The 259905-nt window shown below is 51.0% G+C and overlaps 3 protein-coding genes across 5 annotated transcripts; 2 read left to right on the top strand and 1 right to left on the bottom strand.

The window, feature by feature from the left end:
• The first annotated feature begins 10874 nt into the window (after positions 1-10874).
• On the top strand, positions 10875-65506 carry chrne (cholinergic receptor, nicotinic, epsilon). Of its 2 annotated transcripts, none has more exons than XM_072493535.1 (12): positions 10875-11021; positions 18131-18264; positions 19151-19195; positions 19426-19535; positions 21797-21952; positions 29891-29988; positions 32901-33101; positions 34450-34564; positions 47701-47815; positions 50977-51184; positions 61753-61886; positions 65006-65506. In XM_072493535.1, exons 1-12 carry the CDS (start codon positions 10979-10981, stop codon positions 65171-65173), a joined length of 1527 nt encoding a protein of 508 aa, XP_072349636.1. In that variant the 5' UTR covers positions 10875-10978; the 3' UTR covers positions 65174-65506. The 2 variants fall into 2 exon arrangements, with proteins under 2 accessions (XP_072349636.1, XP_072349638.1); XM_072493537.1 differs by lacking the exon at positions 10875-11021 and adding an exon at positions 15183-15266.
• Positions 65507-74994: 9488 nt separating this feature from the next.
• Positions 74995-132327, bottom strand: LOC140404660 (eukaryotic translation initiation factor 4E type 2-like). The gene is made up of 7 exons (XM_072493288.1): positions 132116-132327; positions 118731-118845; positions 94759-94893; positions 92856-92960; positions 92614-92766; positions 76489-76625; positions 74995-75750 (listed from the first exon to the last, which is right to left on the bottom strand). Exons 1-7 carry the CDS (start codon positions 132133-132135, stop codon positions 75711-75713), a joined length of 705 nt encoding a protein of 234 aa, XP_072349389.1. The 5' UTR covers positions 132136-132327; the 3' UTR covers positions 74995-75710.
• A 7690-nt stretch (positions 132328-140017) lies between these two features.
• Positions 140018-222213, top strand: hsd20b2 (hydroxysteroid (20-beta) dehydrogenase 2). 2 transcript variants are annotated; one of them, XM_072493286.1, is made up of 11 exons: positions 140018-140273; positions 172580-172626; positions 173982-174057; positions 175644-175754; positions 176037-176104; positions 178698-178742; positions 182282-182316; positions 218262-218343; positions 219454-219519; positions 220706-220855; positions 221647-222213. In XM_072493286.1, the coding sequence occupies exons 1-11, from the start codon at positions 140033-140035 to the stop codon at positions 221776-221778; spliced, it is 1053 nt and encodes a 350-aa protein (XP_072349387.1). In that variant the 5' UTR covers positions 140018-140032; the 3' UTR covers positions 221779-222213. The 2 variants fall into 2 exon arrangements, with proteins under 2 accessions (XP_072349387.1, XP_072349388.1); XM_072493287.1 differs by lacking the exon at positions 140018-140273 and adding an exon at positions 144362-144702.
• The last annotated feature ends 37692 nt before the right edge of the window (positions 222214-259905 follow it).

Here is a 259905-nt window from a genome sequence, read left to right as displayed (position 1 = left end):
AATATAACTCCAAACAAAAAAACAATAAATCCCCCTCCCCAACTAAAAACTAACAGTGACCAGCTCTTTAAAGTCCAAAATAATCGTCCAGCATCTACAATAGACAACCGATCGACCCCTTACTGCAAACTTAATCTTCTCGAGGTACAGGAATTCCATTAAATCACTCAGCCACACTGTGGAAATAATAATAATCTTTATTGTCACAAGTAGGCTTACATCAACACTGGAATGAAGTTACTGTGAAAGTCCCCTTGTCGCCACATTCTGGCGCCTGTTCGGGTACAAAGAACAAAGAAAATTGCAGCACAGGAACAGGCCCTTCGGCCCTCCAAGCCTACACCGACCATGCTGCCCCTCTGAATTAAAACCCCCTACCCTTCCGGGAACCATATCACTCCATTCCCACCCTATTCATGTATTTGTCAAGATGCCCCGTAAACGTCACAATCGTATCTGCTTCCATTACCTCCCCCGAGCGAGTTCCAGGCTCCCACCACCCTCTGTGTAAAAAACTTGTCTTGTACACCTCCTTTAAACCTTACCCCTCGCACCTTAAACCTTTGCCCCCCTAGGGCATAGGGGCACCCACTTTCAATTTCATAGATCCTCACTTTCAATTTATTTTTTTTCCTCTTCCTGGATTATTCTCTAATTGAGGAAACATGAGCTGAGGGTATAATGTATTATCTATCTGGGATATTAGCTGTCAACACCTAAATAGTAATCACATGAGAAAAATCAGGTCAGTTCACAAATAGACCACAGATCCTGTGTGACTTTGCACCTTATACCTCACGTGGTTACAGGAGTAATATGTTTATATCCCATGTGCACAGTGCTGCTGTACAGCTTGAAATGAGTTTCCAGTCACATCACTAAGAATCGACATTCCTTACAATGCTGTCTGGCTAGGGTAGACTTCCGTGGTGGTCATGTTGCACGTTACCCCAGGCCCGGGTAAGGGTCCCATGTTCAGGGTTATGAGTTATGGCCAGTGGCTGAATAGGTGAGTTTTTGATGGTGATGACGGGAGAGGTAGAACGAGCTACTGAAGAAGAAAGCAGCGGACCACGAGACAAGGGAAATGAACAAGAGGACCAGGCCTTTGGCAGATCATTACAACAATGCTGTCTTAACATGGTTATGAGGTCCCATCCTTTGAGGTGTAAAAAAAAAAACCCTCTGGAAGATGACAGCTGATGTAAAGGCTGAAACTATCTGGTCCTTCCCCATCAGCGGGAATTTCCAGTCCCGCCGATGGCAGCTCCTCGCGACATGTTGCCCGACGGCGGAGGGTGGGGGGGGGCATGCAAACCCCGTGGACATCGGCAGAACCGGAAGATCTCATCACCGGCCAGTGGTGGATTTATGCCGTAAAATATGCCACAAGTTGGGGATGGGCAGTAAACCCCGTTCAAGGGGTTTATCTTTATATAGCCAGCGCAGACTCGATGGGCCAAATGGCCTCCTTCTGCACTGTATGATTCTATGATAGCATTTTTCACATCCTCAGGACATTCCAAAGAGACTCATAACTAAAGGATTATATTTTTAGTGGAGCAATTGTTGACTTGTTGGCATGGGCTGAAACGTTCTGGCCATTCTGGTCCCCCGGATGCCGCGCCCCCAACCCAGGTTTCATGGGGGTGAGAAGTGCATTCAACAAAAATCCCCGTTGACAGTGGCAGGCCGAGAAGATCCCGCCGCCGTCCAATGGCAAGTCACCGCAACGGTTTGCATGGTAAATTCCACCCATAATATCAGCCAATTTATGCACAGTTAAGGTACACTGAGGGAGAATTCAGAACGTCCAAATTACACGGGGAGAACGTGCAGGTACTGAGTGGCGTTTCCAGCCTCCAGCTCAACAATGCCCGTCACCGGGCCAGCAGTGATGCAAATGCCAACGTATCCACCCCCACCCCCCCCCCCCATTTCCCCCCACTCTGTCCTCAAATCCGGCCGGCCCAAATGTAGTTACTAACGGACCGGGTTTTAAGTCAACCTTCAAGATTGGCGATATGGTGCTGAAGAAAGACACCCAAGAACCCACTAGCTTGGGACAGGACCAGAACATGTCCATGTGATGAGCATGCCCTCCCGAGCACCGCCCACATTTACCCTCGACCCCCTCAAAAAATCGACTCGCCCTGGTCCATAACACCACTTTGAGCTGAATCAAACTCAACCTTGCGGAGGATGGTGTAGCATTCACCCGACAGAGGGACACACCCCATCCCTCTAAACAGTACAATGTTAAAGAGGGGGCAGGAACAGAGAGGCCTGGTGGGGTGTGTACATGAATCTTTGAAAGTGGCAGAATAAATGGTGAATTATGCAAAAAAAATAATAATATTGAGTATTAAAGACCATCATCCATGGTTAACTAAAGAAGTTAAGGAACGCATCAAACTTAAGGAAGAAACATATAATTGCGCAAAGGTGAAGTTGATTGATCAGAATATAAAGAACGGCAGAGAATGACTAAAAGCTTAACCAGGAGAAAGAAATTAGAGTGTGAGAGAAGCTAGCTAGGAATGTAAAAGGGGCGGGAGTCACGTTTGGCAATCAGCCGGAAAATCGCCGTTTACGCCGGAACCGGGGGCGGCGCAGTTTTGCTCACCTGAGGCCCTCCCCCCGATGCTCTGCCCCGATGGGCCCAGTCTCCGATGGCGTTGCACATATGTGTTCACACCGTTCAGGGACCTTGCGTGTCGGCTGCGGACTGAGTCCAGCGTAGGAGGGGGGGGGGGGAGCTGTTCTTCTGGTAGGAGGGGGGCGTGGGCAGAGGCTGGGGGCGTGTGGTCTGGGGGTGGCGAGGCTGGTCGCAGCGGGAAGGTTTTTGGCAGGCCGTGTCGACGCGCAGCCGGTGCCATGTTGCACCCCATGGCCGCCGCCGTGCGCCTGCGCGGACCCGGCCATTCTCCGGACGTATCCGAAGGTGAAACCGGGGGCTTACCCTGCGGGGCTGCTGGCCCCCCCACCAGACAGGAAATCTGGGTGGGGGCGGTGCCGACTTTCCCGGATCCTGTGGACATGGCCACAGAATCCAGCAAGGTCTTCGAAGTTTTGACGCTGCAGTATCCCACCATGGCCACAAGATGGTCCTCTTGCATGGAAAATGCCATCAAGTTAGTTACGCGCTTTGCAAACTATTTTCCACTGGGACCCTATTTTACCCTTTGAAGATTGGTCTGACCTCAAGACGAAACACCAATAAAGCAATACGCAAAAGTTCAGTATATAATTATTCAAGTTCACACATTATCAATCAACATATACTACAGGGGTTTTGGATGGGGGTGACAAAGGTGCTTTCGAAAGTAGTAGGAGTCCGGGTCGAACCAAGCTGGGGGTTGGCTATATTTGGGGTTGCACAAGAGCCGGGAGTGCAGGAGGCGAAAGAGGCCGATGTTTTGGCCTTTGCGTCCCTAGTAGCCCGGCGCAGAATATTGCTAATGTGGAAAGAAGCCAAGCCCCCGGGGGTGGAGACCTGGATAAATGATATGGCGGGGTTCATAAAGTTAGAGCGGATTAAGTTCGTCCTGAGGGGGTCGGCTCAAGGGTTTACTAGGCGGTGGCAACCGTTCGTCGAATATCTTGCGGAAAGATAGATGGGGGAGAACAAAGAAGGCAGCAGCAGCGGCCCAGGACCTGGGGGGGGGGGGGGACCTGTTGTGTAAAGGATGCACGGTGTACTGTGTTGGTTGACCAAAAATTTTCAATAAAATATTATTTATAAAAAAAAAAAATCAATCAACATATAAACAATACATCAAAAAGTACGAACAGCTGGATTTTAAAAATCTATTATTTTAAATACCATTCCATTACCACCCCAGCTGACGGACCTTGGCCAGCCAGCAGTGTTTTGTGCAAGTTGAGGATCTTTAGGTGACTGATACTGGGGGCCAGGCCATCCCACAGGGCCATATTGACAGAGTTGGGCTCAGACAGACAGCAGTTCAGCAGTGGAGGCACTGCCGATGTGTTCATGGTTGGAGTCGGACCTTGACACTCAGCATAGAGGCCACAGGCAGAAGCCAAGGCCCAAAGAGAGAGAGAGAGCCGAGCTGAGCTGAGCAAGAGCAGACTGGACACCACATCGTAGGATGTGCATATTGTAGGTGGAGGGGATTGTTATGGGCCAGGGTTTAGAGAACCCCAAAGTGTATCATGGAGTTCACCTGACCCACAACTTTTACTAGATTGTGGTATGGGGAGCACACGGCCCACTCTACAGGTGTGGGACAGCAGAAATGGAAAAGTATTTTTTAAAGCAAAACAATGTTTATTCTATGAACTCAAGTTAACCTTTTTAAAACATACAGTGAACATCTTAGCAACCATTAATTCAAATACAACCCCCATAGAATACAACACTAAGTAATCCTTTAAGCTTTCCTTTTTAACATCCATTCGACTGAAAAACAAAACCTTTATCAGAAGCACATCAGGTTAAAGTCACTACTGAAAACATTTATAATTCTGAATTCACCAAATGACCAAGAGATAGTCTTTTGATGGCAGAGAGAACAGCAGTACACCTGCTCTGTCTGGCTTCAGCTCCAACACTGAAAACAAAACTAAAACACACCCTGCAGCCTGCTCAAAAACGAAAGTAAAAAGCTGACAGACAGCCCAGCTCCACCCATTCTCTGACATCACTGCAATAGTAAACACCCATTTCTTAAAGGTACTCTCACTACAGATATTTATATACAAACTCATTTATAAACACCCATTTCTTAAAGGTACTCTCACATGACAGGATGCCTGTGATCCACTTCAGGGGCGAAATTCTCCCCCAACGGCGCGATGTCCGCCGACTGGCGCCAAACACGGCACCAATCAGACGGGCATCGCGCCGGCCCAAAGGTGCGGAATGCTCCACATCTTTGGCGGCCTAACCCCAACATTGAGGGGCTAGGCCGACGGCGGAGGGATTTCCGCCCCGCCAGCTGGCGGAAATGGCGTTTGTTGCCCCGCCAGCTGGCGCGGAAATGCGGCGCATGCGCGGGTGCGTCAGTTTCCCGGCGCATGCGCGGGAGCGTCAGCGGCCGCTGTCAGTTTCCCGCGCATGCGCAGTGGGGAGAGTCTCTTCCGCCTCCGCCATGGTGGCGGCCGTAGCGGAGGCGGAAGGGAAAGAGTGCCCCCACGGCACAGGCCCGCCCGCGGATCGGTGGGCCCCGATCGCGGGCCAGGCCAGCGTGGGGGCACCCCCCGGGGTCAGATCGCCCCGCGCCCTCCCCCCAGGACCCCGGAGCCCGCCCACGCCGCCGGTAAATACCAGGTTTGATTTACGCCGGCGGGACAGGCAATTTCTGGGCGGGACTTCGGCCCATCCGGGCCGGAGAATCCAGCGGGGGGTCCCGCCAACCGGCGCGGCCTGATTCCCGCCCCCGCCCAATCTCCGGAAGCGGAGACTTCGGCGGGGGCGGGATTCACGGCGGCCTACGGCCATTCTCCAACCCGGCGGGGGGTCGGAGAATGACGCCCCAGGTTTCTACGACCGGTATTGTGGTCATGACCCATAGACTGGGAACCACGGAGTGAGCTGATTCTTCCCTGGGGAAATGGCAGAATACTAATTCTCAAATCTTTGCATGGTGAGCCTCGACAATGAAAGTTGGCAGACTATTTGACAATCTGAGACAAATCCAATCTTTGTACTCATCGGTGCTTACACACAGTCTACTGACCAGCTTCACTGCGGTGAATAACCGTCCCAACTACAGAAGCCAACCACCAGTTATTGTCCCAGCTGGCACCGCACAGGTGGCCCCTTCGAATCTAAACGACTGAGTCCGATAACAGTAGCTCTGAGGGTAACTCTGTCTCCACTGGGTCAGTAGTTGTCTCTTCAAGTTCCACTCCACAAACGTGAGGGCAAGATCCAGCTGACACTCCTGTTGCCCTACCAAGGGGGTCTGACCAGAGGGTCAGTACTGAGGGAGTGCCGCTCTGTCAGAGGGTCAGTACTGAGGGAGTGTCGCACTGTCAGAGGGTCAGTACTGAGGGAGTGCTGCACTGTCAGAGGGTCAGTACTGAGGGAGTGCCGCACTGTCAGAGGGTCAGTACTGAGGGAGTGCCGCACTGTCAGAGGGTCAGTACTGAGGGAGTGCCGCACTGTCAGAGGGTCAGTACTGAGGGAGTGCCGCACTGTCAGAGGGTCAGTACTGAGGGAGTGCCGCACTGTCAGAGGGTCAGTACTGAGGGGGTGCTGCACTGTCAGAGGGTCAGTACTGAGGGAGTGCCGCACTGTCAGAGGGTCAGTACTGAGGGAGTGCTGCACTGTCAGAGGGTCAGTACTGAGGGAGTGCTGCACTGTCAGAGGGTCAGTACTGAGGGAGTGCTGCACTGTCAGAGGGTCAGTACTGAGGGAGTGCCGCACTGTCAGAGGGTCAGTACTGAGGGAGTGCCGCACTGTCAGAGGGTCAGTACTGAGGGAGTGCCGCACTGTCAGAGGGTCAGTACTGAGGGAGTGCCGCACTGTCAGAGGGTCAGTACTGAGGGAGTGCCGCACTGTCAGAGGGTCAGTACTGAGGGAGTGCTGCACTGTCAGAGGGTCAGTACTGAGGGAGTGCCGCACTGTCAGAGGGTCAGTACTGAGGGAGTGCTGCACTGTCAGAGAGTCAGTACTGAGGGAGTGCCGCACTGTCAGAGGGTCAGTACTGAGGGAGTGCCGCACTGTCAGAGGGTCAGTACTGAGGGAGTGCTGCACTGTCAGAGGGTCAGTACTGAGGGAGTGCCGTACTGTCAGAGGGTCAGTACTGAGGGAGTGCCGCACTGTCAGAGGGTCAGTACTGAGGGAGTGCCGCACTGTCAGAGGGTCAGTGCTGAGTGAGTGCCGCACTGTCAGAGGGTCAGTGCTGAGTGAGTGCCGCACTGTCAGAGGGTCAGTACTGAGGGAGTGCCGCACTGTCAGAGGGTCAGTACTGAGGGAGTGCCGCGCTGTCAGAGGGTCAGTACTGAGGGAGTGCCTCACTGTCAGAGGGTCAATACTGAGGGAGTGCCACACAGTCAGAGGGTCAGTACTGGGGGAGTGCTGCACTGTCAGAGGGTCAGTACTGAGGGAGTGCCGTACTGTCAGAGAGTCAGTACTGAGGGAGTGCCGCACTGTCAGTGGGTCAGTACTGAGGGAGTGCCGCACTGTCAGAGGGTCAGTACTGAGGAAGTGCCGCACTGTCAGAGGGTCCGTACTGAGGGAGTGCTGCACTGTCAGAGGGTCAGTACTGAGGGAGTGCCGCACTGTCAGAGGGTCAGTACTGGGGGAGTGCTGCACTGTCAGAGGGTCAGTACTGAGGGAGTGCCGTACTGTCAGAGAGTCAGTACTGAGGGAGTGCCGCACTGTCAGTGGGTCAGTACTGAGGGAGTGCCGCACTGTCAGAGGGTCAGTACTGAGGAAGTGCCGCACTGTCAGAGGGTCAGTACTGAGGGAGTTCCGCACTGTCAGAGGGTCAGTACTGAGGGAGTGCCGCACTGTCAGAGGGTCAGTACTGAGGGAGTGCCGCACTGTCAGAGGGTCAGTACTGAGGGAGTGCCGCACTGTCAGAGGGTCAGTACTGAGGGAGTGCCGCACTGTCAGAGGGTCAGTACTGAGGGAGTGCCGCACTGTCAGAGGGTCAGTACTGAGGGAGTGCCGCACTGTCATAGGGTCAGTACTGAGGGAGTGCCGCACTGTCAGAGGGTCAGTACTGAGGGAGTGCCGCACTGTCAGAGGGTTAGTACTGAGGGAGTGCCGCACTGTCAGAGGGTCAGTACTGAGGGAGTGCTGCACTGTCAGAGGGTCAGTACTGGGGGAGTGCCGCACTGTCAGAGGGTCAGTACTGAGGGAGTGCCGCACTGTCAGAGGGTCAGTGCTGAGGGACTGCCGCACTGTCAGAGGGTCAGTACTGAGGGAGTGCCGCACTGTTAGAGGGTCAGTACTGAGGGAGTGTCGCACTGTCAGAGGGTCAGTACTGAGGGAGTGCCGCACTGTTGCAGGGTCAGTACTGAGGGAGTGCCGTAATGTCAGAGGGTCAGTACTGAGGGAGTGCCACACTGTCAGAGCATCAGTACTGAAGGAGTGCCGCACTGTCAGAGGGTCAGTACTGAGGGAGTGCCGCACTGTCAGAGGGTCAGTACTGAGGGAGTGTCGCACTGTCAGAGGGTCAGTACTGAGGGAGTGCCGCACTGTCAGAGGGTCAGTACTGAGGGAGTGCCGCACTGTCAGAGGGTCAGTACTGAGGGAGTGCCGCACTGTCAGAGGGTCAGTACTGAGGGAGTGCCGCACTGTCAGAGGGTCAGTACTGTGGGAGTGCCGCACTGTCAGAGGGTCAGTACTGAGGGAGTGCCGCACTGTCAGAGGGTCAGTACTGAGGGAGTGCTGCACTGTCAGAGGGTCAGTACTGGGGGAGTGCCGCACTGTCAGAGGGTCAGTACTGAGGGAGTGCCGCACTGTCAGAGGGTCAGTACTGAGGGAGTGTCGCACTGTCAGAGGGTCAGTACTGAGGGAGTGCCGCACTGTTGCAGGGTCAGTACTGAGGGAGTGCCGTAATGTCAGAGGGTCAGTACTGAGGGAGTGCCACACTGTCAGAGCATCAGTACTGAAGGAGTGCCGCACTGTCAGAGGGTCAGTACTGAGGGAGTGCTGCACTGTCAGAGGGTCAGTACTGAGGGAGCGCCACACTATCAAAGGGTCAGTACTGAGGGAGAGCTGCATTGTCAGAGGGTCAGTACTGAGGGAGTGCCACACTGTCAGAGTGTCAGTACTGAGGGAGTGCCGCACTGCCAGAGGGTCAGTACTGAGGGAGTGCCGCACTGTCAGAGGGTCAGTACTGAGGGAGTGCTGCCCTGCCAGAGGGTCAGTACTGAGGGAGTGCCGCAGTGTCAGAGGGTCAGTACTGAGGGAGTGCTGCCCTGCCAGAGGGTCAGTACTGAGGTAGTGCTGCCCTGCCAGAGGGTCAGTACTGAGGGAGTGCTGCACTGTCAGAGGGTCAGTACTGAGGGAGTGCTGCACTGTCAGAGGGTCAGTACTGAGGGAGTGCCGCACTGTCAGAGGGTCATACTGAGGGAGTGCCGCACTGTCAGAGGGTCAGTACTGAGGGAGTGCTGCACTGTCAGAGGGTCAGTACTGAGGGAGAGCCGCACTGTCAGAGGTTCTGCCTATCAGATACGTAATTAAACTGAGGCTCTATCTGTCACTCAGCTGATTATTAAAGATCGTGTGGATATTGGTTGAAGAGCAGGGGCATTCTCCCCATTAATCATGGGAATGGAGGAATTTTCTTCTGAGGAGATGTTGAGTAGGTTGGGCCTGTCCTCATTGGGAGTTGAGAAGAATGAGAGGCGGCCTTATTGAGACAGATCGGATTCTCAATCGGGTTTGACAGGGTCGATGCTGAGAGGTTGTTTCCCCTTGTGGGAGAGTCTGGGACCAGAGGGCAGAATCTCAGAGTGAGTGGTCACCCATTTCAGACAGAGATGAGGATTTCTCCTCCTATGTCTTTAGGTCTTCCAGAATCTATCCCCAATTCAAAATCACGAAAAAACAGATTAATGGGCCATTATCTAAATGTTGCCTGTGAGATCCTGCTGTGTTGGACAGTACAGAGATGACCATTCGGCCCATCATTTCTACCTGCTTAAAGAGCAATCAAGTTAGTCCCACTCCCGCACACTTTCCCTCTCTCCATCGTCCCCGGTGTGGTAAATCTGTCCATGTTCCTGTTGTCCTGCAGACTTCTCCTCTCCACAAGTATTTATCAAATTTCTTTTTATTGAATCTCTTTTGGACAGCGAGTACACAACAACTCCCCATGTAAAATAAAACCCTTATTTCCCTCAGCTTTTCCTTGGCAATGATTTTGAATGATTGCCTTTGGTTTGCCTGTGGAAAGTTTATTCCTTATCTAAACTTCATATTGAACACAGTAACAATATGGATATTGTCTGGGAGCTGAAGAGTTAACAATTTCATGTAAATACATCCAACCACCAGATGGTGCTCAAGAGCAGTTGCGTAGGATCACGTGGCACCCTTGATTCTGGGAGAAGGTGTTTACACATGAGAGAGAGTAGTGGTGCATTTGAGAGTTCTGTGGATAAAGTTATAGCATAGCTTATTTTGCAACCTTTGTACTTGAGGAAGACGTTCAAATCTAATTAAAAGTAATGTTAATAAATTCGCTTTGTTAATAGACATAGCTTGCTGTTCTTTGTTGAGCACGACACATCAAAGTCATCCTTTCCAAGAGTACAGAGCACATCACGAACGCCGCTATTAACTCTCTCCTTAATCCTGTCCGCTGTTAGTTGGAAAAATCCCAGTTGGCTGCCCACCTCAATGGGGGGGCCTTCGAAGAGGCGCGTACCCCGCCAGCCCCGAGACATCCTCCGCAGATATGGGTGGGGCAGGGAACAGGGGTGGGTAATTGGCAAGCCAATATCTCCGGCTCACATCTGCCTTCACCCCCAAACTCAGTAGAGCTTGGAAATTCAGCCCGATAGCTGAGACTGGAGCAGTGTTTGATAAAGGTTTATTGTAAACTCCTGGCTTCTTGTGCAATCCGCCTTGATTTAAAAAACCCAGGACACGGAATATTTCTTGAACAGTCTTACTGTCGAGCTCTGCTGTGTGGTGTACCTCAGCCCCGGGTTCTCTCTCTTCCAGGAGCCCCTTTAATATTCATTGCGGTGAAATGGGCTTTGCCGATAACGGATCTACTCGTGTCGCTGTCACTGCAGGGAAGTAGGAAAAGGGTAAACTGTACTCTTCCCAGCTTTCCCGGGGAGACCAGCTGTTTCCCAGCTGGATAGAGTTACCACGGGTGGATAGGGTTAAACCGCCAGCTGGCAGAAACCTTTTGAGATTCGTCTAACAGCTGGGGCTTCAGCCAAAAGGGAGGCGGAAGGCAGCACTGTGCAGAGATCACAAATAGCCCTCTCCTCACAAGCCCAGCAACGCACTCTCCAAGGGCAGTGACGGACCACCATGGCCCTGCCGCTTCTCCTCACCTTCGGCTTGCTGCTGGGAGGTAAGGTTCATCACCCAACGGTTGGAATGAAAGGGAAGCCGCAGGATTTAAGTGAATTATCTTCAAATGTTCTTACTCGCAACACGGAGTTTGGGAATGAGAGTTGCTTCCGCGATGGGTTTTTTATCATTCTTGCATTTAAAGGTTTTAATAATAATAATAATCGCTTATTGTCACACAAGTCGTTACTGTGAAAAGCCCCTAGTCGCCACATTCCGGCGCCTGTTCGGGGAGGCTGGTACGGGAATTGAACCCACTCTGCTGGTCTTGTTCTGCATTACAAGCCTTAGCCCACTGTGCTTAACCAGCCCAGTTTTAACCCAAAGGGCGCAAAGAGCAGGGATTAAATTGTCGCGAGCGAGCCCAAGTTGGCCAACCGGTAGGGGTTGAATTTGTGCACAGCAAGATCCCGCATAGACAAATGTGATAATGACCACATAAATCTGTAGTTTTTCAGGTGATACCGATTAGACTTCCCTCTGCCTCAAGCAGACAAATCACCTGCTCCCCTCTGACGTTCTGGTTCCTCCAACAAGGGCTATAACTTTGGGGGGGCGGGGGGGGGGGGGGGGGCACTATCGCACCTCCTAATGTTGACTGAGGGATAAATATTCTTTAAAAAGCGGCTCACAAAGTGGGAAGATTTTGGAAGCAATCACAGTGGGATTGGGCCACGGGACGTGCCAGTTTATCGACGATATTGCTGCAGTGTTATAGTTGTCATGTCAACAGCAGATTTACACCAAGTAAATGTTAATGGCTGTGTTGGTCTGTGCCTCTGCCCAGGGCCAATGGGAAATTGCATTGCTGGATCCAGATCGGATCCCATGCCAAGCGTTGCACTCCACTCAATGGTCTGATCTCAGCCAATTGTCAATGAGAGTTGCGTCGCTGCAGCCCCTTTGACAGCCCCAGAAAGACCCAAACCGTTTTTCAGCCAACAAAGTCCCCTTTGCAGTCTCGTCACCGTGGAGATGTGGGAAAGATGGCAACCAGTTTGCGCACAGCCGGCTCGCTGAAACAGCAGTGCGATAATAACCAGATATTCTGCCTTTGTGATGTTGGTTGAGGGATGAATGTTGGTCAGGAGATCGGGGAGAAATCCCCCCCCCCCCCCCAAGCTTCCCCCCCAATACTCCCCACCCATCCTCGAAATAATGGCGGCAAAGTGTTTGACACCACCTAGGAAGACAGACAGAACCTCAGTTGAAAGACGCCCGTCTGACAATCCTCTCTCAGTGACGCACTGAAGTGATCACTGTTGCTCCAGGAACGTGCGCAGCAAGATCTCAAGCAACAGCCTCTGCCGAGAATTAGCGCAAAAGCTGTCCATTCTGTTTTCTTTTGATACAAACTCGAAATGTGGTGCCTGAGGCGGGTTAGAAACTTCCTTTCGGAATCTCCTTGGCTGTTTCACACCTTCTCGTGCCACGTTTGATGACATTTTCCCTTGATTTCCCGGGAGCTGTGCTGAAACTCCAGAGGAAGGTTGGAGGAACAACCGGAGAAGGAATACACATGGCCATTCAGATCTACTGAGGGAGGGATGGGAAGGACCCTTAATGGATCCTGGCATGAACAGCACAATGGGGTCGCAGAGTCTTCCTCTTTCTGTGAACTCAGTCTCTTTTGTTGTGGGGGACAAGCTATTTTGCATTGGCCTGTTTACGTTAATATTGGAGGGCTATTCTTACAGTAATACTTCAGCTCTATTTAAATCTTGCAAAGAACACTCAACAAATATAGACCTGTAAGCATTAACAAGTGAGTGTCACCTTACATCAGATCACAGATTTAAGGCAGTTTCTGAAGGCCAAATCTCAGCTCAAGTCTCTCAACAAACCGTCTCCTCATTGCACCCCAAACACCCAGAAATGTCTCCCAGGTTAATTATCATAGATCATAGAATTTATAGCGCAGAAGGAGGCCATTCGGCCCATCGAGTCTGCACCAGCTCTTGGAAAGAGCACCACACCCAAACCCACACCTCCACCCTATCCCCATAACCCAGTAACCCCACCCAACACCAAGGGCAATTTTGGACACTAAGGGCAATTTATCATGGCCAATCCATCTACCCCGCACATCTTTGGACTGTGGGAGGAAACCGGAGCACCCGGAGGAAACCCACGCACACACGGGGAGAAGGTGTAGACTCCGCACAGACAGTGACCCAAGCTGGAATCGAACCTGGGACCCTGGAGCTGTGAAGCAATTGTGCTAACCACTGTGCTACCGTGCTGCCGTTCCCAGGGTTTTTCAGAATACATTTAGAGTGCCCAATTCTTTTCTTTTACCAGTCAAGGGGCAATTTAGCGTGACCAATCCACCTACCCTGCACATCTTTGGGTTGTGGGGGTGAAACCCACGCAGACACGGGGAGAATGTGCAAACTCCACACGGACAGTGACCCAGAGCCAGGATCGAATCTGGGTCTTTAGCGCCGTGAGGCAGATGTGCTAACAACTGCTCCACCATGCCGCTCTACCGTTCCATGTGTTGATCATTGGAGGCAACAGTTGTTCCTGGCTCTGACCCTTAAGTCGTTGCTCCAGTCTGAAGTTCTTTATGTTATTCATTAACGAGATGTGAGCGTCGCTGATTAAGCCAGTATTTGTTGCTCATGAAATGAAATGAAAATGAAATGAAAATCGCTTATTGTCACAAGTAGGCTTCAAATTAAGTTACTGTGAAAAGCCCCTAGTCGCCACATTCCGGCGCCTGTTCGGGGAGGCTGGTACGGGAATTGAACCGGGCTGCTGGCCTGCCTTGGTCTGCTTTCAAAGCCAGCGATTTAGCCCTGTGCTAAACAGCCCCTCACAGACATAGAACATACAATGCAGAAGGAGGCCATTCGGCCCATCGAGTCTGCACCGACCCACTTAAGCCCTCACTCACCCTATCCCCATAACTCCTCCTAACCTTTTTTGGACACTCAGGACAATGCAGCGTGGCCAATCTACCTACCCTACACATCTTTGGGTTGTGGGGGCGAAGCCCACGCAGACACGGGGGGGAATGTGCAAACTCCACACGGACAGTGACCCAGAGCCGGGATCGAACCAGGGACCTTGGCGCCGTGAGGCAGCAGTGCTGTCCACTGCGCTACCATGCTGCCGATGGTGATGACCTTCTTGAACCGCTGTAGTCCCTGAGGTGGAGGTACACCCACTGTGTGTCAGGGAGGGAGTTCAAGGATGTAGCCCCAGCGACAGTGAAGGAATGGCCCATATATTTCCCAGTCAAGGATGGTGAGTGTCTTGGGGAGGGGGGGTTCCCCATTTGTCTGCTACCCTTGTCCTTCTAGATGGTAGAGGTTGTGGGTCTGGAAGCTACTGTCTAAGAGGCCTTGCTTGGCTGGTTCCTGCAGTGTATCTTGTAGGTCCAGACCTAGGAACATAGAACTTAGGAGCCGGAGGCCATTCGGCCCTTCAAACCCAATCCACCATTCAATAGGGTCATGGCTGATATGACTGAGCTCGCATAATCCCCCCTATGCCTATTGACATCCTTGTCAATCAAAAATCTGTTTAACTGAGCCTGGACGAAACACAATGACTCAGCCTCTACTTCTCTTTGGGGAAGAGGATTCCACAGACTAATGACCCCGTCTCAGAAAATAATTCTCAGCATCTCAGCCTTAAAAAAGAGGCCTCTTATTCTTAAATTATGTTTACTAGTTCCAGATCCCTCCCCACCCCCACAATAAAATACCCCTTCAGCATTTATCTGTTTCAATAAGATCACCTCGCATTCTTCTAAACGCCAATGGGTATCGGCCCAAACACCTCAGCCATTCTTCTTATGTCCTATTGTTAAAGTTTATCACGCAGGAATATTTTGCATTTAGTCTATCGAAACATTTACTCTATGAGCTTCCCCCTCTCAGCTCATCTAAGTTCAAGATTGACGACAGGATTTCCATTTCGAACGCACCTGTCTGGGCCACAGGGTGTCCCAGAGAACATAACAGCCAATGAATTCCTTTTCAGTCAGAGACACTGACGTCATGGAGGAGCTGGCAGCCAATTGGTCCACAGCAAGCTTGCGCAAGCAGCAATGTGATAATTGCCAGATAAGTGGTTTATTTTTGTGATGTTGTTTGAGAGATGCGTACGGCCCCAGGGCGTTGGCAGAGCTCCCATGAAGAGTCCAGCTTTCCCAGTGTTTCCCCTCAGGCTTCTCACACTTCTTCGCAACAGTGAAAATGTTGGACGCCTTGTTTGATAATCGGCCTGACTCAAGGTACAATTTTGATGTCACATCCTGCAAGGGAAACTCCACTGTTTCCCTTGGGCATCACGGTAGCACAGTGGTTAGCACCGTTGCTTCACAGCTCCAGGGTACCAGGTTCGATTCCCGGCTTGGGTCACTGTCTGTGCGGAGTCTGCACGTTCTCTCCGTGTCTGCGTGGGTTTCCTCCGGGTGCTCCGGTTTCCTCCCTCACGTCCTGTAAGACGTGCTTGTTAAGTGAGTTGGCCACGCTAAATTGCCCTTAATGTCCAAAAAGGTTAGATGGGGTTACTGGGTTATGGGGATAGGGTGGAGGTGTGGGCTTAAGTAGGGTGCTCTTTCCAAGGGCCGGTGCAGACTCGATGGGCCGAATGGCCTCCTTCTGCACTGTAAATTCTATGACTCTATACCAATCACAGGTTGCTGATCTGGAGGATTGAGTTTGCAAAGACGTCAACAGCACCTCCTTCAACTTCACCCCCACCACTGCTCATGTTGCTAAAACCTGCCACTTAATAACAAGAAATGCATTTTGCCACTCTAACTTTCTCCAGCATTACAATCCCTGCATCCTCCACCCCCATCCACTGAGCTTTGCGCTCCTCCGATTCCGGCCTCTTGAGCATCCCCCGATTCCCATCATTTCACCATTGGCGGCCGTGCCTTCAGCTGCCTGGGGCCCTAAACTTTGGAATTCTCTCCCTAAACATCTCCATCCCGCTCTCCTCTTTCAAGATGAAAGTTTACCCCTGTCCACAAGGTTTTATCTACCTGTCCTAATATTTTGTTATGTATTTCAGTTGCAGAGTTAATTTGCTAATGCCCCTGGCAAATGTCTTGGGTTAAAGGTGCTATATCTAAACTTTAAGTTGTTGTTGTTGTGAGTTTAGCTTCCCAACTGCTCTCAGTCAGAATCCTGGGACAGTCAAAAAAACCATGAAAACGGTTAAAGAACAGGGAAAATCTCTGTTTATTATTCTTCGCCTGCCATCCAGTAATCTCGGGATCATACTTGGCGGTGGTCACTCATTTCACTCATGGCACATTCATGAACAATATTTACTTTCATAGCAGATTCCTTTCGATTCTTATCAACCGTAACCCAGTACATCTCAGGCCTAGAAAGGAGCGAAGAACATATCATGTGTAAGGACAGCTTTAGTGTGATATCTGAAATGGCAGCCTATGGTGAGCTATGGTGAGGTTAAAATAGATATCAAAATAATTTTAGTGCTTCATCGGATTTTGAAACTGATTCCTTGTCTAGCAATTATGTCATCAGTGATTGAGCCGACCAAATATAGCAGCGTGTTAACTTGTTTAGCTTCTGTCTATTTATCCAGACTTGAAGCAATCACGTTATCTAAGCAATAATTTTCTCCAAAGTTCCCAACTGATTTGGGCCTTTGATAAATCCAAATTGCTCTGGAAAATTGGATTTCTGATTCATGATTAAAAAATGTTAAATTGTAGTCTCAGCTTGAAGAGGTTTCTGAAATCCAAGATGCCTCCGTCGTATGTTTCGGGACAAAGGGTTTTCCAGCGCTTGCTGGTTTTGCGGACTTCAACAGTAATGGTGCTCGTGTTCAGCATTTAAAAACTTTAAAACAATGATTATCTGCAGCAAGTGATGAAATACTTCTCTGCTTTAGTGCTTTGTTCTAGGGTCGTGCAAGTGTCAAACTTGACTTTTTCTTGGTGTTAAAAGCGGTTTACTCAGTCACAATTACATTTTGAATTAATTATTTTTCCTTTCTTTGTTTGGTGCAAGCTTGGGTGCCACGTGTTCAGGCACAGGCCCAGGAATCGGGTTTTTGAGACTGTGATTTTGAACGGCAACATCTGACCGTTGCAGTATTTAAAAGTTTCTCAGGACATGCTGTGTCCAGAAATTTTGAAGTTTTAGCTCACCCTTGTAAGGTCTGCTGACTCTGCACTCTCTGGGGCTGGAAAATGAGTTTCCACGGGATCTTATGGCTCCAGTGAGGAATTTTAAATTCTGCCTTCAGCTTCCAAGCCTTTCTTTGCAGCTTTCCTCTGGTGATTTTCTTCTGTGCCTTTGCTTTTCGAGCTTTTCTTCAGGTCCGAATGCTTCCTTAAATTTTTCTTCACTTTCCCATAATTTAAGGTATTAGATATCGTTCTGTGGGTCTTAATAAGATCTTTGTTGTCTTAGATGCTTCAACAGTAGGTATTTATTAACTACAAGATCTAGATACGAATATATAGTAAAGAGCTCAAGTTAAGTGCTTTCTCCGTGCTTGCCTCTACACACAGCTCTGTCTAGCACTACACTGAACTGTAGATATGGGTCATGTATTCCTTCAAAAACTTTATGCTATTGTACTCAGTCCCACCTTAATCCCCTATGTACCAGTCGCTTATACTCCTCTTATATGGGGAGACGGTGGTGTAGTGGCAATTTTGTTGGACTCAGGCCGAGAACCCAGGTTTGATCCCGGCCCCGGGTCATTGTCCGTGTGGAGTTTGCACATTATCCCCGTGTCTGCGTGGGTCTCACCCCCACAACCCAAAGATGTGCAGGGTAGGTGGATTGGCCAGGCTAAATTGCCCCTTAATTGGGAATTTAAAAGAAAAAAGCTGGTCTCAATAATGGTTGCTGTGGAACAATTGTAAAAGCCCATCTGCTTCCCTAATGCCCTTTAGGGAAGGAAATCTGCCATCCTCACCCGGTCTGGCCTACATGTGACTCCAGACCCACACAGCAATGTGAAATTCGACACAAGCCCCTCTGTTCAAGAGCAAATAGGGATGGGAAGCAAATGGTGGCCTTGCGACGATATCCACACCCCAGGAAAATATCAATAAAAACATGCTGGAAATCTGAAATAAGTTCATCTCCAATTCATCTGCAGTGAGGTCCAATGTAGAAGAAAAGCTTTTGAATACGTTGATGGCCAACTATGATAAGAGAATCCTTCCGGCCAAGTTCTACGGCGATATTATTGATGTGACGCTGAAACTTACACTAACCAATCTCATCTCATTGGTAAGGAAACACTTTACAACTGCATTAACGTGTCAACGTTACCAATTTTTTTTTTGTGTGTGTGTGTGAATGAATTTTGAGACTGCTTAGATTGCGTCATCACCAGGAGGCCACTTGAGACGTCTATATACAGTCAACTCACTCAACCCATCCATTGTGATTGGCTCAGTCACAACAACTATAAGATCCTGGGTGGACATGGAGAGGGTGTTTCCTTTTGTGCAAGAACCTAAAAGGGTCACTGTTTAGAATAATAATCTTTATTAGTGTCACAACTAGGCTTACATTAACACTGCAATGAAGTTCTTGTGAAAATCCCCTCGTCGCCACACTCCAGCGCCTGTTCGGGTACACGGAGGGAGAATTCAGAATGTCCAATTCACCCAACAAGCACGTCTTTCGGGACTTGTGGGAGGAAATCGGAGCACCCGGAGGAAACCCACGCAGACACGGGGAGAACATGCTGACTCCGCACAGACAGTGACCCAAGCTGGGCATCGAACCTGGTACCCTGGTGCTGTGAAGCAACAGTGCTAACCACTGTGCTACCTTGCCTTTATCGGAGGGAGGCAGGATGCAGATTTGAGTTTACTATCTGACCAGCCCATGATCTTATTGAATGGGGGAGCAGGCTGGAGGGGTGGAGCGTTCGTAACAATTCAATCCAGCCATTTTACCCCTTTCAATGAATACTAGAATACAAAGCAATATAATGTGTTGGAATCTAGTGTCAGTGTAAAGATGATACATGAGGACCACGACACTATTAAGAAAACATGACTCAATGTTCTCAGTTTCCAAATGTGCAAATCGCCTGACATTAAAGTATCTTGCCAAAACGTAAGCTAACATGCACAGTGACATCTATTTTTTAACTCTTAAACAGAATGAAAAGGAAGAGACACTTGCAACAAATGTATGGATTGAAATCGTAAGTATTGGCCAGCTCTGTGGTAGTAAGGCAGTAGAATCCGCTGACTGTTCCTGTTATGTTAACTTTGGAGTAACAAGACTAATGTTGGAGTAACTCAAAAGTGAAATGATTTTGATGATGCAATAACGGCAGACAATGAACTCTCGTTCCTCATTTACTTGGCAGCTTTGAAGTATTGGAGCAGGGAAGTAGGATAAATATTGCTCTGTATCTCCTATTTTTAACAGCAATGGTCCGATTATCGCTTATCGTGGAACACGTCTGATTATGCTGGCGTTGACTTGGTCAGAATCCCATCCTCTATGGTGTGGCTACCTGAGATTGTCCTCGAGAACAAGCGAGTATCTTAATTCTGTGCTTCCACTCTACAGTCATCTCCCTGCTCACTATTAGCCTGAAATGCATCCAGCTCACCATTACTCTTAGTGTAACATATAGCCAACTCACTATTACCCTGAGTGTTACACCCCCAGCTTACTATTATCCTGAGTATAACACAGTTCCAGCTCACTAATAAACTGAGTGCAACACGGTTTCAGCTCACTACAACCCTGAGGGTAACAAACACCCAGCTCACAATTACCCTGAGTATAACACACTCCCAACTCACTATTATCCAGAGTGTAACAAAGTCCAAGCTCACTATTACCCTGAGTGTAACACAGTCCCAGCTCACTATTACCCCGAGTGTAACATGCTCCAAGCTCACTATTACCCTGAGTGTAACACACACCAAACTCACTATTATCCTGGGCTTAACACACTCCCAGCTCACTGTTACCCTGAATATAACACAGTCCCAGTAACTATTACTCTGAGGGTAACACACTCCCAGCTAACTATTATCCCGAGTGTAACACAGTCCCAGCTCACAATTGCCCTGAGTATAACACATTCCCGCTCACTATTACCCTGAGTGTAACACAGTCCCAGCTCACTATTACCCTGAATGTAAAACACTCCCAGATCACAATTATCCTGAGTGTAACCCAGTCCCAGCTCACTGTGACCCTAAGTGTAACACTGTCTCAGCTCACTATTTCCCTGAGTGTAACACAGTCCCAGCTCACTATTACCCGAGAGTAACACAGTCCCAGCTCATTATTACCCGAGAGTGACACACCCCAGCTCAAGATTATCTCAAGTGTAACACAGTCCCAGCTAACTATTATCCTGAGTGTAACACACTCCCAGCTCACTATTATCCTGAGTGTAACACAGTCCCAGCTGACTATTACCCTGAGTGTAAGACACTCCGAGCTCACTAGTGCCCTGAATACAACACAGTCCCAGCTCTATTATCCAGAGTGTAACACACTCCCAGCTCACTATTATCCTGAAGGTAACACACTCCCAGTTCACTGTTACCCTGAGTGTAATACACTCCCAGCTCACTATTATCCGGAGCATAACACACTCCCAGCTCACTATTATCCTGAGTATAACACACTTCCAGCTCACTATTATCCCGAGTATAATACAATCCAAGCTCACCATTACCCTGAGTAACACACTCCCAGCTCACTATTATCCTGAGTCTAACACACTCCCAGCTCACTATTATCCTGAGTCTAACATAGTCCCAGTTCACTATTATCCTGAGTGTAACACACTCTCAGCTCACTGATCTCCAGAGTATAATGTAGTCCAAGCTCACTATTATCCTGAGTGTAACACAGTCCCAGCTCACTATTATCCTGAGTGTAACACGCTCCCAGCTCACTATTATCCTGAGTGTAACACACTCCCAGCTCACTATTATCCTGAGTGTAACACAGTCCCAGCTCACTATTATCCTGAGTGTAACATACTCCCAGCTCATAATTCCTAAAAAAATATTTTTCATTCTCCTTTTTTACATTTTCTCCCAAATTTACACCCAACAATAAACAATAATCAGTAACAAATGCAATGCCGATCCCCATATCAATAACAACCCGATCCCATCCTCCCACCAAACCCCAAACATTAGCCCGCATGGTAACATAAACAAATGACAAAAAGGAATCAGGAATCACCCACAGTCACCATTAACACACACAGCCCCCCCCACCTCCCCAATGTTCGATGCAATCCAATTCTCGAAAGTACATAATGAATAACGCCCATGAATTGTTGAACCCCTCCATCCTTCCCCTCAGTTCAAATTTGACCTTCTCAAGAGTCAAGAATTCCAGCAGGTCCCCCGCCACGCCAGGGCACAGGGTGGCGAGGTTGGTCTCCACCCTAACAGGATCTGCCTTCGGGTGCTCAACCAGCCAAATGTTACAACATCTGTCTCCGCGCCCGTTTCCAACCCCGGCTGGTCCGACACCCCGAATATGGCCTCCCGAGGGCCCGGGTCCAGTTTCACGTGCACCACGTTAGAGATTACCCTAAAACCCTCCTTCCAGTAATCCTCCAGCTTTGGACAGGACCAAAACATAAGAATGTCCCGCAAACCACATTCATATGCTCACTATTATCCTGAGTGTAACACAGTCCCAGCTCACCATTACCCTGTGTGTACCCTGCTCACTAATAACATGTGCTACTATATGTATGATGTAACATTTAGTAACATTGAGTGTTAAGTTTACTTTCTCTCTCTCTCTGTAGTGTTGACGGCCAGTTTGAAATCGCTTATTATGCTAACGTTCTTGTCTCCAACATGGGCAGTATCTTTTGGCTGCCGCCTGCAATATATCGTAGCGCCTGTCCAATTGCTGTGACATATTTCCCATTTGACTGGCAAAACTGTTCCCTCATCTTCAGGTAGGTGCCGAAGGCCAGGTTTCGATTCCTAATAAACAGGAAGCAAAGTTAACGGTCCCATGCACAGCAGATAGGTTTCCTTTCCCATATTCATTGCCGCTGGGAATACTGCCTACAGCTACTGGCCTCCAGTCTGACAGTTCAGAAAATCATCGGCTCTTCTGTCAACTGAGTGACCAGAAATACATCTGTTTTAGTGACTTCATTTTGTGAAGAAGACAGGCCTTGCGTTTCTGTAGCGCCCTTCACAATCTCAGGATGTTCAGAAGAGCTTCTAGAGTCAATGCAGAGACTTGTGTGTTGGCAGGATTGGGGTAGTACTGCAGGGTGAGTGGTGCCACCTCTTCCAGATGAAACATCAAACCAAGGCCCTATCTTTCCCTCCCAGGTGGCTGTGTCGAAGAGAAGGAGGGTAACTGTCCCCAGTGTCCTGCCAATATTTATAAATCAGCATCAACATCGCCAGATTGTTGGTCATGGCATATTGCTGCTCGTGGCACCTTGCTGTGTAAATTGGCCGTGACTGTGTATCACAACAGCGTCTTTATTCCAAAACGTGCTTCACTGGCCGCGAAGGCAACTGAGGAGTCATTACCTTTATAAAGGTCCAGTTATAATAATAATCATTGTCATAACTAGGCTTACATTAACACTGCAATGAAGTTACTGTGAAAAGTCCCTCGTCGCCACATTCCGGCGCCCGTTCGGGTACACAGAGGGAGAATTCAGAATGTCCATTTCACCCAACAGCACGTCTTTCGGGACTTGTGGGAGGAAACCGGAGCATCCGGAGGAAACCCACGCAGACACGGGGAGAACGTGCAGACTCCGCACAGACAGTGACCCAAGCTGGGAATCGAATCGGGACCCTGGCGCTGTGAAGCAACAGAGCTAACAGTAGTAAGAGTTAGGACTGAACGGGAATATTGGCCCAGATATTTGTTGGAAAAGATTTGAGTTTATCACGCCCAATCCACCTAACCTGCACATCTTTGGACTGTGGGAGGAAACCCACGCAGACACGGGGAGAATGTGCAGTCTCCGCACAGTCACCCAAGCCGGGAATTGAACCCAGGTTCTAACCCACTGTGCTGCCCACCATATACCAGAGATTGGTATTTTCTGCCTGAAAGGTGGGTGGAAGCAAAAGGGAATTGGATACATTCTTGAAAAGGAACATTTTCCAGGGCTATGGAGATGGAGCAGGAGGAAATGGGACTAATTCGGTAGCTCCTTCACAGAATCGAACGCAGCATGATGGGACAAATGGCCCTCTTAATGGCTGTTCGATTCTACGATTCACACTGCATGAATCGCAATTCTTTTTCCTTGCACGGGAAGAAAGTCCAGCCCAATAATATTGGCAGCTCAATAATATTGGCAATGAGTCACTACGGCGGTAAACAGGGTGAAGAGAGAATGTCTTCACATCCTTTAGAAATTCCAACGCGGCCAAGGGCTGTTATTAAACCCCCTCGCAACTGAAAGCTGACCTGAGCTGGCTGATTATTGAAACGGAAGCCAGGGAAATATGGAATTGAATTTCTTCCAGTCGAGAGCAGCCAAGTATGTGAGCTTACTATAAATGTCTTTGATGCTGGTTACCAGATATATCGCCTGGTCGCTGGATGAGAAACTTGGTTAGACCACACTTGGAGAACTGTGATATCTAGAATCTAGAGAGGGTGCAATAAAGATTGACAAAGATGATACTAGAATTACAGGGCTGTCAGGAAGAGATGAACAGACTGGGGCCCTAATCCCTTGTACAGAGAGTACTGAGGGGTGAACGTGCAAGAGGGAGTGTTTAAAATTATGAAAGGTTTATTTTTGAAGAGTAAACACTGAAAGACTGTTTCCACCTGTTGAAAAATACCATCGATTTCAATTGGGAATTTCAGAAAATGCCGTGGATTTAAATTTAAGAGGCAGCTTGATTTTCTGTTTATTCATTCAGGGGATGGGGGTGTCGCTGTCTGGCCCAGCATTTATTGACCATCCCTAAATGCCCTTGAACTGAGTGGTTTGCTAGGACGTTTCATAGGGCATTGCTGTGGATCACATGTAGGCCAGACCAGGTAAAGACTTCCTTCACTAAAGGACGTTAGTGAACCAGATAGGTTTTTATGAGAAGAGATAACAAGGTTATCATTGGACCTTTTCAATTGCAGGGGCAAAGTTCTCCGGTATCGGCGCGATGTCCGCCGACTGGCGCCCAAAACGGCGCAAATCAGTCGGGCATCCGACTGCTCCGCAACTTTGGGGGCCAAGCCCCAACCTTAAGGGGCTAGGCCGGCGCCGGACGAATTTCCGCCCCGCCAGCTGGCGGAAAAGGCCTTTGGTGCCCCGCCAGCTGGCGCGGAAATTACATCTCCGGGTGGTGCATGCGCGGGAATGCCGTCAGCGGCCGTTAACGCTCCCGCGCATGCACCGCCCGGAGATGTAATTTCCGCGCCAGCTGGCGGGAGCGTTAACGGCCGCTGACGGCATTCCCGCGCATGCGCAGTGAGTCTCTTCCGCCTTCGCCACGGTCTCCACCATGAGTGCCCCCACGGCACAGGCCCGCCCGCGGATCGGTGGGCCCCGATCGCAGGCCAGGCCACCATGGGGGCACCCCCTGGGGCCAGATCGCCCTGCGCCCCCCCCCCCAGGACCCCGGAGCCCGCCCGCGCCGCCTTGGTAGGTGGTTTAATCTACGCCGGCGGGACAGGCATTTTAGCGGCGGGACTTCGGCCCATCCGGGCCGGAGAATCGCGGGGGGGGGGCGCCAAACGGCAGGGCGCGATTCCCGCCCCCGCCGAATATCCGGTGGTGGAGAATTCGGCAACCGGCGGGGGCGGGATTCATGCCAGCCCCCGGCGATTCTCCGACACGCCGGGGGGTCGGAGAATCTCGCCCCAGATTTTTATTGATTTCATCACCTCCCCTGGTGGGATTTGAACCCAGGTCCCCAGTGCATTACCCTGGGTCCCTGAATTACAAATCCAGTGACAATCGCACTATGCCACTGGCTCCCCTGCAGGATAAGCACATTAAGGAGAAAGGAATACAGGGTTTTGCTGATTGAGTTCATTGAGGAAGGATTGGCGGAGCAGGAACACTGGAGTCAAGTTGCCAGTGAAGCAACCCCCCTCCCTTTTGAAATTTTCACCCCTGTTTTCAAACCCCACCATGGCCTCATTTTCCCCCTTCCTCCCAACCCCCCCCCCCCCCCCCCCCCAAAACCTCTTTCAGCCCCACAACCCACTGAGGTACCTAACTTTGGCCTCTTGAGCACCCCATCGATTTTTAACAGTTCCTCAATTGGCAGCTGTGCTGAAACCCTGAGCTCCGGGATTGTACCCTCAAAATCTCTCCACCTCTCTCTTTCCCCCTTTAAGACACTCCTTAACACCTACCTCTTTGTGCAAACCTCCGGTCGCCTGTCCCTAGAATCTCCTCGTGTGCCATGGGAGTCCAACTCTGCTTCCTAATGTTCCAGTGAAGCCACGTTTTATTACCAGGGAAGGTGCTATGTAAATGCAAGTTGTTGAGTGGGCTGTTTCTGTGCTGTATACTCTGCCTAATTCTGTGATAGTTCGGCGAGGTCACAGATAGGACACTGGTGACTGTAAACCTTCCAACATTTTGGATGTTCCGGCAGCTGCTGCTGGCACGGAAGGGCCAGCGGACATTTAACTCTTTCCTCGGTAATGTGCGACTCTTCACATCAAAGAACTTCTTGCGTCCAGGAAAAGCAAGGCAATTCAATATACCCCCCCCCCCCCCCTAATGTCACTGGGATCAGCTCGCTCGCCAGGGATTGGAACGGGATCATTCCTGGTCTTTGTCTAAGTGGCTGAACCATTGTGTGCGGATTTACTTCATACAATCTGACACGTAAATGTAGGAATATCAATAAATGAACAAGAGAAGTTAGGGTTGTTACCTGCTAATTCCATCCCCCTTGCACCCCCCCACATGTGGGTAGTACAGTGGTTAGCACTGTGGCTTCACAGCGATAGGGTGCCAGGTTCAATTCCTGGCTGGGTCACTGTCTGTGCGGAGTCTGCACGTTCTCCGCGTGGGGGTTTCCTCCGGGTGCTCCGGTTTCCTCCCACAAGTCCCGAAAGATGTGCTGTTAGGTGAATTGGACATTCTGAATTCTCCCTCTGTGTACCCGAACAGGCGCCGGAATGTGGCGACGAGGGGATTTTCACAGTAACTTCATTGCAGTGTTAATGTAAGCCTACTTGTGACAATAAAGATTATTATTACAATTTTAACCGGCCAATCATTGGCGGTCTCGCCCTCAGCTGCCTGGGGCCCTAAGCTCTGGTTTTCCCTCCCTAAGCCGCTCCATTTCTCTCTCGCTCTCTCTCTCGGGACCTGTGCGCTCTCTCTCTCTCTCTCTCTCTCTCTCTCTGGACCTGCGCTCTCTCTCTCTCTCTCTCCCTCTCTGGACCTGTGCTCTCTCTCTCTCTCTCTCTCTCTGGACCTGTGCTCTCTCGCTCTCTCTCTCGGGACCTGTGCTCTCTCTCTCTCTCTCGCTCTCTCTCTGGACCTGTGCTCTCTCTCTCTCTCTCTCTCTCCCTCTCTGGACCTGTGCTCTCTCTCTCACTCTCTATCGGGACCTGTGCTCTCTCTCTCTCTCTGGACCTGTGCTCTCTCTCTCTCTCTTTCTCTCTCTCGCTGGACCTGTGCTCTCTCTCTCTCTCTCTCTCTGGACCTGTGCTCTCTCTCTCTCTCTCTCTCTCTCTCTCTCAGGACCTGTGCTCTCTCTCTCTCTCTCTCTCTGGACCTGTGCTCTCTCTCTCTCTCTCTCTCTCTCTCTCTGGACCTGTGCTCTCTCTCTCTCTCTCTCTCTCTCTCTGGACCTGTGCTCTCTCTCTCTCTCTCCCTCTCGGGACCTGTGCTCTCTCTCTCTCTCTCTCTCTGGAACTGTGCTCTCTCTCTCTCTCTCTCTCTGGACATGTTCTCTCTCTCTCTCTGGACCTGTGCTCTCTCTCTCTCTCTCTCTCTCTCTCTGGACTTGTGCTCTCTCTCTCTCTCTCTCTCTCTGGACCTGTGCTCTCCCTCTCTCTCTCTTTAAGAGGCTCCTTAAAATCAACCTTTTTGACCGAGGATTTCATTACCTGTCTCCAGTATTTCTTTACGTGGTTCAATGTCATATTTTGTTTAATCATGACATAAGTGCTACATAAGTGGGGCTTTTGTTTTATTAAGGCTGTGGTTGTCCAGAGGGAATCAAGGTCCTCAATGTGGGGGAAGATAGAGCCATGGATCCAGGCAAATCGTCTTTCAGGAGGCTGTACGGTTAGAGTTGAATGAAGCAATGGGAGTAAGTGAAGACCTCTTTGAAACAGCGAGGGAGAGGAATGGAATTGATGGTGAGTGAATGGAGTGTATGGTGATGATCATTGGCTTCATTCTTTTCAATGTTTCACTGGGAATATAATATTGAAATAGGAGGCGGGATACTCTGCCTAGCTGCACCCGTTTTCTGGTGCGGCCCGCCCCCACTGGCAGCGGGATCCTCTATCCTGGCAGCCGGCCAATGGGGTTTTCGAATGTGGCCACCCCCATACTGTCGGGAAATCCGCAGGTGTGTGTGCGCTGCGGGTGAAACGCTGATGGAAAATCCCGCCCAGGTGTGCGTGCGCTGATGGAGAATCCCGCCCAGGTGTGCATGCGCTGATGGAGAATCCCGCCCAGGTGTGCGTGCGCTGATGGAGAATCCCGCCCAGGTGTGCGTGCGCTGATGGAGAATCCCGCCCAGGTGTGCGTGCGCTGCGGGTGAAACGCTGATGGAGAATCCCGCCCAGGTGTGCGTGCGCTGATGGAGAATCCCGCCCAGGTGTGCGTGCGCTGATGAAGAATCCCGCCCAGGTGTGCGTGCGCTGCGGGTGAAACGCTGATGGAGAATCCCGCCCAGGTGTGCGTGCGCTGCAGGTGAAACGCTGATGGAGAATCCCGCCCAGGTGTGCGTGCGCTGATGGAGAATCCCGCCCAGGTGTGCGTGCGCTGATGAAGAATCCCGCCCAGGTGTGCGTGCGCTGCGGGTGAAACGCTGATGGAGAATCCCGCCCAGGTGTGCGTGCGCTGCAGGTGAAACGCTGATGGAGAATCCCGCCCAGGTGTGCGTGCGCTGATGGAGAACCCCGCCCAGGTGTGCGGGCGCTGATGAAGAATCCCGCCCAGGTGTGCGTGCGCTGCGGGTGAAACGCTGATGGAGAATCCCGCCCAGGGCCTGTCAGTCGCTGTACGGAGTTAGGGGAATGCAGACTCGTTTCAACTTTCAATTTGGCCGTCAATCCAGATTATTGACAAGAACAATTTACATGTCTACAGCACCTTTTAATGTTTAAAATCAACACTGAATTGCACAATAAGGAAGGTGACTAATTGTGGGGAGTCTGTGAGGAAGAGAGAGAGGTGGAGATGTGAAGATGTTGTGAGGGGAAATTCTAGAGCTAATGACGGCTGAAGGCTCAGCCGCCAATGGTGGCAAGACAAAAATTGGAGGGCCGCAAAAATCTCGGAGTTGAAGGAAGTTCTGAAAATATGAACAAGGAGCAGCAGTAGGCCTTTTGGTCCCTTGAACCCGCCATCTAACAAAACCATGGCTGACCTGATCGTAACCTCAAATCTGTATCCCGCCTACCCCCCAATAATCTATCACCACCCCACCAACCCCTGTCCCCCCACCCCTGTCGTGGAAATATCCGAGGACTCTGCTCCAGAGATAGGGAGGGAATGAGGCCATGGAGGGTTTGCAAATGAGGATGAGGATTTTAAAATTGAGGCATTTCAATTGAGGGGTAGCCAAACTTTAGGCAATAATCAAATTAGATAGAGGACATGGAGCATGTGGAACAGCTGTCTGACTGAGAGGCACAGATGGTGGGGAGGCAGATGCCAACAATCTCTACTTCTTATGTTTATTACGAGTTTCATTGATGTTGCGCTGTTAGCTGAACGTTTGTAAGGAAGGTACACACAGTGAGAAAGGCTTGTATTTATTGTCTTAGATAAATACTGTATTAAAACCAGCAGTGGGGCGTGGGGGCGGAGAAGGGACGTTTACACCGAAATCCGGTCCGACACTGCTCCCGCGATTCTCCGGTCCCTGGAGAATTGCTTGGGAGTCTCTCACGCGTGACCTACGCGGCATGACGAGGGGGCCATTGACAGAATTCCCACCTCCCGCGATTCTCCGAGGAAAACTGGCTGAGTTCCCGATGACGTGGTTCTAACCACATATCGGCCGTCGGGAATGGCCGGTGACGGATGCGGACTCAGTCCGCGGCCGCCGTGCGCATGCGCGGACTCCCGACTGGAACTGCGGGGCCCTGGATCCGCAGCCAGAGCTGCGAGAAGCACTCCTGGGCCCTGCCAGCCCCCTGCAGATGGCAGAATCACTCAAGACTTTCTGAAGGAAAGTCCAGAGTGATTCGCCAGCGTTTTTACGCTGGTGTGGGGACACAGCTCCATTATTGGAGAATCCCGCCCAAAACATCTCTCTTTTAAGACGGAGGTGAGGAGATTCTTTATTCCTCTCAGGGGGTGGTTAGCCTGTGGAACTCTCTTTCCCATAGGGTGGGGGAGGCCGGGTGATTGAATGTTTCTAAGGCTGACGGGGGCGGCAAAGTGGTGAGCACTGCTGCCTCACAGCGCCACGGACCCGGGTTCAATTCCGGCCTGAGATGACTGTGTGGAGGACCTAATGGGCTGAATGGCCTCTTTCTACAATGTCGGGATGCTGTGATTCCATGGAGTCAATCAGATTCTCGAGCGACGAGCCAGTCAAAGGGCGGGATTCTTCTGCCTCATCTGCCCGGCAACACCTGAGGTCAGTGGGCCTTTACATGGTCTCCGTGGCGACCTAGGATTATGAAGCTTTCAGGAAAGGAGAAACGTGATGAATCAGAAAAGACTTTAACTCTCTTTGGCTTTCAGATCTCAAGCATACAATGCCCGAGAAATTAACTTGATCTTATCAGAAGAGGAAGGCCAGTTGATTGAATGGATCCATATAGATCCTGAAGATTTCACGGGTACAGTTCAATAATACTGGATACTTCTTGTTTTTATCTTCGGGAAGTGAATCCAGATTTGATCTTACAATGTTGCTTGTTTATCACCCAGAAAGATGACCTCCTTTTCCCCAGGTCGAACAGCACCTACCCCTTGCCTGTCCGGTGACCACTCTCATGTGATTCGAGACTGTCTTGTCCCTTATGTCTCCGATGCGGGATCGTCCCACGGGCTGCCACCGGTGGGCTAACATTCTGACCCTGACTCTCCTCTGGCCCTCCAGCACATTTTCAGCTTCAATTGGATGACCGTTTTGTAACCATTCTACAATCTCCAAACCCATCTTCAGAATACACTCCCAGGTTTCGATTGCAATTCACTCTTCAGTATAATTTACTCCCAGATATCCGTTATCCAGGATATAGCTCACTCACAGATATCCGTGATCCAGTATATAACTCACTCCCAGATATCCGTTATCCAGTATATAACTCACTCCCAGATATCCATTATCCAGTATATAACTCACTCCCAGATATCCGTTATCCAGTATATAACTCACTTCCAGATATCCGTTATCCAGTATATAGCTCACTCCCAGATGTCCGTTATCCAGTATATAACCCACTCCCAGATAGCCGCTATCCAGTATATAACTCACCCCCAGATAGCCGCTATCCAGTATATAACCCACTCCCAGATATCCGTTATCCAGTATATAACTCACTTCCAGATATCCGTTATCCAGTATATAGCTCACTCCCAGATGTCCGTTATCCAGTATATAACCCACTCCCAGATAGCCGCTATCCAGTATATAACTCACCCCCAGATATCCGTTATCCAGTGTATAACTCACTCCCAGATAGCCGCTATCCAGTATATAACTCACCCCCAGATATCCGTTATCCAGTGTATAACCCACTCCCAGATATCCGTTATCCAGGATATAGCTCACTCCCAGATATCCGTTATCCAGTGTATAGCTCACTCCCAGATATCCGTTATCCAGTATAAAACCCACTCCCAGATAGCCGCTATCCAGTATATAACTCACTCCCAGATATCCGTTATCCAGTGTATAACCCACTCCCAGATATCTGTTATCCAGGATATAGCTCACTCCCAGATATCCGTTATCCAGTGTATAACCCACTCCTAGATATCCGTTATCCAGGATATAGCTCACTCCCAGATATCCGTTATCCAGGATATAGCTCACTCCCAGATATCTGTTATCCAGTATATAACTCACTCCCACATATCCGTTATCCAGGATATAGCTCACTCCCAGATATCCGTTATCCAGTATATAACCCACTCCCAGATATCCGTTATCCAGTGTATAACCCACTCCCAGATATCCGTTATCCAGGATATAGCTCACTCCCAGATATCCGTTATCCAGTATATAACCCACTCCCAGATATCCGTTATCCAGTATATAACTCACTCCCAGATATCCGTTATCCAGTATATAACTCACTCCCAGATATCTGTTATCCAGTATATAACTCACTCCCAGATATCTGTTATCCAGTATATAACTCACTCCCAGATATCCGTTATCCAGTATATAACTCCCTCCCAGATATCCGTTATCCAGTATATAACTCACTCCCAGATATCCGTTATCCAGTATATAACTCACTCCTAGATAGCCGCTATCCAGTATATAACTCACTCCCAGATATCCTTTATCCAGTATATAATCCACTCCCAGATATCCGTTATCCAGTATATAACTCACTCCCAGATATCCGTTATCCAGTATATAACTCACTCCCAGATATCTGTTATCCAGTATATAACTCACTCCCAGATATCCGTTATCCAGTATATAACTCACTCCCAGATATCCGTTATCCAGTATATAACTCACTCCCAGATATCGGCTATCCAGTGTATAACTCACTCCCAGATATCTGTTATCCAGTATATAACTCACTCCCAGATATCCGTTATCCAGTATATAACCCACTCCCAGATATCCGTTATCCAGTATATAACTCACTTCCAGATATCCGTTATCCAGTATATAACTCACTTCCAGATATCCGTTATCCAGTATATAACTCACTTCCAGATATCCGTTATCCAGTATATAACTCACTTCCAGATATCCGTTATCCAGTATATAACTCACTTCCAGATATCCGCTATCCAGTGTATAACCCACTCCCAGATATCCGTTATCCAGTATATAACTCACTCCCAGATATCCGCTATCCAGTATATAACTCACTCCCAGATATCCGTTATCCAGTGTATAACTCACTCCCAGATATCTGTTCTCCAGTATATAACTCACTCCCAGATATCCGTTATCCTGTATATAACTCACTCCCAGATATCCGTTATCCAGTGTATAACTCACTCCCAGATATCTGTTATCCAGGATATAGCTCACTCCCAGATATCCGTTATCCAGTATATAACTCACTCCCAGATATCCGTTATCCTGTATATAACTCACTCCCAGATATCCGTTATCCAGTATATAACTCACTCCCAGATATCGGCTATCCAGTGTATAACTCACTCCCAGATATCTGTTATCCAGTATATAACTCACTCCCAGATATCCGTTATCCAGTATATAACCCACTCCCAGATATCCGTTATCCTGTATATAACCCACTCCCAGATATCCGCTATCCAGTATATAACTCACTCCCAGATATCCGTTATCCAGTATATAACCCACTCCCAGATATCCGTTATCCTGTATATAACCCACTCCCAGATATCCGTTATCCTGTATATAACCCACTCCCAGATATCCGTTATCCTGTATATAACCCACTCCCAGATATCCGCTATCCAGTATATAACTCACTCCCAGATATCCGTTATCCAGTATATAACCCACTCCCAGATATCCGCTATCCAGTATATAACTCACTCCCAGATATCCGCTATGTTTTAACAGAAAATGGTGAATGGACAATTAAACACAAACCAGCAAAGAAGAACATTAACAGCCAGTTCACGGTGGATGACATTGAGTATCAGGAGATCATCTTCTTCCTGATCATCCAGAGGAAACCATTGTTCTATGTCATTAACATCATTATTCCCTGTGTCCTCATCTCGTCACTGGTCGTCCTGGTCTATTTCCTACCAGCACAAGGTAAGGAGGCAAAGAGTTTACACGGCTGTCCAAGATTGTTGGTCAGGAAATGTGAGGCTGGGGCTCAAACCTGCCTCACATCCGCTCATCCCCCCTGGCTGTGTGTGGGCTTTGGAGAAGATCCCACCGTCCAGATCCAACTGTGATTCCATCCAAGGTGGAATAGCCAAATTCGCTCCCAGTCCACCCTCCCCCCCTTCCCGCACAGTAGTGGTTGGTTTTCTGAATGCTGCTTGTTCCATCGTTGGAACGATGCCTTTGGAATTGGAGAAAAAACTGGGAAGATCGAGTGAGGAGAAGAAATCTTTTTGCCTCAGAAACTATTCTTTAAAAGTCAACTCATGTTGTTGTATCATCAGGAACAATTGGGTGCCATTGAGAGCCTGAATTAATATCATTACAGACACAGCAATGATTCAGGCCCATCTGAAATCATCCACTCTCGTCCAATGATGTTGAACATTTAAGGAACAGGCCATTCAACCCCTCTAACCTATTCTGCCACTTAATGGTTGATCTTTATCTCAGATTTATCCAACTCAGCTTTTCTGCATTACAATCCTTACCCCTCAATACGTTGTCCATCCCAGTCATGCCATTTCCAATTGCCCACCAGCACCTGCAATCTTTTTGTGGTGTGTGTGTGTGGGTGTGTGTGTGTGTGGGGGGGGGGGGGTCCAAACTTCCACCCCTTTCTGCACATTCGTCTTTGTTCCTCGTCCAACGGCAGTTCTAGACCTGTCCAGGGAGAGATACATGAGCCCAATGTGGAATAAACCCAATTAATGCTCCTCCCTCCATCCAAGCTGGCAAAGGTTTCCCTCTAGTGGAAGGACGTGCAACCCACTGTCCATTCACTGGGCCCTCAGAGCTCTGGCGCGGGAGCCAATGGAGCTCCTGAAAGTAAAGTGGCCAGTCCTGATTTCAAGATGATGCCTCGATAATCTTGAGGAAGGAATGATAACGGGTGTGAGTGGGCCCGTTGTGGGATGAACCATTTAGGAAAGTTGTTATGCCCATGCACTTCGAAGATCCTTATCTTAAACAATGCATCCTCCCTTCCCTACTGAAAGCCCTGATTGAACAACGGGACACAGAAATACATTTGAATGTAAACGATTAGCGGTGGAGAGCAGGGGGAACAATTTAACACAGGTTTTTGCAAGGATGTAGAATTCACTGTGGGAGAAGCAGATGCTGTGTCAACAATTAAGAATATTAGTGAATTGGCTGAAGAAAAGGATGATGAAGGTCCACGGAGGCAGAAAATGGGCACATGCATGAAATTCTGGTTCAAAAATAATAATTAAAAAGTATTCAATTTTCTCTTAATCTTTTTCATTTGCAGCTGGATGTCAAAAATGTACGCTTTCCATATCCGTCCTGTTGGCCCAGACCATCTTTCTGTTTCTAATTGCGCAGAAGGTTCCAGAAACATCTTTGAATGTTCCGCTCATTGGAAAGTAAGTGGTAAGGTCTTACTCAGTCAGTGAGTTGTTCGGATCGGACTCCAGGGGCGAAATTCTCCCAAAACGGCGCGATGTCCGCCAACTGGCGCCCAAAACGGCACCAATCAGACGGGCATCGCGCAGCCCCAAAGGTGCGGAATGCTCCGCATCTTTGGGGCTGAGCCCCAACATTGAGGGCTTAGGCCGACGCCGGAGGAATTTCCGCCCCGCCAGCTGGCGGAAACGGCCTTTGTTGCCCCGCCAACTGACGTGGAAATTACATCTCCGGGCGGCGCATGCGCGGGAGCGTCAGCGATCGCTGACGGCATTCCCGCGCATGCGCAGTGGAGGGAGTCTCTTCCGCCTCTGCCATGGTGGAGACTGTGGCGGAGGCGGAAGGGAAAGAGTGCCCTCATGGCACAGGCCCGCCCGCGGATCGGTGGGCCCCGATCGCGGGCCAGGCCACCGTGGGGGCACCCCCCGGGGCCAGATCGCCCCGTGCCCCCCCCAGGACCCCGGAGCCCGCCCGCGCCGCCTTGTCCCGCCGTTCAAAAGGTGGTTTAATCCACACCGGCGGTACAGACAATTTATCGGCGGGACTTCGGGCCATTCGGGCCGGAGAATCCAGCGGGGGGGGGGCCCGCCAACCGGCGCGGCCCGATTCCCGCCCCCGCCGAATATCTGGTACCGGAGACTTCGGCAACCGGCGGGGGCGGGATACACGGCAGCCCCCGGCGATTCTCCAACCCGGCGGGGGGTCGGAGAATGACGCCCCTGATCAGCACTCCTGCCCACCACCACTTCCTCCTCCAAAGTTCTTTTGGCCATAGAGCAAAAGGCTGGGGTTTTCCAGCCCTTCCAGCTGGTGCGATCTTCCGGTCCTGCCGGTGGCGACGGTTGGCGAGCAGTGAAAATGGCCATTGACTTCGGCAGGAGGAAAACCAATTTTTGAAAGTCCCACTCATTCCCCCCAAAATCCATAGCCTTTTGGGTGACGGAATTCCAGTTTAGTAAAACTTGCATTTCTATAGCAACTCTAATGTGGTAAAACATCCCGAGGCACTTCAGATTTTGGCAGTTAAGGAGGAATTAGGGCACACGGCCCAAATCTAAGAATATGATGAAGGGGGAGAGAAAGTCAGAGACGTTTAGAGAGAGAATTCCAGAGCCCCAGGCAGCTGGAGTTACGGCCACCAGTAATGAACAATAAAAATCAAGAATGCACAAAGATGCCAAAGCAGAGAAGACTATGGGCCAAGTGCAGGAAAATGGGATTAGACTACTTAGGTGGTTGTTTTAGACCGGTGCAGAGGCGATGGGCTAACGGGCCTTTTCTGCGCTGTAGACCTCTACCACTCTCCAGAATTGATGGAGATTGCAGAGAGCTGAAGTGATGAAGGAGGTTGAGATTCATTTGAACCTATGAATTAGGAGCAGTAGTCCATTCGGCCCCTCGAACCTGTTCTTCCATTTGAGGCTGATCTGATTGTGGCCTCTACTTTCCTGTTTGTCCCCTATATCCCTAGATTCCTATATCCTTTGCCTCACTTGCCAGTCAAGAATTTAGCTAACTTCTAAATCTTCAACATCCTGGTATTGAGTATTTTCTGTTCTAGCTCGGGGAACCCGGGTTAATTGTAATAGTAGCACCGTCTCAGTGAATCAGGAGGTTGTGGGTTCTTGCGCCACACCAGGGACTTAAGCTCAAAACTCAGGAGGACACTTCTGTGTGCGGTACTGAGGGAGTTGGGCTGGAGGGTATGCTGTCCAGCGTCTCGTCTGCCCTCTCTGGTAGATGGAAGAGCTGCTGGGCATTGTGTCAAAGATGATCAGAGGAGAACTTCCCAGTGTCCTGGTCAATATTCAGCCTTTCACCAACATCAAGCTTCCTTACTCAGGGAGTTGGGACTCACTCCCACAGGGAGTGGGGAGAATGTGGGACTCGCTGCCATAGGGTGTGGGGAGACTGTGGGATTCGCTCCCACGGGGAGTGGGGAGAATGTGGGATTCGCTCCCACGGGGAGTGGGGAGAATGTGGGATTCGCTCCCACGGGGAGTGGGGAGACTGTGGGATTCGCTCCCACGGGGAGTGGGGAGAATGTGGGACTCGCTCCCACCAGGAGTAGGGAGAATGTGGGACTCGCTCCCACGGGGAGTGGGGAGAATGTGGGACTCGCTCCCACCAGGAGTAGGGAGAATGTGGGACTCGCTCCCACGGGGAGTGGGGAGAATGTGGGACTCGCTCCCACCAGGAGTAGGGAGAATGTGGGACTCGCTCCCACGGGGAATGGGGAGAATGTGGGACTCGCTCCCACAGGGAGTGGGGAGAATGTGGGACTCGCTCCCACGGGGAGTGGGGGGAATGTGGGACTCGCTCCCACGGGGAGTGGGGAGAATGTGGGACTCGCTCCCACGGGGAGTGGGGAGAATGTGTGATTCGCTCCCACGGGGAGTGGGGAGAATGTGGGACTCGCTCCCACGGGGAGTGGGGAGAATGTGGGATTCGCTCCCACGGGGAGTGGGGAGAATGTGGGAATCGCTCCCACGGGGAGTAGGGAGAATGTGGGACTCGCTCCCACAGGCAGTGGGGAGAATGTGGGACTCGCTCCCACCAGGAGTGGGGAGAATGTGGGATACGCTCCCACGGGGAGTGGGGAGAATGTGGGACTCGCTCCCACCAGGAGTGGGGAGAATGTGGGACTCGCTCCCACGGGGAGTGGGGAGAATGTGGGACTCGCTCCCACCAGGAGTGGGGAGAATGTGGGATTCGCTCCCACGGGGAGCGGGGAGAATGTGGGATTCGCTCCCACCAGGAGTGGGGAGAATGTGGGGCGGGATTCACCGACCCCCCGCCGGGTCGGAGAATCGCCGGGGGCTGGCGTGAATCCCGACCCGCCGGTTGCCGAATTCTCCGGCACCAGATATTCGGCGGGGGCGGGAATCGCGCTGCGCCGGTTGGCGGCCCCCCCCGGCGATTCTCCGGCCTGGATGGGCCGAAGTCCCGCTGCTGGAATGCCTGTCCCGCCGGCGTGGATCAAAACACCTCTCTTACTGGCGGGACAAGGCAGCGCGGGCGGGCTCCGGTGTCCCGGGCCGCGGATCGGGGCCCACCGATCCGCGGGCGGGCCTGTGCCTTGGGGGCACTCTTTTACTTCCGCCTTCGCCATGGTCTCCACTATGGTGGAGGCGGAAGAGACCCCCTCCACTGCGCATGCGCGGGGATGCCGTGAGCGGCCGCTGACGCTCCCGCGCATGCGCCACACGGCAAAGTCATTTCCACGCCAGCTGCCGGGGCACCAAAGACCTTTCCCGTCCAGCTGGCGGGGCGGAAATCAGTCCGGCGCGGGCCTAGCCGCTCAAAGTGAGGGCTCGGCCCCTCAAGATGCGGAGAATTCCGCACCTTTGGGGCGGCGCGATGCCCGACTGATTCGCGCCGTTTTTGGTGCCGGTCGGCGGACATCGCGCCGATTGCGGAGAATCCCGCCCGTGGAACTCACTCCCATAGGGAGTGGGGAGAATGTGGAACTCGCTCCCATGGGAGTGGGGAGAATGTGGGGCGGGATTCTCCGCAATCGGCGCGATGTCCGCCTACCGGAAAAGAGTGCCCCCGCGGCACAGGCCTGCTCGCGGATCGGTGGGCCCCGATCGCGGGCCAGGCCACCGTGGGGGCACCCCCCGGGGCCAGATCGCCCAGCGCCCCCCCTAGGACCCCGGAGCCCGCCCGCACCACCTTGTCCCGCCGGTAAGAGAGGTGGTTTGATTCTCGCAGGCGGGACAGGCATTCCAGCAGCGGGACTTCGGCCCATCGCGGGCGATTTCCACCCCCGCCGAATATCCGGTGCCGGAGAATTCGGCAACCGGCAGGGGCAGGATTCACGCCAGCCCCCGGCGATTCTCCGACCCGGCGGGGTTTGGAGAATCTCGCCCGTGGGACTCGTTTCCACAGGGAGTGGGGAAAATGTGGGACTCGCGCCCACGGGGAGTGGGAGAATTTGGGACTCGCTCCCACGGGGAGTGGGGAGAATGTGGGACTCGCTCCCACGGGGAGTGGGAGAATTTGGGACTCGCTCCCACGGGGAGTGGGGAGAATGTGGGACTCGCTCCCACGGGGAGTGGGGAGAATGTGGGACTCGCTACCACGGGGAGTGGGGAGAATTTGGGACTCGCTCCCACGGGGAGTGGGGAGAATTTGGGACTCGCTCCCACGGGGAGTGGGGAGAATTTGGGACTCGCTCCCACGGGGAGAAGGTGGGATTCGCTCCCACAGGGAGTGGGGAGAATGTGGAACTCGCTCTGTCAAAGTCAATGGGCGAAATTCTCCTACCCGCCCCGCCACATTTCTGCCCCGACCGGCCGGCGGGAGTCTCCGTAACACCGGCCGGTCAATGGGGGTTCCCATTGTGGGGCAGCCCCATGCCGTCGTGAAACCCCCGGGCGCCGGCAAAACGGAGACTCCCGCCGGCGGAGAATGACGCCCAATATTTTCGCTTCTGTGGTTGAAAAATTCCACACACTCGTTAAGACAGAATAACAAGCGTTATTGTCGAAAACAACTGCATGCAGTAATGGCTGAAACTTGAAGTAAGAGGGAAGTCAACAAAACTGCTCAGTCTTTCACAAGTTCTGCGCTTTCGCGGAGAATTAGCTCAATATTTATACATTATCTTTATCAAGATTATGTGACAACAGTATGGTCAGGAGTTTGATCGGAAATACAAACGGAAGCATAGACCAGACCATGTTTGGTCATATCACTCATACCATTATTTAGTCCTCGGAGGGAACACTGAAAGGTCAGAATAGACTTGTTTCTTCCTGAATTTATCTTTGTTTTAAATTCCTACGGCCCTGGGTTATGACGAGTTAGTTTTATCAGGAGTTGCCGAGGTCCGGGGTTTTGGAATGGCTCAACCTTCACTGATCTTTTTAGACTTCAAGTTATGCAGAGTTGGCCTACGGGCATACTAGTCTGAAAATGGTTAGTGCTGCATTCTTTACCTGGGCCTGGGGAGCTGGAACGAGTAGTTTCAGTCTTTCTGGTATTGTATCAAATCTTTTGACCAGTCTTCCCAATGACCAGTTTTCCCATCATGCCATTACTTAATTTGTACCGTATCACATCTCCCACAGGGAGTGGCCGTGGTGAATAGTATTGAGACATTGAAGGGGGAAGCTGGATAAACACATGGCAGAGAGAGAGAAATAGATGGATATGCTGATTGGGTGAGAGGAGAGGACTAAGAGGAAGCTCAGTAAGAAGTCTTACAACACCAGGTTAAAGTCCAACAGGTTTGTTTTAAACACTAGCTTTCGGAGCGCTGCTCCTTCCTCAGGTGAATGAAGAGGTACGTTCCAGAAACATATATGTAGACAAATTCAAAGATGCCAGACAATGCTTGGAATGCGAGCATTAGCAGGTGATTTTCTTTACAGATCCAGAGATGGGGTAATCCCAGGTTAAAGAGGTATGAATTGTGTCAAGCCAGGACTGTTGGTAGGATTTTGCAGGCCAGATGGTGGATGAATGTAATGCGACATGAATCCCAGGTCCCGGTTGAGGCCGCACTCATGTGTGCGGAACTTGGCTATAAGTTTCTGCTCGGCGATTCTGCGTTGTCGTGCGTTCTGAAGGCCGCCTTGGAGAACGCTTACCCGGAGGTCAGAGGCTGAATGCCCTTGACTGCTGAAGTGTTCCCCGACTGGAAGGGAACATTCCTGTCTGGTGATTGTCGCGTGATGTCCGTTCATTCGTTGTCGCAGTGTCTGCATGGTCTCGCCAATGTACTACGCTTAAGGACATCCTTTCCTGCAGCGTATGAGGTAGACAACGTTGGCCGAGTCGCACGAGTATGTACCGCGTGCCTGGTGGGTGGTGTTCTCATGTGTAATGGTGGTATCCATGTCGATGATCTGGCACGTCTTGCAGAGATTGCCATGGCAGGGTTGTGTGGTGTCGTGGTCACTGTTCTGAAGGCTGGGTAGTTTGCTGCAAACAATGGTTCGTTTGAGGTTGTGCGATTGTTTGAAGGCAAGTAGTGGGGATGTGGGGATGACCTTGGCAAGATGTTCATCTTCATCGATGACGTGTTGAAGGCTGTGAAGAAGATGTCGTAGTTTCTCCGCTCCGGGAAAGTACTGGATGACAAAGGGTATTCTGTCGGTTGTGTCCCATGTTTGTCTTCTGAGGAGGTCAGTGCAGTTTTTTGCTGTGGCGTGTTGGAACTGTCGATCGATGAGTCGAGCGCCATATCCCGTTCGTACGAGGGCATCTTTCAACGTCTGTAGATGTCTGTTATGCTCCTCCGCGTCTGAGCAGATCCTGTGTATACGGAGAGCTTGTCCATAGTGGATGGCAGAGGGCAGTAGAGCAGAGCTGCTGATTGGCTGTTGCGGGGGAAATTTGCATACATCCGTCGTGGTCACCCAAACTTGAAGGTGTACCTGTGCAATAGACCTTAGTTGTTCAAGTGAAGCCAAGCATCCAGCAGAGGGCAGTAGAGCAGAGCTGTTGATTGGCTGTTGCGGGGGAAATTTGCATATGTCCGTTATGGTCACCCTAACTTGAATGTGTACCTGTGCAAAAGACCCTAGCTGTTCAAGTGAAGACAAGCATCCAGCAGTGGGCAGTAGAGCGAAGGTGGTTTGTGGAGGAGCTGTTGTCAAGTGACACTTAAACCCGATGTGGAGATGCCGGCGTTGGACTGGGGTGAGCACAGTACGAAGTCTTACAACACCAGGTTAAAGTCCAACAGGTTTGTTTCGATGTCACTAGCTTTCGGAGCGCTGCTCCTTCCTCAGGTGAATGAAGAGGTCTGTTCCAGAAACACATATATAGACAAATTCAAAGATGCCAAACAATGCTAGGAATGTGAGCATTAGCAGGTGATTAAATCTTTACAGATCCAGAGATGGGGTAACCCCAGGTTAAAGTGGTGTGAATTGTATCAAGCCAGGACAGTTGGTAGGATTTCGCAGGCCAGATGGTGGGGGATGAATGTAATGTGACATGAATCCCAGGTCCCGGTTGAGGCCGCACTCATGTGTGCGGAACTTGGCTATAAGTTTCTGCTCGGCGATTCTGCGTTGTCGCGGGTCCCCCACCCGCCCCCCCCCCCCCCCATCCCCACACCCCCACTACTTGCCTTCAAACAACCGCGCAACCTCAAACGAACCATTGTGTGCAGCAAACTACCCAGTCTTCAGAACAGTGACCACGACACCACACAACCCTGCCATGGCAATCTCTGCAAGACGTGCCAGATCATCGACATGGATACCACTATTACACGTGAGAACACCACCCACCAGGTACGCGGTACATACTCGTGCGACTCGGCCAACGTTGTCTACCTCATACGCTGCAGGAAAGGATGTCCCGAAGCGTGGTACATTGGCGAGACCATGCAGACGCTGCGACAACGAATGAACGGACATCGCGCAACAATCACCAGGCAGGAATGTTCCCTTCCAGTCGGGGAACACTTCAGCAGTCAAGGGCATTCAGCCTCTGATCTCCGGGTAAGCGTTCTCCATAGCGGCCTTCAGGACCCGCGACAACGCAGAATCGCCGAGCAGAAACTTATAGCCAAGTTCCGCACACATGAGTGCGGCCTCAACCGGGACCTGGGATTCATGTCACATTACATTCATCCCCCACCATCTGGCCTGCGAAATCCTACCAACTGTCCTGGCTTGAGACAATTCACACCTCTTTAACCTGGGGTTACCCCATCTCTGGATCTGTAAAGATTTAATCACCTGCTAATGCTCGCATTCCTAGCATTGTTTGGCATCTTTGAATTTGTCTATATATGTGTTTCTGGAACAGACCTCTTCATTCACCTGAGGCAGGAGCAGCGCTCCGAAAGCTAGTGACATCGAAACAAACCTGTTGGACTTTAACCTGGTGTTGTAATACTTCGTACTTAAACCCGAAACACTTCTTCAGTGTTTCCCTCCCTAACCCCTCCTCTAATCAAAAAAAGCAACTGCTATAAAGATCAAGAGGAAGGCTCGAGGGCAAGTAGATGTAGAAAGAAGTTGAACCGCGTTGTCACAGCCTGCAGGTAAGGGATTGGCTGGTGACTGGTAAGTAGTTTTTCTTTAATTTTCCCTCAGGTGTTATCGTGCAGAGGTTGCTGAGTGAGTGCTTGCTGAGAAGGGGAGTGAATAACAGGTAAGCTCTTTCTTTCTTTTTCTTTTTTATCCAGAGGGGATGGCAGGGAAGGTAGTGCAATGTTCCTCCTGCAAAATGTTTGAGGTGAGGGACGCCATCAGTGTCCCTGCTGATTTCATCTGTGGTAAGTGCACCCATCTCCAGCTCCTCAGAAACCACGTTAGGGAACTGGAGCTGGAGCTGGATGAACTTTGGATCATTCGGGAGGCAGAGGTGGTCATAGATAGAAGCTTCAGGGATGTAGTTACTCTGAAGAATAAAGATAGATGGGTGATGGTGAGAGGGGCTGGGAGGAAGCAGTCAGTACAGGGATCCCCTGTGGTCGTTCCCCTTAGTAACATGTATACCGCTTTGGATACTGTTGGGGGGGGGGGGGGGGACGACTTACCAGGGGTAAGCCATGGGGTGCAGGTCTCTGGCACAGAGTCTGTCCCTGTTGCTCAGAAGGGAAGGGGGAGAGGAGTAGAGCATTAGTCATTGGAGACTCCATAGTTAGGGGGATAGATACGAGATTCTGTGGGAATGAGAGAGACTCACGGTGTATTGCCTCCCAGGTGATAGGGTGCCTGATGTCTCGGATCGTGTTTTCGAGATCCTTAAGGGGGAGGGGGAGCAGCCCCAAGTCGTGGTCCACATAAGTACCAACGACATAGGTAGGAAAAGGGATAGGGATGTAAGGTAGGAATTCAGGGAGCTAGGGTGGAAATTTAGATCGAGGACAAACAGAGTTATTATCTCTGGGTTGTTACCCATGCCACGTGATAGCGAGACGAGGAATAGGGAGGGAGAGGAGTTGAACACGTGGCTACAGGGATGGTGCAGGAGGGAGGGTTGCAGATTTCTGGATAATTGGGGCTCATTCTGGGGTCGGTGGGACCTCTACAAACGGGATGGTCTACACCTGGACCAGAGGGGTACCAATATCCTGGGGGGTAAATTTGCTAATGCTCTTCGGGAGGGTTTAAACTAGTTCAGCAGGGGCTTGGGAACCTGAATTGTAGCTCCAGTACACAGGAGGTTGAGAGTAGTGAGGTCATGAGTAAGTTTTCAAAGTTGCAGGAGTGTACCGGCAGGCAGGAAGGTTGTTTAAAGTGTGTCTTTTTCAATGCCAGGAGCATCCGGAATAAGGTGAGTGAACTTGCGGCATGGGTTGGTACCTGGGACTTCGATGTTGTGGCCATTTCGGAGACATGGATAGAGCAGGGACAGGAATGGTTGTTGCAGGTGCCGGGGTTTAGATATTTCAGTAAGCTCAGGGAAGGTGGTAAAAGAGGGGGAGGGGTGGAATTGTTAGTCAAGGACAGTATTACGGTGGCAGAAAGGACGTTTGATGAGGACTCGTCTGAGGGCTGAGGTTAGAAACAGGAAAGGAGAGGTCACCCTGTTAGGGGTTTTCTATAGGCCTCCGAAAAGTTCCAGAGATGTAGAGGAAAGGATTGCAAAGATGATTCTGGAGAGGAGCGAAAGCAACAGGGTAGTTGTTATGGGGGACTTTAACATTCCAAATATTGACTGGAAACGCTATAGTTCTAGTACTTTAGATGGGTCCGTTTTTGTCCAATGTGTGCAGGAGGGTTTCCTGACACAGTATGTAGATAGGCCAACGAGAGGCGAGGCCATATTGGATTTGGTACTGGGTAATGAACCAGGACAGGTGTTAGATTTGGAGGTAGGTGAGCACTTTGGTGATAGTGACCACAATCCGAGTACGTTTACTTTAGTGATGGAAAGGGATTGGTATATACCGCAGGGCAAGAGTTGTATCTGGGGGAAAGGCAATTATGATGTGATGAGGCAAGACTTAGGATGCATCGGATGGAGAGGAAAACTGCAGGGGATGGGCACAATGGAAATGTGGAGCTTGTTCAAGGAACAGCTACTGCGTGTCCTTGATAAGTATGTACCTGTCAGGCAGGGAGGAAATGGTTGAGCAAGGGAACCATGGTTTACTAAAGCAGTCGAAACACTTGTCAAACACTTGTCTGTGTGGAGTCTGCACATCCTCCCCGTGTGCGCATGGGTTTCCTCCGGGTACTCCGGTTTCCTCCCACAGTCCAAAGATGTGCAGGTTAGGTGGATTGACCATGATAAATTGCCCTTAGTGTCCAAAATTGCCCTTAGTGTTGGGTCGGGTTACTGGGTTATGGGGATAGGGTGGAGGTGTTGACCTTGGGTAGGGCGCTCTTCCAAGAGCCAGTGCAGACTCGATGGGCCGAATGGCCTCCTTCTGCACTGTAAATTCTATGATAAGAGGAAGAAGGAGGCTTATGTAAAGATGAGACATGAATGTTCAGGTAGGGCGCTCTAGAGTTACAAGTTAGCTAGGAAGGACCTAAAGAGAGAGCTAAGAAGAGCCAGGAGGGGACATGAGAGGTCTTTGGCAGGTAGGATCAAGGATAACCCTAAAGCTTTCTATCGATATGTCAGGAATAAAAGAATGACTAGGGTAAGAGTAGGGCCAGTCAAGGACAGTAGTGGGAAGTTGTGCGTGGAGTCCGAGGAGATAGGAGAGGTGCTAAATGAATATTTTTCATCAGTATTCACACAGGAAAAAGACAATGTTGTCGAGGAGAATACTGAGATTCAGGCTACTAGACTAGAAGGGCTTGAGGTTCATAAGGAGGAGGTGTTAGCAATTCTGGAAAGTGTGAAAATAGATAAGCCCCCTGGGCCGGATGGGATTTATCCTAGGATTCTCTGGGAAGCTAGGGAGGAGATTGCTGAGCCTTTGGCTTTGATCTTTAAGTCATCTTTGTCTACAGGAATAGTGCCAGAAGACTGGGGATAGCAAATGTTGTCCCCTTGTTCAAGAAGGGGAGTAGAGACAACCCCGGTGACTATAGACCAGTGAGCCTTACTTCTGTTGTGGGCAAAATCTTGGAAAGGTTTATAAGAGATAGGATGTATAATCATCTGGGAAGGAATAATTTGATTAGAGATAGTCAACACGGTTTTGTGAAGGGTAGGTCGTGGCTCACAAACCTTATTGAGTTCTTTGAGAAGGTGACCAAACAGGCGGATGAGGGTAAAGCAGTTGATGTGGTGTAATGGATTTCAGTAAAGCGTTTGATAAGGTTCCCCACAGTAGGCTACTGCATAAAATAGGGAGGCATGGGATTCAGGGTGATTTAGCAGTTTGGATCAGAAATTGGTTAGCTGGAAGAAGACAAAGGGTGGTGGTTGATGGGAAATGTTCAGACTGGAGTCCAGTTACGAGTGGTGTACCACAAGGATCTGTTTTGGGGCCACTGCTGTTTGTCATTTTTATAAATGACCTTGAGGAGGGCGCAGAAGGATGGGTGAGTAAATTTGCAGATGACACTAAAGTCGGTGGAGTTGTGGACAGTGCAGAAGGATGTTACAAGTTACAGAGGGACATAGATAAGCTGCAGCGCTGGGCTGAGAGGTGGCAAATGGAGTTTAATGCAGAAAAGTGTGAGGTGATTCATTTTGGAAGGAATAACAGGAAGACAGAGTACTGGGCTAATGGTAAGATTCTTGGCAGTGTGGATGAGCAGAGAGATCTCGGTGTCCATGTACATAGATCCCTGAAAGTTGCCACCCAGGTTGAGAGGGTTGTTAAGAAGGCGCACGGTGTGTTAGCTTTTATTGGTAGAGGGATTGAGTTTCGGAGCCATGAGGTCATGTTCCAGCTGTACAAAACTCTGGTGCGGCCGCATTTGGAGTATAGCGTGCAATTCTGGTCGCCGCATTATAGGAAGGATGTGGAAGCATTGGAAAGGGTGCACAGGAGATTTACCAGGATGTTGCCTGGTATGGAGGGAAGATCTTATGAGGAAAGGCTGAGGGACTTGAGGCTGTTTTCGTTAGCGAGAACAAGGTTAAGAGGTGACTTAATTGAGGCATACAAGATGATCAGAGGATTGGTTAGGGTGGACAGTGAGAGCCTTTTTCCTCAGATGGTGATGTCTAGCGCAAGGGGACATAGCTTTAAATTGAGGGGAGATAGATATAAGACAGATGTCAGAGGTAGGTTCTTTACTCGGAGAGTAGTAAGGGCGTGGAATGCCCTGCCTGCAACAGTAGTGGACTCGCCAACACTAAGGGCATTCAAATGGTCATTGGATAGACATTGGATAGACGATAAGGGAATAGTGTAGATGGGCTTTAGAGTGGTTTCACAGGTCCGCGCAACATCGAGGGCCGAAGGGCCTGTACTGCGCTGCAATGTTCTATGTTCTATGTTAATAGGAAGCTAGTATGGAGCATAAATACCAGCATAGAGAAGAAGGACTGAATGTCCTCTTTCTCCACTGAAATTTTAATGCAATAAAATTCCCAAATGCCACTCATATTATGTGGCTTTCTAGTCCAGTTGCTAACCACTATACAACACCCTAATATAATTATAAGTTCAGTGACTCTGTCTGATGCCTCAGCTGAAAGAGAACACCAGAGACAGTGCAACACTTCCTCAGTAATGGTGCGGGAGATTCTACAACCTTCTGGCTCAGTGGCGAGATCATTACCCACCGACTCACAACTGGCACCACGAATTGACAGAGCCTCTCTGTGTCTGGTTTCCGGGATCGTGGGAAATGCTGGAATTATTTTGGGAATTCACTCTATGGGTGGTTCGCGAGGTCACCCACAGCCAGCAACAGATGTATGTCCTCCTCTTATCTGCCGAGTACCTGCACTCCCCCCACTCTGCCCCCGACCTGCAGACAGGTTCTGTCTTCTGGGGGAGAGAGGAAGAGATAGCTGACAACTGTACTGCGCTGTAATGTTCTATGTTCTATGTTAAGTGTCTCAGAGATTGACCATCGGAATCGATTTCATTGAAATAGAAAGACTTACAATTATGTGGCGCTTTTCAATGTGGCCAGACATCTCATAGCAGTTCACAGCCGTTGCGGTTCTTTCTGAAGCGCACTCACTGTTGTAATGTGGGAAATGCGGAGCCAATTTGCGCACAGCAAGCTCCCACACCAGTTTGCCTTTTTTGTTGCAGGTATTTAATATTTGTGATGATTGTCTGTACGTCAATTGTAACAAACTGTGTCATCGTCCTGAACGTTTCCCTGAGGACGCCGAACACTCACAGCATGTCGGAGAAGATCAAACACGTAAGGAGCTTTTGTAACCATTTTCCCCACAGGATTATAAATGGGGGTTTTGAAATATCTTGCTATCTAAACCAGCAGTGGACAACCTGCGCCCCGGGGCCCACATGCGGTCCATCTGGGTTCTGAGTGCGGTCCACCAGACATTTTGTTAACCGTTGCCCACATACAGAGTTGCCACATTTTTCTGGTTTCCATCCATGTAGCTTTTTTCCTACCGGTTTGACTGAAGACATAGGCACCTAAATCACCAGCAAGGGAAGTCAGGTGCGCTGATTGCACACAAGGTGGCATGACGGCACAGTGGTTAGCACTGCTGCCTCACAGAGCCAGAGGGCCGGGTTCAGTTCCGGCCCCGGGTAGCTGTGTGGAGTTTGCACTTTCTCCCCGGGTCTGCGTGGGTTTCCTCCGGGTGCTCCGGTTTCCTCCCACAGTCCAAAGATGTGCAGGTTAGGTGGATTGGCCATGATAAATTGCCCTTAGTGTCCCAAGATGTGTATGTTAAGTTGGGTTACGGGATAGGGTGGTGGAGTGGGTTCGGCACGGTGCTCTTTCAGAGGGTCTGTGCAGACTTGATGGGCTGAACGGCCTCCTTCTACACTGTCGGGACTTTTAAGGTCATTCAGCCCATCTTTGCAAAGGGCTAGCCCACTCGTCCTGCAACCCCTGCAAATTTGCTTCTTACATCAATTTATTCCACTCTCTTTTGAAAGTTCCTGTTGAATCTGCTTCCACTTCCCTTTCGAGTAACGTCTTCCTCACAACGCCGCGCTGTGTAAAAATCAATCTGCTCAGCTCCCATCTGTTTATTTTGCCAATGATTTTAAATCTGTGCCCTCAGGTGACCGGCTGACTTGCCTTTTTTTAACCTCCCCTCATTGTGAACACCGCTCTTAAATTCCCTCCCTCCCTGCTCTAAGGAGGACAATTCCAGCTTTTCCAGTCTCTCCACATTACTGAAGTCTCTGCTCCCAGTCCAGTAAATCTGTTCTTCCCCCCTCTCTGAAGCATTGACCCCCCCAGACCACATGGTGCTCTAATTTTGACACAATATTGAAGCTGGAACCTGACCAATGCTTCGTAAAGGTTCAGTGCAGCTGGTTTGCTTTTGGACTGTACGGCCCATGTCAGGAGGCAAGAGCCGGGACAATTCATGACTCCGTCATCCTGGAAGTTTGGATTTTCGATCTGGGGGGAGGGGTGGGTGAAAATGGGAGTCGTGACGGGCGACCCTGGGAAGAGTTTGGAAGGTGGCAGGTCCGGAGGCCGGCTGGGTAATAAGCCCGCCTTGGTGCTCCGGCACTTTGTTGAAGATACGAAAAAATTAATAAAATTTAAAAAACAGCCCTCACCCCTCACCTGCCCTCATGGCCCATCCATGCCAACCTATGCCCCCATCCCCGTGACTCCTCATACCCTTCATGCCAATTTATGCCCCTTCACCCAACCCATGGCCCTTCATAGTCCCTCTGCCAACTTAATGCCAATTTCTGCTATCCTATGTCGCCATTGGCCTGTGCCTCTGTTTTAGAAAGTCCAGGGGCGAAATTCTCCCCCAACGGCGGGATGTCCGCCGACTGGCGCCAAAGCCGGCGCCAATCAGACGGGCATCGCGCCGGCCCAAAGGTGCGGAAGGCTCCGCATCTTTGGCGGCCTAGCCCCAACATTGAGGGGCTAGGCCGACGCCGGAGGGATTTCCGCCCCGCCAGCTGGCGGAAATGGCGTTTGTTTCCCCGCCAGCTGGCGCGGAAATGCGGCGCATGCGCGGGAGCGTCAGCGGCCGCTGTCAGTTTCCCAGCGCATGCGCGGGAGTGTCAGCGGCCGCTGTCAGTTTCCCGCGCATGCGCAGTGGGGAGAGTCTCTTCCTCCTCCGCCATGGTGGAGGCCGTAGCGGAGGCGGAAGGGAAAGAGTGCCCCCACGGTGGGCCCCGTTCGCGGGCCAGGCCACCGTGGGGGCACCCCCCGGGGTCAGATCGCCCCGCGCCCCCCCCAGGACCCCGGAGCCCGCCCACGCCGCCTGGTCCCGCTGGTAAATACCAGGTTTGATTTACGTCGGCGGGACAGGCAATTCCTGGGCGGGACTTCGGCCCATTCGGGCCGGAGAATCCAGCGGGGGGTCCCGCCAACCGGCGCGGCCCGATTCCCGCCCCCGCCCAATCTCCGGGAGCGGAGACTTAGGCGGGGGCGGGGGCAGGATTCACGGCGGCCAACGGCCATTCTCCGACCCGGCGGGGGGTCGGAGAATGACGCCCCAGAATCCCATCTGCTTTTTAACGGCATTCTCCCACTTCCAATCTCCTTCAAACTATCAACATCTTGGGGGTTATAATTGACAGGAAACTGAACTGGGCCAACATGTAAATACTGTGGCTACCAGAGCAGGTCAGAGGCTGGGAACTCTGTGGAAAGTAACTCAACTCCTGAATCGCCAAAGCCTGTCCACCATCTACAAGGATCAAGTCAGGGGTATGACCGAATACAGAATACAGTCCAATTGCCTGGCTGAGTCCAGATCAAACAACACTCAAGAAGATCAACACCTAAAACACAGCCCACTTGACTAACGCTCCGTCCAACTCCTCAAACTAACACTGTGGGTGCACCTACACCACATGTGGGATGCAGCAGTTCAAAATGGCGGCTCATCACTACAATTAGGGATGGACAATAAATGCTGGGCCTAGCCAGCAACGCCCACAGACCATGAAAGAACAAAATAAATGATTTGTGTACCATGCATCTCCAGTTGGCTATAAGGCCATGTGATGATTTTACTGGGGTTCTCCAGAGGACCCAGGTGTGGGCCAAAGACCCGGATGGTTCCATGTTTAGTCACATGTCCGTTAGATCGGAGAGCGGGGTGCAATGGGAGGTATAGCCAAGGTTCTCATTCCTGATCACTAACCTGCGGCCTTACATGTTTTGGAATCTGGTGAGGTCAGGATTGGATATGTCTGACAAAATATTCACTCACCTAGGTGCGTTCAAGGTGTTTGGTCACGAGTCCTGGAATATTGGGAGAGCACCTCAATGAGAGTCAAGCTGAGGGGGGAACAAATCGGTGGTAAGGGCTGGCTGGGAACCTTCAAAGGCTTTCGGCAGCGCTGTCTGAGCCAATGGCGGGCTGCGTATGGTCCTCAGTGATTTGCAGGCTCTATTTGCAGGTGTTCCTGGAGCTCCTGCCTCAGTATCTGGGCATGCACTTGGAGGCTTCTGAGGATTCCTGGGACACGCCCCAACCGAGGCGCAGGAGTTCCTTCGGGATCATGTTAAAAGCGGAAGAATACATCCTCAAAAAATCGCGGAGCGAACTGATGTTTGAAAGACAGCGGGGCAGGCACGGGCTAAAGAGACTGGACAAGGCGACTGCAGGTACGTTGCTGGACGGGGAGGCTTCAGATTTTAGATTCCCAGATCTGCATGTTACAGAGGCCCTTCCACCATACTGATGGGTGATGTTGGAAACATTCCTTCACGCGAGCCATACCGAAAATCTGGAACTCGCTCCCTTGAGTCGCTGTTGGTTCTTGGGCCCAACTGAATATCTCAAAACAATGATTGTGTTTTTTATTAGGTAAGGGTTTTAGGAGTTGTGTAAACACGTTGGGCTGGTGGAGCGAAGGCCTCGACAGGTCAGCCATGTTCTTACTGAATAGCAGAAAATAGGCTTGATGGGCTGAGCCCATCCTCCAGTCTCTCTGAAAATAGACAGTCATTGACAAAACTGTCTGCGAGTAAATGTAGTGACATTGATGTTCGATTATTGTTACTGACATCCTGTTCAAGGCCAGAGTCTTAGGCAGGGTCCAGTTCAGCGGTGGGTCACATGCGGACCATCTAGGTTCTATTGAACTATTGATTATTGGCAGTGCTATCCCAGAATCGCATAACAACCCTTTGCTTTCTTGAATAGAACAGTGAATCGAGTCCAAACCCAGTTCTGGGCCTCATGCCTGCAGTTGCAAAGAGCAGCAACCCTTCCCAGAGGTCTGGGTGAAGGAGAGGCTGCCATAAGTGGTCTCTTGGCCATATAATGGATACCTTTGTACTGCAACGTCCACTTTTCTCCATCCGTCGCATGAACGATGGACGAGAATGGCAAAGTAGGGGCAGCAGAACAGGCTTGAGGAGTTATAAATAAATGACCTACTCCGGTTCCTATGTTGGTGGATGGGTTTGTTTGAAGGTAACCTTGGCTGGGTAAAAGTTACCTAAACTTACAATTCGTGCCTTTAACACGAGTAAAATGTCCCAGGTGCTTCACAGGAATATAATCAGGCAACAAGTGAGACTGAGCCACAATAAAAAGATATTAGGAGAAGTGGCCAAAAGCCTGGTCAAAGAGTTAGGCTTTCGGGAGCAGAGAAGTTTAGGTAGGGAATTCCAGAACTTAGGGCCTTGGCTGCTGGAGGAATGGCTGCTAATGGTGGGGTGAAGGCTGTGAGGGAGCATTAGAAGCCAGAATTGGAGGAATGTGGAGGATTGTAGGGATGGAGGATGTGACAGAGATAGGGGGTAGCAAGGCCACTGAGGGATTGGAACAGTGAGGATGAGAATTTCAAAATCTCTCTGTTGGTGGGCTAGGTGAGATTATAGGTTAGCGAGCACAGAGAATAATGGTGAATGGGATCTAGTACAAGTTACGATAGTGAGGGCAGATCTGATGAGGTAAGTTGCGAAGTTGAGTTGAGATGAGGGGGGTGGTTTTAATGACGCAGTGTGGTGAGGCAGCAATTGGTGCGATTTCTGCTTAAAATTCCTGCCATGCACACTTCTGTGGCTTGTGTTGCTGTGCAGTTACACACCAGTAAGACAAGGGGCGCAATTCTCCCATCGGGAGACTAAGTCCCGACGCCGGAGTGAAAACCGGAGTGGATCTTGCGGGGCGGCGGAGGAAAGGAGGTCCTCCTTCAGAGAGGCTGGCCCGCCGATAGGTGGGCACCGATCGGCTGGCCAGACCCCTTTTGAGGCACCTCCCCGATGCAGGAACCCCCCCCCCCCCACACAGGCCGCCCCCCCAGCGTTCCCACACTGTTTCCGCCGGCAGTGACCAGGTGTGGATGGCGCCGGCGGGAACCCGTCATGTTGGGCAGGCCGCTCGGCCCATCCGGCCGGAGAATCGCCGCTCGCCCGTTACAAACGGCAACCGGCGATTCTCCCAGGGGCCAGCTGTGATTCTCGCCGCGCGGGTTGGGGGGGGGGTGGGAGAATCGCGTGCGGGTGTCGGGCGGCGTGGCGGGATACGCGCGGCGCCCCGGCGACTCTCCCACCTGGCGTGGGGGGGGGGGAAATTCCGCCCAAGGTTTGCATTGGTGGAGGCCAAGTGGCTCCCCCAGCAGGTGTATTCCAGAAGGGGACTAACAGACAGGAGTTATACCGCAAGATAATTATATATGGAATGAAACTGTGGACTTCCGGGACTCCCTGCAAACATTATCACACTCCTGGGTACTCCTGCAGAAACCAATACACTCCCAGGCACCCCATGCAAATACTGACATACTGCTGGGTCCTGCTGCAAATATTGACTGACTCCCAGAGAGCATAACCGTAACACTCAGAGACCTCCTGTAAACACCAACGCATTGGCAGGGAACTCTGAAAAACAGAAATTAACTCCCAGGGACGTTCCGAAAATATCAACGCACGCTTGGGGGCATACTGTAAAGATCAGTATTCTCCCAGAGTAAACCGTGTAAATCCTGATGGGCCCCTGGGAACTCCGTACCCACCCACCTCCTCCCTGTAAATACTGACAGACCCTTGGGTATTCTCTGTCTTCTTCAAAGCACAGTGTTAGCTAATTAAGGGACAGAGACAATATTTTTGCAGAGAACAGTTTCCAGTGGAATGGAGGGAGGAGGCGAGCATTGAAATAATCTGATGAGGGGTGGAGAGAAGTTTGTTGCCTTTGGGGGCTTGCTGGGATTCCGTACGTTCTGGGTAAACCAGCTTTGGAAACTTTGAAAATATGTCAAGTCAATTTAGCACATGTAGTCCGTGCTTTAAAACAAATCGTATATTACTGTTTGCAATCAAACATCTAGCAAGAGGTGAAGGACTCACATGGAAAACTTCCAAGATGAGAGAACGTTAGGAAATTTCTCCTTGTTCTCAAACATAATCAAGATATCAATCTGTTCGTACTTTTACGTCAACTGTTACACAGGCCTGTCAGTAAATATTGTTTGAATCACTGTTATTAGGAGCTGTCCCAATAGATTAGCAATGCAGTATTGAGTTACACAGACTACAAAGCTTCAATTGCTGGTCAGTGTTGAGTTAGTTACAGGTGTTAGTTTAGGTGTTATAAGATCATCAGAAATAGGAACAGGAGGATGCCAGGCAGCCCTTCGAGCCTGCTCCGCCATTTAATATGATAATGGCTGATGTAACAGTCCACTTTCCTGCTGCCTTCTCTCCGTTACCCTGAATTGCCCTATTGATTAAAAACCTATTGATCGCGGCCTTGAAAATGTCCAAGCACCTGGGGCGAAATTCTCCGTTATCGGCGGAAACTCCGCCGATCGGCGCAAAAAACGGCGCAAATCCCACTTGCGTCACGTCATAAAAATGGGCCGATAGTCTGCGGCCCGAAATGGGCTAGCAGCGACGTAACGGGATCCGCGCTTGCGCAGTGGTTCACGCCGTGCAGCGTCATACGCGCTGCACGGCGTGACGGCTCATAAGGCCGCGCAGCTCCCCCCCACCCGACCGGAACAGCCGACCGCAACACCCGACTTGATGGCTGGCCGTCGCTCAGCCCCGAGGTTCGAGTCACGCGATGTGGAGGCGCTCCTGGATGCGGTGGAGCAGAGGAGGGACGCCCTGTATCCCGGGCACGGCCGCAGAGTTGCCCCACGCCACAGCCGGCGTCTGTGGAGGGAGGTGGCAGAGGCCGTCACCGCTGTGGCCCTAACACCACGGACAGGCACCCAGTGCCACAAGAAGGTGAACGACCTCGTCAGAGCAGGCAGGGTGAGCGTCCCCCATATCCCCCATATCCCCTCTCCCCCAAATCCCCCCCTCCCCCATATCCCCCCTCCCCCATATCCCCCCTCCCCCATATCCCCCATATCCCCCCTCCCCCATATCCCCCCCTCCCCCATATCCCCCCCTCCCCCATATCCCCCCTCCCCCATATCCCCCATATCCCCCCTCCCCCATATCCCCCCCTCCCCCATATCCCCCATATCCCCCCTCCCCCATATTCCCCCCTCCCCCATATCCCCCCTCCCCCATATCCCCCATATTCCCCCCTCCCCCATATCCCCCCTCCCCCATATTCCCCATATCCCCCCCTCCCCATATCCCCCCTCCCACATATCCCCCCTCCCCCATATCCCCCATATCCCCCCCTCCCCCATATCCCCCATATCCCCCCTCCCCCATATCCCCCCTCCACCATATCCCCCATATTCCCCCCTCCCCCATATCCCCCATATCCCCCCTCCCCCATATCCCCCATATCCCCCCTCCCCCATATCCCCCCCTCCCCCATATCCCCCATATCCCCAAGTGAATCCAGCCCTAACCTTAACCTCTGCAATGCACGCGCAACCGATGGCGTGCATTCCTATACCTGCCTAACACTGTTGCCTTTTACCCCTGCCACCCCCCCCCCCCCCCAGGAGAAGCGCGCACACAACAATAGGGAGCATGTGAGGACTGGAGGAGGGCCCGCTGATGAGAGGCCACTGACCGTACACGAGGAAAGGGCCCTGGAACTGGCTGGCGGACCTGAGGACCGGGAGGTTGCTGATGCAGAGGTCGGGGCCCCACGAGCAAGTGAGCCACCAACAGCCCGTCCCCATATCCCCCCTCCCCTATATCCCCCTCTCCCGTATCACCTGATCACTGCCTGATGTCTAACCATGCATGCTTCATTGTGTATCGCAGGACCAAACGTCCAGGCACCCAGCCCCGCAGATGCAGACCGCCCGCAGGATGCCCCTCGGAGACCACGGGAGACGGAGAGACCCGCACGCTCCAGCATGCGACGCCCGCAGGATGCCCCTCGGAGACCACGGGAGACGGAGAGACCCGCACCCTCCAGCATGCGACGCCCGCAGGATGCCCCTCGGAGACCACGGGAGACGGAGAGACCCGAACCCTCCAGCATGCGACGCCCGCAGGATGCCCCTCGGAGACCACGGGAGACGGAGAGACCCGAACCCTCCAGCATGCGACGCCCGCAGGATGCCCCTCGGAGACCACGGGAGACGGAGAGACCTGGAGCAACAGGGAGACGACACCCCTGTCACGTGCGGGAGCGACCACCCAGCGATGAGGGGGGCAGCCACAGGCCCCCGTCACATCCGAGCCAGGACACCACTACCCAGGACACCACTATCCAGGACACCCCTACCCGGGACACCACTACCCAGGACACCCCTACCCGGGACACCACTACCCGGGACAGCACTACCCGGGACAGCACTACCCGGGACAGTACTACCCAGGACACCCCTACCCGGGAAGACGAAATACCGGACAGTGACTCAGAGTGGATGGGTGGAGACGAACCCCCACCCCAAAGTGCCATGGACTCAGAGTGGGACGAAGAGCACGACACAACGCCACTGCTGTCACCAACACCCTCCACCATCGCAGAAACACTCACCACGGTTGGGCACTTTAGTGATGAGGCGTCTGGTACACTCACTGGTGCGCACAACACAGCCGTCCCGGTACAGCAGGTGGAGGTAGGAGCAGCAGAGGGACCGGGCGGTCGGAGGGCAGCCCAGGCCAAGCGAACATCTGCCGCCCAGATGGATCCCGGGTTCCTGCAGTTACCACACCCACACATAGATCCGATGCAACCACCGACACGGAGACGAGCGAATAGGGTGACGGGTGGCTTGCGGCGGCTGCGGTCGCAGGTGGAGGAGTCCACCCGCGTCCAGGAGCTGGGAGTGGTCCCGGTCATGCGTGCCACCCAGGCTGACACCGCACGGGTGGCGTCCGCGGTGGAGGCAATGGGTGCGACGGTGTCAGACATGGGGAACGGTTTGCGAGGCCTGGGGCCTTCCGTGCAGGCGGCGTCTGTGGCCCAGGAAATGGCTGCCCTCTCACAGGAGGCCATGAGCCAGTGCCAGCGCCAGATGGCAGAGGCGCTCAACGCCATAGCCCAGTCTCAGCAGGCCATGGCCCAGTCTCAGCAGGCCATAGCCCAGTCTCTGCAGGCCATGGCCCAGTCTCTGCAGGCCATGGCCCAGTCTCAGCAGGCCATCGCTGAGGGCATCGGCGCCAGTGGCCATGTGCGAGCTGGCGTCGCACTGTCGCAGACAGGGTTCGACAACCCCCTGGGTTCCATGGCTGCAAACCTGCAGACCCCTGTCGATACCAGCACGGGCCTCCAGGACTGGCAGTGCCAGATGTCGGGGGCGCATCGGATGGCCAGTCCGTTCGCATCCCCCACCCATGTAGAGGCCTGGGGGCCATCGGGCACCCCAAGGGAGGAGGAGGTGGTGTGGTCCGTCCCGGCTCCCTCTGTAGGGGAGGTCCCGGTACACCGCGACACCTCGGACTCCCCCCCTTCCGTCCCAGGTGCATCGGGTGGGCAACGGGCAGGACAGGCTGGCAGCTCGCCATCCCAGTCGCCCGGGCCGCAGCCTGGCCCATCTAGGCCAGGACGCCCCAGGAAACGGCCGCCAAAGGGATCCAGTGTCAGAGGGCAGGAATCACAGGAGTCCACCTCCAGTTCTGCTGTACCGTCTGGGGAACCACGTAGATGTAGTCAAAGGGCCCGTAAGGCCAAACAATTAGACACTGAGTAAGTTGGCACGGGTGCAGGGCACAGATGAGTTTTAGGCGCTAGGGCACGTGCATGAACTCCTTTGGTTATTAAAGTCAATGTTACACCTACCGAAGCTGCCTTTGTGCTCTGTCCAAAGTGTGCGGGGGTGTCATGTACGTTGAGCGCAAGTGTGTGTGTGAGGGGTGGTCTTACCTCAGCCCCAGGTGAGTCTGCCCCCTTCCCCCTGGGCCGCCATCAACATCCCCCGGGCAGAGGACGGGACCGTGCGCTGCAGTGTCACAGCCGCATGCAGGGATGGTCCGGGTGGATGGTGGTACTGTGGCCATGGGTCAGACATAGTCCAACGATGTAGAGCCAGGAGCTCATCGGAGGCGGGTTGTCATCATTCTCCATGGCCTGCGATAGACACGCGTCCACCCGCAACTGGGTGAGCCCGGCCCGTTGTGCCGCCGGTGGATCGGCAATTGGGAGTGGGGGGGTGGTGTGCATGCGGGTGGGGTGTGTGGGGTTGGGGAGGGGGGTGAGGGTGCTGGGTGGGTGGATGGGTGGGGGGTGTGGGTGGTCGGCTGTTGTCATGGTGTGCGGTCTGTGGCCATACTACCCGATTCCCACGGCCATCTAGTCAGTGAAGCGGGCGTCTATCAGTCTGTCCCGTGCCCGCTGGGCCAGCCGGTAACGGTGGACAGCCACCCGTCTGTGTCTACCCCGTCTGCCCTGACCATTGCCCCCATCCCCCTCATCTGGGGAGGACTGGGCCTCTTCCTGCTGCTCCTCCACTCCGCCCTCCTCTGCCTGCGGCACATCGCCCCTCTGCTGGGCTATGTTGTGCAGGACGCAGCACACCACAATGATGCGGCCGACCCTATCTGACCGATACTGGAGGGCGCCCCCAGAGAGGTCCAGGCACCTGAAACGCATCTTCAGCACGCCAAAGCACCTCTCGATCACTCCCCTTGTCGCTACATGGGCATCATTGTAGCGGTTCTCCGCCTCATTGCGTGGCCTCCGTATAGGCGTCATCAGCCACGATCGCAATGGGTAGCCCCTGTCGCCCAGCAACCAGCCCCTCAGCCGGGGATGGCGTCCCTCGTACATGCCGGGGATGGATGACCGCGACAACACGAATGAGTCGTGTACACTGCCTGGGTGACGGGCGCAGACGTGCAGGATCATCATGCGGTGGTCGCAGACCACCTGTACGTTCATCGAATAGGTCCCCTTCCTATTAGTGAACACGGCCCTGTTATCTGCAGGTGGCCGCACGGCGACGTGCATCCCATCGATCGCGCCCTGGACCATGGGGAACCCGGCAATGGCAGAGAAGCCCACGGCCCGGGCATCTTGGCTGGCCCAGTCCACGGGGAAGCGGATGTAGCGGTGCGCCATGGCATAAAGGGCATCTGTCACTGCCCGGATGCACCGATGCACCGATGTCTGCGATATGCCGGACAGGTCCCCACTCGGTGCCTGGAATGACCCCGTTGCATAAAAGTTCAGGGCCACCGTAACCTTGACGGACACGGGGAGAGGGTGTCCCCCGCCAGTGCCACGCGGTGACAGGTGTGCCAGCAGGTGGCAGATGTGTGCCACGGTTTCCCGGCTCATCCGGAGTCTCCTCCTGCATTCCCGGTCCGTGAGGTCCTGGTATGACTGCCGGGGCCGGTACACACGGGGCGCCCTCGGGTGCCTCCGTTGCCGTGGGGCCGCGACGTCCTCCTCCCCCTCCTCGTCCTGTCGGTCAGGTGTCCCTCCAGCCTGGGCGGCTGCCGCCTGCCCCTCTGCGGCAGCCTGCGCCGCCTCTCTGGCACGCTCCTCCTCCTCCTCCTCCTCCTCATCCAGGGCAACATAGACATGAGCGGCTGCCACCACGGCGGCCAACATCGCTGGATGGTCTGAAAACATGACGGCCTGGTGGGGGGGAGGGGAACGATGACATGTCATCATTGCCCATATCCCCTCCTCCCCCCAGCCAGGTGGCATGGACCGCATGGGTCCAACTGTTGGAGGCTGGCACCTGGCCAGGTGGACCAACTCATTTGCCCTCCCATCACCCACCCCGGCACGGCCCCCTCCCCAACCTCCACCCCAGCACGGACCCCCCCCCCCAACCTCCACCCCGACACGGACCCCCTCCCCAACCTCCACCCCGGCACGGTCCCCTCCCCAACCCCCAACCTCCACCCCAGCACGGACCCCCCCAACCTCCACCCCAGCACGGACCCCCCCCAACCTCCACCCCGGCACGGACCCCCTCTGCGGCAGCCTGCGCCGCCTCTCTGGCACGCTCCTCCTCCTCCTCCTCCTCATCCAGGGCAACATAGACATGAGCGGCTGCCACCACGGCGGCCAACATCGCTGGATGGTCTGAAAACATGACGGCCTAGTGGGGGGGAGGGGAACGACGACATGTCATCATTGCCCATATCCCCTCCTCCCCCCAGCCAGGTAGCATGGACCGCATGGGTCCAACTGTTGGAGGCTGGCACCTGGCCAGGTGGACCAACTCATTTGCCCTCCCATCACCCACCCCGGCACGGACCCCCCCCCCCCCCCAACCTCCACCCCGGCACGGACCCCCTCCCCAACCCCCAACCTCCACCCCAGCACGGACCCCCCCCAACCTCCACCCCGGCACGGACCCCCTCCCCAACCCCCAACCTCCACCCCAGCACGGACCCCCCCCAACCTCCACCCCGGCACGGACCCCCTCCCCAACCCCCAACCTCCACCCCAGCACGGACCCCCCCCCAACCTCCACCCCGGCACGGACCCCCTCCCCAACCCCCAACCTCCACCCCAGCACGGACCCCCCCCCAACCTCCACCCCGGCACGGACCCCCTCCCCAACCTCCACCCCGGCACGGACCCCCTCCCCAACCTCCACCCCGGCACGGACCCCCTCCCCAACCTCCACCCCGGCACGGACCCCCTCCCCAACCTCCACCCCGGCACGGACCCCCTCCCCAACCCCCAACCTCCACCCCAGCACGGACCCCCCCCCAACCTCCACCCCGGCACGGACCCCTCCCCAACCCCCAACCTCCACCCCGGCACGGACCCCCTCCCCAACCCCCAACCTCCACCCCGGCACGGACCCCCTCCCCAACCCCCAACCTCCACCCCAGCACGGACCCCCCCCCAACCTCCACCCCGGCACGGACCCCCTCCCCAACCCCCAACCTCCACCCCAGCACGGACCCCCCCCAACCTCCACCCCGGCACGGACCCCCTCCCCAACCCCCAACCTCCACCCCGGCACGGACCCCCTCCCCAACCCCCAACCTCCACCCCAGCACGGACCCCCCCCAACCTCCACCCCGGCACGGACCCCCTCCCCAACCTCCACCCCGGCATGGACCCCCTCCCCAACCCCCAACCTCCACCCCAGCACGGACCCCCCCCCAACCTCCACCCCGGCACGGACCCCCTCCACAACCCCCAACCTCCACCCCGGCACGGACCCCCTCCCGGCACTCCCCCGGAGCCCAGCCTACTTTAACCCCCCCCCCGCCGCACACACACACAAGCCGAGACACACCTCTCCTCAGGCAATCAGTCTGCGGCCACGCCATTTCCTGCCCAGAGCCAACCCCCCAGGCCGTCACTCACCTCCTCGCTGGTCGGCGTGAGCCTGGAGCACCGGGTCACGCCGATGAAAAGGAGGTTTGATTCACGTCGACGTGAACGGTCATCACGTCGACGGGACTTCGGCCCATCCGGAAGGGAGAATATCGGCAGGCCGAAAATCGGCTGCCTTGCGCAGACCCGTGACATTCTCCGCGGCAGCGGCGCCATTAACGCCCCGCCGACTTTTCTCCCTTCGGAGACTTCGGCGGGGGCGGGATTCACGGCGGCCAACGGCCATTCTCCGACCCGGCGGGGGGTCGGAGAATGACGCCCCTGGTCTCCACTACATCCCGGGCGATTCACCACTCTTTGAGAGAAGATATTCTTCCTCAAATCCGTCTGATATGGGCATCCCCTATCCCATGGCGATGCCCTCTTGCGCCATCAGTTACTCTGAACGTGAGTTGGTATTTCCCAACATTTTGCTGGGCCACCACTGTCACTCTTGGGGCAATGTTTGGGGGCTGGGGAGGAATGAACAAGAGGGGAAGAATTTGAGTTTTCATCTGTAATTTTGAACAAATAACGATCCTCATATTTCCGTGTGACTCAGGCGCAGACATTGATATCGGGACCACGGTTGACCTGTACAGAAACCTGGCCCACTTTGCACCGGAGATAAAAACCTGCGTCGATGCCTGCAACTTTATTGCCAAAAGCACAAAGGAACAGAATGATTTTGGTTCTGTGAGTATCTGCGGGATTGGGGATGGGGTACAGGATTGTAATTGTGGGTTCAGGTTCTATTCCAGGAAGGAAATCTAGACTGGTGATTTCAGTACACTGACTGAGGGGTGCTGTAGTGTTGGGTGTACCATCTTTCAGGTCAGCTGATCAAGATTGCAACATCTGCAGTACCTCCCCCACTTGGACACCTGTCACTTGTTCTTCGCTTTTTGCCATATCTTTGTTGCAAACTCTCCCAGCTCTCAATTATCACTCTTCCGGCTCTTCCAACTCTTATTATATACAGTCACATTTTCCCCTCTCTTTAGTTCTGAAGAAGGGTCAGGTTGGCACGGCGGCGCAGTGGTTAGCACTGCTGCCTCATAGCACCAAGGACCCGGGTTCGATCCCGGCCCCGGGTCACTGTCCATGTGGAGTTTGCACCTTCTCCCCATGTCTGCGTGGGTTTCGCCCCCACAACCCAAAGATGTGCAGGGTAGGTGGATTGGCCACACTAAATTACCCCTTAATTGGAAATTTATTTTTAAAGAAAAAAATAAAATCATTATTTTTATTATTAAGAACAACCTTTTATTGTAGTGGGCAGCACGGTAGCACAGTGGTTAGCACAATTGCTTCACAGCCCCAGAGTCCCAGGTTCGATTCCCGGCTTGGGTCACTGTCTGTGCGGAGTCTGTACATCCTCCCCGTGTGTGCGTGGGTTTCCTCCGGGTGCTCCGGTTTCCTCCCACAGTCCAAAGATGTTCAGGTTAGGTGGATTGGCCGTGTTAAATTGCCCTTCGTGTCCAAAATTGCCCTTAGTGTTCGGTGGGGTTATGGGGATAGGGTGGAGGTGTGGTCTTGGGTGGGGGTGCTCTTTCCAAGAGCCGGTGCAGACTCGATGGGCCGAATGACCTCCTTCTGCACTGTAAATTCTATGAAATTCTATGAAATTGTCACAAGTATGAAGTTACTGTGAAAAGCCCCTAGTCGCCACATTCCGGCGCCTGTTCGGGTAAGCTGGTACGGGAATTGAACCGTGCTGCTGGCCTTGTTTTGCATCACAAACCAGCTGTCTAGCCCACTGAGCTGAACCAGCCCATATTAGTTCTGAAGAAGGGTCATACGGACTAGAAACGTTAATTCTGCTTTTCTCTCCCTACCGATACTGCCAGACCTGCTGAGCTTTTCCCGATTTCTCTGTTTTTGTTAAACTGCGTTTCTGCTTGCTCTCTGAAATTCCCTCCCTAAACCGCTCCGCTTGTCTCTTCTTTCCCCTCCTGAAAGACCCTCCCTAAAACATCTCTTTGACCAAACCTTGACCCATCCGATTGTTTCCTTATGTGGCCCAGTGTCAAATATTGTCAAGCTCTTATGATGTGCCCTGCAATGCCTGCCTCCACCAGAGGTGCTATATAAATGCGAGTTGTTGTTGTGGTTGTAATACAACCCTGATGTGAATTTCCACATCAGTCAGATGTCTCAAACGTGGTTTGACCTTGAAACCTGCACATGCTTGCAGACCCGACATTACTAACAGAGAGGATGTGCTGTCTTATAAGATCCAAAAGGCCTTGCATTTATATATCGCCTTCCACATACCAAGGATGTCCCAAGGTGCACCCATGATGTCTTTTTGAAATGTTGTGATTAAGAAGGACAGGAACATTGTACGGCGGTAGAATGGGGAGGTGGTGGCGTTGTGGCATTGTCGCTGCACCAGCAATCCAGAGACCCAGCTCTGGGAACCGGGGTTCGAATCCCACCAGGGCAGATCTGGAATTAAAAGCCTAATGATGACCATGAAACCTTTGCCGATTGTCCTAAAAACCCATCTGGTTCACTTATCTCCCAAAGCAAACGTGCCGTTCTTATGACCTACATATGACCCCAGATCCACAACACTTCACTCAGTTCAAGGGCAAACCCAGCCAGCAATGGCCACATCCCATAAATGGAAAATAAAATCATAGAATCCGTACAGTGCAGAAGGAAGCCATTCGGTCCATCGAGTCTGCACCGACTCTGTGAAGGAGCACCGTAACTAGGCCCCATCCCTGTAACCCCACTTAGTCTTTGGACACTAAAGGGCAATTGATCATGGCCAAATCCACCATATGCACATCTTTGGACTGTGGGAGGAAACCGGAGCACCCGGAGAAAACCCACATAGACATGAGGAGAACGTGCAAACTCCATACAGCCAGTCACCCGAGGTCGGAATCGAACCCGGTTCCCTGGCGCAGTAATGCAGCAGTGTTAACCACTGTGCCACCATGGTGCCCTTCTGCTGCTTTTGAGTCTGCTTAAGGCTATAAAATCAAATTGATGTTAAGGAAACACAGGGTGAGTTCACAAACAGGCCATTTAAAAACATTGTGGAATTAGCATTTTCAGTTCCTGGGGAGTTTATCAGCAAATTCAGAATGGCTATATTTGTTTGTAAATGTAAATGTCACCATAGTCCCAGAGGATCACAGGCTGCTCTCCCTTTAGAGAGCTGACTGGTGGTGATTTAACCTGAGGGTCACCACACCTCAGGCGAGGGGCAAGGTTGAGAAGGCAGGGCCTTCATGAATAACCTCAGCCAATACTGGAATTAAACCCGCGCTGCTGGCCTCGCCCCGCATCACGGACCAGCCGCCCGGCCAACTGAGCTAAACCGGCCTCCCGATTTGTTTGTACAATTCCATCTACCACTGCTGGAAGTATCAGCAATCTGTATCAGACATTACTTGATGTCTAGATGTGAGAGTCACTGTTATAATCTGCAAGTATCGTACTGGGTGGGAACAATTAACTTCTCCGTGAACCTTGCACAATCCGAGCTCCCCCGGGGACCTCTAAACCATGCAGTTGTACAGGATATAAAACTGGCCAGCTGGCAGCGGCAAGGTAACCCAGTTGGGATTTAGTGAGCGACATATATAATAGTTATTGTAAATAAACAAAGTTTCTTTGAACTACTAGTGTGGACTCCTTTGTGGCCTTATAAAAGTCACCGTTAGCCTTTCCAGATGTGTATATAAGTCTACATTCCACGTAAATAGATCACTTGCATTAAACATCTGGGTTCAGCTGAATTGAAGCCCACGCACTGCTGAATTTACAATCACACAATATTCCTTCTGTCCTTTCAGGAAAATGAAAACTGGATTCTGATTGGAAAAGTTATCGACAAGGCTTGTTTTTGGATCGCACTTCTCCTTTTTTTCATTGGCACCGTGACAATCTTTCTCACCGGACACTTCAACCTCGCACCAGAATTCCCTTTCGCAGGGGACCCGAGGAAATATGCGCCAGATTAGCCCGTTTCGAACTGGGAACCACAAACATTTTTTGATCTCTTTGAGTTTAATTTTTAATCCTTTAACATAAACAAATACACTGACATCTGCTGAGTAGCAGTAAGCCCCATTGTAGCTCCTGAGGTGGGACCCCCTCCTCTTCCTCCAGGGGTATTGTTCTCCTTCTAACGGCAGAAACAGCAACGTGTCTGAACTTGTGAACGTGGCGGAGGTGTCAGCTGGCGGATTAGCGCTGCCTTCCTTGATTCTTCACATTTTGAACGCCCTCCCACTTAGGGGGCAAGCTTACCTCCTCAGCCCACCTCTCGAAAATAAAACCAATGAGTTAATTCACATCTGTCCACTTGTGTTGAGCACTTTAATTCTGAGTTAGTCGTGGGTCGCCGTGCAGACAGCAGGTGCTCGCGTCGCGGTTCTGTTGCCAAATCAGGTTTTCTTTGTTCACCCGTTAACCTCAGGAGTTTTCCGGTTGTTCCACATGGAAAGGGCTTTCGGTGGACGCAGCGGGTGTAAAGTGATCATCCTCTCACTCTCGAGATAATTGCAACTTACTTTCCATCGCAACTACCATCTCCACTTTGCCCCATCAAAGAAGCAGCGGACGAGTAAATATATCAATATGTAAAGTATTTCCACTGGAGGGTTATAGAGTTACTACAGTGCAGAAAGAAGCCATTCGGTCCATTGAGTCTGCACCTACCCTCTGAAAGAGACCATTCCCCCACCCTTACCTAGGCCCATTCCCCCACCCTTTTCCCGCAACCCAATAACCCCACCTAACCTTTTTGGACACTAAGGGGCAATTTAGCATGGCCAATCCACCTAACCTGCACATCTTTGGATTGTGGGAGGAAACCGGAGCACCCGGAGGAAACCCACGCACACACGGGGAGGATGTGCAGACTCCACACAGACAATGACCCAAGGCTGGAATCCAACCCGGATCCCCGGCGTTGTGAGGCAGCAGTGCTGACCATTGTGCCACTGTGCCACCCTGGTTGGTAACCAGACGGAACAAATTTTAGGTAACTAGCAAAAGAACTAGAGGGCAGGAGACGAGAATCTGTTTTTTATGAAAAGGCGTCGAGCTGTTCCAATCTGGTTCACAGTGAGAAAGGCCGGTGGGGACAGGTTCAATTGCAACTTTCAGGGGTTGGGGCTGGATGTACATTTGAAGAGGAATTTTCAGTGCTGCTGGGGAAAGGATAGGGAACAATAGGAAGAGCTGCCACAGGCACGATGGAGCAAGTGGCCTCCTTCTGTGCTCCAACATTCAGCTGAAACAATTGCTTTGTTTGGATCAGGAGAATGGTTTTTTGCTGGCTGTTTTCTTGACAAGACAGGCTCATGGTGTCATGGAGGCTCCTGGTACGTGGTGATAGTTTCCCAGAATGTTCAGACCAAGTGCTCAGCAGTAATGGGCTGAAAGCTGAGGTTTGTGAGTCCCCAGCCGCATACCTGAGAAATCATAGATTATCATAGAATTTACAGTGCAGAAGGAGACCATTCGGCCCATCGAGTCTGTACCGGCTCTTGGAAAGAGCACCCGACCCAAGGTCAACACCTCCACCCTATCCCCATAACCCAGTAACCCCAACCAACACTAAGGGCAATTTTGGACACTAAGGGGCAATTTATCATGGCCAGTCCACCTAACCCGCACATCTTTGGACTGTGGGAGGAAACCGGAGCACCCGGAGGAAACCCACGCAGACACGGGGAGGACGTGCAGACTCCGCACAGACAGTGACCCAAGCTGGAATCGAACCTGGGACCCTGGAGCTGTGAAGCAATTGTGCTATCCACAATGCTACCGTGCTGCCAGTGAGTCAGTGAGATAGTCAGTGAGAAGGTCAGTGAGATAGTTTCTAACTTCAACAGGACTCAAACAGGCACGGAGGAGCCGGCAGCTCAAGTGGACTTAGTCTGAAGATTCTGTACACCCAGTATTACTAAAATCCCCAGCAAAGCACTGTGCTGTGTAGTTTTACTGGGAAGTCCAGGTGACTGAATTTTGTTTAAAGCCAAGTCACATTATTTGTAATAAAGCTTATTTACCTGATTATAATGTGATGGAAAACAGGAAGGGTTTCCATGGAGTCGATAGTGAGAAACTATTTCCACTCTTTGATGGGTTGGTGGCCAGAAGATACAGATTTAAGATAATTGACGAGAGAACTTCAGGGAGGTAAGCATAAGTTTTTTTTTACAGGGTAAGTTGCTGTGAAGCGAATTGCACCGTCTGACAGGCTGGTGGAAGCAGATTCAATAGTAACTTTCAGAAGGGAGTTGAATAAGGAAGGTTTGTCCTGTCGTGGGGAAGGAGCAGATGAGTGGGCTTGTCAAACAACAGGATAGGCAGTGATGGGCTGAATGGCCTCTGCTGTGCCATTTGAGCCCAATAAGGGGAAGTTTAAAAAAGAATCTTGGGTGCGTGTGGCACTGACAAGGCCGCATTGGCTGCCCATGGGCATTGCAATTCACCATGTGTGTTGGGACTGGAGTCTGGATGGCAGATGCCTTACCTTGAGGATATTAGTGAGTCAGTTTGGGTCCTCCCTTAGCCCTGTGGTTTTCCCAAATTCTTTGTGGTGCCATCTCACAGGTATGGTTGGATTTGAACTCACGACATTGCTGTCTTGCACATAAACTTCTGAATCCTGTGGTGAAACAGGTGGTTTGACACAATCTAAAATGCAGTCCAACATTTTTAGTTCCCCCCCCACCCTCTTCCCGCCTCCACCATCGGCAAATCTTCTCCAGGTTCTCGGACGTAAGTTGAAACTTATATAGACACCACCACACAACAAAATGTGACACAGTCACTTCTTGGGGCGGCATGGTGGCACAGTGGTTGGCACTACTGCCTCACAGCACCAGAGACCCGGGTTCGATTCCAGCCTCGGGTGACTGTGTGGAGTTTGCACATTCTCCCCGTGTGTGCGTGGGTTTCCTCCGGGTGCTCCGGTTTCCTCCCACAGCCTAAAGATGTGCCGGTTCGGTGGATTGGCCATGATAAAATGCCCCTTCGTGTCCAACGATTAGATGGGGTTACGGGGACAGGGTAAGGGATTGGACATGGGTAGGGTGCTCTTTCGGAGGGTAGGTGCAGACTTGATGGAGCGAATGGCCTCCAACTGCACTGTCGGATTATTCCAACGATCCGCTGATCAGGAGTTTTTGATTCCAAGATAAAGATTGTTCCTTCTTTAATCAGGAACACCTGCTTATCTCTATGTAAGGTCTTGTTTTCTATTTGGATATCAAAAGGCTCACAAGCATATTAACCCGATATAAAAATAGATTTGGCACAGCTCTTATTACACAGTTCAATAGAGATGAGAGCATTATTTCCTCTTTCCATCCATGACGTATCAGTGTTAGATCAGATTTACAAAAAGTTCCATTTTTCTATCAGTGATGTAGACTTACTGTTCCAATCTGTTTAATGTTCTAAAAGCAAAATACTGCGGATAATGGAAATTAAAACAGAAAGTGCTGGAAGAGTTACGTGTTTAACTCTGTGTTTCTCTGCACAACTGCTGCCAGGCCAGCGGAGCTTTTCCCAGCATGTCCTGGGTTCATTTCTGTTTACTGTTCTCTTCATAGTCCTGGGTGTTGACTGGTCATCTCAGTGTATGCCTCGAGTACTAGATGTTGTAGTTATATTGTAGAGAGTGCAGGTGAACTCTGGGTGGGACACTTGCCTTTACTAGCCGAGACAGCGAATATCAGAGCAGGGAGGTTATGATGGAGCTGTATCAAATGCTGGTTAGGCCGTAGCTAGAGTACGTTGTGTAGTTCTGGTCGCCACACTATCGGAAGTCTGTGATTGCACTGGAGAGAGTGCAGAGGAGATTCACCAGGATGCTGCCTGGGCTGGAGCATCTCAGCTGTGAAGAGAGGCTGGTTAGGCCGGGGTTGTTTTCCTTGGAGCAGAGAAGGCCGAGGGGGGGACCTGATCGAGGTGGACAGAATTAGGAGGGACATAGATAAGATAGTTAGGAAGGAACTTTTCCTCTTAGTGGAGGGGTCAATAAGCAGGGGCATAGATTTAAGGTCGGGGCAGGAGATTCAGAGGGGATTTGAGGAACAATTCTTTTACTCAGAGGACGGTGGGAATCTGGAACTGCCTGAAAGGGTGGGAGAGGCGGGAACCCTCACAACATTTAAGAAGCATTTAGATGAGCGATTGGAACTCCGCAGCAAACAAGGCCAAGGACCAAGTGCTGGGAAATGGCATTAGAATAGAGGGGCTTGATGGCCGGCACAGACATGATGGGCAGAAGGGCCTCTTTCTGTGCTGTAAAACTCGGTGACTCGATGTCTTTCGCCAGCTGTAAATCATAACCATTGAATGAATCAACAGCGCTGCCTGCCAGCCCCCTCCCCATCTGAGAGCCTCCGTGTTTTCTCTTTGTAGGGATTTTAGGTGGGTATCGCAAAGCCTTGCAAGCCTGTGTACAACTTCACTCCATGTTCCCATTTATTTATAATGATCTAAGTCTGCAGGACTCGGTGCCCTGACTTAGCATTTGAGTACCAATGAGGCAACAGTGCGAAAAGCATCCTATCCAGGGGGCAGCACGGTGGCGCAGTGGGTTAGCACTGCTGCCTCACGGCGCCGGTGACTCGGGTTCGATCCTGGCTCTGGGTCACTGTGTGGAGTTTGCACATTCTCTCCGTGTCTGCGTTGGGCTCACCCCCACAACCCAAAGATGTGCAGGGTAGGAGCATTTGCCACGCTAAATTGCCCCTTAATTAGGAAAAAAAAAGAATTGGATACTCTAAAAAAAATTTTAAAACAGCATCCTATCCAAGTCTTGGCAATAAATTTTTTCAAAATCTATTCTCCAGAGCAGATTTACTGAAATAACTTGCGTCGATATAGCTGCTTTTGTGATTTTCTAAAGGGCTTCAGAGCCAATGCAGTAATTTAAGAGCAACAGGGGATTTGTACACAGCCAAATCTCACGAACAGCATTTCACGGTCACGTTGCTGCATTGTCTCTCCTGTTCTTTTCTGAAATCGTGTCTGTGGAATGTTCCACGTTCGTCTGAGGGGGTAGGCTCGATTGAACTGTAACATCAATCCATCATCAAAATTTTAACACACAAGGTCAATAGTTGCCTGCTGGTAGAGCTTGAACTCTCAGCACCTCTCTCCTCACACGATATAAAGTTGTTGTTTTCCTTTGCATTGTTACACTTGCGAATTCCCCTGATGGGTGTAAGGCATGGTTTTTCAAACTCAGGGTCGCCACCCGCGGGTGGGTCGGGAGTGGATGTGAGGAAGGTCGTGGAGCGATCAGTCGCGGTATTCCCGATCCCAGGAGAAGCGTCCAACGGCCGCGATCGGCTTTTAAGAATGCTGGCTGCGACTGGCCTTTAAATACGAATGATGGCGTCTTCCCGCCAGATGAGGTGGCAGAGAGCAAGTCATGAGCGCGGCACGTACACTGACGACACGTGCCCTGCACGTCTGTGATTTGGGCACAAAATCATGAAGGAGATATTCCTCCATTTGTAGCTGCCAGCAAGTAAGCACCAGGACTGTGTGAAAAACTAAAGATGGTTAATTTTAAAATAAGGAAGAGAGGGCCAGAGACCAGGATCTCACAACTGAATCTGGTGGAGAGAGCTGCTCAGGAGAGTCTAAGGAAGGACAAAGCAGAGCTAGTGTCAGCTCTATGTCGAGCTCGAGGGCTTCTGGTGAACACCCAACAAAGAAAAAACTGAAGTCGGGTACACAGCAGCCTAAAAGTTATTTATTGAAGTGTGACTCTTAATTGTGCCAATGAAAATCAAGATGCAAAACCCATGTGTGTTATATGCAGGGAAGTTTAAAACCCTCAAAACTTCAAAGGCATGACAAGTTCAGGGGCTGGTTTAGCACAGTGGACTAAACAGCTGGCGTGTAAAGCAGAACGAGGCCAGCAGCGCGGGTTCAATTCCCGTACCAGCCTCCCCGAACAGGCGCCGGATTGTGGTGATGACGGGCTTTTCACAGTAACTTCATTTGAAGCCTACTTATGACAATAAGCGATTTTCATTTTCAGTTCGAGGGCAAACCTCTTGATTTCTTTTCAAAGGATGCAGCAAGAACTTAAATCATCAACTGAAGTCCTTAGCAGAAATGTAACATTGAATGACAAAGCATCAGAGCCTGGTATGGCAACTGCTCGGCCCAGGACCGCAAGAAACTTCAGAGAGTCGTGAACACCGCCCAGTCCATCACACGAACCCGCCTCCCATCCATTGACTCCATCTACACCTCCCGCTGCCTGGGGAAAGCGGGCAGCATAATCAAAGATCCCTCCCACCCGCTTACTCACTCTTCCAACTTCTTCCATCGGGCAGGAGATACAGAAGTCTGAGAACACGCACGAACAGACTCAAAAACAGCTTCTTCCCCACTGTTACCAGACTCCTAAATGACCCTCTTATGGACTGACTTCATTAACACTACACTCCTGTATGCTTCACCCGATGCCGGTGTTATGTAGTTACATTGTGTACCTTGTGTTGCCCTATTATGTATTTTTTTTCTTCCCATGTACTTAATGATCAGTTGAGCTGCTCGCAGAAAAATACTTTTCACTGTACCTCGGTACACGTGACAATAAACAAATCCAATCCAATCCAATCCAAAGCTAGTGAGATTGTGAGGATTCAGCAGGTTCACCTGTTGCACTAAAGGTAAGAAGTAATGGTGGGCCATGAAGGTCGGCCCTTGTGAGGTGTGGAGATCGGCTGGCTTGGTTTGCGAAGGTCAGCCAGCATTGCTCGTGAATGTCGGCTGGCATGGGTCCCGAAGGTTAGCCAGTTGGTAAAAGTGGGTCCCGGGACAAAAAGTATGAAAATAATAATCGCTTATTGTCACAAGTAGGCTTCAATGAAGTTACTGTTAAAAGCCCCTAGCCACCACATTCGAGCCCGATGCCTGTTCGGAGAGGCTGGAACGGGACTTGAACCCGCGCTGCTTGTCTTGTCCTGCATTACAAGCCAGCTGTCTCAGCACACTGTGCTAAACCTAGTGTAAGGCAAAAGTTTTGACAAAGTGTCTCCCTCTCTCTCGCTGGAGTTTAGAAGAATGAGAGGGGATCTGATCGAGGTGCATAAAATACTAAACGAGATTATAAAGTAAACATAGACCAAATGTTACCTCTTGTGGAGAAATCTAGAACGCAAGTTCACAGATATAGGTTGTGAGACGGTAGATTTAAAACTGAATTTCTCGCAGAAGGTGATGAATTTGTGGAACTCGCTTCCCCATAGAGTGGTGGAGTCTGAATCATTAAATGGTTTCAAGAGGGAAATAGATATATTTCTGATTTAAGAAACAGGTTAAAGGGATATGGGGGAACAGGTAGGGAGGTGGATTTGAGACCAGGAAGAGATCAGCCAGGATCTGATTGAATGGTGGAGCAGGCTCGAAGGGCTGAATTGCCGATTTCTGCTCCTAATTCTTATGTTCCTTTTTTTCAGCAGTACTTTCATGCAAAGTAGCTCTTTCCAAGGTAGGTAAATGAGCTTGGAGGTGTAGCGCTGACTAGCACAGAGTTCCGAGTGCCAAGGTTTATTCCAGCTCTGCGCTGAGCTGGTTGATCTTAACTATGGGCAGCACGGTAGCACAAGTGGATAGCACTGTGGCTTCACAGCGCCAGGGTCCCAGGTTTGATTCCCCACTGGTCACTGTCTGGGCAGAGTCTGCACGTTCTCCCTGTGTCTGCGTGGGTTTCCTCCGGGTGCTCCAGTTTCCTCCCACAAGTCCCGAAAGATGTGCTGTTAGGTGAATTGGACATTTTGAATTCTCCCTCAGTGTATCCGAACAAGTGACTGATTGTGGCCACTAGGGGATTTTCACAGTAACTTCATTATAGTGGTAAGGCAAGCCTACTTGTGACACTAATAAAGATTATTATCATTATGGGAGGGCTGAGGGTGGAATGCAAAGAATGTTTTTTTTAATGCAGTGTGGTGATAACCCAGAACTTAATGCCTGCAGGGGTGGTGGAGACAATCAATTACTTCAGAAAGTAATTAAATAGGTACTTGAGGAAAATAAACTTTTAAGGCGATAGGGACAAAGCAGAGGACTGGGACTGTCTGCACCTCTCTGTAAAATGGACAGGCTGAATATCTCCTCCTGTGCCATAGTGACTCTAATCTACAGGATGCACTGCAGCAACTCACCAAAGTTACACCAAAAGCCCTTCCATCCCGTTTGATTTCCAACTTGTAGCCCGGGGGCCATTTGCAGCCCATCTGGGTTCTGAGTGTGCCACACCAGACATTCTGTTCACCGTTGCGCAGGGTTACCACTTTCCACTGATTCCCATCCGCGTTGTTGTTTTCTGACTGAAGTGATCCACACGTAAAGCGGGGACGAGTGAGGTGAGGTGCATGCTGATCGCTCACAACTCTGACTGCGAGAGCCGTGCACTACAGTGCAGTAGGGGGCCATTCGATCCATCGAGTCTGCACCGACCCACTTTAAGCCCTCACTTCCACCCTATCCCCATAACCCAACCTAACCTTTTTGGACACTAAGGGCAATTTATCATGGCCAATCCACCTAACCTGCTCATCTTTGGACTGTGGAAGGAAACTGGAGGAAATCCACGCAGACACGGGGAGATCGTGCAGACTCCGCACAGACAGTGACCCGAGGCTGGAATCGAAGCCAGGTCCCTAGTGCTGTGAAGCCACAGTGCTTACCACTAAGCTACCATGCTGCCCCATGTTGCTGACTATATAAGTGATTAAGGATTTTCTATAGCTCATTATGAAATATTCGGCGTGTATTAAATGTATTTAATTTTATTCATGGGGTTACGGTTAGTGAACAAGCCCCAATTCCAATCTTGCTGCCCACTGAGATGAAGGAGGGTCACTCAAGCTCCCCACTCACCAGCCTAGAATGCCCATTGCTGGCCTAAAAGGACAAGACCAGCAAGGTCATGCGAACATTATCATCTCCCAAGTTTAGTTTCAAGTCACAAAGCTTGGAGCAATATCCGAGCAAGATGACAGCAGTTCAATGTGAAAGTTCACTACCACTTTCTCAGGACAATGGATCGGTAGGAAGTGCCTGTCTTGCTGGCTTTGTCTAGCCCCAGATCAAAGAAAAGGAGCAAATAATGAACTGGAGGGGGCCCAAGCATGGAGGATGTGCCTAACTCTATGTTTTTACTCAACCATAAGCAGTCAGGTACATGGGCACCCTTACCTCTGGAGAACATACGTCATCATAGTGTGGCCCAGGCGTCACTTGTGACCCACATACCTTTCACATGGCTCTCAGCACGTTTGCTGCTCTGTGGCGCCTTTGGCATTCCATTCACATGTCGGCAGAGCCAAGATTCAATGTTGTTCCTTCCCCGATAACAACCTTTTCCTTGCCGTCACAGAATAATACAGTTCAGAAGAGGCCCTTTGAGCCTGCACTGACACCTGACCTGCCTACCTCGTCCCATTTGCCAGCGCGTGGTCCATAGCCTTGAATGTCATGACGTGCCAAGTGCTCATCCAGGTACTTTCTAAAGGATGTGAGGCACCCCGCCTCTACCACCCTCCCAGTCACCTTCCAGCTAAAGGCAGCAAGGGGATGTTACAAAGAACGAGCTGGCCGCCACTTGGCAACTGTGCAAGATGGAAACTTTGAAACCGAGAGCCCAGGCTCGAGTCCCAGAGCTCTGTGGCACGGAGAGGAATGCTCCAGAGAGTGGCCGAGAGCAAGACTGGGATGACGATTTCATCCAAAGCTACTGAAGACTGGTGCCCGAGACAAACACCGTTAGAAATAACACAGTCTGACAAAAATGTTACTTTCTTTTATTGTGACAATACAATAATTGTTATTTATGGGGGAACAGTGGCGTTGAAATTATTTAAGAAAATAAAAGCTTAACTTGGTAATATGCAATTCCTTTTGTGCACCATTTTAGATGAAATTATTACTTATTTATTTTAGATGAGTCAGCAGCTCTCCAGGGTTAAGGAGTTTCATACTAACATGTTAAGCTTTTTCACAATATCTACATAGTGCCATTTCAAGCACTTTAGAAAAATTGTTTCTAAAAGAATATGTGCATGTTAGTCCTCATTCCATGACAGAAACAGAAAATTCTAGCACGAAGGATGTTTTGCCCAGCAATTGAAGGATCGAGATGGCAAATCTATTCAGATCTTGTAGTGAGGCCCAGGCCTACCAGTGGGGCTGAGCAGAATGGACAATAACAGGCTAGGGCCTGTACAAAGAACCATTCTCAAGATTCAGCTTCCCACTTTAATATAGTTGACAGGGAACCGCGAAAGGTTCCACAATAAACCGCCAACCTCAACAGAGGGAAAAAAAACCTCCACAGAAATAAAATGGCTTTCATTTGGACTTGTAATTGCCCGATGGGCAATAAATAAATTCAAAGTGACTGGTGTCTAACACCAATCTGTCGTTTCTCTGCCTTTTGACACTCCGCTGCTGCAGTTCGGATGTCTTGCCACACTGAGGCGCTGCGCTCCGAGGATTTACACATTACACAGCAATCTTCGTGTTCCGAAAGCTCGAATTGTCCCTGAAATGTTGGAGTAAACAGTAGTTCAATGCAGGGGCAACACAGACAATAAATGGATTCATACAGTGATCAATCGTGATATCAATTACTTTAAAGTGTGGTGGCTGGAGTAATTGCTCAGAAAGCACCAACGCAGGCTGGCAGTGACGGCTCGTGCAGAACGGGCCAGCGAGAAGCAGGCGGCCACAGAATACTGGGAACAATTACTCACTCGGCATTGTTCACAAAGCCCCAGCCTGCGGAGCACGAAGAGACAACCTACCAAGCGGCAGGTGAGAACTGGGAGACATTAGCACATTACAGATAGATGATGCTGGTGACAAGCAGTAACCTTAGTAACATGGGTTCTGAACCGGGTTAACAATAATCTAAAACAGACTGAACCTTAATCCATTAGATGTCCATTTCAGACGAGCAAATTAAGTTTGTTATAATCCCTTGTTAATTAGGTGACTATGTTACAACATTGCTTCAAGTCCATTTGATCTACTGGGCCGGGGGGGGCGGGGGGAAAGAGGGAGCAATTTTACATGAAAACTCTGGATGATGTTCCCTTTCACTGAAACATTCTGGATGAGGTAGGTTTAACCCATCACAGACTGGGAATGATACCTGGGGCCTTTCTAAGCAGCCGTGCTCTGCTTCCTGTACATTAACTTTACTCAAAGCTGTGGGGGGCTTTTGACCAGTGACCCATCATTTAAATCTAAGTAAGAATTCACGGTGAGCCAATCTTACTTGATACTGTCTGTATGTGTCTTGTACTCCATAATGGTGCTAGGCGGTAGGTTCAACACCCGGCGCAAAGTGTCACGTATCCGAGCAGTAGTTGCTTGATCGCTGGCGGTTTTGTTCCACACAGAAATGATATCTTCCTACAAGCGGAAATTAGAAAGGAGAATTTTTCACACAAGATTTTTGAAACAGGTCCCACAAACTACAAAAACTGCCTTTCACAGCTGTAGGATGTTCCAAAGTGCTTTACGGCCAATTTAGTGCTGTTTGAAGATTAATCGCTGCTGCAGTGTAGGAAGCGAGATAGACAATTTGCGCAAGATCCCAAGCACGGCACAGTGGTAATGGCCAGTTAATCTGTACAGTGGTGTTGGTTGGGGAAGATATGTTGGCCAGGATATTGGGAGAACTTCCTCGATCTTCTTCAGATGCTGTAATAGAATCTGTTACATCAAACTGAACAAACAGACAAGGCCTTGCTTTCTCATCTGAAAGGTTTAACTCTTCCAGTGCGGCACTTTCTCTGTCCTGAAGTCTCTATCTTGGAAAGGAGAGCGCAGTGGAGGCAGGCAGGGTGGTTGAGTATCTTTAAGGGTGAGCTAATTAGATTCTGGAGTGACAAGGGGCACACAGAGGGTAGCCCGGAGAGTGGAGCTGAGACCACAATCAAACCAGCTGTGATCTTATCAAATGGTGGAGCAGGCTCGAGGGGCCGAATGGCCTACTCATGCTTCTGGTTCGTATGCTCATAATGCACCATTATCAAATTATATCACTGAACCAATTTGTCCCTGCAGCCCTGATTATTTATTGGAAGTCGGGCTATATTTCTGCGGTTGACTACATTCTCCCAGTGTAAAAGTAGCCTGCATGAAATGTGAATTTACCCAACTGATTCAAATGAACCACACGTTGCTCCGATAAGAGTAAAACACTGCGGATTCTGGAAATAAAAAAGAAAACGCTGCAAAAACTCAGCGGGTCTGGCAGCATCTGTGGAGAGAGGAACAGAGTTAATGGGCGAAATTCTCCGGTATCGGCGCGATGTCCGCCGACTGGCGCAAATCAGTCGGGCATCGCGCCGCCCCAAAGGTGCGGAATGCTCCGCATCTTTGGGGGCCGAGCCCCAACCTTAAAGGGCTAGGCCCGCGCCGGACGAATTTCCGTCCCGCCAGCTGGCGGAAAAGGCCTTTGGTGCCCCACCAGCTGGCGCGGAAATGACACCTCCGGGCGGCGCATGCGCGGGAGCGTTAGTGGCCGCTGACGGAATTCCCGCGCATGCGCAGTGGAGGGAGTCTCTTCCGCCTCCGCCATGGTGGAGACCGTGGCGAAGGCGGAAGGAAAAGAGTGCCCCCACGGCACAGGTCCGCCCGCGGATCGGTGGGCCCCAATCGCGGGCTAGGCCACCGTGGGGGCACCCCCCGGGGCCAGATCACCCCGCGCCCCCCCCCCCCCAGGACCCCTGAGCCCGCCCGCGCCGCCTTGTCCCGCCGGTAAGGTAGGTGGTTTAATCTACGCAGGCGGGACAGGCATTTTAGCAGCGGGACTTCGGCCCGTCCGGGCCGGAGAATCGCGCGGGGGGCCCCGCCAACCGGCGCAGCGCGATTCCCCCCCCCGCTCAATATCTGGCGGGGGCGGGATTCACGCCAGCCCCCGGCGATTCTCCGACCCGGCGGGGGGTCGGAGAATCTCGCCCAATGTTTCCAGTGCATATGGCTCTCATATGGACTTGAGACGTTAAGTTTGTTTCTTTTCCTCTGCGCAAACCCAGCTAAACCTGCTGAGATTTTCCAACATTCTCGGCCTTTACCGCCGATAACTCATTTCTGCTGTAGGAGACAGGAAATTATGTTCCATAACAACTGTTTCTATTATCATACAGTGGTTTCAACATCCAGATCTCAGTGGAATGGCTCAAGGTTACGCTAAGTATACTTTGTATTAATATTTTTGATGTGCAAAATCAGTTTGAAGCCCCCAAGCTGTTTTATGAACCACAAGTATGAACTTGTCCAAAGCTCTGTTTGTCTGTAGTCCGCTCACCCATGTTTTGCTGATGTACAATGAGTTCCCATCCCCCAACATATTCAATGTGTCATCATCGTCCACAGCCTCATTCCATCCTGCCTTTGCAATCTCCTCTAGGTTTCTATACTTCCCAGCATTCCCTGCTGTTTGAGCTGTGGCTATTTGTGCATTCCTTCCACTTCATCCCACCATTGGTCCTCCTGACCGGATTACTCATCCACTTTCCTATCATCCCCTCCACATTCCTCTCATCTCTCAACAGTGCAACAAAAGTCTTTCTTTCCTGAAAGGCTTTTGGTCACTCCTTGGAATCTCTCCCGTTATGACCTTGGTATTCATTCCCCTGCTCTCTCTGAAGCACCTTGGGATTTTGTATCAAATGAGGTATTTTAAGTGATTGCTGGGACAGAGAGACCCAGGGTGTGCAATACACAAAACTTTGAAGATAGTGGGGCAAGTTAATGGCTGTTAGAAAGACAAAGGATTTTTTGGTGTGATTGTAGCCAACTGGGTATGGCCACTTCCCGACTTAAAATGGAGGTCCGCAAAGAATTCAGGGAAATTCAGTCAAGCCAGGAAAAACTAGCAGGTGCAAAGTTTCCTGTGTATTAGAACTTGCAGAAACCCAGACAGCACTGAAACCAACTGCCATCTGCATTTTAATGAGCGATCCCCGGGAACAATTGAAACATTTAAGGTGAATAAGGCCAAGCCAGACTCCTTGGCGCCAGCAGGAGCCAAGACAAAGGAAGGCCAACGGACACTCAGGGGCCACCCAGCGATCAGGGAACAGCTCCAGTATTGGAGAAATCGGTCCAAGTGATCAGAACCTAGTCTAATCACTTGGAACCAGATACGGGTACCGCCCTGAACGGCGCGAAGCCCGTGGGGACTATAAAGTAGAGTCCCCAAGTTCAATTCTTCCTTCTTGGCAGGGTCACTCAGCAGCTCGAAACAAACCCTTGACAGTGACCTGCCAAGCTGCCGCATCAACCAAGTAAATCTCCAGTCAATGCACGCTACGAGATAGGCGCGCCTAGCTACCAGTCCATACCAGCTTTTGAATCCTGCAGACTCAGAATCGAACGAAAGGCCATTTGTTCCCCTGACCTGGTGGGCCAGTTCCAAAGCTGAGTATAGGCCTTTTAGTGTTAGAGATAGTCTAGTAAGTAGAGTTTTATGCATGAGTAGTGATTGACTGTGTATAATAAATGTGTTTTCATTTGAAACTTACTAACTGGTGTAGTGAGTTATTGATCAGTACTTGAGCTTGAACCTCGTGGTGGTATCATAAAGATACCTGGCGACTCTAGAGCAAAGGTTATAGAAACAGAGCAAATTAAGTAAAGACACAACGGGCAACAAATAAAGAGCCAACCAAAGTTAGCAACATTTACTGGGGAACTCTGACGGGACCCGACTTAGAAGTGGCCTAACCACTCCGGGAGAACCCAAACTTTGAATTAAGAATCCAATTGGGAACAGAGACATTCACAAGTGTTCAAGCAGTTCTGATCAATCCTCATAATTCGGAAGCGTGTTAATGCATGCATAACTAACAGGGCTATAAGGTAAAATTGATAGATTTTTGTTGCAAAAAACTGTCGGAAGTTAGTATTCCGGAAAATAGCGAAAGCCGTACCCCTCGTTCCAAATTTTAAAAGACAGCATTCAGGTATGAAAAATGGCAATGAAACGCCTCATGAAACTTCAGGAATTTGAGGTTGCAGCAACCAGCAGCAGAGGAGGACAGTGTCCCGTTTGGGAAGAAGAGATCAGGAAATATCACTTTGGAGTGAATTCTGTGATAATGAGGAAATAGGACCCGGGACTATCGGACATACTTGATGGGAGAACCTGTCAGAGATCCATAAGAAAAGTTTGGGAAAAGCTTGCAAGCCGATGGCAATCGTGTCCTGTCTGGCACAATTGCGAGGCACAGAGGAGGTCGCTCGGACGCTCCGCAAAGAGATAGAAGAGAGACATTAAATGAGCAAGGTCGATGTTAGTGAGATCGAGAGACAGAATATAGATTTCAGAAGGAAGTTGGCAGCAAAGGACGGAGAGGTGGATGATACCAAGTGGGCACACCAGTCTTGTCTAGCGCATCTGAGCAGCTTCCAAACCCAATATGAGAGGGCCTATCAGGACACGCAACGTGCAGTCCTGGTAAGAGAAGAGACAGAGAAACAGGTAGAGGCATTGCAAAGGCAGTGCAGCGATTTAAAAGCAGCGTTAAGAGCACTCCATGCTGCCACCATGGAGCACAGACAAAGCTCAGAGGATCATTCAAAATGCAGGAAGCAAATTGCGGAACTGCAGTCTTTGCTTTCAGTGCAAAATGGGTTTCAAAGCACCTTTGGATCCCAATTAGACGAGGAAGACGGCCCTGATTGGCAGGAATTAAACAAAACCGCGCATAGGTATGTTTAGGGAACATGTGCGCAAGGAAAGCCCCAAAGGAGAAAAGCACCCCAACCCCCCACAGAGCAGATAGATCAGGCACCCATGAATCCAGACACTACCCACCGCACAGTCACATCGGAAGGAGACGCGGAATTCCTTTACACCACCCCCTAGCGAGGCTAGGAATAGGGAGAGAGTGCAGTTGAACACGTGGCTGCAGGAATGGTGTAGGAGGGAGGGCTTCAGGTATTTGGATAATTGGAGCGCATTCTGGGGAAGGTGGGACCTGTACAAGCAGGACGGGTTGCATCTGAACCAGAGGGGCACCAATATCCTGGGAGGGAGGTTTGCTAGTACTCTTCGGGAGGGTTTAAACTAATTTGGCAGGGGAATGGGAACCGGATTTGTAGTCCAGCAACTAAGGTAGCCGATATTCAGGACGCCAAAGCATGTAATGAGGCAGTGGGGAAGGGAACACTGACAAAGGAGAGTATTTGCAGGCACGGAGATGGGTTGAAGTGTGTATACTTCAACGCAAGAAGCATCAGGAATAAGGTGGGTGAACTTAAGGCATGGATCGGTACTTGGGACTACGATGTGGTGGCCATCACGGAAACTTGGATAGAAGAGGGGCAGAAATGGTTGTTGGAGGTCCCAGGTTATAGATGTTTCAATAAGATTAGGGAGGGTGGTAAAAGAGGTGGGGGGGTGGCATTATTAATTAGAGATAGTATAACAGCTGCAGAAAGGCAGTTCGAGGAGTATCACCCTATTGAGGTAGTATGGGTTGAAGTCAGAAATAGGAAAGGAGCAGTCACCTTGTTAGGAGTTTTCTATAGGCCCCCCAATAGTAACAGAGATGTGGAGGAACAGATTGGGAAACAGATTTTGGAAAGGTGCAGAAGTCATAGGGTAGTAGTCATGGGCGACTTTAACTTCCCAAATATTGAGTGGAAACTCTTTAGATCAAAGTTTGGATGGGGTGGTGTTTGTGCAGTGTGTCCAGGAGGCTTTTCTAACACAGTATGTAGATTGTCCGACCAGAGGAGGGGCAATATTGGATTTAGTACTGGGTAATGAACCAGGGCAAGTGATAGATTTGTTAGTGGGGGAGCATTTTGGAGATAGTGACCACAATTCTGTGACTTTCACTTTAGTAATGGAGAGGGATAGGTACGTGCAACAGGGCAAGGTTTACAATTGGGGGAAGGGTAAATACGATGTTGTCAGACAAGAATTGAAGTGCATAAGTTGGGAACACAGGCTGGCAGGGAAGGACACAAGTGAAATGTGGAACTTGTTCAAGGAACAGGTGCTACATGTCCTTGATATGTATGTCCCTGTCAGGCAGGGAAGAGATGGTCGAGTGAGGGAACCATGGTTGACAAGAGAGGTTGAATGTCTTGTTAAGAGGAAAAAGGTGACTAATGTAAGGCTGAGGAAACAAGGTTCAGACAGGCATTGGAGGGATACAAGATAGCCAGGAGGGAACTGAAGGAAGGGATTAGGAGAGCTAAGAAAGGGCATGAACAATCTTTGGCGGGTAGGATCAAGGAAAAACCCAAGGCCTTTTACACATATGTGAGAAATATGAGAATGACTAGAGCGAGGGTAGGTCCGATCAAGGACAGTAGCGGGAGATGTGTATTGAGTCTGAAGAGATAGGAGAGGTCTTGAACGAGTACTTTTCTTCTATATTTACAAATGAGAGGGGCGATATTGTTGGAGAGGACAGCGTGAAACAGATTGGTAAGCTCGAGGAAATACTTGTCAGGAAGGAAGATGTGTTGGGCATTTTGAAAAACTTGAGGATAGACAAGTCCCCCGGGCCTGACGGGATATATCCAAGGATTCTATGGGAAGCAAGAGATGAAATTGCAGAGCCGTTGGCAATGATCTTTTCGTCCTCACTGTCAACAGGGGTGGTACCAGGGGATTGGAGAGTGGCGAATGTCGTGCCCCTGTTCAAAAAAGGAACTAGGGATAACCCTGGGAATTACAGGCCAGTTAGTCTTACTTCGGTGGTAGGCAAAGTAATGGAAAGGGTACTGAAGGATAGGATTTCTGAGCATCTGGAAAGACACTGCTTGATTAGGGATAGTCAGCACGGATTTGTGAGGGGTAGGTCTTGCCTTACAAATCTTATTGAATTCTTTGAGGAGGTGACCAAGCATGTGGATGAAGGTAAAGCAGTGGATGTAGTGTACATGGATTTTAGTAAGGCATTTGATAAAGTTCCCCATGGTAGGCTTATGCAGAAAGTAAGGAGGTATGGGATAGTGGGAAATTTGGCCAGTTGGATAACGAACTGGCTAACCGATAGAAGTCAGAGAGTGGTGGTGGATGGCAAATATTCAGCCTGGATCCCAGTTACCAGTGGCGTACCGCAGGGATCAGTTCTGGGTCCTCTGCTGTTTGTGATTTTCATTAATGACTTGGATGAGGGAGTTGAAGGGTGGGTCAGTAAATTTGCAGACGATACGAAGATTGGTGGAGTTGTGGATAGTAAGGAGGGCTGTTGTCGGCTGCAAAGAGACATAGATAGGATGCAGAGCTGGGCTGAGAAGTGGCAGATGGAGTTTAACCCTGAAAAGTGTGAGGTTGTCCATTTTGGAAGGACAAATATGAATGCGGAATATAGGGTTAACGGTAGAGTTCTTGGCAATGTGGAGGAGCAGAGAGATCTTGGGGTCTATGTTCATACATCTTTGAAAGTTGCCACTCAAGTGGATAGAGCTGCGAAGAAGGCCTATGGTGTGCTCGCGTTCATTAACAGAGGGATTGAATTTAAGAGCCGTGAGGTGATGATGCAGCTGTACAAAACTTTGGTAAGGCCACATTTGGAGTACTGTGTACAGTTCTGGTCGCCTCATTTTAGGAAAGATGTGGAAGCTCTGGAAAAGGTGCAAAGAAGATTTACCAGGATGTTGCCTGGAATGGAGAGTAGGTCTTACGAGGAAAGGTTGAGGGTGCTCGGCCTTTTCTCATTAGAGCGGAGAAGGATGAGGGGCGACTTGATAGAGGTTTATAAGATGATCAGGGGAATAGATAGAGTAGACAGTCAGAGACTTTTTCCCCGGGTGGAACACACCATTACAAGGGGACATAAATGTAAGGTGAAAGGTGGAAGATATAGGAGGGATATCAGAGGTAGGTTCTTTACCCAGAGTAGTGGGGGCATGGAATGCACTGCCTGTGGAAGTAGTTGAGTCGGAAACATTAGGGACCTTCAAGCAGCTATTGGATAGGTACATGGATGACGGTAAAATGATATAGTGTAGATTTATTTGTTCTTAAGGGCAGCACGGTAGCATTGTGGATAGCACAATTGCTTCACAGCTCCATGGTCCCAGGTTCGATTCCGGCTTGGGTCATTGTCTGTGCGGAGTCTGCACGTCCTCCCCGTGTCTGCGTGGGTTTCCTCCGGGTGCTCCGGTTTCCTCCCACAGTCCAAAGATGTGCGGGTTAGGTGAATTGGCCAATGATAAATTGCCCTTAATGTCCAAATTGCCCTTGGTGTTGGGTGGAGGTGTTGAGTTTGGGTATGGTGCTCTTTCCAAGAGCTGGTGCAGACTCAAAGGGCCGAATGGCCTCCTTCTGCACTGTAAATTCAATGATAATCTATGATTAATCTAGGACAAAGGTTCGACACAACATCGTGGGCCGAAGGGCCTGTTCTGTGCTGTATTTTCTATGTTCTATGTTTTCTATGTTCTATGTTAACTGTGACCCAATTACGGGACGTGTGACAAAAGACCACACCGTTCCTCCCCACCTCAGACCCCCACCACTTCTTTGCTAGAGTGAAGCAGCAGGCGACCATGTACGGCCTCGATGAGCGTGAGCAAGTGAAGCTCACAGTTTTAAGCTTAGACCCTTCTGTTGTAGCAGCCCTTCCCGACCCACAGAATGTAGGAGGAGGCACCTTTGCAGAGATGCACACGGCGATCCTAGACGCGATCGGTTATAACAGAGATGACCTCGTAGAAGGCCTGAATAAGTGCAGGCAGAAGAAGACAGAACACCCCATAGCGTTTGCTGAACGCCTGTGGATCCATTTTACAGTCGTTTTCGGAAACTTAGACCGCGCCCATTTGTCCCCAGACAACATGATCAAATGGACCCGCACCCTTATCTCCCATGCCACAGAGGCAGGACAAAAAGCTTGTACCAATTATGACCCCTCGGAAGAAGCGCACAACGAAAAGTGGGTTTTTAAAAGGTTGTCCCGCTCCTGGGAGCAATCTGTCCACAATAAACCCGCAATTAGAAAACCCGAAGAACAGCAGGCAGAGACAGATATCCAAGCAGTTAATGCGCACCAGAACCCCGCATGTGTGAACAAAGGCAGGAACAGCCCCCCACAGAAACCACAGGAGTGTTACAACTGTGGACAATTAGGTCACTTTGCACGAGAGTGCAATGCCCCATGAAAGCCACAGAAAGCCCAGTAGGCAGGCACTCTGAATAATAACAGGACAAAGCCCATACATAGTGTAAGCACCCGTTCAGACCAGGCAGACATGAACGGAACTGACTGACGGTGTTCGGGCTTCCCCACTTGGGTCTGCGACACCCTTTGGGATAGGTCCGGCCGACCAGTCGTTGCAGCGAAGATACGGGGACAGCCCATCAAATTTCTCTGTGACACAGGAGGGTCCCACACCATAATTAATTCCTCCACCATGTTCCAAAAAGACACGTGGCCCACTACAGCCACAATCACCCTCAGCGGCTTCACAGGCCACTCACAACAGGGACACATCACAGCCCCTGTACCCATTCAAATTGGCAACATTACAACAAAACATCTCATAGTTTTGGTCGATCTGCCCCACACAGCAGAACACGTTTTGGGCATTGATTTCATGAACTCCCACAACCTGTCATTTGACCCAGTAAATCAATGTGTTTGGAAAATAACAAAGTCAGCAAGAGCCCCCGCAACGCTCACAGTAGGTGAGTATGCAAATAAGATTAGCGCAGTCGGCGATTTTTGGTTTGACCTGACCACGATTAGTGCAGACAAACAGGTTAGGGCAGTTCTTCAGAAGAACAGGACCGCATTTGCAAGTCATAAACATGACTGCGGCAGGATGGCTGGTCCGGTTCAAATAATAGGACCTGACCCTAGACCCCAGAAGCAGTATGGATTTCCCCAAGAGGCAGAGGGAGAAATCTCAAAAGTTATTGATAGCGTATTAGAACAAGGCGTACTTAGATCAGTAGCCTCTACTAATAATGCCCCGATTTGGCCAGTGAGAAAGCCCGATGGATCATGGCGACTGACCATCGATTACCACAACTCAACAAAGTCACCCCCGCAGCAGCCCCCATAGTAGCCATAAGTCCCGAGACCATGCTCAAACAGGGACTCAACTCACGATATTTTACGGTTTTGGACATCAGTAACGGATTCTGGTCCATTCCATTGGCAAAAGAGTGCCAATACAAATTTGCCTTCACTTTTAAAGGTCAGCAGTACACGTGGACATGCCTTCCACAAGGATTCCACAACTCCCCCTCCATTTTCCACCGACAGCTGGCAAATGATTTATCGAAATTTTCTCGCCCCGAATGTCTGGTCCAGTATGTAGACGACCTATTACTGCAGACAGACACCAAGGCAGAGCACATTGTGCTTCTGTCCGAACTTCTGGAACTCCTACAGCAAATTGGATGCAAAGTTAACCCCAAAAAGGCCCAAATTTTGGAAAACAAAGTGGTATATTTGGGAACGATTATCACGCATGGTAAACGCGAGATCGAGCATAAAAGAATTGACTCGATTGTCAAATTGCCCTTTCCCCAGAATGTTTCAGCCCTCCGGTCGTTTTTAGGACTGGTTGGCTACTGCCGAAACCATATTGACGGTTTTGCCACCAAAGCAGCACCCCTCTTGGAACTCCCAAAGAAAGGAGCCCCTTGGGAATGGCGTCCGCAGCACACGGATGCTGTAGATGTTTTAAAGCACGCACTACAGGTTCCAGACCCGCTTTCCCCCTATGCTATAGAGATAGTTAGCACAGAACGGACCCTTTCGGCTGTGCTCCTCCAGGAAGGCACGAACAGTTAAGACCCGTGGCTTACGCCTCCAGAGATTTAGATCCTGTGGAGCAGGGATTTTCTGCCTGTGAAAGGCACCTGCTCGCAGTTTTCTGGGCAGTTCATTACTATATCACCGGACGAAACCCCATCACAATCCTCACGGAACACCCCCCCACCCGACTTTTACTAGACGGACAACTTAAGGACGGTACAGTAAGCCAGATTAGAGCAGCCAGATGGACCCTTCTTTTGCAGGGACAGGACATCACTGTTAAAAGGACCAAGGCCCACACTTTCCTAGCCGACAACCTTCAGTACCCAGGCACCCCCCCACGAATGTGAAATCATCTCACCGCACCACAACACAGGCCCCTTTATCGCAAAAAGACCACCCAAAAAGATAGGTAGTTCACCCCAGAGACACGGTAGTTCACCCCAGAGACACAGACACATGCGAACCCTTGAGAATATATGTGGATGGTTCTTCCACTGTATTAAACGCATTACAGGATGTGGCATCTATGTTGAGGACGCGGACGCGCCCCAGAAGAAATCTCCTTAAAACTGCCAGGACACTTAGGCGCGCAGGCGGCAGAACTCGCAGCCATTGCATGCATTATAGATCACCCAGATTCCTTCCCCAGCCCAGCAGATATATACTCGGACAGCCTCTATGTCTGTAACAGCCTCACAGAATTCCTACCCCTGTGGAAAGCAAGAGGATTTGTTTTCGCAGACGGAAAACCCTTCCCTTCAGCCCCATTCCTCCGGCACATTTTGGACAGAGCACAGGACAGGATATTCAGCATTATTAAAGTCCGAAGTCACACCGTTCCTCCCCACCTGGAAATGTAAAAGCCGACGCACTGGCTAAAGCAGGTTCCAGACATGGACATTTATGGAACCCCCTGAAAACGCCCCAGTGAATGGAGTTCAGGTCTCACAGACTAATATCGAGGATTTAGTGCAGGCCCAGAAGCAAGATAGGAATCTCAGGGAGATTTTAAAAGGAAGCTTTCCAGCCCCATACGATAGGTTTAAAAATGCACTGACCACGCATGACAGTGTGGTCCTAAAAGACACTCTTTATGTGGTTCATGAACAGGACAGGAATCAGCTCATTTGTTTGTTCCATGACAGTCATGGGCATCAGGGAATTGACCCCACTACAGCCTACCTCAGGCAGCTCTGTTGGTGCCCGAATTTAAAGGAAGATGCCACGCACTATGTGGAAAATTGCCTTATCGGTGCCCAAAACAATCCGGACAGATATGCAAAGAAAGCTCAGCTTAGCCACACCCGCCCCGTTAATGGCCCTTGGACTAACCTCCAGATTGATTTTATAGGCCCATTGCCCCCTAGCAGGAATGGTCACAAGTACGTGTTAGTTGTGATAGACACGTTTACAAAATGGGTAGAAGCATTCCCATCTAGAACAAACATGGCAAAACTACCGCTAAGATTTTAACCCACCACATCTTTACGAGATGGGGACTCCCCTGCAGCATTGAATCCGACCAAGGTTCCCATTTTACGGGACATGTCATGAAGAACGTCCTCACGATATTTGGCATTACCCAAAAATTCCACATCGCATACCACCCCCAGTCAAGTAGTATCGTGGAGCGAATGAATCGGACCCTAAAAGCAACCCTCAGGAAAATGGTCCAACAAAACAGCACCACTTGGGATTCAGTCCTCCCCTTTGCACTAATGTTTTGCGTAACACTGTTTCGACATCCACAGGATACACCCCACACACTCTCATGACCGGACGCCCCATGAAAGGCACAGAATTTTTATTCGGACTTGACTTGACCAGCCCCGAAGTGACGGCCCTCACACACGAGAACGCAGTGAAACAACTAGTTGAGAATGTAAAAACGGCTCAGCTAGCAGCCACAGTAAAATTAGGTACCAGGAAGAAACAGAGCAAGGCCTGTTTCGACAAGACAGTGCATGCGACTGAGTCTGAAGTAGGACAGCAGGTCATGCTCTCCATTTACAACCCCAGCACATTCCTGTCACCGAAGTATTCGGGTCCGTACTCCGTTGCGGACAAAGTAAGCGCCTCCGTTTATAAGATTAGGTACCCCAACGGGAAGACCGCATGGTTTCATATTAACCAGCTCAAGGCATATGGCTCGCAGTCTAACCACGCACACCACGTCATGCTCGAGGCAGCAGACCACCCCCCCGCCCACAGCCAACGTATCCCTATCCTCCCCCAACACGCCCACCCCATCCACGGACTCGACCTCGACTCCACCCCCGAACTCCAGACTCCGCCCCGGAACGCCCACAGACAGCAGCAGCAGCGACAGCGACTGTGACACAGGCAATAGCCACAGCACACCTCCCTACTATCCCCATGCAACAGGCCCCACACCCAGCGAATCTGAACATGATTCGAGTGATCCCTTCCAGATCACATTCCTTAACAAACCTCACCAAAGACCACCGCCCTACGATGACGACCCCGACTCCGTCCCCACAGAATTAGACAACTATTTGGCACCGTGACAATTCGTACAGGCTCGTCCGAAACGTCGAGATGGACCCTAAGTCACACCATGCAGCTTTGGCAACCCTCATCCATTCAAGAGTATGGCATCCGGGAGAAGATGATGACATTGAGTCTGACTCCCAAAACGAGAACCCCTTTGCGACCCTATTCGCAACTGATAACTGAGGTGTCCAGATGATGTTTTAAAAGGAACCGCTTGGGAGAAACGGTGTCCTTTCTTATGGAACCTGCAGCATGTTTGTTCAATGTTTGTTCGTTAATGTTATCGTTAAGTGTAGTTTGTCCCAGACAATAGTTCAGAGGAACTAGTCTGTCGGCAGACAACAATCAGAACTACTCTCCTGATTCGAAGGTAATCACGAGAGGCAGCCTCCACAACGACCACATTCTTACCCGTTCTTGCCGGTTGCTCAGGCAGTGGAAGCGTCATTGGTCTCCGCCCTGCCTGAGGATCCCCCTCTGGTCAGCTACGCTCGGGTAGAGCACATACGGCATTGATCACCGTCCTACCCGGGGATTCCATCCAAATCTTACCCGCCGCGGCCCATACGCACCCCATTTTGGCTCGATTACGGTCAAAATTCTTTTGTCTGATTTAGCAACCCTTAGGATTGCTTCCCTATGCTATTTACATCCTCAAACACTGGGATGGTAAATCACACAGGCTGCGAGACGGCTCGCAGTACGGCAGTATTTCTTAGATGTCTAGTCCAAATAATTGGTTTATTTAAAAAAATGAGGGAGTCACACATGGTGACCAATTATAAAGGGAAATTGGCACTAAAAGACAAACATGCTAACGTACAAGATATTAAACAAGATGGTAACAGAAACTATGCTTGATCCCCAGAAGCTCCAGGAAAAGAGAAGAGACAAAAAGGAAGAGAAGAAAGGAAAAGAAGAGAACAATGAAGACGGCATACGTGTTTTTCGTTATAATGTATATTCGTGAACCCCATGACCCCAAACCCCCCGGTCGTCAATGATTCACTTCCCCATCGCACCCAGAGCCCAGTGACAAGTAACAACACACCATCATGGTGTGATAGGTTTATAACATGGTAATTGAATCATGGTCATGCGTAATTGAATCCTTTTAGTATTGGCGATATTCTGCAGCATCGTGCAGACTATCCGCATGAGAAAACGGCGAAGGAGAGCCTACCGCTCTCGCACCCCGGTATACAGGATGAGATCCCCTATTTTCGGTTTTCACCAGGCACCCGAACCTCTTGATCTACAATAAAGGACATTCGTTTACGTCATTTGTAAATAAAGAAAGATTGTACAACTCTGTGTTTGACCTCCAAGCCAGAGGAAAATGTGAATGCTGCTATTATTTTTGTATTGTTAGGAAGTTAGCATGATTGGATGTTTAAGTGAGTGTAGTTTGTGGAAGATAGTTAGAGGTACCGTTTTTTTATGTTGTAATGCATGCCCCTGTTGTGACATAGCGCCACTTAGAATTGTTAGTTAAAAATTTTCATACATAGTTATGGTCAGTGTAGAGGCCATGGAAGATTGCTTGCTGGGTCAGGGAGTGGAGACAACGCAGTTATGTGATCCTTCACGCTTCGCGTTAGGGATCACAAGGAGGGTGTGTAGCCACCTGGGTTGGCCACTTTCCGACTTAAAATGGAGATCCGCAAAGAATGTAGGGAAATTCAGTCAAGCCAGGAAAAACTAGCAGGTGCAAAGTTTCCTGTGTATTAGAACTTGCAGAAACCCAGACAGCACTGAAACCAATAGCCATCTGCATATTAATGACGATCCCCGGGAACAATTGAAACATTTAAGTTAAATAAGGCCAAGCTAGACTCCTCGGCGCCAGCAGGAGCCAAGGCAAAGGAAGGCCAACGGACACTCAGGAACCGCCCAGCGATCAGGGAACGGCTCCAGTATTGGAGAAATCGATCCAAGTGATCAGAACGTAGTCCAATCACTTGGAACCAGATACGGGGTCCGCCCCGAATGGCGCGAAGCCCCTGGGGACTATAAAGTAGAGTCCCCAAGTTCAATTCGTCCTTCTTGGCAGGGTCACTCAGCAGCTCGAAACAAACCCTTGACAGTGACCTGCCGAGCTGCCGCATTAACCAAGTAAGTCTCCAGTCAATGCACGCTATGAGATAGGCGCGCCTAGCTACCAGTCCATACCAGCTTTTGAATCCTGCAGACTCAGAATCGAACGAAAGGCCATTTGTTCCCCTGACCTGGTGGGCCAGTTCCAAAGCTAGGTATAGGCCTTTTAGTGTTAGAGATAGTCTAGTAAGTAGAGTTTTATGCATGAGTAGTGATTTGACTGTGTATAATAAATGTGTTTTGATTTGAAACTTACTAACTGGTATAGTGAGTTATTGATCAGTACTTGAACTTGAACCTCGTGGTGGTATCATAAAGATACCTGGCAACTCTAGAGCAAAGGTTATAGAAACAGAGCAAATTAAGTAAAGACACAACGGGCAACAAATTAACAGCCAACCAAAGTTAGCAACATGATAAATAGAGATATAGAGTTAGGTTGTTCTTTCAAAGACCCAGCAAGATGGGCTGATTGGCTTCCTCCAGTGCTGTACAAACCTATCACATGAAAGCAAGTTCTTGAGCTTGATTCTTGTCTTTATCCATTATATATTTTTTAGGTTTCATGACAAATATGTTGCTGATAGTGGCTAAGGACCATATAAAATGTCTTTTGCAAACTGCCAGCTATGGTACTAAGCCATTTAGTCAGAAATGTATGTATTTTTGGCACAGATTGACAACCTTCTCAAATGATGACATCTGAGGGGTGGTACAGTGGTTAGCACTGCTGCCTCACAGCGCAGGGACCTCGGGTCACTACATGTATGGAGTTTGCACATTCTCCCCGTGTCTGCATAGATTTCCTCCGGGTGCTCTGTTTTCCTCCCACAATCCAAAGATGTGCAGGTTAGGTGGATTGGCCAAAGGTTAGGTGGGGTTCCGGGGATAGGGCAGGGGAGTGGGGCCTAGGTAGGGCGCTCTTTCAGAGGGTTGGCACAGACTCAATGGGCTGAATGGCCTCCTCCTACACTATAGGATTCTGTGATAATTACCCCATCCCCCCGATGCTTTATTCCCAGCTCCCACCAAGGACATACTTGAAAGCGAATCGACACCACAACACCACAGATCTCCTCTCCAACCATAAACTGCTCTCCCAACATGGCGAGGATGATGTTCTCCCAGAATCGGGAGGCCAGGCCCTTGCGCAAGCGTATTATCCATTTACCACCATTCTTGTTGGCCTCGTCCTACAGTGAGAGAAATCAGATCAGGGTTAGCTGGATATCAATGAAGCAAAGCCAATGGTTAACACTAGTAAAGTGTCCTCCCCACGTACCTCCCACATGGGTTTGATACCCTCTTTGAAGAGGTGGAAATCACTGTGTCCTGTCAAGTCACCCGGCCGTACCAAGTGACTGTAGAACCTCCAGAACTGTTCTACCTGGAGGAGGAATCAACAGTAAGTTGCATTTACACAGCCATAGAAATCACATCAGCGCAATGAAAAATAGCTAAACCGACACAGCAATTTCATTTATACAGCGAACCAGAGAAAAGTTACCGTGCAGAAATAGGCCATTCAGCCATTGTATCTGCGCCGGCCCCCCCAAAAAAGAGGAAAATAAAACTAGCTGCTCATTTTAATCCCACTTTGCAGCACCTTGTCCGTAGCCTCACAGATTATAGCAGATTCGGGTATCCTGTAAGAGGTTGAGTGTTTCAGCCTCAACCTCCGACTCAGGCCCAAATTCCAGACGCCCACCCACCATTCTCTGAGTGACAATAATTTTTCTCATGTCCCCTCTAATCCTTCTACCAATCACCTTCAATCTCTTCCCGATGGTAATTGACCTCTCAGCCAGGGGAAACAAATCTTTCCTGTCGACCCTGTTTCAGCCCCTCATAATTTCAAAGAATTTAGAGTGCAGAAGGAGGCCATTCAGCCTGTCGAGTCTGCACCGGCCCTTAGAAAGAGCACTCTACCCAAGGCCACACCCCCACCCTCTCCATAACCCAGTAACCCCACCCAACATTTTTGGACACTAAAGGCAATTTATCATGGCCAATCCACCTAACCTGCACATCTTTGGGCTGTGGGAGGAAACCGGAGCACCCGGAGGAAACCCACGCACACACGGGGAGGATGTGCAGACTCCGCACAGGCAGTGACCCAAGCCGGGAATCGAACCTGGGACCCTGGAGCTGTAAAGCAATGGTGCTAACCACTATGTTACCGTGCTGCCCTTAATGTTGTCCACCAGTGCTGTTAAAATAATAAAATACCCCAAGCTGCTTTACAGGAGCATTTTCAAATTAAAGACCTGAGCTACAGAAGCAAATATCCGGGCAGTTAACCAAAAGATTAGTCAAAGAGAAACGTACGATGCATCTGAAAGAATGATATCGAGAGGAAATTTCCAGAGCTCTGGGTGCAAACACTTTTAAGGCACAGCTCTCGATGGGGAAGCTATGGAAGGCTGGGGACACTGTACACATAGGGTGCTGGTTTATATTAACATCAATTGGTCTGCTGTGCGAGCTCCCATGTACACAAACACCTGCACCCCTTTCAAATGCATGGACCTTAACCCTCAGGCCCCCCAACCAGTTGTCTCTCGGGCCACAATCAATTCCATCTCCCAAGCAGGCGGAAGAACAAGGTTAACAATCTGCAAAGACAACTTTTTTGTAATGGGACATTAATCTAAATAACTTCTGGCAACAGTAGAGAGCGAAAAAATATTTTTTCACAAACGAAAATAATGGGAACAAGTTGTTCCCTTGCCTTATCTGTTTCATGTTTCCCTCTGGCTTTTCCGTTTTGTCTTTAAAAAGGCCAAGAATTATTCTCTCATCCTTTCTGCATTTGAAACCTATTTACAACTCCGGGCCCTGGAGTTCAGCAGGCAATTCAACATCACTATGCAAGTGTCCTGTGTTGGGAATAGTGGAATATCTGCACTTATATATATTGCCATGTGTTGTTGCTGATAGAGTGATCCCAGGAGGAGTATTCTGCTTCTTTCAGTTGGTATTTATCTCAGTTCAAGAACATGTTACTCAATATGAATATCAAAATCAAATCTGGAAATTAACCCGAGATAATCAAATTTGGCATAGGTTTTTGTTCATTCACTTGAGCTGACTGTGTTGATGTCCTCTCCCTATTACTAGTTGTTGCTATGCTGCACTTGTAAAGTCAAAAATCCATCCTTCCATCACCTGGGCAGTTGACTTACTGATGCCACTGTTCCAATCTGTTTAATGTTCTGTTCATAGCTCTGGGTGTTGGCTGGTCTGCTTGGTGTCCGCCTGGAGTACCAGAAGGTGTAGTTATATTGCAGAGGGTGCTCGCCAGCTCCAGGTGACACTGCCTGCGTAAACCACAATCAGTAATTCAATCAACAGCACTTTGCAAATCTATTCCACCTCCTCACAGTTCTCCAGCTCGGTGACTTTGAAGGGGCTTAGGTGTGCATTGGTTTATGTATAAAATGTTAAAAACCGAATAAAAATATTTTGAAAGAAATAAATAAATAATAAAATACCCTGAGGTGCTTTACAGGAGCATTATCAAATTAAAGACCAGAGCTACAGAAGCAAATATCTGGGCAGTTAACGAAAAGATTAGTCAAAGAGAAACGTACGATGCATCTGAAAGAATGATATCGAGAGGAAATTTCCAGAGCTCTGGGTGCAAAAACTTTAAGGCACAGCTCTCGATGGGGAAGCTATGGAAGGCTGGGGACACTGTACACATAGGGTGCTGGTTTATATTAACATCCAATGGTCTGCTGCGCGAGCTTTCATGTACACAAACACCTGTACCCCTTTCAAATGCATGGACCTTAACCTTCAGGCCCCCAATACTTCGCCTCTTGGGCCACAACCAATTCCATACCCGAAGCAGGCAGAGGAACAGCTGCGGGTGAGAGGAGCAGCAGCGAGGCGAGGGGGCGCAGTGGCAGAGAGAGAGGAACAACAGCGGGGCGAGAGGAGCAGCAGCGGAGTGAGGAGAGCAGCAGCGGGGAGAGAGGAGCAGCGGCGGGGAGAGAGGAGCAGCGGCGGGGAGAGAGGAGCAACAGCGGGGCGAGAGGAGCAGCAGCGGAGTGAGGAGAGCAGCAGCGGGGAGAGAGGAGCAGCGGCAGGCAGAGAGGAGCAGCGGCGGGGAGAGAGGAGCAGCAGCGGGGAGAGAGGAGCAGCAGCGGGGCGAGAGGAGCAGCAGCGGAGTGAGGAGACCAGCAGCGGGGAGAGAGGAGCAGCAGCGGGGAGAGAGGAGCAGGAGTGGGGAGCGAGGAGCAGCAACGGGGGGAGAGGAGCAGCAGCGGGGGGAGAGGAGCAGCAGCGGGGCGAGAGGAGCAGCAGCGGGGAGCGAGGAGCAGCAGCGGGCGAGAGGAGCAGCAGCGGGGAGCGAGGAGCAGCAGCGGGGAGCGAGGAGCAGCAGCGGGGCAAGGGGAGCAGCAGCGGGGCGAGAGGAGCAGCGGCGAGGTGAGGGGGCGCAGCGGCAGAGAGAGAGGAACAGCAGCGGGGCGAGAGGAGCAGCAGCAGAGTGAGGAGAGCAGCAGCGGGGAGAGAGGAGCAGCGGCGGGGAGAGAGGAGCAGCAGCAGGCGAGAGGAGCAGCAGTGGGGAGAGAGGAGCAGCAGCGGGGAGAGGGGAGCAGCAGCAGGGAGAGAGGAGAAGCAGCGGGTGGAGAGGAGCAGCAGCGGGGAGAGGGCAGAAGCAGCGGGTGGAGAGGAGCAGCAGTGGGGAGAGAGGAGCAGGAGTGGGGAGAGGAGCAGCAGCGGGCCGAGAGGAGCAGCAGCGGGGTGAGGGGAGCAGCAGCGGGGCGAGGGAAGCAGCAGCGGGGGACAGAGGAGCAGCAGCGGGGCGAGGGGAGCAGCAGCGGGCGAGAGGAGCAGCAGCAGGCGAGAGGAGCAGCAGTGGGGAGAGAGGAGCAGCAGCAGGCGAGAGGAGCAGCAGCGGGGAGCGTGGAGCAGCAGCGGGGAGCGCGGAGCAGCAGCGGGGAGCGAGGAGCAGCAGCGGGGAGCGAGGAGCAGCAGCGGGGAGCGAGGAGCAGCAGCGGGGAGCGAGGAGCAGCAGCGGGGAGCGAGGAGCAGCAGCGGGGAGCGAGGAGCAGCAGCGGGTGAGAGGAGCAGCAGCGGGGCAAGGGGAGCAGCAGCGGTGTGAGAGGAGCAGCTGCGGGGAGAGAGGAGCAGCAGCGGGGAGAGAGGAGCAGCAGCGGGGAGAGAGGAGCAGCAGCGGGGAGAGAGGAGCAGCAGCGGGGAGAGAGGAGCAGCAGCGGGGCGAGGGGAGCAGCAGCGTGGGGAGAGAGGAGCAGCAGCGGGGCGAGGGGAGAAGCAGCGGGGGAGAGGAGCAGCAGCGGGGAGAGAGGAGCAGGAGTGGGGAGCGATGAGCAGCAACGGGGCGAGAGGAGCAGCAGCGGGGGAGAGGAGCAGCAGCGGGGCGAGAGAAGCAGCAGCGGGGGGAGAGGAGCAGCAGCGGGGGGAGAGGAGCAGCAGCGGGGGGAGAGGAGCAGCAGCGGGGCGAGAGGAGCAGCGGCGAGGCGAGGGGGCGCAGCGGCAGAGAGAGAGGAACAGCAGCGGGGCGAGAGGAGCAGCAGCAGAGTGAGGAGAGCAGCAGCGGGGAGAGAGGAGCAGCGGCGGGGAGAGAGGAGCAGCAGCGGGGAGAGAGGAGCAGCAGCGGGGAGAGAGGAGCAGCAGCGGGGAGAGGGGAGCAGCAGCAGGGAGAGAGGAGCAGCAGCGGGGAGAGAGGAACAGCAGCGGGGCGAGGGCAGAAGCAGCGGGGGGAGAGGAGCAGCAGTGGGGAGAGAGGAGCAGGAGTGGGGAGAGGAGCAGCAGCGGGGTGAGGGGAGCAGCAGCGGGGCGAGAGGAGCAGCAGCGGGGGACAGAGGAGCAGCAGCGGGGCGAGGGGAGCAGCAGCGGGCGAGAGGAGCAGCAGCGGGCGAGAGGAGCAGCAGTGGGGAGAGAGGAGCAGCAGCGGGGAGAGAGGAGCAGCAGCGGGGAGAGAGGAGCAGCAGCGGGGAGAGAGGAGCAGCAGCGGGGAGCGAGGAGCAGCAGCGGGGAGAGAGGAGCAGCAGCGGGGAGCGAGGAGCAGCAGCGGGGCGAGGGGAGCAGCAGCGGGGCGAGGGGAGCAGCAGCGGGGCGGGAGGAGTAGAAGCGGGGCGAGGGGAGCAGCAGTGGTGCGAGAGGAGCAGCAGCGGGGCGAGGGGAGCAGCAGCGGGGAGAGAGGAGCAGCAGCGGGGCGAGGGGAGCAGCAGCGGGGCGAGGGGAGCAGCAGCGGGGCGAGGGGAGCAGCAGCGGTGTGAGAGGAGCAGCAATGGGGCGGGCCATACCGACCCCGGGCCTCGAAGGCCGGTTACGCTATGCTCGATCTACTCTGATGCATCCAGCCACTTTGCAAAACATCAATCAGGGTTCTCCAGGGACTGTGTTTTCCAATTAAAAAAATATAAAATGTGCACCAGGATTACAAGATGAGCAGAACCAGAGATTGAAATCAGGCACATTCACTGATGGTGACCTTTGAACAATATTGAATACACGCCAACTGTTTCATAACATGTTATAGAAATGCTTAATCATTCATATATTAATAGAACTATCATCAACTTCAAGTGGTAAAAGTAAAATCAATAGTTGCACTTTGTTCGGCGCAGAGGCTGCAGTGGCAGCGCACGGCTCTCACAGTCAGTGTTGTGAGCAATCAGCACGCACCTCATTCCCTTGCCTTTGCTGTGTATGCAAATCACTTCAGTTAAATCAGTAGGAAAAAAGCTACTGGAAACCAGTGGAATGTGGGAACTCTGCACGTGGGCAATAGTCACCAAAGGGTCTCGTGGGCTGCAGGCTGCACACCACTGTGATAAATTGTTCTTGGGAGCACAGAACATAAACACTGCTGACATTTTGTCAAGGCTTTGTTCTAGTCACAAGAATACTGTTATAACCTGCCTACTTACCATTGGCTGGGGACTAATGACTATCCCACAATCCTGTGGGAGTATGAGCTTCCCCAATGAGGGGGGCGGAGAAACCACGAGTAAACTCCTAGTATAAATAAGCTGGCCAGTTCAGGAACCAGCAGGAAGGAGTATGTAGCAAGGGAAGTTACTGCTACTGTTATGTGTACATGGTATAGTGAATAAATGTTATTCCTTTGTATCCTTAAAACTCGTGCTGGATTCTTCGTGGCCCTTACAAAACTGGCGATGAAGGTTAAAGTGAATAGCCGTCTACACTGCTGAACCCACCGCCCTGGATTTTTGTTGGATACAGGTTGGAAGTTGTTTTCTATTATACCATGCCTCTGTACGGACGTTTGGATGTTTTTGATGCTGCGATGGAAAGCTGGAACCAGTACACACAACGGATGCGTTACTATTTCTGGGCAAACAACATCACTGAAAACGACCGCCAGGTGGTCATATTGCTCACCGCCTGCGGCCCGCATACGTTTGGGGTGATTAGGAGCCTTGCGTACCCAGCTGCGCCGGACACCAAAACGTTTGATGAACTTGTGAATATAGTGGGGCAACATTTTAACCCAACCCCTTCCACGATAGTCCAGGTTTAATACCGCTGAGAGGACCCCTGGAGAATCCCTTGCCGATTTTCTATCCAGGCTACGCAGGATTGTGGAGTACTGTGACTATGGTGAGACCTTGTCAGAAATGTTACGTGACCGTTTGGTTTGCGGTATTAACAATGCGGCCACCCCGAGAAAGTTGTTAGCGGAGCCAATATTTACTTTTCAACAGGCCATTCAAATAGTATTGTCCCGAGAGAGCGCAAAACGAGGAGTACAGGAGCTACAGGGATTGGAAGTGCATGCCTTGGGGCGCAACCCCTTCCGTCTGAAAACGTCCCTCCGCACTCCTGCGGTACCTTGGGCGAGGCAACGTCCGGACCGACGCCAGTGGCCGTCGGACATTTCTCCCCGAAGGGAGCCTTCTCCAGAGCCAATGGATGAGGAGCCATGTCCGTGTCAGACTTGTAGGCGCCGACCCCATCGTGGACGACGGTCCTGGGGGCGCCAGAGGCGCCGTCGTTCCGACCGAAACTGGGACCAGCCCAGGGGTCGGAACTGGGACCAGCCCAGAGGCCGTACCTTCCATGTGGATGAACCTGCGGCGACTACTCCTGAGGACGTGGAGACTGAGGACGACTGCCTGCAGTTGCATTGTGTGGCAGCTCCCCGTGTGGCCCCCATTAAGGTGACAGTACGGGTCAATGGCCACCTGCTTGAGATGGAGTTGGATACTGGCGCAGCGGTCTCCTGTGATCGCCCAGAGGACATTCGACCTCATCAAGCAGGGTATACAGACCCTTACATTAACCGACTCACAGGCCAGGTTGGCCACCTACACGGGGGAACCACTGGACATTGCAGGAACTACAATGACCCCTGTTGTCAGGAGGGGCGTTTCCCAATTATCGTGGTGCGTGGCCATGGGCCCAGCCTGTTGAGTTGGGACTGGTAGCGCCATTTGCGGTTGCAATGGCAGCACATCCTCCAAACAGTTTCTGAAGGGTTGACTGAGGTGCTAGGACGATACCCAGATGTATTCCAGCCTGGTTTGGGGAAAATAAAAGGGGCCGTAGCCCGTATCCAAGTCGAACCAGGAGCCACGCCGTGCTATTTCCGGGCGCGCCCAGTGCCTTGCGCCTTGCTCGAGAAGGTAGAAGGGGAGCTCACCCGTTTGGAGAGTTTGGGTATTATCAGGCCCGTCCGTTTTGCTGACTGGGCAGCACCAATTGTACCTGTTACGAAGCCAGATGCCACAGTTCGCTTGTGTGGCGACTATAAACCTACAGTGAATACGGTTTCCCGACTCGACCGATAACTAATGCCTCGCATAGAGGATCTCTACGCGAAACTTGCAGGTGGACTCTCGTTCACAAAATTAGATATGAGTCACGCCTACCTGCAGTTGGAGCTGGACCCTGCCTCCCGACCATATGTAACGATTAATACACACCGGGGCCTGTATGAATATACACGGTTGCCCTTTAGAGTATCTTCTGCCTGCGCAATTTTTCAACGTGTTATGGAGGGCATTTTGAGAGGTTTACCACGTGTCGTTGTCTACTTAGATGACTCTTTGATTACAGGGGCGTCGGAGCAGGAACATTTGGAAAATCTGGAGGCTGTCCTTAAGACGCGTTTCGGAGGCTGGAGTCCGTTTACGTCGCACAAAGTGCGTATTTCAGGCAAAGGAAGTCGTCTACCTAGGTTATCGGGTGGACCGCGAAGGTCTGCACCCCGTCGCAGAGAAGGTGCGTGCAATTCAACAGGCCCCCGCCCCGACTGACACTTCGCATCTTCGTTCTTTTCTCGGTCTCGTAAACTATTACGGGAAGTTCCTCCCCAATCTGGCAACTACGCTGGCCCCTTTGCACCTTCTGCTAAAGAAAAATCACCTGGGTTTGGGGTCAGCCGCAAGAAACCGCTTTCCGGCGGGTAAAGCAACAATTGTCGTCGTCTGGGTTACTAACCCACTATGATCCTGGAAAGCCTTTGCTCGTCACATGTGATGCATCCCCGTATGGTATTGGGGCCATCATGTCCCACAAGATGGAGAACGGGGCCGAAAGACCGATAGCTTTCGCCTCCCGCACATTGACTGCAGCGGAGAAAAAGTACGTGCAGATCGAGAAGGAGGGCCTGGCAGTGGTTTTTGCGGTGAAACGCTTCCACCAGTACGTGTACGGCCGCCATTTCACTATCGTGACTGATCATAAGCCCCTGCTGGGACTTTTCAGAGAGGATAAGCCAATACCGCCCATTGCTTCTGCACGGATCCAGCGCTGGGCTTTGTTGCTTGCTGCATACGAGTATTCTCTGGAGCACAAACCAGGTACGCAGATAGCAAATGCCGACGCACTGAGCCGATTGCCTTTATCGACCGGCCCCATGTCGACCCCCACGACCGGTGAGGTGGTTGCAACCCTAAATTTTATGGACACCTTGCCTGTCACGGCATCACAGATCCGTGAGTGGACCCAGACGGAGCCAGTCCTGTCAAAGGTTCGGCACATAGTCCTGTATGGTGGGCAGCATAGACAGCTCCCAGGCGAGTTGCGGGCATTTTCCTCCAAGCTGTCAGAATTCAGCGTGGAAGATGGCATCCTCTTGTGGGGGACGCGTGTGATTGTCCCGGAAAAAGGCCAGGAGCTGATATTATCAGACTTGCACAATGGGCATCTGGGCGTGACCAAGATGAAAATGTTGGCCCGGAGTTATGTCTGGTGGCCAGGCCTCGACACCGACATTGAGAAGGTGGCCCAAAACTGCTCCATTTGCCAGGAGCATCAGAAGCTTCCACCGGCCGCGCCCCTACATCACTGGGAATGGCCAGGGCGGCCTTGGGCATGCTTGCATGCAGATTTCGCAGGCCCTTTTCAAGGATCCATGTTCCTTCTACTAATTGACGCCCAGTCCAAATGGCTAGAGGTGCATAAGATGCAGGGGACAACGTCCTGCACAACAATTGAAAAGATGCGTTTATCGTTTAGTACGCATGGCCTCCCCGAGGTGCTGGTCACGGATAACGGCACTCCATTCACGAGTGAGGAGTTTGCGAGGTTCACGAAGATGAACGGCATCCGCCATATCCGCACTGCCCCTTACTACCCGGCTTCAAATGGGTTGGCAGAGGGCGCAGTGCAGACATTCAAAAGAGGCCTAAAGAAGCAGTCTTCCGGATCAATGGACACGAAACTGGCTCGCTTTTTGTTTACGTACAGGACCACCCCCCCATGCAGTGACTGGGGTAGCTCCCGCAGAACTCCTAATGGGCCGGAGACTTCGCACCCGCCTTAGTATGGTTTTCCCGGTCATTGGCGCAAAAGTACGCCGCACACAAGAACGGCAGGGACAGGGATTTTCTCGGCATCGGCCGATTCGGCAGTTTGCGCCCGGTGACCCAGTGTTCGTTCGGAATTTTGCTGGTGGTGCCCAATGGGTTCCTGGTGTAATCTTTTGCCAAACGGGCCCTATATCTTACCAAGTGCAAGCCCAGGGTCGTCTCCAGCGAAAACATGTAGACCACGTTCGGTCCAGAAGACCATCCCCTCAAAAGATTCCCCGCCCCGGAGCTCATTTCAACAACCGCAGAGACAAGGAAAGTTAGTCCTCACAATCTTCCACTGGTGCCTCACTTGAAACCTGCGCAGGTCGTTACTGGACCGAATGGAGATAGAGACGCTGACATGACGGAGGCAGCAGACTCTGACTCCGAGATGGAGACACCGCATCAGATGGGGAATGCTCGGGTCCACGGGCCGTGGGTGTACAACCGCGCTGTTCATCACGGAAGCGCCGGTCTCAGTCTCGTTACACGCCACCTGATCCAGCGCCGCGTGCAAATGGTGTCCGGCCTGCGGCCAAATGAGTCCTCCGCCGTCCTCCGCCAGGATCTTCGGTGGATTCCTTGGACTTTGGGGGGGGAGAGATGTTATAACCTGCCTACTTACCATTGGCTGGGGACTAATGACTATCCCACAATCCTGTGGGAGCATGAGCTTCCCCAATGAGGGAGGCGGAGAAACCACTAGTAAACTCCTAGTATAAATAAGCTGGCCAGTTCAGGAACCAGCAGGAAGGAGTATGTAGCAAGGGAAGTTACTTTACTGTTATGTATATATGTTATAGTAAATAAATGTTATTACTTTTGTATCCTTAAAACTCGTGCTGGATTCTTCGTGGCCCTTACAAAAAATACCAATGTCAGGGAAGCAACAACTTTATACTGTATGAGACAAGAGGGCTGATTGGTTGGCAAGTGGACTGTGCCAATGGAGAATGCACCAGTTGATGGTGACTGACTGACAGCTAACTGCCAAGCACTGTTCGAAAATTTTAACCAGGCAGCTTGACTTGTTGGTCAAGGCATTGTCCGTGGAATCAACTGATTAATGGCTCTCACTAATTTTGCTTCGCTGAATCAATCTACTACACTTTCTGTCTGCAAAGAACTGTGCCCTGTCTATTAATATATGTGGCTTCCAGCACACGCAAATACATCACGCTTCAAGCCGTGGATTTACGTGCACTGGAAGCCACATATATTAATGCACAGGGTCCTGTTCTTTGCAGACAGAAAGGATGTACACAGATTGTGCCTGTTTCAGCTAAACAAAATAAGTGAGAGCCATTCGCTGGTTCATTCCTCAGAGTCAAGCTGCCTGGGTTTACATTTTCAAGTGTAGTCACTGTTATAATGTAGAAAATGTGTTTGCCAGCCAATTTGTGCACCGAAAGCTCCCATAACAACAACATTGGATCTTTTACATCCATCTGTGAGGGGAGATGCGAATCTCTCCTGATCAATGGTACCTCAGGCAGTGCAGCATTCTCTCAGGACTGCACTAGCACTGTAAGCTCATGTCCTCAACTCTCTGCAGTGGAGCCTGAACCCATCACCTACTGAACTCCAGAGAGCAGAATGCTCAAAAAACGGTAAACACCCATGACACCATGTGTGCACCTGGGCCCCATAGCTAAGGAAGGGACCCAAGTTTTGGGCCCCATATCTAAGGAAGGATGTGCTGGCCTTGGAAAGGGTCCAGAGGAGGTTCACAAGAATGATCCCTGGAATGAAGAACTTGTCGTATGAGGAACGGTTGAGGACTCTGGGTCTGTACTCGTTGGGAGTTTAGAAGGATGAGGGGGGATCTTATTGAAACGTATAAGATATTGCGAGGCCTGGATAGACTGGACGTGGAGAGGATGTTTCCACTTGTAGGCAAAACTAGAACTAGAGGACACCATCTCAGACTAAAGGGACGATCCTTTAAAACAGATGAGGAGGAATTTCGTCAGCCAGAGAGTGATGAATCTGTGGAACTCTTTGCCGCAGAAGGCTGTGGAGGCCAATTCACTGAGTGTCTTTAAGACAGAGATAGAGAGGTTCTTGATTAATAAGGGAATCAGGGGTTTTGGGGAGAAGGCAGGAGAATGGGGATGAAAAAATATCAGCCATGATTGAATAGCGGAGCAGACTCGATGGGCCGAGTGGCCTAATTCTGCTCCTATGTCTTATGGTCTACCTGCTATTGCAGCAGCTCTGGAATGCTCAGTAGAGGTGGCCCAGCTGGGGCAAGTGGTGATGTTGTGGGGGTTAGAGTAAGGGAGTGGGTGTTGGAGACTGCAAACAAAATGTGGGTATTCCCTTTTTTAAGGGTATCCTTCTAAAAAAAAAAACAGTTTTTAGTTATGCAAGGGTCTGATCATATTCTACATGTACTGCTAGGATTCCAGGTCTCCCATGACATACCTGCAGCATCTAGCCGTATGTTGGGATATAATGAAGGTCTGGGTCATGGGGAATCTAACGTTCAGAGAGCCCTCGCTCTCAGCTCAACATCTAACATTCAAACCCCCTCCCACCACCATCTGGCAACAGTGGCAGTATGCCAAATGGTCATAGATTTTCAAGGCCAATATCTCTTGTAAACGTCAATGTTCCCAATTTGTACAGACCGATCTATTTTGTTGGAATTTTGGCACAGATTTGTAGGTAAACCAGCTGTTGGTTGAGTTAAACAAATTCAAGTGAATGATTAACCTAGTCACAAACTGTACTGAGTATTTTTATGGCATTCAAATGGTCATTGGATAGACATATGGACGATAAGGGAATAGTGTAGATGGGCTTTAGAGTGGTTTCACAGGTCGGCGCAACATCGAGGGCCGAAGGGCCTGTACTGCGCTGTAATGTTCTATTGTGATCGCACAAAATACAATTTGAAACAAAGTAAGAGGACAGTGAGGGGGTCGATGATATGGAACCCATTTACCATGACATAATTATCTTGATATATCAAATCACCAAGTTTTTGAATTCTCCAGTGTCCTTCCACATAAAGTATCCAAAAGGTTCAATTCAGTGAAAACAGATAAGCCTGCAAGCATTTTTCAGATGAGGCCCCTATCAGCTGGATGGACACAAAAGCGCATAGCAGTTTGTGAAGAAGAGCATGACAGTGCTCCCTTGTTTCAGAGAATCCCTACAGTGCAGAAGAAGGCCAATCAGTCCATCGAGTCTGCACAGACCTACCTAGGCCCACTCCCCCATCCCATTCCCGTAACCGCACCCGACCTTTGGACACTAAGGGGCATTTTAGCGTGGCCAATCTACCCAACCTGCACATCTTTGCACTGTGGGAGGAAACCCATGCAGACACTGGGAGAAAGTGCAAATTCCACACAGATAGTCACCCGAGGCCGGGATTGAACCCGGGTCCATGGTGTTGTCAGGCAGCAGTGCTAACCGCAGTGCCACCATGGAGCCCTGAGCCAATACCTCTCCCTCAACACCATCACCAAAAAACTAATTTCTGATGACCAGATTGCTGTCCTGGAACTTGCCTTCAATAAATTGGGTGCCACATCTTCGGTATTATAACTGGTACCACACTCAAAAGGTATTGGCTATAAAGTGTTTTGGGAAGTGATGAAGTTGTTAAAAAGCACTGTAAAAATGCACGCCTTTCTTTCTCATCTACGCTAAATCGCACCGTCCCATCAAGTCGCTCAGCTGCACTGATTGTCTGTTCCTCAGATATTAAATTTCTCATTCTCCTTTAAAGCTCCATTAAGAAAGGTCAAGTCTGCAGGAGGCCTCCAAGCCTCGATCCAGCAGAGGGCAGTAGAGCGGAGCTGCTGATTGGCTGTTGTGGGGGCAATTTGCATGCGTGCATTGTCGTCATTCTAACTTGAAGGTGGTTTGTGGAGGAGCTGTTGTCAAGTGACACTTTTAAAAAAAATAAATATTTTATTGAAAATTTTTGGTCAACCAACACAGTACATTGTGCATCCTTTACACAATATTATAACAACACAAATAACAATGACCTATTTTATAAACAAAAAAAATGAATAAATAATAAATAACAAAAATGAAAACTAACCCTAATTGGCAACTGCCTTATCACAAGTAACACTCTCCAAAAATATAATTTAACAGTCCAATATATAATTATCTGTCGCAACGACCTATACATATTATACAGTATATATTAACAACCCTGAGAGTCCTTCTGGTTCCTCCGCACCCCCCCCCCCCGATCCTGGGCTGCTGCTGCTGCCTTCTTTTTTCCATTCCATCTATCTTTCTGCGAGGTATTCGACGAACGGTTGCCACCGCCTGGTGAACCCTTGAGCCGACCCCCTTAGAACGAACTTAATCCGCTCTAGCTTTATAAACCCTGCCATGTCATTTATCCAGGTCTCCACCCCCGGGGGCTTGGCTTCTTTCCACATTAACAATATCCTGCGCCGCGCTACTAGGGACGCAAAGGCCAAAACATCAGCCTCTCTCACCTCCTGCACTCCCGGCTCTTGTGCAACCCCAAATATAGCCAACCCCCAGCTTGGTTCGACCCGGGCCCCCACTACTTTTGAAAGCACCTTTGTCACCCCCATCCAAAACCCCTGTAGTGCCGGGCATGACCAAAACATATGGGTATGATTCGCTGGGCTTCTCGAGCACCTCGCACACCTATCCTCCACCCCAAAAAATTTACTGAGCCGTGCTCCAGTCATATGCGCCCTGTGTAATACCTTAAACTGAATCAGGCTTAGCCTGGCACACGAGGACGACGAGTTTACCCTGCTTAGGGCATCTGCCCACAGCTCCTCCTCGATCTCCTCCCCCAGCTCTTCTTCCCATTTCCCTTTTAGTTCATCTACCATAGTCTCCCCTTCGTCCCTCATTTCCCTATATATATCTGACACCTTACCATCCCCCACCCATGTCTTTGAGATCACTCTGTCCTGCACCTCTTGTGTCGGGAGCTGCGGGAATTCCCTCACCTGTTGCCTCGCAAAAGCCCTCAGTTGCATATACCTGAATGCATTCCCTTGGGGCAACCCATATTTCTCGGTCAGCGCTCCCAGACTCGCGAACTTCCCATCCACAAACAGATCTTTCAGTTGCGTTATTCCTGCTCTTTGCCACATTCCATATCCGCCATCCATTCCCCCCGGGGCAAACCTATGGTTGTTTCTTATCGGGGACCCCCCCAAGGCTCCAGTCTTTCCCTTATGCCGTCTCCACTGTCCCCAAATCTTCAGTGTAGCCACCACCACCGGGCTTGTGGTGTAGTTCCTCGGTGAGAACGGCAATGGGGCTGTCACCATAGCCTGTAGGCTAGTCCCCCTACAGGACGCCCTCTCTAATCTCTTCCACGCCGCTCCCTCCTCCTCTCCCATCCACTTACTTACCATTGAAATATTAGCGGCCCAATAATACTCACTTAGGCTCGGTAGTGCCAGCCCCCCCCTATCCCTGCTACGCTGTAAGAATCCCTTCCTCACTCTCGGGGTCTTCCCGGCCCACACAAAACCCATGATGCTCTTTTCAATCCTTTTAAAAAAAGCCTTCGTGATCACCACCGGGAGGCACTGAAACACAAAGAGGAATCTCGGGAGGACCACCATCTTAACCGCCTGCACCCTCCCTGCCAGTGACAGGGATACCATATCCCATCTCTTGAAATCCTCCTCCATCTGTTCCACCAACCGCGTTAAATTTAACCTATGCAATGTGCCCCAATTCTTGGCTATCTGGATCCCCAGGTAACGAAAGTCCCTTGTTACCTTCCTCAACGGTAGGTTCTCTATTTCTCTACTCTGCTCCCCTGGATGCACCACAAACAACTCACTTTTCCCCATGTTCAATTTATACCCTGAAAAATCCCCAAACTCCCCAAGTATCCGCATTATTTCTGGCATCCCCTCCACCGGGTCTGCCACGTATAGTAGCAAATCGTCCGCATACAAAGATTTCAGGTGTTCTTCTCCTCCTCTAAGTACTCCCCTCCACTTCTTGGAACCTCTCAACGCTATCGCCAGGGGCTCAATCGCCAGTGCAAACAATAATGGGGACAGAGGGCATCCCTGCCTTGTCCCTCTATGGAGCCGAAAATATGCAGATCCCCGTCCATTCGTGACCACGCTCGCCATCGGGGCCCTATACAACAGCTGCACCCAGCTAACATACCCCTCTCCAAAACCAAATCTCCTCAACACCTCCCACAAATAATCCCACTCCACTCTATCAAATGCTTTCTCGGCATCCATCGCCACTACTATCTCCGTTTCTCCCTCTGGTGGGGCCATCATCATTACCCCTAACAGCCTCCGTGTATTCGTGTTCAGCTGTCTCCCCTTCACAAACCCAGTTTGGTCCTCGTGGACCACCCCCGGGACACATTCCTCTATTCTCATTGCCATTACCTTGGCCAGGATCTTGGCATCTACATTTAGGAGGGAAATAGGTCTATAGGACCCGCATTGTAGCGGGTCCTTTTCCTTCTTTAAGAGAAGCGATATCGTTGCTTCAGACATAGTCGGGGGCAGCTGTCCCCTTTCCTTTGCCTCATTAAAGGTCCTCGTCAATACCGGGGCGAGCAAGTCCACATATTTTCTATAGAATTCGACTGGGAATCCATCCGGTCCCGGGGCCTTTCCCGCCTGCATGCTCCTAATTCCTTTCACCACTTCTTCTACCTCGATCTGTGCTCCCAGTCCCACCCTTTCCTGCTCTTCCACCTTGGGAAATTCCAGCCGATCCAAGAAGCCCATCATTCTCTCCCTCCCATCCGGGGGTTGAGCTTCATATAATTTTTTATAAAATGTCTTGAACACTCCATTCACTCTCTCCGCTCCCCGCTCCATCTCTCCTTCCTCATCCCTCACTCCCCCTATTTCCCTCGCTGCTCCCCTTTTCCTCAATTGGTGTGCCAGTAACCTCCCCATATTCGTACTGTACACCCTGTGCCTTCCTCCATTGTGCCTCTGCAGTGCCCGTAGTCAGCAAGTCAAATTCTACATGTAGCCTTTGCCTTTCCCTGTACAGTCCCTCCTCCGGTGCTTCCGCATATTGTCTGTCCACCCTCAAAAGTTCTTGCAGCAACCGCTCCCGTTCCTTACTCTCCTGCTTCCCTTTATGTGCCCTTATTGATATCAGCTCCCCTCTAACCACCGCCTTCAGCGCCTCCCAGACCACTCCCACCTGGACCTCCCCATTATCATTGAGTTCCAAGTACTTTTCAATGCACCCCCTCACCCTTAGACACCCCCCTCATCTGCCATTAGTCCCATGTCCATTCTCCAGGGTGGGCGCCCTCCTGTTTCCTCCCCTATCTCCAAGTCTACCCAGTGTGGAGCGTGATCCGAAATGGCTATAGCCGTATACTCCGTTCCCCTCACCTTCGGGATCAACGCCCTTCCCAGCACAAAAAAGTCTATTCGCGAGTAGACTTTATGGACATAGGAGAAAAACGAGAACTCCTTACTCCTAGGTCTGCTAAATCTCCACGGGTCTACACCTCCCATCTGCTCCATAAAATCTTTAAGTACCTTGGCTGCTGCCGGCCTCCTTCCAGTCCTGGACTTCGACCTATCCAGCCCTGGTTCCAACACCGTATTAAAATCTCCCCCCATTATCAGCTTTCCCATCTCTAGGTCCGGAATGCGTCCTAGCATCCGCCTCATAAAATTGGCATCATCCCAGTTCGGGGCATATACGTTTACCAAAACCACCGTCTCCCCCTGTAGTTTGCCACTCACCATCACGTATCTGCCCCCGTTATCCGCCACTATAGTCTTTGCCTCGAACATTACCCGCTTCCCCACTAATATAGCCACCCCCCTGTTTTTCGCATCGAGCCCCGAATGGAATACCTGCCCCACCCATCCTTTGCGTAGCCTAACCTGGTCTATCAGTTTCAGGTGCGTTTCCTGTAACATAACCACATCTGCCTTAAGTTTCTTAAGGTGTGCGAGTACCCGTGCCCTCTTTATCGGCCCGTTCAGCCCTCTCACGTTCCACGTGATCAGCCGGGTTGGGGGGCTTCCTACCCCCCCCCCCTTTGTCGATTAGCCACCCCCTTTTTCCAGCTCCTCACCCGGTTCCCACGCAGCTGTATCTCCCCCAGGCGGCGCCCCCCCGCCCACCCCACCCCATTCCGGCTCCCCCCTCTCCCCAGCAGCAGCAACCCAGTAACTCCCCCCTCCCACCCACCCCCGCTAGATCCCCCGCTAGCGTAATTACTCCCCCCATGTTGCTCCCAGAAGTCAGCAAACTCTGGCCGACCTCGGCTTCCCCCCGTGACCTCGGCTTCCCCCCGTGACCTCGGCTCGCACCGTGCGACGCCCCCTCCTTCCTGCTTCTCTATTCCCGCCATGATTATCATAGCGCGGGAACCAAGCCCGCGCTTCTCCCTTGGCCCCACCCCCAATGGCCAACGCCCCATCTCCTCCACCTCCCCTCATCACCACCTGTGGAAGAGAGAAAAGTTACCACATCGCAGGATTAGTACACAAAACTCCTCTTTCCCCCCTTTTTAACCCCCCTCTTCGCCCCCCACATTCGCCCCACCACTTTGTTCAAATGTTCTTTTTAATAACCCGCTCATTCCAGTTTTTCTTCCACAATAAAAGTCCACGCTTCATCCGCCGTCTCAAAGTAGTGGTGCCTCCCTCGATATGTGACCCACAGTCTTGCCGGTTGCAGCATTCCAAATTTTATCTTCTTTTTATGAAGCACCGCCTTGGCCCGATTAAAGCTCGCCCTCCTTCTCGCCACCTCCGCACTCCAGTCTTGATAAACGCGGATCACCGCGTTCTCCCATTTACTGCTCCGAGTTTTCTTTGCCCATCTAAGGACCATTTCTCTATCCTTAAAACGGAGGAATCTCACCACTATGGCTCTGGGAATTTCTCCTGCTCTTGGTCCTCGCGCCATCACTCGGTATGCTCCCTCCACCTCCAACGGACCCGCCGGGGCCTCCGCTCCCATTAACGAGTGCAGCATCGTGCTCACATATGCCCCGACGTCCGCTCCCTCCGCACCTTCAGGAAGACCAAGAATCCCCAGGTTGTTCCTCCTTGCGTTGTTCTCCAGTGCCTCCAACCTTTCCACACATCGTTTCTGATGTGCCTCCTGCGTCTCCGTCTTCACCACCAGGCCCTGTATATCGTCCTCATTCTCGGCTCCCTTTGCCTTCACGACCCGAAGCTCCCGCTCCTGGGTCTTTTGTTCTTCCTTTAGCCCTTCGATCGCCTGTAGTATCGGGGCCAACAGCTCTTTCTTCATTTCCTTTTTGAGCTCTTCCACACAGCATTTCAAGAACTCTTGTTGTTCAGGGCCCCATGTTAAACTGCCACCTTCCGACGCCATCTTGGTTGTTGCTTGCCTTCCTTGCCGCTGTTCTAAAGGATCCACTGCAATCCGGCCACTTTCTCCTCCTTTTTCATCCGTATCCAGGGGGGATTCCCTTCTGGTTTACCGCACAGTGTTTTTAGCCGTCAAAATTGCCGTTGGGGCTCCTATCAAGAGCCCAAAAGTCCGTTTCACCGGGAGCTGCCGAAACGTGCGACTCAGCTGGTCATCGCCGCACCCGGAAGTCGGTCAAGTGACACTTAAACCCAAAACACTTCTTCAGTGTTTCCCTCCTCTAACCAAAAAAAAAAACAACCGCTGTAAAGATCAAGGGGAAGGCTCGAGGGCAGGTAGAAGTTGAACTGTGACGTCACAGCTTGCAGGTAAGGGATTGGCTGGTGACTGGTAAGTAGTTTTTCTTTTATTTTCCTTCACGTGTTATCGTGCGGGGTGCAGAGGCTGCTGAGTGAGTGCTTGCTGAGAAGGGGAGTGAATAACAGGTAAGCTCTTTCTTTTTTTATCTAGAGGGGATGGCAGGGAAGGTAGTGCAATGCTCCTCCTGCAGAATGTTTGAGGGGAGGAACGCCGTCAGTGTCCCTGCTGATTTCATCTGTGGGAAGTGCACCCATCTCCAGCTCCTCAGAAACCACGTTAGGGAACTGGAGCTGGAGCTGGATGAACTTCGGATCATTCGGGAGACAGAGGTGGTCATAGATAGAAGCTTCAGGGATGTAGTTACTCCGACGAATAAAGATAGATGGGTGACGGTGATGAGGGCTGGGAGGAAGCAGTCAGTACAGGGATCCCCTGTGGTCGTTCCCCTTAGTAACAAGTATACCGCTTTGGATACTGTTGGGGGGGGGGGGGGGAGACTTACCAGGGTTAAGCCATGGGGTACAGGTCTCCGGCACAGAGTCTGTCCCTGTTGCTCAGAAGGGAAGGGGGGAGAGGAGTAGAGCATTAGTCATTGGAGACTCCATAGTTAGGGGGATAGATAGAGTTCTGTGGGAACGAGAGAGACTCATGGTTGGTGTATTGCCTCCCAGGTGCCAGGGTGCGAATTGTCTCGGATAGTGTTTTCGGGATCCTTAAGGGAGAGGGGGAGCAGCCCCAAGTCGTGGTCCACGTAGGTACCAACGACATAGGTAGGAAAAGGGATAGGGATGTAAGGCAGGAATTCAGGGAGCTAGGGTGGAAACTTAGATCTAGGACAAACAGAGTTATTATCTCTGGGTTGTTACCCGTGCCACGTGCTAGCGAGACGAGGAATAGGGAGGGAGAGGAGTTGAACACGTGGCTACAGGGATGGTGCAGGAGGGAGGGTTTCAGATTTCTGGATAATTGGGGCTCATTCTGGGGTCGGTGGGACCTCTATAAACGGGATGGTCTACACCTGGACCAGAGGGGTGCCAATATCCTGGGGGGTAAATTTGCTAATGCTCTTCGGGAGAGTTTAAACTAGTTCAGCAGGGGCTTGGGAACCTGAATTGTAGCTCCAGTATACAGGAGGTTGAGAGTAGTGAGGTCATGGGGAAGGTTTCAAAGTTGCAGGAGTGTACCGGCAGGCAGGAAGGTGGTTTAAAGTGTGTCTTCTTCAATGCCAGGAGCATCCGGAATAAGGTGGGTGAACTTGCGACATGGGTTGGTACCTGGGACTTGGATGTTGTGGCCATTTCGGAGACATGGATAGAGCAGGGACAGGAATGGTTGTTGCAGGTGCCGGGGTTTAAGTATTTCAGTAAGCTCAGGGAAGGTGGTAAACGAGGGGGAGGGGTGGCATAGTTAGTTAAGGAGAGTATTACGGTGGCAGAAAGGACGTTTGATGAGGACTCGTCTACTGAGGGAGTATGGGCTGAGGTTAGAAACAGGAAAGGAGAGGTCACCCTGTTAGGGGTTTTCTATAGGCCTCCGAAAAGTTTCAGAGATGTAGAGGAAAGGATTGCAAAGATGATTCTGGATAAGAGCGAAAGCAACAGGGTAGTTGTTATGGGGGACTTTAACTTTCCAAATATTGACTGGAAACGCTATAGTTCGAGTATTTTAGATGGGTCCGTTTTTGTCCAATGTGTGCAGGAGGGTTTCCTGACACAGTATGTAGATAGGCCAACGAGAAGCGAGGCCATATTGGATTTGGTACTGGGTAATGAACCAGGACAGGTGTTAGATTTGGAGGTAGGTGAGCACTTTGGTGATAGTGACCACAATTCGATTACGTTTACTTTTGTGATGGAAAGGGATAGGTATATACCGCAGGGCAAGAGTTATATCTGGGGGAAAGGCAATTATGGTGCGATGAGGCAAGACTTAGGATGCATCGGATGGAGAAACAACTGCAGGGGATGGGCACAATGGAAATGTGGAGCTTGTTCAAGGAACAGCTACTGCGTGTCCTTGATAAGTATGTACCTGTCAGGCAGGGAGGAAGTGGTCGAGCGAGGGAACCGTGGTTTACTAAAGCAGTCGAAACACTTTGTCGAGAGAAAGGAGGCTTATGTAAAGATGAGACATGAAGGTTCAGTTAGGGCGCTCGAGAGTTACAAGTTAGCTAGGAAGGACCTAAAGAGAGAGCTAAGAAGAGCCTGGAGGGGACATGAGAAGTCTTTGGCAGGTGGGATCAAAAATTGCCCTTAGTGTTGGGTCGGGTTACTGGGTTATGGGGATAGGGTGGAGGTGTTGACCATGGGTAGGGCGCTCTTCCAAGAGCCAGTGCAGACTCGATGGGCCGGATGGCCTCCTTCTGCACTGTAAATTCTATGATAAGAGGAAGAAGGAGGCTTATGTAAAGATGAGACATGAAGGTTCAGGTAGGGCGCTCTAGAGTTACAAGTTAGCTAGGAAGGACCTAAAGAGAGAACTAAGAAGAGCCAGGAGGGGACATGAGAGGTCTTTGGCAGGTAGGATCAAGGATAACCCTAAAGCTTTCTATCGATATGTCAGGAATAAAAGAATGACTAGGGTAAGAGTAGGGCCAGTCAAGGACAGTAGTGGGAAGTTGTGCGTGGAGTCCGAGGAGATAGGAGAGGTGCTAAATGAATATTTTTCATCAGTATTCACACAGGAAAAAGACAATGTTGTCGAGGAGAATACTGAGATTCAGGCTACTAGACTAGAAGGGCTTGAGGTTCATAAGGAGGAGGTGTTAGCAATTCTGGAAAGTGTGAAAATAGATAAGCCCCCTGGGCCGGATGGGATTTATCCTAGGATTCTCTGGGAAGCTAGGGAGGAGATTGCTGAGCCTTTGGCTTTGATCTTTAAGTCATCTTTGTCTACAGGAATAGTGCCAGAAGACTGGAGGATAGCAAATGTTGTCCCCTTGTTCAAGAAGGGGAGTAGAGACAACCCCGGTGACTATAGACCAGTGAGCCTTACTTCTGTTGTGGGCAAAATCTTGGAAAGGTTTATAAGAGATAGGATGTATAATCATCTGGAAAGGAATAATTTGATTAGAGATAGTCAACACGGTTTTGTGAAGGGTAGGTTGTGCCTCACAAACCTTATTGAGTTCTTTGAGAAGGTGACCAAACAGGTGGACGAGGGTAAAGCAGTTGATGTGGTGTATATGGATTTCAGTAAAGCGTTTGATAAGGTTCCCCACGGTAGGCTACTGCAGAAAATACGGAGGCATGGGATTCAGGGTGATTTAGCAGTTTGGATCAGAAATTGGCTAGCTGGAAGAAGACAAAGGGTGGTGGTTGATGGAAAATGTTCAGGCTGGAGTCCAGTTACTAGTGGTGTACCACAAGGATCTGTTTTGGGGCCACTGCTGTTTGTCATTTTTATAAATGACCTGGAGGAGGGTGTAGAAGGATGGGTGAGTAAATTTGCAGATGACACTAAAGTCGGTGGGGTTGTGGACAGTGCAGAAGGATGTTACAAGTTACAGAGGGACATAGATAAGCTGCAGCGCTGGGCTGAGAGGTGGCAAATGGAGTTTAATGCAGAAAAGTGTGAGGTGATTCATTTTGGAAGGAATAACAGGAAGACAGAGTACTGGGCTAATGGTAAGATTCTTGGCAGTGTGGATGAGCAGAGAGATCTCGGTGTCCATGTACATAGATCCCTGAAAGTTGCCACCCAGGTTGAAAGGGTTGTTAGCTTTTATTGGTAGAGGGAATGAGTTTCGGAGCCATGAGGTCATGTTGCAGCTGTACAAAACTCTGGTGCGGCCGCATTTGGAGTATTACGTGCAATTCTGGTCGCCGCATTATAGGAAGGATGTGGAAGCATTGGAAAGGGTGCACAGGAGATTTACCAGAATGTTGCCTGGTATGGAGGGAAGATCTTATGAGGGAAGGCTGAGGGACTTGAGGCTGTTTTCATTAGAGAGAAGAAGGTTAAGAGGTGACTTAATTGAGACATACAAGATGATTAGAGGATTGGATAGGGTGGACAGTGAGAGCCTTTTTCCTTGGATGGTGATGTCTAGCACGAGGGGACATAGCTTTAAATTGAGGGGAGATAGATATGACAGATGTTAGAGGTAGGCTCTTTACTCAGAGAGTAGTAAGGGCGTGGAATGCCCTGCCTGCAACAGTAGTGGACTCGCCAACACTAGGGGCATTCAAATGGTCATTGGATAGACATATGGACGATAAGGGAATAGTGTAGATGGGCTTCAGAGTGGTTTCACAGGTCGGCGCAACATCGAGGGCCGAAGGGCCTGTACTGCGTTATAATGTTCTATGTTCTAAGCGTTTCACTAAACCCTAGCTGTACAGGAAGACACTGGAATTCCCAGAGCTCTAAGGTTTATATTATGAGGAGAGTGTACATAAACTAAACTTGTATTTCCCAGAATACAGAAAGTTAATGGGGTGATTTATTTGAGGTTTTTACAATTTTAAAATGAATTGAGAAGCTAGAGCGAAATATTTCCCACTGGTGCGGAGTCCAGGACAAGGGTAGATCAGAGCTGAGCCATTTAGGGAAGCAGTTATGAAACACTTCTTTACATAAATGGTGGTAGACGTGTGTAACTCTCTCCCATGAAAAATTGATGTTGGCTCAAGTACTTATTTTAAAATCTGAGATCAATAGATTTTGCTAGCCAAGGGTTCTGAGGGTTATGGAACCAGAATGGGTGTTAGGTTTCAGATCAATGATCAAATCCAGTGGTGCTGCGGCCCGGGGCCCATCTGGGTTCTGAGTGCGGCCCACCAGACATTTTGCTGATTGTTGCCCACTCGCAGGGTTACCATGCTCCGCTGGTTTCCATCCACTTTTTTCCATCTATCCAACGTGCAATCGGTTAGCACGTTCGGCTGTTAACCGAAAAAGTGGTGGTTCGATCCCACCCAGCAACGAAGTGTTATCCCACCCCCGGATGAAGTGTTTTTTTTTGTGGGCAGCACAAGTGGATAGCACTGTGCCTTCACAGCACCAGGGTCCCAGGTTTGATTCCCCGCTGGGTCACTGTCTGTGCGGAGTCTGCACGTTCTCCCTGTGTCTGCGTGGGTTTCCTCCCACAGTCCAAAGATGTGCAGGTTAGGTGGATTGGCCATGATAAATTGCCCTTAGTGACTAAAGGTTAGGAGGGGTTATTGGGGTACAGAGATAGGGTGTAAGTGAGGGCTTTGGTGGGTCGGTGCAGACTTGATGGGCCTAATGGCCTCCTTCTGCACTGTATGTTCTATGTTCACTTAGCATTTTTCCTACGGGAATGACTGAAAATATATGCACGTAAAGCAAGGGAAAGTGACGCGAGGTGTGCAATGGTTGCCCACATTGACTGTGAGAACCGTGCACTCCCTCTGCATGCAATCAAACGGACATATTTAATTTTGTTTTTACCACTTGAAGTTGGTGACATTTCTATTAATATAAGAATGATTAAGCATTTTCTATAACTTGTTAAGAAATATTTGGTGTGTATTAAATGCATTGAATCTTATTCAAGGGTCACTGAGTGAATATGCCCGATTTCAATCGCGCGGCCCATTGAAATGAAGGAGGGCCATCCATGTGGCCCGCTCAGTAGCCCAGGCTGCCCATCACCGATCGCAGTGAATGTTAGAAGAGGAAGGGGATATACTCTTCTTCAATATGTGCCAACTTTTACATGTGAACCGACAAGGCCTCGGTTTAATGTCGCATTTCAGTGCTGCAATGGATGATCAGCCTTTGGTAGGAAGAAAGGTTCTGCAGGAAGGTCTTGAACCCATTACCCGCTGAGTCAAACGTTACACAGCCAAGCTCACTGGGATGATGCTTGATCCCTTGTACACGCACCAATGTTACATGGAATCCTGCCAACTGGCTCCTAAAGGGCAGCACGGTAGCATTGTGGATAGCACAATTGCTTCACAGCTCCAGGGTCCCAGGTTCGATTCCTGCACATCCTCCCCGTGTGTGCGTGGGTTTCCTCCGGGTGCTCCGGTTTCCTCCCACAGTCCAAAGATGTGCAGGTTAGGTGGATTGGCCATGATAAATTGCCCTTAGTGTTCAAAATTGCCCTTAGTGTTGGGTGGGGTTACTGGGTTATGGGGATAGGGTGGAGGTGTGGGCTTGGGTAGGGTGCTCTTTCCAAGAGCCGGTGTAGACTCGATGGGACGAATGGCCTCATTCTGCGCTGTAAATTCTATGATTCTAAAGCTACTCATTTGGGAGCAATATCTGCAACCAGGTGAGGTGGATTGGCCCTGCTAAAATGCCCCTTAGTGTCCAAAGACATGCGAGTCAGGTGGATTGGCCATGGTCAATACGCAGGGTTACGGGGAGGGGTCAATGCGTGGGTCTAGGTAGAGTGCTCTTTGGAAGAGTCGGTGCTGACTTGATGGGCCAAGTGGTCTCCTTCTGCACTGTAGGGATTCTATGAACGTCAGGAATTGGGGCCAGCAGATTCTCCGATATGCTGGCTGCCTCACAATTGCAGGTATAAACCTGCCCTAAGTGTTTCGAAGTCAACACATAACAACCAGCGCCACTGCAAAAAATCCTGCCCGGTAATTTCGCCAGTCTGTAAACAATAATACCACTGTATCCTTTGAATGCTGGAGCAACAATGCGGGTTACAGGCTGTTTAAGGAAATGCCAATGATTACCTTTCGTTTAGCTGTGTTTTGTGTCTTTTCCTGGTCACATATTTCGACATCTTTCTCTTTCAATGCCTCACTCTCTTCACTGTGTTCATGGTCTCCACTATCATCATCTTTCAGGCTACAAAGACAGAACATACACAGGGCTCAGTATCGCATCTTGTTACGGTCACACTCCTGTGATGGAACTTTGTTGTTGTGGCTGAAGAAAACAATTGTGTTTAATTGGCCTCAGGGTTCTCAGAAAGTGGTTCACACCCAACGCATTGCCTTTCGAAATGGAGTCACTGGCTTTTTGGCAAACGGAGCAACAAATTTGCCTGCAGTATGGCCTCACACACAACAAATGACTGCATTATCTGATTTGGGAAGTGCATATTGCGACAAATGTTGGCAAGGACACCAGGTTCGTCTATATCCACCTGAACAGATATTTGCAACCTCAGCTTGATGTCTTTCCCGAATGTCAGCACTTCTCAAAGATGGCACTCCCTCAGTACTAGAGTATCAACTCAGATCCAAGAATGGAGATTGAACCCACTACCTTCAGGGGAGGGGCAGAAAAACAGGAAAGGGATAAAAGCAGCAAAGATGAATGGCAAGAAAGGAGGCAGCTGAATTAGGATGGCTCGAGTTCAAAGTGAGGGAGTGGGCTGACGAGGATGCACAGAGCTGAGGATGGACAGAGACAAGCGTAGCAGGATGTTAAAAAATAAATTGCCACCACAACCTAGCAGTCACACAAAACTGAGGTGGACCCACACGAGGAAAGTCAGAACAGAAATAAATACACACCAGAGTCAGAAACAATCTGGGAATTGCTTCTTTAACAGGATCAAATGATGCTGTGATGACAGCCTGTTATGTTTAGGCACTAATCTGATTGTTTTCTTGTGCAATACAATTCCATGGCCAATGGCTTCTACTTGGGATCTCTCAGTTGTACGAGCCTGTAAAGGAACTTGTTATGGGCGAGGCCTTTCAGAACCCCAAAATGTATCATGGAGTTCAACCAACCTCACCCTTTAATGGATTTGTTGCTTTTCAGAGCACACGTCTTTTTCCCTAGGCGTGGGATTACAATTATGGACACGTGGGTTTTTAAACAGAAAACACTGTTTATTCCATGAACTCAACTTAACATCTTAAATAAACATTGGATCTCTTAACACCCCTTACTTCAAAGATAACTCAGAAAATATTGCAACAGTAAATACTTCCTTACAATGTTCCTTCAAACTTCCAAGAGACTTAACACCTTTAAACAGAATCACATCAGGTTAAAGGATATATATAGCTTCTGTAGAATGGCAGAGATATATTAGCTTGGTTGGTTTCAGCTCTAGCACTTTGCTTTTCTTCATGCAGCTCTCTGGAAACCCACAGACACACCCACGCTGCTTTCTCAAACCTGGCTTTCTACTTTTTAATCATCTCACAGCAAAACAGCCAGGCACTTTTAAACTGCTCTCAGCAAAACCAGCCAGATTCTTTTTTTAGCTGCTCTCAGCAAAACCAGCCAGATTCCTTTTTTAGCTGCTCTCAGCAAAACCAGCCAGGTTCTTTTCAAAACTGAAACTAAAAACCTGCAAAATGGCTGACCTGACCTCAGACCCACCCACTCTCTGACATCACTGTTTTCTTAAAGGTGCATTGCTTAAACATCCATGTCTTAAAAGTACTCTCACATGACAAACTGATCCTGTCTCTGTATGTATGCTCTCTAGTAGCAACCCCGGATGGTGACCTGGCATGGGAACCTTGAGCTGAATCCCTCCAACCTTCTCCCCTACTGTACAAACATTCAAACCACCCAGGGACCTGCTCCTAACCATTATCCATGAGCCACTGCTGGTAAGTCTGTACCGTGACAGATAACAATAATTTAACAGCAGGCTGTGTCACCAGGCCTAAGATGCAAATTGCCTGCTGGCACTTTCTATTTAGATGAGGATGGAGTTGGGCAAGAAAGGCAACAGTTGGAGATATTTATGAACCCAAATCTCTGTCAATACCTGAAGAAGCAGATGAAGCTGGTAAAATACTTGGATCTCACATTTAAGGTAAAGACAACAAAGGGTGTGGATTAACAGAATCAGTAGGGGTTCAATTATCTCATTCCTTCAAAGCATGAGTGGAGCTGCATGAAGTCATAAAAATGTCCAAAGACATTCTGATCTTTATAAATAGGGGCACAGAGTACAAAATTAATGATAAATTTGTACGAAACATTTTGTTAGACCAGTTATAGTGTACTGTATGTAGTTTTGATGCCCCATTATAGAAGGAACATTAAAGCCACAGAGAATACAGGTTAGGTCCACTAGGATAATACCAGGGGCAGGAAACTATAGTCATGAGGAAAGATCTCGGACACAAGGGCTACGTCCATCACAGCAGGCTAGGCTGGGAGATTTAGTATAGGCTTTTAAAATGATGATGACTTCTGATCAGGAGAATAGGTTGGAGAATCGGGAACAGGGGATGATCAATTCAAAACTGAAGCCAGGACTGGGGTGGTAGAAATTTCTTCGAGAGTTGCTGGACGGTGGAATGTTTTGCCACAGGGAATGGTTGAGACAAATACCATTGTAATTTCGGAGGAGAAAATGGGAAACATATCTAAAGCACATGAGGTGCAGGGTTATGGTCGGGTGTGACAAAAGGCCAGTTATCGTGACAAACAAAACTCTAATAATAATCTTTATTAGTGTCACAAGTAGGCTTACATTAACACTGCAATGAAGTTACTGTGAAAATCGCCTAGTCGCCACATTCCGGCGCCTGTTCGGGTACACAGAGGGAGAATTCAGAATGTCCAATTCACCCAACAGCATGTCTTTCGGGACTTGTGGGAGGAAACCAAAGCACCCGGAGGAAACCCACGCAGACTCTACACAGTGACCCAAGCCAGGAATCGAACCCGGGACTCTGCGCTGTGAAGCTAACCACTGTGCTACCGTGCCGCCCCTATAGCTATAGCCACTTATGACCATCGGACTTAGGAGGAGGAGGCCATTCTGCCCTTCAAGCCTGCTCCACCATTTGATAAGATCATGACTGATCTGGGTGTGGTCTCAACTCCACTTACTTGTCGATCCCCTTGGCTCAAGTGCATCACAAATCTCTCTAACTCGGCGTTTGATTATATTCAATGAGCCGCAGCCTCCACTGTTCTCTGGGGAAGATAATTCCACAGACTAACAAGGCTCTGAGAGAAATACAAATCACGTCACCTCTGCCTTAAAAGGAAGACCGTTTATTCTCAAATTGTGTCCCCTCATTCTACTCTCTCCCTCAAGTGGAACCATCCTCCAGGTATCCACCATATTGAATCTCCTCAATGAGAACACCTCTAATTCTTCTAAACTCCAGTGTGTAAAGACCCACCTGTTAAACCTTCCTTTATCCCAGATATTGGTTGAGTGAACCTTCTCTGATCTGCTTCTAAGGTGATGGATTTAATTTTTCAAATAAGAAGACCAAAACACAGTATTCTTGAAAAGGTCTCGTCAAGACCCTGGATAGCTGCAGTTAAACGTTGCCACTGCTGTATTCAATACCCCTTCCTATAAATGCCAATACTCTACGGAGCAGCACGGTAGCACAGTGGTTAGCACAGTTGCTTCACAGCTCCAGGGTCCCAGGTTCGATACCCAGCTTGGGTCACTGTCTGTGCGGAGCCTGCACGTTCTTCCCGTGTCTGTGAGTGTTTCCTCCGGTGCACCGGTTCCCTCCCAAGTCCAAAGATGTGCAGGTTAGGTGGATTGGCTATGCTAAATTGCCCTTAGTGTCCCCCCCCAAAAAAAAGGTTAGGTGGGGTTACGGGGATAGGGTGGATGTGTGGGCTTTGGTAGGGTGCATTTTCCAAGGGCTGGTGTAGACTCGATGGGCCGAATGGCCTCCTTCAGCAATGTAAATTCTATGATTCTATGATCTGCCTTCCTGACCAGCTGCTGTACTTGCATACTAACTTTGTGATTCATGCATCCCCTTTAATTTTGAAAACACGATTTTTCAACTGATTGGAGATTTTGCAGTTTGTGAGTGAGTGAGTGAGAACAAACTACTTGACAATGTAAGGCCACCTTCTAAGGTGAAGGTGGAAAATTATCACACCTCAGACCCATTGGAACTTATCACTGTCTAGAGTCGAGATATTAAATTTCAAAGTGCTGGATATTGACACAATGGCTGCCACAGACAGACCCACCCAAAGTACCTTGTGAACGCCTAACCTTTTTGGACACTAAGGGCAATTTAGCATGGCCAATTCACCTAACCTGCACGTCTTTGGACTGTGAGAGGAAACAGGAGCACCTTTTAGTTTGAAACTGTGTCCATTAGTCCTAGATTCCCCACGCAGACATGGGGAGATGATAGTCATCACGAAAATGAAAATGAAGGAGGTAGTGATGGGCAAGCTAATGGGGTTAAAGGTAGTCAAGTCTCCTGGCCCTGATGGATGCATCCCAGAATGCTAAAAAAGATGGCCAGGGAAATTGCAAATGCACTAGTGATAATTTACCAAAATTCACTCGACTCTGGGGTGGTCCCGGCGGATTAGAAATAAGCAAACGTACACCACTGTTTAAAAAAGGAGGTCGGCAGAAAGCAGGTAATTATAGGCCAGTTAGCTTAACTTCGGTAGTAGGGAAGATGCTGGAGCTATCATCAAGGAAGAAATAGTGAGGCATCTGGATGGAAATTGTCCCATTGGGCAGACGCAGCATGGGTTCATAAAGGGCAGGTCGTGCCTAACTAATTTAGTGGAATTTTTTGAGGACATTACCAGTGCGGTAGATAACGGGGAGCCAATGGATGTGGTATATCTGGATTTCCAGAAAGCTTTCAAAAAGGTGCCACACAAATGGTTGCTGCATAAGATAAAGATGCATGGCATTAAGGGTAAAGTACTGGCATGGATAGAGGATTGGTTAATCAATAGAAAGCAAAGAGTGGGGATTAATGGGTGTTTCTCTGGTTGGCAATCAGTAGCTAGTGGTGTCCCTCAGGGATCAGTGTTGGGCCCACAATTGTTAACGATTTACATAGATGATTTGGAGTTGGGGACCAAGTGCAATGTGTAGCCACCTGGGTATGGCCACTTCCCGACTTAAAATGGAGATCCACAAAGAATGCAGTGAAATTCAGTCAAGCCAGGAAAAACTAGCAGGTGCAAAGTTTCCTGTGTATTAAAACTTGCAGAAACCCAGACAGCACTGAAACTCACAACCATCTGCATATTAATGAGTGATCCCCGGGAACAATTGGAAACATTTAAGGTAAATAAGGCCAAGCCAGACTCCTCGGCGCCAGCAGGAGCCAAGACAAAGGAAGGCCAACGGACACTTGGGAACCGCCCAGCGATCAGGGAACAGCTCCAGTATTGGAGAAATCGATCCAAGTGATTAGAACGCAGTCCAATCACTTGGAACCAGATACAGGGTCCGCCCCGAATGGCGCAAAGCCCCTGGGGACTTTCAAGTAGAGTCCCCAAGTTCAATTCGTCCTTCTTGGCAGGGTCACTCAGCAGCTCGAACCAACCCTTGACAGTGACCTGTCTAGCTGCTACATCAACCAAGTAAGTCTCCAGTCAACGCACGCTATGAGATAGGCGCTCCTAGCTACTAGTCCATACCAGCTTTGAAGCCTGCAGATTCAGAACCCGAACGAAAGGCCATTTGTTCCCCTGACCTGGTGGGCCAGTTCCAAAGCTAAGTATGGGCCTATAGTATAGAGATAGTCTAGAAAGTAGAGTTTTATGCATGAGTAGTGATTGACTGTGTATAATAAATGTATTTTGATTTGAAACTTACTAACTGGTGTATTGAGTTATTGATCAGTACTTGAAATCGAACCTTGTGGTGGTATCATAAAGATGAATGAAAAAAAATGAAAATGAAAATTGCTTATTGTCACAAGTAGGCGTCAATGAAGTTACTGTGAAAAGCCCCTAGTTGCCACGGCGCCTGTTCGGGGAGGCTGGTACGGGAATTGAACCGTGCTGCTGGCCTGCCTTGGTCTGCTTTAAAAACCAGCGATTTAGCCCAGGGTGCTAAACAAGATACCTGGTGACTCTAGAGCAAAGGTTATAGAAACAGAGCAAATTAAGTAGACACAACGAGCAACATTTAAGAGGCAACCAAAAGTTAGCAATAAATGTGTCCAAGTTTGCAGACGACACTAAGATGAGTGGTAAAGCAAAACGTGCAGAGGATACCGGAAGTCTGCAGAGGGATTTGGATATGTTAAGTGAATGGGCTAGGGTCTGGCAGATGGAATACAACATTGACAAATGTGAGGTTATCCATTTTGGTAGGAACAACAGCAAAAGGGATTATTATTTAAATGATAAAATATTAAAACATGCTGCTGTGCAGAGAGACCTGGGTGTGCTAGTGCATGAGTCGCAAAATGTTGGTTTACAGGTGCAACAGGTGATTAAGAAGGCAAATGGAGTTTTGTCCTTCATTGCTAGAGGGATGGAGTTTAAGACTAGGGAGGTTATGCTGCAATTGTATAAGGTGTTAGTGAGGCCACACCTGGAGTATTGTGTTCAGTTTTGGTCTCCTTACCTGAGAATGGACGTACTGGCGCTGGAGGGTGTGCAGAGGAGATTCACTAAGTTAATCCCAGACCTGAGGGGGTTGGATTACGAGGAGAGGTTGAGTAGACTGGGACTGTACTCATTGGAATTTAGAAGGATGCGGGGGGATCTTATAGAAACATATAAAATTATGAAGGAAATAGATAGGATAGATGCGGGCAGGTTGTTTCCACTGGCGGGTGAAAGCAGAACTCGGAGGCATAGCCTCAAAATAAGGGGAAGTAGATTTAGGACTGAGCTTAGGAGGAACTTCTTCACCCAAAGGGTTGTGAATCTATGGAATTCCTTGCCCACTGAAGCACTTGAGGCTCCTTCATTAAATGTTTATAAGATAAAGATAGATAGTTTTTTGAAGAATAAAGGGATTAAGGGTTATGGTGTTCGGGCCGGAAAGTGGAGCTGAGTCCACAAAAGATCAGCCATGATCTCATTAAATGGCGGAGCAGGCTCGAGGGACCAGATGGCCTACTCCTGCTCCTAGTCCTTATGAGAACATGCAGACTCCGCACAGACAGTGACCCAGTGGGGAATGGAACCTGGGACCCTGGCGCTGTGAAGCCACAGTGCTATCCACTTGTGCTACCCTTACATACCTCAGTTATTTTTTCGGGTGTACACTGTCCTACAGTGTAACTACCATTACAGGGTCCAGAACTACTACCACAAGCAACCCATCTTTCCTATTTCTTATCTCGACCCAAACTGATTCTACATCTTGCTCTTTCGTACGAATGATCTCCCTATTCAACAGAGCTTCCCACCACATTTTCCGAGCTTCCTATCTCTAATGATGTGACACCTTCACTGTAGGAAGATATCCAACGGGACTTCACAACGGCTTGAGAAAAACCACATGCCAAGCTGAATAAAGAAGCGTTAGAAGGGGGATCGAGAGCTTGGTCACAGGATGACTAAAGATCGCGATAATAAATTCTCCAACAAAGTTGGAGATGCATGAAATAGACTCTCAAAAAATAGGTAATGATGTGGGAGACTCATTTAAGGGAAGAATTGTTAAATATCTAGTTATAAAAAGTTAAATGCAAACTTTTGGACCAATGCTACCTGGAACAATGTCAACTATGCTGCTGGTATGGAATTATGCTTTGTGGAATGAAGGGTTGAATTTGCAATGATAATCAAAACTAGGTGAACAAGGTAAATTTCTACATTTAGTCCACCTAATTTTACAAGGATGGAATTTTAATTAAGAAGTTTAAAAAGCATTGGTCATTATTTTTCTCAAGTTTGACAAACATACAAAAAGGATGCACAGGTAAAGATGTACTGATCCATCTATACCATTTATAGCATTTGATAAGGTTCCCCATGGTAGGCTCATTCAGAAAGTTTGGGGGCTTGGAATACATGGAAATCTGGCTGTCTGGATATAGAATTGGCTGGCCGAGAGAAGACAGCGAGTGGTAGTGGATGGAAAGTATTCCGCCTGGAGGTCGGTGACCAGTGGTGTCCCGCAGGGATCTGTTCTGGGACCTCTGCTCTTTGTGGTTTTAATAAATAACTTGGATGAGAAAGTGGAAGGGTTGGTTAGTAGGCTTGCTGATGACACAAAGGTTGGTGGAGTTGTAGATAGTGTCGAGGGCTGTTGCAGGTTACAACAGGACATTGACGGGAAGCAGAGCTGGGCTGAGAATGGCAGATGGAGTTCAACCTAGATAAATGTGAAGTGATTCATTTTGGAAGGTCGAATTTGAATGCTGAATACAGGGTTAAAGGCAGGATTTTTGGAAATGTGGAGGAACAGAGGGATCTTGGGGTCCACGTGCCTAGATCCCTCAGTTGCTACCCAGGTTGATAGGGTTGTTAAGAAGGCATATGGTGTGTTGGCTTTCATTAACAGGGGGATTGAGTTTAAGAGGCCCGAGGTTTTGCTGCAGCTTTATAAAACCCTGGTTAGACCACACTTGGAATATTGTGTCCAGTTCTGGTCACCTCATTATAGGAAGGATGTGGATGCTTTGGAGAGGGTGCAGAGGAGATTTACCAGGATGCTGCCTGGACTGGAGGGCATGTCTTATGAAGAAAGGTTGAGGGAGCTAGGGCTTTTCTCAATGGAGCGAAGAAGGTAGAGAGGTGACTTGATAGAGGTGTACAAAGTGATGAGAGGCATGGACAGAGTGGATAGCCAGAGACTTTTCCCCAGGGCGGAAGTGGCTGTCACAAGGGGACATAATTTTAAGGTGATTGGAGGAAGGTATAGGGGAGATGTCAGAGGTAGGTTCTTTACACAGAGAGTGGTGGGTGCATGTAATGGACTGCCAGCGGAGGTGATGGAGTCAGAGTCATTGGACAGGCACATGGACAGCAGTAAATTGAAGGGGTGTAGGTTAGGTTGATCTTAAATTAGGATAAATGGTCGGCACAACATCATGGGCCGAAGGGCTTGTACTGTGCTGTACTGTTCTATGTTCTATCTCACACAGTTTTGTCAGGAAGAATAGAAAAGTAGCATATTATTCAAAGAGAGAGAGATCGCTGAATTCTGAGGTAGTGGGATCTGGGTGTCCTGCTACATGAATCAGGAATAGTTAGTCTGCTGGTGCAGCAAGATTCACCTGAGGAAGGAGCAGCGCTCTGAAAGCTAGTGACATCGAAACAAACCTGTTGGACTTTAACCTGGTGTTGTAAGACTTCGTACTGTGCTCACCCCAGTCCAACGCCGGCATCGCCACATCAGGTGCAGCAAGTGATTAGGAAGGTAAATGGAATGTTTTAATTTATTGAAAGGGGAATGGAATATAAAAAATGGAAGTGCAGGGTTGGATTAGGACAAGTCAGCATGGATTTAGTAAGGGGAGGTCGTGCCTGACAAACCTGTTAGAGTTCTTTGAAGAGAGAACAAATAGGTTAGACCAAGGAGAGCCAATGGATGTTATCTATCTTGACTTCCAAAAGGCCTTTGATAAGGTGCCTCACGGGAGACTGCTGAGTAAAATAAGGGCCCATGGTATTCGAGGCAAGGTACTAACATGGATTGACGATTGGCTGTCAGGCAGAAGGCAGAGAGTTGGGATAAAAGGTTATTTTTCGGAATGGCAACCGGTGACGAGTGGTGTCCCGCAGGGTTCAGTGTTGGGGCCACAGCTGTTCTCTTTATATATTGACGATCTAGATGACGGGACTGGGGGCATTCTGGCTAAGTTTGCCGATGATACAAAGATAGGTGGAGGGGCAGGTAGTATGGAGGAGGTGGGGAGGCTGCAGAAAGATTTAGACAGTTTAGGAGAGTGGTCCAAGAAATGGCTGATGAAATTCAACGTGGGCAAGTGCGAGGTCTTGCACTTTGGAAAAAAGAATAGAGGCGTGGACTATTTTCTAAACGGTGACAAAATTCATAATGATGAAGTGCAAAGGGACTTGGGAGTCCTAGTCCAGGATTCTCTAAAGGTAAACTTGCAGGTTGAGTCCGCAATTAAGAAAGCAAATGCAATGTTGTCATTCATCTCAAGAGGCTTGGAATATAAAAGCAGGGATGTACTTCTGAAGCTTTATAAAGCATTAGTTAGGCCCCATTTAGAATACTGTGAGCAATTTTGGGCCCCACACCTCAGGAAGGGCATACTGGCACTGGAGCAGGTCCAGCGGAGATTCACACAGATGATCCCAGGAATGGTAGGCCTAACATACGATGAACATCTGAGGATCCTGGGATTATATTCATTGGAGTTTAGGAGGTTGAGGGGAGATCTAATAGAAACTTACAAGATAATGAATGGCTTTGATAGGGTGGATGTAGGGAAGTTGTTTCCATTAGCAGGGGAGACTAGGACCCGGGGGCACAGCCTTAGAATAAAAGGGAGTCACTTTAGAACAGAGATGAGGAGAAATTTCTTCAGCCAGAGAGTGGTGGGTCTGTGGAATTCATTGCCACAGAGGGCGGTGGAGGCCGGGACGTTGAGTGTCTTTAAGACAGAAGTTGATAAATTCTTGATTTCTCGAGGAATTAAGGGCTATGGAGAGAGAGCGGGTAAATGGAGTTGAAATCAGCCATGATTGAATGGTGGAGTGGACTATATGGGCCGAATGGCCTTACTTCCGCTCCTATGTCTTATGGTCTAAAAGCAGCGATGTTTTGTTACAATTGCAAAGGGGGTTAGTGAGTCCATGTCTAGAGTACACTTATGTAAGAAAGAATATAAATGTATTATAAACAGTTCAGAAAGGTTCACGCGATTGATACCTTGGATGGAGGGTGTCATTATTTTACTTGTAGAAAAGTTGCACTGGCCATGCCTGAATTCATTGGAGTTGAGAAGAATGAGAGGTGATCTTATTGAAACATACAAGGTCCTGAGGGGACTTGACAAGGTGAATACTGAAAGGATGATTTCCCCCTCGTGGGGGAATCTAGAACTAAGGGACACAGTTTCAAAATAAGAGGTCTCCCATTTAAGATGGAAATAATAAGATGAAATGAAAAATGAAAATCGCTTATTGTCACAAGTAGGTTTCAATGAAGTTACTGTGAAAAGCCTCTAGTCGCCACATTCCGGCGGCTGTTCGGGACGGGATGTTGTTTCTCTCAAGAGGGTTGTGAATCTTTGGAACTCTCTTCCCTAGAAAGTGGTGGAGGCAGGGTCAATAGAGATTTTTAAGGCAGATTCTTGACTAACAAGAAAGTCAAAGGTTATTGGGGTGAGATAGAATGTGGAATTGAGGCCACAAGCAGGTCAGCCATGATCTTATTGAATGCCGGAGCAGGGTCAGAGGACCAAATGGCCTACTCCTGCTCCATATGTTCAAATGTCACTTTACTGCATCACTATAGACACTTCTCACCCATCCGGTGATTTATTACCCATCCTTAATTAACCTTAAAAAAAATACAAACATACAAAAAAGGAGGTCATTCAGCCTTGGAGCCTGCTCCGCCTTGTGATAAGATCGTGGCCTATACGCTTGTGTTTTTTTTATCTACATTCCCCGATAACCTTTTATTTCCTTGCCTAACAGGACCAATCTTTTGGTCATCTCCAAAATAGCTCTTTGCGTGATGTGGTGCCAAATATTGTTTCAATAACGTACAGAGGGACCTTGGTGCCCTTGTACGCCAGTCACTGAAAGGAAGCAAGCAGGTGCAGTAAGCAGTTCGGAAGACAAATTATATGTTGGCCTTCATTGCAAGAGGACTTGAGTAGAGGAGCAAGGATGTCTTACTGCAGCTGTACAGGGCCCTGGAGTATGGTGTGCAGGATACACTTGCCATAGTGGGAGTGCAGTGAAGGTTCACCAGACTGATCCCAGGGATGACAGTGCTGTTAGGGAGGGAATTTCAGGATTTTGATCCTGCGCCAGTGAAGGAACATGGAACATACAGTGCAGGAGGCCATTCGGCCCATCATGTATGCATCGACCCACTTAAGCCTCACTTCCACCCTATCCCCGTAACCCCTCCTAACCTTTTTGGTCACGAAGAGCAATTTATCATGGCCAATCTACCTAACCTGCACGTCTTTGGACTGTGGTAGGAAACCGGAGCACCCGGAAGAAACCCACGCAGACACGGGGAGAACTTGCAGATTCCGCACAGTGACCCAGCGGGGAATCATACCTGGGACCCTGGCGCTGTGAAGCCACAGTGCTAGCAGATATATTTCCAAGTAGGGGTGGTGAGTGACTTGGAGGGAAACTGTGTGGAGTCTGCACATTCTCCCAGTGTCTGCGTGGATTTCCTCCGGGAGCTCTAGTTTCCTCCCAGAGTCCAAACGTTACGCGGGTTGGGTGGATTGGGCATGATCAATTGCCCTTTAGTGTCCAGGGATATACGGGATTAGATTATGGGGTTGCGGGGATAGGGGGCATGGGCAGAATGCTCATTCAAAGGGTCAGTACGGACACGATGGGCCGAACAGCCTCCTTCTGCTCTGTAGGGAGTCTACGATTATAAAATATACATATCCCATAACACCATAAAACGTAGGAGCAGAATTAAGCCACTCAGCCCATCAAGTCTGCTCCGCCATTCAATCATGACTGATCTTTTTCTCATCCTCATTCTCCTGCCTTCTCCCCCTACTCCCCTTATTAATCAACAACCTATCTATGTCTTAAAGACACCCAGTGATTTGGCCTCCACAGCCTTCTGCGGCAAAAGAGTTCCACAGATTCAGCACCCTCTGGCTGAAGAAATTCCTCCTCATCTCTGTTTTAAAGGATCGTCCTTTTAATCTGAGATTGTGTCCTCTGGTTCTAGTTTTTCATACAAGTGGAAACATCCTCTCCACATCCACTCTATCCAGGCCTTGCAGTATCCTGTAAGTTTCAATAAGATCCCCCCTCATCCTTCTAAACTCCAACGAGTACAGACCCAAGAGTCCTCAACCGTTCCTCATATGACAAGCCCTTCATTCCAGGGATCATTCTTGTGAACCTCCTCTGGAACCTTTCCAAGGCCAACACATCCTTCTCCACGTGTAATAAAAAGCAGATGCTGGAAATGTGAAATAAAAACAGAAAATGCCAGATAGACTCAGCAGAGAGAGAGAGAGAGAGAGTTAAGTGTCCAGTCCCTGGGACTCTCCATGAGGGACTCTTTAAGATGACGACAACTTAGGGCCACCTGCTGTGCCTCAACCAAACCTGGCCGGCAGGCTGGTGACAAACAACCTTGTTTCTGATTGACGTGCGGACGGCCAATCAATGGGCCCGGCCACCCTTGTGCCCGTCCACCAATCGGGGGCGGGACTTCCGGCCGCCCGCCCGGCTCGAGCCGCCAACCGCCTCCAGACGGCGGAGGAAAAATAAACGGTGGTTGACTTACGCCTGGAATTTATTGTTCATCTCTCCGAGGAGCTCCCCGGGATGGAAGGGGCGCCGGAAAGGAGTATTCGGTAAAATCCCCGGTTCTGCGGTCAGCGGCGGTCTTTATTTTTAAAGAATTGGATTCTTTTCCCCCCCCAAAAAAAACCAATCTGCCCGACTCGGAGCGAGGAGGCCGGTCCCTGCGCTGCGCATGCGCCACGGCGAGCCCTTGGGGACAAACCTGGGAAGGACCTAATGTCGATTTCAAAACTGGCCAACTCTTGTGGGTGCAGAACAAAGAATCAGGATTCGGCTTCCAGATGCAGAGTTTTAACCACACGCGAGGGGAAAAGGAAAATATCAACGCAAATCTGCATTTTGTTTTAAAAGTGGCCAGAAAAACAAAACCCAGCCAAATCTGGGCCCACATATATTATTCACATATGGGACCCTTGGGTACAAGTCTTTTGCCTCCGCACCCCCACTGTCAATCTTTCTGTTCCCTTTTTGTGCGTTGGCCGATATCCTCTCCTCTCGCCTTTCACCCATCTTGGGGCAGGATACTAGAAGGGCCCCTTGAAAGGCAACAGATTCAGAAACTGCCACAGTTTGCAGACAGTAGATGAAGAGGACAACGTACTAGTGGTGCAAAGGGAACGACACAAGTCAACTGGAGGACAAGGGGGGGTTAGCTTAGTTTAGACTAAGGGGTTAGTAAAGGACCTGTAAGGGAGGAACTCGGCTTTTGCACTATGTTTATAAAATTCATGTACATTGTTTATTTTGTTGTTGTTAAACCATAAATACCTCAATAAAATGTTTATTAAAAAAAAGTCAACTGGAGGACATTATAATAATAATCTTTATTATTGTCACAAGTAAGCTTACATTACAAAGACGAGCAGGTTAGGTGGATTGGCCATGATAAATTGCCCTTAGTGTCCAAAATTGCCCTTGGTGTTGGGTGGGGTTACTGGGTTATGGGGATAGGGTGGAGGTGTGGACCTTGGGTGGGGTGCTCTTTCCAAGAGCCGGTGCAGACTCGATGGGCCGAATGGCCTCCTTCTGCACTGTAAATTCTATGATTAACACTACAATGAAATTACTGTGAAAATCCCCTCGTCGCCACACTCCGGGTACACTGAGGGAGAATTCAGAATGTCCAAATTACCTAACAGCACGTCTTTCAGGAATTGTGGGAGGAAACCGGAGCACCCGGAGGAAACCCACGCAGACACGGGGAGAACGTGCAAACTCCACACAGACAGTGACCCAAGCCGGGAATCGAACCTGGGAGCCTGGCGCTGGGAAGCAACAGTGCTAACCGCTGCTACCGTGCCACTCATAAGATTGAGTAATTTAATTATAATGGAAGAATAGGTAGAAAAGATAAAGTTGCCATCATCCCAGATGATCATAGGCTGCTTTCCCCTTTGAGGGGGAGAGCTGACTGGTGGTGGTTTAACCCAAGGGTCACCACACCTCCGACGAGGGGCAAGTTTGAGTAGGTGGGGCCTTCATGAATAACCTCAGCCGGTACGGGAATTGAACCCGCGCTGCTGGCCTCCCTCTGCATCACGAACCAGCTGCCTGGCCAATTGAGCTGAACCCCCCCCCCCCACGGAATGGAACAATAAACCAGGGGTGACAGGAGGAAAACCATTAAAAAAAAAAAAAAAATTGTCAGTGTCGTGGGGGTGGCACTGTAGCACAGTGGTTAGCACTGTTGCTTCACAGTACCAATGAGCAATGAGGGAAATGTTTCATTCTGTAACATTTTAAAATTCATTAAATCTTCCACATTCAGTTTGCTTGCTCACTCCATGGTTCCCCTCATATTTAATCGTTCAGTCTGTTAAGATAAAAAATATATTGCATTTCTTCCACACTGATTTATTTTCGGTAACAGAGCCCCAAACCCTTGAGTCCACTCTGCCATTCAATACAATCATGGCTGACCTCCTCACGGCCTCAGATCCACTTTCCTGCCTGTTCTCCTTAACCCATTACTAATTAAAAATCTGACTCTCCTCAAATTTACTCATTGTCCCAGCATCCACCTCACTCTGGGGTAGTGAATTCCACAGATTCACAGCCTTAGAGAGAAGTAATTTCTCCTTATTTTTGTTTTAAATCTGCGACCCTTATCTTAAAACAATGACGTCTTGTTCTGGATTGCTCCTTCAGAGGAAGCATCCACTCTATGTCTACTTTGTCAATCTATACCTCAATAAGTTCTCCTCTCGTTCTAGGCCTAAACTGTTCAACCTCTCTTCATAATACAAACCCCAATCTATTCAACCGAACTGCCTGCAATGGCACTATATCTCTCCTCAAATAGGGGACGCAAACTGTACACAGTCCTCCAGGTGCGGTCTCACCAAGACCTTGTACAGTTGCAGCAACACTTCTCTACTTTTATACCCTGTTCCTTTAGCAATAAATGCCAAAATTTCATTTGTTTTCCCTGTTACCTACTGTACCTGCATACTAGTTTTCTGTGATTCAGGGACACGGGTCCCTCTGCACCGAAGCACTCTGAAGTTTTTCTCCCATTTAGATAAGTTGCCTTTCTTTTTTTCTGACCAAAATGGATAACCTCACTCGTCTCCATGTTAAACTCCATCTACCAAATTTGGCCCACTGGCATAACCTATCCATTACTATTTGTATATTTCTTATTGCAACTTACTATCCCATCTATTTTTGTGTCATCTGCAAATTTAGCTCTGGTACCTTCTATCCCTACATCCATTAATATAGATTGTAAATAGTTGAGACCCGAGGACTGAACCACATGACACCCCACTAGGTACATCTTGTCAACCAGAAGAAGACCTGTTTATCCTGACTCTTTGCTTCCTGTTGGTTCGCCAGTCCTCCATCCAAGGTAATAAATTATCCATAACCCCATGTGATCTTACCTTGTGTATTAACCTTTTGTGCGGCTCCTTATCAAATACCTTCTGGAAGTCTAGATATACTACATCTACAGGATCCCCATTATCCACTTTGCTTGTTACATTTAAGCTCAGCTTAAAGGTGTATGTCCATTAAGCATCCATGGATCAAAATGATAACAAAAATAAAGAAAGTAGTTTTCTGCTTTCTGCCACCCTTTTGAATAAGGGCAGCAGAATAATATTAGCATTTTTCCTATCCACTGGAACCTTTCCCGCATCCAGGGAAGTTTGGAATATTATAATATGACACCCTGGGCTAGGGCGCGGTCTATTCTAGCCACCTTTAACCCAGAATTGCAGCACAATTGAATTAACCAATAATTCTTAGAAAAACACCGAAAGTCTTTGACCCTTGGCTCCCAATGATTACAATCACCAGGTTTGTAAATTTAAACAATTACTTTTTTATAACTAGAACCACAATGGAATATGCAGCAAATACAACTGGTTAACGATAAACTAATTCCTAATCCCCCACTTTAACGTGCCCCCACCCTCTACACACACACAAGACAAACACGAAGAGAGGGGGGGGAAATAATAAGTAAAAGATAGCTTTTGTTTCAGATGGTTGTTGCTCGCACACTTTCCTTCAAACCAGACTTTCAGGTCAAGATTTCTACTTTCCAGTCTTGAAATGTTTTTCACTGTCGATTCATTCAGGTCTCTGCAGTTTCAGAAATACAGCCGCTTTTCTGGAGAAACACGAGAGAGAGAGAAAGCAGGTCCTTTCTCCTGAGTGTCCAGGATTCAAACTCTTAGGTCCCTGAAAATATCACACATGGGCAGGATCAAATCGGCACTTGTTACCGGGCAGAATACAGCCTTTTGACCAATTTATTGGCCACCAACCAACCAATCGAACCAAGTCCCCTCCAGGAAATGAAAAATGAAAATCGCTTATTGTCACAAGTAGGCTTCAAATAAAGTTACTGTGAAAAGCTCCTAGTCGCCATATTCCGGCGCCTGTTCGGGGAGGCTGGTACGGGAATCGAACCGTGCTGCTGGCCTGCCTTGGTCTGCTTTAAAAGCCAGCGATTTAGCCCAGTGTGCTAAACCATGGCACCCTGTGTGCCACAAAGTCTCAGTTCTGTTTTGCAAAGCTAGCAGAGTGTACAATGTTGTAACTTTTGAATTCCCTTCTTCCCCTGCTCAGCTTAAAGATATATGCCCATTAAGCATCCATGCATCAAAATGATAACAACAAAAATAAAAGAGAAATAAGTGAATCATCAGGAAGGACGCTTACAATAACCAATGGATCCACTGCCACTTCCTTTAAGACCCTAGGATGTAGGCCATCAGGCCCTGGGGACTTGTCTGATTTCAACTATTTTAATGGAAAATAATTAAACTAAATTAAACAAACTGAGGGACAAAATAAAAGGGGAAACCCCTTAAAGCGACGCAACCTTAAAAGAGCAAATGAAACTTAAAACATCATACCAAAATGTGATTAAAAGGGTCCACAAAACACCCCAGACTCTGCAGGGCCCACTGGGCAAGGACACCGCATGCTCCCTCTCCAGAGACATTCGGCTTAAAATGAAGCTGTGGTAGAGGGGCAGACAGTCGAGTCGGACAACCCCCTCAGTCGCATGTTGCCTGGACCGGCTTATCGCAAGTTTGGCCAGGCCCAGGAGCAGGTTCACGAGGAGGTCCTCCTCCCTCTCCGCACCGGTGCTTACCTGTTTTCAATCCGAATAGTTTGCTTTGTACTTTTTCTCTATTGTTGATGATTGTTCTAAGTTCTCCCCTTTCTATTACCTCCATTACCTGTTACTATTGGGATAGTACTAGTGTCCTCCATGAAAACGGAGTTAAAATATGGATTTAGTGTCTCCACCATTTGTGATCCCCACTATTATCTCTTAGAATCATAAAATCTCTACAGTGCAGAATGAGGTCATTCGGCCTAATTTTTAATTGTTTTTTTAATGGGCAGCACAGTAGCAGAGTGGTTAGCATAGTTGCTTCACAGCTCCAGGGTTCCAGGTTCGCTTCCTGGCTTGGGTCAGTGTCTGTGCTGGGAGTCTACACGTTCTCCCCGTGTCTGCGTGAGTTTCCTCCGGGTGCTTCGGTTTCCTCCGACATGTCCCGAAAGACGTGCTTGTTAGGTGAATTGGACATTCTGAATTCTCTCTCAGTGTAACCGAACTGGTGCCGGAATGTGGCGACGAGGGGATTTTCACAGTAACTTCATTGCAGTGTTAATGAAAGCCTACTTGTGACAATAAAGATTATTATTATTATTATTGAGTCTGTACCGACTCTCTGAAATAGCAACCTACCTAGGTTACCCAGTCCCTCCGCCCAATCCTGATAACCCCACCTAACTGTTGGACACTAAGGGGCATTTTAACAATGCCAGTTCACCTAACCTGCACATCTTCGATGCTTTTTCCCCGTTTTACAATCTTTCGTCCTTTCTGGAATATATTTTTGTTGGAAAGAATTGAATATCTCCTTAAACATCAGGCACTGCTCATCAACTCAGAGAGTACGAGTGTGGGGCTCCAATTTCTCAACCTCAAAAGAATTTGAAACTCTGTCATGCTATGATCACTCTAACCAAGAGGATCCTTAACTATGAGATCATGGATTAATCCATCCTCATTGCACAATACCAAATCCAGAATAGTCTGCTCCCTGATTGATTCCACCGTGTATTGCTCCAAGATACAATCTCTAATACATTCAATGACATCTCCCTTGAGGCGACCATTGCCAATTTGATTAATCCAGCCGATATGCAGATTAAAATCACCTATGATTATTGCCGTACCTTGGCAGCATGGTGGCGCAGTGGTTAGCACTGATGCCTCACAGCGCCCAGGTTTGATCCCGGCTCTGGGTCACTGTCCGTGTGGAGTTTGTACGTTCTCCCCGTGTTTGCGTGGGTTTCGCCCCCACAACCCAAAGATGTGCAGGGTAGGTGGATTGGCCACACTAAATTGCCCCTTAATTGGAAAAAATGAATTGGGTACTCTAAATTTAAAACAAAGATTATTGCCGTACCTTTCTTGCAAGCGCCCAGTATTCCTGGTTGATATTGTGCCCCACTGTGGAACCACTGTTTGGGGACCTTAGGATTACTCCCACCAGGGAGTTTTTTGCTTTGCTATTTCTTCCCACACTGATTCCACGTGTTGATCTCCAGTGCCTATACCATTTCACACTACAGCGCTGATCCCTTCCTGCACTCGCAAAGCCACACCATCTCCTTTTCTTTCCTGCCTATACTTCCAAAGTACTGTACTGAGCAGCCTTGGATCTTCAACTCCCAGACCTGGTCTCCTTGTAACCATGTCACAGTAATCGCCACCAAATCTACCGCTTTTGTCTCTATTTGTGCTGTTAACTCATTATTTTATTCTGAATGTCTTGTGCATTCAGATACAAGCCTTTAAGTTTGTTCTATTGTCAAACTTCCCTGCTCTTGTCTGATTGCTTGGTGCCATACGATGTTCACGGGTTTGGACCCTTCCTTTTATTTTCTGGTAACAATCAGCCTCATCACTAACCTGTACACCTTCCCCTGCTGTTTCAACTTTCTGCGTCCGAGTCTCTCTGCGCTGTTTCTCTCTCTGAATCTCCCTTTTCCCGCTGTTTTAACTCTGTGTCCGTCTCTCTCTGCGCTATTTCTCTCTCTGAATCTCCCTTTCCCCGCTGTTTTAACTCTGTGTCTACTTCTCTCTGCGCTGTTTCTCTCTGAATCTCCCTTTTCCCGCTGTTTTAACTCTCCTTTGCCGCCTCTCCCGGAGCTGTTTCTCACACTTGAAAATAAGGGCCCAGGGCCGTTTCACATTCTGTGAGGCCTTGTTGAAAATGTTTCAAACACAGGAGGACACCTACTAACATTGCAGCCGCACTCCCAAAGTATTGCACCAGTGTGTCAGTCTGCAGCTTGTGTTTTTAACGAGACTTCCACTGAAACATCTAACTCAGATTGTAAAAGTGACATCGATTTTCATAGAATTTACAGTGCAGAAGGAGAGTCATTAGGCAGAGTGAAGAATGAACCAGCAGCTCATTAGCACAGTAATAAGAGGTGATGCAGCACATAACTTGAATCAAGGCCACAAACATTTCCCTTCATAAAAGGACACATATTTTATTCTCGGTTCTGTCTGGCAGCCGGGAAAAACTTTTAAGCTCCACGTGACTTCACCCTGCACAGTCCCCTCACCAATGAATTGCTGATTAACCAGATTGATTGACCCGAATCTCTTGATTAGCCTAATCACTTTCAGATAACATAGATTAACATAGAATTTACAGTGCAGAAGGAGGCCATTCGGCCCATCGAGACTGCACCGGCTCTTGGAAAGAGCACCCTACCCAAGGTCAACACCTCCACCTGATCCCCGTAACCCAGTAACCCCACCCAACACTAAGGGCAATTTTGGACAGTAAGGGCAATTTATCATGGCCAATCCACCTAACCTGCACATCTTTGATGTGGAGATGCCGGCGTTGGACTGGGGTGAGCACAGTAAGAAGTTTTACAACACCAGGTTAAAGTCCAACAGGTTTGTTTCGATGTCACTAGCTTTCGGAGCGCTGCTCCTTCCTCAGGTGAATGAAGAGGTCTGTTCCAGAAACATATATATAGACAGATTCAAAGATGCCAGACCATGCTTGGAATGCGAGCATTAGCAGGTAATTAAATCTTTACAGATCCAGTGAATTTGCACCACTTCAAGCTATAAACACTTCCACAGCTGAACCAACTGAAGACATATTAGTGAAGCAGTCAGACAGTAAAACATTGAGACTGACTATAAATGTAATTCACAGGGCCTTAGTTCAAGTATATTTAATTGAGGTGCTGCTGTTTAGGAAGTGTAGAGAAATCTATGATCCAAGTTTTTAGCTCAGAGGCTTTTTGCTCAGAGCTGATGTAATCAGTGAGTGAGGGAAACGAGAGCAGAACTGACATGCCAATCACTTTGAGATGTCCAATTAGCTCAATGAAAGGGGCAGGGCTCACTCCAGTACAAAAAGAACCAGAGAAGACTCCGACTAGTAAACCTTACAGAACAATGCTGCTATTTGAAGACATTGTGCTGAATGGTGTTCTGGCATTGATTGGCACAGTGACATGCCTCTACTACTTCGTTAAGTACATTCAGGAGCTCCTGATTGGCACCAGGACTTACGTCCTGGCCAGATTTTGGAGGACAAACTTGGTGTCTTATGGGGAATGGGCTGGTAAGTTGTGGTTTGTTTTCTGGTCAGGTCTTGCTGTTGATTATTTTCTGTGTTATGAACTTGTCGCTGCCTCACCTTGAAATGAAATGAAATGAAAATCGCTTATTGTCACAAGTAGGCTTCAAATGAAGTTATTGTGAAAAGCCCCTAGTTGCTACATTCCGGCACCTGTTCGGGGAGGCTGTTACGGGAATCGAACCGTGTTGTTGGCCTGCCTCAGTCTGCTTTCAAAGCCAGCGATATAGCCCTGTGCTAAACAGCCCCTGACACCTTGAAACTGCAAGTGTATCCTCGATACTTTATTGTCTCCTGCTTCACTGATGTTTTTTAATTGTCAAAGTTGTGTCCATCCAAATGTTTGCTGCGGCACCCACTGATTGCGGAAAGCTTTCGGAAAGAAAGTCTTGCATTTCTTTTTTTTAAAAACTCATTTTATTCAAACTTGTATCAAAGTAGTTACAGCAAATAAACACCCCGGGAAACATTCTTCCCAACAATCAACTATACAGTTTGCACAGATTTTCCTCCTTTTTCACCCCCGCCCTGCGACGAACAGTCCCTCGAACACGGTCACAAACATCCCCCACCTTTTCTCAAACACCCCCTGCTGAGCCCCTTAACTCATACTTTATCTTCTCTAACCGCAGGAAGTCGTACAGGTCACCCAACCATGCTGCTACCCCCGGTGGCGATGCCGACCGCCACTCCAGCAAAATTCGTCGCCGTGCAATCAGAGAGGCGAAGGCCAAGACATCGGCCTTCCTCCTCTCCATGAGCTCCGGCTTCTCGGAAACCCCAAATATCGCCACCAAAGGGTCCGGGTCCACTCCCTCCTCCACTGTCCTGGCTAAGACCGCCGACACTCCCGCCCAAAATCTTCCCAATTTTTCACAACCCCAAAACATGTGCGCATGATTCGCTGGACCCCGCCCACTCCTCTCACACTCATCTGCTACCCCCTGAAAGAACCCACTCATTCTCGCCCAAGTCATATGCACCCTGTGCACCACCTTAAACTGTATCAGGCTCATCCTCGCACAAGAAGAGGTCCCGTTTACCCTACGCAGTGCCTCACTCCATACTCTCCAATTGATCTCCCCCTCCCATCTCCGCTTCCCATTTCTCCTTGATCTTCACCACCCGCTCGCCTCCCTGCTCTCCAGCCACTTGTATATATCCCCAATCCTTCCCTCCCCTTCCACATCATGAAGCAGCAGTCGCTCCAGCAGGGTGTATCCCGGCAATCTAGGGAACCCCTTTCAGACATTTTGTGCAAAGTCCCTAACCTGTAGATACCTGAACTCACTCCCCGTCGGCAGCTCTACCCTCCCCCTTCGCTCGTCCAGACTTGCAAACATTTCCTCCAAATACAAATCCCTCATCTTGACCAGGCCCACTTCCCTCCACCCCCCCCCCCCCCCCCCCACCCCCCCCCCCGGCTCAAACCCAGGATTCTCGCACAGCGGCATTAGCACCGACATCCCTTCCACCCTAAAATGCCTCCTCAGCTGATTCCATATCTTCACCGTGGACTGCACCACTGGGCTCCCTGAATACCTACTCTGAGCCATTGGCAATGCTGCCGTCACCATAGCCCTCAAACTAGACCCCTTACAAGATTCCTCCTCCATCCTAACCCACTCTACCCCTTCTCCTTCCCACCACCGCCGCACCTTGTCCACATTCGCCGCCCAATAATAATGACGCAAGTTTGGCAATGCCAACCCCCACTACTGGGTAGTGGCTGGACTTTTTTCCCTGGAGCGTAGGAGGCTTAGGAGTGATCTTATAGAGGTCTATAAAATAATGAGGGGCATAGATAAGGTAGATAGTCAACATCTTTTCCCAAAGGTAGGGGAGTCTAAAACTAGAGGGCATAGGTTTAAGGTGAGAGGGGAGAGATTCAGAAGGGCCCAGAGGGGCAATTTCTTCACTCAGAGGGTAGTGAGTGTCTGGAATGGGCTGCCAGAGGTAGTAGTAGAGGCGGGTACAATTGTGTCTTTTAAAAAACATTTAGATAGTTACATGGGTAAGATGGGTATAGAGGGTTATTGGGCCAAGTGCGGGCAACTGGGACTAGCTTAATGGTAAAAACTGGGCGGCATGGACAGGTTGGGCCGAAGGGCCTGTTTCCATGCTGTAAACTTCTATGATTCTACTGCTTCTGCCTCTGTAGCAGGGTCCTCCCACTCTCGGCACCTTCCCCGCCCATACAAAGTCAGAGATGATTGTGTCCACTTTCCGAAAAAAGACCTTTGGTATAAAGATCGGGAGAGCCTGAAAGATAAACAAGAACCTCGGCAGAATATTCATTTTCACCACTTGGACCCTCCCCGCCAACGTTAAGTGCAGTGAATCCCACCTCTTAAGATCCTCCCTGGCCTCCTCCACCAGCTTTGTTAAGTTTCACTTATGGAGCCCCGTCCATTCCCTCGCTACCTGAATCCCCCCCCTAAACCTATCCCTCAACTACTGTAAATGGCACCCCCCCCCCCTAAATTAGCCTGCTGTGCCAGCTCATTCACTGAGAATACTTCGCTTTTCCCTACATTCAGCTTGTATCCCGAGAACCCTCCAAACCTCTCCAACAGGCCCATAATCCTTCCCATACACTCCAACGGATCCGAAACATACAGCAAGAGGTCATCGGCATAGAGTGACCCCCGATGCTCCCTCTGTCCCCTCATTATCCCCTGCCACTCTGCCGACCCCTGAGAGCCATCGCCAATGGCTCTATGGCCAGCACAAACAGCAGCGACGACAGCGGGCACCCCTGCCTCATACCCCTGTGTAAGTCAAAGCTTCGTGAGCTCATATCATTCGTCCTCACCCTCGCTCTTGGCGCCACATACAGCAACTGCACCCATGCCACAAATCTCAGCCCAAACCCAAACCTTCCCAAAACTTTGAACAAGTACCGCCACTCCACCCGGTCAAATGCCTTCTCCGCGTCCATGGACACCACCGCCTCTGGTACCAGAGCTCTTGACGGATTCATCACCACATTCAACAGCTGTCTTATATTACTCACGATCTGCCTGCCCTTCACAAAGCCTGTTTGGTCTTCTGTAACCACCCCCGGGACACAGTCCTCCAACAATTTAGCCAATACTTTCACATCCATGTTCAATAGTGATATGGGTCTATACGACCCACATTTCACTGGATCCTTCCCTTTTTTTGGGATCAGTGTGATTGCCGCCTGCTTCATCGTCTCCGGCAACTCCCCCTTCTCCCGTGCTTCATTAAATGCCCTCAACAGATGTGGTGCCAGGCCCGCCGCAAATTCCTTATAGAATTCTGCTGGATACCCATCCGGTCATACCCCTGATATTTTCCAGCACCTCCCTCAGCCCCAGGGGCTCCTCCAACGCCTGCCTCTTTGCTTCCTCCACCTGGGCAAATTCCAGCTCATCCAGAAACCGCCCCATGTCCCTCTCCTCCTGGGTCTGTCTCATACAGTCCCATGTAATACTCTCTAAATGCCTCACTTATCTTCCCTGGCTCTGAGACCACATCCCCAGCCCCAATCCGGATCTTCAATATTTCCCTGGATGCAGCCTGCCTCCGCAGCTGGTGCGGCAGCATGCGGCTCGCCCTCTCCCCATACTCGTACTGCACCCCTCTTGCCCTACACAGTTGCCCTACCATCCCTACGCAGTTGCCCTACCGCCCAAGTCTTGCATTTCTATAGTGCCTTTCACACTGGGGCTGTCAATCCAGACTTAGTGCTGGAGCCTCCGTAGCGGGGTTAGAAACGAGGGGTGAGAAAGCTGTTCATCGAGCAGTAACTACCATCAATGAACTGTGCACATTGCATTAATCTGTTATCAGTTGGATCAGCAATTCTTGGACTCTGGAAGTCAGTCCCATCCTGGCATTGGAACTGATTTGTTCGGATAAGTGAATATGACCTTTGATATTTGCCTTTCCGATTAGCATAGAAACAAATGGATATAGTCATTTGAATGAAAATTTCGCAGTTCATTGGACATATGTTCAAAGAAGTCTTGGTTCAAATAAATCTCTCTAAGGGATTGGGGTGAGGAGTTGGGGGCTGTGTGGAATGTGCAGAGAAACGTGCAATTCACGTTTGACCACGTTAGTTTTCAGTAAATATGAGTGTCGGACTGACGTGTCAATCACTTTAAAGGGATGCCCAATTAGCTCCAGGGAAAGGGGCAGGATTCGGCTCCACCCGGTACACAACTGCATAAAGAGGTTCGACTTGGGAACCTTGCAGAACCTGGTCTGACGATGCAGCTTTTTGCAGCAGACTTTTTGCTGAATGGCATCCTGGCTCTGGTTGGCACAGTGACATGCCTCTACTACCTTGTTAAGTACAGTTGGGAGCTCGTGGTTGGTGTCAGGACTTATGTCCTGGCTAAAGTTTGGAGGAAAAACCTGACTTCCTATGGGGAATGGGCCGGTAAGCTTGTAGTTTGTTTTCTGCTCCGGTTTTCCTGCGTCTCCTTTTGCTGTTTCTTTTTCTGGTTTGCCTGCTCTTGGCTGCCGTCACTTCCACCAACCCGTAGACTTGTGCACAGATCGAACCTGTAAAAGCTGGTCTATTTCCATCGTAACAAAGGCTGACCCATAGCTTCCTGACACCCCCTCCCCACCACAAACGTGTGCGTCGCCAGAGAAGAGTTTCTGTTTCGCGATCAGAATGGGAAGCACTGGCTGATATCCCTCCAGATTTAGGGCCGAATGGTACATATATAAGACATGAAATTGATATTATGCATGGCTATCTGAGTGGTGTGGGTCTATTGAGGAATTTTTCTGGAACTTTTCATGCTTGGGATATTTTGATTCCCATAACTTGACTTGAGACGCTGATCTGACGGAACAGAAATAACCATATTGTGAAGTCCATACTTAATTTTACACATGCTAGCTCATTATTTTATGCTTCCCTTCAAATTGATCTCAGCCCAGTGGGGCCCTGCACTGTTCCACTGTCGCCTGCCGTGATCACAGCCAGGGAAACCCTGCCCTGTTCCACTGTCGTCTGCCGCGGCTCTTTTTTGAGTTAGAGGGTTATGGATTAAAACCTTGGGCGAGATTCTCTGACCCCCCGCCGGGTCGGAGAAACGCCGGGGGCTGGCGTGAATCCCGCCCCCGCTGGTTGCCGAAGTCTCCGGCACCGGATATTCGGCGGGGCACCATGGCGGAGGCAGAAGAGACTCCCTCCACTGCGCATGCACGGGAATGCCGTGAGCGGCCGCTAACGCTCCTGCGCATGCGCCGCCCGGAGATGTCATTTCCGCGCCAGCTGGCGGGGAACCAAAGGTCTTTTCCGCCAGCTGGCGGGGCGGAAATTTGTCCGCCGCCGACCTAGCCCCTTAAGGTTGGGGCTCGGCCCCCAAAGATGCGCAGCATTCCGCACCTTTGGGGCGGCGCGATGCCCGACTGATTTGCCCCGTTTTGGGCGCCAGTCGGCGGACATCGCGCCGTTTCCGGAGAATTTCGCCCCTTATTTCAAATCGATGCTGACACTTGCTGTGCAGGGAGGTTATTCATGAAGCCCCATCTTCTTCACCTTTCCCCTCACCTGAGGTGTGGTAATCCTCAGGTTAAATTACCAATCTCCCCCTTCAGGGGAAAGCAGTCTATGGTCATCTCGGCCTATGGTGACTTTACCTTTTACCTCAAGTGCAGTACTGTATGAGTGGTGACATTAAACCTGAGATCCTGTTTTTGTTTTTTTTCTTTGGTTGTTGACGGTTGCATGACATTATCTAATGGGGGGGGGGTGCTTCCCCCTGTGTCCTGGACAACGTTATCCCTCGACAGATTATCTGGTCCTTGTCTCAGTCTGGACCCTTGCTGTGTGCTTTCTGTCAGTCAGCCAATCTAATACTCTACCCCTAATCCCCTTCAATCTCATCTTTTGGGTCAGTCTTTTATGCGGCACCTTGTCAAATGACTTCTGGAAGTCTAGATATACCACATCCACAGATTTGCCATTATCCACCTTGCTGGTTACGACCTCCAAGAACTCGGCCAAGTTTGTCAAGCATGACTTACTCTTCTTAAAACCACGCTGACATTGGTGAATTGAGCTTTGTCTTTCCATATGTTCAGTCATCTCCTCAAATGATTGATTCCAGCAACTTCCCCTCCACAGAGGTCAAGCTAACCAGTCTAATAGTTTCCTACTTTTTGCCCCTCTCTCCCTTTTTTTGTTTTGAAGAGGGGTGTCACGTTAGCGTGTTTCCAATCCATCGGGATTGTGTGCAAGTTGGCTTGTGTGCAAATTGGCTATCATGTTGCCTCTGCAATGGAGGCAGCATTTCACCACATCATTGGGTGTTAACTGCTTTTGAGATGTCGTGACGCCATACACGATGCCACAGAATTCCAAGTCCCCCTTCCCTTCAGGTCCGAATGCCTTTTAAGCTGGGGGGAGTGAGAATGGGGGAAGAGGTGGAAATGCATTGAACCTCCTCTGAACTCCTGTGTGTTTTGGGAGAAAAGAGAATCATGATCTTGTTGCTTCTGACGCTGAAGAGCCTGTCACTGGTGTCTGGTGGGGGATGGAAGAGGCATTGTGGAAAGATTTCACCAATGTGAGAGGAAAAGCTACGTCAATACTCATCCCAAAACTATCGCAGACTCGATCCAGCCTGACCCTGCTCATGGAGGACCCACCCTGGTCCTATCCTGAGGCAGGACTCCACCTACCCCCACTGTCACATATGGCTCACCTTTGTTCTGCACACTGACTGTACTAGGCCTGACTACATTCTCAGGCAGGACCCAACATAATCCTTCCTTGTCGGCCATTCTCACCGTAGCCACACTGTCAGCTTCCACCCTACCTACTACAGACGTTAGGCTCACCGGTCTGTAGTTCCCAGGCTTTTCCCTGCTGCCCTTCTTAAACAAGGGGTCAACATTCGCCACTCTCCAATCTTCAGGCACCTCACCTGTGGCTGCCGATGATTCAAATATCTCTGTTAGGGGACCCGCAATTTGCTCCCTAGCCTCCCTCAACATCCTGGGATACATTTCATCAGGTCCCGGGGATTTATCTACCTTGATGCGCTTTAAGACTTCCAGCACCTCCTCCTCTGTAATATGCATACTTCTCAAGACATCACTATTTATTTCCCTTAGTTTCCTAACATCCATGCCTTTCTCCACTGTGAATACCGATGAGAAATATTCATTCAGGATCTCACCCAACTCTTGTGGCTCTGCACATAGATGTCCTTGTTGATCCTTACGAGGCCCTACTCTGTCCCTAGTTACTCTTTTTCCCTTTATGTATCTGTAGAAGCTCTTTGGATTCTCCTTTGCATTATTTGCCAAAGCAATTTCATGTCCCCTTTTTGCCCTCCTGATTTCCCTCTTAACTCTATTTCGACAATCTCTATACTCTTCAAGGGATCCACTTGATCCCAGTTGTTTATGTATGTCATATGCCTCCTTTTTTTTGACCAGAGTCTCAATATCTCGAGTCATCCAGGGTTCCCTACTTCTACCAGCCTTGCCCTTCACTCTAAAGGGAATGTGCTTACCCTGAACCCTGGTTAACACATTTTTAAAAGCCTCCCATTTACTAGCCGTCCCTTTGCCTGCCAACAGTCTCCCCCAATCTACCTCTGAAAGTTCCTGTCTGATACCATCAAAATTGGCCTTGCCCCAGTTAAGAATTTTAACTCTTGGGCCAGACCTATCATTCTCCATAGCTATCTTAAAACTAATGGAGTTATGGTCACTTGTCCCAAAGTGATCCCTCACTAACACTTCTGTCACTTGCCCTTCCTTATTCCCCAAGACGAGGTCAAGTTTTGCCCCCTCTCTAGTCGGTCCATCCACATACTGAATGAGAGATTCCTCCTGAATACACTCAACAAATTTCCCTCCATCCAAGCCCCTAATGTTATGGCTGTCCCAGTCAATGTTGGGAAAGTTAAAGTCCCCTACTATTACCACCCTATTATTCTTGCAGCTATCTGTAATCTCCTTACATATTTGCTCCTCAATTTCCCGCTGACTATTTGGGGGCCTGTAGTACAGTCCTATCAAGGTGATCTCTCCCGTCTTATTTTTCAGTTCCACCCATATAGACTCAGTGGGCGAACCCTCGGATATATCCCCTCTAAGTACTGCCGTGATGTTCTCCCTAATCAAAAACGCCACTCCCCCTCCTCTCTTACCTCCTGTTCTATCCTTTCTATAGCATCTGTACCCCGGAACATTGAGCTGCCAGTCCTGCCCCTCCCTTAGCCATGTTTCAGTCATAGCTATAATATCCCAGTCCCATGTGCCCATCCATGCCCTGAGTTCATCCGCTTTGCCCGTCAGGCCCCTTGCATTGAAATAAATACAGTTTAATGTAGACTTTCCTTGCTCTCTGGTCATGCTTTACACACTCTCCCTTCCTGCCTTTTGTGTCCGTCCCCACTGACTTCCTACATCGGTTCCCATCCCCCTGCCACATTAGTTTAAACCCTCCCCAACTGCACTAGCAAACACACCCCCGAGAACATTGGTTCCGGTCCCACCCAGATGCAGACCGTCCGATTTGTACAGGTCCCACCTGCCCCAGAACCGGTCCCAATGTCCCAGGAATTTGAAACCCTTCCTCTTGCACCATCTCTCAAGCCACGTATTCATCCTAGCTATCCTGTCATTCCTCCTCTGACTATCACGTGGCACTGGTAGCAATCCTGAGATTACTACCTTTTGAGGTCCTACTTTTTAGTTTAACTCCTAACTCCCTAAATTCAGCTTGTAGGACCTCATCCCGTTTTTTACCTATATCGTTGGTGCCTATATGTACCACGACAGCTGGCTGTTCACCCTCCCCCTCCAGAATGCCCTGCAGCCGCTTCTTTGGGGCCATAACCAGCAAAGTGGATAATGGGGGACCTGTGGATGTGGTATATCTAGACTTCCAGAAGGCAGCTCACAAGGTGCCAGATAAAAGACTGATCCAGAAGGTGAGATCGCAGGGGATTTGGGGGGGGCGGGGGGAAGAAGAGTGCTAGATTGGATTGAGGATTTGCTGACTGACCGAACGCAGAGGGTCAGGATATGTGGCTCCCTCTCTGGCTGGTAAACTCAGTCTTCAGACCTCCACTGTTTACGATCTATATAAATGATCTGCGGGCAATTTGCAGATGATCAGTGAAGAGAAGATAAAGGGCGCGATTCTCCCCCCAAAATTCTAAGTTCATTTGTGGAGGGTTTTTCAGGGAGTTCCCCACTGCTATTCAATGACACTAGTCACTTTTTTGGGCCCTGCGGAGTTTCTCACCGGTTTAGCCCACATTTAGAATTTTGTTCAACACTGGGGAGCTGAACTCTGAGATATGGGTTCCCCACACCCCCCACACACATGGACTCTACCCCCATACCCGGCTATGGGTCACTGGGGGTACCCCTCTGCAAGCCCCCTTGCCCCCTCCAACCTTCCAGAGGCCCCTACTTACCTGCCCTGCACTCCCCCACCCTGAAAGCCCCCCCCCCCCAACCTAATTTCATGGGCATGGCCTCCTGGCCTTGGCAGTGCCACCCTAGCACCCAGGCAGTGTTCCTGTTGACTTGGCAGTGTCATCTTGGCAGTGCTAGGGTGGCAGGGAGGAAGTGCCCACATTCCAAGGGAGGGCCAGCGTGCCCCCCTGCACTTGCCTTGACCACCCAGGGGTCTTCAATGGCCTGGGAGACCCCTTCCCCCTCCCCTGGTGCCGTTCTGCCTGGCCCACGTTTGTGTGGACCTGCACTGATTGGCGCTCGGCTGCAGCCTCCCTGGGGAGGCCGAAGAATTGAGGGAGGCCAGTGGATCCCGGGCAGGTAGATCTTAAGTAGGTTTGCATCATTCGCTCCTGCCCATTTGGGGCAGAGTTCCGACTCCATCTCGCGGGACTCTGGTGAATCTCGTGAGGTGTGGAAGCTCGCTGCTGGTCTCTCGAGATTCTCTGGCCGCGTTGTGCTCTCGCTTGGGTGCAACGAGTTTGCAGATGGATATGGATCGGCTAGGACAATTTTTTTTTTCAAATGTTTTTTGACCTGGGACTCCTATTTACCAACTTGCGATCCTTCGTGACCCACACTGTCTGAACTTCGCGACCCATCATTTCTGCTCATTTTTTACATTTTCTCCCGCATTTACGCCCATCAACAATAAACAATAATCAGCAACAGATCTGTCAATCCCCATAACAATAACAATGATTCCATCCTCCCACCAACCCCCAAACATCAGCCCACATGTTTACATGAACAAATGACAAAAAGGAATCAGGGCTCACCCATAGTCACCATTAATATACACCCCCCCCCCCCCCCCCCAACTAATGTTCGATGTTATCCAGTTCTTGAAAGTGCATAATAAATAGTGCCCATGACTTGTAGAACCCCTCCGAGCTTCCCCTCAGTTCGAACTTAACCTTCTCAAGGGTCAAGTATTCCAACAGGTCCCCCTGCCACGCCAGGGCACTGGGTGGAGAGGCTGCTCTCCATCCCAGCAGGATCCGCCTTCGGGCGATCAACGAGGCGAAGGCTATGATATCTGCCTCCGCACCCGTTTCCAGCCCTGGCTGGTCCGACACCCCGAATATGGCCTCCTGGGGACCCGGGTCCAGTTTCACACGCACCACCTTGGAAATTACCCTAAACACCTCCTTCCAGTACTCCCCTAGCTTTGGACAGGATCAAAACATATGAACGTGATTAGCGCCCACCACCCTGCAACGCTCACACACATCCTCTACTCTTCAAAAAATCGGCTCATCCTCGCCCTCGTGAGGTGCGCTCTATATACCACCTTCAGCTGTATCAGCCCCAACCTCGCACATGAGGTGGAGGCATTCACTCTCCGGAGCACCTCACACCAGACCCCCTCCTCTATAACCTCTCCCAGCTCTTCCTCCCACTTTGCTTTGATCCCTTCCAGTGGTGCCTTATCCTCTTCCAGAATAGCTCCGTACACCGCTGACACTGCCCCCTTCTCCAGTCCCATTGTCGTCAACACCTCCTCCAGCAATGTGGAGGCCGGTTCCTCTGGGAAGCTCTGTATCTCCTTCCTGGCAAAATCCCGAACCTGCATGTACCTAAACACTTCTCCCTGCTCCAGCCCATACTTCGCTCCCAGCTCCCTCAATCCTGCAAACCGACCCTGAAGAAACAAATCTTTTAGCGTCTTAATCCCCTTCTCTTCCCATTTCCGAAAACTTCCATCCCACCTCCCTGGCTCAAATCTGTGGTTCCCCCGAATCGGCATTTCCCTTGACCCTACCCCCAACCCGAAGTGTTGGCGAAACTGCCTCCAGATTGTCAATGAAGCTATTATTACCGGACTCGGAGTATTTCCCCGGAGCTATCGGGATCGGCGCTGTTGCAAGTGCTTTCAGCCCCGACCCCCTGCACAAACTCTCCTCCATTCTGACCCACTGAGAATCCACCCCTCAGACCCAGCTCCGCACCTTCTCCACATTCGCCGCCCAGTAGTAGTACAACAAGTTCGGGAGACCCAAACCCCCTGCCTGCCTTCCCCTCTGTAGCAGCACCTTTCTCACTCTGGCCACCTTCCCTTCCCATATGAACAAGGTAATCCTTCCCCCAATCTCCCTGAAAAAAGACTTTGGCAGGAAAATCGGTAGGCATTGAAAAATAAACAGGAATGCGGCAACACATTCATTTTAACCGCCTGTACCCGACCTGCCAGTGACAGGTCAAAGAGATCTAGGAGTACAGGTCCACAGGTCATTGAAAGGGGCAACACAGGTGGAGAAGGTAGTCAAGAAGACATACGGCATGCTTGCCTTCATTGGCTGGGGCATTGAGTATAAGAATTGGCAAGTCATGTTGCAGCTGTATAGAACCTTAGTTAGGCCACACTTGGAGTATAGTGTTCAATTCTGGTCGCCACACTACCAGAAGGATGTGGAGGCTTTAGAGAGGGTGCAGAAGAGATTTACCAGAATGTTGCCTGGTATGGAGGGCATAAGCTATTTTTACGCAGAGGGTAGTGGGTGCCTGGAACTCACTACCGGAGGAGGTAGTGGAAGCAGGGACGATAGGGACATTTAAGGGGCATCTTGACAAATATATGAATAGGATGGGAATAGAAGGATACGGACCCAGGAAGTGTAGAAGATTGTAGTTTAGTCGGGCAGTATGGTCGGCACGGGCTTGGAGGGCCGAAGGGCCTGTTCCTGTGCTGTACATTTCTTTGTTGACAGAGGAAGGCCGTCCCACCTTGCCAGATCGGCTTTCACTCTCCCCACCAAACTGGTGATGTTGTACCTGCGAAGCCTCCCCCACTCCCAGGCAACCTGCACCCCCAGATACCTAAAGTGAGTCCCTGCCCTTCGGAATGGCAGCCCCCACACCCCTGCCCCCACCCCCCCGACCGAGACACCACAAAATACTCACTCTTGTCCAGGTTCAGCTTGTACCCCGAGAAAGGTCCGCAGTAGATCCAACATTCCTCCTATCGATGCACTCGGTTCCGACACACACAACAGCAAGTCGTCAGCAGACAAGGACACCCTTTGCTCTATTCCCCCACCCCCCCGCACTATTCCTTTCCATGCTCCCGAACATCTCAATGCGATGGCCAACGGCTCAATCACAAGTGCAAACAGCAGGGGGGACATAGGACATCCCGGTCTCCTCCCACGGTGGAGAGAAAAGTATCTCGAACTGATATTATTTGTGCGGACACTCGCCTTTGGCTCCTTTATATAATATCTTTACCCAGTTCACAAATCTTGGTCCAATCCCAAACTGCTCCAGCACTGCCATCAGGTGCCCCCATTCTACCTGATCAAACGCCTTCTCGGCGTCCAATGCCACAACTACCTCTGTTTCCTTTCTTTCCGCCGGTGCCATAACAACGTTCAAAACCCTCCTAATGTTCGGAAACAGCTGCCTCCCTTTCACGAACCCCGTCTGATCCTCCCCTATCACCTTCGGGAGGCACTCCTCCAGCCTACCCGCCAGTACCTTCGCCAACACTTTTACGTCCACATTCAGAAGTGATATGGGCCGATACGACCCACACTCCCGTCGGATCCTTCTCTTTTTTTAGCAACAGTGAAATCGATGCCTGCCCCAAGGTTTGCGGCACCACCCCCTTCCCTATCGCCTCCTCAAACATCCCCACCATCAGGGGTGCCAACCTATCCTTGAATTTTTTATAATATTCCACCGGAAACCCATCCAGCCCTGCCACCTTCCCCGACTGCATCCTCCCAATCGAATCCTTCATCTCCTGCTCCACTATTGCTCCTTCTAATGTGGCCCTGTCCCCCTCCACTAGCCTCGGGTACTCCAACCCATCTAGAAATTCCTGCATCTCACGGTCTCCCCGGGTGGCTCTGAGTTGTACAACCTCTCAGAAAACTCCTCAAAAACCTTGTTAATCAGCACTGGGGCCGCCATCAACTTCCCTGCCCTATCCCTCACCTGAAGAATTTCCCTTGCCGCTGCCTCCCTCCGGAGCTGACCTGCTAACATACTTATCTCCATGTTCATAAACTGCACCCCTTGCTCGTCTCAGTTGGCGCACCGCCTTCCGGGTGGACAGTCGGTCGAAGCTCGCCTGTAGTTCCTTCCTCTTTTCCAGCTTCGCTGGGTCCCCATCTTCTGCATACCTCCTATCTACCTCCAACATCTCATCTATTACCCTGTGCTGCTCCAACCTCTCCTCTTTGTCCACCCTGGCCTTAAACAAAATTACCTCACCCCTCACCACTGCCTTTAGAGCCTCCCAGCCGACTGCCTTCGACACCTCACCCGTACAATTGAAACCTACATGTTCCTTAATTACCTTTTCAATTTTCTCACAGAACACTTGGCTCCCCAAAAGCCCCACATCCAGTTTCCACCCCGGTCTCTGCGCTGCCCCCTTCTCCAGCACCATATCCACTCAATGTGGAGCGTGATCTGCAATTGCAGAGTATTCCGACCCCTTGACTCCAGCCAGCAAAGCCTTTCCCACCACAAAAAAGTCGATCCGCGAGTATACCTTATGGACCGCTGAGAAAAACGAATACTCCTGTTCCCTTGGGTGCAGGAACCTCCAAGGATCCACCCCTCCCATTAGCCCAGCCAGCGCCTCCCCCCCCCCCCCCCCCCCCTCCCCCCGATGGGACCAGCGAGCGCGCCCGTGATCTGTCCAACCTTGGCTCCTGCACCAAGTTCCAGTCCCCCCCCCCCACAATCAGCTCATGCGTGTCCAAGTCAGGAATGGCCCCAAACACCTTCCTCGCAAATCCCACATCGTCCCAATTGGGATCGTATACACTTAACAGCACCACTAATCTCCCCACCAGCGCCCCTGCCACAATCTCATATCTACCCCCCCCTAATCTGCCACCGCCTTCTCCATTTGGAAGCGTATCCTTTTGCTGACCAACACCGCTACCCCTCGAGCCCTTCCATCAAATCCGGAGTGAAACACTTGGCTAACCCAGCCCTTTTTAAGTCTCACCTGGTCCTTCACCCTCCAGTGAGTCTCCTGCAGCTTGTGGTGAACCACTGTAATAGGAGATGTAAGGTAGGACCTGCACTACAGGTTCGCCGGTAGCTCCTGCCGACTGGCTCCGTCCACCGAGAACTGTATAAATATGCACGACCTCCAGTGCCCTGCCATTTCGCCAGCTGCAGCAGGAGGCCACGCATCTGACTGTAATAAAGCCACAGTTGTACCCAACTTTAGTCTTTGTGCAATTGATCGTGCATCAATTTATTAGTCAGATTTTCCACAGAATGGATATCTGAATTAAGCCCGATCGCCTGCAGCTGGATCCGCACTCGCCCGACGCCAGGAAAGACTTTACTCACTGGCGAGCCTGTTTTGAGGCCTACATCAACGCGGCGGACCCCGCGCCAACGGAGGCTCAGAAGATAAACGTCCTGTACTCCAGACTGAGCTCCAGCGTGTTCCCGTTGATCCAAGATGCCACGAATTACACACAAGCAATGGAACTCCTTAAGGAACACTATGCGCAGAAGACGAACACGCTCTTCGCCAGGCATGTACTCGCCACCCGCTCGCAACTACCTGGTGAGTCCATCGAAGACTTCTGGCGGGCCCTCATTCAACTCGTCCGGGACTGTGACTGTCAGGCCGTCACGGCCGCCGAACACGCGAATCTCCTCATGCGCGATGCCTTCGTGACGGGGATTGCGTCGGACCGCATCCAAGAACGATTACTGGAAGGGGCCACGCTCGAACTGGCGGAGACGAAAGCCTTGGCGCTCTCCATGATGGTCGCATCCCGTAACGTACAATCACACCTCTCCCGCCGCGCTGCCCACCCTTCTACTCCTTCCTACCCCTCCTGGACCCCGCCGACGACCTCCTCAGCCGGGGCCCTGCCTTCCCAATACGCCTGCGCCGCACGCCGATCCGCGCAACCCGGGGGTCCCCGCTGCTACTTCTGCGGTCAGCAGAAGCACCCCCGCCCCCACCAACACTGCCCGGCCCGCACTGCAGTTTGTAAAGCCTGCAGTAAAAAGGGCCACTTCGCAGCTGTGTGCCAGGCCCGCGCAGTTGCTGCGATCGTGCCCGCTATCACCCCTGCCCCCACACCAGATGCACAATGTGAGCTGCCATTTTCTCCTCCCGGGTCCATGTGCGACCAATGGGCGCCGCCATCTTGTTCCCCTCGGCCATGGGCACCGCCATCTTGTCCCGACCCCACAATGTGCGCACCATGGGCGCCGACATCTTGTCCCGACCTCGCAATGTGTGCACCATGGGCGCCGACATCTTGTCCCGACCCCACAATGTGCGCACCATGGGCGCCGACATCTTGTCCCGACCCCACAATGTGCGCACCATGGGCGCCGACATCTTGTCCCGACCCCACAATGTGCGCACCATGGGCGCCGACATCTTGTCCCGACCTCACAATGTGCGCACCATGGGCGCCGACATCTTGTCCCGACCTCACAATGTGCGCACCATGGGCGCCGACATCTTGTCCCGACCCCGCAATGTGCGCACCATGGGTGCCGCCATCTTGTCCCGACCTCACAATGTGCGCACCATGGGCGCCGACATCTTGTCCCCCACAGGGCGTCCGGACATCCCGATATCGGAACCGCACACGCTCCCCACCCGAAGCATCCGATGGCTACCCGCAGCTCGCTTCGATGACGCTGGATCAATCTCACCCGCACAACCTGGCCACCGAGTCGACGACGGTTAAAATCAACGGCCAGGCGACCTCGTACCTGCTGGACTCCGGGAGCACCGAAAGCTTTGTTCACCCAGATACGGTAAGGCGCTGCTCCCTCGCCGTCCACCCTGCCAATCAAAGGATCTCCCTAGCCTCCGGATCCCACTCCGTCCCGATCCGAGGCTTTTGTACAGTCACCCTCATGGTCCAGGGCGTAGAATTTAGTAACTTCCGCCTCTATGTCCTTCTTAATCTCTGCGCTGCACTCCTGTTGGGCCTGGACTTCCAGTGCAACCTCCAGAGCCTCACCCTCAAATTTGGCGGGCCCTTACCCCCCCCCCCCCCCCCCTTTACCGTTTGCGGCCTCGCAACCCTCCAGGTCGATCCCCCCCTCCCTTTTTGCCAATCTAACTGTGGATTGCAAGCCCATTGCCACTAGGAGCAGACGGTACAGCACCCAGGACAAGACCTTAATCAGGTCCGAAGTCCAGCGGCTGCGTAAGGAGGGTATCATCGAGGCCAGCAACAGCCCCTAGAGAGCCCAAGTGGTAGTGGTTAAAACTGGGGAGAAACACAGGATGGTCGTGGACTACAGCCAGACCATCAATCGGTACACGCAGCTTGACGCGTACCCCCTCCCACGCATATCTGATATGGTCAATCAGATTGCGCAGTACCGGGTCTTCTGAACAATTGACCTGAAATCCGCCCACCACCAGCTCCCCATCCGGAAGTCGGACCGGCCATACACTGCCTTCGAGGCAAACGGTCGCCTCTACCACTTCCTTAGGGTCCCTTTCGGTGTCACAAATGGGATCTCGGTCTTCCAAAGAGAGATGGACCGAATGGTCAACCAGTACGGTTTGCGGGCCACCTTTCCGGACTTAGATGATGTCACCATCTGCGGCCATGACCAGCAGGACCACTATGCCAACCTCGATAAATTCCTCCGCACTGCCAGTCTTCTCAACCTGACCTACAACAAAGAGAAGTGTGTGTTCAGCACGACCCGGTTAGCCATTCTCGGCTGTGTAGTCCAAAACTGACTTCTCGGGCCCGACCCCGACCGCATGCGCCTCATGGAACTTCCCCTCCCCCACTGCCCCAAGGCCCTCAAACACTGCCTGGGGTTCTTTTCCTACTACGCTCAGTGGGTCCCAAACTATACAGACAAGGCCCGCCCACTCATTCAGTCCACCCAATTCCCTCTTGCGGTCGAGGCACAACATGCTTTTGCCCGCATCAGAGCAGACATCGCCAAGGCCGGGATGCGCGCAGTGGACGAGTCACTGCCTTTCCAAGTAGAAAGCGACGCTTCAGACATCGCCCTTGCCGCCACCCTAAACCAGGCAGGCAGACCCGTGGCATTCTTTTCCCGCACCCTTCATGCCTCTGAAATCCGACACTCATCCGTCGAGAAGGAGGCCCAAGCTATCGTTGAAGCTGTGCGGCATTGGAGGCATTACCTGGCCGGTAAGAGATTCACTCTCCTTACGGACCAACAGTCGGTAGCCTTAATGTTCAATAACACACAGCGGGGCAAAATCACAAGTGATAAAATCTTGCAGTGGAGAATCGAGCTCTCCACCTATAATTACGAGATCTTGTATCGCCCCGGTAAACTCAACGAGCCCCCAGATGCCCTCTCCCGAGGTACATGTGCCAGCGCACAAGTGGACCAACTCCGGGCCCTACACAACAGCCTTTGTCACCCAGGGGTCACTCGATTGTACCATCTGGTCAAAGCTCGCAATCTGCCCTACTCCGTCGAGGAAGTAAGGACAGTCACCAGGGGCTGCCAGGTCTGTGCGGAGTGCAAGCCGCACTTCTACCGGCCGGACCGTCCGCGCCTGGTGAAGGCTTCCCACCCCTTTGAACGCCTCAGTGTGGATTTCAAAGGACCCCATCCCTCCACTGACCGTAACACGTACATCCTCAGTGTGGTCGATGAGTACTCCAGATTCCCCTTCGTCATCCCATGCCCCGATATGACGTCTGCCACCGTCATCAAGGCCCTCAGCACCATCTTTGCACTGTTCGGCCTCCCCGCCTACATCCACAGTGACAGGGGATCCTCATTCATGAGCGATGAGCTGCGACAGTTCCTGCTCAGCAGGGGTATCGCCTCCAGCAGGACGACCAGCTACAACCCCCGGGGAAACGGGCAAGTAGAATGGGACAGTTTGGAGGGCTGTCCAGCTAGCCCTGTGGTCCAGGAACCTCCCGGCCTCTCGCTGACAGAGTGCTCAGCACTCCATCCAGTCATTATTGTGCACCGCCACTAATAACAGACCCCATGAACGTGTTTTTACCTTCCCCAGAAAGTCCACATCCGGGGTGTCGCTCCCGACCTGGCTCGCAGCTCCAGGACCGGTCCTTCTCCGTAGGCACGTCCGACTCCACAAGGCGGACCCCTTGGTGGAGCGGGTTCACCTGCTCCACGCCAACCCTCAATATGCCTACGTTGAGTTCCTCGACAGCCACCAAGATACTGTCTCACTCAGGGACCTGGCACCGTCAGGTTCCACCCCAACACCCCCCCACCCCCCCACCTCCCACCGCGCTGCCAATATTGACCCCACCAGATCAGCCCCCCCCCCTCCCCTTTTCTGCACAAGAGGACGAAGAGGACTTTGGCATGCTCCCGAAGTTCCCCGATGACTGGCCATCATCAGCACCGCCATCGGTGCCACCTCCACCACTGCCAGCACCGACTTCGCCGCCACCATTACGCTGCTCCCAACGAAGCACCAAAGCACTGGACCGGCTGAACCTTTGACGGACCACTGTAATAGGAGATGTAAGGTAGGACCTGCACTACAGGTTCGCCGGTAGCTCCTGCCGGCTGGAACTGTATAAATATGCACGACCTCCAGTGCCCTGCCATTTCGCCAGCTGCAGCAGGAGGCCACACATCTGACTGTAATAAAGCCACAGTTGTCCCCAACTTTAGTCTTTGTGCAATTGATCGTGCATCACAGCATTGCTACATCGGCATTCAAACTTTTAAGATGCGCAAGCTCCCTTGACCTCTTGACCGGACCTCCTTGCCCTCTCACGTTCCACGTGACTATCCTTGCTGGGGGTCTCTCACCCCCCCGCCCACCTTTCTTATCCACCATCGCCATACCACCGGGCCCTGCCCCATAAGCCTGACCCACCCCTGCCCATTGTTAACATCGACCCCCCCCATCTCGCTCGCCTCGTAGGCCCGTTGAAGCCTGCTATCCAGGCTCCAATGTCCGCAGCCCTCCTCTCTCTTCCAGTTCCGCTCCTCACGTCTGTCCCAAGCCTTCTGCCCTCACAAACGCCTCAGCCGCCTCCGCTGTCTCAAAATAAAAGTCTTTGGCGTTATATGTTACACTCAACTTCGCCGGGTACACACCCCTTCTTGTACAAAGCCACCTTCACTCGTCCAAACGCCGCTCGTCTTTTTGCCAACTCCACCGTCAAGTCCTGGTAGATCCGAACCGCAGTACCATCCCACAGCACCTCACGCTCCTGCTTCGCCCAGCTTAATACTTTCTCCTTCATGCAAAACTTATGGAAGCAGATAATTACTGCCCTTGGCGGCTCGTTCTCTTCTTCTTAATGGGTTGTTCACCAGAGGCCCTGAGCTCACAGCAGCACTGTTTTGTCCTGCTTTTGGATTCTCCTGAGCCACTCTCTCCAGCAGATTTTTCCCAGGCTGTTCGTGTCCCTGGCCTTCTCTTCCTTATTACGAAACAATCTATTTAAAATTGTACAGCTTGCTGCTTAACCAAATGGAGGGATCCCTCTTCAGCCCAGAACGCATAGTGCCACTGCTCCAGGCAGGTCCACTATCGATATAGGGGAAAGGAAATCTGCTCCTAGGTCATTTTTTTAAAAAGCAGGTCGGGCCCGTTGGGCACTATTTCCTGCGATTAGAAACACTGCGACACATGGTCCCGCGACCCACCCGGAGTTTAGTTGTATAAGTGTGAGGTTATCCATTTTGGGAAAAAAATAGAAAGAGCAATTGTTAGCTAAATGGAAAGCTGATTCAAAATGCGTCTGGGCAGAGGGATCTGGGTATCTTTGTTCATGAATCTCAGTAAGTCAGTGTGCAGATATAGCACATCATAAAAAAGATAATGGAATTTTAGCATTTATTGCAAAAGGGCTGGAGTATAAAAGTGGAAGAGGTGTTGCAATTGTATAGGATGTTGGTGAGACCACATCTCGAGTATTGTGTCTAGTTTTGGTCTCCTTATTTGAGGAAGGCTATGGTGGCGTTGGAGTCTGTTCAGAGAAGGTTCTCCAGATTGATTCCATGGGATGATAGGGTTGACCTATGGGGGGCGAGAAATTGTGGGCTTCTACTCGCTGAAGTTTAGAAGAATAAGAGGATCTGATTGAGGTAAATAAAATACTAAGAGTGATTGATCAAGTAAACGTAGACCAAATGTTCCCCTTTGTGGGGAAATCTAGGACGAGGGGGGATTTGGGTCCGAATATACCGGGAAATTGGAGTTGAACTGGCAAAACAGCGTGCGGAGTTCAACAGGGCCAAGGCGGTGTTGTATTAATGGCAAAACAGCGTGCGGAGTTCAACAGGGCCAAGGCGGTGTTGTATTAATGGCAAAACAGCGTGCGGAGTTCAACAGGGCCAAGGCGGTGTTGTATTAATGGCAGAACAGCGTGCAGGGTTCAACAGGGCCAAGGCGATGTTGTATTAATGGCAAAACAGCGTGCAGGGTTCAACCGGGCCAAGGCGGTGTTGTATTAATGGCAGAACAGCGTGCGGGGTTCAACAGGGCCAAGGCGGTGTTGTATTAATGGCAGAACAGCGTGCAGGGTTCAACCGGGCCAAGGCGGTGTTGTATTAATGGCAAAACAGCGTGCAGGGTTCAACAGGGCCAAGGCGGTGTTGTATTAATGGCAAAACAGCGTGCAGGGTTCAACAGGGCCAAGGCGGTGTTGTATTAATGGCAGAACAGCGTGCAGGGTTCTACCGGGCCAAGGCGGTGTTGTATTAATGGCAGAACAGCGTGCAGGGTTCAACAGGGCCGAGGCGGTGTTGTACTAATGGCAAAACAGCGTGCGGGGTTCAACAGGGCCAAGGCGGTGTTGTATTAATGGCAAAACAGCGTGCGGGGTTCAACAGGGCCGAGGCGGTGTTGTACTAATGGCAAAACAGCGTGCGGGGTTCAACAGGGCCAAGGCGGTGTTGTATTAATGGCAAAACAGCGTGCAGGGTTCAACAGGGCCGAGGCGGTGTTGTACTAATGGCAAAACAGCATGCGGGGTTCAACAGGGCCAAGGCGGTGTTGTATTAATGGCAAAACAGCGTGCGGAGTCCAACAGGGCCGAGGCGGTGTTGTACTAATGGCAAAACAGCGTGCGGGGTTCAACAGGGCCAAGGCGGTGTTGTATTAATGGCAAAACAGCGTGCGGGGTTCAACAGGGCCAAGGCGGTGTTGTATTAATGGCAAAACAGCGTGCGGGGTTCAACAGGGCCAAGGCGGTGTTGTATTAATGGCAGAACAGCATGCGGGGTTCAACAGGGCCAAGGCGATGTTGTATTAATGGCAGAACAGCGTGCGGGGTTCAACAGGGCCAAGGCGGTGTTGTATTAATGGCAAAACAGCGTGCGGGGTTCAACCGGGCCAAGGCGGTGTTGTATTAATGGCAGAACAGCGTGCGGGGTTCAACAGGGCCTTGGCGGTGTTGTATTAATTGCAAAACAGCGTGCGGGGTTCAACCGGGCCAAGGCGGTGTTGTATTAATGGCAAAACAGCGTGCGGGGTTCAACAGGGCCAAGGCGGTGTATTAATGGCAAAACAGCGTGCAGGGTTCAACCGGGCCAAGGCGGTGTTGTATTAATGGCAAAACAGCGTGCGGGGTTCAACAGGGCCAAGGCGGTGTTGTATTAATGGCAGAACAGCGTGCGGGGTTCAACAGGGCCTTGGCGGTGTTGTATTAATGGCAGAACAGCGTGCGGAGTTCAACAGGGCCAAGGCGGTGTTGTATTAATGGCAGAACAGCGTGCAGGGTTCAACAGGGCCAAGGCGGTGTTGTATTAATGGCAGAACAGCGTGCGGGGTTCAACAGGGCCAAGGCGGTGTTGTATTAATGGCAGAACAGCGTGCAGGGTTCAACAGGGCCAAGGCGGTGTTGTATTAATGGCAGAACAGCGTGCAGGGTTCAACAGGGCCTTGGCGGTGTTGTATTAATGGCAGAACAGCGTGCGGGGTTCAACCGGGCCAAGGCGGTGTTGTATTAATGGCAAAACAGCGTGCGGGGTTCAACAGGGCCAAGGCGGTGTATTAATGGCAAAACAGCGTGCAGGGTTCAACCGGGCCAAGGCGGTGTTGTATTAATGGCAGAACAGCGTGCAGGGTTCAACAGGGCCAAGGCGGTGTTGTATTAATGGCAGAACAGCGTGCAGGGTTCAACAGGGCCAAGGCGGTGTTGTATTAATGGCAAAACAGCGTGCGGGGTTCAACAGGGCCAAGGCGGTGTTGTATTAATGGCAGAACAGCGTGCGGGGTTCAACAGGGCCAAGGCGGTGTTGTATTAATGGCAGAACAGCGTGCGGAGTTCAACAGGGCCAAGGCGGTGTTGTATTAATGGCGGAACAGCGTGCGGAGTTCAACAGGGCCAAGGCGGTGTTGTATTAATGGCAGAACAGCGTGCGGGGTTCAACCGGGCCAAGGCGGTGTTGTATTAATGGCAGAACAGCGTGCGGAGTTCAACAGGGCCAAGGCGGTGTTGTATTAATGGCAGAACAGCGTGCGGTGTTCAACCGGGCCAAGGCGGTGTTGTATTAATGGCAGAACAGCGTGCGGAGTTCAACAGGGCCAAGGCGGTGTTGTATTAATGCAGAACAGCGTGCGGAGTTCAACAGGGCCAAGGCGGTGTTGTATTAATGGCAAAACAGCGTGCAGGGTTCAACCGGGCCAAGGCGGTGTTGTATTAATGGCAAAACAGCGTGCGGAGTTCAACAGGGCCAAGGCGGTGTTGTATTAATGGCAGAACAGCGTGCGGGATTCAACAGGGCCAAGGCGGTGTTGTATTAATGGCAGAACAGCGTGCAGGGTTCAACAGGGCCAAGGCGGTGTTGTATTAATGGCAGAACAGCGTGCGGGATTCAACAGGGCCAAGGCGGTGTTGTATTAATGGCAGAACAGCGTGCGGGGTTCAACAGGGCCAAGGGGATGTTGTATTAATGGCAGAACAACGTGCGGGGTTCAACAGGGCCAAGGCGGTGTTGTATTAATGGCAGAACAGCGTGCGGAGTTCAACAGGGCCAAGGTGGTGTTGTATTAATGGCAAAACAGCGTGCGGGGTTCAACAGGGCCAAGGCGGTGTTGTATTAATGGCAGAACAGCGTGCGGAGTTCAACAGGGCCAAGGTGGTGTTGTATTAATGGCAAAACAGCGTGCGGAGTCCAACAGGACCAAGGCGGTGTTGTATTAATGGCAGAACAGCGTGCGGGGTTCAACAGGGCCAAGGCGGTGTTGTATTAATGGCAAAACAGCGTGCGGAGTTCAACAGGACCAAGGCGGTGTTGTATTAATGGCAGAACAGCGTGCGGGGTTCAACCGGGCCAAGGCGGTGTTGTATTAATGGCAGAACAGCGTGCGGAGTTCAACAGGACCAAGGCGGTGTTGTATTAATGGCAGAACAGCGTGCGGGGTTCAACCGGGCCAAGGCGGTGTTGTATTAATGGCAGAACAGCGTGCGGAGTTCAACCGGGCCAAGGCGATGTTGTATTCATGGCAGATCCGGCTTGGAGTGCTCTACCCAGCGACATTATGGATGACTTGTGTAGGCCGGGAAGCGGGCAGTGACTTTATCAAGGAGCACAAACTCCAGGAGAACTGAGGTCCAGCTGGCGAGCATGGAGAGGGTCATGGGCCTGTTGGGGAAGTTTGGGGCGTTCTCGGGATATAAGCTAAATGTAGGAAAAGTGGTGTTCCCAGTGAATGAGTTGGGTCGGCGAGCCCGGTTTAGCTACCTGGGGATTTGGGGGGCGAAGGAATGGGCGATGCTACATAAATGGAACCCAGCAAAGCGGTGTTAGGGAGGATCTGGTGGGGCATGCTGCACTTGACTCTGCCAGGGAGGGTCCAAGTGGTGAAGATGAACATTCTGCCGAGGTTCCTGTTCATCTTCCGGACACTTCTGATCTTTGTACCGAAGGCCTTCTTTCAAAAACCGCATATGATTATCTCCGACTTTGTATGGGCAGGGAAGGTGCCATGGGTTAAGAAGACTTTGTTACAGAGATAGGCCGAAGGGAGGGTTGGTATTGCCAAACCTGCTAGGTTATTACTGGGCAGTGAATGCGCAGAAGGTGAGGCGGTGGTGGGAAGGAGGAAGGGGCAGAATGGGTTAGGATGGGGGCCAGCTTGAGGGTTTTGGTGACGGTGGCATTGTCAATGGTGCCAAGGAAATATGTGGAGAGCCTGGTGGTGCAGTCCACAGTAAAGGTCTGGAACTAGCTGAGGAGACATTTCCGAATAGAAGGGATGTCGGTGCTGGTGCCTCTTGTACGAAAACCACCATTGTTTTGAGTTCCCCAATTCCTGAGGTACACCCTGTTGGAGCGACAGCTGCTTCCAGATGTGGAAGGTCAGGGCAGGATCGGAGACATGTACAGGTGGCTGGGAGAGCAGGGAGGTGAGTGGGTGGTGAAGATTGAGGAGCTGGGAGGGGAGATACACTGGGGAGTATGGAGTGAGGCACTACAAAGAGTAAATGTGACTTTGTGTGCAAGGATGAGCTGAGAATTCAAGGTGGTGCACGGTACATATGACTCTGGTAAGAATGAGTGGGTTCTTCCAGGGGGTAGCGGATGAGTGTGTGAGGTGTGGACCAGTGAACCGGGCACGTACCTTCTGGTGCGAAAAAGTTGGGGGGAGTGTTCACGGCACTAACGAGGATAGTGGGGAAGGAGGTTGAGCCAGATTCTTTGGTGGTGAATATTTGGGATAACTGGGAGGCTGGAGTGATGGAGGGGAGGAGGGCCGACGTTGTGGCCTTCTCTCTGATTGCCCGGTGAAGAATTTGGTTGGAGTGGTCGTCAGTAACGCCAGTGGGGGGGTGACGGCCTGGCTGGCGATTTATGTGGCTTTGTTTGGCTGGAAAAGTTCCAGAATGAATTAAGGGGTTCAGCCGAGGGCTTTGAGCTGGGGGATGTTAGTGGCCGTGTTTGAGGAGCTATTCGTCGCCGGGTGGGGGGTGAAAAAGGGAAAAATGCGTTGGGGAGTTTGCTCCCCGAATTTTTGTAACCCCTTTTTATCTCAGTTTGAAATAAAATATATCTTTTTTTTTAAAATAAATGTATTTCTGATTTTTTTAATTTCTGATTTTTAAAAATGGGGAACGGGTAGGGAGGCCAGGAAGAGATCAGCCATGATCTGATTGGCAGAGAATGCTTGAATTGCTGACTTCTGCTCCCCCTGGCTCCTATGTGCAGCTTCTTGAAGGTGTAGCAGATTGGATTGGGCCCACCTTTACCCCTGGATGCTTTCCAGAATGAATCCCCGGTTGTCTATTCTGCCTTTTCAGCGTGACGGGAATGTGCCATTGTTGAACCACTTGTGCAGAATAACATGTCTACTTTCTGTATCAAAAGCTGAAGCGGCATTAGCCCAAGTTATTTCCTCCTCTTCATCTTTTTATTTCTCTTCAGCTTCAGAGGATTCACGACACTCTCCATAATTTCTGCATCATTACAAATATGTCAATATTGTCAGCTTCAGCTCCCTCTTCTATCTCACATTTGTGACCTTTACTGATTTAAATAATCATTATTGTCACAAGTAGGCTTACAATGAAGTTACTGTGAAAAGCCCTGAGTCGCCACATTCTGGCGCCTGTTCGGGTTCACCTGAGGGTGAATTCAGAATTCTTAGCTGGTACGGGAATTGAACCCGCGCTGCTGGCCTTGTCCTGCGTCACAAACCAGCTGTCTAGCCCACTGAGCTAAACCATGTGTAGGTCAAATATCATTCACCATTTTTGTAATGCCCGGTGATTTATTTATTCTAGTACTTGCATTAATTCCTTCAAGATCCTGTTCACTGGAAGAGTCTCACACAGAACCCCAGTCAACAATTTTCTCCCAAGTCATCCTCTCCTTTACATTGAATTTCCAGACATAAGCCACGCTCAAAATTGCATCTTTCATGCCATAAAGAGATCGGGCCGTCGCAATGATTATGAAATCGATAACATTTCCTATTTTGGGTGACACCTGGTCCATCTGTTGAATTTAAAAAATATTTTTATTGCAGACATTTTTCATTGTTTCAAAATGAATCCACACTAAACAAATACATAAATGAACAATACATGAATACCACAATCCAGAATTATCAACCTCACTAAACCCAACTCTTCAACAAACGAATAACCCCCGAACCGCTGACTAACTCTGAAAAAGGATGTCGATGGCTGCCATCCTGAGTAGGATCCTTCTATCCTGTAATGGTGTACTTGACCGGATCTAGATTTAGGAACTCCATTAAATCACCCAACCAGGCCAAGGCACTGGACGGAGTAGGAGATTTCCAGCAGACCTCCCCTCTGGGCTATCAATGAGGCAAAGGAGACATCCATTTTCACCCCCGTCTCAGCGTTGTTGAGTCCGAAACTCTGAAAATGGCCATCAGCGGACAAGGCTCCAGCTCTATACCAGACGCTTACAAGTTTAGGACATGCCCAGAACATAGAGGTATGATTTACAGGCTGCTGAGAACAACATTCCCACCTATCCTCCACACCCCCCCCCCCCCCCCCCCCCCACTGCGGGCAAAAAAACCTACTCTGTGTATCACCTTGCACTGAATCAAACAGCCTAGCACAGGAGGAGATAGAATTGACCCTGTGAAGAACCTCACTGCACACACGCACACCAGACCCAGCTCACCCTCCTCCCTCCTCATCTCTGGCCGTAAATGTCCAAAATCGTTCCCTCGGCCGGCCAGGGATAAGGTCCTATTCAAGAGGGGGGGGGGGGGCGAAGGTGCCAAGGAAAATGAAATCTCCCACACCTGAAAATACCTGAATAAATTAGACCTTGGTAGTTAGAATTTATCCAACAATTCTTCAAATCCGACAAATTACCACCACCAACGGGTCCCCCAACCCCTCCTTCCCCCATGACCTGAATGAGTGAGTCGGAACGCTCTGGTGCAAAGAGATGATTCCCACAAATAGAGGCTGACAATAACATGGAGCTAAGCTTGAAATGTTGTCTAAACTGCCTCCAAATCTCAGAGTGGATAGCACTATGTGAGGCAGTTACCAAGGCCCCCAAGCTAGCACCTCCTGGTGTTCGGATGTGGTATCCCTAGCGTGCCACTGCTCCCAGACCTAGAATATCTAACCGTGAAGTGTCACCCCTTCTACCTCCCACGTGCATTCACCTCTGTACTCATCACAGCAGTCTACATCCCACCCCAGGCGGAAGTGAAGAAAGCACTTGACTAACTACATTCCACCATCAACAACCAAGAAACAAATCACCCCGAAGCCCTGACAATCGTTGCTGGAGACTTCAACCAGGCCAACCTCAGGAAGGTCCAACCCAAACTCCCATCAATATATCTCCTGCCCCACCAGATGTGCCCCTGGAACACTGCGAAATGAGCATCAAAGGTGCCTACCGCACCATTCCCTGACCACACTTTGGCAAATCCGACCAAAGAACAAAGAACAAAGAACAAAGAAATGTACAGCACAGGAACAGGCCCTTCGGCCCTCCAAGCCCGTGCCGACCATACTGCCCGACTAAACTACAATCTTCTACACAAAGACCACAAGTCGGTATTCCTACTTCCGGCTTACAAACAGCAACTCGAGCGTGCTGCGCCATTCAAGAAAACCGCGCAGTGCTGGTCCGCGGAATCTGAGGACATCCTCCGCGACTGCTTGGAGACTGTGGATTGGTTCATATTCAAGGCCGCGGCAGCTAACCTGGACGAGTACGCAACCACCGTCCCAGACTTCATCAGTAAGTGTGTCGTGGACTGTGTACCAAAGAAGACAATACGGGTATTCCCATATAGGAAACCCTGGCTCAACCCAAAGGTTCACTCCCTGCTGATGTTCCAGACGGAGGCGTTCAAGTCGAACGACCCTGACCTATATAAGAAATCCAGGTACGACGTATGGAAAACCATCAGGGATGCAAAAAGACAATACCACATCAAACTAGTCCCAGGCCAGTGACACTAACCCACGAGAACTATGGCAGGGCCTACACCAGATCACAGGCTATAAAACAAGGCCAGGCAGAATATCTGAGGCTGAAGCATCCCTACCCAATCTGAACAAGTTCTATGACCGCTTTGAGCAGTCAGCCAATGCATCAGTGCCACCTGCCCCAATAGCCCTGGATACGCCCATACCCACTATTACAGCCTCCGAGGTCTCTTGAAAGTGAATCCGTGGAAAGCGACGGAGCCCTGGGCGAGCACCCGAGCCTGCGAAGACCAACTGGCGAGTGTATGCGCAGATATCTTCAGAACACTTCACTCCTCCACTCTTGAGGTCCCCACCTCCTTCAAGAAGACAAAAATCCTACCTGCCAACGTCTCCGGCAGGGATTGAGAAGAACCCAGCTCCAATAGCAAATCCTCAAATGTGGAGCATGATTTGAGATAATAATTGCTGAGTACCGCGTCCTCGTCACCCCAGAAAGGAGACCACAATCCACCACAATTTGGAACATACACATTAACTAGGACCACTGAGGTGCCCGCCAAAGACCCACTTATAATCACATGCCTTCCATTCGGGTCATTCAGGATCTTAACAGCCAAAAAAGGAACCCTTTTATTAACCCCCTTCCCTGGGCCCTACCATCGAAACCGGAGTAGAATGCCTTTCCCATCCAACCCTTACGTAATATTGTCTGGTACCTGACCTGCGAATGGGTCTCCTGCAGAAACACCACATTGGCACTCTAACTCTAGAGTTGAGCAAATATCCTCGACCGTTTTACTGGGCTGTTCAACCCTCTTGCATTCCATGTGACCAACCGAATTAGGGGGCTTCCACACCTGAGAGCCATTTCCACCGAGCGAGATAATGCAACAACTAATAGTGCAGGCATCGAGGCCACCCAAGATGGCCGCCAACCCAACAACACCCCCCCCCCCCCAATCCATCAAGATGAGCAGTAGTTACTGTCAGCAAACCCTCCCCCTCCCAGCAACACCACACCCAAATACATGCTCATAACCAAAAGAACCCCTCACCCCTACCTCCATTACTCCTAACTCCAAACAAAATACAAACCCTAAAGCTCATTATCTAAAACTACACTTAAGTTACCCCTCCCATTAACTTCTTCAGCTAGCAGGGCAGCCCCTGCCCATGGTCAAGACTATGAGCTAGCTATAACAGCCAGCCCCCAACCCCCCCGCCCGAACCAATTTGAAAAAACACTCTTCTCACACAAGAACAAGAGAATACAAACTGGTACAAGAGACTCCATACAAATTGCAATTAATCCCCCCCCTCCCCTCAGCCCATGCTTCCTAACAAAATCATCAGCCTCCTCTGGCGCATCAAAATAATAGGCACTCGGAGGCTTGCTCCCTCCAGAAGCTCCAAGATTCTGTCTCCTGGAGCAATTCTCCAGGTTTTCCACCGGTCAACATAGCCATTTCGGCCTCCCAAGGGGACACGGATTGCTCTGCTTCAAGAAAGCCGTCTCCACACCCTGTATCGCCAAGCCATGCGCCCGTCTCCTCCATCTTCGCCAGCGCGGATCGTACGGGAGATGGGACCTTTTTCTATTGATTTGTGGAGTTCTTCAGACACAGCCTGCCACTGTTTCCCATGTTTCGCTGCCGGCAAACATCTCCATGGCCTTGACCCTGATCAGGTATATCGTGAATTAGCCAGCATTATGTTCTTTCATCTCCAATTCTACCCTTTTTAATTGTTTTTCTGCTTTAGTGTTGACACAAGTGTTTTGTGCTTCTCACCTCTACTTTTCCCTGGGTTATTGGATGCTGGACTCGCAGAATGGGGTTTATAATCCATGCAATAGCACAAGTAAAAATTGCAACAGCAGTTATGAGCTATCAGTCTGGTCCTGGCCAGACGGAAGCTTCCCTGGCCATACCGAGGCGACCCCGGACATCTTTTGGTTATGGATACATTTTGTCAATTGCTCCTGGATGGTGCGTATTGGGGGAAAGTCAGGAATTTCTGTCAGTAGAGAAATGTTGGTAGAGTGCAGGAAATTAACTATATTGTATTTGTTCTTGGGAGAGTATTGCTGGCTAGGCTGGCATTTATTGCCCATTCATAATTGCCTTTGAAGATGGTGGTGAGCCATCTTTTTAATGGCCATTTAGCAAAGTTTAAAAAGATTATCACTTGAGTTTGGAAGAAGGGAAATATCTGTAGAGTTGAGCTCAATGGTCTGTAACGTGTGTGTGACTGCACCTTGTGTAATTTGTTTGCTGTGAGTTTATCTTTGATTGTGAAGCGTTTCAGACTGTGTGTGTATATTTGAAATCTCGTTTAATAGTAGGACAAAACTGCAGACTTGTCTATCTAAAAGCAAATTTAATGCTTCCACGTTTAAATCTCTCTGTGGTTAGGGTAGAGGACCACCTGTACGATGACCATAAGACATAGGAGCAAATTAGGCCATTCGGCCCACCAAGTCTGCTCCAACATTCGATCATGGCTGATATGTTTCTCATCCACAATCTCCTGCCTCCTCCCCAGATCCCCTTTATTAATCAAGAACCCATGTATCTCTGTCTTAAAGACACTTGGACTGGTAAATCTGTCTCTCTGGGGAGTGGTGCATATGGCATACAACTTAATCTGGCTCATTCCCCTCCACCTCCCACATTTGGGGGCACTATTACTGCAGCCAGGTGACCAGTAAAACAGTGTCCTGGTCAATATTCATTCCAAATGAGCACATTACTGGGAGCTTGGAAGTACTCGTGTGACCGCTGTTCTTCCGATATTACAACAGTGATCACACTTCAAAATCTGGCTGTAAAATGCTTGGGGAGGCTCTTGGGATTATGTGGGAAAGGAAGTGTCTTTTTTTTTTAAAGCACTTTGTCTGTAGAACTGCTTGTCTCTAAATGGCCATTTTGTCAAGGGTTTTTAACATATTGCAGAGTAATGAAGATGAGCAACCAGGTTTGCAAGATAGTAGCATTGAGGGGGTGGTGGGGCGGTGGTGCACAGAGGGAAATCCAGATGGAAAGGTAACAGTAAGCTTGGGATTTGAAAGCCTGTAGTTTCTAAGGAGGGAAGCTTGGAGAGAGGTGACCACGCTGGGACAAATGAGTGGGGAAACTGGATTGATTTTAACATGAGGGAGGAAACTGAGCATGTAAGAGAGTGCATTGAAGGAGAGGAAAGTAGGGAGATGGAATTCAGCAGTATAGAAAAATGTGGTTGAGCGTATGACATAGTTTTTCGGAAGTACAGAATTTAAATAGAGATGCTGCTGAAGCTTTTCATCTTGCACACATCTGGACAAATAAAAGAGTGCCAAATTTCAAACCGTGACAATACATGCAGGCTCCCCAAGCTCCTGGGTAATTCAAAAAGGTGCATGCTTTGATCGTCATTTTTGTTTGCAGAGAGCGGGTCTCTGCACTCGTGCATGTCGCCACGTTCAAACATAAATGAGCTATGTCGAAAGCTCATGATTATCTCGACTGGTTGTTAGCATGGCTATTATCTCACTTCGGGATTGTTAACCGTGCTGCTATTTCGCGGGATCATATCTTGTTTTGGGTTTTGCAAGTACGGCCTGGTTTAGGTACAGTTTGTACTCTGCCTGTTACAAACAGCCCGACTGTCACAAACAGCCCGAGGAATATGTTGTTTGATTCGGTCAGCTAACTGTTGGGACATGCTGCCTAGGTACCTGGCACCGAAATTCATGGGACTATGTTGCTCTAGATTGGGGAGCCTATCGTTTTCATGTGTTCCATCTCAACGCCCTCAGTCAGTCGGGGCCGATTTGCTAAATGACCCTTCTCTCTTGTAGTATAAATTGTTGTGGTCCCTTTGAATGTGGCACTCTCGATGACTGACTGCCAGACGAGAGGCTCAGGCAATCGGTGTCTCTTTTCAGCAATTTGTACATCAATATAATGGATCTCTAATCAGTTAATTTTCCAGTTGTAACAGGTGCGACCGCTGGGATTGGAAAAGCCTACGCTAATGAGGTAATACAGATCTCCATCTTACTATTGAGGGTATTGTTAATAGAACAGTTGGGAGCACAGAAGAAGGCCATTGTGCTGGTGCAAGCTCTTTAGAGCTTTTAATCTCACTACCCTGTTCTTTATTCACTGCTTTTGTTAAAGCTGAGCTTAGTTATGTTTGCATCAGTGCTTTTGGCATCTCCCGACCATTCTGATGGTCTTCCGGCAGATCTCATTCCTTCCATGAACTTGTGTTCATCCGAAGCTCTGCTGCCTATATCTTAACTTGCATCAAGTCCCTTTACACATGCGCTCGCTGGTGCTCCTGCACTCGCTGGCCTGTTTCTGGCCCAGCAGTGCCTCAATTTTAAAATTCATAACTTTGAGCACAACTTTGCCTCCTCCCTTTCTCTCTTTAGAACCTCCTCTTACTCTTTCCATGGCCTTGCCTCCTCCCTATTTCTTTCTTTCTTTCTTTCTCTCTCTCTCGTCCTTTTCTTTCTTTCTTTCTTTCTTTTCTCTCTCTTTCTCATCCTTTCTTTCTTTCTCTCTCTCTCTCTCTCTCTCTCATCCTTTCTTTCTCTCTCTCTCTCTCTCTCTCTCTCTCTCATCCTTTCTTTCTCTCTCTCTCTCTCTCTCTCTCTCATCCTTTCTTTCTCTCTCTCTCTCTCTCTCTCTCTCTCATCCTTTCTTTCTCTTCTCTCTCTCTCTCTCTCTCTCTCTCTCTCTCTCTCGTCCTTTCTTTCTCTCTCGCTCTCTCGTCCTTTCTTTCTCTCTCGCTCTCTTTCTCTCTCTCTCTCTCTCTCTTTCTCTCTCTCTCTCTCTCTCTCTCTCTCTCTCCCTCTCGTCCTTCCAACTGGCCTCTTGTACTTCCTGATTTCCCTGCCTGCCCTTTTTTGACAGCCATGCCTTCAGCTATTTAGGCCTCAAGGTCTGAACTTCCTTTCTAAACCTCTCTCTTCCCCTTGCTCCTCCTGATGAGGCACTCCAGCTCTTGTCCCCTACTATCCCCACATGTGTTAGAAGCAATTTAATTGTTCAGATGTCACGCCAGGACAGTGGTTGGGGATGGGAAGTCCAGCCTTTTACCTCTTACAAAAATACTTTGCACAAATACTGATGTCTCAAATATCCTGGCCAAGTTACTTCAGTAGCGATGGTATTTGAGATCTTGCTGATCCATATGTCTCAGCATCACACAGGGCAGAGGAATCGACTGTCTAACTACTAGAAAACTCCTTGTTTTCTTCTATTGGGACATTATGTTGTGATATCTGATTACCGCTACATCTTCCCACTGTGCTCAACTTGGGCCAATGTTGCCTTTACCAACCAGTGAGCCACTGGATTAATGCATTTATTTCCCCGATTCTCAGTTAGCAAGAAGAGGATTCAATGTGGTGCTAATCAGCCGGTCACTGGAGAAACTGAGAGCCACAGCACAGGAAATAGGTGAGAATCAGAGGAGAGGTGGTTATTTAGCACAGTGTGTCTGCTGGGCTTCAATGTAAAATGAATCCCGCTGTATAGGTCCTATTGGGGCAGCCAGTGCTGGTGATTGATTTGTTATTTCTACACCTGCTGATCAAGACTAATGAAAGGTTACATTGGCTTCTGCTCCTGGGTTACAGAGTTAACAATCAGCCATGCTGGGCAGCATGATGCAGTGGTTAGCACTGCTGCCTACGGCGCTGCGGGGCCTGGATTCGATCCAGAGTCCCTGTCTGTGTGGAGTCACATTCTCCCATGTCTGTACATGTCTCGTCCCCACAACCCGAAGATGTGCAGGGAGGTGGATTGGCCACGCTAAATTGTCCCTTAATTGGGGAAAAGAAAAATTGGCTACTCTTATAAATTTTTTTAACAATCAGCCATGTTTCGTCTAGCTGCTGACCATCCAATGCTTAAAAAGATGGGTCAGGCCCAGCTGTGATGACCTTCCCTATCGATTGTCTGCATTCTCAAATAAAGAATGGTATTTTTGGGCAAAGCACTGAAGGCAATACTAAGTGAGAAAAGGACGCACACGAGGGTCAGTGCCTTTGGAAGAGGAGTGGAGATTCCTGGGCCCACATCTTATTCAGAGTATGCTGTGCACCCGCCACTCACTGTTTTTGGAGTTATGGTCATTCTTTCATGGGATGTGATGTCGCTGGCCAGGCCAGCATTTGTTCCCATTGAGAATGTGGCGGTGGGACCACTTGTTGAATTGCTACAGTCGCCCCAAGATCTTCACCCTGCAACAGTGAAGGAACAGTGATTTATATTTTGAAATTTAGGATGGTGTTTGGCTTGGAGAGGCACTTGCGTTGCATCTTCAGCGAAAACCTCAGGAAATAATATTCCACATCAGAGATCGGAATGCAGAGTGGGAAAAGAGAACACTTGCTTTGGCATTAAAGCTTGCATTTTTGAAATAGCTCTCAAAACCACTCTGAAAAAGGACTGTTTGACACTAACCTGACTGTATCTGTTCCTCCAGTTCACAGCCCACACTCCTCTCTGATATTATTCATGTATTGGGGGAAACATCTGTTGTGTTTTAAATTAATACTCATCATACATTGGCCTTTGGTTCAAGGTTGTTGGGCCTCAGTTGGGGGCCCAACAAAATTGTCCAACAGAACGTGGACAGTTTCAGGAGGGTGGGGTCGAGGCTTCCGGGAGGGTGCAGGGAAGAATTACCCAAATCGCAACAAGGGTTCAGTTATGCGATGATACTGGGCAAGCTGGAATAGTTCTCCGAGAAAATAACGTTCAGATATTCACAAGTCCTGACATTGAGTAAATAAGGCGAGACCGTTCCCTGTGGCAGAGAGAAAGTTATGATAATCTGAAATGCCGTGCCTGAAGAGAGCAGATTTAATAGTAACTTTGGAAAATAAACCAGATAGGTGAGGGGGGAAAGTGTTGCAGAGCGAGGGTGTGAAGAATGTGAGGCTGGACACCGGGCAGGCTGAATGAGCTCCTGTGCAGTGTTTCGGGAGGTTATTAGAGCTGTGGAACGGGCGATAACTTGTTTTTCTGAATAATTGCAGAGCAGCAGCATGGGAAGCAAACGAAGATCGTTCAGGCTGATTTTACTTGTGGTGCTGAAATTTATGGGCCGATTGAGGAGGCGCTGAAGGATCTGAACATCGGGATCCTGGGTAATTTAATCGCGTTCCGACTTATCAAGAAATGGAAGAGAAATCAAAGACGGAAGAAAGGGCGATGATCTCGTTCTGGTGATCTAGTTCTGGTGTTATAAAGTGTTTATTAAATAGTTACATCGTGATCGTAAATTCAAATGCTACTTCACTTCCCACCATTGACAGTCTGCCAATAACACAGGGGCATCTAACAAACTAGTGGCAGAGGTCACCGAGCTGGGCATTTTTTACGTGGGTCTGCTCTAATTGTGATTTTTTTTTTTCTCTTCCATGTTTCAGTAAACAATGTTGGGAAGACTTACCAGGTGCTTCCATGTTACCTTCTAGATGTCCCGGATGTTGAAAAGGTGCAGTACATTACATGTTGTTTTAGGGGTGGCTTGGTGGTTAGCACTGCTGCCTCACAGTGCCAGGGACCCGGGTTCAATTCCAGTCACTGTCCGTGTGGAGTTTGCATCTTCTCCCCGTATCTGCGTGAGTTTCCTCCCACAGTCCAAAGCTGTGCAGGTTGGGTGGATTGGCCACGCTAAGTTGCCCCTTTGTATCATGATTTGGTGGGGTTACAGGGATAGGATAAGGGTGTGGGCCTAAGCAGGGTGCAGACACGATGGGCCGAATGGCCACCTGCACTGTAGGGATTCTCTAATCTCTCACTCGCTTCCTTTACTTCATGCTCCTTGTGAGGACTACTTTCTGTGGTCAATCAGAGGACTCCCAAAGCTAACAAGAATGTGACATGGGGAGGTGTTGCTTTGGTACAGAATGGAATGTTTCTCCTGGGGCTGGTCTAAGGTTGCCAGTCTTCTAGGATTGACTAAGAGTCTCGAGAAATTAAAAGCAATCTCCTGGATTTTGTTAGGAATCTAGAGCGGGAGTAGGGAACCGAGAGAGGCTGAAAATATCTTTTGTCATTTCTTTAGTTTTGTCTGTTGATTGTATAAAAATAAACTGGGGATGGGTCAGAAAAGCCATTTGGGTGGGGGGAGGGGCAGGGCAGGTGTTCGGGAACAGGTTCATGGTAGGAGATCTTGTATGATAAATTTCCAGGAATATGTCCAACCAGAGTTGGCAACGCGAGCCAGGCCTGAGGCTTTCGATTAAGGGATCAGAACGTACTGCAAAATAGCTGATGCATTGCAGCTTGTGTACGGGTTGAGGAATTCTCTTAACTAATTGCTCTTAACGTGACACCTGAAGTGTACCAGATTGTCACGGTTGCTCTTTCCAACTGACCCAAGGGCCCACAGAAAGCATCTAGCTTCTAATTGATCGGCACAGGCCATGTGTAGTGATATACAACTGAACTTTGGCAGCAAAGTACGGCATTGTGTGTTGCATGGTGTAATGCCCCTGTTTGCTGGGTCCATGTCTATCACATTGGTTTGTGCTTTTTTTTATGAAAGAGCAGGGCATGTCCCATTTTTTTTTTTTTTTTTAAAGTATATTTATTGGGATTTTACATTTTAGAAAATAAAAGTTGTAAAATAATACATTGCAAGGAGAGGGGAAAAACAAAAACTGCTTAACCTACATGAGTAGAGAATGGGTCATCCCAAATTAGACAGAATTAGATACGGGCAGCATGATGGCGCAGTGGTTAGCACTGCTGCCTCATATCGCTGTGGACTCTGGTTCGATCCTGGTCACTGTCCGTGTGGAGTTTGCACATTCTCTCCCCCACAACCCAAAAATATGTGCAAGGTAAGTGGATTGGCCACGCTAAGTTGCCCCTTAATTTGGGGGAAAAAAATAATTGGGTACTCAATTTTTTTTTTAAAAAACAGAACTTGATACTCCTATAGCCCCACCAGAGACCAAGAAAGAAATGGGATAGGGTCTTGAGAACATGGTAAAATGGTGCGCAGCTTCCCACGGTGCACAAATCCGTGATCATCACGAGATATCCAGACCCCATTTTAAAATCGGGGCAGCATTGCCATCGGACAACCTCATTGGAATAATGAACTGGTGATTTCTGGTGTGTGGAATGCCCAGGCTCCGCCCCCTCTTGAGCTTAAGGTGAAGATTATTGGCCAATGCCTCTGTTCCAAATCTCTGTTTAATAAGCTTTAAAAACTCTGAAGGAAGCTCTCGTTAATGAAGGTGAATTTATTTACACAAGTCTGCTTGATGCAGCATCTCACTCCCAGTGCAGTCCTAGCTGGCAGGATTTGTTCTCAGGCCCGGAGTTGGGCCTGCTTTTATATCTTGCTCCAGGTAATTGGCCTCTTGCCCCCCTACACCATGTCCTCGTGAGGTTATAACCCAAGCTGTTTTTAAAAAGTACCTGGATCTGCAACTTAAGTGCTGTAAGTTAAATGGCTATGAATCAGGTGGGGGAAGGTGGGATGAGAAATGGCAGGCGTTCTTGGGCTGGCATGGACAAGATGGGCCGAATAACCTCCTTCTGTGAGCCTTATGTGTGAAATGGTACATGATGAAAGAATTGGGGATGACTAAATGGTCACCTGTCTGCCGACCCGTGGGGTCACACATGTTGATTGGTCACTGATCTGGATACCCAAGTATTCCTGGTTCCCATGTACCTCAGGGAGTCAGTGATGTAGGATGGGGTGACGTGTTATAACCGAGGCCACGGGGTTATTGGACCATTAGGTTCCCCATGGCCTCACCTGAATACGATCGTCCCCCCAAGAGGGGGGTGGGGCCAGGCAAAAGCCTTAACCAGGGAGCCCTGAGACATAAAACCTGTGGGCCGGGCACGGGAGACCCTTCGGGGAGTAGCGTGTGTTGTTAAGTATCGAATGTAGCTAACTAAGACTTATTAAACCTTTTTGTTCCAATCCAACATGGCTTCCTCGTGGTCGCTAGCTTAGATCTTATACATGTGAAATGGAAAACCTGTTTAAACAAAAAGATGTAAAATCAGGTGACTTCCAGAGAACTTTACAAATATATGTTTTGATTTTTCTGTTACAGGCAATTCTTGATATAATGAACTGCAATGTGCTTTCTGTACTGATGGTGAGCATTTAAATATTGAGACGTATTGTTTAATTAAAGAAGCATGGTTATTCTGTTTGCCTTTTGAAGGGTTATACAATTGTCATTGTGGTGTCATATCATGTTGTGATTGCAACATGGCTGATTTGAGTTGGAAATATTTTGGCTAGGGTTGAAATAATAGGTTTGTAGAAGCACCCCTCACCTCCTCCACACTTGCTCTATAGAAGGAGCTTGATCTTCTGGTGTTTCTCTACTCGCAATGTCATTTTTGTTTCTGGATGTTTTGAAATCTCTAATTTCCATTCAAGTCGAGGTTTTCTGGGTCAGTTTGATATAATGTTTTATTTCTGACTGGTTTTCTCACTTTTGATTTTTTTTTTTCTCTCTCTCCCTTCAGTTGCTTGAGTTTTTTTTGGCTAGGGTGTATTTTCACAAAGATTGACTGGCTGCATTCCAGCGAATTATTCAAAATGTTTGATCCCGGCGCGAACCTGTCTTCAAGGACAGTGCGCCTCACAGCGCCAGGGATCTGGGTTCAATTCCAGCCTTGGGTGACTGTCTGTATGGAGTCCGCACGTTCTCCCTGTATCTATGTGGGTTTCCTCCGGGTGCTCCAGTTTCCGCCCACGGTCCAAAGATGTGCAGGTTAGGTGGGGTTATAGTATAGACGGGGGATTGGGTCTAGGTAGGGTACTCTTTCACAAGAGTGTCGATGCAGACTCGATAGGCAAATGACCACCTGCACTGTAGGGATTCTAAGGTTCACCTGATACCATATTGTAATTGTTGGTAGAGGGCCTTGAACCAATTTTGGGACCTAATTAGTGCCCCAGCTATGATCCCCTCTGTTTTCACACGTACTTGACTTGACCCTGGGGCCTTCTAAACTATATTGTCCAAAAGGGGTAGTCCCACTGGGGAGCTCGATCTCTCTATTTAATTGTGCAGAGGAACGGAGTATTGCAGTTAGGCAGTGGTTTTTCACCTCTAGTACCTGGGCAGCACGTTAGCACAAGTGGATAGCACTGTGGCTTCACATCGCCAGGGTCCCGGGTTCGATTCCCCCCTGGGTCACTGTCTGTGCGGAGTCTGCACGTTCTCCCCGGGTCTGCGTGGGTTTCCTCCCGGGTGCTCCGGTTTCCTCCCACAGTCCAAAGACGTGCAGGTTAGGTGGATTGGCCGTGATAAATTGCCCTTGGTGATCAAAAAGGTTAGGAGGGGTTATTGGTTTACGGGGTAGGGTGGAAGTGAGGGCTTAAGTGGGTCGGTGCAGACTTGATGGGCCGAATGGCCTCCTTCTGCACTCTATGTTCTATGAAACCAACCCATCCTGGTTGAAGACCCTCTCCCTGACATGTCCGACAAAGAAGAAATTGCAACTTGGTTCTTTCTGGCCGTGAGGCTCGAACAGAAAACCATCTCTAACCTGTTACCAGTTAGGCGTCAGCCCTTGCTCAATGAGTCACAAACTTGTGGGTTCAAATCCCACCCCAGACCCTTGAGTAAATCATTTTAGGCTGACGCATCCAGCGCTGCTGAGGCGGTGCTGCACTGTTGGAGGCCCCCACCTTTCAAACGAGTTGTTACAACCTGCCTGCCTCGGGATGGACGTAAAGGTTCCCATGGCATTATTTCAAAAAGAGCAGAGGCGTTCTGGTCAATATTTATCCATCAACATCATCAGAACAGATTATCTGATCATTTATCCTATTGCTGTTTGTGGGAGCTTACTGTATGAAAGCTGGCTGCTGCGTTTACTAAACAGGGACTACAACGGGCTGCATTGGCGGAGCTCCTCTAAAACTTGCCTCACTGTCTCCCGTAAGGTGCTCTTTCAAAATAGCTCTTTGACCACGTTTTGGTAACCAGTCGGTCTGCAGTGTATTAGGGTTTTGAAATTACAACCAGTACATATTGTTCATTTAAAGCCACTGCACAGAATTGAACGAGCAGAGGGGGTTTGCAAAGCAAGGGAGAGTTTAACAAAGCTGTTTGAAGAACACCTTGGGCGGAATTCTTCACTCCCGCGCCGAAGTGGCCGCGCCGTCGTGAACGCCGTCGAGGTTCATGATGGCGCGAAACGGCCCCGATCCCGACCGATCAGGCCCCGACAATGGGCTAGGATCGGGGCCGCGTCATCTACACGCGTCAGGCCTTGTCGCCGCGTAAAGGCGGCGCCGCATACATGATGTGGCCAGCGCCACATAACTGGCATCACCCGCGCATGCGTGGTTGCCGTCCTCTCTGAGTCCGCCCCGCAAGAAGATGGGGGACGGAACTTGCGGGGCCGCGGAAGGAAGGAGGTCCTCCTTCAGAGAGGAAGGCCCGACGATCGGTGGGCACCGATCGCGGGCCATCCCACATTTGAGGTACCCCCCCGGTGCAGGATCCCCCCTCCCCCCCCCTTGCAGGCCACCCCCCCCCAGCGTTCCCGCGCTGTTCCCGTCAGCAGCGACCAGGTGTGGACAGCGCGGGGGGAACCCGCCGTTTTGGCCTGGCCGCTCGGCCCATCCGGGCCTGAGAATAGCAGGGGTGCCGGAGAATCGCCATTTTGGGTGTCTCCGGCGATTCTGCGGCCCGCGGAAGTCAAGGGGGCTGTTCCCGCCGCTTGGGAGAGTCGTGGGAGGGCGTTGGACCGGCGTCCCGGGAAATTTTGGCGGCCGAGGCGATTCTCCCAACCGGCGCGGGAGTGGAGAATCTCGCCCCATGTCTCTTGCCAACACAAGATGGCCCCTGATACAGACCTGTGCGCAGAAATCCGATTGCATCACTCCATTATGTCCAGTCTACCAGTGCCCCCTGTACTTGGAATCAATGATGTCCCCATGCACATCTACCATCCTCATCCTGCGCGCCCCTCCCACTTGGACCAACCTCCCTGCCCAAGTCAGACTGGGACCCCAGCCTGGGAAGACAGGCGCTCCAACCAATCTACTTCAATGTGAAATTAAAGGATGCTGCCGCAAACACAGCGGTGATGATATGAGCAGTGCCATCTTTGCTCTTGGCCGTGCCATAGATATATATCTATATCACTTGCGATGAAGTAACGAGTTAAGCACTAGAAATTTGTGTCCATGGTATTGACAACAAATACAGCCTTTAATTAAAGAAGCCATGTTAAACGTGCATTCTGGACCCAGATCCAAATAAAGCCTTGTATGTCAAATTGTGATGAGATTTTTGTGTAGTGTCTTGAGGATATTTCACTATGATAAATGGGATTTACAATTGCAAGCTGTGTTCCAGGAGTAAGTTGTGAGTAATATCCCTGTTAAGCCACAGGCATGCATTGGGACTCAGCAGCCCAGATGCACTGCACCCTGACTGTGTGTGTGTGTGTGTGTGCGCGCGGCCGTACACTGAAGTTAAACGCTGTGAAACATTGTGAAAACTGGCAGAGCACCACACCAAAATCTTAAAAATAGGCTCCGAGTATTCCCTTTAAAAACTCTGTAGCAGCGGTTCATTCAAAACACAATGACATTTTTGATAGCATTTAATATTTTCCTGTCGTGTGTGAGATGTCTAACTTGTGCCTCTATCCTCTTTGGTAGATGACCAGAATTCTTTTACCCCACATGCTGAAAAGGTATGACTGTGTCTTTTTTGGAGGTGCCATGCGCGGGGTGGGGGGTAACCACTTTACAATGTGGTTGGGCAGTGGGAACATGTTTGGGGCACTCCAGACGTTAATCCTCCAGCTTTGGACTGATCAGCACAAAGATTTGAGAGCAAGGGGCCGGTGCGGCAGTGGAGTAGATTTGGGAACAAGGGGCCGGTGCTGCAGTGGAGTAGATTTGGGAGCAAGGGGCTGACGCTGCAGTGGAGTAGATTTGGGAACAAGGGGCTGACGCTGCAGTGGAGTCGATTTGGGAACAAGGGGCCGGTGCTGCAGTGGAGTAGATTTGGGAACAAGGGGCTGACGCTGCAGTGGAGTAGATTTGGGAACAACGGGCCGACGCTGCAGTGGAGTAGATTTGGGAACAAGGGGCTGACGCTGCAGTGGAGTAGATTTGGGAACAAGGGGCTGACGCTGCAATGGAGTAGATTTGGGAACAAGGGGCCGGTGCTGCAGTGGAGTAGATTTGGGAACAAGGGGCTGACGCTGCAGTGGAGTAGATTTGGGAACAAGGGGCTGACGCTGCAATGGAGTAGATTTGGGAACAAGGGGCCGGTGCTGCAGTGGAGTAGATTTGGGAACAAGGGGCTGACGCTGCAGTGGAGTAGATTTGGGAACAAGGGGCTGACGCTGCAGTGGAGTCGATTTGGGAACAAGGGGCCGGTGCTGCAGTGGAGTAGATTTGGGAACAAGGGGCTGACGCTGCAGTGGAGTAGATTTGGGAACAACGGGCCGACGCTGCAGTGGAGTAGATTTGGGAACAAGGGGCCGGTGCTACAGTGGAGTAGATTTGGGAACAAGGGGCTGACGCTGCAATGGAGTAGATTTGGGAACAAGGGGCCGGTGCTGCAGTGGAGTAGATTTGGGAACAAGGGGCTGACGCTGCAGTGGAGTAGATTTGGGAACAAGGGGCCGATGCTGCAGTGGAGTCGATTTGGGAACAAGGGGCTGACGCTGCAGTGGAGTAGATTTGGGAACAAGGGGCTGACGCTGCAGTGGAGTACATTTGGGAACAAGGGGCTGACGCTGCAGTGGAGTAGATTTGGGAACAAGGGGCTGACGCTGCAGTGGAGTACATTTGGGAACAAGGGGCTGACGCTGCAGTGGAGTAGATTTGGGAACAAGGGGCCGGTGCTACAGTGGAGTAGATTTGGGAACAAGGGGCTGACGCTGCAATGGAGTAGATTTGGGAACAAGGGGCCGGTGCTGCAGTGGAGTAGATTTGGGAACAAGGGGCTGACGCTGCAGTGGAGTAGATTTGGGAACAAGGGGCCGGTGCTGCAGTGGAGTAGATTTGGGAACAAGGGGCTGACGCTGCAGTGGAGTAGATTTGGGAACAAGGGGCTGACGCTGCAGTGGAGTACATTTGGGAACAAGGGGCTGACGCTGCAGTGGAGTAGATTTGGGAACAAGGGGCCGGTGCTACAGTGGAGTAGATTTGGGAACAAGGGGCCGGTGCTGCAGTGGAGTAGATTTGGGAACAAGGGGCTGACGCTGCAGTGGAGTAGATTTGGGAACAAGGGGCTGACGCTGCAGTGGTGTAGATTTGGGAACAAGGGGCTGACGCTGCAGTGGAGTAGATTTGGGAACAAGGGGCCGGTGCTGCAGTGGAGTAGATTTGGGACCAAGGGGCTGACGCTGCAATGGAGTAGATTTGGGAACAAGGGGCCGGTGCTGCAGTGGAGTAGATTTGGGAACAAGGGGCTGACGCTGCAGTGGAGTAGATTTGGGAACAAGGGGCTGACGCTGCAGTGGAGTAGATTTGGGAACAAGGGGCCGATGCTGCAGTGGAGTAGATTTGGGAACAAGGGGCTGACGCTGCAATGGAGTAGATTTGGGAACAAGGGGCCGGTGCTGCAGTGGAGTAGATTTGGGAACAAGGGGCCGGTGCTGCAGTGGAGTAGATTTGGGAACAAGGGGCTGACGCTGCAGTGGAGTAGATTTGGGAACAAGGGGCCGGTGCTGCAGTGGAGTAGATTTGGGAACAAGGGGCTGACGCTGCAGTGGAGTAGATTTGGGAACAAGGGGCCGGTGCTGCAGTGGAGTAGATTTGGGAACAAGGGGCTGACGCTGCAATGGAGTAGATTTGGGGACAAGGGGCCGGTGCTGCAGTGGAGTAGATTTGGGAACAAGGGACTGACGCAGTGGAGTAGATTTGGGAACAAGGGGCCGGTGCTGCAGTGGAGTAGATTTGGGGACAAGGGGCCGGTGCTGCAGTGGAGTAGATTTGGGAACAAGGGGCCGGTGCTGCAGTGGAGTAGATTTGGGAACAAGGGGCTGATGCTGCAGTGGAGTAGATTTGGGAACAAGGGCTGAAGCTGCAGTGGAGTAGATTTGGGAACAAGGGGACGGTGCTGCAGTGGAGTAGATTTGGGAACAAGGGGCCGGTGCTGCAGTGGAGTAGATTTGGGAACAAGGGGCCGGTGCTGCAGTGGAGTAGATTTGGGAACAAGGGGCTGATGCTGCAGTGGAGTAGATTTGGGAACAAGGGCTGAAGCTGCAGTGGAGTAGATTTGGGAACAAGGGGCTGACGCTGCAGTGGAGTAGATTTGGGAACAAGGGGCCGGTGCTGCAGTGGAGTAGATTTGGGAACAAGGGGCCGGTGCTGCAGTGGAGTAGATTTGGGAACAAGGGGCCGGTGCTGCAGTGGAGTAGATTTGGGAACAAGGGGCCGGTGCTGCAGTGGAGTAGATTTGGGAACAAGGGGCCGGTGCTGCAGTGGAGTAGATTTGGGAACAAGGGGCTGAAGCTGCAGTGGAGTAGATTTGGGAACAAGGGGCTGACGCTGCAGTGGAGTAGATTTGGGAACAAGGGGCTGACGCTGCAGTGGAGTAGATTTGGGAACAAGGGGCTGACGCTACAGTGGAGTAGATTTGGGAACAAGGGGCCGGTGCTGCAGTGGAGTAGATTTGGAAACAAGGGGCTGACGCTGCAGTGGAGTAGATTTGGGAACAAGGGGCTGACGCTGCAGTGGAGTAGATTTGGGACCAAGGGGCCGGTGCTGCAGTGGAGTAGATTTGGGGACAAGGGGCCGGTGCTGCAGTGGAGTAGATTTGGGAACAAGGGGCAGGTGCTGCAGTGGAGTAGATTTGGGAACAAGGGGCCGGTGCTGCAGTGGAGTAGATTTGGGAACAAGGGGCTGACGCTGCAGTGGAGTAGATTTGGGAACAACGGGCCGACGCTGCAGTGGAGTAGATTTGGGAACAAGGGGCTGACGCTGCAGTGGAGTAGATTTGGGAACAAGGGGCCGGTGCTACAGTGGAGTAGATTTGGGAACAAGGGGCTGACGCTGCAATGGAGTAGATTTGGGAACAAGGGGCCGGTGCTGCAGTGGAGTAGATTTGGGAACAAGGGGCTGACGCTGCAGTGGAGTAGATTTGGGAACAAGGGGCTGACGCTGCAGTGGAGTAGATTTGGGAACAAGGGGCCGATGCTGCAGTGGAGTCGATTTGGGAACAAGGGGCTGACGCTGCAATGGAGTAGATTTGGGAACAAGGGGCCGGTGCTGCAGTGGAGTAGATTTGGGAACAAGGGGCCGGTGCTGCAGTGGAGTAGATTTGGGAACAAGGGGCTGACGCTGCAGTGGAGTAGATTTGGGAACAAGGGGCCGGTGCTGCAGTGGAGTAGATTTGGGAACAAGGGGCTGACGCTGCAGCGGAGTAGATTTGGGAACAAGGGGCCGGTGCTGCAGTGGAGTAGATTTGGGAACAAGGGGCTGACGCTGCAATGGAGTAGATTTGGGGACAAGGGGCCGGTGCTGCAGTGGAGTAGATTTGGGAACAAGGGCTGAAGCTGCAGTGGAGTAGATTTGGGAACAAGGGGACGGTGCTGCAGTGGAGTAGATTTGGGAACAAGGGGCCGGTGCTGCAGTGGAGTAGATTTGGGAACAAGGGGCCGGTGCTGCAGTGGAGTAGATTTGGGAACAAGGGGCTGATGCTGCAGTGGAGTAGATTTGGGAACAAGGGCTGAAGCTGCAGTGGAGTAGATTTGGGAACAAGGGGCTGACGCTGCAGTGGAGTAGATTTGGGAACAAGGGGCCGGTGCTGCAGTGGAGTAGATTTGGGAACAAGGGGCCGGTGCTGCAGTGGAGTAGATTTGGGAACAAGGGGCCGGTGCTGCAGTGGAGTAGATTTGGGAACAAGGGGCCGGTGCTGCAGTGGAGTAGATTTGGGAACAAGGGGCCGGTGCTGCAGTGGAGTAGATTTGGGAACAAGGGGCTGAAGCTGCAGTGGAGTAGATTTGGGAACAAGGGGCTGACGCTGCAGTGGAGTAGATTTGGGAACAAGGGGCTGACGCTGCAGTGGAGTAGATTTGGGAACAAGGGGCTGACGCTACAGTGGAGTAGATTTGGGAACAAGGGGCCGGTGCTGCAGTGGAGTAGATTTGGAAACAAGGGGCTGACGCTGCAGTGGAGTAGATTTGGGAACAAGGGGCTGACGCTGCAGTGGAGTAGATTTGGGACCAAGGGGCCGGTGCTGCAGTGGAGTAGATTTGGGGACAAGGGGCCGGTGCTGCAGTGGAGTAGATTTGGGAACAAGGGGCAGGTGCTGCAGTGGAGTAGATTTGGGAACAAGGGGCCGGTGCTGCAGTGGAGTAGATTTGGGAACAAGGGGCCGGTGCTGCAGTGGAGTAGATTTGGGAACAAGGGGCTGATGCTGCAGTGGAGTAGATTTGGGAACAAGGGCTGAAGCTGCAGTGGAGTAGATTTGGGAACAAGGGGCCGACGCTGCAGTGGAGTAGATTTGGGAACAAGGGGCCGGTGCTGCAGTGGAGTAGATTTGGGAACAAGGGGCCGGTGCTGCAGTGGAGTAGATTTGGGAACAAGGGGCCGGTGCTGCAGTGGAGTAGATTTGGGAACAAGGGGCCGGTGCTGCAGTGGAGTAGATTTGGGAACAAGGGGCCGGTGCTGCAGTGGAGTAGATTTGCGAACAAGGGGCTGAAGCTGCAGTGGAGTAGATTTGGGAACAAGGGGCTGACGCTGCAGTGGAGTAGATTTGGGAACAAGGGGCTGACGCTGCAGTGGAGTAGATTTGGGAACAAGGGGCTGACGCTACAGTGGAGTAGATTTGGGAACAAGGGGCCGGTGCTGCAGTGGAGTAGATTTGGAAACAAGGGGCTGACGCTGCAGTGGAGTAGATTTGGGAACAAGGGGCTGACGCTGCAGTGGAGTAGATTTGGGACCAAGGGGCCGGTGCTGCAGTGGAGTAGATTTGGGGACAAGGGGCCGGTGCTGCAGTGGAGTAGATTTGGGAACAAGGGGCAGGTGCTGCAGTGGAGTAGATTTGGGAACAAGGGGCCGGTGCTGCAGTGGAGTAGATTTGGGAACAAGGGGCTGATGCGGCAGTGGAGTAGATTTGGGAACAAGGGGCTGACGCTGCAATGGAGTAGATTTGGGACAAGGGGCCGGTGCTGCAATGGAGTACATTTGGGGACAAGGGGCCGGTGCTACAGTGGAGTAGATTTGGGAACAAGGGGCTGACTCTGCAGTGGAGTAGATTTGGGAACAAGGGGCTGACGCTGCGGTGGAGTAGATTTGGGAACAAGGGGCTGATGCTGCAGTGGAGTAGATTTGGGAACAAGGGGCTGACGCTGCAGTGGAGTAGATTTGGGAACAAGGGGCTGACGCTGCAGTGGAGTAGATTTGTGAACAAGGGGCCGGTGCTGCAGTGCAGTAGATTTGGGAACAAGGGGCTGACGCAGTGGAGTAGATTTGGGAACAAGGGGCTGACGCTGCAGTGGAGTAGATATGGGAACAAGGGGCTGACGCTGCAGTGGAGTAGATTTGGGAACATGGGGCCGTTGCTGCAGTGAAGTAGATTTGGGAACAAGTGGCCGGTGCTGCAGTGAGTAGATTTTTGGAACAAGGGGCCTTTGCTGCACTGGAGTAGATTTGTGAACAAGGGGCCGGTGCTGCAGTGGAGTAGATTTGGGAACAAGGGGCCGGTGCTGCAGTGGAGTAGATTTGCGAACAAGGGGCCGGTGCTGCAGTGGAGTAGATTTGGGAACAAGGGGCCGGTGCTGCACTGGAGTAGATTTGGGAACAAGGGGCCGACGCTGCAGTGGAGTAGATTTGGGAACAAGGGGCCGGTGATGCAGTGGGGTAGATTTGGGACCAATGGGCTGGCGCTGCAGTGGAGTAGATTTGGGAACAAGGGGCTGACGCTGCAGTGAGTAGATTTGGGAACAAGGGGCTGACGCTGCAGTGGAGTAGATTTGGGAACAAGGGGCTGACGCTGCAGTGTTGTAGATTTGGGAACAAGGGGCCGACGCTGCAGTGGAGTAGATTTGGGAACAAGGGGCCGGTGCTGCAGTGGAGTAGATTTGGGAACAAGGGGCCGGTGCTGCAGTGGAGTAGATTTGGGAACAAGGGGCCGGTGCTGCAGTGGAGTCGATCTGGGAACAAGGGGCCTGTGCTGCAGTGGAGTAGATTTGGGACCAAGGGGCTGACGCTGCAGTGGAGTAGATTTGGGAACAAGGGACTGACGCTGCAGTGAGTAGATTTGGGAACAAGGGGCTGACTCTGCAGTGGAGTAGATTTGGGAACAAGGGGCTGACGCTGCAGTGGAGTAGATTTGGGAACAAGGGACTGACGCTGCAGTGGAGTAGATTTGGGAACAAGGGGCCGGTGCTGCAGTGGAGTAGATTTGGGAACAAGGGGCCGACGCTGCAGTGGAGTAGATTTGGGACCAAGGGGCTGACGCTGCAGTGGAGTAGATTTGGGAACAAGGGGCCGGTGCTGCAGTGGAGTAGATTTGGGAACAAGGGGCCGACGCTGCAGTGGAGTAGATTTGGGACCAAGGGGCTGACGCTGCAGTGGAGTAGATTTGGGAACAAGGGGCCGGTGCTGCAGTGGAGTAGATTTGGGAACAAGGGGCTGATGCTGCAGTGGATTAGATTTGTGAACAAGGGGCTGACGCTGCAGTGGAGTAGATTTGGGAACAAGGGGCCGGTGCTGCAGTGGAGTAGATTTGGGAACAAGGGCCCGGTGCTGCAGTGGAGCAGATTTGGGAACAAGGGGCTGACGCTGCAGTGGAGTAGATTTGGGAACAAGGGGCTGACGCTGCAGTGAGTAGATTTGGGAACAAGGGGCTGACGCTGCAGTGGACTAGATTTGGGAACAAGGGGCTGATGGTGCAGTGGAGTAGATTTGGGAACAAGGGACTGACGCAGTGGAGTATATTTGGGAACAAGGGGCCGGTGCTGCAGTGGAGTCGATCTGGGAACAAGGGGCCGGTGCTGCAATGGAGTAGATTTGGGAACAAGGGGCCGGTGCTGCAGTGGAGTAGATTTGGGAACAAGGGGCCGGTGCTGCAGTGGAGTCGATCTGGGAACAAGGGGCCTGTGCTGCAGTGGAGTAGATTTGGGACCAAGGGGCTGACGCTGCAGTGGAGTAGATTTGGGAACAAGGGACTGACGCTGCAGTGAGTAGATTTGGGAACAAGGGGCTGACTCTGCAGTGGAGTAGATTTGGGAACAAGGGGCTGACGCTGCAGTGGAGTAGATTTGGGAACAAGGGACTGACGCTGCAGTGGAGTAGATTTGGGAACAAGGGGCCGGTGCTGCAGTGGAGTAGATTTGGGAACAAGGGGCCGACGCTGCAGTGGAGTAGATTTGGGACCAAGGGGCTGACGCTGCAGTGGAGTAGATTTGGGAACAAGGGGCCGGTGCTGCAGTGGAGCAGATTTGGGAACAAGGGGCTGACGCTGCAGTGGAGTAGATTTGGGAACAAGGGGCTGACGCTGCAATGGAGTAGATTTGGGAACAAGGGGCCGGTGCTGCAGTGGAGTAGATTTGGGAACAAGGGGCTGACGCTGCAGTGGAGTAGATTTGGGAACAAGGGGCCGATGCTGCAGTGGAGTCGATTTGGGAACAAGGGGCTGACGCTGCAATGGAGTAGATTTGGGAACAAGGGGCCGGTGCTGCAGTGGAGTAGATTTGGGAACAAGGGGCTGACGCTGCAGTGGAGTAGATTTGGGAACAAGGGGCCGGTGCTGCAGTGGAGTAGATTTGGGAACAAGGGGCTGACGCTGCAATGGAGTAGATTTGGGGACAAGGGGCCGGTGCTGCAGTGGAGTAGATTTGGGAACAAGGGGCCGGTGCTGCAGTGGAGTAGATTTGGGAACAAGGGGCTGATGCTGCAGTGGAGTAGATTTGGGAACAAGGGCTGAAGCTGCAGTGGAGTAGATTTGGGAACAAGGGGCTGACGCTGCAGTGGAGTAGATTTGGGAACAAGGGGCCGGTGCTGCAGTGGAGTAGATTTGGGAACAAGGGGCCGGTGCTGCAGTGGAGTAGATTTGGGAACAAGGGGCTGATGCTGCAGTGGAGTAGATTTGGGAACAAGGGCTGAAGCTGCAGTGGAGTAGATTTGGGAACAAGGGGCTGACGCTGCAGTGGAGTAGATTTGGGAACAAGGGGCCGGTGCTGCAGTGGAGTAGATTTGGGAACAAGGGGCCGGTGCTGCAGTGGAGTAGATTTGGGAACAAGGGGCCGGTGCTGCAGTGGAGTAGATTTGGGAACAAGGGGCCGGTGCTGCAGTGGAGTAGATTTGGGAACAAGGGGCCGGTGCTGCAGTGGAGTAGATTTGGGAACAAGGGGCTGAAGCTGCAGTGGAGTAGATTTGGGAACAAGGGGCTGACGCTGCAGTGGAGTAGATTTGGGAACAAGGGGCTGACGCTGCAGTGGAGTAGATTTGGGACCAAGGGGCCGGTGCTGCAGTGGAGTAGATTTGGGGACAAGGGGCCGGTGCTGCAGTGGAGTAGATTTGGGAACAAGGGGCCGGTGCTGCAGTGGAGTAGATTTGGGAACAAGGGGCTGATGCGGCAGTGGAGTAGATTTGGGAACAAGGGGCTGACGCTGCAGTGGAGTAGATTTGGGAACAAGGGGCTGACGCTGCAGTGGAGTAGATTTGGGACCAAGGGGCCGGTGCTGCAGTGGAGTAGATTTGGGGACAAGGGGCCGGTGCTGCAGTGGAGTAGATTTGGGACAAGGGGCCGGTGCTGCAATGGAGTACATTTGGGGACAAGGGGCCGGTGCTACAGTGGAGTAGATTTGGGAACAAGGGGCTGACTCTGCAGTGGAGTAGATTTGGGAACAAGGGGCTGACGCTGCGGTGGAGTAGATTTGGGAACAAGGGGCTGATGCTGCAGTGGAGTAGATTTGGGAACAAGGGGCTGACGCTGCAGTGGAGTAGATTTGGGAACAAGGGGCCGGTGCTGCAGTGGAGTAGATTTGGGAACAAGGGACTGACGCTGCAGTGGAGTAGATTTGGGAACAAGGGGCTGACGCTGCAGTGGAGTAGATTTGTGAACAAGGGGCCGGTGCTGCAGTGCAGTAGATTTGGGAACAAGGGGCTGACGCAGTGGAGTAGATTTGGGAACAAGGGGCTGACGCTGCAGTGGAGTAGATATGGGAACAAGGGGCTGACGCTGCAGTGGAGTAGATTTGGGAACAAGTGGCCGGTGCTGCAGTGAGTAGATGTTTGGAACAAGGGGCCTTTGCTGCACTGGAGTAGATTTGTGAACAAGGGGCCGGTGCTGCAGTGGAGTAGATTTGGGAACAAGGGGCCGGTGCTGCAGTGGAGTAGATTTGCGAACAAGGGGCCGGTGCTGCACTGGAGTAGATTTGGGAACAAGCGGCTGACGCTGCAGTGGAGTAGATTTGGGACCAAGGGGCCGGTGCAGCAGTGGAGTAGATTTGGGAACAAGCTGCCGGTGCTGCAGTGGAGTAGATTTGGGAACAAGGGGCCGACGCTGCAGTGGAGTAGATTTGGGAACAAGGGGCCGGTGATGCAGTGGGGTAGATTTGGGACCAATGGGCTGGCGCTGCAGTGGAGTAGATTTGGGAACAAGGGGCTGACGCTGCAGTGAGTAGATTTGGGAACAAGGGGCTGACGCTGCAGTGGAGTAGATTTGGGAACAAGGGGCTGACGCTGCAGTGTTGTAGATTTGGGAACAAGGGGCCGACGCTGCAGTGGAGTAGATTTGGGAACAAGGGGCCGGTGCTGCAGTGGAGTAGATTTGGGAACAAGGGGCCGGTGCTGCAGTGGAGTAGATTTGGGAACAAGGGGCCGGTGCTGCAGTGGAGTCGATCTGGGAACAAGGGGCCTGTGCTGCAGTGGAGTAGATTTGGGACCAAGGGGCTGACGCTGCAGTGGAGTAGATTTGGGAACAAGGGACTGACGCTGCAGTGAGTAGATTTGGGAACAAGGGGCTGACTCTGCAGTGGAGTAGATTTGGGAACAAGGGGCTGACGCTGCAGTGAGTAGATTTGGGAACAAGGGGCTGACGCTGCAGTGGACTAGATTTGGGAACAAGGGGCTGATGGTGCAGTGGAGTAGATTTGGGAACAAGGGACTGACGCAGTGGAGTATATTTGGGAACAAGGGGCCGGTGCTGCAGTGGAGTCGATCTGGGAACAAGGGGCCGGTGCTGCAGTGGAGTAGATTTGGGAACAAGGGGCCGGTGCTGCAGTGGAGTAGATTTGGGAACAAGGGGCCGGTGCTGCAGTGGAGTCGATCTGGGAACAAGGGGCCTGTGCTGCAGTGGAGTAGATTTGGGACCAAGGGGCTGACGCTGCAGTGGAGTAGATTTGGGAACAAGGGACTGACGCTGCAGTGAGTAGATTTGGGAACAAGGGGCTGACTCTGCAGTGGAGTAGATTTGGGAACAAGGGGCTGACGCTGCAGTGGAGTAGATTTGGGAACAAGGGACTGACGCTGCAGTGGAGTAGATTTGGGAACAAGGGGCCGGTGCTGCAGTGGAGTAGATTTGGGAACAAGGGGCCGACGCTGCAGTGGAGTAGATTTGGGACCAAGGGGCTGACGCTGCAGTGGAGTAGATTTGGGAACAAGGGGCCGGTGCTGCAGTGGAGTAGATTTGGGAACAAGGGGCCGACGCTGCAGTGGAGTAGATTTGGGACCAAGGGGCTGACGCTGCAGTGGAGTAGATTTGGGAACAAGGGGCCGGTGCTGCAGTGGAGTAGATTTGGGAACAAGGGGCTGATGCTGCAGTGGATTAGATTTGTGAACAAGGGGCTGACGCTGCAGTGGAGTAGATTTGGGAACAAGGGGCCGGTGCTGCAGTGGAGTAGATTTGGGAACAAGGGCCCGGTGCTGCAGTGGAGCAGATTTGGGAACAAGGGGCTGACGCTGCAGTGGAGTAGATTTGGGAACAAGGGGCTGACGCTGCAGTGAGTAGATTTGGGAACAAGGGGCTGACGCTGCAGTGGACTAGATTTGGGAACAAGGGGCTGATGGTGCAGTGGAGTAGATTTGGGAACAAGGGACTGACGCAGTGGAGTATATTTGGGAACAAGGGGCCGGTGCTGCAGTGGAGTCGATCTGGGAACAAGGGGCCGGTGCTGCAGTGGAGTAGATTTGGGAACAAGGGGCCCGTACTGCAGTGGAGTAGATTTGGGAACAAGGGGCCGGTGCTGCAGTGGAGTAGATTTGGGAACAAGGGGCCGGTGCTGCAGATGAGTAGATTTGGGAACAAGGGGCTGACGCTGCAGTGGAGTAGATTTGGGATCAAGGGGCCGGTGCTGCAGTGGAGTAGATTTGGGAACAAGGGGCTGACGCTGCAGTGGAGTAGATTTGGGAACAAGGGGCCGACGCTGCAGTGGAGTAGATTTGGGAACAAGGGGCTGACGCTGCAGTGGAGTAGATTTGGGATCAAGGGGCCGGTGCTGCAGTGGAGTAGATTTGGGAACAAGGGGCTGACGCTGCAGTGGAGTAGATTTGGGAACAAGGGACTGACGCAGTGGAGTAGATTTGGGAACAAGGGGCCGGTGCTGCAGTGGAGTCGATCTGGGAACAAGGGGCCGGTGCTGCAGTGGAGTCGATTTGGGAACAAGGGGCCGGTGCTGCAGTGGAGTCGATTTGGGAACAAGGGGCCGGTGCTGCAGTGGAGTCGATTTGGGAACAAGGGGCCGGTGCTGCAGTGGAGTCGATTTGGAAACAAGGGGCCGGTGCTGCAGTGGAGTCGATTTGGGAACAAGGGGCCGGTGCTGCAGTGGAGTAGATTTGGGAACAAGGGGCCGGTGCTGCAGTGGAGTAGATTTGGGAACAAGGGGCCGGTGCTGCAGTGGAGTAGATTTTGGAACAAGGGGCCGACTCTGCAGTGGAGTAGATTTGGGAACAAGGGGCCGGTGCTGCATTGGAGTAGATTTGGGAACAAGGGGCTGACGCTGTAGTGGACTAGATTTGGGAACAAGGGGCAGACGCTGCAGTGGAGTAGATTTGGGAACAAGGGGCCGGTGCTGCAGTGGAGTCGATCTGGGAACAAGGGGCCGGTGCTGCAGTGGAGTAGATTTGGGAACAAGGGGCTGATGCTGCAGTGGAGTAGATTTGGGATCAAGGGGCCGGTGCTGCAGTGGAGTAGATTTGGGAACAAGGGGCCGGTGCTGCAGTGGAGTAGATTTTGGAACAAGGGGCCATTGCTGCAGTGGACTAGATTTGGGAACAAGGGGCTGACGCTGCAGTGAGTAGATTTTGGAACAAGGGGCCATTGCTGCAGTGGAGTAGATTTGCGAAGAAGGGGCTGACGCGGCAGTGGAGTCGATTTGGGAACAAGGCGCCGGTGCTGCAGTGGAGTAGATTTGGGAACAAGGCGCCGACGCTGCAGTGGAGTAGATTTGGGAACAAGGGGCTGGTGCTGCAGTGGAGTAGATTTGGGAACAAGGGGCTGTTCTGCAGTGGAGTAGATTTGGGAACAAGGGGCCGGTGCTGCAGTGGAGTCGATTTGGGAACAAGGGGCTGACGCTGCAGTGGAGTAGATTTTGGAACAAGGGGCTGGTGCTGCAGTGGAGTAGATTTGGGAACAAGGGGCTGACGCTGCAGTGGAGTAGATTTGGGAACAAGGGGCCGTTCTGCAGTGGAGTCGATCTGGGAACAAGGGGCCGGTGCTGCAGTGGAGTAGATTTAGGAACAAGGGGCTGACGCTGCAGTGAGTAGATTTGGGATCAAGGGGCCGGTGCTGCAGTGGAGTAGATTTGGGAACAAGGGGCCGGTGCTGCAGTGGAGTAGATTTGGGACCAAGGGGCTGACGCTGCAGTGGAGTAGATTTGGGAACAAGGGGTCGGTGCTGCAGTGGAGTAGATTTGGGAACAAGGGGCTGGTGCTGCAGTGGAGTAGATTTGGGACCAAGCGGTCGGTGCTGCAGTGGAGTAGATTTGTGAACAAGGGGCTGGTGCTGCAGTGGAGTAGATTTGGGAACAAGGGGCCGGTGCTGCAGTGGAGTCAATTTGGGAACAAGGGGCCGGTGCTGCAGTGGAGTAGATTTGGGAACAAGGGGCTGATGCTGCAGTGGAGTAGATTTGGGATCAAGGGGCCGGTGCTGCAGTGGAGTAGATTTGGGAACAAGGGGCTGACGCTGCAGTGGAGTAGATTTGGGAACAAGGGACTGACGCAGTGGAGTAGATTTGTGAACAAGGGGCCGGTGCTGCAGTGGAGTCGATCTGGGAATAAGGGGCCGGTGCTGCAGTGGAGTAGATTTGGGAACAAGGGGCCGGTGCTGCAGTGGAGTAGATTTGGGAACAAGGGGCCGGTGCTGCAGTGGAGTAGATTTGGGAACAAGGGGCTGACGCTGCAGTGGAGTAGATTTGGGATCAAGGGGCCGGTGCTGCAGTGGGGTAGATTTGGGAACAAGGGGCTGACGCTGCAGTGGAGTAGATTTGGGAACAAGGGGCTGACGCTGCAGTGAGTAGATTTGGGATCAAGGGGCCGGTGCTGCAGTGGAGTAGATTTGGGAACAAGGGGCCGGTGCTGCAGTGGAGTAGATTTTGGAACAAGGGGCCATTGCTGCAGTGGACTAGATTTGGGAACAAGGGGCTGACGCTGCAGTGAGTAGATTTTGGAACAAGGGGCCATTGCTGCAGTGGAGTAGATTTGCGAAGAAGGGGCTGACGCGGCAGTGGAGTAGATTTGGGAACAAGGCGCCGGTGCTGCAGTGGAGTAGATTTGGGAACAAGGGGCTGGTGCTGCAGTGGAGTATATTTGGGAACAAGGGGCCGTTCTGCAGTGGAGTAGATTTGGGAACAAGGGGCTGGTGCTGCAGTGGAGTTGATTTGGGAACAAGGGGCCGTTCTGCAGTGGAGTAGATTTGGGAACAAGGGGCCGGTGCTGCAGTGGAGTAGATTTGGGAACAAGGGGCTGGTGCTGCAGTGGAGTATATTTGGGAACAAGGGGCCGTTCTGCAGTGGAGTAGATTTGGGAACAAGGGGCTGACGCTGCAGTGGAGTAGATTTGGGAACAAGGGGCCGTTCTGCAGTGGAGTAGATTTGGGAACAAGGGGCTGACGCTGCAGTGGAGTAGATTTGGGAACAAGGGGCTGGTGCTGCAGTGGAGTATATTTGGGAACAAGGGGCTGTTCTGCAGTGGAGTAGATTTGGGAACAAGGGGCTGACGCTGCAGTGGAGTAGATTTGGGAACAAGGGGCCGTTCTGCAGTGGAGTAGATTTGGGAACAAGGGGCCGGTGCTGCAGTGGAGTAGATTTGGGAACAAGGGGCTGACGCAGTGGAGTAGATTTGGGAACAAGGGGCTGGTGCTGCAGTGGAGTAGATTTGGGAACAAGGGGCCGTTCTGCAGTGGAGTCGATCTGGGAACAAGGGGCCGGTGCTGCAGTGGAGTAGATTTAGGAACAAGGGGCTGACGCTGCAGTGAGTAGATTTGGGAACAAGGGACTGACGCTGCAGTGGAGTATATTTGGGAACAAGGGGCCGGTGCTCCAGTGGAGTCGATCTGGGAACAAGGGGCCGGTGCTGCAGTGGAGTAGATTTGGGAACAAGGGGCCGGTGCTGCAGTGGAGTAGATTTAGGAACAAGGGGCTGACGCTGCAGTGAGTAGATTTGGGATCAAGGGGCCGGTGCTGCAGTGGAGTAGATTTGGGAACAAGGGGCCGGTGCTGCAGTGGAGTAGATTTGGGACCAAGGGGCTGACGCTGCAGTGGAGTAGATTTGGGAACAAGGGGTCGGTGCTGCAGTGGAGTAGATTTGGGAACAAGGGGCTGGTGCTGCAGTGGAGTAGATTTGGGACCAAGCGGTCGGTGCTGCAGTGGAGTAGATTTGGGAACAAGGGGCCGACGCTGCAGTGGAGTAGATTTGGGAACAAGGGGCTGACGCTGCAGTGGAGTAGATTTGGGATCAAGGGGCCGGTGCTGCAGTGGAGTAGATTTGGGAACAAGGGGCTGACGCTGCAGTGAGTAGATTTGGGAACAAGGGGCTGACGCTGCAGTGGACTAGATTTGGGAACAAGGGGCTGATGGTGCAGTGGAGTAGATTTGGGAACAAGGGACTGACGCAGTGGAGTATATTTGGGAACAAGGGGCCGGTGCTGCAGTGGAGTCGATCTGGGAACAAGGGGCCGGTGCTGCAGTGGAGTAGATTTGGGAACAAGGGGCCCGTACTGCAGTGGAGTAGATTTGGGAACAAGGGGCCGGTGCTGCAGTGGAGTAGATTTGGGAACAAGGGGCCGGTGCTGCAGATGAGTAGATTTGGGAACAAGGGGCTGACGCTGCAGTGGAGTAGATTTGGGATCAAGGGGCCGGTGCTGCAGTGGAGTAGATTTGGGAACAAGGGTCTGACGCTGCAGTGGAGTAGATTTGGGATCAAGGGGCCGGTGCTGCAGTGGAGTAGATTTGGGAACAAGGGGCTGACGCTGCAGTGGAGTAGATTTGGGAACAAGGGACTGACGCAGTGGAGTCGATTTGGGAACAAGGGGCCGGTGCTGCAGTGGAGTCGATTTGGGAACAAGGGGCCGGTGCTGCAGTGGAGTCGATTTGGGAACAAGGGGCCGGTGCTGCAGTGGAGTCGATTTGGAAACAAGGGGCCGATGCTGCAGTGGAGTCGATTTGGGAACAAGGGGCCGGTGCTGCAGTGGAGTAGATTTGGGAACAAGGGGCCGGTGCTGCAGTGGAGTAGATTTGGGAACAAGGGGCCGGTGCTGCAGTGGAGTAGATTTTGGAACAAGGGGCTGACGCTGCAGTGGAGTAGATTTGGGAACAAGGGGCTGACGCTGCAGTGGAGTAGATTTGGGAACAAGGGGCCGACGCTGCAGTGGAGTAGATTTGGGAACAAGGGGCTGACGCTGCAGTGAGTAGATTTGGGAACAAGGGGCTGACGCTGCAGTGAGTAGATTTGGGAACAAGGGGCTGACGCTGCAGTGGACTAGATTTGGGAACAAGGGGCTGACGCTGCAGTGGAGTAGATTTGGGAACAAGGGACTGACGCAGTGGAGTATATTTGGGAACAAGGGGCCGGTGCTGCAGTGGAGTCGATCTGGGAACAAGGGGCCGGTGCTGCAGTGGAGTAGATTTGGGAACAAGGGGCTGATGCTGCAGTGGAGTAGATTTGGGATCAAGGGGCCGGTGCTGCAGTGGAGTAGATTTGGGAACAAGGGGCTGACGCTGCAGTGGAGTAGATTTGGGAACAAGGGACTGACGCAGTGGAGTAGATTTGGGAACAAGGGGCCGGTGCTGCAGTGGAGTCGATCTGGGAATAAGGGGCCGGTGCTGCAGTGGAGTAGATTTGGGAACAAGGGGCCGGTGCTGCAGTGGAGTAGATTTGGGAACAAGGAGCCGGTGCTGCAGTGGAGTCGATTTGGGAACAAGGGGCCGGTGCTGCAGTGGAGTCGATTTGGGAACAAGGGGCCGGTGCTGCAGTGGAGTCGATTTGGGAACAAGGGGCCGGTGCTGCAGTGGAGTAGATTTGGGAACAAGGGGCCGGTGCTGCAGTGGAGTCGATTTGGGAACAAGGGGCCGGTGCTGCAGTGGAGTAGATTTGGGAACAAGGGGCTGACGCTGCAGTGGAGTAGATTTGGGATCAAGGGGCCGGTGCTGCAGTGGAGTAGATTTGGGAACAAGGGGCTGACGCTGCAGTGAGTAGATTTGGGATCAAGGGGCCGGTGCTGCAGTGGAGTAGATTTGGGAACAAGGGGCCGACGCTGCAGTGGAGTAGATTTGGGAACAAGGGGCCGGTGCTGCAGTGGAGTAGATTTTGGAACAAGGGGCCATTGCTGCAGTGGACTAGATTTGGGAACAAGGGGCTGACGCTGCAGTGAGTAGATTTTGGAACAAGGGGCCATTGCTGCAGTGGAGTAGATTTGCGAAGAAGGGGCTGACGCGGCAGTGGAGTCGATTTGGGAACAAGGCGCCGGTGCTGCAGTGGAGTAGATTTGGGAACAAGGGGCTGGTGCTGCAGTGGAGTAGATTTGGGAACAAGGGGCCGTTCTGCAGTGGAGTAGATTTGGGAACAAGGGGCCGGTGCTGCAGTGGAGTCGATTTGGGAACAAGGGGCTGACGCTGCAGTGGAGTAGATTTTGGAACAAGGGGCTGGTGCTGCAGTGGAGTAGATTTGGGAACAAGGGGCCGTTCTGCAGTGGAGTAGATTTGGGAACAAGGGGCCGGTGCTGCAGTGGAGTAGATTTGGGAACAAGGGGCCGTTCTGCAGTGGAGTAGATTTGGGAACAAGGGGCCGGTGCTGCAGTGGAGTCGATTTGGGAACAAGGGGCTGACTCTGCAGTGGAGTCGATTTGGGAACAAGGGGCTGACGCTGCAGTGGAGTAGCTTTGGGAACAAGGGGCTGGTGCTGCAGTGGAGTAGATTTGGGAACAAGGGGCCGTTCTGCAGTGGAGTAGATTTGGGAACAAGGGGCCGGTGCTGCAGTGGAGTCGATTTGGGAACAAGGGGCTGACGCTGCAGTGGAGTAGATTTTGGAACAAGGGGCTGGTGCTGCAGTGGAGTAGATTTGGGAACAAGGGGCCGTTCTGCAGTGGAGTCGATCTGGGAACAAGGGGCCGGTGCTGCAGTGGAGTAGATTTAGGAACAAGGGGCTGACGCTGCAGTGAGTAGATTTGGGAACAAGGGACTGACGCTGCAGTGGAGTATATTTGGGAACAAGGGGCCGGTGCTCCAGTGGAGTCGATCTGGGAACAAGGGGCCGGTGCTGCAGTGGAGTAGATTTAGGAACAAGGGGCTGACGCTGCAGTGAGTAGATTTGGGATCAAGGGGCCGGTGCTGCAGTGGAGTAGATTTGGGAACAAGGGGTCGGTGCTGCAGTGGAGTAGATTTGGGAACAAGGGGCTGGTGCTGCAGTGGAGTAGATTTGGGACCAAGCGGTCGGTGCTGCAGTGGAGTAGATTTGTGAACAAGGGGCTGGTGCTGCAGTGGAGTAGATTTGGGAACAAGGGGCCGGTGCTGCAGTGGAGTCAATTTGGGAACAAGGGGCTGACGCTGCAGTGGAGTAGATTTGGGAAGAAGGGCCTGACGCAGTGGAGTACATTTGGGAAAAAGGGGCCGGTGCTGCAGTGGAGTCGATCTGGGAACAAGGGACCGGTGCTGCAGTGGAGTAGATTTGGGAACAAGGGGCCGACGCTGCAGTGGAGTAGATTTGGGAACAAGGGGCTGACGCTGCAGTGGAGTAGATTTGGGAACAAGGGGCTGACGCTGCAGTGGTGTAGATTTGGGAACAAGGGGCTGACGCTGCAGTGGAGTCGATTTGGGAACAAGGGGCCGGTGCTGCAGTGGAGTAGATTTGGGAACAAGGGGCTGATGCTGCAGTGGAGTAGATTTGGGAACATGGGGCCGGTGCTGCAGTGGAGTAGATTTGGGAACATGGGGCCGGTGCTGCAGTGGAGTAGATTTGGGAACAAGGGGCTGACTCTGCAGTGGAGTAGATTTGGGAACAAGGGGCCGGTGCTGCAGTGGAGTAGATTTGGGAACATGGGGCCGGTGCTGCAGTGGAGTACATTTGGGAACAAGGGGCTGACGCTGCAGTGGAGTACATTTGGGAACAAGGGGCTGACGCTGCAGTGGAGTAGATTTGGGAACAAGGGGCTGACGCTGCAGTGGAGTAGATTTGGGAACAAGGGGCCGGTGCTCCAGTGGAGTCGATCTGGGAACAAGGGGCCGGTGCTGCAGTGGAGTAGATTTAGGAACAAGGGGCTGACGCTGCAGTGAGTAGATTTGGGATCAAGGGGCCGGTGCTGCAATGGAGTAGATTTGGGAACAAGGGGCCGGTGCTGCAGTGAGGTCGATTTGGGAACAAGGGGCCGGTGCTGCAGTGGAGTAGATTTGGGACCAAGGGGCTGACGCTGCAGTGGAGTAGATTTGGGAACAAGGGGTCGGTGGTGCAGTGGAGTAGATTTGGGACCAAGGGGTCGGTGCTGCAGTGGAGTCGATTTGGGGCTAAGGGGCTGACGCTGCAGTGGAGTAGATTTGGGAACAAGGGGCCGGCGCTGCAGTGGAGTAGATTTTGGAACAAGGGGCTGACGCTGCAGTGGAGTAGATTTGGGAACAAGGGGCTGACGCTGCAGTTGAGTAGATTTGGGAACAAGGGGCCGACGCTGCAGTGGAGTAGATTTGGGAACAAGGGGCTGACGCTGCAGTGAGTAGATTTGGGAACAAGGGGCTGACGCTGCAGTGAGTAGATTTGGGAACAAGGGGCTGACGCTGCAGTGGAGTAGATTTGGGATCAAGGGGCCGGTGCTGCAGTGGAGTAGATTTGGGAACAAGGGGCTGACGCTGCAGTGGAGTAGATTTGGGATCAAGGGGCCGGTGCTGCAGTGGAGTAGATTTGGGAACAAGGGGCTGACGCTGCAGTGGAGTAGATTTGGGAACAAGGGACTGACGCAGTGGAGTAGATTTGGGAACAAGGGGCCGGTGCTGCAGTGGAGTCGATCTGGGAATAAGGGGCCGGTGCTGCAGTGGAGTCGATTTGGGAACAAGGGGCCGGTGCTGCAGTGGAGTCGATTTGGGAACAAGGAGCCGGTGCTGCAGTGGAGTCGATTTGGGAACAAGGGGCCGGTGCTGCAGTGGAGTCGATTTGGGAACAAGGGGCCGGTGCTGCAGTGGAGTCGATTTGGGAACAAGGGGCCGGTGCTGCAGTGGAGTAGATTTGGGAACAAGGGGCCGGTGCTGCAGTGGAGTATATTTGGGAACAAGGGGCCGGTGCTGCAGTGGAGTAGATTTGGGAACAAGGGGCTGACGCTGCAGTGGAGTAGATTTGGGATCAAGGGGCCGGTGCTGCAGTGGAGTAGATTTGTGAACAAGGGGCTGACGCTGCAGTGAGTAGATTTGGGATCAAGGGGCCGGTGCTGCAGTGGAGTAGATTTGGGAACAAGGGGCCGACGCTGCAGTGGAGTAGATTTGGGAACAAGGGGCCGGTGCTGCAGTGGAGTAGATTTTGGAACAAGGGGCCATTGCTGCAGTGGACTAGATTTGGGAACAAGGGGCTGACGCTGCAGTGAGTAGATTTTGGAACAAGGGGCCATTGCTGCAGTGGAGTAGATTTGCGAAGAAGGGGCTGACGCGGCAGTGGAGTCGATTTGGGAACAAGGGGCTGACGCTGCAGTGGAGTAGATTTTGGAACAAGGGGCTGGTGCTGCAGTGGAGTAGATTTGGGAACAAGGGGCCGTTCTGCAGTGGAGTAGATTTGGGAACAAGGGGCCGGTGCTGCAGTGGAGTAGATTTGGGAACAAGGGGCCGTTCTGCAGTGGAGTAGATTTGGGAACAAGGGGCCGGTGCTGCAGTGGAGTCGATTTGGGAACAAGGGGCTGACTCTGCAGTGGAGTCGATTTGGGAACAAGGGGCTGACGCTGCAGTGGAGTAGATTTGGGAACAAGGGGCTGGTGCTGCAGTGGAGTAGATTTGGGAACAAGGGGCCGTTCTGCAGTGGAGTAGATTTGGGAACAAGGGGCCGGTGCTGCAGTGGAGTCGATTTGGGAACAAGGGGCTGACGCTGCAGTGGAGTAGATTTTGGAACAAGGGGCTGGTGCTGCAGTGGAGTAGATTTGGGAACAAGGGGCCGTTCTGCAGTGGAGTCGATCTGGGAACAAGGGGCCGGTGCTGCAGTGGAGTAGATTTAGGAACAAGGGGCTGACGCTGCAGTGAGTAGATTTGGGAACAAGGGACTGACGCTGCAGTGGAGTATATTTGGGAACAAGGGGCCGGTGCTCCAGTGGAGTCGATCTGGGAACAAGGGGCCGGTGCTGCAGTGGAGTAGATTTAGGAACAAGGGGCTGACGCTGCAGTGAGTAGATTTGGGATCAAGGGGCCGGTGCTGCAGTGGAGTAGATTTGGGAACAAGGGGCCGGTGCTGCAGTGGAGTAGATTTGGGACCAAGGGGCTGACGCTGCAGTGGAGTAGATTTGGGAACAAGGGGTCGGTGCTGCAGTGGAGTAGATTTGGGAACAAGGGGCTGGTGCTGCAGTGGAGTAGATTTGGGACCAAGCGGTCGGTGCTGCAGTGGAGTAGATTTGTGAACAAGGGGCTGGTGCTGCAGTGGAGTAGATTTGGGAACAAGGGGCCGGTGCTGCAGTGGAGTCAATTTGGGAACAAGGGGCTGACGCTGCAGTGGAGTTGATTTGGGAAGAAGGGCCTGACGCAGTGGAGTACATTTGGGAAAAAGGGGCCGGTGCTGCAGTGGAGTCGATCTGGGAACAAGGGGCCGGTTCTGCAGTGGAGTCGATCTGGGAACAAGGGGCTGACGCTGCAGTGGTGTAGATTTGGGAACAAGGGGCTGACGCTGCAGTGGAGTCGATTTGGGAACAAGGGGCCGGTGCTGCAGTGGAGTAGATTTGGGAACAAGGGGCTGATGCTGCAGTGGAGTAGATTTGGGAACATGGGGCCGGTGCTGCAGTGGAGTAGATTTGGGAACATGGGGCCGGTGCTGCAGTGGAGTACATTTGGGAACAAGGGGCCGGTGCTGCAGTGGAGTAGATTTGGGAACATGGGGCCGGTGCTGCAGTGGAGTAGATTTGGGAACAAGGGGCTGACGCTGCAGTGGAGTACATTTGGGAACAAGGGGCTGACGCTGCAGTGGAGTAGATTTGGGAACAAGGGGCTGACGCTGCAGTGGAGTAGATTTGGGAACAAGGGGCCGGTGCTGCAGTGGAGTAGATTTGGGAACAAGGGGCCGGTGCTGCAGTGGAGTAGATTTGGGAACAAGGGGCCGGTGCTGCAGTGGAGTCGATCTGGGAACAAGGGGCCGGTGCTGCAGTGGAGTAGATTTGGGAACAAGGGGTCGGTGGTGCAGTGGAGTAGATTTGGGACCAAGGGGTCGGTGCTGCAGTGGAGTAGATTTGGGGCTAAGGGGCTGACGCTGCAGTGGAGTAGATTTGGGACCAAGGGGTCGGTGCTGCAGTGGAGTCGATTTGGGGCTAAGGGGCTGACGCTGCAGTTGAGTAGATTTGGGAACAAGGGGCCGGCGCTGCAGTGGAGTAGATTTGGGAAGAAGGGGCCGGTGCTGCAGTGGAGTAGATTTGGGGACAGTGGGCCGGTGCTGCAGTGGAGTAGATTTGGGACCAAGGGGCTGACGCTGCAGTGGAGTAGATTTGGGAACAAGGGGCTGACGCTGCAGTGGAGTAGATTTGGGACCAAGGGGCTGACGCTGCAGTGGAGTAGATTTGTGAACAAGGGGCCGGTGCTGCAGTGGAGTAGATTTGGGAACAAGGAGCTGACGCTGCAGTGGAGTAGATTTGGGAACAAGGGGCCGGTGCTGCAGTGGAGTAGATTTGGGACCAAGGGGCTGACGCTGCAGTGGAGTAGATTTGGGAACAAGGGGTCGCTGGTGCAGTGGAGTAGATTTGGGAACAAGGGGCCGACTCTGCAGTGGAGTCGATTTGGGGCTAAGGGGCTGACGCTGCAGTGGAGTCGATTTGGGAACAAGGGGCCGGTGCTGCAGTGGAGTAGATTTGGGAACAAGGGGCTGACGCTGCAGTGGAGTAGATTTGGGACCAAGGGGCTGACGCTGCACTGGAGGAGATTTGGGGACAAGGGGCTGACGCTGCAGTGGAGTAGATTTGGGAACAAGGGGCTTACGCTGCACTGGAGGAGATTTGGGAACAAGGGGCCGACACTGCAGTGGAGTCGATTTGGGAACAAGGGGTCGGTGCTGCAGTGGAGTAGATTTGGGAACAAGGGGCTGACGCTGCAGTGAGTAGATTTGGGAACAAGGGGCTGACGCTGCAGTGGACTAGATTTGGGAACAAGGGGCTGATGGTGCAGTGGAGTAGATTTGGGAACAAGGGACTGACGCAGTGGAGTATATTTGGGAACAAGGGGCCGGTGCTGCAGTGGAGTCGATCTGGGAACAAGGGGCCGGTGCTGCAGTGGAGTAGATTTGGGAACAAGGGGCCCGTACTGCAGTGGAGTAGATTTGGGAACAAGGGGCCGGTGCTGCAGTGGAGTAGATTTGGGAACAAGGGGCCGGTGCTGCAGATGAGTAGATTTGGGAACAAGGGGCTGACGCTGCAGTGGAGTAGATTTGGGATCAAGGGGCCGGTGCTGCAGTGGAGTAGATTTGGGAACAAGGGGCTGACGCTGCAGTGGAGTAGATTTGGGATCAAGGGGCCGGTGCTGCAGTGGAGTAGATTTGGGAACAAGGGGCTGACGCTGCAGTGGAGTAGATTTAGGAACAAGGGACTGACGCAGTGGAGTAGATTTGGGAACAAGGGGCCGGTGCTGCAGTGGAGTCGATCTGGGAATAAGGGGCCGGTGCTGCAGTGGAGTCGATTTGGGAACAAGGGGCCGGTGCTGCAGTGGAGTCGATTTGGGAACAAGGGGCCGGTGCTGCAGTGGAGTCGATTTGGGAACAAGGGGCCGGTGCTGCAGTGGAGTCGATTTGGAAACAAGGGGCCGGTGCTGCAGTGGAGTCGATTTGGGAACAAGGGACCGGTGCTGCAGTGGAGTAGATTTGGGAACAAGGGGCCGGTGCTGCAGTGGAGTAGATTTGGGAACAAGGGGCCGGTGCTGCAGTGGAGTAGATTTTGGAACAAGGGGCTGACGCTGCAGTGGAGTAGATTTGGGAACAAGGGGCTGACGCTGCAGTGGAGTAGATTTGGGAACAAGGGGCCGACGCTGCAGTGGAGTAGATTTGGGAACAAGGGGCTGACGCTGCAGAGAGTAGATTTGGGAACAAGGGGCTGACGCTGCAGTGAGTAGATTTGGGAACAAGGGGCTGATGCTGCAGTGGAGTAGATTTGGGATCAAGGGGCCGGTGCTGCAGTGGAGTTGATTTGGGAACAAGGGGCTGACGCTGCAGTGGAGTAGATTTGGGAACAAGGGACTGACGCAGTGGAGTAGATTTGGGAACAAGGGGCCGGTGCTGCAGTGGAGTCGATCTGGGAATAAGGGGCCGGTGCTGCAGTGGAGTAGATTTGGGAACAAGGGGCCGGTGCTGCAGTGGAGTAGATTTGGGAACAAGGAGCCGGTGCTGCAGTGGAGTCGATTTGGGAACAAGGGGCCGGTGCTGCAGTGGAGTCGATTTGGGAACAAGGGGCCGGTGCTGCAGTGGAGTCGATTTGGGAACAAGGGGCCGGTGCTGCAGTGGAGTAGATTTGGGAACAAGGGGCCGGTGCTGCAGTGGAGTAGATTTGGGAACAAGGGGCCGGTGCTGCAGTGGAGTAGATTTGGGAACAAGGGGCTGACGCTGCAGTGGAGTAGATTTGGGATCAAGGGGCCGGTGCTGCAGTGGAGTAGATTTGGGAACAAGGGGCTGACGCTGCAGTGAGTAGATTTGGGATCAAGGGGCCGGTGCTGCAGTGGAGTAGATTTGGGAACAAGGGGCCGACGCTGCAGTGGAGTAGATTTGGGAACAAGGGGCCGGTGCTGCAGTGGAGTAGATTTTGGAACAAGGGGCCATTGCTGCAGTGGACTAGATTTGGGAACAAGGGGCTGACGCTGCAGTGAGTAGATTTTGGAACAAGGGGCCATTGCTGCAGTGGAGTAGATTTGCGAAGAAGGGGCTGACGCGGCAGTGGAGTCGATTTGGGAACAAGGCGCCGGTGCTGCAGTGGAGTAGATTTGGGAACAAGGGGCTGGTGCTGCAGTGGAGTAGATTTGGGAACAAGGGGCCGTTCTGCAGTGGAGTAGATTTGGGAACAAGGGGCCGGTGCTGCAGTGGAGTCGATTTGGGAACAAGGGGCTGACGCTGCAGTGGAGTAGATTTTGGAACAAGGGGCTGGTGCTGCAGTGGAGTAGATTTGGGAACAAGGGGCCGTTCTGCAGTGGAGTAGATTTGGGAACAAGGGGCCGGTGCTGCAGTGGAGTAGATTTGGGAACAAGGGGCCGTTCTGCAGTGGAGTCGATTTGGGAACAAGGGGCTGACTCTGCAGTGGAGTCGATTTGGGAACAAGGGGCTGACGCTGCAGTGGAGTAGATTTGGGAACAAGGGGCTGGTGCTGCAGTGGAGTAGATTTGGGAACAAGGGGCCGTTCTGCAGTGGAGTAGATTTGGGAACAAGGGGCCGGTGCTGCAGTGGAGTCGATTTGGGAACAAGGGGCTGACGCTGCAGTGGAGTAGATTTTGGAACAAGGGGCTGGTGCTGCAGTGGAGTAGATTTGGGAACAAGGGGCCGTTCTGCAGTGGAGTCGATCTGGGAACAAGGGGCCGGTGCTGCAGTGGAGTAGATTTAGGAACAAGGGGCTGACGCTGCAGTGAGTAGATTTGGGAACAAGGGACTGACGCTGCAGTGGAGTATATTTGGGAACAAGGGGCCGGTGCTCCAGTGGAGTCGATCTGGGAACAAGGGGCCGGTGCTGCAGTGGAGTAGATTTAGGAACAAGGGGCTGACGCTGCAGTGAGTAGATTTGGGATCAAGGGGCCGGTGCTGCAGTGGAGTAGATTTGGGAACTAGGGGCCGGTGCTGCAGTGGAGTAGATTTGGGACCAAGGGGCTGACGCTGCAGTGGAGTAGATTTGGGAACAAGGGGTCGGTGCTGCAGTGGAGTAGATTTGGGAACAAGGGGCTGGTGCTGCAGTGGAGTAGATTTGGGACCAAGCGGTCGGTGCTGCAGTGGAGTAGATTTGGGAACAAGGGGCCGGTGCTGCAGTGGAGTCAATTTGGGAACAAGGGGCTGGTGCTGCAGTGGAGTCGATCTGGGAACAAGGGGCCGGTGCTGCAGTGGAGTAGATTTAGGAACAAGGGGCTGACGCTGCAGTGAGTAGATTTGGGATCAAGGGGCCGGTGCTGCAGTGGAGTAGATTTGGGAACAAGGGGCCGGTGCTGCAGTGGAGTAGATTTAGGAACAAGGGGCTGACGCTGCAGTGACTAGATTTGGGATCAAGGGGCCGGTGCTGCAGTGGAGTAGATTTGGGAACAAGGGGCCGGTGCTGCAGTGGAGTAGATTTGGGAACAAGGGGCTGACGCTGCAGTGGAGTAGATTTGGGAACAAGGGGTCGGTGCTGCAGTGGAGTAGATTTAGGAACAAGGGGCTGACGCTGCAGTGAGTAGATTTGGGATCAAGGGGCCGGTGCTGCAGTGGAGTAGATTTGGGAACAAGGGGCCGGTGCTGCAGTGGAGTAGATTTGGGAACAAGGGGCTGACGCTGCAGTGGAGTAGATTTGGGAACAAGGGGTCGGTGCTGCAGTGGAGTAGATTTGGGAACAAGGGGCTGGTGCTGCAGTGGAGTAGATTTGGGAACAAGGGGCCGGTGCTGCAGTGGAGTCAATTTGGGAACAAGGGGCTGACGCTGCAGTGGAGTAGATTTGGGAAAAAGGGGCCGGTGCTGCAGTGGAGTCGATCTGGGAACAAGGGGCCGGTGCTGCAGTGGTGTAGATTTGGGAACAAGGGGCTGACGCTGCAGTGGAGTCGATTTGGGAACAAGGGGCCGGTGCTGCAGTGGAGTAGATTTGGGAACAAGGGGCTGATGCTGCAGTGGAGTAGATTTGGGAACATGGGGCCGGTGCTGCAGTGGAGTAGATTTGGGAACATGGGGCCGGTGCTGCAGTGGAGTACATTTGGGAACAAGGGGCCGGTGCTGCAGTGGAGTAGATATGGGAACATGGGGCCGGTGCTGCAGTGGAGTAGATTTGGGAACAAGGGGCTGACGCTGCAGTGGAGTAGATTTGGGAACAAGGGGCTGACGCTGCAGTGGAGTAGATTTGGGAACAAGGGGCTGACGCTCCAGTGGAGTCGATCTGGGAACAAGGGGCCGGTGCTGCAGTGGAGTAGATTTAGGAACAAGGGGCTGACGCTGCAGTGAGTAGATTTGGGATCAAGGGGCCGGTGCTGCAATGGAGTAGATTTGGGAACAAGGGGCCGGTGCTGCAGTGGAGTAGATTTGGGACCAAGGGGCTGACGCTGCAGTGGAGTAGATTTGGGAACAAGGGGTCGGTGGTGCAGTGGAGTAGATTTGGGACCAAGGGGTCGGTGCTGCAGTGGAGTCGATTTGGGGCTAAGGGGCTGACGCTGCAGTGGAGTAGATTTGGGAACAAGGGGCTGACGCTGCAGTGGAGTAGATTTTGGAACAAGGGGCTGACGCTGCAGTGGAGTAGATTTGGGAACAAGGGGCTGACGCTGCAGTGGAGTAGATTTGGGAACAAGGGGCCGACGCTGCAGTGGAGTAGATTTGGGAACAAGGGGCTGACGCTGTAGTGAGTAGATTTGGGAACAAGGGGCTGACGCTGCAGTGAGTAGATTTGGGAACAAGGGGCTGACGCTGCAGTGGAGTAGATTTGGGATCAAGGGGCCGGTGCTGCAGTGGAGTAGATTTGGGAACAAGGGGCTGACGCTGCAGTGGAGTAGATTTGGGATCAAGGGGCCGGTGCTGCAGTGGAGTAGATTTGGGAACAAGGGACTGACGCAGTGGAGTAGATTTGGGAACAAGGGGCCGGTGCTGCAGTGGAGTCGATCTGGGAATAAGGGGCCGGTGCTGCAGTGGAGTCGATTTGGGAACAAGGGGCCGGTGCTGCAGTGGAGTAGATTTGGGAACAAGGGGCTGACGCTGCAGTGGAGTAGATTTGGGAACAAGGGGCTGACGCTGCAGTGGAGTAGATTTGGGAACAAGGGGCTGACGCTGCAGTGGAGTAGATTTGGGATCAAGGGGCCGGTGCTGCAGTGGAGTAGATTTGGGAACAAGGGGCTGACGCTGCAGTGGAGTAGATTTGGGAACAAGGGGCTGACGCTGCAGTGGAGTAGATTTGGGAACAAGGGACTGACGCAGTGGAGTAGATTTGGGAACAAGGGGCCGGTGCTGCAGTGGAGTCGATCTGGGAATAAGGGGCCGGTGCTGCAGTGGAGTCGATTTGGGAACAAGGGGCCGGTGCTGCAGTGGAGTCGATTTGGGAACAAGGGGCCGGTGCTGCAGTGGAGTCGATTTGGGAACAAGGGGCCGGTGCTGCAGTGGAGTCGATTTGGAAACAAGGGGCCGGTGCTGCAGTGGAGTCGATTTGGGAACAAGGGGCCGGTGCTGCAGTGGAGTAGATTTGGGAACAAGGGGCCGGTGCTGCAGTGGAGTAGATTTGGGAACAAGGGGCCGGTGCTGCAGTGGAGTAGATTTTGGAACAAGGGGCTGACGCTGCAGTGGAGTAGATTTGGGAACAAGGGGCTGACGCTGCAGTGGAGTAGATTTGGGAACAAGGGGCCGACGCTGCAGTGGAGTAGATTTGGGAACAAGGGGCTGACGCTGCAGTGAGTAGATTTGGGAACAAGGGGCTGACGCTGCAGTGAGTAGATTTGGGAACAAGGGGCTGACGCTGCAGTGGACTAGATTTGGGAACAAGGGGCTGACGCTGCAGTGGAGTAGATTTGGGAACAAGGGACTGACGCAGTGGAGTATATTTGGGAACAAGGGGCCGGTGCTGCAGTGGAGTCGATCTGGGAACAAGGGGCCGGTGCTGCAGTGGAGTAGATTTGGGAACAAGGGGCTGATGCTGCAGTGGAGTAGATTTGGGATCAAGGGGCCGGTGCTGCAGTGGAGTAGATTTGGGAACAAGGGGCTGACGCTGCAGTGGAGTAGATTTGGGAACAAGGGACTGACGCAGTGGAGTAGATTTGGGAACAAGGGGCCGGTGCTGCAGTGGAGTCGATCTGGGAATAAGGGGCCGGTGCTGCAGTGGAGTAGATTTGGGAACAAGGGGCCGGTGCTGCAGTGGAGTAGATTTGGGAACAAGGAGCCGGTGCTGCAGTGGAGTCGATTTGGGAACAAGGGGCCGGTGCTGCAGTGGAGTCGATTTGGGAACAAGGGGCCGGTGCTGCAGTGGAGTCGATTTGGGAACAAGGGGCCGGTGCTGCAGTGGAGTAGATTTGGGAACAAGGGGCCGGTGCTGCAGTGGAGTATATTTGGGAACAAGGGGCCGGTGCTGCGGTGGAGTAGATTTGGGAACAAGGGGCTGACGCTGCAGTGGAGTAGATTTGGGATCAAGGGGCCGGTGCTGCAGTGGAGTAGATTTGGGAACAAGGGGCTGACGCTGCAGTGAGTAGATTTGGGATCAAGGGGCCGGTGCTGCAGTGGAGTAGATTTGGGAACAAGGGGCCGACGCTGCAGTGGAGTAGATTTTGGAACAAGGGGCCATTGCTGCAGTGGACTAGATTTGGGAACAAGGGGCTGACGCTGCAGTGAGTAGATTTTGGAACAAGGGGCCATTGCTGCAGTGGAGTAGATTTGCGAAGAAGGGGCTGACGCGGCAGTGGAGTCGATTTGGGAACAAGGCGCCGGTGCTGCAGTGGAGTAGATTTGGGAACAAGGGGCTGGTGCTGCAGTGGAGTAGATTTGGGAACAAGGGGCCGGTGCTGCAGTGGAGTCGATTTGGGAACAAGGGGCTGACGCTGCAGTGGAGTCGATTTGGGAACAAGGGGCCGGTGCTGCAGTGGAGTAGATTTGGGAACAAGGGGCTGATGCTGCAGTGGAGTAGATTTGGGAACAAGGGGCCGGTGCTGCAGTGGAGTACATTTGGGAACAAGGGGCCGGTGCTGCAGTGGAGTAGATTTGGGAACATGGGGCCGGTGCTGCAGTGGAGTACATTTGGGAACAAGGGGCCGGTGCTGCAGTGGAGTAGATTTGGGAACAAGGGGCCGGTGCTGCAGTGGAGTAGATTTGGGAACAAGGGGCCGGTGCTGCAGTGGAGTAGATTTGGGAACAAGGGGCCGGTGCTGCAGTGGAGTAGATTTGGGAACAAGGGGCCGGTGCTGCAGTGGAGTAGATTTGGGAACATGGGGCCGGTGCTGCAGTGGAGTACATTTGGGAACAAGGGGCCGGTGCTGCAGTGGAGTAGATTTGGGAACATGGGGCCGGTGCTGCAGTGGAGTACATTTGGGAACAAGGGGCTGACGCTGCAGTGGAGTAGATTTGGGAACAAGGGGCTGACGCTGCAGTGGAGTAGATTTGGGAACAAGGGGCCGGTGCTCCAGTGGAGTCGATCTGGGAACAAGGGGCCGGTGCTGCAGTGGAGTAGATTTAGGAACAAGGGGCTGACGCTGCAGTGAGTAGATTTGGGATCAAGGGGCCGGTGCTGCAATGGAGTAGATTTGGGAACAAGGGGCCGGTGCTGCAGTGGAGTAGATTTGGGACCAAGGGGCTGACGCTGCAGTGGAGTAGATTTGGGAACAAGGGGTCGGTGGTGCAGTGGAGTAGATTTGGGACCAAGGGGTCGGTGCTGCAGTGGAGTCGATTTGGGGCTAAGGGGCTGACGCTGCAGTGGAGTAGATTTGGGAACAAGGGGCCGGCGCTGCAGTGGAGTAGATTTTGGAACAAGGGGCTGACGCTGCAGTGGAGTAGATTTGGGAACAAGGGGCTGACGCTGCAGTGGAGTAGATTTGGGAACAAGGGGCCGACGCTGCAGTGGAGTAGATTTGGGAACAAGGGGCTGACGCTGCAGTGAGTAGATTTGGGAACAAGGGGCTGACGCTGCAGTGAGTAGATTTGGGAACAAGGGGCTGACGCTGCAGTGGAGTAGATTTGGGATCAAGGGGCCGGTGCTGCAGTGGAGTAGATTTGGGAACAAGGGGCTGACGCTGCAGTGGAGTAGATTTGGGATCAAGGGGCCGGTGCTGCAGTGGAGTAGATTTGGGAACAAGGGGCTGACGCTGCAGTGGAGTAGATTTGGGAACAAGGGACTGACGCAGTGGAGTAGATTTGGGAACAAGGGGCCGGTGCTGCAGTGGAGTCGATCTGGGAATAAGGGGCCGGTGCTGCAGTGGAGTCGATTTGGGAACAAGGGGCCGGTGCTGCAGTGGAGTCGATTTGGGAACAAGGGGCCGGTGCTGCAGTGGAGTCGATTTGGGAACAAGGGGCCGGTGCTGCAGTGGAGTCGATTTGGGAACAAGGGGCCGGTGCTGCAGTGGAGTCGATTTGGGAACAAGGGGCCGGTGCTGCAGTGGAGTAGATTTGGGAACAAGGGGCCGGTGCTGCAGTGGAGTAGATTTTGGAACAAGGGGCTGACGCTGCAGTGGAGTAGATTTGGGAACAAGGGGCTGACGCTGCAGTGGAGTAGATTTGGGAACAAGGGGCCGACGCTGCAGTGGAGTAGATTTGGGAACAAGGGGCTGACGCTGCAGTGGAGTAGATTTGGGAACAAGGGGCTGACGCTGCAGTGGTGTAGATTTGTGAACAAGGGGCTGACGCTGCAGTGAGTAGATTTGGGAACAAGGGGCTGACGCTGCAGTGAGTAGATTTGGGAACAAGGGGCTGACGCTGCAGTGGAGTAGATTTGGGAACAAGGGGCCGGTGCTGCATTGGAGTAGATTTGGGAACAAGGGGCTGACGCTGCAGTGGAGTAGATTTGGGAACAAGGGGCTGACGCTGCAGTGGTGTAGATTTGTGAACAAGGGGCTGACGCTGCAGTGAGTAGATTTGGGAACAAGGGGCTGACGCTGCAGTGAGTAGATTTGGGAACAAGGGGCTGACGCTGCAGTGGACTAGATTTGGGAACAAGGGGCTGACGCTGCAGTGGAGTAGATTTGGGAACAAGGGACTGACGCAGTGGAGTATATTTGGGAACAAGGGGCCGGTGCTGCAGTGGAGTCGATCTGGGAACAAGGGGCCGGTGCTGCAGTGGAGTAGATTTGGGAACAAGGGGCTGATGCTGCAGTGGAGTAGATTTGGGATCAAGGGGCCGGTGCTGCAGTGGAGTAGATTTGGGAACAAGGGGCTGACGCTGCAGTGGAGTAGATTTGGGAACAAGGGACTGACGCAGTGGAGTAGATTTGGGAACAAGGGGCCGGTGCTGCAGTGGAGTCGATCTGGGAATAAGGGGCCGGTGCTGCAGTGGAGTAGATTTGGGAACAAGGGGCCGGTGCTGCAGTGGAGTAGATTTGGGAACAAGGAGCCGGTGCTGCAGTGGAGTCGATTTGGGAACAAGGGGCCGGTGCTGCAGTGGAGTCGATTTGGGAACAAGGGGCCGGTGCTGCAGTGGAGTCGATTTGGGAACAAGGGGCCGGTGCTGCAGTGGAGTAGATTTGGGAACAAGGGGCCGGTGCTGCAGTGGAGTATATTTGGGAACAAGGGGCCGGTGCTGCAGTGGAGTAGATTTGGGAACAAGGGGCTGACGCTGCAGTGGAGTAGATTTGGGATCAAGGGGCCGGTGCTGCAGTGGAGTAGATTTGGGAACAAGGGGCTGACGCTGCAGTGAGTAGATTTGGGATCAAGGGGCCGGTGCTGCAGTGGAGTAGATTTGGGAACAAGGGGCCGACGCTGCAGTGGAGTAGATTTGGGAACAAGGGGCCGGTGCTGCAGTGGAGTAGATTTTGGAACAAGGGGCCATTGCTGCAGTGGACTAGATTTGGGAACAAGGGGCTGACGCGGCAGTGGAGTCGATTTGGGAACAAGGCGCCGGTGCTGCAGTGGAGTAGATTTGGGAACAAGGGGCTGGTGCTGCAGTGGAGTAGATTTGGGAACAAGGGGCCGGTGCTGCAGTGGAGTCGATTTGGGAACAAGGGGCTGACGCTGCAGTGGAGTAGATTTTGGAACAAGGGGCTGGTGCTGCAGTGGAGTAGATTTGGGAACAAGGGGCTGACGCTGCAGTGGAGTAGATTTGGGAACAAGGGGCCGGTGCTGCAGTGAGGTCGATTTGGGAACAAGGGGCCGGTGCTGCAGTGGAGTAGATTTGGGACCAAGGGGCTGACGCTGCAGTGGAGTAGATTTGGGAACAAGGGGTCGGTGGTGCAGTGGAGTAGATTTGGGACCAAGGGGTCGGTGCTGCAGTGGAGTCGATTTGGGGCTAAGGGGCTGACGCTGCAGTGGAGTAGATTTGGGAAGAAGGGGCCGGTGCTGCAGTGGAGTAGATTTGGGGACAGTGGGCCGGTGCTGCAGTGGAGTAGATTTGGGACCAAGGGGCTGACGCTGCAGTGGAGTAGATTTGGGAACAAGGGGCTGACGCTGCAGTGGAGTAGATTTGGGACCAAGGGGCTGACGCTGCAGTGGAGTAGATTTGGGACCAAGGGGCTGACGCTGCAGTGGAGTAGATTTGTGAACAAGGGGCCGGTGCTGCAGTGGAGTAGATTTGGGAACAAGGAGCTGACGCTGCAGTGGAGTAGATTTGGGAACAAGGGGCCGGTGCTGCAGTGGAGTAGATTTGGGACCAAGGGGCTGACGCTGCAGTGGAGTAGATTTGGGAACAAGGGGTCGCTGGTGCAGTGGAGTAGATTTGGGAACAAGGGGCCGACTCTGCAGTGGAGTCGATTTGGGGCTAAGGGGCTGACGCTGCAGTGGAGTCGATTTGGGAACAAGGGGCCGACACTGCAGTGGAGTCGATTTGGGAACAAGGGGCCGGTGCTGCAGTGGAGTAGATTTGGGAACAAGGGGCTGACGCTGCAGTGGAGTAGATTTGGGACCAAGGGGCTGACGCTGCACTGGAGGAGATTTGGGGACAAGGGGCTGACGCTGCAGTGGAGTAGATTTGGGAACAAGGGGCTTACGCTGCACTGGAGGAGATTTGGGAACAAGGGGCCGACACTGCAGTGGAGTCGATTTGGGAACAAGGGGTCGGTGCTGCAGTGGAGTAGATTTGGGAACAAGGGTCCGGTGCTGCAGTGGAGTCGATTTGGGGCTAAGGGGCTGACGCTGCAGTGGAGTAGATTTGGGAACAAGGGGCCGGTGCTGCAGTGGAGTAGATTTGGGAACAAGGGGCTGACGCTGCAGTGGAGTAGATTTGGGAACAAGGGGTCGGTGCTGCAGTGAGGTCGATTTGGGAACAAGGGTCCGGTGCTGCAGTGGAGTCGATTTGGGGCTAAGGGGCTGACGCTGCAGTGGAGTAGATTTGGGAACAAGGGGCCGGTGCTGCAGTGGAGTAGATTTGGGAACAAGGGGCTGACGCTGCAGTGGAGTAGATTTGGGGACAAGGGGCTGACGCTGCACTGGAGGAGATTTGGTGACAAGGGGCTGACGCTGCACTGGAGGAGATTTGGGAACAAGGGGCTGACGCTGCAGTGAGTAGATTTAGGAACAAGGGGCTGACGCTGCAGTGGAGGAGATTTGGGAACAAGGGGCTGACGCTGCAGTGGTGTAGATTTGGGAACAAGGGGCTGACGCTGCACTGGAGGAGATTTGGGAACAAGGGGCCGACACTGCAGTGGAGTCGATTTGGGAACAAGGGGTCGGTGCTGCAGTGGAGTAGATTTGGGAACAAGGGGCTGACGCTGCAGTGGAGTAGATTTGGGAACAAGGGGCTGACGCTGCAGTGGAGTCGATTTGGGAACAAGGGGCCGGTGCTGCAGTGGAGTAGATTTGGGAACAAGGGGCTGACGCTGCAGTGGAGTAGATTTGGGAACAAGGGGCTGACGCTGCAGTGGAGTAGATTTGGGAACAAGGGGCCGACACTGCAGTGGAGTCGATTTGGGAACAAGGGGCCGGTGCTGCAGTGGAGTAGATTTGGGAACAAGGGGCTGACGCTGCAGTGGAGTAGATTTGGGAACAAGGGGCCGACGCTGCAGTGGAGTAGATTTGGGAATAAGGGGCTGACGCTGCAGTGGAGTAGATTTGGGAACAAGGGGCTGACGCTGCAGTGGAGTAGATTTGGGAACAAGGGGCTGACGCTGCAGTGGAGTAGATTTGGGAACAAGGGGCTGACGCTGCAGTGGAGTAGATTTGGGAACAAGGGACTGACGCAGTGGAGTAGATTTGGGAACAAGGGGCTGACGCTGCAGTGGAGTAGATTTGGGAACAAGGGGCCGGTGCTGCAGTGGAGTCGATCTGGGAACAAGGGGCCGGTGCTGCAGTGGAGTAGATTTGGGAACAAGGGAGCAGTGGAGTAGATTTGGGATCAAGGGGCCAGTGCTGCAGTGGAGTAGATTTGGGAACAAGGGGCTGACGCTGCAGTGGAGTAGATTTGGGAACAAGGGGCCGGTGCTGCAGTGGGGTCGATTTGGGAACAAGGGGCTGACGCTGCAGTGGAGTAGATTTGGGACCAAGGGGTCGGTGCTGCAGTGGAGTAGATTTGGGAACAAGGGGCCGGTGCTGCAGTGGAGTCGATTTGGGAACAAGGGGCCGGTGCTGCAGTGGAGTCGATTTGGGAACAAGGGGCCGGTGCTGCAGTGGAGTAGATTTGAGAACAAGGGGCTGACTCTGCAGTGGAGTAGATTTGTGAACAAGGGGCTGACGCTGCAGTGGAGTAGATTTGGGACCAAGGGGTCGGTGCTGCAGTGGTGTAGATTTGGGAACAAGGGGCCGACGCTGCAGTGGAGTAGATTTGGGGACAAGGGGCCGGTGCTGCAGTGGAGTAGATTTGGGGACAAGGGGCTGACGCTGCAGTGGAGTAGATTTGGGAACAAGGGGCCGGTGCTGCAGTGGAGTAGATTTGGGAACAAGGGGCCAGTGCTGCAGTGGAAGATTTGTACTTTCGGAGGTGCAGTATTTCGAATGAATCTCTTCCTATCCCATCCGACTTCGCCCCCAATGTTTTCCCCTACTCTTCCCAATCTGATGGGTGTTATGTAAATAAAGGTTTTAAAGAAATTAGATTTGTAGTGATAAACAGGGTCTAGTTTTGTATTTCAAAATAAGTAAAGTTATGGCCTTTTGAGTCAGGGCTCCATTTGGGATCTTCCCATCCAGTTAGAACATCGCCTGGGATTGGAACAGTTAGAACATTACCTGGGATTGGAACAGTGTCCTGCACCATGGGTCGCCACCCTGTTCTTCAAGTTTGTCTCCATGTTTCAAGTTTGTCTCCGTGTTTCTGTTCAGGTGATGATGTTTGTTTTGAACTTGGCAGGAAAAAAGGCATCATCATCAACATTTCTTCAGAAGCTGGCAATCACCCACATCCACTGCTCACCATGTATTCATCTACAAAGGTATTTAAAAAAAAAAAAAATGACTGTCTTTGGATAACCTTTTTTGAGTGATCCAGCCTCCTTCCGGAGAGCTGCCTTGAGTGTACTTTTTTCCCTTTTATTTGTTCTTGGGATGTGGGCATCGCTGCCACCTGCCGTGGTGGGATTTGAACCCACGTCCCCAGAGCATTACCCTGGGTCTCTGGGTCACTAGTTGAGTGGCAATACCACTATGCCACTGCCTTTCATAACCTGTCGCACACTTGCCCGCACCCACACACTTAGTACAGGTGGCAGAACAAGAGGGTAGACTTGGAAGATTTTTCTACATATTGGTCTTGATATGATGATTCCACATTGTGGCCATTTTTGTTCTGGTGTCTTCCTCGGTGTAGCTGTTTGGAGTTAATTTCCATGTTTTACTCCCAAAAGATCTCCATTTGTAGTAGGTTTCTCTTCTTGTGATGATTACTTTATAACCCTGGGCACAAAATACTTGAGAGCGAGAGACGTCCAGGGCAACCAGCTTCCGTCTTTTTCACACTACAGTGTGGTCTTTTTCCTCTCCTGGTTGCTATGCACTTAAAGTGCCCTGCTGGCTTTATATTCCAGAAGAATCAGATTTTTCCATGTCTGCGGCAGTCATTGTTTTACAACAGGAATTTGCATTTTGAAGATTCATCTCAAACATATGCAAATTTACAGGATAATGTAAAACCAACAGGTGATGGGGTCATTCCGCTCACTGGGGTTTGAGTGTCTTCCCCATGTCACATTGGTGGAAGGAAAGCTGTATATGGAAGCTGTGTGAGCGACTTCCATGTCTTTCGTAGGGTCAGTTTTAAGCACATTCTTGTCACAATGTTTGCCCTCATAATTTTGAATGCGTTGGTTAATCCATCTCTACACTAAGATGAACGATCTTTGCTCCTCTGTTCTCTCTACAACAGAAGTCCTTCATCTTTGATTTTCATAAATCTGCACCTGCTTCATGGCCCTGGCATCTTTCTAAGCAGGGCACAAACCAATTACTTTTATAAAGGTTTAGCATTGCTTGACTCTTTTGTTTAATGGCCAAAGAGGGCCACAGGGCTATTACTAAATGGGCTTTGGGTTTTGTTTTCCTCAAAGGTCTTTGTTGACTTCTTTTCTCGAGCACTGAATGCAGAGTACAAGCCAAATGGGATTATCATACAGGTACGGCAAAATATGTTTTCTCTTTTTCTTCTGACAAAATGCTGAAGCTGGGAAACGTTCACCTATGGGTGTGACTAGGAAAGTAGGCGAGTTGAGCTATGTGCCTGTACTTTGCTCAACCAGACTGAGCTGTTGGCCTTAAGATGGTTCTGGTTTCAATCTCCCATGTCGAAGAATTGAGCCTAGTGTCCCTCGGACACTCCAGTGCAGTGCTGTCGAATAGCCCAGTAACACCATCTGACTGGCCATACAAATTAAAAGCGGCCAATTGGAGCTTGTGTGTTTCTGGTCCTTTTTAAAAAAAAAAAAAAAAATTAAGAAGGAGAAAAGATTGAAAGGAAAATGAAATTACCCTGGTATTTTGGAGAGTGGGTGATATTGGTTAGTTGACTAGGCCCTGAAGTTGAAATCTGATTTTTGTGTGTGTGTGTGGGGGGGGGGGGGGGGGGGGCTGATCTGATTGTAACCTCCTGCCTGCCTATCTCCCTTACAAATATTGAAAGATTCTGGGCCCGCGTCAGCGGATATGTCCGCTTTGGTGGAGTGTTTTGCGGCGGCTGCAGAGCCACGATTCACTGGCACTTTGCTGGTTTTCTGGGCTACGGGAGTTTCTCCCTCCACTTGAGGCCACACTTAGTTGCTGGTGAGCATGGAAAGGCTCCTCTCCGATCGGGGCGCCACCTTGACCAGCGGCCCCGATTTTGTTTAGTTTTTTTCCTTCCCAAACCGGCTGGCAGTGGGAGTGCCAGTGTACCTTATCTTCCCCCACCCACCTTTCCCGAGGTCCCTGGTTACAGAAACTGGGAAGAAGTGAGGCAAAGGAGGGATTTCAAAATGAGGATGAGAATTTTAAATTTGTGTTGCCAGGCAAACGAATGTATAGCACTTGGTGGGAGTGATCATGGGGGCTGGAATTCTCTGGCTGTTCCATTGGTGACGGGATTCTCTTGTCGGCAGCGCAGCCCCGCCCACAAGCTTCCCAGCGGTGGGGGCTGGCTTCAATGGGAATTTCCATTGACAGCGGCTGGGAGGTTGGAGGATCCCACACAAGGAATTTTGAGGAGTTCATCTTTGTAAGGTGTGAGGTTGGCCAAGAGATGATTGCGATAGTTAAATATTTAGGATATTTTTTTCATATGCTAAATTAATATTACAAATTAGCTGAGATTTCTTTTCCCCACCCTAGTGTGTCTTGCCTCTCATGGTCTCCACCAACTTGACGCATGATGTGGAAACCAATTTTTTTGTGAGGAATGCAGATGACTACGTCCAGGAAGCTTTGAACACAGTTGGGATTAGAGAGCGGACAAATGGATGCTGGTCCCATGCCATGCAGGCAAGTACTTAATTTACTGCTGTGCTGTCCCTCGGTCATTTTGTGTGAGGTACTCTGACAGACCTGATATCCTGTAAAACTACAAGAAGCAAAGGTCAGTGTGGTCAGGATAGGCGGTGAGAAAATGAGGGGGTTGGCTGGGTGGAATGAGCATGTCACAAGCCCAACACACTGTAGCACCAATACTAAAGGGTGGTCTGGTAGGATGTAGCACATCGCTATCTTTCCTTTTCCTGACAGTGCAGGAAGTGGAAAGTAGACACTGCAACTTCCTAATCTCGGCCTGGGATGTAATTGGAGAGCTGAACTTGGCCTTGTTGCTGACGAGGTGGCTGACGTATCTGCTATTCCAACACTCCTGCAGATGGTAAAAATGTGTGCATCAGGCCTGGCTGTATTAACATCCATCCCTCTACCGACCCCATCCCCACACTGCAGTGCGGCACAGTGGTTAGCACAACTGCCTCGTAGTGCCAATTCTGGCCTTGGGACACTGTGTGGAGTTTGTACCTTGTCCCAATATGTGCGTGGGTTTCCTCCCTCCCACAGTCCAAAAGATGTGCAGGTTAGGTGAATTGGCCATGCTACTGTGCTCAGTGAATCTCAATAGTTCAATATCTGATTACTCGGAGGGCTCTATGCTCCAGAACGTTTTAACATGAGGAGATCTGCAGTTTCCCCCAAGAAGGAAGTGAGTGTTGTGTAATGTTGTCCATTGATAAAGTAGAGGTGATAGCTGTGTTGTGTCCAGATGCTAATTTATCCCGATCTTATTTTAACTGTTTGTCCAGCACTTCTTTCTCGAAAGACTGTTTCCCGAATGGCTCCGACTGACCCAGTTCAGCATTAATCAGATGAAGAAATATTCTGAGCAGCGACTACCATTGGTGGAGAAATGGAGGAGGAAGTACAAGACAACATAGCCTCAAATGTGATTGGAGGGGTTTGGGTGGGGTGCAGGGATGGACTTGGGTGGGGTGGGGGGTGCAGGGATGGACCATTTTCATACTCTGATGTCGTCATTATTTTCTGGTTCTCTCTCACTATCTGGTATTTGTGGTTGAGTTGAATGACACCTTTAACGTGATCCATGTAACTGAATTTATCGGGCCAGCTGAAGTGGTTTTCTCACCTCTTCGATCAGGTGAACGAGGCAGAACTTTTAAGACCTTGAACTAAGATTTTTGAAAGATGTTGGAACCTTCTCTTCGAATTGGACCAACTGTTTCGGATAAGAACGGAAATAGGAACTAAACTGTGTTCGTTTATTTTGATGTATTTTAATATCAAAAATACAATTAGCCACATCGGGATTCCTGGTTAACCATGTGTAACGAGGCATCTCGAGTGCCATTAAACAGGGTGTTGAGGTTGCAATGCAATTCTAGTTAAGGCATTGGCTTTATAATGAGCTGTAACGCTTAATAGTGTCAGCAGACTTTACCAGGTACGTCTCCTCCTTCACTACCCTGGTGAGAACTTCTCCAAGGTCAGCATGTACTTCCTGAAGTGTGGTGCCCAATAACTCAATACAATTATTCCAGAGGCCTGATAGGCTCAGTATGACTGAAATATGAGGGTTTTGCACAGAGGTTAGAAGGGGGCTGCTTTCTAGATCTGGTTACACAATTGTTGGCATTTGGCCTAACCCTAAAACTGTTAGTGCATCTGTTAGCAAAGTCAAGTATATTTTCTACACTTTACTAAAACCTACTTGTGACAAGTTATTATTATCACTTCTTCCCTTTGTATTCCAACCCACCTGGTATGTGGACCAACTTTCCATTTGCCCTTTTTGTTGCTTTTGAACTAGCTTTCCGTGACCTGTGCATCTCAAATGAGCAGATCCTATTGCTGCTCTATATAGTTTCTCGTCTTTTGTCATTTTGAAAAAGAACTGGTTCTAATGCAATTCTTGGGACTAAAAGTGGATGACCTGACACTTCTGTTGCATTTGTTGTTTCGATGCCAAGTAGTGTGTCTGCCCCATCGCAATCGATGCTTTATAGTCAAGACCGCCACCTGATGGATGAAGGCTGTTATTTTTTTTTAATTGTCAAATTTTAACATTTCAAATTCTGGTTGCAGGCCACTTCTTCTTTTCTTTCTTAATCCCTCTTCCCAGGTTTTTACTTCCCATCTCACTCTTGGCACTGCATAGGTTCCCCACTCCTGGGTGCTTCCCTAGGCTCCGCTTCTCTCTGTTACCTTTCAGTATCTTGCTTAGCAGCCATACCTGTGTCTAGAGAGCAAGTGTTAGCAGGAATATAAATATTGAAGTGGCAGAAGGGGATCAGTAACTTTCACAAGCGGATTGTATAAATACTTGAAAAGGAAAACTTGCAGGGGCATAGGATTAATTGGTCTTTCAAAAGAGTTTGCATCGGTTCAATGGACTGAATGGCTTCTTTCTGTTGTGTATAATTCTGTAAGCGCTGGCCCTTTAACAGTGTCTCATCCTTTCCTCATTGGCTGTCCACATATCTACCATTTTACCACAGGCTAAAAAAGTAGGGTTTCCTTCGGTGCTTCCCTGAAAGTGTCAAGCATCTAATCTGATATGAACAAGAGCAGGCCATTCAGCCCCTTGAGTCTGCTGTACCATTCGACTAAGTCATGGTTGGCTACTTTGATTGTCTACCTCAATGCCATGACTCGCAAGATCCCCATATCCATTCATGCCATTAGTATTTAGAAATTTATATTGAGCTTCAACAGCCCTCTGTGGGGGGGGGGGGGGGAGAGAATTCCAAAGATTACCAGCCTCTGTGAGTCCTAAATGGCTTGTCCCTTATTTTGAAACCGAGTCTGGTTCTAGACTTCCCTCCCCTCCCTTTCCACCATATCCCTCATCCCAGTCAGGGGAAACATTGTTTTCTGCATCTACCCTCTCTAGTTCCTCCCAAGATTTTGTGGTTTCAATGAGATCACATTCTTCTAAACTCCTAAGAATACAGGTCTGGTCTCTCCCTTTGTTTCTTTTATAGCGCTGCCATCCCAGGAATGAGTCTGGTGATTCCCTGCTCCATTCCCTCTTGTGGCAAGTATATGTCATGATATGCAAACATGCAGCTAATGAACACATAGAATAGGACATGACCAATGAGCAGTCAGGCCACTCAGGGGTGGTATCTCACTATAAAAGGGATGAGGCATGCACACCCCGCCTCTTTCCACAGACCAACATCTACAGAGCGAGACAGGGTGTATCCTCAGCATCACACCCCAGCATGTGGCTTAGAGCAAGGCTGGTTCAGTTAGAATGAGTTGCTACATTTAGATTAGCAGAGAGTTGAACTCATGAGAACTGTGCTAATAGTTCAATAGAACACATTGAACTCGCTTCAAAGTCTGGAGCACTTTTTACTCAAAACTGCATCAAGTGGCAGCTTGTGTTATTCCAAATTGCATAACACAACATGATACCAGGAGTCTGTTCAATCTAGTTAGTTCAACTCCGCAAGATCTGTGACAACTAGTGAATGTATACCGGCACAATGGAAAAGATTCAGGCTCCTCACCAGCTCAGGACCTCCGGCAATCTCAGTGCCAACTGGCGGACATTCAAGCAGACATTTTAGCTTTACGTCAAAGAATCAGACCTCAATGGTGCGACTGATGCACGGAAGATAGCTCTTTTCCTCACCACAGCAGGTGGTCCAAAGGTGATCACACTTTGGAAATATTCAACTCCTTTCACTTCGCCGAAGACCAGGACAAGACAAAGTTTCAGACCATTCTGGACAAGTTTGTGAGGTGGACGCCAACTAAATCTTCGAGCGCTACATATTCAAGCAGCGATTGCAAGGTAAAGACAAATCTTCACCTCATATTTAACTAACCTTAGACTGCTAGTGTAATCCTGCAACTTCGGTGATATTACTGACTCCATGATCAGAGACCAAATCGTTTTTGGAGTTCACTCTGATCCTCTGAGAGAGCAGTTACTGAAAATCAAGCATATGACCCTGTCAGTCACGATTGAAACATGCACAGTGCATGAGCACGCTAAAAATCGCTATTCCCAGTACAAAACGGCAGAAAATGATAGACTAGCCTCCCACGAGGCGGAGAGTGTGCAGGCCATCTCCCGGATGCAGCGCCTCAACATTAACGAAAGCGACCATTTCGCGTGCTCTTCCCGGGGCCCGACGCATGCCCGATGCGAACGGGATAACCAAGCAGCTGAAACCCGCACTGCACAGGTGCAGACGTCTGAGAACCGCACTGCGCATGTGCAACGACGCACGGAGCGTAAGGACGCTGATGTCATGACATGTTCGAACTGTGGCACCGCCCATTTAAAGAAACACTGCCCTGCAAGAGGCAGACGCTGTTTCAACTGCGGGAAGCCAGGCCACTATGCAGCCAGTTGCAGATCTGCACCACCAGTCGGGAGCCAGCACTCCCAATTCCGACGACGGCGCATCTGGAGTGTGCAACATCGCCTACAGGATTCTGATCCCGGCAGTGCAATGGATCCAAATGATGAATGCCTGGACAACGCCTACCGTGTGGGCATTATTACAACGTGTGAATATGCCACACCAGACACATCGCAAGTCCAATCAATCCTAGCTGTGGATTCAGAGAGCGAATGGCGAGCAGTGATGAAGGTCAACCACTGCCCCATCCAGTTCAAACTGGACACAGGTGCCTCTGCCAACCTCCTCTCACAGGCAGACTTCAGACGCATTCAGAAGCCCCCCAAGGTCCTTCCAGCTGCCTGCAAGCTCCTGGATTACAACGGGAATGCCATCACGACACTGGGATCCTGCCATCTGCATGATTGCAACCGACACACACAAGCACGGTTACGCTTTGAAATTGTTAAGCCGGACAGGGCATCCCTACTAGGTGCGCACGCCTGCAAGCAGCTGAACCTCATTCAAAGGGTTTACACCACGACATCCTCACGTGGAGCTTCAAGCCGGCATCGACGACATCCTTACCCAGTATCCTGATGTGTTCAACAGGATGGGCACGCTGCCGTATCGATATAAGGTTCTGCTACGACCTGATGCCAAGCCAGTGGTCCACGCACCACGACGAGTCCCTGCTCTACTGTGAGAGAGCGCCTGAAGGCACAGCTCGAGGATCTTCAGCAAAAAGGCATCATATCCAAGGTCACCGAACCGACTGACTGGGTCAGCTCGATGGTGTGCATAAAGAAGCCTTCAGCGGACCTGCGCATCAGCATTGATCCCAAGGATCTCAATAAGAATGTCATGCAGGAACACTACCCCATCCCGAAGCAGTAGGAACTCACGAGTGAGATGGCACACGCGCGCTTCTTCACCAAATTGGATGCATCACAGGGATTTTGGCAAATCCAGCTGGAAGAGTCCAGCAGAAGGCTCTGCCCCTTCAACACGCCTTTTGGCAGATACTGCTACAATCGCATGCCATTTGGCATCACCTCTGCATCGGAGATATTCCATCGCATCATGGAGCAGATGATGGAAGGCAGTGAAGGGGTTAGTGTGTACGTGGACGACGTCATCATATGGTCCACGACCCCTGAAGAACATATGTCCCGTCTCCAGAAGGTATTCCGCCGTGTATATGCCAACGGCATAAAGTTAAACCGGTCCAAATGTTGCTTTGTCACATCGACGCTCAAGTTCCTAGGCGACCAGATCTCACAGCATGGTGTGCGCCCGGACACAGACAAAATCAAGGCCATCGAGGCGATGAAGGTCCGAGGACAAAAAGGCGGTGATGCGCTTCTTGGGTATGGTCAATTTTCTGGGCAAGTTCATTCCAAACATGGCCACACACCAGGCCCTACGCAACCTGGTGAAAAGTCAACTGCCTTTGAGTGGCAGGCGGCACACCAGACAGAGTGGCTGGAGCTGAAAGCCAAGCTCACCACTTCACCAGTCGTGCCATTCTAGAAACCGGACCGGGAGACAAAGATATCCACAGATGCGAGTCAGGATGGCATCGGTGTGGTGTTGCTTCAACGAGATGACAAATCATCCTGAGCACCAGTAGCCTACGCATCAAGGGCGATGATGCCCACTGAAACTAGATATGCACAGATTGAGAAGGAGTGCTTGGGTCTTCTCACTGGCATCCTCAAATTTCATGATTGTCTACGGCCTGCCGACATTCACTGCCGAGACGGATCATGGGCCTCTGGTCCACATCGTCCACCAGGGCCTGAACGACATGATGCCTCGGTTGCAGAGAATCCTGCTTAATCTAGGAGGTATGACTTCAACTTGGTATACACACCTGGCAAGGAGCTCAACATCGCAGCACGGTAGCATTGTGGATAGCACAATTGCTTCACAGCTCCAGGGTCCCAGGTTCGATTCCGGCTTGGGTCACTGTCTGTGCGGAGTCTGCACATCCTCCCCGTGTGTGCGTGGGTTTCCTCCGGGTGCTCCGGTTTCCTCCCACAGTCCAAAGATGTGCAGGTTAGGTGGATTGGCCATGATAAATTGCCCTTGGTGTCCAAAATTGCCCTTAGTGTTGGGTGGGGTTACTGGGTTGTGGGTATAGGGTGGAGGTGTTGACCTTGGGTCGGGTGCTCTTTCCAAGAGCCGGTGCAGACTCGATGGGCCGAATGGCCTCCTTCTGCACTGTAAATTCTATGATAATCGCTGATACGTTGTCTTGCTCCGTCACCTCGCCCAGTGAGCCACTGGAAATCATCCAGCACATTGAATCGCAGGTGCAGCTGTGTGCTCGCACGCTCCCGGCGACAGATGAGAAGGTAGTTCTCATCAAGGGTGAGACAGCCAAAGACCCCCTCTTACAGCGAGTCATCCACAACCTCACCAATGGCTGGCAGAAAGGGCAGTGCCCACAATTTTACAATGTGAAGGATGACCTGACGGTGATTGAGGGTATCCTCCTCAAGCTGGACAGGATTGTCATTCCGCTCAGTCTTCAGAGCTTGGTGCTCCACCAAATTCATGAGGGACACCTGGGCGTCGAGGTGCAGACGCAGAGCCCAGCCAGTTGTCTACTGGCCCGGCATCAGCTAGGACATCACGAACATGGTCCTGAATTGTGCTACCTGTCAGCGGTTCCAGCCAGCGCAGAGCAAGGAGACGCTCCAACAGCATGACATAGTGACCTCTCCGTGGTCCAAGGTTGGCATCGACCTCTTTCATGCGAATGGTCACAACTACGTATTGATCATCGACTATTTCTCGGATTACCCTGAGGTGCTGAAGCTCCCGGACCTCACCTCTCGGACCGTCATCAAAGCCTGTAAGGAGACGTTCCCAATCACCGTCATGAGCGACAATGGCCCGTGCTTTAGCAGTCAAGAATGGTCCACATTTGCCAGGTCATATGCTGTGTCACCTCCAGTCCGCACTATCCGCAATCCAATGGAGAAGTCGAGAAAGGTGTGCACATGTGAAACAGCTCATCTGCAAGGCCGCGGACTCTGCTTCCGACATGCACCTTGCGCTGCTCGTGTACAGGACGACTCCATTGTCCACTGGCATGTCGCCGGCTCAACTCCTGAGGACCAGCCGGCTCAACTCCTGAGGACCAGGGCCCGTAACAGCCTCCCCGAACAGGTGCTGGCAGGCCAGCAGCACGGTTCGATTCCCGTAACAGCCTCCCTGAACAGGCGCCGGAATGTGGCGACTAGGGGCTTTTCACAGTAACTTCATTTGAAGCCTACTTGTGACAATAAGCAATTTTCATTTTCATTTCATTTCACCTGCGGCCGACAAATCCAGCCATATACCTGCCCAACTTGGATCACCTCCCAGTGTTGCAGAAGATGCAGCAGCTCAGAGACCGTCAAAAGCAGGGCTATGATGCCCTTGCCACCGATCTGGCCGTGCTATCCCCTGCATACACTGTAACGATCAAGATACCAGATGGTGGGTGGTCTGCCCCGGCTGTCGTTGTTCGACAGGCCGCACCCCGCTCTTATGTATGGTTGATGGCTCCATTGTGCGAAGTTGCCTGCCCGCAACCACTTTCTCCTCCATTTTCATATGAAATGAAAATCGCTTATTGTCACAAGTAGGCTTCAAATGAAGTTACTGTGAAAAGCCCCTAGTCGCCACATTCCGGCGCCTGTTCAGGGAGGCTGTTACGGGAATCGAACCGTGCTGCTGGCCTGCCTTGGTCTGCTTTCAAAGCCAGCGATTTAGCCCAGTGTGCTAAACAGCCCCTGATATTCACATTTCTGATTAAATATGGGTTCAAGGCATGTGGGCAACAGATAGGGAGGTGGATTTGAGACCAGGAAGAGATCAGCCATGATCTGATCTGATTGAATGGCGCAGCAGGCTCGAAGGAGCAGCAGTCAGCAATTCAGCCCTGTGTTCCACCGTCCCAAAGCTATTGTCCCTTTTTAGCTGTCTGGTTGGATTTTAACAGTCAATCAAAACACATGCCTGGTTTAAAAAACTCACAAGTAAAATCACAGAAAAGCTACAGCACAGAAGGAGGCCATTCGGCCCCGTCTTGTCCATGCCAGCCCGAGGACACCCAGGAGCCCTTTGTAATCCCACCTTCCCACACCCGGTCCACAGCCCTGTATATTACAGCACTTAAAGTGCAGGCAATAGATTCAGGTACTTTTTAAAAAGAAGGGACCCTGCCCCCACCACAACCCTGAGCATGAAAAAGCTCTTCCTTGCGTCCCCTCCACACCTTCTGCCACCCATCTTGAATCTATGTCCCCTGGTTCTAGAATTATCCGCCAAGGGAAGCAATTATATCCTGTCGGCTCTCTCTCTGCCCCTCATTATTTTATACACCTCAATCAGGTCAGCACCCTCCGCCGTCTCTGTTCCAAGGAAAGTAAGCCCAGCCTGTTCAACCTCTCCTCCCGGCTGCACTTTTCCAGCCCTGACCACATTCTTGTAAACCTCCTCTGCGCTCCCGGCGGTGCAATTGCGCCCTCCCCCTAACGCGGCGGCCACAACAGCACCCAGTTGTGGCGTTGCCGCACGATAACGGGCAGGATTCTCCGGACCGCCACCCCCATTTCTCGGCGGGGCCCGGCCGGCAGCGGGATTGTCCGTTCCCGCAGCCGGACGACGAGGCTTCCCGTTGTGGCCCCCCCCCCCCATGGCATCGGGAAACCAGCGGACTCGGGGCCCCGCCGACGGAGAATCCTGCACCTCGCCGGAAATGGCGGGACGGAGAATCAGGCGGGAGTGCAGTGCAGTGGCCCCCCCCTTCCGGAAATTTGCCTTCAATGATAGGGAATGGAGAGAGCTCTGGCGCGTGAGGGGGGTGGGGGTAGGGGGGGCGGCTGAGGGTCGGCTTTTTAAACGCGGCTCCTCCCCCTCCCAACGGTCTGAACAAGCGCGCGGGCGCCAGCTGGAGCGGGGAGCTCTGATTGGAGGATCAGCGGGGGGGCGAGCGCGAGCTCGGAGCCCAGCGTCATCACCCCTCCCCCAACACCCCGCGCATGCTCGCCCGTCCGCCAATCAGGACGCTACTTTCCTTCCCGCCCCGCCCGCCTCCTCGTGCTCCGGCCGTTGACGGTTTTTTTCCCCCGTTGGCGTCGAGCTTGGCGCCGGGACTCTCGACCGCGCGGAGGGGAGTTAGTCAGCCTCCCTCCCTCCTCGACAATGTCCTTCAAGCACACGGATTGGAGAAATGGAGGGGGTTGTGTGTGTGTGTGGGAAGGGGGGTGGGGGTGCGCAGAGAAAAGCTCCAGCCGTTTGCCGGCAGATTTGGGCAGCGGGAGAAGGACCCGAGAGGTCGAGCTATGTGGACTCTGGGAGCCCCCCCCCCCCCCGCCCCCTCCCAATCATCCCTCAGCCATAAGCCAAGTGGAAGGGAAAGCAGAAGGCAGAGGACGCTGAAAGAAGAACCCCAGAGATCCAGCTACGTGGACTGTGGCAAGTACCCCGACCACCACCATACCATCGCCAGGAGACTGAAAACAAGGCATAACCGTGCATAACGAGAGACTTGCGGCTTCAGAAGGGTGGGGAAAGGTGGTGAGTCCCCCCCCCCCCCCCCAGCGCCGCCAACCTCCTCCCCATGGGCAAGGAGCAGGGCAAGTGCTGGTCTAGCCAGCGCCGCCCGCACCCCATGGACAGATAAATGTTAACAAGGCAGCTCCAGTGAAGGCGACGGGGGAGGAGGGGGGGGGGGGGATAATGATGAAGAAGTGTCTGTATCTCAGCAGGTTATTGTCAGGAGCCCTGTTCGGGAAAGACCGATTATTTGGATTGGACCAATCCAACACCTAGCATCCCCCCCCACCGTCCACCCCGCCAGCGCCTGATCATGTGCCAAAACCTCCCAAAGTCCAACATCTGCGAGCAATGCCAGGTTGGGAAGTGGCACAGAGTTTGGTCTGAGAAAAAGGACCTGCTTTGCGATAAAGTTTGGTGACTCATCACCCGAGTTAGGAAAACCTCATGAGATTTACAAGGGATGCAGTCTGACGGTTCTGTCTAACCTTAGCCACCAACAGCCTAACTGCTATCCCCAGACCCTAACCACGGTCATTGGTCACAACTAGCAACACAGGTCCTAACCCAAATTCAAATCCTTAAAGCTGACATTCCAACACCTGCCCCATAACACCAACATGGCCAATTTCGCAGGAGCGCACAAACCCCAACAAATGGGGAGTTTGCGCGGGGCCCTGGGAGCAGGACCCCGGGCAATGTGGACCAGGTAGCCAAAGTGTTAAGACATGCATAGTGTCCTGTTATCTCCTGCCTTTCATCAGTAAACCCCTTTGTTAACTGCTGGAAGTTTCTAGTGTACGTCTCGAGCCACCACACCATCCAACGCAGTATTAATGGGGGAAGGCATGTTTGCTTGGGCAGAGAAATGGCACATGGAGTTTAATCCGGACAAGTGTGAGGTAATGCACTTTGGAAGGTCCAATGCATGTAGGAATTACACAGTAAATGGTAGAACTCTTGCAAGTATTGACAGGCAGAGAGATCTGGGCGTGCATGTCCACCGATCACTGAAAGTGGCAACGCATGTGGATAAGGTGGTCAAGAAGGCATATGGCATGCTGGCCTTCATCGGTCGGGGCGTTGAACATAAAAATTGGCAAGTCATGTTGCAGCAGTACAGGACCTCAGTTCGGCCTCATTTGGAATATTGTGTACAATTCTGGTCACCACACTACCCAGAAGGATGTGGATGCTTTGGAGAGGGTACAAAAGCGGTTTACTAGGATGTTGCCTGGTATGGAGGGCATTAGCTATGAGGAGAGATTAGATAAACCTGGTCTGTTCTCACTGGAATGATGGAGGTTGAGAGGTGACCTGATAGCGGTCTACAAGATTGAGTGGTATGGACAGAGTGGATAGCCAGATGCTCTTTCCTAGGGGAGGAGAGTCAAGTACTAGGGGACATAGGTTTAAAGTGCGTGGCGAAAAGTTTAGAACAGATGTGCTAAGCAAGCTTTTACACAGGGTGGTAAATATATGGAACGCGCTGCCTGGGGAGGTGGTGGGAGCAGGTACAATAGCGGCATTTAAGGGGCATCTTGACAAATATATGAATAGGGTGGGAATGGAAGGATACGGACTCCGTAAGTGCAGACGGTTTTAGTTTAGGCAGGTACCATGGTTGGCGCAGTCTTGGAGGGCTGAAGGGCATGTTCCTGTGCTGTCTTGTTCTTTGTTCTTTGCGGCTCACAATACCTCGGCTGCCGGAAGGGAGGAGGGAGTGCGTCTGCTGGGCCAGAAGGCACAGTAAAGGGCACAGCGGGGATCAATACCCCGACACAGAAGGCCTGCTGGCTCGGGGCAAATTCGGTATCTGGCCCCCCCCCTGTCACCCTGCGACATCCTGGGCCCGTTGACACCTCAGTATCAGGTGCTGGGCCTGGCGCCATCTCGCCGGGGGTCACCATGGGTGATAGCGGTGCAGCGCGTGACCTGGAGCTCGTTGTCACCCTGCACAAACCACAGCCCCATCACCAGAATGGCGAGGGAACGGGTGGAGGGTAGTGTGAGGGAGTACCCAGTGATAGAGGTCTACTTCATACACCTCATACATGCAACCCTTTAAATCATAGAATCATCATAGAATCCCTACAGTGCAGAAGGAGTCTGCACCGGCTCTTGGAAAGAGCACTCTGCTTAAGCTCATTGCTCCAGCCTATCCATGTAACCCAGAACCCCACCTCACCTTTTGGATACTAAGGGACAATTTACCTTTTTTTTTTACAAATTAAGAGCACCTGATTAATTTTTCCCAATTAAGGGGCAATTTAAGTGTGGCCAATTCACCTAACCTGCACATCTTTGGGTTGTGGGGGTGGGACCCACGCAGACACGGGGAGAATGTGCAAACTCCACACGGACAGTGACCAGGAAGGGGCAATTTACCTCAGGGCAACCCTCCTGAAAGAGACGCCACTCGTTGGAGGGGTGGAGAAAAACACTGCCACCCCTCTCAGTGAAGGGAGCGTGATGTCCTGGTGCCTCAACATCACACATTGCCCTCAGAAGAAAGAAGAAAAAAGGTAAAATAAAATATTGAAAAGATCCCCGAGCTGTGGCAGCTCCCACCCCGGAGGTGTTTGTTTTTAGGACGTGTAGAGGACTGCGGTGGCATCCTGAACCCTGGCTCACTGTGTGGTGGTGGTGAGGAGGGCCCCCCCTGCTCCGTCCCAACCTTTGGCGCAGCAAACCTCAATTTCCCTTCCAGATCTTTATCCGGTAGTTTTTGGTGACCTGGCGTCAGGAGCAGGATGGGAGTCTGAGCCACCGCCTCCTTGTGGCCCAGTGCCCAAGAAGAGCTTGAAAGGAACCCATCTGTTCTGGAGCCTGGGGGGTCAGATTGAGGCAAACTTGGGCTAGTTGGTGGGTCCATGCTGTCTGCCACACAATGTGGCGGAGGGCTCGGTCCCAGATGGTGACTGCCCGGAACAGGACAGATACTCGGTGATGGCCACGGGGTACAAGTTGGAGTCCATCTGCAGCAATGTGGTGGACACCCTTTGTCCCTCATCACCCCTCGGGAACTGCGGGACTTTCTTTGGACCAACTGCGGTCACCAGGACCGAGCGCAGCTAGACCTTGACCGCTGGTCAGACTCAACGCTGCTCACCCGGTCTTCGCATGCTTACGCCAAAGGGCACCGGACATAGACCAGAATGAGCAGCGCCGGATGATCACTTCCTCGCTGGGCTTCTGAAGGAGTGGAGGGACAGACGCTCCTCTGCTGCTTCCTTGTACAAAATGGTGAAGGTAGCACTATATTTATGACATGGAGGTGACCATAGCCAGCCTGAACATCAATGGCAGCAGAGAGGCACTCTGCAGGTTCTGGAACGTTTTGATCCTCCGGGACGGTGTTATGGGCCAGGGTTTAGAAAACTACAAAGTATATCATGGAGTTCACCTGACCAACAACTGTTTATTAATTTTGGTTCGGAGGAGCACAAGGGCCTACTTTTCAGGTGTTATTTTAACAGAGGTCTTAAGCACTTTTAAACAAAACAAAGTTTATTCTACGAATTTAGTTAACATTTTATAAACACACACAGTAAACATTTTTATCAACTACAAACATAAAGTCCCACACAGCTACAGTTCTCTTGCTATATATATATATATAAAACCCTTAATAACGTCTCTTCCTGCTGTTTCAACTTGATAACAACATCCAATAAAACCAGGAAAACTCTTTTAACAAAACAGTAGGTTTTAATTCTTTACAGAAATCAGTTATCACTTTTAAATTATCAAGTGATCTGGACAGCTTTTAACATACAGAGAGAGAGGAGAAGCCTTCTTTTTCTGAATCCAGCTTCCAACAGTGTAAACCAAAAGTAAAACTCAGAGCCACAGCCAGCTTCCAGCTCAAACCGAAAGTAAATGCCAGAGCCACAGCTCAGCTTCACCCACACAATGACATCACTGAAGCCATGTGATAAAACAAACATTTCTTAAAGGGATACTCACATGTCAACAGGAAGCATGCTGCCTGTGAGAAATACACAATGCTCCAGGAGACAAAACCATGTGGTCCCTGGAGTGGTGAAGGAGGTCTACATGAGTCATCCAGCATCATGTTCAGGCAGGGTAGCTATCTTGTTGGCCACATTTTTTCAGCCTGGGATCTTGGGGGTCAAGAAGCCAGTGCCAGGCTGATCGCTGCACCTGATGTCCTGCGACGGGTGAGTGGTGCTTCACTTTGTAAATGTCAACACTCCCCTTCCAGGCCCACAGCAAACAACCTTCTTTGAGCACTCTTCACTCTTCTTGGCACCATCGATGCGCGCAAGAGGATTTTAACGCAAGAAACAAGAGGGACAAGGGACCAAAACCCTAGATAGGCATCTGTAAATACACGCCCAGGCCAAACTAGGAATTGCAACAAAGGTACGCCGACCAAATGGGAGGGTGGTCACGGTCACAGCAGGAGGCCAAGCAATTGTATCTGAATATCTTTATTGATTACTGCCTGCCTTTTTATCTCCTGCGGGACCCGCAGCTCATTGGGTCCCGCAGCACGTATGTGAGGTCGCGGATCCAGCTCCTCAAGAGCATGGACTGCGGCTCCCCCTTCTACTACTTGCTGGAAAAAAGGCCTGGCTTCCGTCAGCAGTTCCTTATACTGCTGACCGATGACAGATCCCTAGTCTCCAATCCGGAGGACGTCAGGGCCCGTAGCTTCTATACTGCCCTCTTCTCTCCAGATCTGTCCAGCGAGGATGCTTGCAGATCTGATATTTTGATATGCAATATCTTTGACTCTGCCTTCAAGTTTGCAATATCTTTGACTCTGCCTTCAAGTTTGCAATCTCACCGTTTATTTCATTTAAGCTTTGTTTCCAGGGGCGAAATTCTCCGTTATCGGCGCAAAGTCCACCGATCGGCGCAAAGTCCGCCGATCGGCGCAAAAAACGGCGCAAATCCGACTTGCGTCACGCCGGAAAAATGGGTCAAAAGTCTCCGGCCCGAAATGGGCTAGCAGCGACGTAACGGGATCCGCGCTTGCGCACGTGGTTCACGTCGTGCAGTGTCATACGTGCCGCACGGCGTGACGGCTCATAAGGCCGCGCTGCTCCCCCCCACTCGACCGGAACACCCGACTGGATGGCTGGCCGCCGCTCAGCCCCGAGGTTCGAGTCACGGGATGTGGAGGCGCTCCTGGACGCAGTGGAGCAGAGGAGGGACGCCCTGTATCCCGGGCACGGCCACAGAGTTGCCCCACGCCACAGCCGGCGTCTGTGGAGGGAGGTGGCAGAGGCCGTCACCGCTGTGGCCCTGACACCACGGACAGGCACCCAGTGCCACAAGAAGGTGAACGACCTCGTCAGAGCAGGCAGGGTGAGCCTCCCCATATCCCCCCTCCCCCATATCCCCCCTCCCCCATATCCCCCTCCCCCATATCCCCCCTTCCCCATATCCCCCCCTCCCCCATATCCCCCTCCCCCATATCCTCCCTCCCCATATCCTCCCTCCCCCATATCCCCCATACTCCCCTCCCCCTTATCAGCCCTCCCCCATATCCCCCCTCCCCCATATCCCCCCTCCCCCATATCCCCAAGTGAATCCAGCCCTAACCTTAACCTCTGCAATGCACGCGCAACCGATGGCGTGCATTCATATACCTGCCTAACACTGTAGCCTTTTCCCCCTGCCACCCCCCCCCCCCCCCAACAGGAGAAGCGCGCACACAACAATAGGGAGCATTTGAGGACTGGAGGAGGCCCCGCTGATGAGAGGCCACTGACCGAACACGAGGAAAGGGCTCTGGAACTGGCTGGCGGACCTGAGGACCGGGAGGTTGCTGATGCAGAGGTCGGGGGCGTACTAGCAAGTGAGCCACCGACAGCCCGTCCCCATATCCCCCCTCCCCCATATCCCCCCTCCCCCATATCACCTGATCACTGCCTGCATGTCTAACCATGCATGCTTCATTGTGTATCGCAGGACCAAACGTCCAGGCACCCATCCCCGCAGATGCAGACCGCCTGCAGGATGCCCCTCGGAGGCCATGGGAGACAGAGAGACCCGGACCCTCCAGCATGCGACGCCCGCAGGATGCCCCTCGGAGGCCACGGGAGACAGAGAGACCCGGACCCTCCAGCATGCGACGCCCGCAGGATGCCCCTCGGAGGCCACGGGAGACAGAGAGACCCGGACCCTCCAGCATGCGACGCCCGCAGGATGCCCCTCGGAGGCCACGGGAGACAGAGAGACCCGGACCCTCCAGCATGCGATGCCCGCAGGATGCCCCTCGCACACCACGGGAGATGGAGAGACCTGGGGCAACAGGGAGACAACACCCACGTCACGTGCGGGAGCGACCACCCAGCGACGAGGGGGGCAGCCACAGGCCCCCGTCACATCCGAGCCAGGACACCACTACCCAGGACACCACTACCCAGGACACCACTACCCAAGTCACCACTACCCAGGACACCCCTACCCGGGACAGCACTACCCAGGACACCCCTACCCGGGACAGCACTACCCAGGAAGACGAAATACCGGACAGTGACTCAGAGTGGATGGGTGGAGACGAACCCCCACCCCAAAGTGCCATGGACTCAGAGTGGGACGAAGAGCACGACACAACGCCACTGCTGTCACCAACACCCTCCACCATCGCAGAAACACTCACCTCGGTTGGGCACTTTAGTGATGAGGCGTCTGGTACACTCACTGGTGCGCACACACAGCCGTCCCGGTACAGCAGGTGGAGGTAGGAGCAGCAGAGGGGCCGGGCGGTCGGAGGGCAGCCCAGCTCAAGCGAACATCTGCCGCCCAGATGGATCCCGGGTTCCTGGAGTTTCCACACCCACACATAGATCCGATGCAACCACCGACCCGGAGACGAGCGAAGAGGGTGACGGCCGGCTTGCGGCGGCTTCAGTCGCAGGTGGAGGGGTCCACCCGCGTCCAGGAGCTGGAAATGGTGCCCGTCATGTGTGCCACCCAGGCCGACACCGCACGGGTGGCGTCCGCGGTGGAGGCAATGGGTGCGACGGTGTCAGACATGGGGAACGGTTTGCGAGGCCTGGGGCTTTCCGTGCAGGCGGCGTCTGTGGCCCAGGACACGGCTGCCCTCTCACAGGAGGCCATGAGCCACTGCCAGCGCCAGATGGCAGAGGCGCTCAACACCATAGCCCAGTCTCAGCAGGCCATAGCCCAGTCTCTGCAGGCCATGGCCCAGTCTCTGCAGGCCATGGCCCAGTCTCAGCAGGCCATCGCTGAGGGCATCGGCGCCAGTGGCCATGTGCGAACCGGCGTCGCACTGTCACAGACAGGGTTTGCCAACCCCCTGGGCTCCATGGCTGCAAACCTGCAGACCCCTGTCGATACCAGCACAGGCCTCCAGGACTGGCAGCGCCAGATGTCGGGGGGGGCGTCGGATGGCCAGTCCGTTCGCATCTCCCACCCATGTAGAGGCCTGGGGGCCATCGGGCACCCCGAGGGAGGAGGAGGTGGTGTGGTCCGTCCCGGCTCCCCCTGTAGGGGAGGTCCCGGAACACCGCGACACCTCGGACTCTCCCCCCCTTCCGTCCCAGGTGCATCGGGTGGGCAACGGGCAGGACAGACTGGCAGCTCGCCATCCCAGTCGCCCGGGCCGCAGCCTGGCCCATCTAGGCCAGGACGCCCCAGGAAACGGCCGCCAAAGGGATCCCGTGTCAGAGGGCAGGAATCACAGGAGTCCACCTCCAGTTCTGCTGTACCGTCTGGGGAACCACGTAGACGTAGTCAAAGGGCCCGTAAGGCCAAACAATTAGACACTGAGTAAGTTGGCACGGGTGCAGGGCACAGATGAGTTTTAGGGGCTAGGGCACGTGCATGAACTCGTTTGGTTATTCAAGTCAATGTTACACCTACAGAAGCTGCCTTTGTGCTCGGTCCAAAGCGTGCGGGGGTGTCATGTACGTTGAGCGCAAGTGTGTGTGAGGGGTGGTCTTACCTCAGCCCCAGGTGAGTCTGCCCCCTTCCCCCTGGGCCGCCATCAACATCCCCCGGGCAGAGGACGGGACCGTGTGCTGCAGTGTCACAGCCGCATGCAGGGATGGTCCGGGTGGATGGTGGTACTGTGGCCATGGGTCAGACATAGTCCAACGATGTGGAGCCAGGAGCTCACCGCAGGGCGGGTTATCATCATCCTCCATGGCCTGCAATAGATACGCGTCCACCCGCAACTGTGTGAGCCTGGCCCGTTGTGCCGCAGGTGGATCGGCAATGGGGGCAGGGTGGTGTGCATGCGGGTGGGGTGGGTGGGGTTGGGGAGGGGGGTGAAGGTGCTGTGTGGGTGGATGGGTGGGGGCTGTGGGTGGTCGGCTGTCAGTCTGTCCCGTGCCCGCTGGGCCAGCCGGTAACGGTGGACAGCCACCTGCCTTTGTCTACCCCGTCTGCCCTGACCATTGCCCCCATCCCCCTCATCTGGGGAGGACTGCGCCTCTTCCTGCTGCTCCTCCACTCCGCCCTCCTCTGCCTGCGGCACATCGCCCCTCTGCTGGGCTATATTGTGCAGGACGCAGCACACCACAATGATGCGGCCGACCCTATCTGACCGATACTGGAGGGCGCCCCCAGAGAGGTCCAGGCACCTGAAACGCATCTTCAGCACGCCAATGCACCTCTCTCTCACTCCCCTTGTCGCTACATGGACATCATTGTAGCGGTTCTCCGCCTCATTGCGTGGCCTCCGTATAGGCGTCATCAGCCACGATCGCAATGGGTAGCCCCTGTCGCCCAGCAACCAGCCCCTCAGCCGGGGATGGCGTCCCTCGTACATGCCGGGGATGGATGACCGCGACAACACGTATGAGTCGTGTACACTGCCTGGGTAACGGGCGCAGACTTGCAGGATCATCATGCGGTGGTCGCAGACCACCTGTACGTTCATCGAATAGGTCCCCTTCCTATTGGTGAACACGGCCCTGTTATCTGCAGGTGGCCGCACGGCGACTTGCATCCCATCGATCGCGCCCTGGACCATGGGGAACCCGGCCACGGCAGAGAAGCCCACGGCCCGGGCATCTTGGCTGGCCCGGTCCACAGGGAAGCGGATGTAGCGGTGAGCCATGGCATATAGGGCATCTGTCACTGCCCGGATGCACCGATGTCTGCGATATGCCGGACAGGTCCCCACTCGGTGCCTGGAATGACCCCGTTGCATAAAAGTTCAGAGCCACCGTAACCTTGATGGACACGGGGAGAGGGTGTCCCCCACCAGTGCCACGCGGTGACAGGTGTGCCAGCAGGTGGCAGATGTGTGCCACGGTTTCCCGCCTCATCCGGAGTCTCCTCCTGTATTCCCGGTCCGTGAGGTCCTGGTATGACTGCCGGGGCCGGTACACACGGGGCGCCCTCGGGTGCCTCCGTTGCCGTGGGGCCGCGATGTCCTCCTCCCCCTCCTCGTCCTGTCGGTCAGGTGTCCCTCCAGCCTGGGCGGCTGCCGCCTGCCCCTCTGCGGCAGCCTGCGCCGCCTCTCTGGCACGCTCCTCCTCCTCCTCCTCATCCAGCGCAACATGGACATTAGCGGCTGCCGCCACGGCGGCCAACATCGCTGGATTATCTGAAAACATGACGGCCTGGTGGGGGCGGGGGGGGGGGGGGGGTGGTGGGGGGACGACGACATGTCATCATTGCCCATCTCCCCTCCTTCCCCCCAGCCAGGTGGCATGGACCGCATGGGTCCAACTGTTGGAGGCTGGCACCTGGCCAGGTGGACCAACTCACTTGCCCTCGGACCGCCCCCTCCCCGGCACGGACCCCAACCTCCTCCCCGGCACGGACCCCCCCCCATCCTCCTTCCCGGCACGGACCCCCCCATCCCCCTCCCCGGCACGGACCCCAACCGCCTCCCCGGCACGGACCCGCCCCCCCATCCTCCTCCCCGACACGGACCCCCCCCCCCATCCTCCTTTACCGGCACGGACCCCCCACCCCCCGGCACGGACCCCAACCGCCTCCCCGGCACGGACCCCCCATCCTCCTCCCCGGCACGGACCCCAACCTCCTCCCCGGCACGGACCCCCCCCCCCCCATCCTCCTTCCCGGCACGGCCCCCCCATCCCCCTCCCCGGCACGGACCCCAACCGCCTCCCCGGCACGGACCCCCCCCCATCCTCCTCCCCGACACGGACCCCCCCCATCCTCCTTCCCGGCACGGACCCCCCTATCCCCCTCCCCGGCACGGACCCCCCCCCCCATCCTCCCCGACACGGACCCACCCCGGCACTACCCCGGAGCCCAGCCCACTCTAACCCCCCGCCGCACACACACACACACAACCCGAGACACACCTCTCCCCACACTTTCAGACTGCGGCCACGCCATCGCCTGCCCAGCGGCCAACCCCCCAGGCCGTCACTCACCTCCACGCTGGTCGGCGTGAACGTGGAGCACAGGTTCACGCCGATGAAAAGGAGGTTTGATTTACGTCGACGTGAACGGTCATCACGTCGACGGGACTTCGGCCCATCCGGAAGTGAGAATATCGGCAGGCCCAAAATCGGCTGCCTTGCGCAGACCCGTGCCATTCTCCGACGTCAGCGGCGCCATTAACGCCCCGCCGACTTTTCTCCCTTCGGAGACTTCGGCAACCGGCAGGGGCGGGATTCACGGCGGCCAACGGCCATTCTCCGACCCGCTGGGGGGTCGGAGAATGACACCCCAGATGTCTGAAATATTTTGGAAGTTCTTATTGACATTTTGCATTTTTCTCGCCACTGTCTGAGGGCACCGGGAAGCTTGATGCCCCTATAAGCTGAACGGTGCCCTCAAGGCCCCAGGACTTGGCGGCTGACCGTGGAGTTCTCTAGGACATTCTTGGACGTTCTGGGGAGCGACAATGCGGGGGTCCTGGGGGAAAGCCTTGCGACCGGGAAGCTGCCCTTTTAGTGGCACAGGGCCACCATTACCCTGCTGCTCAAGAAGGGGGATCGCTGCCGACATATGAATTTGCAACCAAATCGCCCTCCTCAGCATGGATTATAAAATCTTTGCCAAGGCAATGTCTTCACGCTTTGGCACTGTCCTGGGTGACATGATCCACCCCGACTAGTCCTACACACCCCCACACCTTGCCTTCAAACAACCATGCAACCTCAAGCAGACCATTGTTTGCAGCATACTCCCCAGCCTTCAGGAGAACAGCGACCACGACACCACACAACCCTGCCATGGCAACCTCTGCAAGATGTGCCAGATCATCAACATGGGTACCACCATGACACATGAGAACACCACCCACCAGGGACGCAGTACATACTTGTGCGACTTGGCCAACGTTGTCTACCTCATACGCTGCAGGAAAGGATGTCCCGAGACGTACATTGGCGAGACCATACAGACACTGCAAAAGCGGATGAACAGATATCGCACGACAATCGCCAGGCAGGAATGTTCCCTGCCAGTCGTGGAACACTTCAGCAGTCAAGGGCATTCAGCCTCTGATCTTCAGGTAAGCGTTCTCCAAGGCGGCCTTCAGGACGCGCGACAACGCAGAATTGCCGAGCAGAAACTGATAGCAAGTTCCACACACAGGAGTACGGCCTCAACTGGGAACTTGGATTCATGTTGCATTACATTGATCCCCCACCATCTGGCCTAGGCTTGCGAAATCCCCCACCAACTGCCTTGGCTTGAGACAACTCACACCTCTTTAACCTGTGCTTATCCCTCTTGAAATCTACCATGCGGTTTAAGTGTAGTCTCGTATACAATTTTAACTCTGTAGAAATTTAAGCTACACGTCTCGGGTGTGAAATTAAATATTTTATTGTGTCTATTGATTATAATTGAGAGTTTGAGGTCTTCTTGTGGTTACAAATCAAATGTTCTCAGTAAAGCCCCTGCCAGCAGAAGACTTTAAGAGAAATAATTAACTTAGTGGTTTACAAACAAATTGAATTTTCAAAATACAGTAATGGTTTCTTGCTCAGAGCTTGCGCAGACTGTAGAGTTAGAGTAGAAATGTGAAAATACGAAATAAAGATAGTAAACAGCTAGGCAAAATAGTATAGAGTGATTCTAGAATTAAAATGGCAACCCGGACCTCTATCTTGAAGGAAAATGTTATCAGTCTGACTCCATTTATCCCTACCCTTGTAATATGCTGATTGGCTTGGATGAGTCTCAAAGTTGGATGGTTAGTTGTCAATCATCAATATGCAACAGTGAATATAGCTGTGAATATGTTGCATCTTTAGATGTTTGTTGTGTATTGGAATGTGATTTACAATTTTAATCAGCTCTGGTTTCTACTAATTTTTTGCTGACTGCTATACTTTTACACATTTTGGACAATGGCAGATTCATTTTATCCATGTTAACTTATTGTGACCTTCACTGAGTTGTTTCATTTGCTTTGAGTTAGACTGTAGATATTGTAAATGTTTCATATCCCTGCTTTCATTATTGCAAACTGTACACTTTATAATCTGAAATTGTGTTTGCAGTCCTATGATGGAATTCATTTTTAAAAGTGAATTTTGACATGGGCTTTTGTATTTGCATTAAAATGGCTAAATCAATGACCCTTTTACCTATCAGAAATAGCTGGTTCCCTTCACCCTCTCTCCAGTCGCTCTGTCTGGACCTGTAAAGACTTAATTTCCTGCAAAGTCTCACATTCAAAGTATCATCTTGCATCATTGACTTTGTCTATATATATGTTTCTGGAACCCACCTTTTCATTTTTCTGAGGAAGGAGCTGTGCTCCGAAAGCTAGTGATTCAAAACAAACCCGTTGGACTTTAACCTGGAGTTGTAAGACTTCTTACTGTGCCCACCCCAGTCCAATGCCGGCATCTCCACATCATAATGAAAGAAAGGTTAGGGTATAGGCCTTGAACTTCTTCTGGTTATGTCTAAGGATTAGCCAGGCACCTTGGTGCCTCTCAAAATGGTTGCACACCATTGTATCTTTCAGGTCATCTTTCAGGTGAGAAAGTTGGATGTCAGAAACAAGCAACTTGACCCAACAGCTCTATGTCAATGATCTTCCTTCCAATTTGGTTAATCTCACCATTGTTTGATGATATTGGAGTTGCCCAGTATATCTTAATACTTTAAATTTTGAAAAGAGAGAAACCCAAGATTCTCAAAGAAATACACAATCACTTTATTGGGAGAGTGTCCTAATGGTATATCAGAACACACAAGATCAGTTGAAAAATGTGTACATCAACAATAAATAAAAATGAGCGATACATATGCTTTACAGTTTGGAAATGTAGTCATAATGATTAATCCGTGGATTTTCACCTACAAAAGAAAGAGATAAATATTTTATTTCTGTAAATTAAAAGAAACTTATATTTATATGCACTTCCTGTCATCTGCAAGTTTAGCCGCATTTGTAATGGGAACTGGACATGTAAACTTTTCATGCTGTAATTACTCTCAGCATTGCAATGCTAGCACAAATACAGGGACATGGGGCTTAAGAGCAGCAGTAAACCATTCAGCCCTTCATTTGATAAGATCATGGTTGTTCTGAATCTGATTGTAGTCTCAACACCACTTTCCTGTCTGCTTGTCCATCAAAAATGTACCCAACTCAGCCTTGAATAAATTTAATGACCCAGCCTCCACTGTTTTCTGGGGAAGTGATAATGACCCCCTGAGAGAAAAGATTCTTCTCGTTTCCACCTTAAAAGCAAGTCCTCTCATTTAAACTGTGCCCCCTCGTTCTAGTCTTCACCACAAGAGGAAACATTCTCCTGGTATCTTTTTTATTATTCTTTCATGAAGTGTGGATGTTGCTGGCTAGGCCAGCTTAGATTTCCCATCCCTAATTGCCTTGGTGAGCTGCCTTTTTGAACTGCTGCAGGCCATGTAAAATAAGTACACCTATAGGATTATTAGGAAGAAAGTTTGAAGATTCCAGGGAGTTCCACTCAATCAGTTCCCCTTAGGATATATGTTTCATTAAGGTCTTATTCTTCTCAACTACAATAGGTATTGAACAGATTGGGTCTATGATAAAATTAGACATTCATCCCAGGAATGAGCCGAGTGGGCCTTCTTTAAATTCCTTCTGAAGCAATTATATCCTTTTTCACATAAGGCGAGGAGACCAAACTGTACACGTTGGGTGCGATCTAATGAAAAAAAGAGAGTCCGCTCTGGGCTGGATTAGTGGCACTGTAACGGCACTGGCTTTTGTTTGGGCCTCAATGGGGAACGCCCCGCCGAGGCCGCACTCAGTTGTATTTCTTTTAAAATCGGCGTCCCGATCTCCCAACCTCCCGAAGCAAACTCTGCACCTCCCCAACATCCCAACCCACCTGTTGGGGGGGTCCGTGAGCCCCCGCACCCCACCTCATAATGCAGAGCACGCCCGGGCCGATCCCCAGCGTGGGCAAAATGCCACCTGGGCAACTTGGCACTGCCAGCATGGTACCCTGGCAGTGCCACTGCCAGTCTGGAAGTGCCATCTGGGCACCTTGGCAGTTCCAGGATGGCTGTGCCAAGGTGCCAGGCTGGCAGTGTCAATATGCCCGAGTCCAGAGGGAGAGCCAAGGGGCTATCCTTCCGTGCCCCCACTACCCAGCTGTCTCCAATGGCCTGGGAAACCCTCCAGGTATCATTACACCTGGTCCATGTTTGTATTGATCAGTACTGAACAGAGTCTGGATGAGGTCTTGCTGGGGAGGCCGTTAGTTCCCAGGGGCTAGGAGAATCCAGCGAGTGCATTTGGCTCATTTAAATATGCATATCTGGATCTGTTCCAGAACTGGCGGGATCCAGATCCCGATGCCTCACGAGATACCGTTGAATCTCGCGAGACGAATCCCATGAGAGGCCTCTTGTGAGATTCAACAGCCTAGTCACGGTACCAAGTCGAGTGCAACGAGGCCAGTAAATCGCACCCAACATGTAGAACCCTCAAGAGTATTGAAAGTCAAAGAGATCTAGGAGTACAGGTCCACAGATCACTGAAAGGGGCTACACAGGTGGAGAAGGTAGTCAAGAAGGCATACGGCATGCTTGCCTTCATTGGCCGGGGCATTGAGTATAAGAATTGGCAAGTCATGTTGCAGCTGTATAGAACCTTAGTTAGGCCACACTTGGAGTATAGTGTTCAATTCTGGTCGCCACACTACCAGAAGGATGTGGAGGCTTTAGAGAGGGTGCAGAAGAGATTTACCAGAATGTTGCCTGGTATGGAGGGCATAAGCTATGAGGAGCGATTGAATAAACTCGGTTTGTTCTCACTGGAACGAAGGAGGTTGAGGGGCGACCTGATAGAGGTATACAAAATTATGAGGGGCATAGACAGAGTGGATAGTCAGAGGCTTTTCCCCAGGGTAGAGGGGTCAATTACTAGGGGGCATAGGTTTAAGGTGAGAGGGGCAAAGTTTAGAGTAGATGTACGAGGCAAGTTTTTTACGCAGAGGGTAGTGGGTGCCTGGAACTCACTACCGGAGGAGGTAGTGGAGGCAGGGACGATAGGGACATTTAAGGGGCATCTTGACAAATATATGAATAGGATGGGAATAGAAGGATACGGACCCAGGAAGTGTAGAAGATTGTAGTTTAGTCGGGCAGTATGGTCGGCACGGGCTTGGAGGGCCGAAGGGCCTGTTCCTGTGCTGTACATTTCTTTGTTTGTTTGTTCTTTGTAACATCTCTCCTTGCATGATCCCTTCCCCCACTATTTAGTTTAAAGCCCTCTCTACTTCCCAAGTTATTCAGCTCGCCAAAACATTCATCCCAGCATGTTTCAGGTGAAGATCGTCCCAATGGGCAGGAGGCCATCATTCCAGTCTTAGGGCAGTTCCCAATATAAATGTGGACATTGGAATCGAATATGGAAATATAAAAATATTGACAGAAATGGGACATTAAGTATATCTGTGTACCCTGGTCCAAATATCTCCTACCCTCACCTACCCTCTAACCACAATTCACCTGAAGACTATACTTGGTCTGGACTCGTTTACAACAGCACTGAAGAACAATTAGCATTGTATTGAAAGCCAGATGTGAACATGCATTCCCTGTTTACAACTTCACTTCTTGTCACAATTTTCTAGTCACAGTTTTATATTAATATTTAATATTGGGAATGACCATGTAATCCCATGTAATGGCAACCAATAAAAAGGTCTCAGTAAAACTATGAGCAAATGCCAATGTTGGGCAGGAAAGCTGATATTGAAACCATTGTTGGCAATGGCAACTTTCTCAGCCATGTTGCTCTGCACCAGAAAAAACCTCTGATTCACCCGCCATGCCGATAGGGCAGACACTCAATGATGCGGGGTGCCATTTTCAAGGCCGCCCCAGCACACAGCAAGCAAATCAGTTCACCCAGGTGCACCTCCTGGCACTTCCTGGCATTAAACTGTCACCTGGCTTCAAACTGTCACTACCCAGATGCTACCCAGGCACCACCCTGGCATTATCCTGGCAATACCTGGGCACTACCCCTCCCTCCTGAGTGTCACAATAATCTCCGAGCTCCCTCAGGAGTTCTACCCACCAGATACATAACGTTTGACACCAGTCTTGCTTCATGCCATTCTGACTGCCGCATGCCGCCATGGATGGATTTTTTGACAGGAATAATTCAGGTATATGGGGCTGATAATTTTTAACACGCCTGACACTGATGGGGGCGGGGGGAGGGGGGGGGGGGGGGGGGAGGGGACAATTACGTCCTGGTTGGATGAATTTAAAGACAGTGAGTGTGAGGAACCAGTGCTTTCTTTCAGGTGTTGCAGTTTAAATAGGGTGTGACTGGTACAATGGCTCTTTCTATGGCTAAGAATTTCCTGGGTGTGGAAGAGGTCACTCTGGTTGGTTTACAATGGGCGGTTAAAACAAAGCTTTTGGATTTGGCAAACAAGCTATAGTTGACTTTACATGAAGGGGCGAGGAAGGTGGAGATAATTCAAGTGATAGTTTAGGATTTAAATTTGCCAGAGACACAGTCTGAAACATTAGAATGAGCTAAAATTCAATTACAAATGAAACAATTAGAAATGAAGGAAAAGAGATGGAAGAAATGGTAAAGTGAAAGGAAGAGGAAAGAGTTTCAAAAGGCAATTTAAATGAGGAAACTTGAGGTGGAAAAGGAAAGATTAGCAAGGGAAGAAAGGGACAAGGAAATAGAGAGAGGGGCAATGGCAGAAGCAAAAGAAAAAGAGAGAATTTGAACTTCGGAAAATGGAACTGCAAAGAGAATATCAACTTGAAATGGATTGGACTGGATTTGTTTATTGTCAGGTGGAGTTAAAGGCAGAAGTTGAGGAAAGTCTAAAGGAAGGATTAACATTTCCTAGTCAAAAGTCTAGTGGGGATATATTTAAATATATTCGAGCATTCCTGAGGTTTGATGAAAAATATATGGATGCCTTTTTAACTTATTTGAGTAAGTAGTAAATAATGAAGTGGCCAAAGACCAAGTGGGTATTGTAGGTTCAAACAACGTTGGCAGGTAGAGCTAGTGAAGTGTTTGCACCACTGTCATCCAGGGATTATAATGAGGTGAGAAAAGCCATTTTAAGTGCATATGAATTAGTGCCAGAAGCCTACAGACAGAAGTTTAGAAATCTAAGGAAAGAACCAGGTCAGATATACACAGAATTTGAAAGAATCAAACAAAACAATTTTGATAGATGGATAAGAGCATTAACAATAGACCAAACATATGGAGCTCTTAGGGAAATGGTAATTTTGGCAAAATTTAAAGATTCACTTGCCGCAGTAGTTAGAACTCATGTGGAAGAGCAAAAGGTTAAAACTGCTGGACTGACAGAAATGGCAGATGATTTTGAATTAGTTCATAAATTAAGGTTTGGTTTTTGGCATCAATTTCAGTCTATGAAGGATATAAACTGGAGAAATGAGAAATCCGTAGGCGGGCATGGCAAAGGAGGTCTAGTTGGAGATATTAAGGAGAGTTTCCCTCAGGTTAAAAAGGAAACTTATGATAGTGGAAGTGAGATAAGAAAACTTAAATATTTTCATTGCAATGAAGTTGGATATACAAAGTTGCAGTGTTGGTAACTGAACAAAAGTACTAGGAAGGCAGATTCGTTAAAACACGATAAGCCAGTGGGGTTTATTAAAGTGGGAAATAAAACCATGGTTGCAAGTGAAGAGGTGCAGAAGAGTTAACAGCCTGTTCAGAGGTTGGTGGATAGCAGGTGCCAGATCTTTACAAAGATTTTATTTGTGAGGCGAAGGTTTACTTGTGTGTATAAGGTGGAGTAGGTAAGGAGTTTAAAATCTTTAGGGGTACAGGAGCAAGTAAATCTCTAATGGTGAGAGATAAGGAGACATGCAGGTCAGAAGGGCTATTGTCAGAAAAGGTGGTAATATATGAAATTAGTGGTAAAAGGAATAGTGTGCCACTATGTAAGGTAAGGTTAAGGAGTCTGGTGAAAAGTGGTGAAATGGTGATAGGAGTAATAGAGAAATTAATTTTTTCAGAGGTACAATTTGTCCTGGGTAATGACATAGCTGGATAAGTGATACGTATTGTGGTTGAAAGGCCAGTGGAAAATCAAACAACTGAGATGTTTTTGACTTCTGTGTTTCAGCAATTGTTTTATAATCTGAATCTGTGTAGTTGACTTTAATGATCTCCAACTTGCTGTTCATTGTCAATGAGTTCTGTTTTCAAACAGGTATTATGGGTAAGGCAGATGAACTTAGAGCTTGGATTAGTACTTGGAACTATGATGTTGTTGCCATTACAGAGACCTGGTTGAGGGAAGGGCAGGATTGGCAGCTAAACGTTTCAGGATTTAGATGTTTCAGGCGGGATAGAGGGGGATGTAAAAGGGGTGGCGGAGTTGCGCTACTGGTTAGGGAGAATATCACAGCTGTACTGCGGGAGGACATCTCAGAGGGCAGTGAGGCTATATGGGTAGAGATCAGGAATAAGAAGGGTGCAGTCACAATGTTGGGGGTTTACTACAGGCCTCCCAACAGCCAGCGGGAGATAGAGGAGCAGATAGGTAGACAGATTTTGGAAAAGAGTAAAAACAACAGGGTTGTGGTGATGGGAGACTTCAACTTCCCCAAAATTGACTGGGACTCACTTAGTGACAGGGGCTTAGACGGGGTGGAGTTTGTAAGGAGCATCCAGGAGGGCTTCTTAAAACAATATGTGGACAGTCCAACCAGGGAAGGGGCGGTACTGGACCTGGTATTGGGGAATGAGCCCGGCCAGGTGGTAGATGTTTCAGTAAGGGAGCATTTCGGGAACAGTGACCACAATTCAGTAAGTTTTAAAGTGCTGGTGGACAAGGATAAGAGTGGTCCTAGGATGAATGTGCTAAATTGGGGGAAGGCTAATTATAACAATATTAGGCGGGAACTGAAGAACCTAGATTGGGGGCGGATGTTTGAGGGCAAATCAACATCTGACATGTGGGAGGCTTTCAAGTGTCAGTTGAAAGGAATTCAGGACCGGCATGTTCCTGTCAGGAAGAAGGATAAGTACGGCAATTTTCGGGAACCTTGGATAACGAGAGATATTGTAGGCCTCGTCAAAAAGAAAAAGGAGGCATTTGTCAGGGCTAAAAGGCTGGGAACAGACGAAGCCTGTGTGGAATATAAGGAAAGTAGGAAGGAACTTAAGCAAGGAGTCAGGAGGGCTATAAGGGGTCACGAAAAGTCATTGGCAAATAGGGTTAAGGAAAATCCCAAGGCTTATTACATGTACATAAAAAGCAAGAGGGTAGCCAGGGAAAGGGTTGGCCCACTGAAGGATAGGCAAGAGAATCTATGTGTGGAGCCAGAGGAAATGGGCGAGGTACTAAATGAATACTTTGCATCAGTATTCACCAAAGAGAAGAAATTGGTAGATGTTGAGTCTGGAGAAGGGTGTGTAGATAGCCTGGGTCACATTGAGATCCAAAAAGACGAGGTGTTGGGTGTCTTCAAAAATATTAAGGTAGATAAGTCCCCAGGGCCTGATGGGATCTACCCCAGAATACTGAAGGAGGCTGGAGAGGAAATTGCTGAGGCTTTGACAGAAATCTTTGGATCCTCACTGTCTTCAGGTGATGTCCCGGAGGACTGGAGAATAGCCAATGTTGTTCCTCTGTTTAAGAAGGGTAGCAAGGATAATCCCGGGAACTACAGGCCGGTGAGCCTTACTTCGGTGGTAGGGAAATTACTGGAGAGAATTCTTCGAGACAGGATCTACTCCCATTTGGAAGCAAATGGACGTATTAGTGAGAGACAGCATGGTTTTGTGAAGGGGAGGTCGTGTCTCACTAACTTGATAGAGTTTTTCGAGGAGGTCACTAAGATGATTGATGCAGGTAGGGCAGTGGATGTTGTCTATATGGACTTCAGTAAGGCCTTTGACAAGGTCCCTCATGGTAGACTAGTACAAAAGGTGAAGTCACACGGGATCAGGGGTGAGCTGGCAAGGTGGATACAGAACTGGATAGGTCATAGAAGGCAGAGAGTAGCAATGGAAGGATGCTTTTCTAATTGGAGGGCTGTGACCAGTGGTGTTCCATAGGGAGCAGTGCTGGGACCTTTGCTGTTTGTAGTATATATAAATGATTTGGAGGAAAATGTAACTGGTCTGATTAGTAAGTTTGCAGACGACACAAAGGTTGGTGGAATTGCGGATAGCGATGAGGACTGTCAGAGGATACAGCAGGATTTAGATTGTTTGGAGACTTGGGCGGAGAGATGGCAGATGGAGTTTAATCCGGACAAATGTGAGGTAATGCATTTTGGAAGGTCTAATGCAGGTAGGGAATATACAGTGAATGGTAGAACCCTCAAGAGTATTGAAAGTCAGAGAGATCTAGGAGTACATGTCCACAGGTCACTGAAAGGGGCAACACAGGTGGAGAAGGTAGTCAAGAAGGCATACGGCATGCTTGCCTTCATTGGCCGGGGCATTGAGTATAAGAATTGACAAGTCATGTTGCAGCTGTATAGAACCTTAGTTAGGCCACACTTGGAGTATAGTGTTCAATTCTGGTCGCCACACTACCAGAAGGATGTGGAGGCTTTAGAGAGGGTGCAGAAGATATTTACCAGAATGTTGCCTGGTATGGAGGGCATTAGCTATGAGGAGCGGTTGAATAAACTCGGTTTGTTCTCACTGGAACGAAGGAGGTTGAGGGGCGACCTGATAGAGGTCTACAAAATTATGAGGGGCATAGACAGAGTGGATAGTCAGAGGCTTTTCCCTGGGGTAGAGGAGTCAATTACTAGGGGGCATAGGTTTAAGGTGAGAGGGGCAAGGTTTAGAGTAGATGTACAAAGCAAGTTTTTTACGCAGAGGGTAGTGGGTGCCTGGAACACGTTACCGGAGGAGGTGGTGGAAGCAGGGACGATAGTGACATTTAAGGGGCATCTTGACAAATACCAAGAAATTCCAAGAATAGGATGGGAATAGAGGGATACGGACCCAGGAAGTGTAGAAGATTGTAGTTTAGTCGGGCAGCATGGTCGGCACGGGCTTGGAGGGCCGAAGGGCCTGTTCCCGGGCTGTACATTTCTTTGTTCTTTGTTCTTTGTTCAAACCATTCCCCAACATTTCTCTGTCAACCAATTCAAATTTGATGCATTCTTGATCATTCTATTGATAGTACATTTGTGTAAAGTCCCAATAAAATTAAAAGATATAATAAATATCAACATTACTGTCAAAGCTTGTGGCCTCTGTATTAGACACAAAGTTTGTCCCATGATTATGCCATTCAAAATCATCCGGTGCCCAGTGCGCCAATATAATTCCGTTTTGTTCGTTCTCTCTGTTAAAAGAAATAAATGTTAGAGAATTGCACTTTGAATAAAAGGGAAATTAAAGCAATATTTTGCAGGGGATTAGTTGACCAGCTGGGTTAACGCACTATTTTCTACTTTGCGCACCACTGTAGCAATTTGGTTCAAGATTTCACGGCAATGTCTGGTGTGGGAAATGCTGCATACTTCAGTCCCACTGAGAAGGATGAGAGCAGCAAAGACACAGGAAGTATTATGGCCTCTGGGTTCCTGACCAAGTAACACACCATCCTGATGTGAACATGGATCACCCTTCATTGTCACTGGACCAATATCCTGGAATTCCCCATTCAATAGTAATGGTGGAGAGCTTTGGAAAGCATGTTATATCACAAATCACTCATACATTCTATCCTAAAATGCTATTTTCTGAAAGAAATGATCTAATGGGCACATGAATGAATAAATAGTAACTTTCTACAATCTCCCTGTGGAGCCTGTTCCATGATTGACAACTGGCTAATTAAAATTGCTATTGATAAGTTTTCAATTTTCCTTCCTTTTGATCAAGTTGAAAAGAGCTTGCCATGGTCGAAATTATATTGTGCCTTCAGAACCTGAAAAATAGCAATTAGACCATGGGCGAGATGTTACGGCCGTTAGCTGGCGACGGGATTCTCTAGTCTCGATGGCAGCACACCCCTGCCCGCGGGTTTCCCTGCGGCATGTGGTGGCTTCAATGGGAAATCCTATTGACAAGCAGCGGGAGTCGAGAATCCCACTGCCAGGGAACAACATCTAAAAATCTCCATCCTCGCTAGCAACGGTAGAGGGGCGGAGTCGCAAGAGAGGATCTCGGCCATGGCATTTTTCAATCTTTTCTTTGCACACTATATGTAATTTCTTCTCATAATCCAACCGCTCTATCATTCTGGTTTATCCCTTTATCTTTTTCATAAGTACAATATCCTTCCTGTAATGCGGCAAACAGAATGGTACATAGTAGTCCAAACAAATTGTGCTAATGTTGTAATATTTAAACATTCCTGGGTGTGTGTATCCTGAATCTCTCCTGGCAAAGATGGTGCAGCATTTCACAAGGGCAGAGGCAATTTCCAGAGATTTGGGTGGAATTTCTTGAAATGTGTCTGGAACTATTTCATTAAGTAATGAACTTTGTCAAGGCTGTTTTCTTGAATTTTAAATGAGCAACCCACCTCTGGATTCCCCGACCAATCAGGGAGGATGGACAGGATGGCTTTATCGTAGGATTCCTAGTTGAAAGATTACAATGTTCACCAGAACTTTGACTTTTGGAGCCACAAGAATTGGGAGGGAATCTGGGAGGCTTTCTCTCCACGTTTCTCACTCTTAACCTGAAAGCCATGCTGTGGACATGTGATGTTGTCTCTACTCTTGCCCCTCATCAGTGGGCTCAAGGTGGAGGCATATAAACACTCTAATGCTGCAGTGAAGGCTGGCAGAAGAGTCGCTGAAAAGAAAAGTGAGCTTTGCCAGGTTGGGGAAGAAAAGGATCCAAACAAGGAGGCATGCGTAATGTTGTGCATTTGGAGAATGACACCAGGAATACTCTTTAATAAAGACAAAGGGAGTCAGACGAGTAACATAAAGAAAACGTTTAATTATCATACGTACTATTTACAAAGGTGCCTGGTTAGACTTCACTGGGTCCTCTCTCTCTGTCGGTCAGTTCCTATCTGGTTGATATTATTTACACATGGTAGTACCCCCATAGTTAACTCGTCGAGCCACATGGGGAAAATAATCAAGCCAGCCCGTGTACTCTCTGCAGGTTATTACACCCCTCCCCGGCAAGGTCTGAAGATCCCCATATGGAACGGTGTGGATGATGAAGACAAGGAGCGGACAAAGAAGAAGTTAGCATCGATGACAAGAAAGATTCAGAAGAAACCGAGGAGTCCCAATGGTGGCGGGTGAGTAGATGCTTTGACTTTGGTACACCATTGACTGGCAGTGGGTCCAGATCAGCTGGTGTATAACGAGCCAGAGAACGATACTTGCAGCTGGACCACCGAGGCAGAGAACCCTTCGAAGGTGGACAAACTACGACATCTGAGTCAGAGATCCCAGAGTCTATGACTCCATATGGGAATCAGACGACCAGACATCAGAGGCTGGATTCTCCGCAGCCCCGCTGAAATCGCTTTTGGCACGGGGATGGACAATCCATTTTTACGCGGGGAACATGGCCGGCGCCACACCCGCAATTCTCCGGTCCCTGGATCGGAAAATTGCACGTGCGCGTATTACGCAGCGTGGCTGGGGCCATTGACAGAGGCCCCCCCCCCAGCGATTCTCCGGGCAAAACTGGCTGAGTTCCCGACGGCATGGCTCTAACCACATATTGCCTGTCAGGAACATCGGGTGGCGGCTGTGGACTCGGGATCAAGCAGTGGGGTGGGGGTGGGGGTGGGGCCTCATGGGTGGCCGGGGCGGCGATCGGGCGGCTCAGATCCACGGGCATGCGCTATCTCGGGAGGGCCTACATTGTCGATGTTGGTCCGTGGTCCGAGTCCGCCATGTCGCATGACGCGGCTGCTGCAAGCCACCGCCGTGGGCATGCGTGGATTCCCGACCGGACGTTCGGGGGCCGTTTCCACAGACAAAGCTGCGAACAGCTCCTCGAGGCACTGCTAGCCCCCTGCAGATAGGAGAATCGCTCTTGACTTTATGAAGGAAAGGACTTAGCCCCATTTTTGGAGAATCCATCCCCGGGCATTTTGGTACCATGGGAAGCAGTCGAGTGTGCAGACTGTGGAACCGGAGCCATCAAAGGACAGGGGTGGTGTTCCCCCCAGGAACTGTCCAAGTGGCTCGCCGGAGTGAGGCAGAGTTCCCCCGAGGGGGAAGACTGCTGAGCTTAAAGATGGTCAAGGTGATGCTGCATAAGCTGACCTCGAACACGAGTCTGGTATGAAACAGGAAAGGTTTGAAGAACGACAGCCCAGGAAGCTAACGAGGACCTTCACCAAAGTTACGGGCATTGGCTGCCTCGTCAGGTGAGAAACATCAAAGAAGACGATTCCTATTCGGTCAGTGCTCCTGGAGATCTTGTGTGCTCTGCATTTTCGCGCTGATGTCGGGTGTCGTGTAGCAAAAAACCCAACGGAGTTGGCAACCCAACAACATTTCGGCCGGGGACACCCTTGTGATAGCATGATGAGTCGTCCTATGCAAAAAGAAGAAGCATTCCAGCCTGATATCCATCAAACCTGTGGTTTGTTTCTTCAGGCCCCAATTCACAGTTTGTATGGCACATTCCACCAGTCCAATCGACGCTGGATGATAGGGCACATGGCAGATTCCATTCACCTTCACAAAGGCAGCTAACCCCAACCTCGTAAATGAGGTCCCGTTATCTGTATTGAACACTTCCGGTAATCCGTGGGCGGAGAAAGATACGTGCAGCCGCTCAATGGTTTGTAGACCTCTAACTCCTGCACAGAATTTTAATTTTGGAAATGTTCAGATGAGCAGCATGAAGTTTTTTAGAACTAACGGTTGCCCTTTCGCAGAGGTGATGATTCTTGTGCCCCACAGGAGGATACCGTCTTTGATGGTCAATTCCAACATCTTGGACAAAAAAAACTTCAACTCCACTGGATGCTGTTGCCATGTTGCACCAGATATAACCAAAATTGAGGACAGTCACCATTTCATCGGCCGTGGGCAGATCCAACGAGGCTAAGGGCACTTGGAGCTGACTTAACTCGTCAAATTCGCAATTGACGTGCCCGGACGATGTCTGAACAAGTATCTGGTACGCAGCCAATAGTGGAGCCCACTTCTGGGAAATCAACGGGACCACCTTATCCTTGCAAAAGAGACGAAGCAGTGGCTTATGATCTGATATTATGAAAAAATGGTGGCCGTAAACATATTGGTGGAAGCATTTAACTCAGAAGATGCCGCCAGACGTTTTTTACATGGGCATAATTGCGTAATGCAGCTGTCAACATCTTGAGGCAAAAGCTATTGGTACTGGCCGTCACCCATGCGGTGGGAAAGGATGGCGGCAATTCCGTACGCCGATGCGTCACACATCAAATTTTCATGTGCGAGTACCTTTAAGAAATGGGTGTTTATCGAATAGCTGCAGTGGGTATACCTTTAAGAAATGGGTGTTTGTCATATGGCTGCAGTGATGCCAGAGAGTGAGTGGAGCTGGGCTGTCTGTCTTTCACTTTCGTTTTTGAGCAGACAGCTACAGAACATAGAACATTACAGCGCAGTACAGGCCCTTCGGCCCTCGATGTTGCGCCGACCTGTGAAACCACTCTAAAGCCCATCTACACTATTCCCTTATCGTCTATCCAATGTCTATCCAATGACCATTTGAATGCCCTTAGTGTTGGCGAGTCCACTACTGTTGCAGGCAGGGCATTCCACGCCCTTACTACTCTGAGAAAAGAACCTACCTCTGACATCTGTCCTATATCTATCTCCCCTCAATTTAAAGCTATGTCCCCTCGGTCTAGACATCACCATCCGAGGAAAAAGGCTCTCACTGTCCACCCTATCCAATCCTCTGATCATTTTGTATGCCTCAATTAAGTAACCTCTTAACCTTCTCTCTAACGAAAACAGCCTCAAGTCCCTCAGCCTTTCCTCATAAGATCTTCCCTCCATACCAGGCAACATTCTGGTAGAATCTCTTCTGCACCCTTTCCAATGCTTCCACATCCTTCCTATAATGCGGCGACCAGAATTGCATGCAATACTCCAAATACGGCCGCACCAGAGTTTTGTACAAATGCAACATGACCTCATGGCTCCGAAACTCAATCCCTCTACCAATAAAAGCTAACACACCGTACACCTTCTTAACAACCCTCTCAACCTGGGTGGCAACTTTCCGGGATCTATGTACATGGACACCGAGATCTCTGCTCATCCACACTGCCAAGAATCTTACCATTAGCCCAGTACTCTGTCTTCCTGTTATTCCTTCCAAAATGAATCACCTCACATTTTTCTGCATTAAACTCCATTTGCCACCTCGCAGCCCAGCGCTGCAGCTTATCTATGTCCCTCTGTATCCTTCCGCACTGTCCACAACTCCACCGACTTTCATAGAATTTACATTATCATAGAATTTACAGTGCAGAAGGAGGCCATTCAGCCCATCGAGTCTGCACCGGCTCTTGGAAAGAGCACCCTACCCAAGGTCAACACCTCCACCCTATCCCCATAACCCAGTAACCCCACCCAACACTAAGGACAATTTTGGACACTAAAGGCAATTTATCATGGCCAATGCACCTAACCTGCACATCTTTGGACTGTGGGAGGAAACCGGAGCACCCGGAGTAAACCCACGCAGACACGGGGAGGATGTGCAGACTCCGCACAGACAGTGACTCAAGCTGGAATCGAACCTGGGACCCTGGAGCTGTGAAGCAATTGTGCTATCCACAATGCTACCGTGCTGCCCCACGGTAGTGTCATCTGCAAATTTATTCACCCATCCTTCTACGCCCTCCTCCAGGTCATTTATAAAAATGACAAACAGCAGTGTCCCCAAAACAGATCCTTGTGGTACACCACTAGTAACTGGACTCCAGTCTGAACATTTCCCATCAACCACCACCCTTTGTCTTCTACCAGCTAGCCAATCTCTGATCCAAACTGCTAAATCACCCTGAATCCCATGCCTCCGTATTTTCTGTAGTAGCCTATCATGGGGAACCTTATCAAACACTTTACTGACATCCTTATACACCACATCAACTGCTTTACCCTCATCCACCTGTTTGGTCACCTTCTTAAAGAACTCAATAAGGTTTGTGAGGCACGACCTAACATTAGTTTTGTTTTGAGAGCTGGATAGCTACAGGTAAAGCAAACAGCTGTATAAGGATGTCTCTCTGCAATCTAATGACTGTCTCCAGATCATTTGAGGATTTCAAAGTGATAACTGCTCTCAGTAGTGAATTTAAACCTGATTTCTGTTGTTAAAAAGGGGCTTTTATCTTATGGATGTTGTAAGGAAAGATTAAGGGTTACTTATAGAGTACTATATTCTTTGGGGGGGGAATAGTTTAGTTGATGGTTGCTAAGATGTTTACTGTGTGTGTTTAAAAATGTTAATGGGATTCAGCGAATAAACATTGTTTTTTGTTTAAAAAATACTTTTAGCTCTCTTTTGCACCACACCTGTAAAGTGAGTTCTTGTGCTCCCCATAACCACACTCTATTAAAAGTTGCGGGTCAGGTGAACGCCATGATACACTTTGGGGTTCTCAAAACCCTGGCCCATATAAATTGGGGGCTCAATAGAGGGATAAAGTCTATCTATTGGGTTGGCTTTGTGAACTTAAAGACAGTGAGGGGTGAGCATATTGTGTTTGCTTTTCAAGTGTGGTATTCCAGTTTAAGTAGGGAGTGTTGTGTAGACAATGGTTCTTTCAGAGGCTCTGAAGTTTATGGGGGTGGAGACAGTGACACGCAGTACCCTACGAACAGAGACTAAAAATAGGCTTTTAGATTTGACAAAAACATTGCAGTTAACATTACCTGACAGAATATGAAAAGAAGAGGTACTTAAGGTGAGCTGAGCATTTAAAATTGCCTGAGATACAGTCTGACTCATTAGAAATGGCAAAAATTCAATTACAGTCAAGTAACTTGAACATGAAAAAGAATTAAAGCAGCTTAAATATGAAATGAGAGAAAAGAAAGAGAAAGGGAGGTACAGATCCGGGAAAAAGAAAAAAAAGAGAGAGGAAAAAGAAAAGGAGAGAGAAGAAAGAAACAAAGAAAGGATAGCCCCAGCAGAACAAAAAGAAATTATAGGAAGGACGTGGAGGCTTTGGAGCGGGTGCAGAGGAGATTTACCAGGATGTTGCCTGGTATGGAGGGAAAATCTTATGAGGAAAGGCTGATGGACTTGAGGTTGTTTTCGTTGGAGAGAAGAAGGTTAAGAGGAGACTTAATAGAGGCATACAAAATGATCAGGGGGTTGGATAGGGTGGACAGTGAGAGCCTTCTCCCGCGGATGGAAATGGCTGGCACGAGGGGACATAGCTTTAAACTGAGGGGTAATAGATATAGGACAGAGGTCAGAGGTAGGTTCTTTACGCAAAGAGTAGTGAGGCCGTGGAATGCCCTACCTGCTACAGTAGTGAACTCGCCAACATTGAGGGCATTTAAAAGTTTATTGGATAAACGTATGGATGATAAGGGCATAGTGTAGGTTAGATGGCTTTTGTTTTGGTGCAACATCGTGGGCCGAAGGGCCTGTACTGCGCTGTATTGTTCTATGTTCTATGTTCTAAAGAGAAAGGGAAGTACAAATCAGGGAAAAAGGAAAAGAGAGGGAGGAAAGGGAAAAAGAGAGAGTTTAAACTTCAGAAAATGGCCATGAAACATGACAGTCAG

Source organism: Scyliorhinus torazame, chromosome 31, assembly GCF_047496885.1.
Source record: "Scyliorhinus torazame isolate Kashiwa2021f chromosome 31, sScyTor2.1, whole genome shotgun sequence".
Classification (NCBI taxonomy): domain Eukaryota; kingdom Metazoa; phylum Chordata; class Chondrichthyes; order Carcharhiniformes; family Scyliorhinidae; genus Scyliorhinus; species Scyliorhinus torazame.
Note: the sequence above shows the minus strand (reverse complement) of the source record. Positions and strands in the feature narration are given on the sequence as shown.

Coding starts and splice junctions, on each gene's coding strand:
- chrne (XM_072493535.1), top strand. CDS start 10,979: ATGGCCCTGCCGCTTCTCCTCACCTTCGGCTTGCTGCTGGGAG. Junction 11,022..18,130: donor CTTCGGCTTGCTGCTGGGAG/GTAAGGTTCATC, acceptor ATTCATCTGCAG/TGAGGTCCAATGTAGAAGAA. Junction 29,989..32,900: donor AGATCCTGAAGATTTCACGG/GTACAGTTCAAT, acceptor ATGTTTTAACAG/AAAATGGTGAATGGACAATT.
- LOC140404660 (XM_072493288.1), bottom strand. CDS start 132,135: ATGAACAATAAATTCCAGGC. Junction 118,846..132,115: donor ATGAACAATAAATTCCAGGC/GTAAGTCAACCA, acceptor CTGTCTTTGTAG/CCTGAAAGATGATGATAGTG. Junction 75,751..76,488: donor ACACATACAGACAGTATCAA/GTAAGATTGGCT, acceptor CCAACATTTCAG/GGACAATTCGAGCTTTCGGA.
- hsd20b2 (XM_072493286.1), top strand. CDS start 140,033: ATGAAAGGGGCAGGGCTCACTCCAGTACAAAAAGAACCAGAGAAGACT. Junction 174,058..175,643: donor AGCCACAGCACAGGAAATAG/GTGAGAATCAGA, acceptor GAATAATTGCAG/AGCAGCAGCATGGGAAGCAA. Junction 218,344..219,453: donor CCATGTATTCATCTACAAAG/GTATTTAAAAAA, acceptor TTTTCCTCAAAG/GTCTTTGTTGACTTCTTTTC.